Source organism: Erpetoichthys calabaricus, chromosome 8 (genome assembly GCF_900747795.2).
Source record: "Erpetoichthys calabaricus chromosome 8, fErpCal1.3, whole genome shotgun sequence".
NCBI classification, from domain to species: domain Eukaryota; kingdom Metazoa; phylum Chordata; class Cladistia; order Polypteriformes; family Polypteridae; genus Erpetoichthys; species Erpetoichthys calabaricus.
In genome coordinates this window covers 70,262,597-70,550,954 of record NC_041401.2, presented here as the reverse complement: position 1 = coordinate 70,550,954, position 288,358 = coordinate 70,262,597, and the positions used below count along the sequence as shown (strand labels likewise).

Here is a 288,358-nt window from a genome sequence, read left to right as displayed (position 1 = left end):
CCCCTTTGGCAGCAATTACAAGTTGAAGTCTTCCTGGGTAAGTCTCTACAAGATTCGCACACCTGGAATTCATACTGTTTATCCCATTCTTCCTGGCAGATGGTCTCAAGTTCAGTTAGATTGGTTGGGAATTGTAGTCTTCTGGTTTCTGGGGTTTAAGTCTGGGCTGTGACTGGGCCAATCAGGAACAGTCAGAGACTTGTCAATATGCCGAGTGGTGAACCATCGCCCCTGTCTGATGTCACATGCACTCTGAACTAGGTTTTCTTCAAAGACCACTCAGTATTTGGCTGCATTCACTCTTTGTTCAGTTCTAAGAAGTCTCCCTGACCCTGCTGCTGAGAAGAACCTCCATAGTATTGTGCTGCCACAGCCATGCTTCACCATGGGAATAGTTTTAGGGAGCTGATGAGCAGTGCCTGGTGTTCGACAGACATAGTACTTAGAGTTCTGCCCAAAGTGCTCAAGTTTTGTAACATCAGACCAGAGAATCTTTTCCTTCATGCTCTCAGAGTCCTTTAAATGCCATTTGAAAAACTCTAAGCAGGAGTGCTGCTAATATGGTCACCTTTCCTACAGGTTCTCCCATCCCAGCAGACACTTCTGAAGCTCTGTTAGAGTAACCATTGGCTTCTTGGTCACCTTCCTGATCAAAGTGCTTCTTACCCAATTGTGTGCCCAGATGCCCAGCTCCAAAAGAGTCCTGTTGATTCCAATCTTCTTCCATTTCACAATAAATGAGGCCACTGTGCTCTTGGGAACACTCTCCGCTTTATACATCTTTTTATTCTTGCCCTGATTTGTGTTTCACTTCAGCTTTATTGTGGGGGTCTACAGACAGTTCCTTAGACTTCGTGGCTTTTTTTTTGTCATGCAGTGTGAATTGTAGGACCTTACATATACAACTATGCCATTCTAAACTACCAGTCCAGTTCTAGACAAGATAATTAAAGCAAACAGGATTCACCCAATCACAATTTGGAATGCCACAGAAAAGGGTCTGAATACTTATATAAATGGGAAAATTCAGTTTTTGATTTTTAATAATAAGCAAACTTCCATTTACAAATTAAATCTACCAGAGAACAGTGTACAGAAAGTAAAGGAATCTGAATCTGCTGTATAATAAATAACTTTATAGACAGAAATGTACACAAGTGTGCAATAAGTAATTACATTTTTTCATTGAATTATTTTTCAAAGAATGACTGGTAAAAGGTTCCTGAATATAGAATGTGAACGTTCCATGGTATATGTTTGTAAACTATACACATAATGTACTTGTTCATTTTCCTGGTCATTGTCAAGGTTTTTGAATACTCTTTAATAAAATAGTGGCAGTTCTAAGAGATGACACAGCTGTTAATATAGAACAAAATTTGTTCATTTAGTGCAGTACTTCATTGTAGTGATCTGGCCTGGGTGAACAAAATAAAATTGTTGTGGATAAAACAAACATGCACTAATAGCTTTAAGAAGTTTTTTTAGTGTACTGTGCATGGCTGAGCTGTGTGAATGTGTTACAGATAATGGGACACAATGCTACTGCTGTTTACGCAAAAGAGCGAGTGCATGGGACTCGGTATTTCATTAGCTACACCACTCGGAAATGCAAGGGATTAACTGAAGACTCCTTACGTTGATCGAGCATACCCTGATTAGAGCAGCTCATTGACTGTTCTTATTGCTTCTGTTTGTTAGTCGTTTCTACAAACATAAGTATCTGGTAATTATTAACTGTTACTGACAAATTCTAAAACAAATTCTCTTAAACCTTTATTGGAATGTCTAGAAGACATTAAAACATGGATGTCACTAAATGTTCTTAGTCTAAATGACAAAAAACAGAGATTGTGTGTTTGGACCTTCTGAACTTACTTGTGCTACAGAAATTAATCTTGGCCCTTTGACAACCTACTGTAAACCCTTTGCAAAAATCTTAGTGTAATTTGTGATAATGCTCTCAAATTTGATACACATATTAAGATTATTGTTAAAGCCAGTTTCTATCAGCTCAGGGTATTAGCTAAAGTCAAGCCCTTTCTTTCTGTACATAATTTTGAAACACTAATTCATGCAATTGTCTGTCTTATCTGCTTGACTATTGCAACTCATTTTACATTGGAGTTAATCAGTCATCCCTTGCTTTGTCTTCAGCTTATCCAGAACGCTGCTGCAAGGTTTCTAACAGGAACATGAAAACAGAATCACATCACATCACATCAGTCTTAGCTTCTGTTCACTGGCTTCCTGTTTGCTACAGGACTGAGTTGTAAATTTTACTGTTTGGTTTTTTTTCTCCCTAAATGGTTTAGCCCCCTTTTATCTTACTGACCTTTTACACTCTTGTCCCCCTTCATGATCACTAAGGTCCTCTAACTAGAAGTTATTGGTTTTGCAAAATTATAGATTTAAGCTTAGAGGGGACCGTGCTCTTGCAGTAGCTGCCCCTATGCTTTGGAATAGTCTGCCTAATTATATTAGGTCAGCACCAACTTTGGTCACTTTTAAATCCTGCCCAAAAGCCTGTCTTTTTGACTTGTTTTTTTAAATTAGCTTGTGAGTAATTATTTTTGTTGTATTTATTTACTGTGTGTATGTGTGTGTGTGTATATATATATATATATATATATATATTATTTAAAAAAATCCTGGGACAAGGCATGACTTTTTCAGAGAGATACTTTCATGTCCAGCGAGACGAGACTTTGACCCAGGAGATTTAACCACATCTGTGGCCAGAAATAAAAGACAAAGAGTGGCTGACAAAGTAGAACGTCATAAAGAGGTTCAGAAAGTGTTGGCGCAATACACATGCAGAACAAGTTAGAGATAATGAAAGTACTAAAATTCAAAAGTCTCAAAAAATGATAGTAAAGATCGCATTAGCGCAAACAAATGGATATTATTTCTCGGTGAAATAACGGAACAGCGAAAAGAGATCGAATACATTGTTTGGATTTAAACTTTAAGTCGGAGACTTGTAGATCATCTAATTCGTGTTGCCATCAGGGAAAAGTACTGTTTCTTCCCAATGAAGAGGCGTATCCACGAGAATTAAAAGATTTGTTGTTTGGTGAAAGTGAAATGCACGTATGCGAGTGGCAGAGACACGAAGTGGGTTGGTGAGTGAAGCGAGCAGGTGGCAAAACCCCCTAGAATATATGTATATAAATATACAGTACTGTGCAAAAGTTTTAGGCAGGTGTGAAAAAATGCTGTAAACAAAGAATGCTTTCAGAAATATAAATAATGATTGTTTATTGTTATCAATTTACAAAATGCAAAGTGAGCGAACAAAAGAAAAATCTAAATCAAATCAATATTTGGTGTTACTACCATTTGCCTTCAAACCAGCATCAATGCTTATAGGTACACTTGCACAAAGTCAGGGATTTTGTAGGATTCTAGTCAGGTGTATGATCAACCAATTATACCAAACAGGTGCTAATGATCATCAATGTCACACATAGGTTGAAACACAGTCATTAACTGAAACAGAAACAGCTGTGTAGGAGGCTTAAAACTGGGTGAGGAACAGCCAAACTCTGCTACCAAGGTGAGGTTGTGGAAGACAGTTTCATGTCAGGGCAAGATTGAGCACAGCAACAAGACACAAGGTAGTTATACTGCATCAGCAAGGTCTCTCCCAGACAAAGATTTCAAAGCAGACTGGGGTTTCAAGATGTGCTGTTCAAGCTCTTTTGAAGAAGCACAAAGAAACGGGCAACGCTGAGGATCGTAGACGCAGTGGTCGGCCAAGGAAACTTAGTGCAGCAGATGAAAGACACATCAAGCTTATTACCCTTTGAAATCGGAAGATATCCAGCAGTGCCATCAGCTCAGAACTGGCAGAAACCAGTGGGACCCAGGTACACCCATCTACTGTCCGGAGAAGTCTGGCCAGAAGTGGTCTTCATGGAAGAGTGGAGTGGTGGCTCTGAGGCTAGAGATCTGCACTGGCAATCGGAAGGTTGCCGGTTCGAATCCCGTCAATGCCATTAGGGACTCTGCTCTGTTGGGCCCTTAAGCAAGGCCCTTAACCTGCAATTGCTGAGCGCTTTGAGTAGTGAGAAAAGCGCTATATAAATGCAAAAAATTATTATTATTAAAAAAAAATTATTATTATTAAGAGTTGCAGCCAAAAAGCCATACCTCTGACGTGGAAACAAGGCCAAGCGACTCAAGTATGCACAAAAACATAGGAACTGGGGTGCAGAAAAATGGCAGCAAGTGTTCTGGACTGATTTGAAATGTTTGGCTGTAGCAGAAGACAGTTTGTTCGTCGAAGGGCTGGAGAGCGGTACAATAATGAGTGTCTGCAGGCAACAGTGAAGCATGGTGGAGGTTCTTGAACGTTTGGGGCTGCATTTCTGCAAATGGAGTTGGAGATTTGGTCAGGATTAATGGTGTTCTCAATGCTGAGAAATACAGGCAGATACTTATCCATCATGCAATACCATCAGGGAGGCGTATGATTGGCCTCAAATTTATTCTGCAGCAGGACAATGACCCCAAACATACAGCCAAAGTCAAGAACTGTCTTCAGCGTAAAGAAGAACAAGAAGTCCTGGAAGTAATGGTATGGCCCCCACAGAGCCCTGATCTCAACATCATCGAGTGTGTCTGGGATTACATGAAGAGACAGAAGGATGTGAGGAAGCCTACATCCACAGAAGATCTGTGGTTAGTTCTCCAAGATGTTTGGAACAACCTACCAGCCAAGTTCCTTCAAAAACTGTGTGCAAGTGTACCTAGAAGAACTGATGCTGTTTTGAAGGCAAAAGGTGGTCACACCTAATATTGATTTGATTTAGATTTCCCTTTTGTTCATTCATTGCATTTTGTTGATTGATGAAAATAAATGATTAACACTTCCATTTTTGAAAGCATTCTTTGTTTACAGCATTTTTTCACACCTGCCTACAACTTTTGCACAGTACTGTATATAATGTGTGTGTGTGTGTGTGTGTGTGTGTGTATATATGTGTATATATATATATATATATATATACTGTATGTGTTTGGTTTATTTATGGAAGCTGTACAGCACTTTGGTCGACTTCTGTTGTTTTTAAATGTGCTCTATAAATAAAATTTGACTTGACTTGAGCCTTCTCTGTTCTTTTTCTCCTACTGCTACCCTGCTGTTGTACTTGGTGTCACTGCTGTTCTTTCAAGATGTGTTCCTGCACATGGGAAAGGCACCAAAGATACTAAGAGCCTTAGAATCCAAGTATTGAAGGATTTTGGTGTCATATTAGACAGCTTACCACTCTCATGTTATGACTCCATTTTAAATTTTTGCAGTTACTTTCTTGGCCTCAAAATCCCATTAAGCTAGGATTGCGGTTGATATCAAGGAATTCAGTGATTGCATTCATTTTGTGTTTTATTGCATTTTTCATTATGAAGTCTTATCTTCTGTGATGGCACATTGCTTGTGTAAGGGTGCGGCCTTTTTGTGACTTTGCTACACTGAACGACTGGACGTGTGTGTCACAAGACACCATCATTGCAAGATGATAAAGGTTGGCTGCAGAATCTCCCGAGTTTAGAAATCATTTAAAAGAGCTTTGCTTGCACCTTATTCTATTCATTTGATCTATTGGCTTTGGCTCTATATGACGCTTTAACTTCTTTTTGGCTCTTGATAATCTTGCTATGTTTTTTCTGACACTGATTTTTGCCTCTTGTTAAGTTACTCATATTTTGACTTCATGATATCAATCTCAGCTCGGTTTTCTAACTCCCTGTTGTCCAACCCTTAATTAAAACCAATTTCTGATGGTTTCTTTCCATGCAGTAGTTACAAACACTTCAAATTTATTCACATAAAATTTAATGTACCACACAAAAATCAGTGCAGAAAGCGAAGCAGTCTGAATCCGCTGATTCTCGACAATATTATTGAACATATATTGTTAGGATTCTTTAATTGTTCTGTTTACTCCTTGTTTAAACTTATCTATATTTGTAGTTCTTCATCTTATAATTTGTCAAGTTTGTATTTGTATTTTACCCGTGAACTTGTTACAGCACTCTGAGCTTGTGCTTAGTTAAGAGTCCTACACAAAAATAAATTGAATTGAAATGAATATTCCCAGTGTTTTCTCCAAGATCATGCTAAAGCAAGATCAAGTAAATAATCTTTAGTTTCATAAAGAGAAAGTGAACCTTGTGATATTAAAAATGTTGTTTTTGTTCACTTATTGTGGTAAATTGATAAAAATTTTTTACAAAGAAATTCAGTCTATTCCACAATGTTTTTTTAAATATGCTTATTATGGATGCTTTCACTTGTTACTACTTCCAGACTAAATTCTAACCTGAGCTATTTATTTAAGTACTGTTTTTCATTTAGTATTGTCACTACATCAAAAGACAATAGTGTTATGCATAACCAAGGTTCTAAGCATCTGCGGGACGTGACAGTACACACAAATTGTGTGACATCAGGACACTTGTGATGGACTCTTGTGATGGAAGAGCTGGTAGTCTCAAAGTTGTGATACAAAATATCTCACGTTGTTTTCCTCAGCAAGCAGAGTTGTTGTGCTACTGAAACCAGGAATAGTAAAACCTTTGTTCATAGCAAAGTCAAACGCAATTGATGGACTGTATAAGTTAACCAGATCTTTGGACAAAGAAATCCAGGGACGGGAAGGAGGCACAATTAATATCAGTGAGCTAAACTAGTCTTTAATAAAGCCATGGTAATACTTCAAGTTGGAAGCACCTCTAGAACAATGTGGCTTCAGATTTCAAAAGATGTAATAAACTAGTAAAGTAATTCATTTATTCTTTTTTGTTTATGTTGTGAAAAAGCAGAAAAACATCCCACATAACTTCGGCATTATGCATGTTATCAGATCTGTAGGGCTTTGTGTGCCTCTGATTAATTGATGCCAAACACTTTCTTATCTGGACATTTTATCGTACTAATGTTCAGAAACATGCTGACCATATGCAGCATAAAGAATCCCTAAAATGACTAACTATTCATTTGCTGCCCTCTTATGGTGGTTTTAATTATTCTTAGTTATTCATGGTAGGTTGGTATGGCAGGAGTTTTTCTGTTGTACAAATTATTAAATTACAGACATTTGCACTGAGGAATTTGCAAAAAGTATTATAATGAAAGCATTGGTTTTCAAAGATGTGTGGCGCCAATCCAGCAAAGTCTTTACTTAGACAAAATCCCGTGAAGTGCCTAGTGAGGTTATGATACTGGACATCATTACAACATAATAGTCTTAATGCATTCCTAGTTTTTAGATTTAATTTCCTTTAAGGCTAAAGTGTCTTGGCTTCAAACTTCATGCCTTGTAATTGTCCACGTAGAGTCTACATGTGCTCCCTCTGATTGTGTTGGGTTTTCACTGGTTTTCCTCACACATCCACAAAGTACGTTAAGGTGACAGTCAACTCTAAACTGGCCCGGTGAGTGTAGCTGTCTACCTGAGTGGTGTTGGGAGAAGCCCTAGCATTTCATTGAATTGCACCTTGAATTTGAATAAGGTGGTTTGAGAATGTTCCAGATTGTTATAAGCTTAAACAAAATGTTTTGACTGCAAATCCAAATGTTTACTGTATTTTATATCTTGAGAAACATCTATGAACCAGAAGAATCTGCAAATTTTGGTTTAGCAATTTGATTTGCTCCAGTTGACTCTTACTGTCCAAAGACATGTAGGTTAGGTGAATGGGTGATGCTAAATTGGCGCTGCTCTGATTGACTGGTGCCCTGTCTAGGTGTTGCTCCTGCCTTGTGCCCAGTACTTGCTGGAATAGGCTCCAGCTGCCCTGTGACCCTGCCCTGGATAAGTGGGTTGAGAAGGTGGAAGGACAAATTATTTTTGACCTTAGACTTGAATCCCGGGTAATGAATCTCACCTTTCAATAACTGGAGGTGAAGGGCAAAAATCTTTAAAGCAAATCATTCAATAATCTAAATCTGCATGTCCAAATTAAAAATATACTGTAGGCCAGGGTCAAGTTCAATCCTTGGAGACCCCTCTTGGCTGCAGGCTTTCATCCCCACGACCTTCTGCTTTTAATTGGACTCCTCTGTTTTATTTAAGTAGGGTGTTATTTCTCATTTATGTTTTGGTGTCAACAGAGAAATTACAAAACTTGGCTTTCTAAAATTTTATTGGATCAGAGTAACCATTTGTGCATGTTATATGGTAATAATTTAATGGTGTTTACCTTCATTTTTAAAATTTTCATCATCATCATCACTGTCATGATTTACATTCCACTTCTCCTGGTGTTTTGCTGATTTAAGTCTCATTACTTACTATAGTAACCACGTTAGTGGCTCTGATACTGAAGTAACTGCAGCCTTTCGACATTCAGTGTTGTGTGTCTGGTTGTTGTTGTTAAATGTGACTATTAGGACACAATTAAGTGAGCAGAAAAAGGTGAATTAATAGGAAAATGACAAAAAGAGTTAAGTTCTCTGGGAAAATGTATTATACCTCATACAACTTTGTTTTTCTGAATGCAGAATAAGAAAAATAAAAGATCAGTTAATTAAACAATTACATTAATTACAGGAAGATGACGCAGTGATTGTGAAACTGGTTTGGACAAAAACCTTCAGCTACAGGGGTCCTCCAGGACTGAATTTGAGACTCACTGTTGTAGGTAATGTTGCTCTCTCTATTTTTAATTTTTTTCTTCTGATGCCAGTTTGAACATTGAGTCCACGTATAGTGCTAGTATTTGCCAAAACAGGTGAAGGAGATGAGTGGTTTGTGGTATTTGAAAGGTTATAAAGTGGAGAAGTCATCTCAGCAGACATTGAATGCAAGGATTTGTATGAGATGTCCTGGTCAAAGAGCAGGTTTTCTTTCCTTTTCTTATTGCTGCTTTATCGTTTTTGTGCATAACACTTTGTATGAGGCGACAATTCTGTGGTGTCATGGACACTGTATTTATTTTCTAGAATATAAACTGCAGTAAGCGCGGCTGTGCTGTGTATATGAAACGGCAGAGTTTTTCCAGTGTTTCCTGGTAGACATTTCCCAGTTCCCTAACGTTCTGCTGTTTTATTGTCAGTCTGTCTGAGGGGGACCTCCCTGCAGAAGCAGTTAAAAGAATACAAAATTAAGGAACGCTTTATTACACAAAGGGGCTTTGTGGCATATGGTAAATCAATTTATCCATTGTCCTTCTGATGGTCAAAGTGGATAAACTGTAAATGATATATAAACATTTAAAAGCTCTGGATTAAATTTACAGCACTGTTTTATTCCAGCATTTTCCAATAAGTTAAATATGTACAGTAGAGTATTTACTATTAAATACAGATGAGAAGTTCATATTGTGGGGTCCATTACATGTTTTGTTTCTTTCTGAAGGAACAAATATTGTACATCTAAAGTTAAAATGACTTTGTTTGTTATTTGTGTTTTAGCACAACCCATTTCTTTTGACTTTACTCAGGCATTTCACTGTTTTTTTTTCTCTTGTTTCAGTAGGCAGCATTAGACAGACAGCTTTTAGCAGAAGACATCATTTTTGGTTATAAAACTGTGCCCACTTTGCAGCTGTAAAGATGTGAAGGTCTAGGACCAGTCCTGCATGCACATCACTTAATCCAACCTAAGCTCTCAATTATACTTACCTTATTAAATGGATTTTACAGATTACTCTATAAATATTATTAAGATTCACCAATACAGCACTTAGCATTGACCTGTACCTCGCTTACTGATTCATAAATTATACTTTTAAGCCAATAAAAATATACATGCCCCTAAAATGCCCACTCTCATATTTCTCCTAAAGTGCAGAAGGACTAATAAAACGTTTTCAAAGCCAGTGTTACAAAAAGGCCAACACACATACATCTTCCTGTAAATAGAATTTATGTAGCATTGTAGAAGATAATGAAAGCGAGGTAGGGTGGGACAACTAGTTAAAAAGATGAAAAGCTGGATAGTTGAATTGTTATTGAATTTCATCATATAGTTTATGTCCTCACAGGTGGCGCAGTGGTAGTGCTGCTGCTTTGCAGTAAGGAGACTGTGGAAGATTGTGGGTTCGCTTCCCGGTTCCTCCCTGTGTGGATAGTGCTTTGAGTATTGAGAAAAGCGCTATATAAATGTAATGAATTATTATTTATTCCATTTCACTTCTATACTTAAACCTAATGGGTGTATTTTCTTCTGTTCAAGTTCAAGAATGGATGTGCTCTGCTCACTTCATTCCTGTTTGTCTACTCGCAGTCACACTATAAGTGTGGTCTCCAACAGGCTAGGAATTGTAATACAAAAGCAATAGGAAGAGAGAGCTTTACACCGATATCCATTTGAACAAATCACTACTTGACTAAGACATTCACTCAAACAACAAAAGCCGAGTTTGTCATTATTTTACTGTCATATAATTAAGACTCTGAAATATTATGGCTGTGAAAAAGTGGAAATCAATAATTCTTTATCACAGGTTTGAGCTCCCATTACCTGTTTGTCAGGGATTATTGTGTTACATTAATTTAAAAACCTTCCATTTTAAAATATTTAAGACTTTCACGTCTAAGCTACTAAGACTCTAAATCTCATGCATTTATATTCATTAACTCTGAAAAGAAAGTAGAAAACTGCATCCACTCAAGAAGTGGACAATGACTTCAAGTTTTTAGTTTGAACTATTCTATTCACACCTAAATTTAGTGACTGGAGGCTTTCACTTTAGAGTTTTACTATGTTGCAACTGTTTTGTCAGGATATTTGCAAACATTGTGGCGTTCAAATATTCAAGAGCGACGTCCAGCATATTTAAAGAGTTAAGGATAACTATGAGCCTCAATGACCTGCCTTAATAAGGAAATACCCTTCTACAATCGAATGCACCTTGTGGATTCAAGTCTGACTAAAAGGACGGGGGACTGAGATTGTCACTGCTACTGTTCTCAAAAACTGTGGTTGTATAAGCAGTAATGGTAAGACCTCTTACAGAATTACACAAATCTGACAGTGAATGAACCATTTCATAATGATGTTAAATGGCTAAAGGCATCAATGAAATCCATTACACTCAGCAATGCTTCCCACTGGCACTTCTCATTCTGTGCTTTCGCCAGGACTAGCAGTGCTTTCCAGTTCTGCGGGCCCAGATTCGATATGTACAAAATATATTATTAGTGCCATTAAAAAGTACATAAAAGGTGTTCATTGGTTGTGCTTAGCCAAACTAAAAATACATTTAAAATGTATATAAAAAGAAAGATGACATTTTTGAGACTAAACACCATGACATATGCATGGCAGCTCTATACCTCTGTATAGAAATAGTTTGGTGTGAGCTGCTCCAACTGATTTTGAATGTTCAGTTCTACATGAAACTCTCAAACCATCTCTTCTCAGATTTAAAGGAGGCATGCCTCTGCCCCAGTACACTGAGATTAGAGAAACCTTTGGACATAGTGCTAAAATGTGGACTTCCATTGGTTTTTCCTTCATTTGTGTCTGCCATGTTGTAGAGGTCTGTTGTTAGGGGTTTGGAGATGTGGAGTTGATTTTTGCCCATTCTGGAAATGTGTCCAAGTGGAACAAAGCCATGCCCCATGTGTTGAGTGCCAAGTTAATACATAACACGCCAATGATATTCAACATAGATCCAGCCTTTACCTAGAGAAAAGGAATGAAAATGTTAGTGTTTACTTATACAGGGCAGCAGAAAACAGGCCATTTTCTATCCCGATTTCTGTGTTACTAATGGCTAGACTGTTTTTGCTTTGGCTTTTGAATGAAAAACAAGGAGTGTGAATAGGTACTAGGATATTTAACACATATGATAAAATATATGCTGCATTGAAAGATGTACCTCTAAGTGTGCTTATTCACAAAGAAATTATTCACTCAAAGAAAACCAAACAAAAGCACATACCCAGGAAGGTGAGAAAAACAAACAGAGAGAGAGTAATTAAAAACACAAATTGCAAAATTACACCATTACCTCACAATGTTGCCACATTGCACACTCTTAACACTTGAGGATGAGAATAATAAAAAATGACAGAAAAGGTTGGATGTTATTTAAGTACGTTTATAATTCCTGACAAGAACCAGTCCTTGATGGGGAGCCAGGGCACATTCACAAACTCACACTCAGTCGTATGGAGTACCTACGGAAAAGTCCACACACAGAGAGAACACAGAAACTTCACAAAGAGTGTGAGCAGTTTTTCTTATCTTAAAAATCAGCTACATTCTCCCGTTGTGCCATTTTGTTTTGGTATTGATGCTTTGTGTCAAACATTGTTTTGGTTTTGTTAGGTGAGTTCAACTGGAAGTGTACAGTGCATGACTACACCTGGTAAGAGGTATAAAGATTGGCATTGTGCACTTCTTAGTTGTCCATGTTTGTGGACACAACCCAAAAAACCTAGTGTTATTAGTTTGTATTAATACAGTATTTACACAGTCTGTGTAAAAATGTGGGCTGCATCAATGTGGAGTCCCAAGATGGGACAGCTAAGCTCCATACTGCTTTAGAATCTAAACATGAAATACAAGGACAGCAAATTAATCATCAGACACTTATTCCACCATATTCAATGAAGCCTTGGTTTTAGAGATTCAGGCTTTTAGAAAATGACAGGGGTTGACAATAAAAAGAACAATAGAAAGAATAGAAAGAACAAGACAAAAACCACTTCTCTGAAATCAGGAATCAAGGGGTTTGAGTATTGTAATAATGGAGAAATTAGGGCACATTTTGTAAACACACTTTAGTATTTTGGGTCAATTTTAGAAGTTCCTGAACCATCTGTTTTAGTTCATGGTCAGGAGTTGTCAGCATTGACTAACTTGAGGGGCCATCAAAAACTTTAGATATCCCTCCGAATCTGTTAAAGGTTAAACATTAGGTTGTTTCAGTTGATGGCAATTCAATTCTGTTTAAGGCTATTCCCATATAATTCTTCTTTTTAATATAGCGCTCTTCATAATTGATACCATCCATGAATGCTGACGTTTTCTGCCCATTTCCTTATCTGTTAGATCACCACAGTCTGCAAGTTTACCCACTCCCAGATCACTCAGTTTAACTCCTCAATTTGCTTGATGATGTTGCTCCTCTGGAGGTACCAGGTTTTGCAAATTGCATTACGTGGAGCAGGGCCTCTTAACTTTTCTGAAAATCTATTAGTAGTGGGAGGTTTACTTACCATATCAATGACTTTAAGGTTTTTATAGGAGAAGGCAATTGCATTTGGAGGTGTAGCCACGGGAAGCATGAAAGCCATGGATGCACAGAGTGTGCACGGGAGCATGACGTACAAAGGATTGAGGTTAATGGCTTGGGCCTGCAAGAACAAATAAAATTGTTAATCTACCTTTGCATCTTTTAATCAATGCCAGTATCAACTAATAGCAGACAGTGCAGTACTGATGTGTGCTCATGTTTTTTTAGATTACAGAAGTGGCCACATTAAAATTAATTTGAATCTGGAAAAACGTACCGTAGTGTATTACAGAAACAACTCCAGACAGACAAGATTACACAGAGGCCTGAAAATGATAAGTGTAGCTGTGTCTTTTCCAGGATCCCAAAATTACGCATCTACTGAGATGGCAAGGTAGAATCCAACATGAGTCAAATGTATAATGTGTGAGAATAAAGGGAACATCAAAAGGTAACATAGTTATTGTGCATGAAGTGTTTTGGTTTGCAGTGCACATTAAAAAAAATATATAAGCATTTGTTTTTGAAACAGCATGAAGAGACTAATGCAATGGTTGGGCAAACAGAAAAATGTCTTAGTTGGTTAAGAGGTGACTATGTGTCATGTGCACAGGAAGACTTGTCAGTTGTCACATACACAGTGTTGCATAAAAGAATAAGAGCTGAACTTAAGAGACATTTAAAGACAAGAATGTAGTAGAAATAATACTTTTATTTGGGTATGCTTATTTGATTGTGCCCTTGTGTCCACAAGGATCTATCCTGGGTCCACTACTCTTTTCGATTTACATGCTTCCATTAAGTCAGATTATCTCGGGGCATAACATGAGCTACCATAGCTATGCTGATGACACACAACTGTACTTATCAATAGCGCCTGATGACCAACACTCTCTTGGTTCACTGTCCCAATGTCTTATTTGTGTTTCTGAATGGAAGAGTAGTAATTTTCTCAAACTAAATAAGGAGAAAACAGAAATTTTAGTGATTGGCAAAAATGGATAAAATGAGGGTATTAAAAATAAACTTGATGCATTAGGATTAAAAGTCAAGACAGAGGTAAAGAGTTTAGGGGTAACTGTTGACTCTGACCTGAATTTTAAATCATATTAATCAGATTACTAGGACAGCATTTTTTCACTTGAGAAACATAGCAAAAGTTAGACCTCTTATAAGATTGCAAGATGCTGAGAAATTAGTTCACGCTTTTGTTTTCAGTCGGCTAGACTGCTGTAACGCACTCCTCTCAGGACCACCCAAAAAAGACATCAATCGATTGAAACTAGTGCAAAATGCAGCTGCCAGAATCTTAACTAGGAAAAGAAAATCTGAGCACATCTTTCCAGTTTTGATGTCACTACATTGGTTACCTGTGTCATTTAGAATTGACTTTAAAATACTGCTTATGGTTTATAAAGCCTTAAATAATCCTGCTCCATCCTATATTTCAGAATGTCCTTCACTTTACACTCCAAATCGTAACTTTAGACCTTCAAATGAGGGTCTTCTTATAATTCCAGGAGCTAAACTTAAAAGAAGTGGTGAGGCAGCCTTCTGCTGTTATGCACCTCAAATCTGGAATAGCCTGCCAATAGAAAATCGCCAGGCTAATATGGTGGAGCACTTTTAAAAAACTGCTAAAAAACCCATTATTTTAACATGGCTTTCTCATAGTTTCATCTTAGTTTAATCCTGATATTCTGTATATGCATTTAATTATCATTATCATTCATGGTGGCTCCGAAATCCGTACTAACCCCAACTTTCTCTGCTGTTCTTTTTCCGGTTTTCTGTGGTGGCGATCTGCACCGTCACCACCCGATCAAAGCAATGTGCTGTCCCTACATTGCTAGATTAAAGGCCAGAGGTCCACATGACTGTCATCATCAAGTTCTTCCATGTGAAGCCTGAAAACTATGAGGACTGATTGAGATCATTCATGTTAGGTAGAATGCCTAGAGGGGGCTGGGTGGTCTCGTGGCCTTGGAACCCCAGCAGATTTCTTTTTTTTTCTCTAGCCATCTGGAGTTTTTTTGTTTTTTCTGTTCTCCCTTTTCTGTTAGTGTTCCCTAATTCTATTTTTTATATATTTTTTTTTCTCTTGTTTCATCCTGTAAAGCACTTTGAGCTACATCATTTGTATGAAAATGTGGTATATAAATAAATATTATTGTTGTTGTTGTAAACTAAATGAATCAATCAGAGTCACAAATAATTCAGCACTAGAATATTCCATTTACAAATTAGCTTGTAGGAGTTATAATAGAACCTTCTATTAACTATGTACTAATATATAGGCAAACATTTTAACATAACTAGGAAAATATCTGTATTAATTTAACGTAACCTAACTAACTAACAAATGGCTCCTACAGCATGTCTCAGAAAACAAGAATATAAAATCAATCCTCACCATTGATGCCAGGATAGGCAAGAAGAGTGTGGTGGTGGCGACATTGCTGGAGCACTCCGTAAATAAGGCCACAAGTAGGCAGATGATAAGAGCAGTGGCCGGGGCTGGGATTTCCTGTAAAGGTGTTAGCTTCTGACCCAGCCATCCAGATAAGCCAGATTCCTAATGGGGAAAGAAAAGGAGAGTCATGAGCCCTAGTGGACAAATTGTTACAAGATCACCGGTGAGAGGTCAGGTGTTGTTTATTTTAGAGGAATTCCTACATGGCCAATATGGAAAAAGATGTTCCGCTGTGTCAACCCCTAACGGAAGCAGCCGAAAGAAGAAGAGTGTAAATGAAGATTTAGTCAGCTTTCATTGAAAATCATGACAGTTACACACAAGAATACAAATGTATGTGTTGCATTGTTGCAGTGAAATGCTTTTGTACATGGTGAATGACAGTTTCTTTCCACTGCTTTTTTGTTTTGGCTGCATTTAGCATCTTACCTCACTTCCTTTTGCCAGAGCAAAGCCACCTCCTAGAAGCAGGACAATATTCCAGGGCATCTTTTCATGAACGACATCCCAAGTCATTAAGGCCTTTGGAGCCTTGAAAGTTTCCCTCTGGCTCTGATCTACAAGACATAAAGGAAAGTGGTCCTGAGTAGCCTGCTATTATACAGGGTCCGTGTTGTAACTTTGTTAAGTATATGCGATAGAAAGAATTCGTAAAAAGGATTAGAAAGCTTGATGTATCTAGTTGTTTTTGTCTTTAGAAGTTTTATTTTTGCCTTATTTGGGGAACTGAAAATCCACACGAGTCTGCTGAACATGAAAGAGATTCTCCCAAAGTTAATGTGTGGTGTGCTTTGGGAAAAAATCAAGTCATAGGGCCATTCTTTTTTGAAGGGGGTGTTGTTAATGGTGATAGCTATTTAGAAATGCTGCAAAAATGTATTCCTCAACTTGAACAATTAGGACTGATAGAGAATACAGTGTTTCAACACGATGGTGCTCCTTGTCACTTTGCTTTGAATGTTAGACAGTTTCTACATGAGAAATTCTCTAACAGATGGATTAGAAGAGGTGGACCATTTTCTTGGCCTCCACATTCGCCAGATTTGACTCCACTGGATTTCATTTTATGGGGACATGTGAAAGCTAATGTTTATTCAACCAAACCTCGATCTTTAGAAGACTTGCAAGCTTGGATAACTGATGTGATTGCTGGTATTCCTGAAAATCAGCTTGAAAACGTTTTCCGAGAACTACAGAATCGTAATACCCTTTGTATTAGTAATGATGGTGGACATGTTGAAAATTAACAAGAACAATAAAAAATGTAAGTGTTTCTTCTTTCTAATCCTTTTTACAGATTCTTTCTATCACATATACTTACAAAGTTACAACTATTTTAAATTGCACACGGACTTTATGGACACCCTGTATAATATTACAGCCAGGATTTATTCTCTGTCTTGTAATTATTTTCTGTTGTTTCTATTAACTTTGAATCATTATGTTTCATATTTCTGTGTTATTTCTCATTGTTTTATCTATTATTTATTAATTATGTTCTGTCCCTTTAAAACGGTTTATTTAATATCTATGTGTAATGGTTTGTTGTGTTATGTTTTTTGTACTTTGTGGTTGGAGCCCCAAAAGTCAGATCCAACTTGATGTCACTGTTGAAGGACCATCCTCAGCCTTTATCTTTCAGTGGTCCATTGAAGTTCTTTTGAGTGAGTACTGGATGTTCCTGTTTATCGGGATATTTGCTTCTGATCATGGTTTTTGATATTTGGATTGTGTATTGGGGCTTGTTCAGCAAGGATCGCCTTTTCATCATTTTTGTTCTTTTTGTTATTTCCAAATAAGTCATTGCATTGATAAAGATTCTGCATCAGCTTTGTCCTTGTTTTAATGATGCCTTTCCCTAGAATTGTATATTTTTGTGCATTTTAGATTTTTGGAACATTTAAAATATTGCTTGAAACTTTGAAAGCCAGTTCCTCATTTTCTGCCTAGTAGGCCGAAGCCTCCCTGTGGTGCTGGATTGTGAGACTTGTTGGGGTGAGGCCTATTCTAGGCAAGCAAGAAAAGAATGACCTGACTTTGGAGTCCTCCCCCCCACCCTCTTCGCTATAGAAGGGCACTCGAACCATAACACCTTCCTTTACTGTAGTTTGGTATTTTATTTTTCTTAAACCAGGAAGGGTAACACTTAGAATTCCAGAGTACATGTGAGGCATTAAGTAAGTTAAACATTATTATGCTTCTGATCTGCATGGACTGCATGTGGTTTTGTTTGAGAGTTGTCCGTGGCTCCGGTCTTTCTCTTTTTGTCATATCTTTGTTTCCTTTACCCTTTATTTGTAATTCCTTACTATTTGGTCTGAAACCTAATGGGGCGCAGTCTGCAAATGGATTATGGCTCCCAGTTACTGCAAATTGTTTTGCTTAATATTTTCTTTAGCCCCTTTACCTTATCAGTTGGTTGTGTTGTCCTTCTAGTTTCAATCTTTGCATGCTCCTTACTACTCTTCTTGCTTTATCCAGTATCTTTGTATCTCTTGTCTATTTTTTTTTCCTCGCAAAATTATAGTGGGGTTTCACAACATTGTCCATTTAAGCTGGAGGTACCCAAAACAGATTTTCAATAACAAGAATTAGTGTTAGTGAGGGCTAAGAATGTACAGCGAGTCTGAGGTTTTGCTTTGTTTATTCTATGACTTTTGTTCGCTGGTTCTGTTTTTGATGGCTTGGCTCTTTGATTTCTGGTTCAGAACTTGACAATGTCTTCATCTTTCTCCTTTGCTTTTTCATCTCCCAGATTTTCCCTTAAAAAATCCCAATGGATACTTTCTATTTTCTGGGTGTTCAAAAGAGACTCATTTACTGGAATGATGAAAAGGAACTCAAGCACAACACATTTTTGAACCTTTGTATCAATCTTGGATATAGCTAGCCATAAAACCTTATTAAGAAAGAATATCATTTAGAAATGAAACCTTCCTTTGATTACACCAGGATCCAAATCTAGCAGCCTATTTGCCTGAGCCTGAAATCCCTTATGTTCAAATTCAGGACCTCCCTGTTCTACTGTACTGGACGACTCAAGGTAAGGGTAAAACATTTGGCTTGATGTTCCTGCAGCTATGATATTCAAGAAGACTCTTACTTGAAACATAAAAGGCAGATGTCTTTCAAAGGCCCTCAAGCACTCACTTCTTATTTTGACTGATCGGCACTGCCCTCTGATATAATTACTGATAGCATATCTTTCCTTGAGATTGAACTGCAATCTTTGAAAATGAACAAGCTCAATAATACATTATCAAGATTAGACAAGGATAAGACCCTGCTGACTATGTAAGCATTACTGTCTGACGGCAGTTGACATAAATGAGTTTCTGCAGAACATTGCTGGCTTGGTCTTTTTGCAGAGAAAAGGGACTGAGCTGTAGCATGGGATGGCAGCTGATGTCTTAAATCGCCAGTAGACTCTACCTACTTAAACCAATTCTAATATCCTGTAGCTTGTTAGTGTTGACATGAGAGCAAATGGACAATGAGCACTCTTAAGTTGTTCATCTTCAGGAATCTGTGTGGAAACTGTAATTCTTCATATTCCATACATAATTAATCAAATGTGTCAGCAAACAGCTTAAGGCCTTGTCATACTATATGATTTTGCGTAATCTTAGCAAGTTGGGGTCAGTCACTGCGCACTCAAGTGACCACCATTCATGTAGTTTTATATCTGCCGCGAGTCAGTTCGACTAGTCTGTGACTTGTCCCAGCTGAAACAAACATATCTAGTTTTGCCTTAACTTAATAGGGCTGAGCTCTGCCTACGCGAAAACTGACAACCAATGAGTACTCTCCTGGAAGGACAACTTATGCAATATAGCTAGTTTAAACAGGGGGAAGCATAGTTGTAAAACCTAACAAACAGAACAGGGGCCAGTCTGTCTGATGTCTTGTGTTTTACATGCCACGACAGAAATAAAAGGGCCAAGATTGCAGTTGAAATCACCAGTACCATAAAGTATTTGCAAAAAACCACAGGTCTTTGGAAATGTGAAACTGTGCTGGAAAGTGTTCACTGAGTTGTGTGATTTGCCATTCACAGTTATTTATGTCATATAATTTGACATTCTCAGGTGACAAGATCAGTAATTGCAGTCTGCAAGTTTTGACATCCATTCTGACTAGGAGTCATGTAATGTGTTGCTAGCTTTACAATCAGCAAAATCCCAATTAATAGTCTCTCTATTATAAAAAAAAACTTGGGACAATACGAGACTTTTTTCCTGCAACGATACGTGATCTTTTGAAAAGAGACAGAGAGACACATTCACGTCCCGCGAGACGGTCAAATCATATCATACTTACAACCTTTGGAAGCAAGTCCTGTGATACACATGCAGAGCAGGTTAGAGATAATGGAAGTAGAAAAATTCAAAAGTCTCAAAAAAATGAGAGTAAAGATTGCATTAGCGCAAACAAACAGAAAATATTACTTGGTGAAATAACATAACAGCGAAAAGAGATCGAATAGTGTTTGAGGATGTCTGGGGGAGAAGAGAGACAAGGCAATGAGACAAAAGGACAGCTGCTGTACAGGCTTTTAAATGTTTGAAGCGCCGCACGAAATGCAGATCACATGGCACAGGAGCAGTAGCAAGCCATGCAGATGATTGAGCAAAGAAGAGGTAAAAAAAAACATCTGTTATTTATTTCCCATTGTATCATTGTTTAAGAGGGGTTTCGGAGAAGCGGCAGCGTCTCCTTGGGGTGCGTTCAGCCCCCCTCTTCAGAACGGCGCATAACGCTGGTGGTGGGGATGGGGGGGAAACAGGGTTGGCAAGCGAAGTGGGCAGGGGCAAAGCCCCCTAGTCTTAAATAAGATGAAGACTAGGTTGGGTATGGGTCCAATAAAATTCAATGTAAATCAATTTAACATTATAATCAGAGAAATTAAAAATATGAATACAGTATAATTACACAATAATGTCTTCATTCAGAAAGTAAACCTTATGACAAAGATTTGAGAGATGTTATTGTCATTTGGCTCATTACTACTTTGGTCTACAATTTGCCCCTAAAACTCCCTTATTAGTATTTATCGCAGTGCAATAGTAATCAGGTATCAGCCACATGATTTGGGGGTAAGAAAAAATAAAAAGAGGGAGTTCGATGGAAGCTCTTCAGTCAAGCATTATGATTCTTGCCTTTGTAGAAGCCTCTTGTAGTGATTTTGAGATGCAGATATTTGCATTTCCTTCAGACTTCAACCTTTTTTGGCACTGATGTTTGGACTTTGTCTTTGTTTCATGTTTTCTTTTTGTGTTTGACCATCTGCCTCACTATTATTGACTAATTCTCTGGATCACAAACTTAGATAATACGTTTTTTTTTATCATGTTTCACTTTTCACACTGTCAGCTCATTCCAACCTGCACACCACTTGAGATTTCTGCTTTACTGGGTCGCATTGTACAGTGCAGTCCTGCAGCTTAGCTTTTCCTATAGTAAAGCTGTGTATGTGCCTGTCTCTGTAGGTGTGAAGGGCTGCTGTGTGATTATGGACTTGTCCTTGTCCATTACCATATAGTGGAAGAAAGTGAATAGGGAGGCGTGTAGAATGTTGGGTTATATTGTGCATTATACAATTGCGAGTAAATAGGGATAATGCTTAAGGTCTATAACGCACCTGTGAAGCCTCATTTGATAATGTTTTGTAAAGTATTTATCTTCTGTTGCAAGAAGGATATACAGTAATAGTAATACAGTACAGGGTCTAAAGAAAAGTTGCAGAACTCAGTCAAGGACAGCAGATACAGTATGTTCTGTATGTAGAGACTGAATGAACTGAAACCTTTAATTTTAAGGAAATAGAAATTAAGAGGAAGCCAGGTAAAAGTGTTTAAAATTATGAAGGAAGAAAGTCGGATGGATGGTACAGTAGATGTTCAAAAGCACAAACCCAGGGCTAGAGGTAGTTAAGGGTATATCTCACTAGCTGTATTGTTGTGAGTGGCCTGCTTTTGTTTTCATATAGTCTTCTGGTTCTTTCTCTGGGGATGTCAAGGCAGAGACAAGCAAGACCAGCTGCAACAGGCACAGTGCAGGACTCTCCAGTCAGGTGCATGCATTCTGTCACGTTAACACTGGATCAGTGTACTGTAGGTTTACAAATCAAATCAACTGCATTTTCCTGACCTCTGCATGAAGACTTGTCCCCATGTTCATTTGAAAATATTGGGAAAGCCTGCTTTTCTCCAAAGAACAGACATTCAAATTCCAGGCTCAAACCCAGGACTTCAGACAGTGCTGCTGATCTTCAGATCACTGTCACTACTCAAGCAAAAGAGCACCAATTAAGAGTTGCTCAGGTTTCTAGGTCAGGTGTGTAAAACGAGCGAGTCAGTTTTCAATGGTGTGCCTCATCAAATGAAATCATAACTTTACCTCTTTCACAGCAGACGAAACGTGGAAGTTCAGATGGCACAAAAAACAGGACCATGCCCATGAAGATGGCAACAGTCCCATCTGTGACATACCTGCAACAAATATAAAGAGCATGTCATTTATTCAGCCAGGTCCCATTAATAGGTTTGTGCATAGTTAGGTAAGGGCAGGGAGCCCTACTCAGCCTTTCTTTAAAAGACAAATTTGCAGCTTTTGGAGTTGGTGATCTGATTGGTTGAATGTGTTCCATGTGGTTCTGGAAGGTTCACTCAAAGTTATTTTTTATAGATTTGTTTATGTCTGCCTAAATGTTGAGTAGTTCTTTTGTGTTTTATTGTTTGTTATTTTGAATTTTCTTTTAAATTTGTAAATGAGTATGTCATTTTAGTGTTTTAAATAAAGATGTGATTAATGGAAATTAATTGCACTGAAGAGTAAAAATAATTTTGCTCTTGATCAGCTGTTGCTTCTCATGTTTTTATGTAGTGAGAAACAGGGAGAGGTTTGCCAGTTGAAGAGAAGAAGCTGGAAATACGTTTTTTGTAAAAAATTGTATATGAAACACATTTTGCATTAGAGTCTGTCATAACACTTAACAAATGGATGGGCAGACCTGCAGATGGTTGGACAGACACATGTGGAGGGCAGTACCTAACAAACTGACCATTCAGAGTATTTTAAAGATGGCATGTCCAACAAATATTTTGAACACCTAAACATTATTTGAAAATGAAAGAAACACTCACTGTTTGTTTTCTACCTTGAAGAGATCTGTGGCCCAGCCCTTCATGAAGCCAGGATCCCGAGTGAACCAGAGCAGGACCAGCACAATAAAGATAATAAGAACGCCTATCTCAGCAAATGTCATCCTGCCCAACTTATTGTGCTCCTCCTTAATCACATTGTAGGCCTTCCTGTCCCTTTCTGTGCGTTCCTTTCCACAGCCAAATGTCTCCTTGAAACTAGAGATTGGACACAAATTGTTGATGGTGAGGAATTGGAAAGTAGAGCAACTGCGTAATACTCAACTAGCAGTAGGTAGTTATATTTTCAAAAGTGCTTAGCATCCTTACTTGAAGCCCATGTACATCCACTGTAGCCAGAACCAGGCTAGAAACAGCATGAGAATCATGTTGGGAAAGGAAAAGGCAAACCAGGTAGCAAAGTTGACCACATCATTGTTATTTTTAAAGAGACTGTATAAAGATAAAATTGAATTTGAAAAAGGAAGATCAATTATTATGATGTATAATTAATCTTCAACAAGCTACTCATAAAAAGAGCCACCACTGGCCGACTACTCACTCATCTACTTGTCCCTTTAGAATGAGATTGGTAGTGCTCCCTGTCAGCGTTGCCGTTCCCCCTATGCTGGCTGCGTAGCACACACAGAGACTCATCCCCTTAGACAGCTCGGTGTACTTATTCCTCAGAGCTGATGAACTGTTGGTTACAGGTCCTGTTCCCTCTTCCACTTGGAAGATGTGACCATTGCCTTCAGAATAAAGAAAAACCATCATGGTTTTATTTTTAAAATTTCTTCTCTTAATTTTGTGAAATAACGAAGCAAACTCTTTCTTGCTTTTCTGTTTTTTTTTAAGGCCCATTTGTAGTAAAACCCTGTAAGACGTTATTAGTGAGAAGACATTGTGTAGACTTTATGGAACTAAAATTCATGAACAGCGACATGGAAACATCTGAAAGGTATTACGTGGTCTTATTTTTGAACTGTTTGGTAAAAAAGGACTATTACTAAATAACTAAAATGGCACAACGTTATAGTGAAAATTTTTGTTTATTAAAGCATCTAGTTCATTTAGATTCATTTAAATCACTTTATACTGAGTTGGAGGGGCAGCAGAATGCCACAGAGGTTATGGCCTGGTCCGTGCAGTTTGAATCTTCTCCCCTTTCTATGTAGACTTTTTCTTTGTGTTCTGCACTTTATTTTCCACATCATGACGACATGAATATTAGATTGGTTGCCGACACTATATTATACATATACTATTTTAGGTCTGCTGTGATGAACCGCCATTTTACCTAAGTATACTTTGTGCCTTGTGTGTGAGACGCTGGTAGGCTTTGCTTCCGGGAACCCTGAAATGGATTTAGTGTTCAGAAACTCATGAATGGTACAGTAAATATTTGGATAGACAGTTAGATATTTAACTGGGGTCAGAACGACGGTGTAGTGCTGCCTCATAGCTCTAACCTGAATGCAATTGGAAGCTTAGTTTCAGCTGCTGTGCACTTTGCACATTCAGTTCTTGCCCACCTGGGTTTTCTCCAAATTCTTGTTTTCTAACTTCCAAAATACAAACAGATTTAATTAACTATCAATTTTAAAATTTGTCCCAGGATTGATGAGTGCACTGTATGAGGACTAGCATCCTCTCCAATACAGATTCCTGCCATGAAGGCAATACTGCCCATACCCCAGTTCCCAGTAACTGGATCTATAAAATGCAAGTACCCTATGAGAGCACTTAACTGAAGAAAAAAGCTAAAAACAGTCTTATCTCTTTACCTGTTACTTTTCTTTTTCATTTAGATACAGAAAAAATTTTCCAGGTTTAAATATTTCCAGAGGTGAGTGAAACTTACTGCCATTGTCTGTCAACTCCAGTTTTGGTTTCTCTGTCATTGTCTCGGGCTCATATCCTGGGTTCTGATGGGCACCTTCACAATCGGCCTGTGCCTCAGCCTCGCTGTTACTCAGCTGCTCCAGCACTGCTTGAGCAATGGGCACCATCATAGCGGTAGTGGCTGTGTTGCTGATCCACATAGACAGGAAGGCTGTGGTTCCCATAAATCCCATCATCAGCCTGTAGGCAGAAAAATGTATAACATCTCAGTCTAAGAGTGGTTTTTGCGTTACATTTTTTTTCAAAAACTATTGAGCAATGTACCAGACAGTTCAACCATAAATGAAAATATCCAATATCTCCATATATAGAGTAAATTAATTAAATATCAATATGGCAAACAGTAAGTGGAGAAACTGGAATTAATCCACATGGACTTGGGGAAGACATTCAAACTACACACAATCTGCAATGAGTCCAGTGCTAGAAAATGAAAATCATTTAACAAATGATTCAGGCTGTCATACAGTATATTATGAGTACCAAACCAAATAACAGCCAAGAGTATTTCCCTTGACAGTTTTATACAAAGAAAAACATTTACAATTTTTATTAAAACAACCTTTTACGTAAAGCCTCCCAATACCATTTGAATATTCTCATGAAATCTGTCTCCTTTCCTCATTCACATCTTTTTTTTTATATGTGCAAAGAATTTAAAATGAAGGATTTTATACTTCGTAACATGATGATGCTGAGGTTTACACTGGGAGTACTGGGCTCAGATCCTGGCCTACTAACGATCTGCCTAACTTTTATGTTCTTGTTGTATGTCATGATTTTCTTGGGCTTTCATTTAACATCCTGATTGTCATGATCAGTTTTTTTTCCAATATGTTCATTATGTACTGTACTTTATGTACTTATTATCATTACAAGCTGAAGTACAAATTATTAAGAAAATAGGTCAGCTGTTTTTGTGTGATTGGCGAAAAACAAACATACAGACAAACAAACGGCTAAAAGTTTTATTTATATTGATCTTCTTTATTATGTTCTGCTATTTTTTACGCAATGCCATTTTGCTGTTTCATGCTATTTTGTGACTTTGTTTCATGACTGTGGCCATGATGTTTATGACAGTGTCGACTGTTGCCAAGCATGTGATCTGAAGGTGAGGTTGCATTATGACTTTAACATGTAAAGCCTATTTAAGATCATGGTGCCCCTTGTAAGGCATCCAACATTTGAATAAACCTAAAATCAAAGTGGTTTGTTCTCAAAATTAATTATAGTCAAGGAAAGGAATCTTTAGGTACACTTATGATCTTATGGCTTTGTTAATTTGAACTAGATTTTTGGGTTTGTTGCTTGTTCTTAAAAGACTTTTCTGGCTTCTGGTTTGTGGTGGTCCCTTTTATTATTCTAAAGGGTTTGTGTTTATCTCCTGGACTTCAGTTTAATTTTTAAAAATGTTTTCATTTTTAAAAGCCAATTTCCATTAATGAAGAGTTTTCTCTTTTAGTTCACGGTTCACTGTTTTATGTAACTTCCATGTATTAACTTTCCCTTTAATTAATGCTTTGGGTAACATTTATAAATAGAAATAATCTCATTGTTGTGTGATTATGTAATATGTAATGTTACAGTGTTGTTTTCCTGTGTACATTGGCTTGCCTACACTTTAATAAAATTCAGTAAAAAAATCCAATTTCCCAGCTGTCTACTACATAATAACGTGCAGCTTGGGTTAACTGGGAATTCTAAACAAGCCAAGTGTGGGTGTATGTGCCCTGCAACAGACTAGCAAACTGTCCAGAAGCGGCTCCTGCCTTGCATTTCATTCTTCTGTGATGTACCAGCGTCACTCAATGTCAAGAAAATGATGTCAATATATGTAAACAAAACTGGGGAATCTGGAGTGGGGATGTCAAACTTTAGCTCCTGCAAGGACTCAGTGGCTGCAGGTTTTTGCCTTCGTTTTAGTACTTTTGCATTTTATGACTTAGAACACTTAATTGTGTCATTTTTTTTAAAAATAAGCAAAACTCACAGAGAATCATCTGAATTCATAATGAGATGAAAATCACAAGGGAGGTAATGTTGAAGCAACTAAAGTTTATCTCCTTTCTAACTGTATTTGTCTGCTTAAATAAAACATTAAAAAAATAAGAGAGAGAAAAGTTCTAAGGTCTCCATAAATAATTTCAATAACACTCTCAGTTACTCAGGTGTTGTACCATGTTAGCCATTATGAATGTAGTGAGAAGTCAAGCAAAATGTCCTTTTATTGGCTGACTAAAAAGATTACAATATGCAAGCTTTCGAGGCAATGCAGGCCCCTTCTTCTTCTGATTACATTTTGCCTGAAGAAGGGGCCTTGCATGTTGTAATCTTTTTAGTTAGCCAATAAAAGGTGTCATTTTGCTTGACTTCTCACTAATAACACTATCAGAAATGGAATATCTGTAACATAAAAACTAACGCAGAAGAATAAAAATACTAAGAAGCCATCAAACTAAATAACATCAATATTTTCTAGACAGCAATGATTTTTTTTAATGAAGAAACCGGATTAGAGTGAAAACCTGCAGCCAAGTTTAACATCACAACCTAATGGGATTCTGATGATTTGTCAAGATGGTGGACTAAATTATCCTTAAATGAATGTCAAAGAAAGCCGGTGGAGCTATTAGAGAAATTTGCACAGTAGGACAACAGACAATGAAAGAAGAGGAAGGTGCTGTCTGTGAAAGTGTAGCACATGTGCTTAAGGTGACAATATGTAGAGCTCTATGACAAAATTGTCCCAAAGTATTAACTCTCTTACAGAGCTGGCTTGACTCCAACGATGAGAAGGACTCGGAGGGCAATGCGCTTATGCAGGTTCCATTGCTCAACAGCAAGTGCAATGAGCAAACCTCCCACAAACAGCATGTTGGAGTCCTTTAGGTACTGGTTGCACACCTGCAAATGGAAGAAGCAGATGAGCATTTTGGGTAAAATGAAGAAACATTTTGATAACAAAATTCCACCAGACTTAAAGTGTGGCTAAATTTCTTTCAGGTGGTTTGACTCGTTATCCATCAATCATTATTATACGCAAACACTTTAGTTTATTAGGTACTGCAAAAATGCAACTATTACTCATTTACTGTTATGTAACAAGACCTTAACAGACAATTCTTTGGGTCTCCATAACACTTACAAAGCATCAGTAAAGTGGTTATTCATCTCTGCAATGTGGCCTACTAAAATAACTTCACTTTAGAATGGTCAGAGGTGAGATTTAAGTGAGACATATTTCTCCTGATGTTACATACCAGAATACCCAGGGCTGTTAAATTACTAAACTGCACACAGATGAAAAAACACTTTATTAATGCTTTATAAGTGCAATTAAAACCAAAAGAAGTCTTTGTTAAGGTCTTGTTACATAAAAGTAAATAACTGCCCATGCTTTATATACTGTAGCTCCTTCCATGGTGAGCCAAGACAACATTAATTGCACAGTTCAATCTTTACATCCATCCCTTTTCAAAGCTGCTTATTAATTTCAGGGTGTTGTGGAGACATGGTGCTGTAAGACAGATAACACTCCCTGGACAGAGCACCAGTTCATTATAGGGTGCACACACACTTACTCACTTATTTTGGGCCACTTTAGGGTCGCCAGAGGGGTGTGATGGTATGGGGGATTGAAGTACCCGCAAATAAATTCAAGCAGAGACAGGCAGATTGTGTGAAGTCCATACGAATAGTAAGAAGAAAGTGATTTGAACACAGTGTTGTGTAGCTGTGAGGAGCACTGCTGTTGGCCCTGTATAAACCCGTCTCTCCAAATGTCTGTACTCACTTATCCATTTCAATGTTTCAGGTTGTTGGAGCTTATCCCAGTATCACAAAGTGCAGCTCTGAAGGAAAACCCATGCAGACACGAAGAAGAAATTTAAACTCCCCACAGACACAGGCAAGGATGTCATATTGAACCCAAGTCTCTGTAGCTGTAAGGCAGCAGAGGCTCGTATTTTACACAATTTGAGAATACTCTAATAAAGTGTCATATTTAGAGTCAAACACTGAACAGATGTTAGGGTTTGAACCTTTACAATGACCCATTGTAATTACAATAATGTAATTTGAAATGTCTTCATATTGTGTGAGTGTGACCGTTTGGTGGAACATGACTGGCCAGTTAGAAACGTGTAAATGTTCAAAGCATTTGTTAACTTGGCAGCTATACACTTATCTTAAAAATAGAAAAGATAATTTCCAAATAATATCTATTATAAAAAAAATCTTGGAAGGCTTGGAAGGACACAATACGTGATTGTGACAGGGCAGTGAGACAAAAGGACAGCTGCTGTACAGGCTTTTAAATGATCGACACGCAATGCGACAAGCAGAACACGCAGCTCGGCAGCAGCAGTAGCAACAAGCCAGCAGCTGATCCAACCGCAACTCCTTAGCGTGCGTTCAGCACCCCCTTCACAACGCGAGTGGCAGAGACGCAAAGTGCCTGCTGTGTAGTGCACCCCCAGGCTGGAGGGAGAGGGTGAGGGAGCAAAGCGAGCAGGGGGCACAACCCTCTAGTAGCATAGAAACTTAAAAAGTTGAATTTCGTACATGCATAAAATATTATTGTTCTTCTTGTGTTTAGATTGAAGTCCTGTCATCTTAAATTATTTCTGGCCGAAGAAGAGACAAGTTACACTTAATATCCAGAAACAAGCAGATGTATTAGATGTCATGGCAAAATCTAGAAATGAAGAAATAAAGTGCTAGGATATGGTGGGGGACAGGTAGGAGTTGGATGTACTGTAGCTAATAAATGAAAAGTGTGGAATGACAGATGAAGTTAGCAGACTGCATCAAATAGTGAATCGGCAGTTGGATGCATTGTCTTTTCTTTGCTATTGTTGTGTACTCTGCTTGAAGCATGGTGGTAGCTGAATGCATTCTAGAATTATATTTTATAATGAGTGCTGGCACATCATCTCCTTGTGATTCCATAGTTAGTGACTGTGCTTCAGATACTTGCACTACAGAAACTTTGAGAATTAAATGCATCTGCATTATTTATCAGTTTAAACCTCTAATCTCTCACTGGGTAAAAGACTACCAATCACTTAGAAGTCATTGTCACTACTTGATTCTCTAAATATACTTATTCCATCATAGGAGCTTGTCCTCCTCTAAATTAAGCTATGTGCCCTCACCCCCTGTTGAAACCTTCTTTGTTCCTTAACCTTTATTCCTCACCGCATCAGAATCCATGATCTTCATCATTGGGAAGAGCACTGCTGGTATCAGTGCAGTGATAGCCAGTGGTAGAGCCTCAGTGCACCAGAAGATTGCCATCAAGCCAATGACAAATGCACAACCTGCCTCCTGTAATATAAATGTTAAAGTATTAAACAGATTGCAAATCAAGGATTCAAAGCAGTAAATCCTCAACACAATGTTACTCACTCAAGAAAGAGCTACCGTTCAATTCATATTGTAAAAGAGATCTGTTTGATCCATAGCGCACTTTGCTGATCATTACTCACCTATGATCAGGCATCATACTTTGGACTGGACACATACTGTGACTTACTGTTCTGAGCTGAAGATCTCCTATGACCTATCTGAGTGACAGTGGTGGCAGTGCACCGTAATGGGCTTGCATATAGAACACCAAAATTGTATATTTAAAAGCTCCCTTGAAATCACAAGACTTTCTGAGAGCCATCAAGTCTACTGACTCAATGGGAATGGAGAAGCAGGGGAAACGTGGGAGTTGCACTGCATTAGTGAGGCCTCTCGTGTAAATCCATATCTGACCATTAAAACAAAAAGCAATGCACATTCTGCCATTTTAATTGCATCTGTTCAACACTCTTGTCAAATGAGAAGGCTGGAAATTAAATTGTTTGTAGGTCTCTAAATAATAACATCAGGGTACTTCAGGGACCCCATCATTCTGTCAGGAAACGTAATGGAAAAAAAGAAGAATGAAAAATACTCTCATAGATAAAAGCAGATTGGGTTTCATTCATATGTTGCCACTGTACAAAACACGTCAACTGAAGCTGTGTTTTCTCAGACCTGTTTAGGATGCTGCTGACAATTTTAAACATATCAACTTAAATTGATTTCTAGAATATTGTTAGTCACTGGAACTAAGTAAATATTGTGAAAACCTGGTTGCAATTGTGCAGCTGAAAAGGTATTGTTGACACAGCTGCCTAGAAAAGCTTCGCTGGAATTAGAAAGTCAGTGACTTCTTTCCGTCAAAAGAAAACAAATATCTGGATCTCAAATATACTTTTGAACAAGAGATGAATGCCCACATTTTTTTGTTCTCTTTACATACCACATTTAAAGTGGGAATTTCAAGTTCAAGTTTGGTACCTCATTGGTATACACCAGCTGTGCAAGGTGGGTTGAAGTCTAAATAATCAACGTAAATCGCAGCATTAATGTTTACAGTGCTCCATCTATTTGAATGTATGTTGTAATGCATATAGTAATAAATGTATTGCATTTATCATTCTAACAGATGGTGCACTACAAATATTTATAGGAATAAAATGCATTACCGCAAATGCTTGTGATGCGCTATCTGTTGGAATGACAAATGCAATGCATATGTCTCTGTTATTTGCCATTTGGTATGGGATCTGTAAAAGCAGTGTTAATGTTTGTGATGTGCTGCCAGAAGAAATGACAAATGCAGTGCATTTTGTTACAACTGATGTTTGCGATGTGACATATGACTGAAGGACAGAGACGTAGCCACCAGATGGACACACAGATACACAGACATTTAGTCTTTTTTAACATGGATTCTTTTATAGTATTGTAGTCTTGGCATGTATTAGGCACAAGGAAGGAATCATATTTGGAATGTGACTGAAGTCCATTCGAGGGTACACTCGGTCACACTTGGCCATCTTATAGCTGTTAGCCGTCCTGACCTTTGGAATGTATTGGGAAACAGGAATATCTGAAGAAAGGAGTCTGAGCAAACAGACAACAGCTGACATTTACACCCAGCATTCTAGTGAAGGATCACAGGGCTAACTCATTAGCTGCCTAGCTTAACACATAATACATCTGGTAAAGGAGTCAAGATTATTCCACTCATCAGTCTTGTGCAGATGGCTAATAGCTAATTTCCCCTAATGTCTCGTCCAGCCAGTCCTTCTCAGGGTATATTTCTTGCAGGCCAGCACCTCCTATTTTATATTTATTATTACTGTTTTTATTGCCTACCTGGTGATACTGATGCAGAAAACATGAAAATGAGGTTAAAAAAACACAATCTGGCAGGGAAATAGTCCAATGTTAAGTTTCAGTTTATTTATACAGCAATAGTTTGCTTTTATTCAGTAAATGAAAGGCAAGGCTACTGCTTTTGTTAAAGGTTGGCACAGCTTAGCTGTTTACTCACTTGGTTTGCCACCCATTTCACTACTTCATTAAATTTTTAACCTGCAAACTTAGTGCTTTCTTGAATTTCAACTAATGCATACAAAGTAAGCAGTGTCTCATAGTGAGCTAAAGCTGCACTCACTTAACCTAAGAGTCTGCTCATACTTATAACCTTAGGCCAGCTGGATGATCGGAGCCTTCCTACACCACAAAACTCCCTGTAATGCGCAACTTTTATCTGAATGGTGACACTTGGTCAACTGACACATCCATGTCTCAATGCCAGTTAATCCTCCAATGATAATTTATTGATATTTTTTTGGTTTGTTGTGTGTGGTTGTATTTTTTTCCTACTTTGACTCTTCTTCTTTATCTGCAATATAAAAAACACTGAGGCCTGTGAGTCCAATCCCCAAAAATCAAACTGATTGGTCAGATTGGCTTTTGTGACACGACGAAAGAGGCAAGTGCAAGTGAGACATGCACAAAGAGTCGCCTTCAAAGACAGAAAGTATAAAACCGGACAGGAGATGAGAAAGGCACTTCGAAAAATAATGACAGAGTCTGAGAACCAGGCTTTATGGGAACGCATTTCAGAGTGGGAGACACTGGTTAAGAGACACTGAGGAAAGGCGCTGAGAGTACACAGAGGGGCAAGAAATAGCAAATATTTTTTTTATTATCCTATTGTCGGTCTTTGACAGGTACTGTGGCTAGTTTAATATATTGTGTGCGTTATCATGTTATGTTAAAATGTTCTCCCCCATCCACAAATATTTTTGCTAGTTCTATATTCTTCCTCATGCTTTCTCTATTTTTATTATTTATGTAGGGGGACTAGTAGTTTGCTGGTAGCCTAACAAAATAAACTGTTGTTGATATTAATCTATCAGCTTTAAACAGACATTCAGTAAATCTTGATTTTATGTAAGCCTTTTCATAGAAAGTACTTTCACTCAGGGTTTACAAAGAGCAGTTCGTGGTTAACTGGGATTCGAAAAAGTTAATAAAGTTTACTAAGCACAGGCCCGGGGTGTTGCCCATGTTGCCTCCAATGCATTCCATGGGTACTATATTCAAAATTAGGTGCTGGTGGATAGCTTGTTACACATCATGACACAGATGCTCAGCTGGACTGAGACTTGGTAACTGGAGAGACCCCTGCATTGAGTCAAATTCATTGACATATTTTCTGAACCTTTCCAGAAGTGTGAATCAGAAGTAATTTGGTTGATCAAATGATTTGATCATAAGGTAAAATCAATTAGCAAGACTTGCATTTCAAAAACTTGTGAATTTCCCCGGGGGTTAATAAAGTATCTATCTATCTACTATCTATCTATCTATCTATCTATCTATCTATCTATCTATCTATCTATCTATCATCATATAGTGCCTTTCATATCTATCTATCTATCTATCTATCTATCTATCTATCTATCTATCTATCTATCTATCTATCTATTCTATCTATCATATAGTGCCTTTCATATCTATCTATCTATCTATCTATCTATCTATCTCTATCTATCTATCATATAGTGCCTTTCATCTATCTATCTATCTATCTATCTATCTATCTATCTATCTATCTATCTATCTATCTATCTATCTATCTATCTATTTCTTTTGACTTCTGCTAATAATGTTTCAGGTTCAGGTAGGGATGGGGTGTATAAATGTGGTGCCTATGGTTTATCTATTTGAATGGAACATTACATTATTTTATTTAGCAAAAATATCTGCTAATGGGGTTAGCAAAACTTACTTGACAAGATTTCTTAAAATAAAGTAAATAATCTCGTAATAAGTCAATAAATCTTATAATAAGGAAAACAAAAAAAAAGCTTTTTATTTGCTTAGATTTCGTTTGTTGCTGTGTAGGCATAGTTATAAATCTTCAGTTCAACATGTAAAGTTCATGCATCTCAAGGCTTGTGGATGAGTACTAATATGAAGTCTGTAAATCCAGATTACTAGAAAAATGGGGAGTGAGTGGCGAATAGTCAGGCTGGGTTTACAGTGTCAGGCACACAATTCTGATTTTTCATTATACGTAGGTGCATTCTTTGTTGATAACCATACTTTAAGACGATCTGTACAATCTTGTCATTTAAGCAGTGACTGGTATCCACAAATTAATGTAAGGCTAGACCTGAGACTATATGTTTTATAGTGTAACATAATGATTTATGTAAATAAAGATCATAACATGACAGTAAGACACTGCAGATATGGACAGAGGACAGAATTGAATGTAAATGTACATTTTTCTATAGAGAACATAATAGTGATAAATGTCATATTTTCTAGAAAAAGTACACAGACATTAAACATCCACAAATTTTTATGTTCATCAATGAAAAGGCATTTTCTTCTGCTAAATCCCAATACTTCAAAAGATACAGTAAAACTGCAAAGAGGTTTATCTTCAGATTCCAGAGACCAGATAACTGGTTACAACTTTGTCTAAATCTTAGCATTTCTATATTTTTCACAAAGTAGTCCAGCCCAGAGACGTGCAATTAAAACAGAGAAATTGAAAAGATCCCTAAAAGGAGAGACGCTGTTGACATCCGGCTGTCTGTCCTGTCATATCTTACCTTAGAAGGAATGACAACTGGCAGCGGTAAGAGCAAAAGCGGAGTGAGGAACATGATCAGATAGTTCTTATTCACCCAAATCCATTTCAAGAATAAATTCATTCTTGCAGAGTTTAGTTAAAGTAATAGTAAATATATGAGAAAATAAATAAGATAAAAATCGAGTGTGGCTTGGGAAAATAAATAACGTCAGTAATCCATCAAGAAAAGAGACAGAATGGAAAACTTTTTAGTATATATACAGCTGGATTAGGAGAAGTTAATCATTAACTCTAACACGCAAGGGGGGAGGACAATGACAGGGATGTATTACAAATTGCACTTTTTATTTTAAAACTGTTTAGATAACAGGGTCATGGTCTGCTTGGTAGCATCAAAGTGTAACTGAGCAATGCTAGAGCTTTACAGTTTAACATCTCATTGTGTTTTGTGTACCATTATTCATCCATCTGTTCATTAATTTCCTTTCTTTATTTTTCTCAGTGTTTTTAATTCTAGCTCAGTCATTACACAACACATGATCTACGTGTGCCCCTGGAGCACATCAATATACCCCAACACCTACAGTACATTTACAGAAATGGCTGTGTGGATTAAGGGGATGAAAGAATGACAGTCCAGGAGACTCCACTAATGATTTCCACGTCAGATTAGAATTATCATTTTGTTCACCTTCTTCAACTTTTGTCCCACAGCAATTATCTGTTGTAGCAGTTAGCTGGGCTTAAAATCATCCGTTGACTAAACCTGGAAGCAGCACTTTGGTTATACCAAAAAGGCACAAGAGGAACTTCATTTTCTAAGGTGGTACCCATGGAGGTGCGATAAAAGCGAACAATTTCAAGAGTGGGGGCTGAAGGGTCATTCCTGCTCAAAGTAAGTAAACACACATGTAAATATAAACACTTTCAGAGGGCAGGGTGGCTGCCTCCTTTCAAAGTCCATAGATGCAACTGTATAAAACAGTGGAGCAGCTCGTGGGGACCCATTAAATTTAAACTTTCGCTGTCTGCCCCCTTTTTCTTGGATCTGAGAATGCCACGTATGTCTCTAGTTCTTTCTCTCTCCCTTTTTGATTCAAGTGAAGCAACACCAACACTCACAGCCACAACATCTGGCACCGGCACTTGAATTTTTTAGCACACATCTTAACAATTGACCTTCTCATGTTCTTTGAGCTTTGTCAGACTTTCTCTTTTCCATTTCATACCTCACTGCATAAATGTGCTTGTGTCTCTTGGTTCCTGTCCACGACACCACCACTTCTTAATTTGTCTGTCCAACCTTTTGGTTAGTGGTGCTGTCAATCGCTTCTGCTGCATCCTTTGTATGCATAAAGCTACCTCGAAGCACAGTGCAGAGCATGTACATTTACATAATATTAATATATAAAACAAATTAAAAATGTATTGACTAAAAATCTTGAGTCAGTAATTTTCATTTTTCTACAATGTCATCAAACTTCAATCAAATTGGTCAAGGCATTTTTGACATTTTGAGGTGTTTAGTTTTTCTATTTTGGGGAGGTTTCACCCCCAAATATTGATATATCGAAATAGCCTTTCTTAGCAGATGCCTAGTGCCCCAGATGTACTGACCTGCCAAATGGGAAATTGTGTTTGTGCTAATGAGTTAGTCAGTCAGACAACTTTGCATTTTATATATTGTGATGAACGGCCGGGTCCCATGGCCGGCCGGGACGCCCCTGCTGTGTATGTTCCGGGGGAGCAGCCATGGACAGCTCAATACCTCCCCCGGGGCGCTTGGTGGCAGCCTCCCTAGCCGACGCTGATTCCCCAACCTCCCGCAGGGCTCCATGGGAGATGGAGTCCTCCACAGCTTGGTTGGGGCCCAGGGTGGCCGCTAGGGGGGGCTGATTCCTTCCAACAGCCCGGCTGGATGAATCTGCAGCCCCACCCGAAAGTGCAATTAGGACCAGGTGGTCAAGCACCTGGAACGCTTCCGGGTGGGTTATAAAAAGGGCCAGCCACCACCACTCGAGAAGCCAGAGTCGGGAGGAGGAGGACTAAGCTAGAGGAGGAGTGGTGGTCAAGGAGAAGAGTTTTTGGTGTGTTAAGTGCTTTGTGGGACTGTGTTGGGCCTGTGGGACACGGGGAAGGCGTGCCCCACGGCTGAAGAGAAAATAAAAGTCTGTTTGTTTAAGTACGTGCCTCTGCGTCAGTCTGTGCCGGGTCGGGCGCTATATAGCGCCTTTCACAATATATATATATTGTGGAGCTCGGCCCAGACACAGACAGGCGGACACGTAGGTACAACACCCAACACACGTTTATTCATATTTACAACAATAAAGTACACACAACTCCAAAACTCCCTCAAAGTTCAGGCCTCTCACACAATGCCTTCTTCACCGCCTCCACTCCTCTCCACCAAGCTCAGTCCTTCTCCTCTCCCGACTCCAGTCAATGAATAGAGGAAGGTCGCCCCATTTATAATCACCCGGACGTGCTCCAGGTGCCTCCCGATAATCTTCCCCCAGCACTCCCCAGTGTGGTGGAAGTACCGGCTGCACACCCGGAAGCACTCCAAGTGTTCCTGGTTGTCTTCCCCCCAGCACTTCCGGGTGTGGCGGAAGTGCTGAGGACCAGGGCTCTCCAGGCATTGGAGGGTCCCTATAGGGTTGAGCTTCCAAGCTCAGCTCCTGTGGTCCCCAAAGACACCAGGGCGGTTGCCCCCTCGTGGCTGGAGGAGGCGTAAGCCCGCCGGCGGGCCGGCTGGGCCACCCCCAGCGCTACCACTATATAGAGATAGAGATACTGAGATAGAGACGAGCAAAACACCCGCGCGTCGCAGCGGAGAAGGGGGGGGAAAGAGGGGGAAAAAGGAAAGGAAACAGGGGAAAAGAACGGAACAGGAGGGGCACAGGAAGGGGGGGGCAGGAGGAGGTGGGGGGCGGGCATGAGAGATAGAGAGCAGACAGACACACGAGACGGAGAGAGAGAGAGGAGAGGGAGGAGAGGAGAGAGAGAGAGAGACACATAGCGAGATGAGAGAGAGAGCCACACAGAGAGAGAGACACACAGAGAGACACAGAGAGAGCGAAGAGAGAGACTCCCGAGAGACACAAGAGGGAGAGAGAGCGAGAGCGAAGAGAGGGAGAGTAGAGAGGATGAGAGAGAGGGGGGAGAGAGAGAGGAGATAGAGAGGGGGGCGAGAGAGATGAGAGCGGAGAGGGGGAGAGAGAGGAGAGAGAAGGGGGGAGAGAGAGAGAGAGAGGAGAGAGAGGGGGGGAGAGAGAGGAGAGAGAGAGGGGGGGGGAGAGAGAGAGGAGAGAGAGGGGGGGAGAGAGAGAGGAGAGAGAGAGGGGGGGAGAGAGATGGACAGAGAGAGCGAGAGGGCAGAGAGAGGGGAGAGAGAGAGCGAGAGAGGGGGAGAGAGAGAGAGAGAGAGAGGGGGAGAGAGAGAGGGAGAGAGAGAGGGGGGGGGAGAGAGAGAGAGAGAGAGGGGGGGGGTGGGAGAGAGAGAGAGAGAGGGGGGGGGGGTGGGGGGGGGGGGGGGGGGGAGAGAGAGAGAGAGAGAGAGAGAGAGAGGAGAGACACACACCAGACACAGGAGGGACGTAGCGAGCGAGCGAGCAGCGAGAGAGAGAGAAGAGGGGGAGATGGAGAGAGAGATCGAGAGAGAGAGAGAGAGAGAGGGGAGCGGGAGGAGAGAGAGAGAGAGAGCGAGAGAGAGAGAGATGAGAGGACAGCAAACACGCAGAACAAGGACAACACAAGGACAGGGACAAGCAGGGGACGGGACGGGGAAAAGGGGCCGGGACGGGGGCAGAACCGCGTAACACACGACGGCCGCGGCGAAGCGCGGGGAGGGGCGAGTGAGCGGAGGGAGGGGATGGGGGGGAGAGAGAGAGAGAGAGAGAGAGATGGAGAGACACACACAGACATCGCGAGATAGAGAGAGAAGACACAGCCGAGATGGAGAAGAGTAGAGAGAGAGACACAGAGAGAGAGAGATGAGAGAGAGGCACACAGAGAGGAGAGAAAAGAGAGATAGGACAGAGAGATGAGGGAAGAGCGAGAGAGAGACACACAGAGAGGGAAAGATAGAGACACACAAGAGAGAGAGAGCTAGATAGCGAATTAGAGATAGACACACTATAATTGAGATATATATATATACACACATAGTATAGAGATATATATATACACACATATATATAATATATATATACACACATATATATAATATATATATATAAACACATATATATAAATATATATATACACACATATATATATAATATATATATACACATATTATATAATATATATATACATATATTTATACTAGCAAAATACCCGCGCTTCGCAGCGGAAAAGTAGTGTGTTAAAGAGGTTATGAAAAAGTAAAGGAAACATTTTAAAAATAACGTAACATGATTGTCAATGTAATTGTGTTGTCATTGTTATGAGTGTTGCTGTCATATATATACATATACACATATACACACATATACAGATATATTATATATACATATACACATAATTTTTTTATATATATTTTTATATATATATATATATTATATCACATACATACATACATATACACACATAGATGCACTTACAATAACATAGAAATCAATTAAACAACATTAACATCATTATCATATGAGAATATGAAGTAATATATAAGAAGCACATTTTATAAATATAAATTATTAAACAGTAAAATCTTCTTCTATAATTTGCTACCGTGGCTTTTCGTTGGTCTGTCCAGGATTTTAAATCACCTGTAGCTTGCAAACCGTTTCACCTATTGACTTGAAATCTGGTACACATATAATACGTCACGTCTGCTATCCGCTTTATGGGTGATGATTGTATTACTCTTTTTATGTTTATTTTATTTTAGAATCAACTCCTATCTGTGCACACCAGGGCGGCCGTGGGCAGATGCGTATGGTGTATTCACTCCATGTTATCGTGCATTGCGCTGTCACTGGTATTTTGATAAAAGAATTTGAACAATATAAGAAGCGTATAAATTATTAAACAGTAAAACATTAACATTTAAGAAGTAAAGTTACATTGAGTACTACTGCAGTGCCTTCGGGTATACCTCATTTTTTGTTTGCCCATTACATGCTTAAATGTATAAATTTTTGTGTACCTACCCGAGAACACGCGACATATAACCGAGCGTGGGAGAAGCATGGATTTTAAACACGCGTTGAGTTCATCTGCTGGTCTCCCTCGTGGAATAACTGGTAATGTTTGACTAAAATCTACAGCGAGTAAAACGACATTACCTCCTTTTTTTTTTTTACGATCTCTGAGATCTTGCTTTTTTCGGTTCAAGGCTTCATAAGCTCTTTTATGTTCCATGGTGTACTTAATAAGTACTAATTATCCCAAACCATCATCTTTGAATGTTGCAAGACTTTCGCCTTGTATGTAGATCGGGGTAATTACATTCATTGCATTCCTAGTCTGAATCACAATCTGATTGTATGGGTGGTTACCTGGCACTGTAGGGTTGCCACCCGTCCTTTAAAATACGGAATCGTGCCGCGTTTGAGAATTAAATTGCGCGTCCCGTTTTGAATCAATACTGGACGGGATTTATCCCGTATTTTTTTATCATTTTTTTTTTAAAGCAGCGTGTCATGCAAATCATCCCACACGCATTTTATGAAGATGCTCCTTTCCTACTTTTGATAGGGTAATACTTGATGTCATCGTTACTTTGATTGGTCTTTTTAACTGTCCAGTGAGGAGGGCGTGTCTTTTAAGTACAGTCTGCAAAGTGTTGGCACTGAGATGTGGCGTCAGCGCCATAGTTGAAGCCCCTAACGTTGCGGTCAGCAAGTCGGCTAACATCCGCCATGTGCCATCTTTCAGTTGCGAGAAGCAGATCATAGAATGGTTGAAACTGTTGCCCCTAACGTTGCGCCACGGCGTGTGGTTCGTTTATACCACATGTCTTCTCATTAAACTTTTATCTCGCGAATATGTTATTGCAATCCGCAGCGGGGAGCGTTTCTATAAACTTAATTTAAACTTACGTTTTACACCGTGCTTTGTTTCCCTTATGAACATGCTTGTATGCTTCACTCGCTCCGTTCTCAATTGTTTAATTAATTTTTTGCTGTTCGCTGTTTGCGGCTCTTCCTCCATTTCCCCCTACTTCGTTCTTTTATCTCGCGAATATGTTATTGCAATCGTTAACGGGAGTGTTTCAATAAACTGATTGAAAATAGTTTTGCATTTACCCTTTTTAGTAAAAGGCGAGCTTTTAAGCCTGAGAAATCACCCCGTAAATGCACACGTTTAATTGCACATGTGTTAATATGTATGGTTACACAGTATTAAAAGACAGTGAACAACGTCAGTTACCTTTGTTCCCGCGTTTGATAAAAGGTGAGCTTTTAAGCCTGAGAAATCCCCCGTAAATGCACACGTTTAATTGCACATGTGTTAATATGTATGCTTACACAGTATTAAAAGACAGTCAAAAATTAACGTCATTTACCTTCGTTCCCGCGTGTGACTCGTGCTGTAAATCTCTTCCTTGTTTTTAGTTCACGTGATTACGTAGGAGGCGTGATGACGCGATACGTGACTCCGCCTCCTCCATTACAGTGTATGGACAAAAAATATGTTCCAGTTATGACCATTACGCTTTGAATTTCGAAATGAAACCTGCCTAACTTTTGTAAGTAAGCTGTAAGGAATGAGCCTGCCAAATTTCAGCCTTCCACCTACACGGAAGTTGGAGAATTAGTGATGAGTCAGTCAGTCAGTGAGTGAGTCAGTCAGTCAGTCAGTCAGTGAGGGCTTTGCCTTTTATTATTATAGATATATATAATATATATGGGTGGTACAGTGGCGCAGTGGATAGAAAAGCATTAATATGCTGCCTTAAACTCCCCTCCGGTGTGTTTTCATGCACTGTTGGACCCTTTGGCTGCCTCCTAATCACGTGTGTGTGACAGTGCATTTTAAGATAGATAGATGATATAGATAGATAGATAGATAGATAGATAGATAGAGGGCGGCACGGTGGCGCAGTGGTAGCACTGCTGCCTTGCAGTAAGGAGACCTGGGTTCGCTTCCCGGGTCCTCCCTGCGTGGAGTTTGCATGTTCTCCCCGTGTCTGCGTGGGTTTCCTCCCACAGTCCAAAGACATGCAGGTTAGGTGTATTGGTGATTCTAAATTGTCCCTAGTGTGTGTATGTGTGTGTGTGTGTGTGTGTGTGCCCTGTGTTGGCTGGGATTGGCTCCAGCAGACCCCCGTGACCCTGTAGTTAGGATATAGTGGGTTGGATAATGGATGGATGGATATATGTATATATATATATATATATATATATATATATATATATATATACACACACATATGTAACATAATAAATAGGTCAAAACCCAGAAAATGTGTTGGGGAAGCTTCCCTGTATAATTTCCGGCGTGCAGGTAGTCAAAATAGACTGATAATATGGTGAAAAATTGAAAAACATTTGACAAAATCATAAAGACAATTGGTGCTATTTAAATAATAGCACCAAAGGAAGGAAGTTGAGGGCAGAAAGGATGCAACGTCATCAAGGGTGTGACCAGAAAGTGACATCATCAGAAGTGGTGTCTTTATGAGGAGTTTGAAAGAGATGGTAACAGATGGGACGGGGGCAGGAAAGAATGGTTAATCCTATGTTCTGTTAAAGGATGGAGAAAGGCATTAACGCTCCATTCCAATCCCTTATCTTTTATTATTTCACGCTCACCTGGACCCTTTGGTTGCCCCTTAAGCGCACATGTGTGACTATATATATATATATATATTTGCAGTTGGAGATCCACAAAGGGAGAAAAAACGAATCACGTATCATAAAATAGTTTTATTCCTGAGCTTTCAACCCCTATCAGGGGTCTTCATCAGAGGATAATGCTTAGACTTACAAGAATCAAAGGCAATATATAGCAACACATTCAGTGGGGGGTGGGTGGAGGTGACTAAGTCCGTATGATCAAAGGGGGGGGGGGGGGGGTTATCGTTAAATTAAAGTGCATATGTCCTTCTTAAGTTGGCATATGCTGGGTTTATGTCCAAGTGTCTGTTGATGGCGTTTTCATCTGATAGCCAAGACTCGGCCAACTCTCTGGCACTTTTTGTACTGGCCTTAAATTTTACTTTACGTTGTCCCAGTTGAATGTGTGTCCTGTCGATTTAGTATGTGCATATATCAAAGATAGTGCGTCCTTTCTTCTGACAGCGTTGCGATGTTCCTGTACACGTGTTGAGATTTTTTTTGACGTTTGTCCTATGTATACAGCTGAGCAAGAATTGCATGGAATACTATAAACTGCGTTTCGTGTTTCGGCTGTCGATTTCTTGTTTTTAGCATTAAACAGGACCATGCGCAGATTGTTGGTGGGTTTATGTGCTATTTTGATGCCCCACTTGGTCAGGGTGCGTGCCGTGCCTTCTGACACATTATGGTGGTATGGGAGTGAATGCCAGGTAGGGTGGGGGTTCTGATGTACGTCGCTTGTATGCTGATTCCTTTGGCGCCTGCTGTGTAGACTCCGATTAATGAATGATTTTGAGTATCCGTTCAAGGTGAAAAGTTGAAACAGATAGCGTCTCTCATTAATTTTTGTTTCCTTGGTATTACAATGCATGTGGACTCGTTTAAATAGGGTTTTCACGCAGCTCCGTTTATGAGATACCGGGTGATTGCTGGCGAAGTGTAGAATCTTGTCTGCATGGCATTGTTTGCGGTAAACACTTGTGGTCAGGGTGGCGTCACTATTTCTTTTGATGTAAATGTCCAGGAAATTGATGTGTCGATTATTTTCTTTTTCCATTGTGAACTGGATTGCAGGGAATATTGTGTTAATATGATTGAAGAATTCATTCAGCTGGTTCTTTCTTAATATGACGAATGTGTCGTCTACATAGCGTATCCAAATTTTGGGTGTAATCTGGGATAAAGCTATGTTTTCAAATCGTTGCATTACCAGTTCAGCTAGGAGTCCCGATAACGGTGATCCCATCGGCATGCCTTCTTTCTGTGTGTAATACTTGCCGTTGAAATGAAAGTGCGTTTTTTGGCAAAGTGATATTAGGTGCATTAAGTCTTTGATGGACAGTTTGGTTCTTGTCTCTATGGTGGGGTCACTATCCAGTTTCATTAATAAAGTTTCTGTGGCCAGTTGGGTCGGGATCATGGTGTATAGCGATATAACATCAAACGAGACCATGATCTCGTCCTCGGCGATGGATACGTCATTCAAGCGCTGTAAAGGATAAAACAGAGTACAAAACAGAAGCCAAACCTAGACAAATTGCCAATCATTTCCTGGACATGCTTACAAGGACACATCCATTTAGAATATTACCAAATGCAATTGATAAAACTATAACATGTATTTTAGGTATATATATTGTATTATTTAAAAAGTCTCTAATTGTATTTTACCTGTGAACTTTTTTTTAAACATTAAAACAATTTTGACAGAACATTTTGCCTAACAAGCTTTCCAATCCTATTCACATAGATTCTCCAAAATAACACTGAGTCCGATTTTGAAGGTCCCTGAAGTCCTACTCTGTACCACACTACTTGGTCATTTATTCCATGTGTCAATTGTTCTTTCTGTGAAGAAAGCCCTTTAAACTTTGTGTGAAACTTGCTCTTAACAAGTTTCCAAATGCATTCCCATGTTCCTGTTGAATAATTTATTTAAAGTAACAGCTGGCATCTACTTTTTTAATTTTAATTCCCTTCATAATTTTAAACACTTCCATCATGTCACCTTTTAATCTCCATTTGCTTAAACTTGAAAAGATTCGGTTCTTTCAGTTTTTCCTTGTAGCTCATACTTCACGGTCCTGAAATTAGCCTACTCACTTTTCTCTAGCACTACAATATATATTTTTTAATATGGGGAACAAAACTGTACAAAGTACTCTAGATGTGGCCTCACTGGTGTGTTATATAGCTTAATTATAACCTACTTAAAGAATAACCTAAAATCCTATTAACCTTCCTAATTGCTTCTGTTTATATTCTGGAAGTAGAAAAAGCAAGAGTTCATAGTTCCTAGGTCCTTCTCATAAGGTGTTCTTTCAAGTTTCATTGTGTATTTGAATGTAATATTTTTAATTCCTACAGTAACAACTTACATTTACATACATTAAATTCCATTTGCAAAAAATCTGCCCAAGCATGTATTTTGTCCCAGTCCCTCTGTAATAAGTCAGCCAATTCCAGACAATCTTCTCTTTCGACTAGATTAGTATCATCACCAAGCTTAACCAGCAAATTGTTATATCCATAAATGACAAGAAGAAATTGATTAAGCCCACTTCACAAACATAATGTGCCATCACTAAAGGAGCCAAACTCCAGCAGCTGTGAAGCAGTGGGAAAGCCGGATGAGTCATTCTTGTATGTCACCCTAACATAAGAATTTAACAAACTCGATGAATAAGAGGAGACCATTCACTCCATCAGACTTGCTTGTTTCGCTAAATGGTAAGTTGTCCCAATAGCTCATCCAGATACTTCTTAAATGTTGTCAAGGTTTCTACTTTAACTGTTCAGTGTGGTGCTGAGGGTTAGGGTTAGGGTTATAATAATAATAACATTTATTTGTATAGCACATTTTCATACAAAAAAGTAGCTCAAAGTGCTTTACATAATGAAGAACAGTAAATAAAAAAAATATATAACAACATAAGAAATTAAAATAAGACAATATTAGTTAACAAAAAAAGAGTAAGGTCTGATGGCCAGGGTGGACAGAAAAAACCAAAAAAAAAACTCCAGACGGTTGGAGAAAAAAATAAAATCTGTAGGGGTTCCAGGCCACGAGACCGGCCAGTCCCCTCTGGGCATTCTACCTAACATAAATGAAATAGTCCTCTTTGTATTTAGGATTCTCACGGAAGGACTTGATGATGATGGACATGCAGACTTCTGGCTTTTAATTCTTGACTGTTGGAACATCACTGTGCTTTGAGTAGATGGTGGTGGTGAAAGCCACCACCAAAAGGACACCGGAAAAAGAAACAGAAGAGAGAGTAGGGGTTAGTACAGATTTTAGAGCTACCATAGATAGTTATTATAATGAATTGGATATACAGAGTATCAGGATTAAATTACAGTGAAATTATGAGAAGGCCATGTTAAAGTAATGTGTTTTCAGTAGTTTTTTTAAAGTGATCCACTGTATTAGCCTGGCGAATTCCTACTGGCAGGCTATTCCAGATTTTAGGTGCATAACAGCAGAAGGCCGCCTCACCACTTCTTTTAAGTTTTGCTCTTGGAATTCTAAGGAGACACTCAGTTGAGGATCTGAGATTACAATTTGGAATATAAAATGTCAGACATTCCGATATATAAGATGGAGTGAGATTATTTAAGGCTTTATAAACCATAAGCAGAATTTTAAAGTCAATTCTAAATGACACTAGTAACCAGTGTAGTGACATCAAAACTGGAGAGATGTGCTCGGATTTTCTTTTCCTTGTTAGGATTCTAGCAGCTGCATTCTGCACTAGTTGCAAACGATTTATGTCTTTTTTGGGTAGTCCTGAGAGGAGTGCGTTACAGTAATCTAGTCGACTGAAAACAAACGCGTGAACAAATTTCTCAGCATCTTTCAATGCCCTCCAGAAAACACTCAAAGCTTTAGAAATGTTTTTTTTTCCCCATTGCCTTGATCTATGTCTCACCACAGTTTGATCATGGAGGTATACAGAGAGTTCTTTGGACATCATGACTTGGTGTTTGTCCTGACATGCAATGTGAATTGTGAGACCTTATATACACAGCTGTAGCCTTTCTAAACAACATGGACTCCGATCAAGTCCTAGGTGCATCTCAAGGATGGGTAAAGCAAACAGAACGCACTTGACCACACTTTGGAATGCTACAGCAAAGGGTTTAACTATTTATATAAATGGGAGAGTTCAGGTTTTGATTTTTAAAACATTTGCAAGCTTTTCTGAAAACATGTTTTCACTTAGTCATTATGGGTTAAAAAATGTAGATTAATTGGTGAAAATGGCCACATTTATCCATCCAAGTCTACAGTGCAATAATTGTGCAGAAAGTGAAGAGGTCTGAATGGGACTTAATGAAAGTGTTACGAGAATCTGAAACATACCACCGAGCAGAAATCTGGGTGAGATATTGGGACAGCTTAGCCATTAGCTAAATAAACGGGCTTGAGGGACTTGATGGTCTCCTCGTTTGACAGATTTCTTATTGATATATATATATAAAAAAAAATTTTCTCAAAGAACAGTGAACCCAGTATTACCAAATTATGAATTTTTTCCACTTCCCTATTTTTTGCCAATTTTGTACCCAGCTACAAACAGCACCCTGAATTTCCACTTCTTTTAGTTTGATCACAAACCTTTCATGTAGACACTTACTAAAATATTTCTGAAAATCAGGATGAATAATATCTTATACACCTTTCTGATTAATTGTTGTTGCTTCCTCATAGAATTCTGTCACATTAGGAAATATGATCTCCCTGGTCTAACCCGATGCCGACTACTCACCGATACACCTGTTATTGCCATATGATATTTGAAATTTCCTTTAATAGTTCCTTCCATTAACTTACCTATACTGGCCTTTAGCTGCTTGGTGCACACAATCACCCTTGTTATAATGTTATAATATTATAATATTGCGATAATATTTACTGGTTTCCAGTCCTTAGGAATTTTTTTTCAGTGTGCAGTGAATTTTGAAAACTATTTCTTAGGGGTTTATATATGTGCCAACTAATATACTTAAGAATTTCTTAATTTGTTACTAAGAAAAAACCAACACATATTCCAATGCTGTCGTAAAAAATGCCAAATAAATCTTGGCCTTGATGACCAAACTGTAAATCCCTTAATAGTGTTATGAGGAAGGTGGATAAGAGTCTCTTGTCATTTTGGAACATGTTCCAGCAACCTCATTTATCCTGTGAGATCACAATCTAGTATGGCAGGTAAATAATTATCTTTTACTGCCAAGTCCAAGGCTGACATGAAAAGAAACTAAGAAGAAATTATATTGAAATCACCTTCTATGTTCACCCCTTTGTGAAGCAAACTTGGATAAGAAGATCATAAAATTCTATTTTTATGGAAATCATAAAGTTTGTGCTGAATGTGGACAATTTAAATTATAACATCTTGCTCTCTGTTATTAATTATATAGGTAATGGTTAACATGTTCCATGATTGTTCCTTTCTGGCCAAATTCACAGGCCATTAAGGAACGAAGCACGTTAAATTTGACGCCTTTAGGTACAACTGACAAGGAAGCAACATCAAAGTATATTCTTCTGTTTAACCGCACACAACCAGCTTGGTCACTTGTTTTCACTGCAACTAATCAACCATTCAAAATTCCTCTTTAATACTGTGATGGAATTGGAAGTCTGGCAGCTCTGACATCAGTGACTTTGTCTATCAGAGAAGAATATGGGGAAAAGTTGAAAACTGTTTACTTGAAAAAAAGCATTTAAAAGTGTATTAACCTTTAACCTTGATTGGAACGTAGTTAAAACATGCAAAAAAAAAAAAAATACGACACTATAAAAGCAATAACATTATTTCAACCAAGAGTCTCGAGTATATAAGAAACTTGGTGAGTCCATATATATATATATATATATATATAATATATATATATATATATATATATATATATATATATATATATAGCATTGATGCTTATTTATGAATAATCCTTGCACACTGGGGAAATTCCTAAGGACTGAAAGCTAGCAGATAGTGTCCCGTCCGTTATTGAAAAAGGCGATCAGACTGATCCAAGTAACTATAGGTCAGTAAGCTTTACAGATAAATCAATGGAAACAATTAAGAAAAGGATCAAACATCACATGTTAAGGGCAGATGTACTGATAAACAACATAGGTTCAGACAGGAGAGGTCGTTTTTCATTGATCTGCTGTAATCGTATGAGGAAGCAACAAAAGCATATGATAAGAAAGGTCCATATGATATTATTTATCTTGATTTTGAAAGGCTGTTTGATAAGGTACCACATGAGAGGTTAGTCTTTAAACTAGAAAAATTGGAGGTTCAATGAACAGTGTGTAGGTGGGTGTAATATTGGGTTAAACACAGGAAACAAAGAATAACGGTAAAAGGAGCTCTTTCAGAAGTAGGTTAAGTGGTGTCCCCTGGGGGCAGTGCTGGGGCCACTGCTCAGCATACACTATATGGATAAAAGTGTTGGGACACCTGACCATTACACCAACAATGACTTTAATGACATTGCATTCAAATACATAGACTTTAAAATACATAGACTTTAATATGGAGTTAGTCCCCCATTTGCTGATATATCAGCTTCCACTCTTCTTGGAAGGCTTTCCACAAGATTTTGGAGTGTTTCTGTGGGAATATGTGCCCATTCATTCTGTAGAGCATTTATGAGGTTAGGCACTGATGCTGGACAAGAAGGCCTGGCTCACAATCTCCATTCCAGTTCATCCCAAAGGTGTTCAATGGGGTTGAGGTCAGGGTCCTGTCCAGGCCAGTCAAGTTCTTCCATACTGAACTCATCCAACCATGTCTTTATGGGTCTTGCTTTGAGCACTGGGGCATAGTCATGCTGGAACAGAAAAAGGCCTTCCACAAACTGTTTCCACAAAGTTGGAAGCATAGCGTTGTCCAAATTGTCTGGGTAGGCTGAAGCATTAAGATTGCCCTTCATCTGAAGTATGGGGCCTAGCCCAAACCTTGAAAAACATCCCCACACCATTATCCCTCCTCCACCAAACTCCACAGTTGGCACAATGCAGTCAGGCAGGTAACTATCACCCAGCATCCGCCAAACCCAGACTCACCCATCTGACACCAAACAGAGAAGCGTGATTTATCACTCCATAGAACATGTTTCCACCACTCCATTGAACGCTTGGCGTTGGACTTGGTGATGTGAGTCCTGCATGCAGCTGCTCAGCCATGGAAACCCAGTCCATGAAGCTTTCGCCCCACAATTAATATCAGTGAAAGTTTGGAACTCTTCAGCTATGGAATTAACAGAGCATTGGAGACTTTTACGCACCATTCACCTTAGCTAGTCGTTGACTCCACTCTTTGACTTTATGTGGTCTTCCACTTCATGGCTGAGTTGCAGTTGTTCCTAAGCGCTTCCACTTTCCAAATAATACCACTTACAGTTGACCAAGGAATATCCACCAGGGATGCAAAGGTGGCATCCTACCACAGTACCACGTGTCAAGTCACTGAGCTCTTCAGAAGGACTCATTTTGTTTCCCAGATGTTTGTAAGTGGAGACTGCATGGCTTGGTGCTCGATTTTATACACGTGTGGCAATGGGTCTGATTGGACACCTGAATTTAATAATGAAGTGGTGTGTGCCAGTATTTTTGTCCATATATATATATATATATATATATGTGTGTGTGTGTGTGTGTGTGTAGATGTATAATTATATACACTGTGTATCTGGAAAACAATATAAAAACAAGTTGGTTAACTTTAAAAATGATACCAAAGTAGACAGATATAAAGGCAGACAAGGAACAATAAGCTTAATCATAATTGAGGAATCTGGACAAAATATAGGCTTGAACAGATTTGGGGAAGATGAAATTTAGTGTAAGTACAGGAAATGTAAAGTATTACACATAGGAAATAAACATGCATTAGATTTGAATGCAAGATGGCAGTTTGAAAGTTGTAAATACACCTTATAAGCACAATCCAGTAGTCTCTGTGGACTCATCACTGTCTAAATCCACTGTGCAGAAATGATCAAGATTGCTAATAGGATGTCAGATTATAAAGTACGATGTATAGAGTGAAAGTCAAGAGAAACTACATTTAAGCTATAAAACACAATAGGGAAGCCCTCCTCTGGAGTACTGTGTGCAGTTTTGGTCTCCATATTACAAAAAAGACACAGCTGTTAATTAGGGGAGAGCAGCTGTGAAACTTCTAGTCCGATTTACATAAAGAATTTCCTTTATACTTTGCAGATTTGTTTACAAAAATGAAAAAAAAAACACAGAAGCAAAAAAGGAATTAAAAAATATACCTAAAAAAGCATAACCTAAAAACAACCAAATCCAGCTGGTAATCCAATAATTGAGATCAAATAACAAAGCCAAATGCCATTAAACAAAGAATTACCAGAAGAAAAAAAACTGACAGTAAGACTATCCATAACTAAACAGAAAACGGAGCGGAATAAAAATACATCACAGTCAGGACCTCAGCACCCTTCTTGTGGTCTGCTGGCTCTTAAAAAGAACTGGGGAGCCAGCAGTCCCCTAGTTGCCACATCAGCGAGGTCTCCTCTATAGGCTCAACATACACAACACGAAAGAACAAATATCAAAAAATGGAAAAACATAACAAATACCTAATGGTAAATAAACAAAATGTTGCTTAAACACAGAAATGAAAAGAGACATGAACTAGGGCCAAAACCCTGGCTATACCACAACACAGAGGTGACCTGTTATGTTTCCTATTGGTTGTAATTTTTGGCTTAAACATATTGTGCATTGTATAAAGTATATTTAGGAATGTTTCCATTGTTCCTTAAGTATCTCTACATCTGTCCCATTATGAAATTTCATTTAATACGTTTGCGTTGCAAAAACTCAGTAAAATGTATTATGATCTTCACATCCTGATGGCTCACTATCATCTATATTAACCATTACTACAAAATACTAAATCTAGAAAGGCATCTTCTCTGTGTACAGGTATATAAACTCTTGTGCTCTGTGGAAGATGAATAAAATGTATTTATTGTTTTGTATTTACAAATCAAATTTGCTTATGTTATATTAACTGGTTAAGTGTTAAAACAATCCTTAAAACTGCAAGTCTGTATCAATGCAGTAGGTTAAAATGCTCACATGCATTCACATGTACTCCTTAGCCCAATGGCACTAGGTTGGACGTCATTAAAATCAAGACGCATAACATTTGCTGAAAGAAACAGGTGTTAAGGGTATTTCGACTTTGCGTTTATGTAATGAATACAGTAACAAAGTAACCAAAAGCCATAAAACTTGTCATAAGTTAAATGAAGACAGCCAACAAAAAATTTCCATTATCAGTTACCTTTGAATAGAGCAAATTTGCTTACCTCTGTGATAAGATTGATGCAGTACTAAGAAAGCCCAAGCTTAGAATGAGTAATGTTTAGACTGCAAGGCTTGCTGTTTTTAGTAAAGTTGACAAAGACCAAAAAAAAATTTTTTTTCAGCTGTAAATTTATGGTACTTGTAAAAGTTAGCTTTTTTTTCCACTTTTACTTCCTCAGTCAGGTTCACGCGTCAGCCTAAATTTATAGCCGATCTGACGCTGTTCGTTTTCAAATAATATTGCATTAGTTGTTAGATGTTTTCTGATTGGTACTATTCAGGTCATCAAATAATTTCTTCAAAATGTCCCGTATATTTGTCTCTTTTTTTCCCCCGGTGCTGCATTGACATTGTACACCAGAAGGCGTGAGGAGTAACGTGCAGATGGCCGGTTGCTGTGTGCTATAACAAGCTTGACTTGGCGCCGATCAACGCACATGTGCTGTGCAAGACTTGCACGAGTCCACTGAGAAAAGAAGAGTGTTCATGGCTCACTTTGCTGAGGAACTTTGTCATCTCTTCTTATAAGAAAAGGCGATGGTAAAAAAAAAGAGGATGCAACATCGACAAGCTTCTGTTCTAAGACCTCTTCTTCCCCCAGGAACGCAAACTGAGTCAGTGTCAGGTAATAGGAACCACAGCATAGAGAGAAGTGTGTACATTGCAACAGGTACACATGTTGTAAATGCAGGAAGGATGGTCCTTGGGTGTGTGGGAACTGTTAACATTTGAATCTGATGATTGCATATAGCGCGGAACTGACCTCTCTGTACTATTCTTTCCTCTATATGTCCTGGAGTACAAAAGAAACACCACCATACAGCAACGTGGAGACTGTGCAAGATCGGGGGGGGGGGGGAAACACGCAGTCACTGATTACAACCGCAAGAAGGAATGCGAATGAATATGAATAACATGAATAATGTTGCATCAGTGCCACAATGTTTTACGAATTGTACAATACAGGTCATAAAATGAGTTATTCCAAATATATATACCTATGTCTCTGTTTTTTGTCAGTGCGGCTTTGACATCATAGACCATATTGTGCATACTAATTCAGCGTAAGCAGGAACACTCAATAAAACTGAATAAAAAAAAAAATCAAGTGACAGTGAGATAGGAAGAAGGCAGATTCACCAGCGTTTGTGTGTCAGCTTTTATCCCTCCAGATCAGAGAATTTACAGTTACATTGCCTCAAAACACCACTCACATCTACAGTTATTCCCAGTATCAAATAAAAACTAACAGCGTCAGATCTCTTCGTATCGTGATCGTGACTAAGAGAATAAAAGTGAAAAAAAAACGCTAACTTTTACAAGTACTATAAATATATATCGGCTGTTACAGACGCAAATCAAATGTATGTTTTTATTGAATAATATTAACAATAAGAGCAGCTCACTACTCAAAACGGTAAATTTACAAGGCAGCCAGGATCAAACCGGCCACCGCTTGATTACAAGTCAGCAATTCTTCCCGCTGCACCACGGAAGCTGTTGTATTATACTTGTACCTTTTGTGAAAGTGTTTATTTGATATTTGGATTTCAGCTTTCACACATTATACACTTCATGTCTACATTTTGTCATTTATTACTAATACATGAAAACTGTTTTAACGATGTGCTTACATAGATTGTTTTAGACACGGAACACACATGAAATGTATGTATTCCAAATGACGATATATTATTTACCCTATACAACTCCAGGCAATTCACTCCAACATAAACACTGAGCACTGAGAACCGTCTTTGTGAATTGAGCTGCAGCGATGGGTGGGGGGATGGGATAGTAGGCTGCTTGCTGCTTGTCTTGATCAACACATTTACAAGACAAAAGACACTTAAAGGAGCGGTGCAAAGGGATTTAAGGTGGGCCGGGTTTAGAACCAGAAAATAACATTAAACTGTTGCAGTGTTTTCAAAAAAAGGAAGGCAAAAACAAATAAAAGCAAAGCCTTTGTGAACATTTGGGATGTTTTCTGGGAAAGGCCTGGATTTTTTCCAAGAGAGATGGTCTGAATTCTAACTAGAGGAGATCTTTTGTTTAATCCCAAAATATGGCAACACAACTTACCTGACTGACTGATCAGAGCACCATTCAGGCTTCAGTCTTGTGATCTTAAATCACAGGCTGTTGTTTATCCCACCCATTACTATCCTGTAGTTGTTACCCATAATCCCTGTTGTAGTGCTTCTTATACATTTTGTTTTGATGCAAACCTTGAATTACTTGAAAACCAAAAAAAAGATGTACAATTTAGACCAAGAGATAAAACCAGATCCTCCGCCATGTGTACCTGTAAAAGTAACTTAATTCAAATAAAATATACTACCCAACGCCATATGGTGGTGTAAGAATAGAAACGGAAAACGGTGAGAAAGGAATTCAGAAATCAAGAAGAAATAAATACTTCTTGAAAGACGCAGTTGTGAATAGGTTTTTTGGTGGAGACGACAGATAATGAAGAGAGTATTTCTAGAATTGTAAATGCAAGGCGGGATGTTGGGGTCGTGTTTGAAGTAAATGACAATGGTAGCATGGAGAATCTTGGAAAGAGCTTGAATTTCAGCTTCACCACCATAAACTCCAGATGTTGCCACGTATTGATAGTACTCCTGACTTGTTGTAATAACTCGACTTGTGTTGGAAAGAACAACAGGAAGAACGTCTCCAAATCTGTCCCAATGTGATGCAACGAAATCTACTGCCCTATATCGTAGTGAGAGTGCATTGCCTTCGTCAACCGTTTGTGTCAAGAAATAACCCACTGACAGGAACAGGCAGTTGCCGGATCCCGGAATAGAGATGACGTTGTACAAAAACCTGTCGACAGAGAAGATACTGTTGTTCATTTTATAACAAAGGCTTAGGAAACAACCGTCGCAGTATATCGAAAATACGAAGGAGCGAAACCAATAGCAAGGAGCAAAACCAATGTCAATAGTCGACAGAGTACCTTTCTGTAGCAGGCTACGGAAAAGACTCCCAGGCGCACACATGACTGAAGTGAAAGGTCACACAGTCAGGCTAGATATAAGGCGGTGACACGACACAGATGGATTCATGACAGAGGAGCGGGGAACGCGGTAGTCTGAAGGAGGAATATGAATTAAGAAAAGTGGCATGGGGTGTATGGGAGGCCTCAGGCAGCGTGGAGAAGGGTTTGGAAGAGCAGGAATAGGAACCGAGAAATGCCGTGTCGGCTGCGTGTGGGCGGGACCACTTATATATATAAGAGATATATATATCACCAGTTCAGAAACATCTGTGCAGTTTTAAATGCTGCTTATTAAACATTCACTTTTTTGGTAGTAAAGCTGCTTTGGTAAATATCATATTAAGTACAAAATCTGATTTTTGTCTTCTCACTGACACCTGGCTTAGTAAACCTGAAACTGTTCCCCTAGCTGAGGAGTCACCAAATGGATACGCATTCCTTCTTAAATCTAGAGATGTTCGTCAAGAAGGTGGCCTTGAAATAATTCATTGTGACAAAATGCAAAAAAAAATAAGGTGAATTCACATCAATGAAGTACAGTGAGGCATTCATTATAAATATTAAAACAGATTCCAGTACAATTGTAGTGCGGATCTACAAACCACCAGGGCCATATTCATTGTTCATGACTGAAGCAAGCAATTTTTTTATCTAATTTTGCTATAAATTATGATTGATGATGGGAGATTTTAATGTACATGTTATTGTGGAAACTGACACTTTTAGAAAATGTTTTACTTATTTGTTAAATTCTGTAGGGTTTTGTCAGATTGTCAAAGGTCCAACTCAAAATCATAACCACACATTAGATTTAATTATAACTCACAGTGTTGAAATTCAAAATGTAAATATTACCCCATTACATTAAGTTATTTCTGCTCACTACTTAATTATGCTTGATTTGGTTCTGCCCTTACCAGTACATTCACAAATTAAAACAAAGACAGTGCAACATCTAGATTGTAACTCTGCTTCAAAAGATAAAGATATTTTGAGTAATTCAAGTGTAATCGTGGAAAACAATTTAGATCAACCAATATCAAATTATAATATGACTTTGAGATAGGCTCTGGGAACAGTGGCTCACCTTATAACAAAAGTAATCAAAGCACATATAAACTCACTCCGGTTTAATGAGACCACTCGAGCTCTTAAATTAGAGTGTTGAAAACTGGAGTGTAGATGGAGAACAACAAAGCTGCAGGTCTTTGAAATTGCATGGACAGAGAGTGTTAAAAAATATAAAGCCTGCTCAGACTACTATTCTAAAATAATAGATAACAACAATGATAATCCTTGTGCACAGTGGCTAATTTAACAAATGGGAATTCAGAACTACTGTGCAATATACCAAAAGATTTTACAAACTTCTTTCATGAGAAAATCGAACATGTAAGGTCCCAGATCTCAGCATTACAGTGTAAACTTAATACTGGCTTGGCAAACCCTGTCTTGCCTTGCATTCAACATTTTAGAAATTTTAATCTTGTAACAGAACAGGAAGTCTTAACTTTAATTTCTAAAATGAAACCCACTACTTGTTCCCTGGATCCAGTGCCAATAAAACTAGTAAAAAGTGCAATGGATGTTCTTGCAGTTGCAGCGCCTATTCTTAGCATTATCAATAGTTCATTATTGCATGGCACAGTAACTGATGCACTAAAAGTCAGTCCGTCAGTCATTCTCCAACTTGCTATACCCTAACTCAGGGTCATGGGGGTCTGCTGGAGCCAATCCCAGCCAGCACAGGGCACAAGGCAGGAACAAACCCCGGGCAGGGCGCCAGCCCACCACAGGGCACACATATACACACACACAAGGGACAATTTAAGATCGCCAATGCAACTATCCCACATGTCTTTGGACTGTGGGAGGAAACCAGAGCACCCGGCGGAAACCCACGCATGTATGGGGAGAACATGCAAACTCCACACAGGGAGGACCCGGGAGGCGAGCCAAGTGCACTTAAAGTGTGAATCATCAAACCATTACTTAAAAACTCAGACCAAGACCCACATATACTTAATAATTATAGACCCATTTCAAATGTACCCTTTCTCTCCAAAATGCTTGAAAAACTAGTCGTCAATCAGCTTTAGTCTCACCTTACACATCTCAGTTTATTTAACAAATTCCATTCTGGCTTCCACACTGGTAATAATACAGAAACGGCATTAACTCGTGTTGTAAACATCATTCTGATATCCTATGATGAAGGAAATTCCACTTTAATTATGTTGTTAGATTTAAGCGCAGCATTTGATACCACTGCCCATTTTACTTTACTACACTGGCTGGAAACTGACATGGCTTACAGGCAATGGTCTTGCCTAGTTTAGTTCTTATTTATCAAATTTCAATACGTGCAGAAATGTGCTGACAGTACTCCATCATTATACACAGAAGTGACATATGGTGTCCCACAAGGTTCAGTACTGGGACCTTCACTGTTTTCACTTCACATGCTTCAACTGAGGTCTATCATTAGAAAACAACTTTTAATTTTCACTCATATGCAGATGACAACCAGTTATACCTTCCTTTTAGACCAAATGACATTTCTCTGATGTTGTCCTTAATTAGATGTGAGTGGACGGATTAGACCATCTTGCCTTTGAACACAAATAAAACAGAAATGTTAATTATTGGAGGTGTGGAAGCCGGCCCGGACACAGACAGGCAGACACCGTAGGTTTAACACCACACACACGTTTATTATACATAATTACAGTGACAGCACACAACCCAGTACTCCCTGTACTATTCACCCTTAAGTCCAGGCCTGTCTTTCCAATGCCTCTCTCTTCAGGTCAGCCTCCTCTCCTCTCCTCTTCCCTCCCCTCCCCTCCTCTCCCCTCCTCTCCTCCGAGCTATGTCCTTCTTCCACCCAACTCCAGCCATCGAATGGATGGAGGCGGCCCCTTTTATCTTCACCCAGACGTGCTCCAGGTGCCTCCCAGTGAGCTACTGCCGGCACTCAATGGTGTGGCGGAAGTGCTGGCTGTGCACCCGGAAGCACTCCGGGTGTCCCTGGTCTTCGTCCCCCCAGCACTTCCGGGTGTGGTGGAAGTGCTGAGGGCAAGGGCTCCTCAGGCATCTGGATGCCCCCTGGCGGTGACCACAGGCCCCTATAGGGTTGAGCTTCCATGTTCCTTTCCCGTGGTCCCCATAGCCACCAGGGTGGTTGCCCCCTCGTGGTCCGGAGGAGGCGTAATCCCTCCTCCAGTCCTTCCGGGTGTCCCAGCTGAGTACGGTCCCCAGCCGCTCGCCACAGAGGGAATGATGGTGATTGTAACAATATTTTGTCATTATTTAACTCAGATGTAATCACTATTAGTTTTATTGAATCAGCCCGCAATCTAGGAGTTATCTTTGACACTAGCATGTCATTTAAAGCGCCCATTACAAAATTGTCCAAAACATGTTTTTTTCATCTTAAAAATGATAGAAAATGAAATTGTATTTTAAATATGTGGGATACTGAGAAATTAATTAATTAATGCATTTAGTAGGACTGACTACCGCAATGCGGTGTTCACAGACGAATCAAATTTTTCTTTATACAGCCTCTAGTTAATTAAAAATGGTGCTGCAAGAATTATTACAAGAACAAGAAAATACAAACACATAACTCCAGTCCTCAAGTCCTTACACTTACTCCCAGTCAAGTTTCGGACAGATTTCAAAATCCTCCATTTAACATTTAAAGTCTTAAATGGTCAGGTCTCTGCTTTTTTTCTAAACTTATCATTACTTACAGATTACAGGTTGATGTCTCAAGATGCCAAGTTGTTTATGACTCCAAGGATTAATAAAATAACAGTGGAAGTTCAAGCTTTTAATTACAGGGCTCCAAAGCCTTGGTCTAGTACTGTAACATTTATTTCTATAGCAGTGACACAGAATGAGCCTTACAGGGACTTGCATGAACACAATGTGTTCTGCTTCACTGAGCCCTGACTGAGCCCAAACATCTCAGACACAGCCGTTCAACCTCGGGTTCTTTTCTGTATGCCATTCAGACCACAAGTTAGCAATCACCTGCAAGACAAAGGGAGGTGGCGTCTGCTTTTTTATTAACAGCTCCAGTGCACTTCTTCCAGTTCTGGTGGCCTGTTTCTGAATACCTGGCAATCAAGTAACATTCTGTTTTTTTTTTTTTACCATCAGAGAGTTTTTCCCAGTGCTACTCAGGGCTGAACCTCAGAAGGTTCTGCTCTGGCTGCGCTAGAAGAGCTGTATGCTGCCTGTTGTAAACAAGATAGCCAAGTATCTGGAAGCAATCTCCACCATCGCGGGAGACTTCAACTACTGCAGTTTCAAGAAACTCCTCCCCAGGTTATACCAGCACATCACCTGCCCTATCAGGGGTGATCAGATAGTTGATTATGGCCTCACCACAGTTAAAGACCACCTACAAGTCTATCCTGTACCCACACTTTGGCAAGTCTGACCACACATCAGCACTTCTACTGTCTGCTTACAGACAGTTACTTAGGTGTGGTAAGCCAGCAGTGAGGGGAGTACAGTGCTGGGCGCCAGACCATGAATCCAATCTCCAGGACTGCTTGGATTTGACTGACTGGTAACTCTTAAGAAATCTTCCAAGAATCTGGATGAACATGCCAACTCTGTAATGGATTATGTTTGGTTCTATATGAACGTGTGTGTGCCTATTCATATTCAATGTTCCTACCCTAATCATAAGCCCTGGGTGAACAGCACTGTTTGAATGTGCCTGAGGAACTGCTGCTTTTTAATTCAAATGACACAGACCCCTACAAGAGCTCAGGTACGAGCTAAAAGGGGCAATCAAACCGACAAAGACTCAGTAGAGAAGCAGGCTGGAAAATGATTTCAGCAGCAGTGATCCACGTGGACTGTGAAAAGCTCCACAGTGAATCACAGACTATAAAACATCACCAGCTGTGCCCACGGATATCCCCGCTTCACTCCTTGGTGACCTAGATGACTTCTTTGCTCATTTTGAGCCTCGCAGCTCTGACTTGGTGAGTGTGGTAATGTGTCATCACTACCAGCAAGTGGGCCATCCTGCAGGTGACAGAGGCTGATGTGAGTAAAACCTTTAAACAGGTTAAATCCCACAATGCTGCCGTGTCAGACATCATCTCGTCTCACATCCCCAAGACATGTGTCACTCAGCTGTCATGGGTGCACACTGACATCTTCACCTTGTCCCTGTCTTTAAGAGTGATGCCACAATGTTTTAAGAAAACCACAATTGTGCGTGTGCCAATGAAATCTGCTGTTTCCCACCTGAATGACCATCAGCCCATTATGTTAACCTCTATGGTGATGAAGTGTCTGGTGAAACTGGTCATGATCCACATTAACCACAACATCCCTGTTACCCTGGATCCACTATAGTTTGCATAACTGTGTAACAGATCTGTAGATGACACCATCTCCCTTGCATTACATATTGTTCTGGAATATCTCGAAAGGAAAAACACCTACAGTATGTCACATACCATCTGCTCAACCAGATACCTGAGGAGAACTGCATCCATCATCTCTGATGACAGTCATCCAGATCATCCCGTTTTAATTTCTACCTTCTGTGAAGTGCTACCAGACCCTCACCCCTCCACCTGCTTCAGGAACAGCTTCTTCTACCAAGCCATTAAGGTCAATGAACTCCCAGTAACCTGATCCTATATGCCCTGCACTGTGTTCTGTACCCACCTGCTGGTTTATGTGTAACTGTACTATACAGAGAAGTTGTGCAGATGGACAGTGTTTCTCTGTGTGAGCAAATGAAAAAGACAGATGCAAAGAGTGAGAAACAGCACTCAGAGAGAGCAGAACCTATCAGACCCACTCCACTGCTTAAATCCATTGGCACCTCAGCAAGGATCCTGGCTTGGATTCGCTGATGGTGTTGGGAAAAGTGAGTGCAAAGAGTGTTGCTACTCATCCCAAATGAATGGTGTGTGGTGGTGATAGCAGCATAAATGTGCCGGCAATGGATGAGGCTGATAAAAGTCCATTGCAGCCATGTAAAAGAAATCACGGACGATCAGAGTGATGGCAGCAGTACTGGAAGCAGGAGATGGTCTCTAGTAACTCCAGCGTGATGAACAAGGAAAAGAAATTCCATTTCAAATTGTTTTACACAACCAGCACCAGTGATGATAAAATGTCAGCTGACTAATGCCTTTAAAAAGTCAAAAGTAATGAAGACCAATCAATGTGTTGCCATACAGCACAACTACTAAAGGACAATATTAAGATATCTCAAAATCAACATCAAATACTATCCACCATAGCAGAAATGCAAATGAATATTCAAAAACGTCCATTTTTTGTTTCATTTTCTAAATTGTATTCTACATAAGTAATTGATGTAATACACGATAATGATGGTATCAACTCCAAAATAGCAACATGTGCATGCTCAGGCACTCTTTAAATTGTGTTGGGCTACTTAAAAGGCCTCTCCATCTGTAGAACTGAAGCCCCTGTTGAGCCTCGTGTACAGACATGAGCTGAGGTTTGAGAAGAGCACTGCAGGGTCAAAGGGCCTGCCCAAGCAACCTGGAAATCGGCAAGCATACCAGGCAGAAAGAAAATTTCCCATTCAAAAAACAAAACATATATAAAGGTGTATATTTCTCTGTATGATAAATTGCCTTGAACATAAGTCGAGTCTGCCATAAACAGTTTAAGAATACAGTATAGTTATTGAGGTGAGGTTACTACTTATTTCATTTTTGCAGAACATCGTCATCTGCTGGGAGACAGGAGGCAGTGCCCCACTATCCCTTAATGCAGACAACACTGCACACTACTGTATATATTTAGGAAAGCTTAGTGTCTTCTAAATATTAATGTAAAATATTCCACTTGATGAAGTCTGACTACTAATGAAGAAAAAAAAATAGAAAGGTTGAATTAGAAAAGCAAGAAGGCGATCAGGGAAATCTTTGGTAGCAAACCATTTTGCAATGTTGAAAATCTATCCATTCAATACTTAATGCTCTTAATCAATTCAGAGTGGTAGGACAATAGAAAATAACATTACATTCTGAGGCCAACTTAATATAATTCACTTAATTATTATTAAACACACCTGAGTCTTTTCAGTGCAAACTGACAGCTTCGATTTATTGTACATAAATAATTGATGCAATACATGATCATGATGGTGCCTACTCCAAAACAGCAAGATTTGCAGGCTCAGGCACTTTTTAAATTGTGTTGTAAAAAAAAAAATAATAATAATAATCAGCCAACAGGCCACTTCAATGGGCTCTACCTCTAGAACTTTTCAAAAACTACCTTTTCAAAAACGGCTAAGAAGACAAAAATCCAAGACAGGACACTACTTCTTTCCACTGTAAGGCACAAATGCTTGCTCATGTTGAGGACAGAGTTAATAGTGTGTCTAGATAACTATAGAGTCCCATGGACATGGAATGGATCTGTGAACTCCACACGAAAGGCAAAAAAGCCTGAGTTTAAAGTAGGACTCAAGTGAAGTGTCTTTATTGTCATACCATCCTTATATCACCATATTACAGCATAGATTGACACAAATTAACTCTCCAGGACCGCCGTGCAACTTATACATAAGCTTAGGACAAGTGCAAGACAGGAAAAGAACTACATTGTGCTATAAATTGATAAATAGGCAAGTGAATAGACAGCAATAATTTGTAATAGATAGTAATAAATAAATAACAACAAATAATAATAATAAAAATTCAAGTAGTAACAAGTGTAACAAATGTATTTCCTATAAGTAAGCTACTAGGAGCAGATCTGAGGGCAGGGGGGCAGCACAACATTCAGAGTCCAGACAGCCAAGGGGTAGAAGCTGTTGCAGAACCTGGCAGAACTGGTTCAGATGCTACAGTACCTTCTGCCAGATGGAAGTAGGACAAAGTAACTATGGGAGAGCTGGGAGTGGTCCTTCACAATGCTGTAGGCTTTGCAGATGCAACGCTTGATGTAATTAATGGAGGGCAGAGAGGTCCCACTGATCTTTTCTGCTGTCTGCACTATCTGTTGTAGGACCTAACAGTCAGAAACACTGTAGTTCTCAAACCAGACATTGATGCAGCTGGTCAGAACACTCTCGATGGTGCACCTATAGAATATTATCAGAATGTGGGAAGGTAGGCTTGCATTCTTCAGCCAATGAAGGAAGTGGAGACACTTCTGCACCTTCTTGGCTATGCTGGTAGTATTAATTGACCAGGTGAGGTCAGCTGTGAGGTTCACACCAAGGAATTTGGTGCTTTTGGCCATTTCTACCACAGAGCCCTCGATGTACAGTGGGGTGTGGACAGCATGGGCGTTCCTTAAGTCAACAATCATCTCTTTCATCTTGTCCACATTAAGAGACAGATTATTGCACTTGCACAAGTCTGCCAATCAATATATCCCCTTTGCTGATGAGAACCACCACTGTTGTGTCACTGTCAAACTTAATAATGGTGTTAGAGCTATACGCAGCCATGCAATTGTGAGTGGGTGGAGTACACCCCCCCTGACCCCCCCACTGCTCAGCGTGATGGTGCTGGAGATGGCATTTCTGTGTATGTGATAACTGTCGGATCCTTCTGGGTACGTGACAGTCAGCCACTTTTGAAAACAGTCACCCAGAACCTGCTCGTTCCTTGTTGTTCACTTGACCATCATCTGTTTTCCTGATGTGCTTGAACAAACTTAGACTACATGTATTAACCCTTTTATGGTACTTCTATGATAGATGCTACATTTTAATATAGAAAACATAAACACTTCATACACAATAACTATATTACCCCTAAATGACCATGTGTCCCTTAAGTCTAATTTTTCTTCCACATTGTGCTCCAGTTGGCCTCCAAACTGCTAAAAACTAAAGTTAATTTGTGGTTCTAAATTGGCCTTGTAGGATGAATGAGCGCAGGCCTTGTATGCAAGTGTGCTTTGCAATGGACCCACAACTCCAACCTGATCTGGTTCCTGGTTTGCATCATTGCAATTGATGGAAAGTTGTTTTTTCTAATAAGGGTGATGTTGGGGGGACAATCCTGGAAGTACCAAGTTCAAGCCATGGCTCACCTGAGGAAACCAGTTAACCTCTCACACATATCATAGGATAAGTCAGGAAACTGGAGTGCAGAAATAAAATACACACAAATGTGAGGAGAATGCGCTGACTCCTCACAGACACTGAGTAGGCCAGGAGCCAAACACAGTTTGCCTTGAGCTGCTAAACCCCCAACAGAACTCCAGACCCTATACATAAGCAGCCTTTGTAGGCCCCTTCCTCTTTAAAACAAACTTTTCATTCTAGGCTTCGAACCCTCCCATTGGGCCCAGGGTAATCTTTACCCTTCCCCTCCCATGTACACCACTATACCATGCTGGAAAACTGGGACCATATTAATCAGAATGAGATTTATTGGCCAAGTATGCATGCATACAAAGAATATGACTCCGGTTTGCGTGACTCTCCAATTATAAATTACATAATCGACATACACACAATAGACGAACGTAAAAATATATATGCATACAAAGTGCAGAATGCAACTTAGAGCAAGAAATGCTGAAATAAACACTGAAAGAAAGGAAGGTATTAACAATATGTGAACAGTATTGCAAGACCCTTGGAGGCCTGGAGGGATGAAACTAACCATTTGTGAGCTTGATGGCCTGTAGGGAAAAAAACTGTTCTTATACAGTACCTGTTTGTTTCTGCATATATTAATGTATAACGCCTGGGCGATGGAAGAAGTTCAAAAAGGTTGTGGCCTGGTGTGGGGGGGTCAGTAATGATTTTCCTAGACCGTTTCATGACTCTGGAAATAATACACGTCCCGTAAGGTGGGCAGACTGGCACCAATGATATTTTCAGCAGACCTGTCTATTCACTGCAGCCTGTCTGTGTCATGTTTAGTCACTGATACGAACCATACTGTTATGGATGAGCCAAAAACAGATTCAATGACTGCTGCATCAAACTGAATCAACAGGAAGTACATTTGCTGTTGTGCCCTTCTTATGATGGACCCTACATTGGTCTTCCATTTCCAGTCCCAGGAGATTATAGATCCCAGAAACGTCAAGGTTTCCACAACTTTCACAGCAGTATTAAGTATGAAGGGAGGGGATAATATTGTGGCACCTCTTCTAAAATCCACTGCATCTCCACACTTTTGAGAATGTTTAGCTCCAGATTATTGAGACTACACCAAAGGGCCAGCTGCGCAACCTCCCTTCTGTATGTTAACTTGTCACCATTCCTGATGAGCCCAAATGATGGTTTACTTATTAAACCAGTACACCAGTTAGCAAAACAACAGACCAGTTTAGGGTTCAAGTTGTGGAGCCCCCACTGCCTGTGTCATGAAGACCAGCGGTCACTGAGGCTCTGCATCATTATGGTTGTGTCTGGAGCCTGTAAATTATCTGGAAAGCCTGCAGATTTACTTATTAGTTTTGTTTGGGATTGGTTGCATGATAGTGAGCTGCTCCTATGCCCTGATAAAACGAGTGAGGTCTAAGATCGATTACACTGATCTACAAAAAAATATTTTTTATTTGCTACTGGTAACTTCAGAGCAGATCCTTATAAAGTTTTTTACACTGATTTCTTATACGAAATCGGAATTAAGCTAGCACGTCAGGTTTTTGAAATACTCATCATTCACGTTTTGACACTTTTGAATATCAATATATCAACACGATATGTGGAGTTTGGACTATGCCCCACCAAAATTGTTTTGATGTGTTCATTCTGAAAACAAACCAGAAGACGATACCAGAGACACGTTAAAGCATATTTATGTCAATTTACTTCAATATAAAAGTGAGGTCAGTGAATTTTCCCCAATATCAGTTTTCCATCACCTTTATATCTTGATGAAATCTTTCCCTATACTCATCGCTGACATTGCCCAGGTTTGGTGGAAAAAAGTTGAGATGAGAATGTAAAAAATGCGTCTTCAGTGACATTCAGGCTCCCATAAGCTAATATACTTTTCTCTGCTCTGTGACTGCCAAGAAAATTCTGGACAACCCGCACGAATGCTTCCAATGCTGCTGATTCAGTTGGCTTCAGTTTCCTTTTGAACTCAACGTCAAACATCAGTTCATGGATTTCATGAACAATAGAAACACCTTTCTTAATTTTGGCTTCACTTTTCTTGAGACCAAACTTATTTCTTAAAAGCTGAAGAGCATCGCAGTTTCTGTCCATTGCCTTGACAAAAATTTCAAAGTAATGGTGAATCTAACGAACAAAATGTCCTAAAATGCAATGTTATGTTTAACAGTAAAACCTGTACCTACTGCACCGTCATGACTGAGTTGTGTCATTATGCTTTAGAGTCACATCAGACCTGGTAATCAGTAACAAATATTTTAGCTGCTAATTAAAAATTAAGAATTTTTAAATAAAATTAATAATGACAAGGTAAACAACTCACAGCTGTTAGTAATGTGTGGCAAATTCTTTTATTTCAACGGCATCCCTAGTGGAATTACCGGTATTTATCAAAATGGTTATCCGCCTTTACTGACCAGTCAGCCTAGTTGTCCAAGACCTGGAACATCATAACAAAAAAACGGGACGTGTTGGACGAAAATGGTTTTCAGATTTGGAGTCAGCAAGTGAAACCTGTTGAAATAAAGGTGAGAGACTCCCAGTAGCAAAATGCTTGTTGACCAGTGTTACCTGCCTGACTGTGGCTTAAGGGATGTGCAACTGGGCGCAGTCGCTGGCCATATTTAAGAGCCATGTGCCCGTCCACGAAAGCCGAGGACTTTGGCACGTATCTGTCGATGGCCTCTGCTTTATGCGCGACGGTCCGAACGATTCCTCCGTCGATTTGGAGCCATGCAGGAGCCACAGTCACCATCCTACACTGCCGCTCCCCCCCTTCACCTAAAAACACTTCCAGTCGCCGGCAGAGCAATGGAGGAGCGCGGGCCGACAGGGGAGTCCGGCGAAGAGGAGCGGGTGACGGGCAGCCCGGGAGATGAGGAACCGCGCGTGTCGGTTTCTCGTTGCTTTCGCTTTCAGCCTCCAGTCTCCGTAGAGCCGGTGCTTTTCTTCTCTATGTTTGCCCTGGCGTTGCAGACGCCACTGTGCACTCAGTACTTGTGGGACCGCATAAGCTTCGATTTGGGCTTCAATGGCACGCGAGAGCGAGGATGCGGCAATCACAGTGGGCCAGAAGACTCCCTTCTGAAGGTAGGAGGCAGCGACGGCGGAAAATCGAGAGCCAGAATCAAAGGGGCTAAGGCCGTGTAAGTCGGAGGTTATAGCGGCACTTCCCTGAAAGCAGCGTCCTGCACGCAGATCCTAAAAAACAGCTTACCAACGCGCTGGGACGCCTCGTCAGTCTATACCGGGCATGACGCGTGACTCAGTACGGTGCCGTGGGGGACTGGGACCGGGGCATATCCCGGCAGTACGAGGCAGGAGCCACTCCGGACGGGACGTCAGGCGACACCATTACTGAGCCTTTAGCGCCACACTTTGTAACTAACCGGCTTTAAGATTGTGTATTACAGTGGGTCAGGCGTGAGGGCCATCACTTCGAAAGGAGTTCCGTTTCAAAAGTATAAATACAAACCCACAAAGTTAAAATCTATGAGAAGCGAAACCTCTAGTGTGACTCAAAAAATACACAACGATCTATCATTGTTTTTCTTTTACGAGTCTTAAGGAAAAATACACAAAAAAATGTCACTTCGCCAAGTTTTGTTTATTGTGGAGATTTTTTAAAGGAGTCCCTGATGTATTTTCATTCATTTTTATTGCACAGGAGTGGAATTTGCTGATGTATGGGATGTTTTATAACACTTCCTACCATATCGTGACAAGCTAACATGGTGGTGGGCTGTTGATTTCAGCATCAGCTTGCTCGCCGGGTTCATTTAATTTTGGCAGCACTGCATCGCAAAGGAGAGCCTGAGGTACTGATCTAATATTCCAACTACCTTCATAATCCACATTCATCCCTCATTTCATTAAAGCTCTTCTTTATTTAGCTGGCATATTTATACTCTGGGTGGCACAGCGGTAAGGAGACCTAGGTTTGTGTCCCTTTGTGGTCTTTGAATGTTCTCACCGTGTCCGTGTGGGTGTCCTCCCGTAGTAATAAAGACATGCAAGTTAGGTAAATTGTCATTGCTAAATTGCCCTGTGTGTGTTCACAGTGCAATATGCTGACACCCTTTCCAGAGATTGTACCAGCTTTGTGCCCGGTGATTGCTGACCCACACCACAACTCTGAATAAGCGGGTTAGGAAAATGGATGGATTGATTTGTCCTCTTGTTCTGCAGTTATAAAGACACTGTAGTGTGTGTTTCACTTTTGTTTGAAAATTGATCATTTTTCAATACCCAGCCATACTTTGTCAGTTTCTTGTAGTTCGCTCTCACACACCCTTGAAACTTGCACAAAATCGTATCAGAGTCTCAGGTTAGCGTAACATTTGTGTCTTTAGGTTATGAGTAGGTGTAGTGAGCATGTGCACCCCACACGGGCCGGTAACTGGGCTGGGAGTTGAATGCGATCTCCTGAAGCTGTGAGGCTGCAGCACTGGCTCGTCACCCTTCTACAAAGGCATCCATCCATTCTCTTATCCACTGTGGGTTGCAGTTGGCTGGAGCCTCTCTCGGAGTTCTCGGGGACAATGCAGGGCCTGCTTAATCTGTTTTTAAGGGTCTGGGCATTTTAGTCCTCCTTATAATATCAGATACAGGTCAGGGACTTAATGAAGCACCGAAAGCCACACACGTTATTTTAATGCACAGAGCACCTTTTGTACTTTACTACTACAAAGTTTTTGTTTTTCATATCATGCAAACAACGTCCGTGAAAAGGTAGACAGAGGTGTAAACACAATGACTGCTGGACAGCCGCATCTTCTAAATTGGCAAAAGTGCAACAGTGTGACTGTCATCAAAACAATGATTGAAATATTTTTAAATGAACAGGAAAGCAGAATCTTAAGACCACAAAAAAAAGTTTTCAGTTCATTTAAAAATTGAGAACACCTGTGGACATTTCTGAATTGACAAAAACATATAATATGAAATAACCGCTTGTTTAATTATGAAAGGAGTTGGTTTGAATGAAAACAGAGTGGGCCAGTTGCAGTGTGCCTGAGAGAGGACCGTGAGAGCAGTGGATGAAGGCCAGCCTGCGCAGTACGGTGCTAAGCGGAGATGATCCTCCAGTCTAAGCGCCGTTACAGTGAACAGCAGAACGAGGTCAGGCCCAGATACAGGGCCGTCCTCCCAGCATCATAGGCCCCCAGGCAAAGTAGTGCACTAGAGCCCCTGTACATAGGCATCAGAAACACTGGGGGCCGCTATGCTTGTGGGGGCCCTTGGTCAGTGCTCATACGTTAAGGCGGCCTGCCCAGGTGTTTGACTAATCTGAAGCTGGTCTCGTTTTTGTTTCGTGATTCTCTTTGGTTTACTCAACTGGCCATCTACTATAAGTGAGTGTTAACAGCGGTGCACTGGAAGTTAACGTCACTCCCTCCCTCAATTAATGACGTGCCACTGTGCAGTCCTCTCGATTTAAAGGGACTCGGCACAGGAAAAATTGTATGTCCTCCTGTAAATCTATTAAAACATAATTGCAATTGTTAAGCCCCATTAGATCGAAATCAGGTTTGCTGTCATTATTGTAAACTTTATTCCCTTCAGGCATATGTCAAGGTCATGAAATCCCTACGCAGAAAGTAATGACGACAAGAGGTACACTTTAGTAGACTCGCATCTGAAGCACATTTTGTCTGTCTGTAACTCATTTCCCAATACAGGGCTAATACAGAAGAGTTGATACTTGTCATTTTGTACCTGCCCAGCTCTTCCTGAATTACTAAATTAATCAAACAGTCACCATTGAATATAAAATACCTAGTCAGAGGCTGAAGAATATCTCAACACAGCACAAAGTTCACAGTGGAGCACAAGCTCTGTATAATCCATGATGTGAGAAGATCTCATATCAGATCTGGAGGACTCCCGCAAAGACTCATACCCCAATGACACGCTGAAGAAATACGGCATGGAAGAAAAGATGGCAGCATCTTTTAATGTGCCCTTTCTGAACCGATGGCTGAGTGATTTTTGACTTCGGGACACTGACTTGGCTTGTTTTTACTGAAGAGTAATGGTTAAATGGATGTTGATCAGTATTTTTTAATTTCCCATCTTACATAATATAAATATTTCTAAGCTTTGCTTGTCTTGCTCTGTGGCATTGAGTTAAAATAATTGAATTCAGTTTTACACTATACATCAGTCCAAATAAAAAATGATGGAAACCATACGTTATATTTTTACGGCATATTTGGGCTTTTTCATGTTGGTAACGGCCTGCCTACAGCGTGCAGAATTTATTTTGTAACATTACCCACCACACTAGGTTTATTAAACCTGCTCACGCGATGGTGCAAGTTAGCATGTAACTTTGTTCCTCCTGTCCAATTCCCAGAAGCACACTGGAAGTGAACTTGGTCTCACTCTTGGTCTGCTGTTAGTCCACAGCTCTTGGGTACACTGCAATGACGCTAAACGCGAAAGTTAGTCTTGTCACCGTAAATACGTTTTTAAGATCCGATCAGCAAGGGATTTACCCAGCGCCGACCGTGCACTGCAACTGACCCAGTAAGAAACAATGGTTGCCAGTTTTTACTCCCCACCAGTTTTCTAACTGAAGGTCCAGCACTCATATAATGAAGTCTGTGTTTAATTAACTCTCCCATTTGTAAAGGCATTCCAAAGTCAAAAATAAAAAATCAAAGACTTGCAGTTTTGTCACAACAGGAATTTCACTGATTTAGTGGAATACCTTCTTCTGTTTAATTTGTCACCCTTGCAGAAGAGTTTAACATGGGTGGACTATAAAGGCAACATCGAAGACACAGGTGTAAATGACAAAATGTTTTAGAGGAGTACATAAGAGAGTAATGTTTCCATCTTTACAAAAAAAAAAAAAGCCATCTACCTGCTGCCTCACAGCTCCATAGTCGTGTGTTTGAATTCTGAACTGAGCACATCCTCTGTGATCTGTGTGTGTGTGAGGCCTGCGATACGCTCAATGTCCTGTCCAGAGTTGGTTCTTTGCTGATCACATCCCCAAACTGGATAAGTGGGTTACAAAGTAGATGAATAGCATATACTGTACATGTGTGTGTAAACAGAAACACAGCGTAAACCAAATTCTACAGTATGTTATCCCTACACATAAAAAAAGTCCGTGTTTACTAGATTTATTTCAAAGTATATGAATCTTATTTAAAAGAATATTCCACCTAAAAATTAATAACTGTTACTTAACCCATTTTGTTTGTAGTGATGGCTAAGAAACACTTTTGATGTTATTTGTCATGAAGGATGGAGATCACAAATTTCTTGATGCAGTGGACTTAAATGAAAACCCACCTTGAATGACAGCAGACAATATTAAAACATCCATTTTAAAAAGTCTCTAATTACTTGTGTCACATAATGCAAATGTCTTGTATCCAGTCATTCGCTCACAATCTCCCAAACACTTGGGTATGGGCTAAAATACTGTTAGATAGATTTTCCACAGGTGGTCAGTTTTATCTATCTATCTATGCATCCATCCATCCATCCATCCATGGCCATCACAGTCCCCTGACTTAAATATCATCGAAAATCTATGGGATGATTTGAAGCAGGCTGTCCGTGCTCGGCAGCCATCAAATTTAACTGAACTGGGGAGATTTTGTATGGAAGAATGGTCAAAAATACCTCCATCCAGAATCCAGTCACTCATCAAAGGCTATAGGAGGCGTCTAGAGGCTGTTAGATTTGCAAAAGGAGGTTCAACTAAGTATTGATGTAATATCTCTGTTGGGTGCCCAAATTTATGCACTTGTCTAATTTTTTTATGATGCATATTGCATATTCTCTGTTAATCCAACAAACTTAATGTCACTGCTGAAATACTACTGTTTCCATAAGGCATGTCATATATTAAAAGGAAGTTGCTACTTTGAAAGCTCAGCCAACGATAAACAAAAATCCAAAGAATTAAGAGGAGTTCCCAAACTTTTTCATATGACTGTATGTACAGTAATCCCTCGCTACTTCGCGGTTCACTTTTCGCGGATTCACGACTTCGCGGGTTTTTAAATACAAGTGATTGCCCGCCTATTGCGGAAGTTATGTTCCAGACCCATCAGCAACAGGAGAAAATCCGCGATACAGAAAGACCATATAAATAAACATTTTTATAGTTTAAGCCTTAAAATTCCCATCCCACATGCTTTAAACACATGCAAACTTATAAAACACACTTTGTTAACACATATGATATGTGGATGTCGGGCTAAGGATATGAGTAACATCTCACTATTATAAAACATTTTAACTTCACGCAAGACAAGACAGTGAGACAGGAAAATTGGTGATGTACACCTAAAATCCTGATTGTACAGGCTTTTAAATTATTGACACACAGAGCGACAAGCAGCACAAAGCCAGCACAAAGTCCACTTCTCCTTCGCGTTCATTCAGCTCCCCACCCCCTTGACAATGCGAAGTGGCAGGAGCCTACTGCGCTTCTGGGGAGGGGGGTTTGAGCGAAGGTGCGTTCAGCTCTCACACACCCACACACCCACACACTCCTCGAGCAGAGCGACAAGCAGGCATTTTGGCAGAAGCAGCACAAAGTCCATTTCTGCTCAGCGTGAGTTCAGCTGCCCCCCTTCACAAAGCGAGTGCAGACACATTGACGTCTGATCGCTGCGTGCAGGCAGTGTGCAGTGTTGGTCTGCGGTGTTTAAGAATGTAGAAAGTGTTTAAGAGCATAGGAAGTGTTTATAAGAGTGTGGGAAAGGTTAACAAGAGAGTGAGAAAGGTTTATAAGAGTGTGGGAAGGGTTTATAAAGCCTTAAAATATGTATAAATAATAAAATAAATATAGGTCGCTACTTCGCGGATTTTCACCTATCGCGGGGGGCTCTGGAACGTAACCCCCGCGATAGGTGAGGGATTACTGTATGTATATATATATTTCTCTATTATCAAAAAAAAATCTTGAGACAATTTTTTTTCCTGTGACGAGACGGGATCTTTTGAAGAGAGACACTTTCACATCCCGTGAGACGTTCAAGTCATGTCATACTTACCATTTTCAAACAAGAGCATGATCATCTAACCTTTCAGTTGTTGGAATGCTTTTGGCAGACACACTTCCTGTGCTCTCAGCTCTTAACAATTTTATATGTTCTAGATGACATGTCAATGATTAAGTGAAGAAGAAAGAGCAGAAAAGAATGCAAAAAAGAACAAAAATAATCTATGTGCAAATTCTGAAAATAAGGAAAGTAATTATCAGCCCGTCCTCGCCTGAGGCCATAAAAAGACAAAGTAGAATGTCTCAAAGAATTCAAAAACGTTGGCACGATACACATGCAGAGCAGGTTAGAGATAACGGAAGTAGGAAAATTCGAAAGTCTCAAAAAAATGATAGTAAAAATCACATTAGCGCAAACAAACAGAAAATATTACTTGGTGAAATAATGGAACAGCGAAAAGAGATTGAATAGTGTTTGAGGATGTCTGGGGGAGAAGAGAGGCAAGGCAGTGAGACAAAAGGACAGCTGCTGTACAGGCTTTTAAACGTTCGAAGCGTCGCACGAGATGCACATCATGTGGCACGGCAGCAAGCCAGCAGCTGATCGAGCAAAGAGAAGGTTAAATGTATTTATTTCCCATTGTATCACCGTTTAAGAGGGATTTCGGAGGAGCGACTGTGTCTCCTTGGAGTGCATTCAGCCCCCCCTCTTCACATGTGTGTAGCGCTGGCAGGGGTGGGGCGTTGTTGGCAAGCGAAGTGAGCAGCGGGCAAAGCCCTCTAGTATATATAAAGACTGACAGTGATGTGGTGGTGGAGAGTGAGTCCCTTCAAGTTTGATAATAAAATAAAATTCAAATACAAAACTGGCACCACGGAAATAAATTGTAGAAAGTAAGAAAGTTCAGCATGTTTGGTTATCATTTCAACATCAGCCTTTCTCTTCTGCATTACAATGCTAATGTCCTCCCTTTCTCCTCTTTCTTTTTTTGTTTTCCATGTAGCAAGTGGAGACGCAAACCGCACACTGGAACTTGTACATCAATCTAGCTGGTTTTACGGTTGGTCTCTTTTCAGTTACACTCCTAGGGCCATGGAGTGACCAGGTGGGACGACGACCGGTGCTCATCTTTCCTTGCCTGGGGCTGGCAATGCAGGCTGGCCTCTATCTGCTTGTGATGTACCTGCGGCTACACGTGGCCTGGTTTCTCCTTGGCCGGTTGCTGAGTGGTCTTTCTGGAGACTTCAATGCTATTCTTGCAGGCTGCTTTGCATACATAGCGGACACCAGTGACAGACAAGCTCGTACTTTCCGAGTGGCCATCTTGGAGGCCTGCCTGGGTTTGGCAGGAATGCTGGCAAGCATTGTGGGAGGGCAGTGGCTTCAAGCGCAGGGGTAGGTTTGATTCTTCAGTTCCAAACCAGAGCATCAAAATCACTCCTGAGAGGCTTGCTAACTCTGCTGACTTTTGAAATTAAGGTCTGATATATTTCCTTTAATAATAATAAGTGATTTCTGTGTTATTTGGGATTGATAGTATGGTTTACTTTCACCTAAAAGATCACTTTAAACTAAATTAATAATACTTTTTCCTTCTGCTATAGTACTAATGCTATATTCAAAGACACTGTTTTTTTATTTTTTATTATGAGGGGCGTTCAGTTATAAACAGGAATTTTCATGCTCTGCTCTTATAAAAAGTGCCAGGTAGATGTGACTAATTGGGCAAACCCATCCATGATTGAAGGTGTTAGTAGAGCGAACTGCTCTTTCCAACATGTTGGAGCAGGAGGGACACAGTAGTGTTGCTCAGCGGATTATTGTTCAATTTTTGACAAATGAAGGAGTCATTCCATCTCGGATTTATTTAAAAATCAGTTCGGGGATGAGTATCATCTCTTCGGTCCACTTAAGGAACTTTTTGGAGGGGAGAAATTCCAGTCAAATGAGGAGGTGAGGTTATTGACGCTGTGCAAGAATGGGTCAACATGCAGTCAAAAGATTCTACTCTTCTGAGATTAAAAAGCTTCCTGAGCGCTGGAACAAGTGGATTGCAGTGGCAGGAGACTACATAGAAAACCAGTGAGCAAGTCGTTTCTTGTATTCAATAAATAACGTGTAGCTCATAAATTCCTGGTTCTATCTGAATGCCCCTCGTATTATTTTTTATTGTGTATGAATGTGTTTATAATGAGTTTCTAGGGCAGTTGGGTGTCATTTAAAATAAATTGTGTATTAATATAAAAGAAAACTGGCAAAGTGTGTGTAAGACGATGAAAAGTGCATGATGGGACATGAAGTCATGCAGCTCGTTAATGCACATGATCACTCAATCATAAGTTTTTATTAAAGCCCTGGAGATAATGGGCACAGTCAAGATGTCCCTTGATGTGATGTGTGCTGAGACATGGAGGCATTCATAGGTATGGTATGTTTATAGTCATATGGTTACCTTCGTACTTTTCACATCATATAGTTCTATAATACCTAAAACTGTATGGTTGTATAAAATAACTGACATTATTTTTAATAAATTAACAAAAAATCAAAAGTGATAGCAAGTCACTGATCCTGAATTGAATTTAACTGTTTGATAATGTATTTATGGACTGGCCATCCGTTCAGAGCCAAGATAACATTAGGTGATGCTTGCACACTCGGATTACATAAAATACATGCAAGTTTTGCTTAGTTTCTCTCAGATTAGGACAAATAACAATAGCCAATATGTTTAAATTATAAAGAAGAAATAACAGCATAGTTTGTTTGTGAGCATTTCTCTGTCTTCCAGATTCCTCATTGAGAATCTTACAATGCTGTCACATTACAGGCTTGGTGTTTTCTGTGTTTGTTTCAGGAGGGGAATGATGGGTGCACTATACAATTTATCCAAGGTGACTTACACATTTAGAGGGTAGTACATGCATCTTTTGCAAATTAAGCTCAGGCAGGTTTGATGGCTTGCTCAGACTCATACAGTAAGATAGAAATAAGAATTAATAAGAATTGAACTGGCAGCCTAGTGCTATACAGAGACAGGAACTTCCTTGGCCTGTAGACCCCACTAGCTGCCACTTAGGAGGTGCAAATAGTCATTTTTCTTTTTAATATGTCTTCTGTCTGCAATGGTGTGTTAAACACATATGTGGAAAGTGGTATTGTTAAAACTGGTACCTCCCATTGTTGAGATGTTAACCCCTTTTTTCTGCTCACTAAAATGTGTGTACATTGTGGATGTTTACATAGCATTTGGTCATTCAGTGCAATCAATTAGTTTACTGCCAAAACAGTGCTGGAAATAACAAAACCAGCAAATGCAAAAATCTGTGTGTGCTAACTTGTAGTCACTTATCGACGTGTCACTTTCTGTACTTGGCAATATATTTGATAAATTTAGAAATCCTGATATGAAAAAGCTAAACAGAATTATTCTTTAATTATTAATGTCAATATGAGTCTATTTGGTTCAGTAAGTATATTGTTTTTATCTTTACAGCTACATCAATCCCTTCTGGCTTGTCTTGGCCATCAACCTTGCAACAGCCCTTTATGCTTATCTACTTATTCCAGAGTCTGTGACGCCCGACAAGGAAGCCAGACTCTTCACCCTAAAGCATTACAAGGCTGTGTACAATCTTTACAGCACTCGAGGAGAATGGGGCCGCAGAGCAAAATTAGGGTTTTACACAGCAGCCTTCTTCATAGTGGTCACTGTCCACTTTGGTGCCAAGGATCTGTATGTGCTGTATGAGCTTAGCGCTCCACTGTGCTGGGACTCGACACTGATTGGTTACGGCTCAGCCGCAGAACATCTGACTTACCTAAGCAGCCTGCTAGGCTTGAGAGTGATGCAGGTATGCTTGGAAGACTCCTGGGTGGCTGTTGTTGGCTTGTGTTCAAACATCAGCGGCCTAGTGGTCATCGCACTGGCAAACTCCACTGCACTGATGTTTACAGGTAAAACTGAAAAACATTATAACATTAACTTTATTTACTCAAGTGTGACTGATAATAAAGTTCTATCTGCAGGTATCTATCTATCTAGGGGATTTTCGAAAATGGGAGGAACAGGTTAAATGATCCAGAAAAATAGAATAGGACAGCTTACATCTCAATAAGTAAAATTCAAAGGTGCCAAATTTCAGGACTCTCAAAATCTCCCCAGTACATCACATAAACAGTTAAGGATTTCTGTCCTGATGTAAATGTCGAATTAATAACCCACCAAATACATCATATAAAAACAACTGCTTATGTCTAAATTAATTATGAATTAGTAGAATAAACTAGGGGGCTCCGCCCCCTGCTCGCTTCGCTCGCCAACCCCTGGTGTTGGGAATGACAAAGAGCGTGATGTATGAATGAGATATAGAATAGTGTGACGGTGTAGATGATGCAAATAGAAAGCAAACAATAAAGTGTGTGGCACAGTGTAAAGGTTTATTGGAAAATTTCTTTGTACACGCCGTTTAAGTGTAAAAGGTAATTCCAGGTCAGAACTTGTAAGGTCAATGAAGATGGTCATTATCGTGATCAGAGTCAACTTTGTCAGAGCTTAGAAAGAGTTGTGTCTCTCCAGGAAGTAATGGAATGACTTGGGTATTTATGTTTTCCATATTAATATTTTTTGGACATAATATAGTGCGTTGTGTTAAAAGGGGCATTTGGTCTAATGAGATTGCTGTTCCAAATCTCTCTGTAACTAAGTCATCGCAGATAAAGGCTTGAGGAATTGTAATAATATGTGGCTGAAGTCCATCTGTATTGGTGAGTGTACCATCTCTCAGTTGTAATAAGCAATTGTTATGATCTGGTTCTGGACATCGTATCTTTTTTACTAACTGTATCTTTTGAAAGCAATGCCAATTGTCTGCGTATTTTAAGGTGCACTGAACAATAGCTGAGTGCATGGCATCTGGAAGAATAGCTAATCACTGTTTAAAATCTCCTCCTAATAAAAGAACCTTTCCTCCAAATCGAATATTATTATTCATAAACGTTTGTAGAAGTTTATGAATGGTGTTGAGTAAGTGACTTCATGCCATTGTACATTCATCAATAAACAACATTTTTTGAAGACGGATGTCACGTGCAGTGCCACCGTTAATGTTCATAGTGGATACCGATTTGTAGGATCTAATGCAGTTGATAAAGATTTCACTTTCAGGTACATCGTCAGTTATAAGCTTCTGTAGATATTCAGTATATGAATGTAAAGAAGGCAGTCTAATTTGACCCTTTTGACAACAACGTGTAAATGTATTACTTGTATTGCCAGTTGTTTCTTCAGGGAAGTGAACTGAATGACAATGATTGCAAATGACATTCATTAATCCGAATGAATTTTCCTGGTGTATGTTTTGCTTGTGCCGTTTGAGAGGCGCGTTGTTGCATGTGTAGTATTTGGGACGTGTTGTTTTGGAGCTGTAATCGATTTGCCTGTGCTGTGTGAGAAGCCCGTTGTAGCCTTCCTTGCCGTTAACGCATGTCTGAGACGGGAGGTGTTTCGTTTTGAATCCGTGCCTGTTGCGATGCAGCACTTTGATTGATAGTTTGCGTCATGTGGATCCAGGATGTAGATTTGTGCATATTTGCGTTGTTGATTTGTTTCAGGGTGCACTGTTCCAATGCGATGCAGTATTTGTGCACATATGGGAAAGCAGTATGGGCCATTGCCTTTTGGTGGCCTGATATTTACTAAAAGCAAATGAACTATTGTAGGATCTAATGCAGTTCATAAAGTTTTTACTTTTAGGTACATCGTTAGTTAGAAGCTTTAGTTGAGCTTTGCGTTTTTGGAGTCGAGACATTTTTTCTTTTAGAAATATGGATAAGTAATAAGAAGTATTGCACTCACTGTTAATATGGAGCCTTTTCTGCGGTTGAACGGTTAATACTGCCTTATTGTAATGAGATCCACCTATGCTGCATAGCCGTCTATTTTGTTGTTTCTTTCGTGTTCGTGTGTTTGTTCCTGTTATCCTTTCCTTTTCGTTTTGTACCCGTGACCGTGTATTCATGACTTGTTTCTTTCTCAGCATCCGAAATATGGATAAGTAATAAGGAGGGTCGCAGTCACTGTTAATATGTTTCCTTTTCTGCAGTTGAACGGTTAATAGTGCTTTATTGTAAGGAGATCCACCAATGCTGACACCTATGCTGTCTAGTGTGAAGGTGCTGACGTTCACTTTAGAATATGTGGCTTTGGGTGTCACTTCTTATGGATGTGGGTGGGGGGGGGGGGGGGATTGTTGAGGATTGTTGTTGCGCGAGCGTCTTCTTTCTTTTTGTGTTCCTGTGTCTTGTTGAATCCCCCTCTTTGTGTGTGTCCCGTCCCTCGCTTGTAGGGTCTGTGGGGTGGTTTTGTGTTCTTTTTTTTGTGTTCCATGGGCTTGTTGAATCCCCCTCTTGGTGTGTGTCCCGTCCGGTGCCTGTAGGGGGGGCGGGGTGCCTTGCTGTTGTGCGCGAGCCTCTTTTTTTTTTTTTTTTCGGGTCTAGTTTCGTGTGCAATGTGTTTCGTGCTTTTCCTGCGTTTGACTTTGCGCCTCATTTCTCCTTTTTGTATGTGCTCACTCCTTTTTTCTGTGGTCTTGTCCGCCACTCGCGGCCCCTCATCCGCCTTTGTCGCCCTCTTTTCTCCGCCTTTCTCCGACTCTCGCGGACTCTTTTTGCGCCTGCGCCTCTCGCGGCCCCTCATCCGCCTCTCTCGCCCTCTTTTGTCCGCCTTTCTCGGCTCCTCAGCCGACTCTCGCGGACTCTTTTTGCGCCTGCGCAGTACGTCTTTTTGCAGCTACGGCCCATTGCCGGATGTGCCTGCGTCCATCATCCGGTTTAGCATTCTCGGTTAGTAATATGGATAGGCAGATCAGAAGAACAAACAAAACAAAAATAGATAATCAGAAAATGTAATAATCAAAGAAAATGTATACTTTTGAAGATTTTTATGATTAACAGTAAGTTTCACAAGTGCATTGTCATATATTATAAAAGACAAATTTAACTAAAAAAGTAACACCAATCATGTTAATGAGAAAGAAATAACTATATATATTATATATATATATTATATATATATATATATATATATATATATATATATATAGGGGGAGTCAAAATTATGTTAACACTAATGGTACTGCTATGTACAGTATATTCTTATATACAATTTATGTGCCACATATGGTACATGTGTTGAACATGATGTCGAACAGTTTGAGACACTCCTGTAAATCATCTTGCACATATGAAATATGTTTTGTGAATAAATTGTTTCTGCCATTCAAATGTCAACATATTTTTGACTCACCCTGTGTGTATATTATATATATAATATATTGTGGAGACCCCCCCCCCCAGGCACAGACAGGCAGACACCAATGGTTCAAAACACCACACACTTTATTATACAGATTTACAACTATTTACAGTGTACCACGTACAACCCAGTGCCCCTGCACCACACACCCTCAAGTCTGGGCTCTCAACAGTCCTTTCTTGCCTTCCTTCACCGCTTCCACTCCTCTACTCCTGGTGTGGCGGAAGTGCTGACATCCAGGGCTCATTAGGCATTCGGGTGCCCCTAAAGGGTTGAGCTTCCATGCTTTGTTCCCGTGGTCCCCATACCAACCACGGCGGCTGCCCTCTCGTGGTTGGGAGGAGGCGTAGTCCGTCTTCCGGACCTTCCAGGCGTCCCGGCTGGGTACTGCCCGCCACAATATATATATATTTTTTATATACTACATGTAGCATTCTCTGTCTGTTGCCTTGCCTCCTTCAGCCTGTCTTAATCTCTAATACTTTCTGCACACAGACCCACATTAGTGCTCACAGACAAACTTGCATCATTTTGACTTGAGTCTGTATGAGAAAGGTCCATGTGCCTTCAAACTTCTACCCATGGACTTGATTGCAAATTGCTACGAAGACCACACATGTGCCACAAAATAGAAACGTACAGAGTTTACAGTCTAGTATGAAGGTACATCCATCAGTTTGCTTATATGTGTAAATGTGCAACTGTTCATGTCTACTAAAGCCCTTTATAGTTAAGATATTGGTGTTGGCATAAAAGCAAAAAGGTCACAATTTGAAATTAAATTCTTTGCTGATATTTTTCTTCTGGTGCTCAAAAATTACAAATAAGGGTTATGCTTTTATTTAAAAAAGGGTGTAGTAATGAGGTTTTTATGAAAGCCATTCAAATAAAATGTGTCTATTCCCAATTCATATCATAATAAATGTTAATAGCATAATTAATAAAATGTTGTAACGTGTAATAGCTGATTTGTAACGAGTGCCTACACTAAGTCACTGTTCAGCCTGTTGCTTTTGTGTTCTCACTGTAACAGACAGGGGATAACCTTAGCCAGAGATGACAATAATCTTCATCATCATCCACTTTACTGATTCTTTTACAAACCGTAAACAATAAGCACAGTGGTGTGCAATTCAGTGAGATTCCCAGTTTACTGTTAGAAAACATTCATTGTAGTTAGTCAGATATGTTCTCTTTGCTTACTGTGTGCTGGGTAACTGGGGTCAGATTTATAAAAATTTGGTACACACAAAAAGACGCCCAAAATGTGCACACACAACTTTCCATGCAAAACCTGGGACTTTTAATAGAAAACCTGACGGGGGAATGTGTGTTTATTTATGGCAGCACTGACCCATGCGTACACAACATTTCTGTGAAATTAGGAAATTACGTTACTCTTGATCAAGTTGGGAAATGCAGCCAAACCAGCTACATGACCACTTGTAAAGTATAATAATTTATATTACCCAGCTGTTATTGTAATGTGTGTTAATAAGACAAACATATTACACCTCAAAAGTGATGAATGTGACGTATACATTCTTCTGTAGTTGCCTATTTACAGGTTCAAGCTGTGTATTTGCACTCGATCTTACTTGGTTTTTGCTCAGTTTATATAAGCTATCTGTTGTCAGGATTATCAATAATTGTTATCAGTAACTGCATGAAGTAAAAGCCCCGGCCTGACTCACTCCCTGAGAACAGAGAGCTCCAAATATCTTGCTCTACAGCCTGTTCATGCCTAATGGATTGAGAGAACATGGCTTGTTTGGCGCTATGCAAATAGTCAACACAAAGGGAAGACGTTTTTAGGGACCAGTAGAATTTCTTTTGCCAGTGACGTTGATTGGCTTTTAAGCCAATTTAGGCTCCCAAGGGCCATTCTCATGACACTATGTGCTGAATTGGGCCCGACACTGGTCCTTGAAATTGGTACATATGAAGGTGTTAACAACTATAAGCTTTCTGGCAACAGGCACCTACTAGAGGGAACTGTCCCGACAGGTCAGGAATATCTCCGCTAAGCTTCGGCTCTATCAAGCTCACTGTGCTGGAAACCATAAACCGACTGACGAGGAGCTGCATTCAGTTTCTGTATGGTGTGGGTGTACAGGTCCATCCTAAAAAGGCAATTTGCAGCAATGCCTGGTTTTCCTATTGCCACAATTGACAGCACTCATATTACAATAAAGACACCTAGCGAGACTGAAGCAGCTTTGGTTAACTGTAATCAGAGACATTCCTTTAATGCCCAGCTGTTCATCTGTGATGCCAAGATGAGACTGACACACACACAATATGCTCTGGCATATTGCAGCATAATAAGGCATCTCCAAATACAGATGCCATTCCTGGATCAAAGTTGGAGAGCGTAGTGTGTTTTATCCTCCTGTTGCACTAACTTTCTGCCGGTGATGAGAGATTCACTTCTTTGTCTCTGTCCAAGATCAGACCTTTTTATTTATTTATTTCAGGTATGGTGTGGCTGATAGAACTCACCACATTCCTGGCGGCAGTAACTATTCAATATAATGATGGGATGCAAACCTGTTGGTGACACCCATGCTTAATGTCTGTAAACTGCTTGTTTAGGTTGTTCTCTAAATTTCTACGTCCTGTTTTCATTCTTTAGGATATGCAGTGAGGTTTCTCTCAATGGCAACAACCCCAGTGCTCCGATCAAAGCTGTCGACGCTCGTCACCATGTCAGAGCAGGGTAAGCAGTTATGCCAGTGTGATGTCCTCCGTTTGCTCTTCCCAGACGTTAGCTCAGTTTTCTGACTTGCCTACTGCAATATGAGATTTGCAAGAATTGTCCGGGTGTACGAGTGTTCAAGCACATGACTTCATCAACAGACGACCATGAACTAGTAATTTATTCCACCTGTGGTACATTGTAGTGCCTCACAAATATAAGAAAGTGTCACTAAAATGATCTCCATCACAATACAGTCTCAGTAATTTAGCCAAAATGACTGTTAATGTAGTTTACTTGCTTGTCCTCTGGCATAGCCCACCTCGCATTCTGCAGCACTTCTCTGTGAGTAGGAGGCTCCGTCTGTTGACTGATTGTTTGCTGATTTTATTTCATTTAACTCATTTTTTTTTAATGTATTTTCTCTCCACCTCTCTGCCCACAGGAGCTCTGTTTGCATCTATTGCTTGTGTGGAAAGTGTTTGTTCTCTGGTGTCTACTGGGGTCTTCAACTCTCTCTACCCTGCAACGCTTCACATATTGAAAGGTTTCCCCTTTCTGTTTGGTGCTGCACTTCTCCTTATCCCGGCTCTCATCCTTGGGTGAGTTTAATTCCTCGAGTCTGCCTCAGCTATTACAGCCCATTCCTGAATCCCGTTTTCAGTTGCTCATTCATTTATTCTCCAAACCCACGCTCTCTTTGTAATACACGGCCACGATATTAAAAGATCAACCGTGGACAATGGAGTTAGTCCATACGACAAAAAAAGTCAGGGGGTATATAAACACATACGCAAGTGTAAAGGACATTTCTGCCATGTAGAATAAATTGTTAGAGTCTCTGCATATTCTGTCCATCTCTGCTTGAATCAATGAACACGTCTTTCACAAACTACATTCTGACCAAAAAAAAAAAGGAGTTGCTTCCAAAAGAAGAGGTAAAATTTGCATGAACACTTCAATACACAACATGTAACATGTGAGTAGAAATAGTTAAAAAGCAGGAGCAAAGAGCAATTTATTATTTATAGGGCTGTGCCATTAGGTGAAAAGCCCTTAGTGAGCACCTGTGATCCAGGCATGGAGTTATGCAGGAGCCAGATAATGGGGTTAGGGTCGTATTCAACCAAACACTCTGCAACTGCTGCTCCAGGGAGAAGAATGTTTTTCCCACAGTGCTCTACCCATATCTGAAAATGGCTGGTCTGGGATTGGTGCAGATATCACTTGCAGTGGTCAGTTTTAAAAGGTTCTCTGAATGGCGTCACTTGTCTGTTTCACCTCCATGTTTGAAACTGGTGGCTGTTGACAGAGATGATGATGATACACCACCAGTCCACACAAGTTCATATTCTTCTAAACCAGGAGTGTTCAGCTCTGGTCCTGGTGGGCCACAATGGCTGCAGGTTTTCATTCTAACCATCTTCTTAATTAATGAGCCATTTTTGCTGCCAATTAACTTGTTTTGCCTTCGTTTCAATTGACGTGACTCAGACCCCTTAGTTGTTTCTTTTTTCTTAATGAACAGCCAAACAATAATGAGACACAAAGCAAGTCACCACATGACCAGCTAACATGAAAATAAAGAAAGGTGAAGGTCTCGGTCATGTTGGTCTGCTCAAGTCACCAAAACATCTTGATGGTGGTGTTAGAAAAAAACAGAAAATCAACAGTGCGCTGTTGGTCATCTGTTGGCTCATTTCACATCTCATTTCTGTTTGGCTGCCATTTAATGAAGAAACAAATACATTCAGAGGACTGAATCCTTAAAAAACAGGGCTATAAGAATGAAGGGAAAAGGAGTTCATTAGCAATGAAAACTGGTCACTGATTAGGAAAAGTGTCAGAATGAAAACCTGCGGCCCACCAGGACCAGAGTTGGACATCCCTGTTCTAAACCGATACCACTTAGAATCGGTTTTATCCTTAGAGTGACCAATGTTGGACGTTTAAGGGATGCCATGAATGGCCTCTCACTTCTGTGGGTTATCAACTTATGGGCAGATATTGCATGAATATCTGCTATCTGCTAAAGACTGAATATCTCTGTAGATGGTGGAAAGTGCTGAAGCTAGTGCTGGGATGGCCTGGACATCTCCCACTTAATACTGTTTTCCTCCGACTCTCCCATTTGGCAGCCCTCCTGTAACCACTGCCCTCTGTTTTGTTCCACTGTCACTTTGTAATGGCTATCCTGTGCCTTGATATGCCAGGGCAACCAACCAGTTTCACGACTCAGTGATTTGCTTCATACAGCAGACGTCTGATGGAGGGGCTTCCAGCGTGCCTTATCATCAACACCGGAGACTCTGACTGTCCTCCTTTTAAGACAACCTTCACGTGTGACTATGTGGTGACAAACACACACAGAAATGTCATCAAAACCTAATTGTGGATACCTGGCCATGTCAAACGCCTGTGCCAAGTTTCATGCAAATTGTACCTTTATGTCTGGGTGCAATTTTACGTTTTTATTTTGTCAGAGATGTTTTTTAAAAATTAAAACAACCCAAAACTGAACAAGAACCCAGTAGACAGCAGCAGGACAGTCTAAAGCCAAATGTACACAAGTAACACTTTATAGGTTATGTTCACATTCAATTTTCAGAATGCACACCACCATAAAAACCTGAAAACCCAGAGTTATGGAGATAGACATGTAAATCAGTGGTTTGAAAGAAGAAATTATTTCAGAGAAAGAAAATTGACTTTGAAAAGTCATTTATTGACATAAGATTAATATAATTTGGTAATAAAGCCGATGTTCATAGTGTATGTGTACGCAAGTGTCAGAGTTCAACTGTAAATCGCCTTTGAAGCTGCATTACAGCACCACACACAGCCGGCTTGAGAGGATTAAATAAACTGCGTTTTATAGAATACTGTAGTTCAACAACAGACGAGACTAAAAGGTACAATTCTGAGAGTCAGGTGGGCATCAAGCCCCATTTAAATGTTATGAAAACACCATGGACAGATGTGCGCTGTGAGGGTCTACTCACAACCTGAACATGCATTCGCCAAAAAGCTCCCCTCAGAATTGTTTGGTGTGGGACACATTTACACGAGTGAATACGAATGGTTGAGAAAAAAAAAATCCAAAGAAGTGAATTCTTAACTAATCAAACAAACTTTTCCTTCGTTTCTCAAACCCACTTATTCCATTGAGTTGGGTTAAAAACAATCGCAGCAGAACCAGACATGGCTGGTGTGCAGGTCCACTGCTCATTTCAGAAACCCTCCCATATGATGGGGGTCTCCTGGTGGGCTACAGTGGCTGCAGGTTTTCGTATTCATTTTATTATTTTAGCGATCAGTTACTGCTAATTAACTTCTCTCCCTTAACTTTACTTCACTTGTTATTGAAGACTCAGCCCCCCAAGTCATTTTTGTTTTCCTTAATTAGCAGCCAAATAATAAAGTGAGCCAACGCATGGCTAGCTAACCAGCGTCCATCATACAATATCTGAAAATAAAGAAGGGTAAAGGTCTCAGTAATGCTGATCTGCTCAGCTCCATAAAACATTTCAATGGTGCTCTTTGTAAAGAAGGTACATCAACAGTTTTGAAATATCTGCTATGGCTACAAGCCATGGAATTAGAGAATGGCTTTAAATAACACGAACACTAGTAGGAGTGTGAGACCCTGACTTACCTGGTCATCTGTTGGCTCATGTCCGTTTGACTGCTTTATTTAAGAAACCATATGATGGACGCAGGTTAGCTGGTCGTGTGTTCACTCGTTTTCTATCTTCTTATTGTTTGGCTGCTAATTAAGGAAGAAAAAAAAAAAACAATTGAAGACTTGGCTCTCTTAAAACACAAGTCAATTAAAATTAAGACAAATTAAGTTAATTAGCAGCAAAAACTGATCACTAATTAAGATGGATAGAATAAACATCTGCAGCCACCGCAGCCCTCCAGAGTCGGAGTTGGGACCCTCCTGCTATTTGACTTTCAGATAAGGGAAGACTTGTCGAAATGCGCACACTTCATGGAGACACTAACCAAGCCAGGGTGTGACTCTGAAGATGTGAGGCAGCAGCACTGCTGTACCGCTCCAGTCTACAAACAAGTGCTTTAATTTAACTGGTTGAGATATCCCAACAAATACTGTAACTGCGACTTAGAATTAATGTTGATTAGCAAAGCTTCCATGGACTGATGTTGAAATAAGCATGAAATGAGTCCTGTTTCCATTCAGAGCAAAGCCCTGGTATATATAAATAACCTCATGGTGCCGTGAGCTGGACAACATGTCATTAACTGCAGTTGAATTATCTGAAATTAAATTGTACATTCATTGTGTATCATTACAGACTGGCAGGCGAGTACCAAAATAAAAAAAAAAAGCAGAAGTTGGTGCAGTAGGTGGCATTGCTGCTTCATGGGTTGCTGGACATTGTGGATTATAATGCCATTGTCATGCACTTTGCATCCATCCATCCATCGTCTACCGCTTATCCGAGGTCGGGTCGCGGGGGCAGCAGCTTGAGCAGAGATGCCCAGACTTCCCTCTCCCCGGCCACTTCTTCTAGCTCTTCCGGGAGAATCCCAAGGCGTTCCCAGGCCAGTCGAGAGACATAGTCCCTCCAGCGTGTCCTGGGTCTTCCCTGGGGACTCCTCCCGGTTAGACGTGCCCGGAACACCTCACCAGGGAGACGTCCAGGAGGCATCCTGATCAGATGCCCGAGCCACCTCATCTGACTCCTCTCGATGCGGAGGAGCAGCGGCTCTACTCTGAGCCCCTCCCGGATGACTGAGCTTCTCACCCTATCTTTAAGGGAGAGCCCAGACACCCTGCGGAGGAAACTCATTTCAGCCGCTTGTATTCGCGATCTCGTTCTTTCGGTCACTACCCATAGCTCATGACCATAGGTGAGGGTAGGAACATAGATCGACTGGTAAATTGAGAGCTTCGCCTTGCGGCTCAGCTCCTTTTTTACCACGACAGACCGATGCAGAGCCCTCATCACTGCGGACGCCGCACCGATCCGCCTGTCCTCAGCCGGAAAAGGGTGGAGTGCCCTCTCAGGGTTGGTAGCGAGATCCTGCCCCAAGTGGAGGAGTTCAAGTATCTCGGGGTCTTGTTCACGAGTGAGGGAAGAATGGAGCGTGAGATCGACAGGCGGATCGGTGCACTTTGCATGTTCTCTTCATGTCCGTGTTGGTTTTCCTCTCAATACCAAAAACAGACCTGCATGTTAAGCTAAACGGTGATTCTAAACTGGCCCCGTGGGATTGTGGGTCTGTGTGTGGCCTTCTCCTGTGAAGGACTTGCAGCCTGTTGTGGTCGTTTCCTTCTTTCAGCCCCCACACAGCCCTGAACAGGATTAGGTAGGTTTTAAAATATTACGTGATAGATAAAAATGTATTGAGTGAGTTGCGTCTCTTTCTAGATAACATGCTCAGGCCACAGGTAGACCAGTTAAAATGTGTGACCGGTGCATCATCAGAAGGAAGGGACCCCTAAAAAGAAAGCTGGCCAGCATTTTGAGAGGTAACAGCAGTGACCAGAGTACACTGGAATAAGACACTGACCTCTTGGCAAAGGGCACATTTGGAATGGGAATCATTTAACTGAATCTGTATTTTAGCACCAGGATTAGGATGATACGGTCCTGTGGGGTTAGTTGTGTTTGCTATTTCAGGCAAGTTTCCCATAAAACAAAATACAGTAATGTGTGAGTGAATCTTTTGCTCTTCCTTGGATGCTTCTTGTAGACCCACGGAGGGGATCAGCTGGCCTAAAACAAATGTCTGTTCAGTGTGTTGATTTCATGATACACACACACAACACACATAGAGGTCAGTGGAGCAGTGACAAACCTAGCAAGCCTGTTGACATGCAGAACCCTTTAAACTAACAGAGAACACAAATCCTGGTGGGTTTTTCTATCTATGCTTTGTTTTCACAGTTGTGTGAAGCGATGGCAGACAGGCCAGGAGTACAGTCGTCAATTTGAAGACACTTCCTGAAGGATCCACCCTGCATGAGCCATCATCAGATAAAGCCAGAAGCCTTCCGACTTAATGGAGAAGATGTACCTTGACATTTGAAAACTTGCCCCCCTCTATGGCAGCACCGGTAGTAGGATCCTTTATTCTGAAAACTCTACCATGCAGCCTGTCATTTGGTTAAAGAGATGGGAGTGCAGCGGCGGTGGAACACTTGGTCTGATTCATTAGATTCTGGCGGGCTGTGGCAATGGAATTAAGAAAATCAAATATGAGTTTCTCTTTTCTTTTGCACAACCTAACAGCAATTTGCGAATAATGAAGCCAACTGTTGCAGAATTAGAAAATAATAACCCAATGTCTCATTTGAGATTGTCAGGTTTTTGGAGTGTCCTGGCATTTTTTCTTGTAGAAACCCCTATACAGACCCCCATGGTGTCCCTCAATGGTCACACTCTCTGATTTACCATCAGGTGTTTCTTGAGGGACTTCACAACAGCTGATGACTAGCAGGCTAGTCCAAGAACGTGCTCCTACTATCCTGAGATTGTTTTTTTGTTTTTAATTAAAATTTTATTGCCGCAGGCGTTCCCAAAGTGAGATGGTGTAGCGGAATGACTTGTGCACAGCCCATCTGGCAACTGTTAGCTTTTAATAGCAATAAGAGTTTTATACCAAATGAACGTGGAGTCCAACTGCCTTTTCTTTAATTGTTTAGGAAAGTCTGAGTGAACAAGCGGGTTTCTGTCTGCTGTTTAAGACATCTAAGAGGAAAACTGAAATATTATATCAGAATATGAAGTTAAACTATGGGACAAGTGGTAAAGCTGTGAAAACATGAAAGGCACATATTTCAATTGTAACTTTTTAATAAATAAATGTGACATTAAAGTTGACTAAATGTTTTATATACTTACTGTTTGCCTTCCTGAGACCTAATGAAGGTCACTCCAGGATTCTTTTCTTTTCTTCCTCCACAAAATCCAGAAGAATCCAAGAAACAAAAACAAAAAAAAGGACCCGTTTGTGCAAGAAGTATTGACTGACGACAAGGAACAGCCGCCCAAAGGTGCCAGCAGCCAGCTGTGGCACAAAGCTGGGCTGATTTATGAGTCCAGGATTACAAAGAGAAGACATGCTGGCATTGAGCTCTCTGGAGTTGCCATCCTTACCTAATCCTTATCTGGGGTATTTCATTTACTACACAGTGACCATTAAATGTGCTTCCGCCAATAACAGGAAACATTATAAAAGAGAAACAACATAGCATCAGTATGATCTTTAATCAATGAGGCAGATTTAGGTTTAATTAAAAAAATTCAAGCTCGTACAGATTATTGCACAGTATACAAAAGAAGTTACTGCTCCAGGAATACAGCAGTCCTACTAGGAATAACGCTATAATATGATTTCATAATCGGGCCACCTTTTGAACCTGAAACTTCTATTCATGGTGATAGTTGCACTCTGGTAAAGTGTTTAAAGACGGTTTGGATGAGCACTTGTATACTTCTGAAGATATGCAAACAAAAAAAAATGACAACTCTCAAGGCTTCAATTTGCTCAGTACACAAAAAAGCAAAAGGTAAATGTTCAGTGCAGCGCCAACCGACAACATGCCTGCCCATATTCACACGCCGCTCTTTATCACAGCACATAAAGTTTCTCAGGCCCAGGACCACTGAACTGCTTTGCTCTGTGAGAATGTGGCTGCTGTTGGCTAAAAATTAAATAAACTTGGAGAGGTCACAAGACGGCACTTGCTAAACCACAGCATTAACACGAGTTTCACTATGAGCCATTGCTGTTGGTTGTTTTTTCAGTCATCAGCAGAAAGTTGTCACAGTTCTACATTCTGAAAAGGAAATGTCATGTACAGCTTCAGCATGAAAATGCACACCATGATCCTCCAAGTGTATAGAGCTACTGGGGGCCTTAGAATCTAAGGATAAAAGGCCCACCGCAAACTTATATTGAAGGCATTTGGCCAGGCTCTCCAGGACTATGGCTTTGTGTCCTAACTGACCACCACTCCCAATTCTTAATTTTGTCCAGAAATGCTGCTGACTGGAGTTTTGGTTCGCCCTTCCTCTGAAGCCAACTGGCCGTACCTTAATGTTGATATTAAAGGACATGTACTGTAGGATCCTTTGACATTAAAATGGCTTATTTTACTGTGTGTTTAAACTAATCTATATTTTATGGTGTGTGTAGTTTGGAATTGCATTTTACCTTTCAACTTGTTCTAAAAGTAAACTGAATATTTAGTGAAGTCACACAAGCACACCAGTCTGTATATCATCACAACAGAGCCCCCTGCTAGCTGCGCTGATCCCTTCTACCTCCAAACACACCAAATGTTAGCCCTTCATTATAAAAAAGTGAATAAGTGCATATTGTCCACGTCTTGCCTTGTGATGTAATGACAAGTCACACACAACTGTGGAAGGACACAACAAAGGCCTACTGAGGACGACTTGCCAGCAGTGACACCCTCTACTTGTTCAGGAGTTGGAAGAACACTGCCATGGCAGTCTAACGTACTACACATGAAACAGTCAATGTGCAGAGGGTCCAAGTAGAAGACCGGCAGCACCTCGGCCTAATGGACACACTGGGTTGAGGGAATTCTAAGAATCTGAATTTTAAAACAATAAAAAGGCAAAAGAAAAATTGAACAGTGTAGTAAAAATCAAAATGACAAAAGCAAATGTGGTTCTTTAAGAAATACTGGGTTGAATACCGCATAGACTTTGAATTACTGTTTTCAATTTAGCCTTGGGCAGCATGGTGGCGCAGTGGTAGCGCTGCTGCTTCGCAGTTAGGAGACCCGGGTTCGCTTCCTGGGTCCTCCCTGCGTGGAGTTTGCATGTTCTCCCCGTGTCTGCATGGGTTTCCTCCGGGCAGTCCAAAGACATGCAGGTTAGGTCGATTGGCGATTCTAAATTGGTCCTAGTGTGTGCTTGGTGTGTGGGTGTTTGTGTGTGTGTGTCCTGTGGTGGGTTGGCGCCCTATCCGGGATTGGTTCCCTGCCTTGCGCCCTGTGTTGGCTGGGATTGGCTCCAGCAGACCCCTGTGACCCTGTGTTCGGATTCAGCGGGTTGGAAAATGGATGGATGAATTTAGCCTTAAGTGTGAAAGCAACAATCACAACGCTCGCCTCTACGCAGGTGCAGTGTTATTGTTTATCAGTAGCCATTTTCTCCTGTTATTTTTGTTGATTACATGCAGCCAAATAACAAAAAAAAAAAAACACATTATAACAGATTCCGTTTAGCACAAATATAATCTCAAGAAAGAACAAAACTACCCACTTTGCCAACTGGCTTCACAATATAAGGCGTGAAATTTATTTTACAAGTTTAGGGTAATAGCTTTTGAAGATGTATTAATATAACTTTCAATGAGCTTTTACAGTCATTCTGTACAGGAGGTAAAGCCTCTTACTTGTGGGCTGAGGGGCTTACCCTTCACTATTTTACGATAAGATAATGTGGCTTCAGGAGAGGAGGGGGCATTGCTGCAACCTCCCCTCAAAGATTTCCAGTCAGAAATGGACAGGACTTAAGCTGTAAAAGAGAATGGGGGGCTCTCACCTGTGAACACACTACAGATTTCCAGCCTTGCTTTTACACTCCAGCTGGTGTGGAGGACTTCGCTCTTATCATGTGTTTAATTTAGACTCCATTCCAATATTGTGCAGGAATGACTATGGCTACCTTGCTATATATCTAAAACACAAGTACAGTCATGGCCGAAATTATCGGCACCCCTGGAATTTTCCTTGAAAATGCACCATTTCTCCCAGAAGATTGTTGCAATTGCAAATGTTTTCGTATACACATTTATTTCCTTTATGTGCATTGGAACAACACAAAAAAACAGAGAAAAAAAGCCAAATCTGTCTTCTTTTCCCACAAAACTCAAAAACCGGGCTGGACAAAATTACTGGCACCCTCTAGTTAATATTTGGTTGCACGCCCTTTCGAAAAAACAACTGAAATCAAGCGCTTCCTATAACCTTCAACAAGCTTGTTACACCTCTCAACTGGAATTTCCGACCACTCTTCTTTTGCAAACTGCACAAGGTCTCTCAGAATTGAAGGGCACCTTCTCCCAACAGCAATTTTGAGATCTCTCCATAAGTGTTCAATCGGATTTAGATCCGGACTCATTGCTGGCCACTTCAGAACTCTCCAGCACTTTGTCTGAGTGCTTTTAGAGGTATGTTTGGGATCATTGTCCTGCTGGAACACCCATGACCTCTGACGCAGACCCAGCTTTCTGACACTGGGCCCTACATTGCGCCCCAATATCTTTTGGTAGTCTTCAGATTTCATGATGCCTTGCACAAAGTCAAGGCATCCAGTGCCAGAGGCAGCAAAACATCCCCAAAACGTCTTAGATCCTCCACCATGTTTGACTGTAGGTACTGTGTTCTTTTCTTCGTAGGCCTCATTCTGTTTTCTGTAAACAGTAGAATGATGAGCTTTACCAAAAAGCTCTACCTTGGTCTCATCTGTCCACAAGACATTCTTCGCCCAGAAGGATTTTGGCTTCCTCAAATACATTTTGGCAAACTCCAGTCTGGCTTTTTTATGTTTCTGTGTCAGCAGTGGGGTCCTCCTGGCTCTCCTGCCATAGCGTTTCATTTCATTCAGATGTTGACGGATAGTTTGAGCTGACACTGTTGCACCCTGAGTCTGCAGAACAGCTTGAATATGTTTTGAAGTTGATTGGGGTTGTTTATCCACCATTCGGACTATCCTTCGTTGCAGTCTTATATCAATTTTTCTCTTCCGTCCACATCCAGGGAGATTAGCTACAGTGCCATGTATTGTGAACTTCTTGATTATGTTGTGCACAGTGGACAAAGGAACATGAAGATCTCTGGAGATGGACTTGTAGCCTTGAGATTGTTGATATTATTCCACAATTTTTGTTCTCAAGTCCTTGGACAATTCTCTGCTCTTCTTTCTGTTCTTCATGCTTAGTGTGGCACACTCACACACACAACAGAAAGGTTGAGTCAACTTTTCTCCATTTTAACTGGCTTCAGGTGTGATTGCTATATTGTCAGCACCTGTTTCTTGCCACAGGTGAGTTCAAACGAGCATCATACAGTATGCTTGAAATAAAACGATTTACCCACAATTTTGAAAGGGTGCCAATAATTTTGTTTGGCCCATTTTTGGAGTTCTGTGTGACATGATGTCAGATTTGGCTTTTTGTCTGTTTTTTTGTGTTGTTCCAATGCACATAAAGGAAATAAACATGTGTATACCAAAACATTTGTAATTGCAATAATTTTCTGGGAGAAATGGTGCATTTTCTGGGAAAATTCCAGGGGTGCTGATAATTTCAGCCATGACTGTAGGGGTGAGAGGGTCAAAAAAAAAAAAAAAGACAAACTTTGGATGGTAAAATGGCAAAGGCCTGGCTAATGTGTTCAAGGCCCACTTTTTGGTTTTAAAAAAATGTGTGATATATAAATCAAACTGAATAGTTATGGATGTGGATATTGTACAAAACGGTTTAGTAATTTCCCTTTGCTTTTGGACTTTTTTGCTGCTCTAGTTATATTTTCAGATAATTAACTTTTGTTCCATCCTAGGACCACAGCTTCTCGTGACAACTCCATCCTGTTACCCTACCATCAGCCATTCTCGCCCATTCAATTATTCTAACAATACAAGAAGAGACATTTGTCGAGGCTTAGCTTGCATAATGGGTGAGCCTTTGTGTTGCTTCAAATGACCCTTTTCTGCACTGATCCCACCTCTTCGCTCTATTCCTTTAACCCCAGATTTTAACCCTACATCTACTTCAGTTAGAGTACATTGTCCAGTACAACCACTAAGGCACAAAGTGCAGAGTCGAGTTCATCTGGCAACGCTGCCCCTCAGCACTAAAACATCTCAAAGATTCACTCTCAAGGAGATGGTGGAGTTACTGGAGAAATAATGTGGTCTGACAGGCCCCCTTTTATTTAACTGCAACAAGTCAAATCAGGCAGCGACACTCCATGAAAATGCATGCATCAAGTTCAAATCAGCAGGTACAAGGACATCCTCCAAACACCACTTACTATGATATGCTTGATTTGGTTTCCTCAGGTTTCTGCTGTTCCTTTAACTACATCACAATCATTTTCCAAGACAGCCACTACATTATGTCGACTGGCTTTAAAAACGTAGCTTCTTCACAGACAAAGGTACAACATTTCTTTAATAACTGTCTGAAATATCTGCATTATGATCATAGGTTTTCTTCTTCAATCATTGTCATGCAGTCCAACACAAACATTAAAACTGACTGATTCCATATAAAGACAATTTTCATGTAATTCCAGGTACAGAAACCTCAGAAAAATCAGCACCATCAAAAATATGTGCAGGAACAGCACAGAGGGCCAGTGGTTGGGGGGCCGCTGTCTCACCTATGCAATGTCCCAAGTTCAAACCCTACACAAGCTCATTGTCTGTGTGAAGTTTGCACACACTCTCCTTGTGTTTTCTTCTCACATACCAGACGTGCAGGGTAGGTTAGCCTGTCATTCTAAATTGGCCCCGTGTGTTTGCCAGTGGGCCCAGTTATGTCCTCATGTCCAGTACTGCTAGAAGAGACTCTAACCCCTCACAACCCTGAACTGGATTAAAGGTCTGTAAACACCAAATGTACACAATACTCACAAGCAATGAAACGAAAGATGCAGTGCCAGCCTACCTGAAACAAAATTAAACCGGAAACTTGGAGGACAGACAAATACCCTGGGACTTAAGGAATGTTCTTTGTCATGTATAATTTTACAAGTGCTGCAAACAGAACAGATATAACAAATACATTTATGCACTGAAAGACTACTTTGTTTCACACTTCTAATTCTAATTAAATTGTTTAAATGTTGAATGGGAAGACTGGCTGTGGGAGTATGGCATTGTAGGCACCGTGCGGTTTGTGCCACAATTTTTTTCAGGCCATTGTAATGTAACATTCCTTGGCATGAAGTGTGTGCTTGCACAGTCTGCTGGTTTTACATTTACAACGTAAAGCTTGTGAAGAAAGCCCAAGCAATCTGACTGTGCTACGTGGCTACTGGACTGTTCAATTCATCAGCACGAGCCTGCCTTGTTTCTCTGTGCTGACTCGACGTTCTGTTTAAGTAGGGACTACTGGGACTGGCATAGGCATGCAGTGTTGTAGGCTGTACACAATTTAAAGCCATTGCTTACGTAGCAGTACACAGTGTTCAGAAGTTCTATATGCCATCTATTATGCAGATTGCAATATATACAAGTAGTTTAGCAAATATTGTGCCATCTCACTAGGAAATTTTACTGCCTTAAATCTCTGTGTGATATCTGCTTTAACATCACTGGGGGTTCAAATTGCTTCAGTGTGCCGTTCTTTAGAGTTCACCATCAAAACGGGCAATGCTGTAACAAAAAGGTATGGGTGTCTGTAATACGCTATAATTGACCACAGAAGATTTCTGCTAGGGGGCTCGGACCCCATGGCCTGGGCCTACCAACATGCTATACACAGTTCGCACGTTTACTGTCTTCACATTTAAAATTTGAGGGCTCTCTTTGACTTTCTATGGCTGGTCTAATTTTAACTGCTTCATTAAATTTCTTTTTAATAGGTAATATCATGCCTTTAGGACTAACTGCCACTATGTATGGCATCTATCATTTTTTGCTACTGCACTGATCTATACTGGAAATGTTAAGTCAATATTAATGCTTTCTTCTTGATGTACTATATACTGCATTTCAGCTCTGGGACACAGTGCAACATCTGTACACACAAGGACCACAAGAAACAATTATTTTCATATTTACAAGAAATACTGTCAATGAAAAACAGTAAATATGCCTCCATCTGATTTTCATATGAATACAGTTGAGAGAATTACAGCTAACCAGATTGTAGCCTTTCTAAACTTTCCTCATTCATTTCAATACACTTCTGTTATTTTCAGCTGCCATCATAGACAGCACATTCAATCTTGTTTAAAAATTAAAAATTTTAAATCACCCTAACATAATTTTAAGAGTTTATAAAACTTTATCGTATTAAGCTTGCTGTTGCCTAATGGATCACACACTGGACTACTTCAGAAGGACACCAGCCCTTCTTTCTCAAGCATAAGACACACTTATGAGGCAGTCCTTTCCTATACTTGATCTCTGGATTTGTTCCTTAATCTTTATACAAGTAATCATTCAATCATTTGAATACATTATTCAATTCAATTTAATACATTAAATTAAAGCAGCCACATTATTTTATGACCTGTTTAATTTACTGAATGAGGCCATTCTTGGCCAGAATGATTTAATGCAGGTAATAAACAGATTTTACTTTACATATTAATTTATCTGTCTTTCCTGATATAGAAATGTATCAACTCCAAATTTGCATAACCTGAAGTCTCAGTGAAGGAGGTACAAAATTGTTTAAAGTGACTCGTTTAACCAGTGTTCAACTCTGTCTGCGTCACTTGGTTCAAACTTGGTTTTGATGTGACAGCAGACATTGTTTCATTGTTTCGTCACCTTCAGTGTTCAACTGCCCACGCAGTCATATTATTGTGGAGAACGAAACACATTAATAGATCACACTGTTAAGGAGAGCAGGTTCTACTTGACTTGCAAGCATATAAAAACAACTTTCAACAATTTTGTCAGTGGCAGTTAACTTAAGTAATACACAAGCACTTCATCTAACGTAGTTATTGAGGCTACACTTTATTAGTAGAGAAGTAAGAAGTAGCAAAGCACAAATAACTGAACGGTAAGTGGGAATGTAAAGTCCAGTTAAAATTACCAAGCCAAAGTGAACGGTGGTTTTCTTTGAAATGCTGAAAGAAAATGAGTCCTGCTCTCAGCAATGAGAAGCAATGTTTGTCATAGTTTCTCACAAGCTATGTATATTTGCCCAGAGACCATTATAGCTCTTTTTGTACATCAGCCATTGGAAAACATGCTTAGGAGCAGTCTCACAAATGACTTGCAAGGATAATGTGGGGAAACAAAATCTTTTATTTTAAATTTTATGGCTCGTTATTGTTATGGATAGGCTCCAGTAGACCCTGGTCTGGATGAAGTGGGTTACAGAATCACATGACGTGATATGTTATAGTTGCAACAATTCTAAATTGGCACCATGTGATTGTGGGGTTGTGCATAAGTAGACCCTGCAATAGACTCACACCTAGTCCATGGCTGGATCCTGCCTTGAGCCTAATAATTACAAGACATTCTAATACCCTCCGTGACTTTGAAATGTATTAAACAGGTCTGATAAGGTTATATTAGGAATTAAACTTGTGACTGTTTAAATGGCTTATTAATGACCTACAGAAACAATACAGTTGTTTCACAGCAAATATTTTGTGAGAATATGGAAAGGCACTTCTAATTAATGCTGTGTTTTCAAATTATATGCACTGAACGTATAAAGTTATACTCACTTATAATGAGGTCTGGCTAGTTTTGAGCTCACTACTGTTTCAAAATAGTGGATTATGAACAACAACAAAACAATGCGTCTGCATTTTACACCCCCACTCAATTCAAGCCCTGTAAGATCAATGCTTTATGATTCTCTTCCATAGAGCTCACCTCAGAAAACAATCAAATTCTACATAAAGTCCAACTCATGGAGTTACACTAATTAAAGTTAACACTTTCCTTTGTGTAGCTGAGAAGGTTGGCCTACAGTGAGTACTATTTACAGTAGCTCTAATAACTGATAAAATAATTACAGTGCTTAATAAAACAGGACTGGTCACTTCACCAGAAGGAAAAGAAAAACAAATCAAGTGCTCCTTGAGCTTGACTTGGTGTCGTTTTTTATTCCTCCCTCTACAAAATGTAATGTTGATAGCCAATAATTTACCATATTCATTGGAAAACATGCTGACATAACTGGCACATAACCAAAAAGTAACATTTACTGTGAAATTAACTTTGCAATTTTAATAAAATATGTGACCATATGGCATAACTAGGAAATGCTTCATGGTTTAAAATGTTGAAATAAACAACCCCAGACATTGTACAGTTAACAGTGTTCAAACTGATCAGATATCAAAATCCTTCAATTACTGAAATATTTTTAGATGGCAGAATTTTCAGCTCATCTTAAATACTTAATTTTAAGTCCTCCAGTTTACTTTCTTACTTATTCTGTGTGTGACGACAATGGAATTGGTTTTGCGCTACAAGGTAATCTAATAGGACAACAAACACACACCATTGAGCTGGATGATTTAAAAAAAAATTAAAAGAAGATACTGTTACTGAAAGATTTATTGCTAACACTCGATTTTGAAAACTGGCCTAAATATAAAAAGACAGTGTTATTTTTCTACCCATCAATATAATATGTTAAATAAGGGCTGCAAATTGTCAATTATCTGAAGTACACATTATAATACAAGAATAAAGCAGGTTTTATTACTTTGTGTTCAGCTGCAACTTACCATTGGTGTGTTCAGTTTTTTGTGCAAACAGTATGCAAAAGCTCTCTTTGTAAATAATATGCAGAATACATGCAGCAAGTATTGATTTGAGTATTTCTTAACTGATGCAAGTGATTACCATATTTTTGATACAGGCATTCTCAGCAGCATAAGTTGTGTTTTATGTTCTCATCATATGATACAAGTAAAACAAATACTAGACAACAAATGGCTATTGTGAAGGAAAGCCAAGTTTACCCTGTAAAGATCCATAATGGCAGGCATACATATACATATGCTACATTTCCTCACTAAAATCCAAAACGCAAGAGTCAAGAACACTAGCTTGTTATGACAGAATTCCTTTCGTGTTGCATGCTTCAACTTAACTGTGTGCACTGCTTTGTCCTTATGCTTTCACACTAGCTCTTGGCCATTCAGAATAAGTGACTTTTTAAATTGACATTTGTGCTCAATGCACTCATAATGAAGAATTCAATGGATCTTTAAAAATTACCTTGCCCCTAAGAGTTCTAGATTTCATATATATTATATTTACACATCTGGATTAACTAGCAGGAGGCTGGCAATGGAAAATGTGCTGTTTAAAATAAAATTAAAATACGGGAAAAAAATAATCATAAATTACATGTGATGACTATGCAGAGTTCACACATACCTAGTTCTCTCCCATCCCAACCCCCCAACATTTCACCCTCTAACATATTTGTATTTTATATTTGAAAAAAAAAATATTAAAATTTTGGCTCGTTGACAAAGCCAAAAAAAAACATTTTTAATAAATCAAAACCCCTAAAGCTGCCAAGTACACCATAATTTACTACAGCACTGATTGGTACCCTCCAAAAGGATTTTCATGGTTTGACTTTATAAGTCACAAAGTTGTCTCTTCCTGAAATAGTCAGCAGTAATGAAAAGCCATATCAACAGCGCAGTAACTGCTCCATTGAATGGGTTTTGGATATAACAGTGTGTGATAAATCAGATTTGGCCTCAATAGTGGCTACCAGTGTACAAAAGTTCTTCTTATAGATAGTCCATTACACCGTAAAATATCCACTTAATGTTTCTTTAGGGTGGCACGGTGGCACAGTGGGTAGCGCTGCTGCCTCGCAGTAAGGAGACCTGGGTTCGCTTCCCAGGTCCTCCCTGCGTGGAGTTTGCATGTTCTCCCCGTGTCTGCGTGGGTTTCCTCCGGGTACTCCGTTTTCCTCCCACAGTACAAAGACATGCAGGTTAGGTGCATTGACGATCCTAAATTGTCCCTAGTGTGTGCTTGGTGTGTGTGTGTGTGTGCATCCTGCGGTGGGCTGGCGCCCTGCCTAGGGTTTGTTTCCTACCTTGCGCCCTGTATTGGCTGGGACTGGCTCCAGCAGACCTCCGTGACCCTGTAGTTAGGATATAGCGGGTTGGATGATGGATGGATGTTTCTTTATGGCCAATTAAATGTAGTGTAATGTATAATACAGTAAAATACTATATACAATGTAATTAAAAATAAAAACCTATCAATCAGTAAAATAGGTAGCCCTGCTATCTCACAATAACACCAGTCTTCATTTGTGTAGAGATTGCAAGTTCTCTCTTGGTTCATGCGGGACTTTCTGAGTATTCTGATGTGCAGTATCTCCAGTGTATGTAGAGTATGCTAAGCTAATCCATGACACAAAATCAGCCTGATATGAATGGGGCTCCATGCAAGGCTTGTTCTGGCACTGTATATATACACACACATACCATATATATATTATATATTATATGATTGATAGATAGATAGATAGGGGTGGCATGGTGGCGCAGTGGTAGCGCTGCTACCTCGCAGTTAGGAGACCCGGGTTCGCTTCCTGGGTCCTCCCAGCGTGGAGTTTGCATGTTCTCCCCGTGTCTGCATGGGTTTCCTCTGGGTGCTCTGGTTTCTTCCCACAGTCCAAAGACATGCAGGTTAGGTGGATTGGCGATTCTAAATTGGCCCTAGTGTGTGCTTGGTGTGTGGGTGTGTTTGTGTGTGTCCTGCGGTGGGTTGGCACCCTGTCCAGGATTGGTTCCTGCCTTGTGCCCTGTGTTGGCTGAGATTGGCTCCAGCAGACCCCTGTGACCCTGTGTTCGGATTCAGCGGGTTGGAAAATGGATGGATAGATAGATAGAGAGTTTTGAAGAGCAGCCTGATTGCTAGAAGAAATAAGTAAATTTGATATCTGTATATAATAATGATTTTTTGTTATTAAATACTGAATAAGCAAATATGGCATCTAGAGAGAGAGTAGAGAACATTCAAGTATAAAACAAAAGGGCATGGAAGCATCACAGCACAGCACATAATGAAAGGTACTTGGAAATCTCACTGAATGGTTCCATCAGGTTATTCTACGTCTGTAATTGCTAATACAGGCATTAATGGTATTTCTAATGATAATGGCATGAAACTGTATTATGAGATCACAAATGAAAAACTTAAACATGCTGGACACTCTGTCAGAGTATTTGACTGTTTAAAGTAAAAAGTAAATGGTGACCTGTCAAAAGGATAGTGTGGCAAAAAGGAAAAAGTCCATGAACAGGACTGTGGAGTTAAACAATCCAGTTACTCTGAAAGTAAGCACAGAATTAACCCCACTCCATAGAATGCATTTGTCATAAAAAGGTAAGGAAAGTAGATTGTATTTATTATTTTATAATAATGTAGCATGACAATATTCATACAAAATAATCCAATTAGTGTGATATGTTAATGAATACTGTCCTCTTCTAATTCTAAACGCAAAATCAAATATTCTGTTGCATGATATGAAACATGCTGTCGGTGCCCTTAACAGTAGTTATGTCACTTTTCAACTGTACAAGTTAATACCAGCCCCTCACCAAAAGTCCATGCACAAATTGACACTTTTTTGGATGCTGCTGGTAAACAAAGTCAACTTGGTAAATACCAAGCAAAGCAATGTGATGAATGAGTTTTGGACACCTCCATCTGTACAAGCGCATGAAGCAGAGATTTAAGACACATTTTTGTAAAATAACATTAAGGTATTCAGGGCAAACTAACTGCTGTTAATCACAATAGAAATAGAAGCCAAATGGTGTATACCACCTGAGCACCAACTCAAACCTTTGAACCACCGCTACATGCATCACTAATGCACAAAGTATAGTGAGCCATAAGGCACATTAGATGATTTTACCTTGATAGAACTTACAAACGTAAGTACTTTTGGCTGTTTGAATAGAGACTTTTGCATACTGCTTGCATTAAGTATTCAAAAAGATGTTAAACATACGCTCTATTTGCTGCAAAAATGATACAAATGGAAAATCTCATCTATAAATTAAACATTCTGGTAACAATGAAAGTAAATAGGATTTGAAGTAACTTAACACCATTAAGAAAAATCTACATATTTCACTTAAATTACTGAAACATTAGAACCTGAGTTAGGAATAAAGTGAACAAGAAAAAGCTTTTTTCAAATAAGCATTCATAATATTCCAGAAATTCTTACTTAAATCTTCAATTTATATTTAAATAGAACAGAAGAGCATAAAAAAACCTTTTAAAACAGGGTAAAAAAAAGTGCATAAAACATTTAGAATATTAAAACTGAAGGCAAATATCAGTTGTTCAGCAGTATTAAATACAAACTGCACTACATGTCCAAGGGAAAAAAAATTCTAAATTACTTTATCAATAAAAATGAATGCATGGAATAGCAAGAAAACAGAACCCTTAGACAACATATTAGCTGTGCCTTTGCAGTTTGTCTTGCAAATGCATACATAATTTAGCACCATAAAACACTGATCCCTGGAGGCATCTTCAGGTTAGCCCACTGCCTGACTCGCATAAAACTCTAAAGGTGATTATGGCAGCATATCCTCTACTGTACACATTTTAATTAAACCAGCACATACTGCCAATTTCTACTGATGGCCCTTTTTAACTATGGGAAAATTTACAAAATGAACATATGCATTATCACAATGACGACACCACTGAATCCTTTAGAAAAGGACTGCAGGTGGCTTTTTGGTATTTACAGACCTGAAAAGCCAGCAAGGACTAATCAGGATGAATCAGCAAACAGCTGGCAGCGAAGGCGCATGCTTAATAAGGAAAGGAAGGTAAGGCTAAAAGGTGAACAAGTGTTGTGGCAACCACAGTTTCGTGGGTCACCTGAACACAAGTAGGGTATTTTTTACATCTGTCCATGAGGAAGAACCACTGGTCCTTGGAAACCATTGGGAAAGGTTCCGAGATCTTGACTAGGTCGACCTTGCAGGAAGCGCAGAATCTTGTCAATGGTGGCTTCCTGGTACTCATGTGACCACCTGCAACATGAATAAGGGGCAATTCATACCCAAAAAGAGAAATAATGATAATACAAGAGGGTTAGGAAACACAAAAAAGAAGATCTGCTAAAATACATGTATTAAAATTATAGCAAAGTCTTATGATAAGAACATAAGAAAAGTTAAGCAGGTCTTAGAGTACGACACCTCTTTTCTTTTCAATGAATCCAACAAAGTCTGATGTTGTATTTAATATAAGATGCTGTATTCTGTGTGTGTGTTCTATTTATTGCTTGATGATGGTACTGTACTGCTCTCACTAGGCTGTGGCAGACATGCAAATAGATTTCACTGTACTACAGTATGTACACAACAGTAAATCTTAACCTGAACATGCAAAATCTGAAATTTTCCACAGTGCTACTTTAAAATTACACTACTGGACATCTTATTCAAAACTTTTCTGCAAGAACAGTATTTCCTAACATCTGTATACAATGTAGTTCTAAACAAATTTAACAGTTGTCTGTTTCTTTGTTAAACTCATATTAAGAAAGTAATACATTTGACAAATGAGAGGGAATACCAAGCTCATTTCGGCTGGCATATACTACTGGGTAAGTCATGGACCTACCAAGAAAGTTATTTTTAAAATAAGCTATCCATACATTACGTGTTCATTTGCTTTTGAAACACTATACAATGATAAAATAAAAACAAAGCACTGCCACAATAAAAGTGACAAGATCTTGTATTTTTTTTTTTTTAGAAAGATGATTTTTTGTGCCTTCTCTTGGAATGCAAAACTGAAGCAATTTGTTTTTACTACATTGTTGTATTTTTTTTTGTTTTTTAGTACTTCTGTGGTAAATTGTAATGTAATAAAAGCTTATTACATGATCTGCCAAAACTCTTTTTTTTGTATTTTTCTGCTTTTTCTTATTTTATTTTCCTTGCCATACTGATCCTTCACAGATTTAATTATGTTGCAGTTGAAATCTAATGTGCCATATTGCAGATTTTTCCTCCAAATGGGTCTTAATTGTGTTGGTATTGTGTTTACAGTAGGTATAGTGCTGAAAGATGATTTTTTGTCAATCACCTTCGCAAAGGAATAGCATGATGAATCAAAATTTGCTTGAACTCCTCAGGTGTCATTCCAACTATTTTGACCAGATCCTTTTCAGTGATGGCTAAAATCCACCCCAAAACCAAGACAGAGTAGAATTTTCTTCTCACCAACATTTCTTCTTCAGTTTTTTTGTCAACTAACTGACTTCTCTTTAAGATTGTCTACTGCTGGTTGTTATTCCATGCTTTATGGTTTTTCACACATTACAATCTCTTCTGCTTGTTCCCTTTCTGCAAGAATAGTTCCTTAGCATGCCCTACAAGACAATTTATTTTAAGACTTCTTTGCATAGTCAAAGTATGGACTTTGGTGCCAGATTGCTCTGACAAATACTAGCGAAGAACATCTGACCCATTAACACTAGAATTACCAGAGCCTACGAAAAAACTCGTAGATCCTGCCCATCTTAAATCGCTTCTTAAATCGGTTCACACCTCTCCGCCAGCATCCTTGGTCCTCTAAATGTGCTGATAAAAGACAAGCTGCCAGCAGCCGGCTATTCCATCCCCCCACCGACTTAGAACGTGCGCGAACTTTTCCCAGCTCATGCCTTGATTGATTATCTGGGAGTGAAGTGGAGTTTTGGAGTGGAAATAATAGATCGTTATTTGGAACACACGCATTTCATTTGTGTTCTGTTTCTACAGTAATCTGTGTAAACACATTGTTAAAACAGAAACTTTTTTATATTTTAGTAATAAATGTTACAAAATGTAGTAGGCATAAACTATATAATGTGTAAAGCCTGAGTTCCAAAGATCAAATAAACACTTTCACAAAAGCTTCAAAGATGATACGACAGTTTCCGTGGTGTAGCGCGCTAAGATTTGCTTCTTAGAGCTCAGCATCTTTGCTGTGCCTCATAGACCTGAGTTCGATTCCCCGCTGGGGATAAAGTGTTGCTTTTTTTTTTCTTTTTAACCTCAAACGGACATAAAATTTATAAATTGGTATTCACTGTCAGTTAATGAGATCGTTATATTTTCATGTGGGATGCTCCTTTTAAAATATTTTTTTAACAATTGAGACTGCAATTAACATGAACAACTGTCCCTATAACTGTTATTTTTAAGATCCATAACACATAGACAGACAGAGCACTGCGTAATAGAGAGACAGACAGGCAGAGATATATAAACAAACAGGGAAGGCACATGTACTGAAAGAAAAAAAGATCAACATGTGCATTGTTCCTGCTGCACTGAATAAGCTCACGTGCTCTAACATCACTCCTCCCCCCCATCTGACTCTCTAAGTAACAGCACAAGTACAGACGCAAACGAAGTGCATGTGTGTACTGTATGATATTAACAAAAAGAGCAGCTTACTACTGAAAACGGCAAATATAGGAGTGAGTGGGGATCGAATCGAGGACTCTTGATTATACTTGGTTTGCGTACTTGTGCTGTTACTTAGAGAGTCAGATGGGGGGAGAGGTGATGTTAGAGCGGGTGAGCTTATTCAGTGCAGCAGGAACAACGCACATGTTGATCTTTTTTTTTTGTTTCAGTACATGTGTCTTCCCTGTTTATTTATATATCTCTGCCTGTCTGTTTCTCTATTACGCAGTGCTCTGTCTGTCTGTGTGTTATGGATCTTAAAAATAAGTTATAAGGACAGTTGTTCATGTTAATTGCAGTCTCAATTGTTAAAAAAATATTTTAAAAGGAGCATCCCACATGAAAATATAACGATCTCATTAACTGACAGTGCATACCAATTTATACATTTTATGTCCGTTTGAGGTTAAAAAGAAAAAAAAAAAAAAGCAACATTTTATCCCCAGCAGGGAATCGAACTCAGGTCTATGAGACACGGCAAAGTTGCTGCTCTCTAAGAAGCAAATCTTAGCGCGCTACGCCACGGAAACTGTTGTATCATTCTTGAAGCTTTTGTGAAAGTGTTTATTTGATCTTTGGAACTCAGGCTTTACACATTCTATAGTTTATGCCTACTACATTTTGTAACATTTATTACTAAAATATGAAAAAGTTTCTGTTTTAACAATGTGTTTACACAGATTACTGTAGAAACGGAACACACATGAAATGCATGTGTTCCAAATAACGATCTATTATTTCCACTCCAAAACTCCACTTCACTCCCAGATAATCAATCAAGGCATGATCTGGGAAAAGTTCGCCCTCGTTCTAAGTCGGTGGGGGGATGGAATAGCTGGCTAGTGGCAGCTTGTCTTTTATCAGCACATTTAGAGGACAAAGGATGCTGGCGGAGAGGTGTGAACGGATTTAAGAAGCGATTTAAGGTGGTCCGGATCTACGAGTTTTTTCGTAGGCTCTGGTAATTTTAGTGTTAAGAAGTAATCTCTCGAGTACTGTTTATTATGAGATGCAGGTTCCTTCCACCTTCGCCTTGCCCAGTTTCTTTAACATTTCTTAGTGACAGTTTGAACGGCATCACACAAATATGGCTTAGCAAGCTAATGCTCACTAACTATAGCCTTTCTAATTTAAACTATAACTTTAGGTCTGTCAAAATGTGTTAGCTCTCACATTTCCCAACCTCTGTTCAAAGCACGCAAGTATTTGTGGATACCATCCAAAACACCAGTTTATTTGTTAAACTGCATTGCTGGTACACCTTGCTCAATTTATCTCTACCTCATAAGTTTTAATCAGTTGCATGGTTAGTGGAATTTTACAAATACTTAGAAAGACTAGGGTCCCTCAATGAGAGATTTAGGACCTGAACATTTGCTGTTCTGGCCATCTTACAAGAAAGTCTTATGTTTTACCATAGCAGTATTTGTTTGTAATGATTCTAATGTTATACAGTGTTTCCATAAGCAAATGAATATTTCCTGTCCATATCAGTGCTTTTCAAGATAAGGCCTAGGTACCTATGTGGATATTTTTGTTTCAACCATTTTCATGGACAGATTTATATACCTGTAAATTAAAAAGATCATTCAGGAAACAATCCTTGTAACACCAATCCATTGTTAATTCTATACCCTAGCAATCTATCAAATTCTATGGGCTTCTTAGGCGTTTCTTCTTGAAAAGTTTTTGATAGTTGATGTAGATAAAAGTAGACACTTTACTGCAAATTAATGTTTCGGTTACTAATAAAACAGGATTTCACTTTCAAACTATAGCAAACTGTTTTGTTAACTTATGTGTCAGATGAGAAAAGATTATTATAAAAGTCCAAAAGTTGTTTATTATGTGGTATTTTAAGGGTAATTTGTTTGATCCACCTGTTCCTTGGTTACATACTCTTCTTCTCCCAATTAGTTTAACTTAATATATTGTTGCAAAAGAAACAGAACTGCCAAAAAAAAACCCAGCAACCACTGACATGGCAAAAAGATAGATTTAATGTATTAACCCCTCCCGAGTACTCACATGACTCCATTAAATTTAATGACAGCCCTCATATCTTCAGGAAGGCTCTCAGGGTCAGGCCATTGAAACTGATCAATAACAGGAACAATGTTCTTTTTACCATTCAATGCAGTAACAATCTCCTGAAATGAGATAAAAAAATTATAAAGTTAAATGAAAAAGTGAGCTATTGAGGAAAGAAATGAAAGGAAATGCAGCAGGCAACTTTGCTCTCACCTTGTGGACCCAGTCTTTCATGTCTTGGTCACCCATGCACTTATCCAGTGCATTAGCCGACAAAACCAGAATGAAATTACGAGCTCGCTTTACACTTTGGAGCAATTTATCCTCAAATTTACCAGCCTCCAGTTTTTCTACATCAATGAAAACACTGAAGCCACGTACTTGTAGATGAACCTTTAACAGGCTAAAAGAGAACAACAGAATGTGACCATTTTCATATGATCATCTGGATATATTTGAAAACAGTTACGTCTGGTCATTTTCAACATTTTTATGCTACCTAGATATAAGTAGCCTTGGTTATCTATGCTCTTCTTGTTATTTTTGAAAGATATGCCTTGCATATTAAGGTAAACAATAAAACAAATGGCAATTTTTTTGGAAATTAAATAACGGTATACAATCCATATGAGAAATTCAGTAATATTTGGCAATGGAGGGAGGGAATACACTTTTAAAAGTTTTTCTTCCTTAGCAATGAAACAATCTGAGAAAAACGCCTTACAATTAGATTTTCGAACTGTTAATGGAAGATCACCCTAGACAAAGTACTCTTTCATGATAACCTACACTACTCTAGGAACAGTAGAACCTCTGGTCACGAAAGTTTCCAAACACGTACAAATCAGGTTACGATAAAAAAAGTTTTCCAAAATTTTGCATCTGTTCACGACCACACGCTCTGGTGGTGAACAAAAACGCTGGCGGCCAGTTTCCCTAGACGCATTCATATGTGCCAATGATTTCCCATTCTCCGTTTCAATTTTCTTTTGTTTGCATATACAGGGCCTAACAAAGCAGCTGATGTTGCAAAAGGAATTACAATGTTAACCAAACAGAGGCCTCAAGTGCTGGAAGAGGTGGAAAAACTGTTGCTAGTGTGGTTGAACGAGAAACAACTTACAGGGGATAGCGTAAGTGAGGCGATCATATGCGAGAAAGCCAGGAAGATTCACTGCGATTTGCTGAAGAAAAAAATCGTTCTTCGAGTGACGAAGGTGAGGATTTTAAAGCCAGTAGAGGATGGTTTGAAAAGTTTCGCAACAGAAGTGGCATTTGATTTTTTTTCCCTGTGCTTAAAACTTATAAAAAAAGTGTTTACAGCAAGCGGTTCATAAGGGTCTAGCGCGAACACTCACAATGTTAGTTTTCTCTGTTGTTCAAGGTTTTCTCAGTGTTCCATCCATCCATTATCCACCGCTTATCTGAGGTCGGGTCGTGGGGGCAGCAGCCTAAGCAGGGAAGCCCATGTTAATATATCACATCTCACCTGCACTATTTAACCCAGCGTATGTGCTTCCGGGAGAAGGGAGGTTATGCAAGGGGCGTGTGGGAGTTTTTGCGGGTGTGTTTTAAGGGGCGAGACGGAGAGAGAGAGAGCTGCTGAATGCCTCTAATAAATGCTATCAACATTTAAACGTCGTGTTTATTTCAGTTTATCATGGTAGCAGAGGATGGTTGATAAGGATGGCAGCTAGTTATAAAGTCCCGCCGAAGTTTGATGAAGCCAGACCGTACGAGTGCTGGGAAAATGAAATCAATGTCTGGACGCGAGTTACCGACCTTGACAGAAAGAAACAAGCACTTGCTGTTGCTTTGGGGCTTGAAGGGAGAGCCCGTGAAACCGCGATGGGAATACCTGCGGAAGGTTTAGATAGTGATAACGGTATGACGACGTTAATGGCGAAGCTTGACGCTGTGTTTCTAAAAGAGGAAAAGGATCGCGCATATGAAGCATATTCTTATTTTGATGGCATAACGAAGAGCAGTTCAGTTTCCATGGCGGACTACATAATTGACTTTGAACAGCGTTATAACCGAATGAAAAAGTATAATATGACGCTTCCTGATGCTGTGTTGGCTTTTAAGCTTTTGGATACGGCTTGCCTCGATGAAAAAAGCAGACAGCTAGCTCTGACGGCCTGTACAGATTTAAAGTTCTCCTCAATGAAGTTGGCTCTCAAGAGGATTTTTGGAAGGAAAACTATAGGATCATTGAATGGAATACAAGTGAACCAAGAATCTGCGTTTTTCACAGAACAAAGACCGCAAGGCAGAGGGAAACGGAATGTGATGTCGCAAAGTGGACTACAAAAGCAGCCATTACAAGGGACTAATCCACTGGATAAGTTTGGTAAGAGATCCAGATGTGCTATTTGCCAGTGTACATTTCATTGGGCTAAAGACTGTCCGCATAAGAAAACTGAACAAGTGCGAATAACTGAAGATGCAAACATAGAAGAGTGTAATATCACATTGTGCATAAAGGCCTCCATGTCAGATGCTGAGATATTTATGACTGAATCATTGGGATCGGCGATTATTGACACGGCTTGTACTCGTACTGTGTGTGTGGAAAAATGGCTAGAAAACTATATTGACGGCCTCACTCGAGAACAAGTGAACCAACTGATGCAAACAGAAACTCCAAGTTGCAGACCATTTCGGTTTGGTGATGGGAGTCTGGTGTATTCCACAAGAAATGTGAAATTACCAGCTAAAATAGGACTGACAAAATGCAACATTGAAACCGAAGTTGTCAAGGTTGACATTCCACTTCTGCTAAGTAAAACGTCACTGAAGAAGGCAGGAACCATTCTGGACATGAAAAAGGACAGTGCAGTGATGTTCAAACAATCCATTCCTCTTGAATTTACTAGTTCTGGACATTACTGTGTAGACATCAGAGACAAAGAAGCTAAAAAACCTCAAAGTGAAGAGGAGGTCCTTACAGTGACAGAAAATATGTCTACAGATGAGAAACACAGAGTTCTTCTGAAGCTCCATAAGCAGTTTGGTCATGCGTCAGCAGACAGACTACAGAGACTTATTCACAGTTCAGGAAATAAGGACAAAGAATGCTGTACTATTCTACAACAAATAGTAAATGACTGTGAAATATGCAAGAAGTAAAAAAGGACAAAGCCAAAGCCTGCTGTGGGGTTACCTTTAGCTTCAGAGTATAACGAGACTGTGGCGGTGGATCTACACGAGTTAGAGCCAGGTATGTGGTATCTTCACATAATCAATCACTTTACACGGTTCAGTGCTGGAAACATTATGACTACAAAGAAGTCATCTGAAATTGTAAACTCCTTCATTCACACTTGGATTAGTGTTCATGGCGCCCCTCAGAGGCTCTACAGCGACAACGGAGGTGAATTCAATAGTGAAGAGATCAGAGACATGGCTGAGAACTTTAACATCGAGACAAGAACAACAGCAGGATACAGTCTCTGGAGCAACGGACTACTCGAGAGACACAATCAGACACTGAATGAAATCATCCTGAAGGTCAAACGAGAGAATGGATGTGACTGGCACACTGCCCTTGATTGGGCCCTCATGGCTAAGAACAGTATGTTGAACGTTCATGGCTACAGTCCGTATCAGTTGGTGTTTGGACGAAATCCTAATCTTCCTTCTGTGATAGTCGATAAACCACCTGCTTTAGAAGGCACTACTATGAGTGCTAGAGTGGGAGAACATATTTCTGCCTTACATGCTTCCAGGAAAGCATTCACAGAAGCTGAGTCTTCTGAGCGGATAAGAAGGGCAATACGTAAGCAGCTCAGGCCCACTGATGAAATGTATGTGACCGGAGACAAGGTATATTACAAAAGAGGGGACTGTCCAGAGTGGAAGGGACCAGGGGTAGTTATTGGTCAGGATGGAGCTGTGGTGTTTATAAGACATGGGGGGATTCTTGTAAGAGTGCATCAATCCAGACTCTGTAAGATAAACACGCAGGATCAGGAATCTAAGGATGAGCAGACTGTGAAAGACAACAGGCAAAAAAAAAAAAGAAAAAACAGTTTAAGCAATGTAGCAGTAAGCTCAGATAGTGAAGAAAATACAGACAGTGAACAGGAAACAATCGGCGACAGGGAGGTAAATACAGGAGAAATGATTCATCCTAGTATGACACAAATGGAAACAGATCACATTGTTTGTGATAACCCTGCCCCTCCCACTGGTGTAAAGATTAAGAAGGGACAAACTGTGACCTTTATGAAGCAGGATGGTGGTGGTCTACAGAAAGCAAGGGTTTTAGGTAGAGCAGGCAAAGCTTCTGGAAAATACAAAAGCTGGTATAATTTGCAACATATTGAACCTGATGGCAGTGATGGGCAAAAGGAGTCAGTAGATTGTCATGTGTTGATAATCTTAACATTGAATCACCTGTTAGGGAGAGTGATGTGCTTATGACAAAAGACATTTCATTTGATGTGGCTAAGCGGGATGAAATCTTGAATTGGTACAAAAACAATGTTTTTGAAGAAGTTGACGATGTAGGTCAAAAGTGTGTCTCTACTAGATGGGTCTGTAGTCTCAAAGAAACTCCCAATGGCATTGTGCCCAAGGCACGACTCGTAGCTAGAGGATTTGAAGAGTTTAATATTCACGAGCTGCAGAAAGATTCTCCAACTTGTGCTTCTGAATCTCTTAGACTATTGTTAGCAGTAATCTGTCAAAACAAATGGCACGTCCATTCCATGGACATCAAATCTGCTTTCCTACAGGGCATGCAGTTGTCCAGAGAAATCCATATCCGGCCTCCTGCTGAAGCAGAAAAGAAAAATACTCTATGGAAACTCAACAAGTGTGTTTACGGCCTTGCTGATGCATCACTGTATTGGTACAATAAGGTGAAAGAAATCATGCTGAGTACAGGTGGTAAAATGTCCAAAGTAGATCCAGCAGTATTGAACTGGTTGGATGACCAGTGTAAGGTTACTGGAGTACTTGCATGTCATGTTGATGATTTTCTTTGGGCAGGCTCACAAAACTTCTCGAAAGATGTGATTCCTACGCTTAAGTCTGCATTTCAGGTGGGGCGTGAGGAACATGAAAATTTCTGCTATGTGGGAATGGACTTTGTTACTTTTAATGGTGAAATTCATGTTCATCAACATAGTTACCCTAAGTTCTTGTCAATAAGCCGCGGCTTATCTAAGGAAAAAAGTTGTGAAAATGAAAAAATAGAATATCGGCTTATACATAAGTCCGGCTTATACATCCATCGCGGGGGTTGCGTTCCAGAGCCACCCGCGAAATAAGAATATCCGCGAAGTAGAAACCATATGTTTATATGGTTATTTTTATATTGTCATGCTTGGGTCACAGATTTGCGCAGAAACACAGGAGGTTGTAGAGAGACAGGAACGTTATTCAAACACTGCAAACAAACATTTGTCTCTTTCAAAAGTTTAAACTGTGCTCCATGACAAGACAGATGACAGTTCAGTCTCACAATTAAAAGAATGCAAACATATCTTCCTCTTCAAAGGAAGAAACAAATCAATATGTCTGTTTGGCTTTTAAGTATGCGAAGCACCGCGGCACAAAGCTGTTGAAGGCGGCAGCTCACACCCCCTCCGTCAGGAGCAGACAAAGAGAGGGAGAGGGAGAGTTTGTTTTTCAGTCAAAAATCAATACGTGCCCTTCGAGCTTTTAAGTATGCGAAGCACTGTGCAGCATGTCTTTTCAGGAATCAGCTTTACAAAAGATAGCAACGTGAAGATAATCTTTCAGCATTTTTAGACGAGCGTCTGTATCGTCTAGGTGTGCAAACAGCCCCCCTGCTCAATCCCCATACGTCAGGATCACAGATAGTCAGCGCAAGATTGACAGAAAAGTAAGCAATCTAGCTTCTCAGCCATCTGCCAATAGCGTCCCTTGTATGAAATCAACTGGGCAAACCAACTGAGGAAGCATGTACCAGAAATTAAAAGACCCATTGTCCGCAGAAATCCGCGATATATATTTAAATATGCTTACATATAAAATCACAATTTAAATGACCGCTACGCGCTCGTGTTGACTCGGCGACGCCCAGAGCAGAAAGAACGCGCTCTGGCCGCTCCAACCGCGCCATGCGGGGAGTGAGAGAGACGCCAATATCTCACACTCTCTCCCCCCTTAAAGAAATTAAATGGGCGCGAGTGAGACCACTGACCTCCCTCCCTTCTATTAGTTATAGGTTATAGTATGTTCGGCTTATCCATGAGTCCGGCTTATCTATGATACGATTTTATTTTAAAAATTCGTATGATTTTTGGTCTCCGGCTAATACATGAGTCCGGCTTATAGACAAGAACTTAGGGTACATTGAAAACTTACAGCCAATTCCCCTACAAGCAGCGCGTGCCCTGCAGAAGGATGCCTCTGTTAATGAGACAGAAAAAGAGCAACTTAGGTCAAAAATTGGACAGATATTGTGGGTTGCAAAACAAACCAGACCAGACATCATGTTTGATGTAAGCAGATTGGGGTCAAATATAAAAGATGCCACAGTTCAGTCAATTCACGAGATAAACAAGGTCATTAGAAAGCTTAAATCTGAAAAGGTCACTCTCAGGTTTCAGCATTTGGGAAACAATGATGCCTCCCTAGGATATCTTCCTGATGGGGGTACACAAGGGGGTATATTAATTGGTCTCATGGGAGAAAGAGGGAAGTTTTCTCCCCTCTTCTGGCAGTCTAAGAGAATTAGACGTGTGGTGAGGAGCACTCTGGCAGGGTAAACTCTAGCCCTGTCAGATGGAATAGATAATGCTATCTTTCTGGCGACCCTCTTTTCTGAGCTTACTACTGGAAATGCTGATCTGAATGCTCCCCCTTTGGTCTGTGTGACAGACAATCACTCTCTGTTTGATGCTCTTAAGTCAACAAAACAGGTCACTGAGAAATGACTTAGACTGGAAATAAGCAGTATAAAGGAGCTCATACAGAGTAAAAAAATAAAGAAGGTTCTCTGGTCGGACACAAAAACTCAACTTGCTGATTGTCTTACAAAAAGGGGAGCATCTGCTCTCATGTTATTAAAAGTACTCAGCGAAGGGCTATGGTGCTATTGAAATCTTATCTAAAACTGTCTTATGCAATTTCAATTGTATATGTAACTACTGTTTTGTTGTGTTTGCTGTGGCCTTTATTGTTCTGCTATGGTAACCAAGGACTTTGTTACATACGTTTCCCCTTTATTCTTTTGTTGTTTTTGTTGTAAAAAAAATTATATGGGAGATTGTTAACTCACCTGCACTATTTAACCCAGCGTATGTGCTTCCGGGAGAAGGGAGGTTATGCGAGGGGCGTGTGGGAGTTTTTGCGGGTGTGTTTTAAGGGGCGAGACGGAGAGAGAGAGCTGCTGAATGCCTCTAATAAATGCTATCAACATTTAAACGTCGTGTTTATTTCAGTTTATCAGCCCAGACCTCCCTCTCCTCAGCCATCTCCTCCAGCTCCTCTGGGAGGACCCCGAGGCGCTCCAGGGCCAGCCGGGAGATATAATCCCTCCAGCGTGTCTTGGGTCTGCCCCGTGGTTTTCTCCTAGTGGGGCATGCCCGGAACACCCCGCCAGGGAGGCGTCCAGAGGGCATCTTAACCAGATGCCCGAACCACCTCAACTGACTCCTTTCAATGCAGAGGAGCAGCGACTCTACTCCGAGTCTCTCCCGGATAACTGAACTCCTCACCCTATCTCTAAGGGAAAGTCCAGCCACCCTGCAGAGAAAACTCATTTTGGCCGCTTGTATCCGCGATCTTGCTCTTTCGGTCACTACCCAAAGTTTGTGGCCATAGGTGTGGGTAGGAACGTAGATCGACTGGTAAATCAACAGCCTCGCCTTTTGGCTCAGCTCTCTCTTCACCACGACAGACCGTTGCAGAGCCCGCATTACTGCGGATGCCGCACCGATCCGTCTGTCAACCTCCCACTCCATTCTTCCCTCACTCGTGAACAAAACTCCGAGATACTTGAACTCCTCCACTTGAGGCAGTACTGTGCTCCCAACCTGGACAGAGCATTCCACCCTTTTCCGGCTGAGAACCATGGCCTGGGATTTAGAGGTGCTGACTCTCATCCCCGCTGCTTCGCACTCTGCTGCGAACCGCTCCAGTGAGAGCTGGAGGTCACTGTCCGATGAAGCCAACAGAACCACGTCATCCGCAAATAGCAGAGACGAGATTCTGAGGTCACCGAACAAGACCCCCTCCCCTCCTTGGCTGCACCTAGAAATTCTGTCCATATAACTTATGAACAGAATCGGTGACAAAGGGCAGCCCTGGTAGAGTCCAACCTCAACAGGAAACGAGTCCGACTTATTACCGGCAATGCGGACCAAGCTCCTGCTCCTCCTATACAGGGACTGGATGGCTTGTAACAACGAGCCTTGTACCCCGCACTCTTGGAGCACACCCCACAGGATGCTTCGAGGTACACGGTCGAATGCCTTCTCCAAATCCACAAAGCACATGTGGACTGGTTGGGCAAACTCCCATGACCCCTCCAGGATCCTGGCCAGGGTGTAGAGCTGGTCCAGTGTTCCACGGCCGGGACGGAATCTGCATTGTTCCTCTTGAATCCGAGATTCAACCATCGACCGAACTCTCTTCTCCAGCACCCCTGAATAGACCTTACCAGGGAGGCTGAGGAGTGTGATCCCCCTATAATTGGAGCACATCCTCCAGTCACCCTTCTTAAAAAGGGGAACCACCACCCCGGTTTGCCAATCCAAACGCACTGCCCCCGATGTCCATGCAATGTTGCAGAGACGTGTCAACCAGGACAGCCCCACAACATACAGAGCCTTGAGGAACCCAGGGTGAACCTCGTCCACTCCAGGGGCCCTGCCACCTTGGAGCTTTTTAACTACCTTGGTGACCTCTGCCCCTGTTATGGACGTAGCCCCCCCCCCCCCCCCCCGGAGTTCTCCAGCTCTGCTTCCTCTAAGGAAGACATGCTGGTGGGATTGAGAAGATCCTCAAAGTATTCCTGTACAGTGTTGGTGGAGCACCACTTTCCCCTCCTGAGGCGCCTGACGGTTTGCCAGAACCTTTTCGGTGCCGACCGAAAGTCGTTTTCCATGGCTTCCCCAGACTCCTCCCATGCCTGAGTTTTTGCCGCTGCAACAGCCGATGCCGCCACACGCTTGGCCCACCGGTACCCCTCAGCTGCCTCTGGAGTCCCACTGGTCAACCAGACACGATAGGACTCTTTCTTCAGCTTGACGGCCTCTCGAACCTTAGGTGTCCACCACCGGTTTCGTGGATTGCCACCACGAGAGGCACCAACAACCTTGCGGCCACAGCTCTGTTCTGCTGCTTCGACAATGGAGGCTCAGAACACGGCCCATTCAGACTCAATGTCCTTCGCCTCCCTCGGAATGAGGTTGAAGTTCTGCCGGAGGTGGCAGTGAAATCTTTCTGACCGGTTCCTCCGCCAGACATTCCCAGCAGACCCTCATTATTTGTTTGGATCTGCCTGGTCTGTCCGGCAGCCTCCCCCGCCATCTGATCCAACTTATCACCAGGTGGTGATCAGTTGTCCAACAACTGAACACCACTCGAGTTTAGATCAGGGAGGCCGTTCCTCCCAATCACGCCTCTCCAGGTTTCACTGTCATTGCCGACGTGAGCGTTCAAGTCTCCCAGCAGGACGATACAGTCCCCAGGAGCTGCACCTCGCAGCACCTCTTCCAGGGACTCCAAGAAGGCTGGGTACTCTGAACTGCTGTTCGGCGCATAAGCGCAAACAACAATCAGAGTCCTTCCCCCAACTCGAAGGCGTAGGGAAACAACCCTCTCGTCCAACGGGGAGAACCCCAACGTACAGGCCTCGAGCCGGGGGGCCATAAGCAAGCCCACCCCTGCCCGACACCTCTCACCCACAGCAACTCCAGAGTGGAACTAAGTCCAGCCTCTCTCAAGAGGAATAGTTCCAGAGCCCAGACCTTGCGTAGAGGTGAGCCTGACTATATCTAGCCGGTACCTCTCAACCTCTCGCACCAGTTCAGGCTCCTTCCCCGCCAGAGAGGTAACATTCCATGTTCCAAAAGCCAGTTTCGGCAACCGAGGGTCGGAATGCCAGAGTTTCCGCCTTCAGCTACCACCCATATCACATTGCACCCGACCCCTATGGCCCCTCTTGCAGTTGGTGGGTCCACAAGAGAGCAGAACCACGTTGCTCCTTCGGGCGGAGCCCGGCTGGGCCCCGTGGTCGAAGGTCCAGCCACCAGGCGCCCGCCAGCGAGCCCCTCCCCCTGGCCTGCCTCCAGGGTGGGGCCCCGGGTACCCTTTCCCGGGCAAGGGAAATGCAGATCCTTGTTTTAAGTCCATATGGGGTCTCAGGGTCGAGTTAGTCTGGATCTTCACCTCAGACCTGTTTGCCTTGGGAAGCCCTACCAGGAGCATGTAGCTCCCGACAATATAGCTCCGAGGACCACTAGACCGCGCAAGCCCTTCTGCCACGACAAGGCCTCGATCCAAGAAGGGGTTTTCTCAGTGTTATTAAGTGTTTTTACATTTAGTTTACTATTACACTGTGCATTCTATGGTATAATTAACTATTTTTGTGCTTAAAAAATATATATTTACTTACATACAGTTCATACGGTCTGGAACAGATTAATTGTATTTACACACAATCTTATGGGGAAATTATGTTTGGGTCGAGTTTTGGAACGAATTACAGTCATGACAAGAGGTACCACTGTACTTGTTTTACTTCAGTCAACTAGAAAAATTCTAATCCACCTACTATAGTGAAATAGAAAAAATATTTCCTTTGTTTCTTAAAATTAAAGAAAATTACATTCCTACAATAAGTAACATTTCAGTATAGCCAGTCCATCATCAAAGCTGTATTCTGCTAGCAATTCTCTAGTAATCACTAAACATGGTTATTTGTTGTAAACCTTTTACCTTTTTAGAAAATGAATGACTGCTTTTTAATAAATCTCCTACTCTTGCTCTCTTGATTCATGGGGTATGTGGTTTTAAATCATGACTGTTGGATGGAACACTGTCTCTAGCTCAGTGTATAAACTATATAATTTGTGAAACAAAATGAAAAATTACTTAATGTAAAAAAAGCAGTACTATCATGACCATATATTGGAAAATGACTAGGCATTGTGAGGCATCCTTTAATTCCAAACCTGGCAAGCTGAGACCCAGTTGTCCTCCTGTAGCTGATAAACACATCTGGACCTTCCGCTTGCGACTCTTCTGTTCTGTTGGGCGTGGCTACCTGAGATAATCCTGCATAAAGAAGGAAAAAGAGTTCAATAAACATAATGACATTTTTTCTTATTGTGGCACACCAAACAATTGTCCTATGAGAATAAAAATTGACCATGAGCTTGTTCAACCTCTCCCCAGCAAGATGAGAACTGGAGGTAGTGAAAAGGGAATTGGAATGCTATTAACAAAATACTTTTAGCATTAAATCCTTGGTGAATAGCAGAATATTTGGCAAAAGCTACATCTGATTAACACTAATAACAGCTATAAAATAACTTTATGCAAACTAATGCACCAGAAGGCACCCAACAGTTAAACCACCACCACCTCTCTCTTTCTCTAGCTGGCTGGCTCATCCTCTTTTTCAGCCCCAATGCCACATTATCATTCTGCAAGCCTCTCTCTCTCTCTCTCTCTCTCTCTATCATTTATCCTCTTTAGTTTCTTTTCCTCTCCTCTCCCCTCTTTCTCTAGTCGGCCCATACTTATATGGCTTATATAAAAATGAGAGGGGGAAAAAAAATTAGGGTTAAATTTTAAAATAGTTTTTTATTCCTAAGCTTTCGACAACCTGCCAGGTGTCATCTTCAGATGAAAATGATTAGACATGCAGGAATCTAAGGCAATATATAGCAGATGAACAGTGGTGATGGGTTGGGAGGTTGTAAGGTGGGGTTCGGAAGGTGTTAGTCATCAAGTCTTTTTTTTTATTATTTAGAGTCTGTTAATGGTGTTTTCATTAGAAAGGTTTCATGATTCAGCCAGCTCTCTGGCACTCTTAGTTTTGACCCTGAATTTTACTTTCACAGTGTCCCAGTGTCTGGAGGAATTTGTATGCTTTTAAATCAGAGACCACGAGTCTTTCCTTCTGACGGCATTGCGATGTTCCTGTATATATGTGTTGAGAGTCTTTTAGATGTTTGTGCCACGTATACTGCTGGACATGCATGCCATGGAATGCTGTAAACTGCGTTTCTTGTCGACTTTTGCTTTTAGCATTGAAAAGAACAGTCCGTAAAGTGTTTGCCAGTTTGTGTGCCATCTTGATTACTGATCAGGACAGGACACATGCTGTACTTTGACACGCCACAATAATAAGGAAGGGTGTGATAAGTGCAGTGGGGGACCGAGTTGGAGTCAACTGTTTGTGTTTGCATTTCTTACAAACAGGTGCTGCTTTTGTGCCCATTGAGTAGTAGCCAGGACAGAAAGAATAAAAGAGTGACACATGACAAGGGACAATCCCAGAAATTCAGAGGGAACAATATGTTCCAGAGAGTGTCCTGGATGTACTTACTCTGTGGTTACTTAAGTAAAATAGAGGTCACTCATGACTGACAACAGGTACTCCAGATTGATAGGTAGCAGCAAGGAACTCTGATGAAAGGAAAGTAGCCTGGGAGCCAATCATGTCCGACCAATGATTTTTATAGAACACTGCATACATTGGAATTATGGAGATGGAGGTGGATGATTTGAGAAACAGATTATAGGTCTATTTAGTACTCAAACACTATAGTGTTTGAAGTGAGCAAGTGGGGGGAGGTGACGAAACATTCTACCACATAGAAAGGGACATGTAGCTTGTGTTTGGCAGGTGCATCAGTATCTTGATTTCTCCCTTTTATTTTAATGGATGCTGTGCTTTGATGTTATTGATTGAAGGACTGAAAAAAAATTAAATAGACATGCATAGATGGTCTACCCTCCATCTTACTTTAGCAGGAAGAATTAATACTATTAAGATGAATATCCTCCCTAAGCTTCTGTTTCTATTTCAAAACATCCCCTTTTATATTAACAAATCATCAATTAGATTCAAATCGTAACCTCATTTACTTGGAACTCGAAATATCCACGCATCCAAAGGAGGACCCTACAATGACCTAAATCAAAGGCAGCATGGCTTTACCTAATTTTCAATTATATTACTGGGCAGCAAACATACAAGCTATAAAAACCTGGACACCGACACAAATAGATGTACACACACTATCTTGGTCAGCAATTGAAATGAAATCCTGCAGTACCTCTTTGTATTCCTTGCTTTGTACACCAGTAAATACAAGGTATCGTCAATATACTAACAACCGAATTGTCCGTCATTCACTTAGAATAGGGAACCAATATAGGAAGCACTTGAAGTTAGAGAAAATTTTATCTGTGGCACCTCTACAGGATAACCATTTTTTCACCCTCTCAAACTTAGTTTTTAATGTTTAGAAAACGTATGGGATTAAATCACTTAAGAGATATGTATATAAATAATGTCTTTGCATCCTATGAGCAATTACACTCTAAATTTAGTTTCTCATCAACACATTATTTCCATTATCTCCAAAATTAGAAACTTTGCTAAACAAAATTTGCCCAATTTTCCTCACCTCCCACCTATTTCTATTCCTATTCCAGAAGAGATCAGTCTTGAAGGCTCAAAAAAAGCATTTCTATAATATATAAAACCATTTAAAAGTGCCTTACTTTAGTACAGTGGGAAAAGCATCGGTTACTCAACATTTCAGAAAAGGAGTGGAAGGTAGCCATGCACAGAACTCACTCGAGCTCCATATACATTCAATTAAAATTTTTTATCGAGTACATCTATCTCATTTAAAAAATTGTCCAAAATGTTTCCAGGGCAAAATCCTACCTGTGAATGTTGCAATCAACCTCCAGCTTCACTAAGCCACATTTTGGGTTTGTACCAAATTAACACCATTCTGGACAAAATTTTTTAAATGTCTATCAGACAGCTTTGGTGTCACAATCACACCTAAACCATTAATAGCTGTGTTTGGTGTACTCCCAGATGGGCGTAAAGTGGAGAAGGACAAACTGTAATTGCCTTTACTTCAGTATTAGCACGTAGAGTTATCTTGCTCAATTGGAAGAATCCTAATTCACCTTTCACCTCTGTTAAGTCAGTGGGTTACTGATGGTATATACTATTTGAAACTGGGAAAAAAAAATCAAATTCACTCTTAGAGGATCTTTTCAAAACCTGGCAGGATCTAATCAATAATATTTTAGAATAATTACTTATATTGGGAAGAAAGACTCCTTTCCCTCTATACTACACTCAAAAGTTTTACTCTAGATGATGGCCTTTCTCTGTTTATGATGGGTGGGGGTTGAATTGAATTTAGTTTGTTAGGTTTGACTTGATTATATGGAATGTTGCGTGCTTTAAATAAATTCAATAAAAGTAAAAAAAAAAAAAAAAAAAAAAAAAAAAAAAAAGAGGAAAACCAGTTTAAATTGGTTTAATGGCTCATTGACAAAGAGCCGAAAAAGAATATGAACTTTACATTTTTTGAGAAAAAATGTTGGCTGATTGATTTTTTTTCAGAATTTAAAAGATGTACTGTCCTACATTCACTGCAAGTTGCTTATTAGGAGTAATATTATATATATATATATATATATATATATATATATATATATATATATATATATATATATATATATATAAAAAACAGTGTAAGAGGTATTTGTTTTTAAAGTTTTTGAGAATGCCAAGCCCTGGTGAAGGGGTAGTAATCCACAACCTAAAAGTCATTACTATATCCAACACCTGGACATTCCCTGGTGCAGTTTTTCTGAAAACACCATAAACCTAAGCTGAATTTGCACAAGTCTTTTACCCTGTGAATATAAAAATATGAAGATTTTTCAGCTCAAATCAAATGTGTTTAATGTGTGTGAAGGTTAGTAATCATTGCAAGTTTAATATGAGTATTCTTCTGCTCCTTTTTAGAACATTAGAACAAATTGACAAGAAAGGGCCATTCAATGCAACAATGGTCATCAAACCTATTTACCTTGTTGCTCAAAAATGACATCAAGTCATGTTTTGAAGGTGTATAAAGTCCTACTGTATACCACACTACTTGGTAACTTATCCCATTTGTCTATAGTTCTCTGTTTCAAGAAAAAATTTGAAAAAATTGTTTTGCTAAGTGTACATTTAACAATATTTCACCTGTGCTCCATGTTCTTGTTGAAAAGCTCATTTTAAAATAACATTTTAATATACAGCACTGTTGCTTAACTAATGATACATTTACAGCTGGTATTTTTTATAAAATGTTTTGGATACTGTTTGTGCTAAACAAATTCACTAATTTTATATTCTAAGATTTTTTGTATTTTCTGTTTCATATTACAGACATGGGGGCAGAGGGTTTTAGTGGAAATATGGTTTTCTGGTAAATTTTCCAGACAAGGTATTATTTAAGTATTATCTGAGAATTTCTTTAAACCATAAGTTTCATAAATGGTCTCTATAGATTAATAAAAAAAGGTTTAATACATTTCTCTTTAGGAAGGGTCAGTTGTGTGAAAAGTCTGTGTCTCCACAGGCACCCACATACTTCAGAAAACGTGAAGTGAACACCTCTACATATATGTCTAAAGTAAAAGATTCTCCTTTGCTTCTGCTTATCATCAAAACTATAAAATGTGTGTTTGCAGTACATGCACGGTCAACCCAAAAATGTGATTATGGAGGTGCCTGGACACAAGTGTAACCATCTGCATTGACATAATTTTGACTGCTTGTATAGGTGTGAAACTCCAAACATGGAAAGTATTAATTGGCCTCACACCAGTAGTTGATAAGAACAATCAAACTTGCCAAAAAGGCACACTTCATGGGTAGTTAAATTAGTGGCCACAATATTTTGGGTCTTATTTTGAACACACACTGCCACTTTTTGGACTTTGTGACTAAATGGTAATGTTTATTATCATGAACGGACACATCTGCTTAGTCCACAAGTCCCCAGGTCTGCACAGAAATAGTAAGATTCTTCTAACAAGGTTGTCAGGCTTATGACTGTCTGGCAAATGGAAAGCGTTGTTTGGTCACATTATAAATAAAAAGATTCCCAGTGATAGCACATAAACTAAAAGTTTAAAAACCTGATTTAACGTTGATGTTACTATTCCTTGTACCTTACCTTTGGCAGCTTCTATGATTTTGTAGCGGTGAACCCCATTTTCGATGCCACAGTCAGTTTGAAGCTGCTGCTCAGTGACACTTGGCAAGGAGGATCGTTCCAAGCCACACTGCAACATATTATAAGTGTACTGCCGGAAGCGGGGGTCCACACCTCCAAGCCAGTCTGCCAAGTTGCTGGGGTCACAGGTTGAGTAGTTTGCATAGGTTTTGAGCTCCCTCAGTTCCCGGAGAAACCTTCCAGTTAAATGAGAAACAGATTTGTAAGGAGAAGAAATGCCAATTGAGAGTTTAGTATACACGCAAAAATTAACATAGGATCCCAAGCTGTTTCGTTGTGTGGTGGGTGTGGCAATGCGCTGTACCAGTGCATGCTCCCCAAACCTGACCTGATCTATAACTGTAAACAAAGAGAATGCAGAAAGACTACTTAAGGACTTAAATAAAATAAAGAAATCCAATCTGAGCTATGCTACTAAAAATTTGAATTTTTAGCGCACTACCCTATGTAGATGGTTGTTCTTTACATGACACTAAAACTACTTGTAATTAACTTTCATTTAAAAATGCAATATATGTGTATGCTCTTAGGGTAATTTCTGTCACTAAAAAAATAGGGCGAGTTTAAAAATGTATAATTCCACTTCAACAGGTCAGGAGATTAGATACTTGAAAGTAAACAATTTAACATATCTTTATGGCAAACTATAGCATGTGATTCAACATTAAAATTAATTTCAACATTAAAATACATTTTAACCTACAAATGCTACAATATCAAGAATATGTATTCCTCCATTAACTAAATCTATTTAATTCAGTTCAATGATCCAACTACAGAATCCTGACAGCATTTGGTGTCAACCACTAATCTAGTGTCAAGCACAGTCTAACAGGCTGTTAGGCCAGGGCAGGTAACATACTGAACATTTGTCTACATTATGTAATTAGTCAGATGTTATTACAGGAGACAATTGATTTTTTTAATCATTAAAAAAATAAAATAAAATATTATAACAAGTCTGACTAATTCTCCTAAAATGCATCTTAGGATGTGGAAGCATCCAATCAGCATTAGGCAAGGGTCTAAGATGCTCAGTGAATGATAAAAAAATTCTTGTACAGTACAATCCCTCTTAACCGGCCACCTCAGGACTGGACCCATGGCCGGTTGCCATTTTGGCCGGTTAATCCAACTCATACCTATTTTCATGTAGAAAAATATTTCTAAGGTATGTACTGTACCTCTTCGACGTTCCTAAAGAAACCATATCCACAAGGCTTCATCCACGATTTCGCACACAGGTTTTTTTCTCGTACAACGACTGGACAGTGTGGTGTAGTGGGCCCACAGCTCAAGTCAAAAAGGACACTTTTTAAATAAATAATTGCCGCACTCGCGGCTTAGCAAGTATGTGTGGCCGATCGGTTCCCGGGGAATTCGTGATGCGGGCGATCCTAGCTTAAGTGCACAGGCGAGGAGTTATCCGCATCTGTAATTGTTCCCTGGAACTGCTAATTGCCACATCTGATCCACATCCCCGTGATAAATAGAAGCGCAAGGCGGCTAGGGGGAGAACAGGAAAGAACAGGAGGTTAATGGAGAAGGAAGCAGATAGAGGAAAGCCGGTGCAGGAGAGCGAGCAAGCGAGAAAGAGCAGATTCGATGGAGCAAAGGCAGGCAGCTGGGAGGTGAACCCCTGCAGATGAGTGTTTGGCCGACACTCAGTGGGGCTGAAGAAAGCGGTTGCTCCAGCTGAGCAATTGAACACGACTGGCTGTCGAAAGGCAGCGGCAGTCGTGGAGGCTTTGGGCTGGTGTAGCCCCAACATGAGTGCCCTGGCCGCTGGGGAAAGAACCCAAGTCTCGGTACGGTTGGAGCCCGACGTAGCCAGGGATCGGAGTGCTACCGGACCAGTGTGAAAGCAGCTGCACCTGAAAGTAGGGTGACTCCCCTGTTGCAAAGCCCGACGGGAGAAGCAGGGGAGCCGCCAGGTAGAAAGAAGAAGGCACCGTGGAAAATTCATAAAGGAATATGTAAACAAAAATTACTCTGAAAGTAGGAGCCCTCTCACCTTCCAGGAAAGAAGGAAGTGCATACATATAATATAAAGAAGAACTCAGGATTAAAAAATTTTTTTTTAATTTTATTTTAACAGGCAGGTTAATCCGTCGGCCAGTTAATGCGTAACTATAAAGGAGTAGATTATCTGGCAAAGTCTCATTCATAATGGTACAGGACAAAGAACACCACTCCAAGAGTGTGAATTGTGGATTACCAGTCAGGCCAAGTCCTTTTATACCAGTGTTGACATTCAGGTGCCAGCAAGCCTTGTCACTGTGAGAGTACCCCCACAAACAAGCTGATTTGGTGGTAGAAATGGGGATTGGGAGAATGGGGGTAAATATAAAATTATAAAGTCAACTGGTAACAGTATATATCTCCAAGGTGCAACCATGTGGAAAGGGTGTACACCTTCAAATTCCTGGGAACCTACATCTCATACAACCTTTCCTAGTTTGAAAACACCACAGCAATGGTCAAAAAAGCACAACAGACTGCACTTTCTGAGAGTGCTCAGGAAAAACAACTTGGAGCAAAAACTATTGGTGACTTTTTATTGTTCAACCATCAAGAGCATTCTGGCATACTGTGCCACAGTGTGGTATGCCTGATGCACAGCAAAAGACAAGAAAACTCTCCAAAGGCTGGTGTCTACCATCCTTGGAAGATATTGCCCACTCTCGCTAACTCAATCCAGGTGGTTTGGTGTGTTGTGGGTGCGGCAATGTGCTGTAATCAGTGTATGCTCCCAACCTCCTCCTCACCACAGCCACAAATATCATTATGGATCTTTCACAGCCTGGTCACCACCGGTTTGAACTCTTGCCCTATAGATCTTTGAAAGCACGGACCAACAAATTCAGAAACATCTGTTTCAATCCAATGGCCATAAATAGATTGAACAAAAATGAGCAAATTAAGGCAGGTTAAATCATTTTTGGTCAGTGCTGGCAAACAGACCCATACATGCCACTGCTGCTCTCATGCAGTTACTTCCCAGTGAAATTGTATTATTTATTGTACTACTACTGGTTTCATTTTATCTCATGTCTTTTTAAGTATATATTTTACATATACTGTTTTTCTATAAACTGGGCTAAATGTGCAATATCCTTTAGTGCAAGAACATTTTTGTTCCACAATAGTCGTGTTGTTTGCTTGTTGTTCTCAGTTAGAGTGGCGCTCATAATTTTGTTGTAATTTTTTTTACAATGACAATAAAGGCTTTCTATTTTATTAATTTATATTTATATTTATATTCTATTCTAGATTGCTCAAATGGATTGGACACCTCCCCATTTAAGGCCAATCAGAGCACAGAATTGCTAAGACATCAAGGTCCACTAGAGGGCTCTTTAGCCAGACTAATTTGTAGCTGCAATTTTGAAGTGATTTACAGCATGGACAAATGCTCACTTAATGGAATAAGAATAATAAAATTTGGTGCATTTATTTATTTAAATTTCCAAGCAGTAGAAAGCATGTGGCTGGATATTGTTTATATAAGCAGAGACTTTGTGCAGAGAAACTGCTGACAAGATTCTTGAAGGGAATCAAAGAACCCTGAATCAAAAACAAACACTATTTAAACCTATGTATTATTAACTTTAATAATTAGTACATATACCTGTACAGAATCAAAAAGTTTAAACAACATTCAAGGACTACATATTTAAAAAAAATCCCTACTGTTATACAGTATCAAGAAGTACAATAAAAAGAAAATTCAATGCAAAAATACCTAACCAAACCTTCAATATACAACAGTGGGATTAGTTAGCACACAGTATCCAATTCAATGACTTTCTAAAGGCTTAACTGAGACCTAACCATACATACATATTATTATACACAGACCCCAGGTCCCCATTAAGTGGTCTAATCACAGCATCTGGAGACACTGTAATCCTTAATAGTACTCCAGTCGCAGCAGAAATAATTAACCACAGCATCTAAACCGGTTTTCTAATTAACAGCCTTAATCCACAACCATCAAAAACAACCAATGGATTACATAATTAGGAAATAAAGGAAAATTAAACAAAATTAAAAAGATAAAAAAAAAAAAAATTTAATTTAAACTGAAATAGTTTTTCAAAGAAATATGCAACAAGGCATAACAGACACAAAAAGAAAACCCAGGGTTAAAATCCATATGAAACCATGACAGCACTATAATATAATTATTTACTACACACCCTCAGTAAAACCTATTTTGCTCATATTAACAGTAACTAGTACTGTTAAATTCTATAAAAATAGGCATCAAATATAAATATACAATGTTTAAATAAATTTAGTGCAAACAAGAAATAGAATGTAAAGATAACGTGACAATTAAAAAGTAACTTAAATATTAAATAATTTAATTGACCATTACTAAAATCTTTCTGCTTAAAATACTGTAAACTACAGCTGGGCGATATGAACTTTTCTTTATTTCTTGACATATTCACACCTTAAAGATTGAAGATCAGCTCCATATAGACATGTATATATATAATCTCCATACAGATAGCAAGACCTGGTATATTTTCTCATAATAGTATTATGAAGTAGAGGAGGAAGCACATTTTTTCAAAATGTACCAATTTCAAAAATAGCTATGCCTCAGAGAAAATGTTTTTTCCAGCTACTTTTGTTTTATATCTCCTCTACTTATTTTTCAGTTTTCTTTGGGATGTATTGCATTCAACACCTTGCCTGCTTTGCCGACATCTGTGTCCACCAGCCACTTCCATCTCTCTCGGTTTTATATATGGAAAGACTGGATTCATTACCACACTAGTCACAGATCATAATACATGTATTATACAATATATTTGATTTACACATACAGGTGCTGGTCATAAAATTAGAATATCATGACAAAGTTGATTTATTTCAGAAATTCCATTCAAAAAGTGAAACTTGTATATAAGAGTCATTCATTACACACAGACTGATGTATTTCAAATGTTTGTTTCTTTTAATTTTGATGATTATAACTGACAACTAATGAAAGTCCCAAATTCAGTATCTAGGAAAATTAGAATATTGTGGAAAGGTTCAATATTGAAGACACCTGGTGCCACACTCTAATCAGCTAATTAACTCAAAACACCTGCAAAGGCCTTTAAATGGTCTCTCAGTCTAGTTCTGTAGGCTACACAATCATGGGGAAGACTGCTGACTTGACAGTTGTCCAAAAGACGACCATTGACACCTTGCACAAGGAGGGCACGACACAAAAGGTCATTGCTAAAGAGGCTGGCTGTTCACAGAGCTCTGTGTCCAAGCACATTAATAGAGAGGCGAAGGGAAGGACAAGATGTGGTAGAAAAAGTGTACAAGCAATAGGGATAACCGCACCCTGGAGAGGATTGTGAAACAAAACCCATTCAAAAATGTGGTGGAGATTCACAAAGAGTGGACTGCAGCTGGAGTCAGTGCTTCAAGAACCACCACGCACAGACGTATGCAAGACTTGGGTTTCAGCTGTCGCATTCCTTGTGTCGAGCCACTCTTGAACAAGAGACAGCGTCAGAAGCGTCTCGCCTGGGCTAAAGACAAAAAGGACTGGACTGCTGCCGAGTGGTCCAAAGTTTTGTTCTCTGATGAAAGTAAATTTTGCATTTCCTTTGGAAATCAAGGTCCCAGAGTCTGGAGGAAGAGAGGAGAGGCACAGAATCCACGTTGCGTGAGGTCCAGTGTAAAGTTTCCACAGTCAGTGATGGTTTGGGGTGCCATGTCATCTGCTGGTGTTGGTCCATTGTGTTTTCTGAGGTCCAAGGTCAACGCAGCAGTCTACCAGGAAGTTTTAGAGCACTTCATGCTTCCTGCTGCTGACGAACTTTATAGAGATGCAGATTTCATTTTCCAACAGGACCTGGCACCTGCACACAGTGCCAAAGTTACCAGTACCTGGTTTAAGGACCATGGTATCCCTGTTCTTGATTGGCCAGCAAACTCACCTGACCTTAACCCCATAGAAAATCTATGGGGTATTGTGAAGAGGAAGATGCAATACGCCAGACCCAACAATTCAGAAGAGCTGAAGGCCACTATCAGAGCAACATGGGCTCTAATAACACCTCAGCAGTGCCACAGACTGATCGACTCCATGCCACGCCGCATTGCTGCAGTAATCCTGGCCAAAGGAGCCCCAACTAAATATTGAGTGCTGTACATGCTCATATTTTTCATGTTCATACCTTTCAGTTGGCCAACATTTCTAAAAATCCTTTTTTTGCATTGGTCTTAATTGATATTCTAATTTTCCGAGATACTGAATTTGGGACTTTCATTAGTTGTCAGTTATAATCATCAACATTAAAAGAAATAAACATTTGAAATACATCAGTCTGTGTGTAATGAATGAATCTAATATACAGGTTTCACGTTTTGAATGGAATTACTGAAATAAATCAACTTTGTCATGATATTCTAATTTTATGACCAGCACCTGTATATTTTATGATTTACATCGTTTTTAATGGTTCCTAATTATGCTATTGTGTTTTAATGATTCTTAGTGTCAGTAACTGTCATGCTGTATAATGCATGCAGGTATTCATTTTATAACATTCACCAGAATAATAAGTACTGCATTTGTGGACACCAAAAGACATATTTTGCACCCATTGTTCCCAACAGCTTCTTGAATCCTTGTTTTTCTAAAGTTTAGACAGGTACTTTAAAGGGCCAGTGCCAGCAAGCCTTGGGAAACTATTTATAAGTGTTACTGCAAAATGAACATGCTTTACCTGAAATATCCAGCTATTACAACTATTATAATTAGGAAGTTCAATTCACTTGCTAAACAAAAAGTACAAACTCAAAATGAAAATAAAACAAGTAATGTGGCTTACCACATAACTGATAAACAAATACTGAAAAATTCACACCAAAAAATAAATAAATAAATAAAAAGGCTGCTGGTTTTGTCCCTGCTTATAATGGATCTGGTCATGCGTCCATTTTTTTCCCCTCACACTCATGATTACCACCAGGAAGCACTGGGGTAGTCAACACACTGATGCTAAGTAATGGCCGAGAATGCAGGTTTTAATTAACTGTCAAAAAAAGTGGTCTAAAGAAGTTGTCAGAAATCAAAAAAGGATATTGTGATATTGGCTTTTGCTAATAGTTTTTCTTAAATATTGCATTGAATCAGAAATTTGATAAATTGCCTACTGTAAACATGTACATGGTTATACACATTGTCTATCCATCCCAAATCAGTGCCTCTGCAACATCCACATCATATGAAGTTGGACAGGGAGTAATACAATAACCTCAGCACTTATCAAGGATTTTACTCCCTGGCAATGAGAACCACCAATGCTTATTCTACTCATACCCAACTCCAAAGTTTACTCATACCTAATTAAAGCTACCACAATCATTCAAAGACTGGCTGCAGCCATAAAACCACATGGACCTTGATGTCAACTTAGACATTGTATACATAATGCAGAAATTACTCTACACTTCAGTAAATTGAGATTAGCCAATACATAAGAGAAATTGAGAGTGATGAGTGCAGGTGTCAATGAGAATGAGATATACAACTTAGAAAAGGCTCTAGCTTTAGAATAAAATCATTAAGAAAAATAGTTAATTTCTGATAAAATAGAGTCTGACCTCTTCCTTGTGAGCCCAGTAGTCATTCCAAGGTCAGTGCTGAGGTCTTGCTCTGTTAAGTGCAATAGAAGGTCCCCGTCCACCTGGAGTCCCTGTTTAGGAAATTTAACAGCAAACAGGAATGAGTTACTTTGTAAGTTCATTTGTTAATGAAACTGCATGCACTGCCATGCAACTCCATTCTGATTTACATATTTTAAAAGGTTTAAAAACTCAATCAGACTTAATTACAATGTGAAAATCAGGCCTTAGATAAATTCTTTAGACATCGCAAGTGCCATGGAAGACAGACGGGTATTCTGACCAGGAAGGAGACTAAGATCTTGCCTAGCCAGGATACCATAGTGAAAGGAGTGCAGGAGTAGAGACAGAACCCGACTGGAACAGCCTATAATCTTCGTCCCTGATAAGATCAAACTGTAATGAATGAATTGGGTGAACATGGATACTGGGAGCAGTTGGCACCCCACACAGAATGTGGCAGTGTTCCTCGAGGGTGTTCCAAATCAAGACACCTGCAGGGATACATGGGAATTGGAGTGTGAAAGTACAGCCCTGTCGCAATCCTTGGCTGCCAATATTGGTTTTCACATAACCCAGAAGTGCTCTTGGCATTCAGTACAATGACATTGGAAGCAGTCTCAGGTCTTGCTTGAAAAGGAACCCACCAACACACATCGGGCAGTCAGAGTCATAAGGCACCAGGTGACAGTCTTGGAGGAGGGAAAGAAGGCAGAAGAAATTGATCCGATTTTGTATTTTTCTATTGATCTTTTGACTGGTGATTGTTGGAAATGTGTGGGTGACAAACATTCATCCATCCATTATCCAACCCGCTATTTGAAACAAGAATTGTGTTGGGCATTACTATGTCCGTGGTTTGGGGCTCAGTGGTGCCCCCTTGTTGTTACAACATAATACACCATTATTGAAAAGTATGTTTTAAACCTAGATTTATTTTGTGTTTTACTGTACTTTGAAATATTGACACAAAGTAAACTCCAAAGACAAAAAAAAAGAACCAAGATTTACTTCCTACTTTTACACCGTACATGGATTCCCCTTCTTACCTGTGCCAGTATGGTGTACAGTGAAATCAACATAAATGACATTCTGAAGAAAATACTTAATACCTCTATCTTGTCTGAAGCCACAGGATTCTTTGAATGGGATTATAATTTAAACTGACAATGCCATAATGTATGGCATGTGACTGGGATACACTACACATAGTAAAAAGATTGCAAACTTTCAATAAAAATGAGCAAAAACAGACAAAATGTGTTTCCAAGGACCCTTATAATCAACTCTTGTAATCAAATCTACACAGGGATCTGTAGCTACTAGCTAAGAGACAGAACAGATCTGAAACTGACAGAGATTTATTTTTCATTTACAGTAATATCACATTGCCAACCATAGTTTTAGAATGTATTAATAATGAATTGTGATGTTCATAGTAGCCTCCTTAGCGTAACATTTTTTCTCTTGCACTTTTTGCCTTAAAAATTTGTATTAAATCTTATCTTTCTACTGTAAAACATGCAAAACACAAAGTTAGAAGTGTAGAAAGTATAATAATAATTATAGCATGGACAGCACACTGCACATGTGCGAGTGTCACTTTCAGATTCACAGAATCACTTTTGGTTTCCCTGACCGCTTCAATTTCACTGCCTGAAGACAGATTCACTTCTTCACCAAAGCTGATGAGAGGCATTTCTTACAAGATGCCATTATGAGGCTAGACGAAGACGCGTCTACACCGTTACCCGGGTAATGCTCCAGCCAGATGCCTACACAAGACATGCCTATAACCATTAACTGAGTAACACTCAGCATTAACGCTGTTGACATTTTACAGCCTGAGTAAACCTCGGGTCTTATGCAAGACGCATCTACACTGTTGCCAGAGTGACACTTGGGACTAATGTTTTTAGCACTGTTTTTACAGCCTGAGTGATGCTCGGGTCTAATACTAAGGAGATTATTTAACAATTACATTGTTATAGCATTTCTTTCAGTTTAGCATTCCGTGGGAGCTTTATATGTCACTCTCCCACAGGCCTGAGTTCAGCTCTGACATGGCAGACAAATCACCGCGTTGCACATAGCCTTGTGGCATTATCACCATCCAAACTGAAAAGCACACCAGTTTTTCTTTGCACCTAGCCTTCTTCCCAATCACTGCCCCTTGGCATCTCAGTTGCTGATTTGCATCAAGAGTGAGCTGTTGCAGCTCCTCTGTGCCCAGCCGCGATGTTCTCAACAGACCTATTTACATGCCTCCTGTCAGGACTCAGCTCTTGAGGCACCCTACTTTGTGGAGATTTTGGGTCAGATCATTACAATATATTTTGACTATACATGAAGTTTGTTAAACTGTTTAACTGCACTATTTGGTAAAAAAATGATTTTCACATTCTGAATATCATTTCAAAACATTGGTTGGATTCATTCATTTAATTCGAAAAGTATTACCCAACTTTATTCTAAAAACAATATGGAATAATTCTGATGGACATGCAAAAATACAGAAACCCTGCAAATATCACAACCTTGATAAACTGATGACTCCTTCCATTTCTTACGATCATTCATCACAGTTCTTGTTTTCACTTATATAATAAAACAGCATTACTAAACACTTACCTGGAAGCGCTCAATATAAGACATGAAACCTATTTGCTGCAACCAGGTCTGCACTTCACTTGGTTTCCAATTTGGTACAGTGGGTGAAATTCTGCGTGGAATGTCCTCTCCCATCATTCTTAATGCTCGTTTAGCAAGACCTGATGTGATACCATCTCTGGAGTAGCTCACCAACCTCTTGAGACTTTGCACAGCACCAATCTCCTGAAATACCTGCAGGAATCGGAGATGATTTACTATAGAAATTAAGAAAAGAGGGTAATAAAAATCTAATATTTATAAAAACAAAAAAAAAACCACATACATTATTAAATCAAATAGTTCCTGGTTTTTCTAGATAATCTCTTTCAATTTTCTAAATCATTTTACACCCAACCATATCTTACATTACAGCAGTGCAAGACTATCTGGATCATAGCTGGGCTGCATGGACAGGAGAGGCTAGGTTGAAACTTGGTCAAATCTGTTCAGTAAAAAATACCACTTTTTTTCTCCAAAAGACAGAAATCAATCATATGAAATGAGATAACCTCTAAGTAATGTATGAAATTTGATCAATTTTTGATTAGGGCAGTAGTATTTAGTATTATAACATTAGAACAATCTAGATGAGAACAGGCCATTCAGCCCAACAATGCTTGCCAGTCCTACCCACTTAATTCTTCTGAAAAAGTAGAGTTTTTAAAGTTCCTAAATTCCTGCTGTGTACCACACTACTTTGGTGTGCTTATTCCAAGCGTCTATGCTTCTCTGTGTAAAGAAAAACATCCTAATGTTTGTGTGAAATTTACCCTTAACAAGTTTCCAACTGTGTTCCAACTTGTTCTTGATGAACTCATTTTAAAATAACAGTCTCGATCCACTGACTAATTCCTTCATAATTTTGAACACTTCAATCATGTCACCTCTTAATCTTCTTTTGCTTAAACTGAAAAGGCTCAGCTCTTTTTTCCTTCCTTCATAACTCATCCCCTGTAGCCCTGGATTGAGCCTAGTCGCTCCACTCTGGACCTTTTTTAGCGCTCCTATGTCCTTTTTGTAGCCTGGAGACAAAAACTATACACAGTACTCCAGATGAGGCCTCATCAGTGCATTATAAATCTTAAACATAACCTTTTTGGACTTGTACTCAACACACTGTGCTATATAACCGAACATTCCGTTAACCTTCTTAATGGCTTCTGAACACTGTCTGGAAGTTGATTGTGTAGAGTCCACTATGACTCCTAAATCCTTCTCATAAGGTGTACTCTCTATTTTCAGACCTCCCATTATGTACTCAAACCTAATACTTGTACTTCCTATGTGTAATACTTTACATTTACTAACATTAAATTTCATCTGCCACAAGTCTGCCCAAGGCTGTATGCTGTCCAAGTCCCTCTGTAATGATTTAACAGATTCCAGATTATCTGACAATCCACCTCTCTTGGTATCATCTGCAAACATAACCAGCTTTTTACTTATATTTCTATCCAAATCATATATATTAATAATAATAATATAAAATATATATATATACATATTATTATATATATATATATATAATATATAATGTGTGGGGTCCTCGGGTTACAACATCTCGACATTTCCAGTTTACAACGCTCACTCCCATAAAAACTTTAAAAAATTGAGACGTGACAAGGACTAAAGGCAAGGATTTTTTCTTACACTCATTTTTTTTTTTTATTACTACAGTACAGCATACAGTACAGTATATTTATGTCCTTTTCCTTTTTCTGTGGCTTACTATGTTCTAGATTATGATTTTGGAAACATGTTAGGATAGTTAAGTGACTTAATATAGGGTGTGTTTCAACTTACACCAAAATTCGGGTTACATCACTGTTGTAGGAACGGAACTGTATCGTAACCCGAGGACACCCTGTATTAAAAAAAAAGCATTGGCCCTAGCACGGACTCCTGTGGAACATAAATCTTACTATCAGGCAATTCTGATAAGGTTCCTCAGACCATTACCCTCCGATTCCTGTGTCCAAGCCAATTCTACACTCATCTAAAAACATCACCCTGAACTCCCACTTGAGGGTAAATATTATCTGGTCCGGAAGATTTGTTTGATTCCAGCCTATGTATCTGAGCAGTACTTCTCCAATTTCCAAATCAGTTAGTACCTCCTTACTAGTCCCATTTACCAGTGAGAGGTAATCTACTTCCTCACTTGTGAAGACCTCAGAAAAAGGTTTATTTAGAGCATCCAATATTTCACAGCCTGTATTTTTTAATTCCCCTTTACTATTCCTGATGCACTTCACCTCACCCTTGACTGATCTTTTACTACTAAAAATACTGATAAAATGACTTTGCGTTGTCTTTATTTTATATGCTATATTCTTCTCTGTCTTTTAGCCTCCCTAATATTCTTCTTAATGGTTGCCCTCATGTTCTCATAAGCCCTACAATTCACATTGGTTATACACTTTATACAGCCGTTTTTTTCTTTGCATAATTTTTCTTTTTATAACTCTTTATTAACCCACTGCGGAATTATTTTTAATTTCCTATTAATTCCAAATTTAGGTATGTACCTGTCCTGCATTACCTGTAAAACATTTTTAAACCTGTTCCACTGCTCCTCAACTGTCCCCACTCTTAAAAGCTATCCTGGTCTATCCTCCTTAGACATTGCCACATTTTCTCAAACTTTGTGCTACCAAAGTTAAACTTAACAGTTTTAGTCTTTGCATTCACGCACTTGCAAAACACTGAGAATTATATTATGGTCATGTCAAGTATTAATAATTACTTCTACTCCTCACCAAAATCACTCCTGACATCAGAGTTATTTTACCTTTGTATTGTTTTGTCGTGACTTGATTCCAGTTTCAACACAGAGATAAAATGCTGCAATGCACTGCCCTTCCACACGTGATCCATCCAACAATGGAATCAAGTGCTGTAGGTCAGCAGCTGTTCTGCCTTGGGTGTTATTTACATTTTGCAGGAGATTGCTGGCAAACTCATCAGGATCAAGTGAAGCAATAAAGGGCTCGACAAGTTCCAGTGTGCCTGAGCGGACTACTTCTTTTTCAATCTCTTTATTAGCAGCCAGCACAGTAATAGCCAGACACGCATGAAAACGTATCAGCTCATCCTCCTTGGAGAAGGCCAGTGGAAACAACCATTCAGCTGCCTGTTTAGAAATCATCAATCGCTGGCAGGTGTGGCCACCATGCATAGCACAGTTGGCAAGAGCCATAGCGCAATGTTGCTGAACAGCTGGGTCAGTGCTGCGGCACCAGTATAGCACAGCATCTAAGGCTCCATTAGTAATTAGTTGAAAGCAAGTCTCTTCTGTGTGTTTAAACATGTGTTCCAGGATCCCTGAAGTGCTCACTATGAGCTGGGCATCCTCACGCTCACGGGACAGGTTCAGAATTACACCCAGACCCATCCGAGCTATGCGATCTCTGTAGAAAAAAAAAAAAAAAAAAGCAACAAAAACATTTTAAATTTACTTCTATTTACTGCTGGATTCTACAGAAACGTTTATGACTCTGAATCAAAGTACTATTTGTGTGCTGATCTCAACCAGTCAGAGAATGTGAATCCTGCAAAGTTCACGGGACCTGTGTGCATGTCAATAATGTAAGTATCATAATTGGAAACATTTGAAGGATGCATATAAACCTGCAGTTTCTAAAAGAGGAGGCAGCAATTTATAAATGGGTTTTCCTGAATGTTGTAATTTTTTTTTTCCTAGCCCCAACTCATTTTCTGTAGAAAACATTACTCATATGTGGTTTCTGTAATAATACATTGTCATGTCATTCCATTTAATGTACTGGTAATTGTTTTGCAAAATTCTCAATTTTTAAAAAGTTGGATAAAAAGAAATGAGAAAACTATTAATAATTAAGTAAATGTGAATAGGATGAGCATATAGAGTAAACAAATCCTAAATGACCTTTAAAGGTTTCAGACAAAATGTATTAATATGCTGAAATAGATGCTACACATATAGAATTACACTCCCACTAATTCTTAAAGTGAACAATGACCACAGAAATCATAGACACAAAATGAAACTCAAAACCAAAATTCTAAATACAGTTCCACGCATTATATAGGCATACCCTGACCAGAATACAGTAAGTCATATTAGTCCTGTAGAAGCTTTTTCATGGTTTACTTAAGTTTTCGGAATTGGTGTGCACAGAGCAGGACACTTACTTCTGCCACAACTTTAATACTTACCTGTGATAAGCGTTAAGCTTACTGGCCTATAGTTGCTTGGATCTGCCCAGTCACCCTTTCTATATAACGGGGTAATATTTGCCATTTTCCAGTTCTTTGGAATTTCCCCAGTGTGCAGTGACTTCCTAAAAACATGTGTCAAGGGTTTATATATGTACTCGCTACAAAAATTTTTACACTGGTGCTAATGGAAAAGAAGCACTATGTACTGACTAACCATGTGACTGGACTTTACTGCTTTAATACTTGGTTAATAACTGATCATCTGGCAAAAATGTTCCTGGAATTAAGAAAAGACTCACTGGGTGACAAGTTAATGTATAACATTCTTGTCACAGCATATTATTTTCACAAATAACTCTGTAATCTCATCTTTTATATGACATTTGCAAGTTGAACCTACTCTCCTCCAATATGTGTTGTAGGATAGTATTTTTTTAATTTTAGTTTGTAATATGACTGCCTTCATAATACAGGAAGATTTAATATATTGTAGTAATCATAATTGCTTTAGAAAATGGTTTCAGATGATGTTTGCTGGTATAACACTTAGCATGTAATACAAAGACAGGATTACCTTCAACTATGAGACTGACAGGAATTAACATGATACTCTACATCTTACAAAAGACTTAAAAATCAGAAAAGTTTACAAATAATTAAAAAAAAAGTAGTATAGCATTATTTCTAAAAACAATCAAAACTGAAGGTTATATCTGATATGGTTAATGTATTTAGCTGCTGGAAAGGAGGGAGATGAAGATCTGAATGACTAATAAACTACATCCACTCATTATAAATAAATGGTAACTTAATAGTGTAAGTACTATGGACTCAAAGTATTCAGACCCCTTTATTTTCAATACATTTTATTGATTAGTAGATTTAACTTTAAATTGATAAATTTGCCATTTTTGTCCACCAATTTATACTCAATAATCCATAATGACAAAGTGAAAGTAAATTTTCAGAAAGGTTTGCAAATTTATTATAAACAAAATCAAAAACTCATATCTCTCATTTACAGTTGAAGTCAGAAGTTTCCATACATTTAGGGTGAATTCTTTACAACTTATTTTATAACATCCCTACAGATTTTATACTAGAATACTATAAATTTGGCATATTGTTTATGAAATCTACTTTGTGCCTGGCAAAAGGAATTTTTTCCAACAATGTTCACAGACAAAGTATTTCACTTTTTTATTGACTATCACAATTCCAGTTGGTCACAAGTTTACATACCACTTTGTTAACTGTGTCTTTAAACAGCTTGGAAAATTCCAAAAAGTGATGTCAAGCCTTTAGGCAATTAAACAATTAGCTTCTGATAGCCAATTAGCTTAACTGGTGTCAACATGTGGATGTATATTAAATTAAGGCCTACCATCAAACTCACTGCTTCTTTGCTGGACATAATGGGAACATCAAAAGAAATCAAACAAGAGCTCAGAAAAAATAATTGTAGATCTCCACAAATCTTGTTCATCCTTGGGAAAAATTTCCAAATACCTGAAGGTTCTATATTCATCTGTACAAACAATAATATGCAAGTATAAACACCATGGGACCACATGGCCATCATACCGCTCAGGAAGGAAACGTATTCCGTCTCCTAGAGAAGAACGTACTTTGGCACCAAAAGTGCAAAACAATCCCAGAACAACAGAAAAGGATATTGTGAAGATGGTGGTGGAAACAGAAGCACAAGTATCTATATCTACAGTAAAATTAGTCCTTTATTGACATAACCCGAAAGGTTCCTCAGCAAGGAAAAAGCCACTGCTCCAAAGCCGCCATAAAAAAGCCAGACTACAGTTTGCAATAGCACATGGGAACAAAGATCTTACCTTCTGGAGAAATGTCCTCTGGTCTGATGAATTCAAGATCGAACTGTTTGGCCATAATGACCATTGTTATGTTTGGAGGAAAAAGGGTGAGGCTTGCAAAACAAAGAACACCATCCCAACTGTAAAGCATAGGAGTGGGAGCATCATGTGGTGGGGATGCTTTGCTGCAGGAGGGACTGGTACACTTCACAAAACAGATGGCATCATGAGGAAGGAAAATGATGTAGTTATACTGTAGGAACATCTCAAGAGCTCAGCAAGGAAACTGAACCTCAGTCGCAAATGGGTCTTCCAAATGGACAATGAGCCCAAGCATATTTCCAAAGTTGTGGCAAAATGGCTTAAGGACAACAAGGTCAAGGTATTGGAATGGCCATCATAAAGCTCTGACCTCAATCCAATTTAAAATTTGGAGGCTGAACTGAGAGTGTGCGAGCATGGAGGCCTACGAACCTATCCCAGTTACACCAGTACTGTCTGGAAGAATGGACCAAAATTCCAGCAACTTAACTGTAAGAAGCTTGTGGAAGGTGACTCAAAATGTTTGCCTCAAATTTACAGTTTGTTAGTATAAAATCTCTGGAGGGATTAGAAAGTGAGTTTTAACTCTTTTAGGGCGGATGTCGACTTTTGTCGACAGGAGGGGTTGAAGGCGAATGTCGACAAAAGTCAACATCCAGGGATAGGGGGCGACAATCAGCTGTTAATGGCGACAAATCTCACTGTCACGTCACAGGCATTCCCTCTGTGCTTGGAGGAATGCTAGACTCGTTGACTTGGCAAATAAACATTGCGTGTGCATGAGTTGCGAAATGTAAACAAAGGCAAGATGGCACCAACATGTGAAAAGGCAGCGAAGCAAGTGCAGAAAAGAAAACACTCGGCAGACAATGTTTTGCGCATTATTGCGGAGTCGGACTCTTGATTTTTCAGAATCGGACTTTATTGGCAGTGATCAGGAGATCGAGCAAGAGAGTTAGAAGCAGGCATCAGCTGATCAGACACCAGCCGATGCCGCGCCAGCGGATCTGCTGCCAGTTGAGTGCCTTCACACAGCCGATGCATCTACGGCAAGGTTCGCATGGGATAAATACACAGACATTGATCCGTTGAGAGCCGATCTGGCTACTGGAGTTTACAAGATGCATGGCTTGCTGTTGGACACGACAGATCACCAGCTGCTGTACTTCAGGCTGCTCTCTCCTGATGCTGCTTTTCAGCTACTGTCAGACGAGACAAACAGGTAGGCAGAGATTTTTTTTGAATCGCGGGCTGCGTTTGCATCACATTCTCGTTTTTCAAAGTGGAAACCCACAACGAAAGACGAGATGAAGCGCACTGTGGCATTACAAATAGAGATGGGACAGAACTGGTGATATAACTTCAGGAGCATTGGTCCAAACGTGTTTTGTCCCTGGTGGCTTAGGTACGTGCTGCTGCAAAGTTTTATTCACTTCTGTAATAAACAGAAGCAAATCCCATGGGGTGAGCCAGGCTATAATGCCATACATAAAGTTCATAAAGTTTCAGAAGATGAAAAGAGGTGACAATACGGTTTTCCTGCAGGCAGAAAACTTGGTGGCAGTGGCATGGCACGATGGCAAATGGGTGACTTGTCTCTCTACAGTACACACTAACAATATATGTTAGAAAGTGCAGCAACAGACAATTGAAAATTAGGCAACAAAGCAACACACATTGTAAAGAGTGCAATGTGGCAATGACTGAAATTGGCTGCTTTGAGCGAGATCAGACTTTGCTGTGTAAAATGTATGTGACATGTATGTGAAATCATAGAGTATGCAGGCTCATACAACATGCAAGACAGTAACATTTGTCAAAAGTAAATATTTTTTGTTGATTTGATATGTTAAACAATTGCTTCTGTGTTCTTTTTTACAAAAATGTTAGTTTTTGGAAAAATATTCAGCCCTGGGAGAAAAGAAAACAAAAAAAATTAGCCCTAAAAGAGTTTTAAAGAATTCACCCCTAAGTGTATAGGAACTTCTGACTTCAATCGTATACAGGAATTTTGACCCTTTGCTGCAGCACATCAATTTGTGGTGAAGCACATCCTGCTTGCTTTAATTACCCTTGAGATATGTCTACAACTCGATCAGAGTCCATCATTGGCAAACTAAATTGACTGGTTATCGTTTAGAAAGGCACACAATCGTGTATATAAAGTTCCACAATTAACACTGCATGTCAAAAACCAAGTCACAAAGACCAAGGAACTCTCTGTAGACCTCAGCAATAAAAAATTCTGGTGGGACATAGGTCACGGCAAGGGCACAAAACCATTTCTAAAGCTATGAGTGTTCCCAGGAACACAGTACACAATGGCCATAATAATTGTGAAACAAAGTAAATTTGGAACCAGTGAGACTCTTCCTAGAGCTGGTCATCAGGCTAAACTGAGAAACCAGAGAAGAAGGGCCTTGGTAAGGGAGGTGACCAAGAGCTCAATGCTCACTCTAACAGAGCTTCAGAAATCCTTTACTGAGACAGAAGAACCTGTTGGAAGGACGACCATCTCAGCAGCACTCCATCAACCTGGAGTTTAAGGCAGAGTGACTAGATGGAACCCACTCTTAAATAAAAGAGTGCACCTGCATGCTTAGTGTTTGCCAAACAATATTAACGATTTCCTGCTCTGGTGAGACAAAAACTGACTCTTTCAGAAGAACTCCAAGGCAATATGTCTGGCAAAGACCAAGAACTGCTCATCACCTGCTTAATACAATCATTATGTTAAAGTATGGTGGTGGCAACATTATGCTATGGGGTGCATCTCAGAGCCTGGGACAGGAAGACAGGTCAGATTTGAGGGAAGGATGAACGTAGCCAAATACAGAAAGATCCTTGAAGAAAATTTATTCCACAATGCACACAACTTCAGACATGGCTGACGGTCCACCCTTTTAGCACAATGACCCTAAACATACAGCCAAGAGCAGTTTCTATACATGTCACTTCATGTTTCTGAGTGACCCTGCCAAAGCTCAGACTTAAACCACATGGAACATCTTTGGAGAGACCTGAAGATGGAAGTTTACAGATGCTTCCCATCCAATATAACCAAGCTTGAGATGATCTCCTGGGAAGAATGGGATAAACTGCCCAAATCCAGGTGCAAAACTCTCTAAAGCCTTAAATTGTCATACCTAAATAGTATGTGATTATAGGTATGCTAATTATACTACATCATGAGGACAAATGTAAAACACTTAATAACTGCCAGCAAATACGATCTCGCAGACTTCTACTATATAATGTATACATTTTACTTTACTAGTAATAGAGTTCCAGAATTTACCTGTTCTCTGCCACAAGAACTTGCTCCAGCAGCTTGCAGATTCCCGCTTTGACATCAGTTTTCAGCAGTCTGAAGTAACTGGAGAAGCAGGTCCAGTCCCCCTTCAAGTCGGACAGTGTGGCAGATCTCTTCAGCTACCTTTCTCCCCACTGCTGGCAGGACCCATGCTGCCTCCACCTGGTGGAAGATATCAGCAATTGCCCACTTGGTTTCAGAGACACAGGTGGCCGCTTTCAGTCTCCGCAGAGCCTCCCTCAGTGGCGGGAGTGCAGCATCCATCGCATCCAGAACATCAGCACTCAGGCCTGGTGATGCTGCCAGAGATTCTTGTTGGCTCCTGCAGTCAGGAACTGTAAGGCTGGTGGAGCTGAACATGAAGAAAAATCTGCAGATTTTATAGACAAAGACGGCAAGAGAGAGCAACATCTAAAAGCCTTGTGTTCTTCAACAAGGCCCCAACATCCAGGGGATCATTTGTTGTATGGTCCCACCCCAATTCATACACTTATCAGTAAGTCTTTAAGATGGAAGCTGTCAATATCAGCATTTACAGATTCTTCATTAGGGGTTATGCATCTAAATAACAGCAGATCAGTTTAAGCAAAATTCTGCAAAGATTTTAAATGAATGCAGAAATATGAAGGCATTCAAAGCAGAAAACTAAATATCTAATAACTTACACTGTTGAAATCATGGCTCCAGAATTGCACAATTTTCATCTGAAAACAAACATAAAAAGCTGAATACAAAAATGATTCACAAATTCAGAGTTTAATTTTGTTAAACATAAATATATTATAAAGACTATATTGTAGTTCTATGGCATGTTGTGAGACTTTGCTTATATAACAAAATATAACAACTGCCTTAAACCTGCTTAATCCAATTTAAAGTCGCTGAGGACCATTGCTTACTGCAGCAAAACTGGAGTCCATCACAAAAAAAAATTAATTGTAAGATAAAGACTCTAAATGGATATGTTATATGACAGCTCATAAGTAAGCCCTGCAATGGACTGGGTTGATTCTTGCAGTGTGCCCAAGTCTGCTGGAACATGATCCATGTAGTACTGAAATGAAAAAATTGCTCCATGAAATTGGGGGATGTATTGTACAATGTGCAGCTGGAAAAGCTTCTTTGTATGTTTTTTTGTTCTTTATTTCGCCTTATACAATTTCTTGTATTAGGAATTTGATAGTTTTTGCATATCCCTTGGGGTCAGAGCACAGGGTCAGCCATTGTACAGTGCCCCTGGAGCAATTACAGGTTAAGGGTCTTGCTCAAGGGCCCAACAGAGTAGGATCTCTTTTTGGCAAGGACGGGGATTTGAACCGGCAACCTTCTGGATACCAGCACAGATCCTTAGCCTCAGAGCCACCACTCCACCCCAAACAAAACAATTTCTGTCACAAGCTACTGTAACACGTCATAATGAGAGATACCTATTGTGGGTAATCATGAGTGTGGCTGCTTTTGTCGATTAGCATTCAGTACTCTTTGCAAGGATAATATGAAACCCCCCACCACACCCAGTGATCATATACTGATAATTTACTGTTCAGAACATGGAAAAAATAAATTAGTGGCAGGTTGTGGAAAGTAATGTGTTCACTACTTTTTTAAACTAATAATCAAACCGCTCAGAATGCCTCCAAAAGGCAAATGCAGAAGAATCACTGAAGACCATTCTGAAAAGTGAGCCAATCATTTATCATAAACATTATATTACTGATATCTCAAACTCACAGGGAACTTGGGTTCAAAACCTGTACTTGTTATTGTCTATATGAAATGTGCATACTCGCCTCATGTTTGTGAGGGTTTTCAGTTGGTACTCCTGACCAAATCCCTCCCTTATTAGTTTGTTTCACAACATCTACGCAAAGCACTTTAATAGGTTAGAAAAGCGCTATATGATTATTATTGAGGAAACAAAGATGAAAATAACATACAAACCCCAGGTCGAGGACACCCGGGGCCATGTCAAAGCAACCTACTGTCAGAATTGCATAATTAATAGCTAAATGTCACATAGCAGCCCTCCATATGAATCGACATTGTGGTCAGTGTAAAAAAAGAAGCTCACGAGCACAGGGGTGACGTCACCTTTCCTGCTTTACTTTAAGACGTTTGCTGTTACAATGAATATCACTTTTCCTTCTAATGTTCTCATTGGTATGGATGCGTGGATAATAAACTCATTTCAATCATGCTCTCTACTGCACACAATAACCTGTACATTGTAAAGTGCCTATTTTTGTCTTCATACGTAATGCCGCTTTCTACATATATAAACATAAATAAGTGACGCCAGCGTGTGATTGGGGGATGGGGGATAAAATCGAGGTCCCATTTATTTCCTACCTGTTTGTTTCACACACGCCTGGCTCCAACAGCAGCAGTATCGCACGTTCATACTCCGGCCTCACATCAGTCAGCACGCCGGTCCAAACATCAGTGACTCGAGATGTATTTTTGTGAATGTCCTTGAAGTCTCGCCGCCTCTCTGTTCAGTGAGGCCCTCAGCAAGTGCAACACCAAGAAACAGCCAGAACGCTCAGCGGTGATTCAGTGTTGTAACTACTAGTCTTAAAGCCAGCTAGCCAGCCGTGATTTATCTTCTGTCATTACATGCAGCCCACCGCAGCACCAGGAAAAGTTGGAGTTACTACGGAAAACACAAAAAAAACACGATGACCACGTACAAATCATACAGTAACGTGCCTTAGAAAGGAGGAGAAAAATGTAAACGTTGCTACTGTATATTTCTTATAATTATTTGCAATGTTTCGTATGTAACCTAACATTCATATATACATCTATATATATAAAAAGGTCGTCACATTACATAAACTGAACTGCATTTTATAAAACGTCAATAAAACTAACAGTGCCTTCCCCAAAATCTTCTATCTCTCCGCTAGCAATCGACAGCTATACAGACAACCCCACTCGCTATCTACCAATCAAAGTGAAGCGGCCACGCCAGAACAGCCAGTGATACGCGACGAGGGCGGAGCCCGCCTGCTTCAGCACCTGCAGTCCTGTCGAAACGAAAGCCGGAGCAAAAATAACAATGGAGAAGTAATTGACTCCATCCCATTTACAGAAGTTCGTTGTCTTTATATCCGCCGTTTCCTTTTAATACTTTTCATTTTTATACAAATATAAGTATGATTTTTACAACCATGGGGTGCTCAAATTGTAATGGCTATCAAAACATTGCGTACAATTCTTAAAACCCGTCTAATCCATAAAGTGAGGAGAATGTACAGTAGTTAAGCAGACTGAAATAATTAATTAGTTCATGTAGTGGTGAGAGAAACTCTGTTACCTTAGTTTAGAATAAGATAACTGTGTGTTGTTAAAGGTGGCTGAAGGAGTTACAAAAGGTATCCACCAGTATAAAATGCTGCTCTGATGCACACAAACATTTGCCTTTCCTGTTCTAAGGATACAAAATGAGCTTCTTTTAATAACTCAGACCTGTTGACACATCTTTTACTTTCTAAGCCATCTGCCTCTCCGCTGTCCAACCTGGATACCCACATCTGTGCTGACCGCTAACATGTCAAATAACCCTTCTAGTATTCTGCTAGTTTAACCCAAAAACTAACAGTAACACGTAGCTACTTGTACTGTAATTAAAATTTTTGTTTTCTAATTTATTTTTAAGCCACCTTGGATGAAGGTACCTACTAAATAATAAATAATAACTGGTCCAGTAAAACTAGTCAGTCTAGGTCATGACTTAAGAGTATTAATTAATGGTTTTATTTTCAGTTCATATATATTTTAAATCTATTTGTCTTTTGTAATTCTTTGAGCACAGCATGATGATGCAGTGGTTACTACTACTTGCTTAAAGTTTTAGGAGACTCTGTTCAGATTCCTGTCTGTACAAAGTTTGCGGCCTTTTCCCTTTTCTGAGTTTTTCTCCCTCATTCTACAGATTTCTTTTAGTTTAACTCTCAGTTTACTCAGTGTGAGTGAGTCTGTCATGGATTGGTGCCTCATCTAAGGATGCTCCTTTTTTGCCCCCAGTATTGTCAGAAAGGCCCCTAGATCCACTCCATCCTCCAATGATAAGGGGACACAGAGCCAGTTGTGGCTATACCGGGGGCCACCTGCTGAAGATCTGTGGCACTGATTGATCTGTGTTTAAAAGTTATAGTATTGTGTGGGTAGGATTACGTTGGGGTAATGGCTGGGGTAGCACTCTGCCTTATGAAATCTTAATTATTGATAAAGATATACATTTTAGGGTGGCGCAGTGGTAGTGCTGCTGCCTTACAGTTAGGAGACCTGAGTTCGCTTCCCGGGTCCTCCCTGTGTGGAGTTTGCATGTTCTCCCTGTGTCTGCGTGGGTTTCCTCCGGTTCCCTCCCACAGTCCAAAGACATGCAGGTTAGGTGGATTGGTGATTCTAAATTGGCCCTAGTGGGTACGTGTGTGTGTCCTGCAGTGGGTTGGCGTCCTGCCTGGGATTGGTTCCTGCCTTGTGTTGGCTAGGATTGGCTCCAGCAGACCCCTGTGACCCTGTGTTCAGATTCAGTGGGTTGGAAAATGGATGGATGGATATACATTTTAATGTAAGTGTATTTAATCTATGTTATTCTTCATCAGTACTTACAAAAAATGTTTTCATTTTGATGGATTGTCTGGCAACATTTGTCTGACTCCTGCCAATAAAACTTGCTTCAGTTTCATGTTGCCAGGATTCATCAGACCTGCAAATATTCTTCCATTTTTCCAACATCCAGTGTACATATGTATTTGCCCATTAAAGACGCAGTATTTATTTTCTCTGACAGGAATGGACCTGGTTTCAGTTATTGACTGTCATACCCTTTCCAAGACAGTATATAATAAAGTAGGTCTCTATCAGCATCTTTTAGATGTGCTCAGCTGTTAGTTGACTAATTTGTGGTTCAGTTGTTAACCTCTAAAAATCATCCCCTTTTCATTCAATCTCTCCCATTTGATGGATGGTTTTTGGGAAGGTGGCCCATTGCCAATGCACTCATGACACCGTTATACATGAAAACCCCAAAAGGTTTGCTGATACATTCCTGTACACCAAAGTTTCTTAATTGTTTAATCTCATCTCTTCTCACTTACTTGTACACACTCAATCCTGACTTAAATATAATAATTTTCATAATGGTGCTGACTAATTAGCCAATTATGTTGAAAAGTCAACTGCACCTAGTGAAGTTGCCACTGAAAGCATATGAGCAAAGCACAGAGTGTCAACATTCTAGGGTTTTATTATGGACAGTTGATGGTGCTTCATATGCCTACCAAGAGACTGAGTACTACTAGGCTGCATTAAATATCTGATAAGGAAGAGCATCATTCATAACAGGGAAAGTAATTAGTAATAATGTAGAAAATCTGCTCCATGTCACAGATTGGACATTGAGATAAGAGGCTTATTCTGGGCATCAAGAAAGGCTGGTACAGAAAAGGGTGTGTGCCAGAAGAGGGGCTGTATTTAATACAAGTAATTTCAACACAAGTATTGTTATCCAGCCAAAATCAAGTAAACAAGAATGATTTTATTTTTGCATGTATTTCATTTTGCTTGTTCAGGAATATAGATTTGGAGTCTCCCTTTTATTTTAATGCTTTTGATAAGGTTTCCGCAATGCTCCTTGTAGTGTGCTTCTGATATTCCAGGAAGTCAACTCTATTATTATGGTCGTGGTCAGTGCTACTGCTAGGTTATTTTGCTCACTAGGCCAAGCTTATTAGTGCACCAACTGACTGTTTGGTATCTAACCACTGAGGTTGGGTATCCCATACCCACCTTTTATGATCTGCACCCTAGGCGAATATCTAATTCACCTTAATGGTGCTGCAAGCCCTTGTGATGGTCACAGCACTTGTTATCCCTGGATGGTTGTGCTTCAGTTCTTTACAAATATTAGAAATACATTTCAAGTAATAGCCTTTTGATTCCTTTGTCATCTATGACTTTTAATTTTTTTCCGCATTGGTAACAACCCCTGCCTGTCCTCAGCTATAATATGTGTCTCATATTTTTGTCTCTTGGTCCTGTTTTGCCCAAGATAATCAAGGGAGACCCTGTAACAAAAATAAAATGCTACGTATTATGTACTGAATAATCCTCACCCTTTTGTCAGTCAAACTGGGAGCGAAGAAGGAAAATTAGCTTTTTTTTCATTAACATCAAATTTATCCCTATTTTCCAGATATTTATTTTGTTGATTCTTTTATCCAAAGTGTTATGATTTGTGTTTTTTCATTTATTTTTTTATTACTTGTTATTATTATATCATTCCATTATTTTGTTTATGACAAGTGCCACCATCTTGTAGGTTGTTTTTTGTTTCAGCAGTTATTTTGTGCATAGAAATACATCTTCATGAAAGTTACACACTATGATGTCACTTGTAAGAAGTATATAAGAAAATTGTGTGCTCCATTTGGTGTCCAAGATTTTGGATTCTCAAAACTATTTGTGGTGTTAAGAGTTAGAGTTCTAAAAGTGTATTTAGGACAAACATTATTAAATGGAGTCAGAACCATAGCAAAAAATGGTGAGAGGCCTTCAAAAATGCACCTGAGCAGGACCTCTACTGAAGATACAGAAGCTAATGAAATGTTACACCTCACAGGACACATTAGAACTGGTAGCGCAGTGCGTAATCATAGTGCAACTAAACAAGAGCCAGTCATTTCAGTTTATTTTTATACAGTGTTTTTCATTGAATACAAGTACAGAGCTCTTACGCATATTTCCAGCTATAATGCATCCATCCATCCATCCATTTTCCAACCCGCTGAATCCGAACACAGGGTCACGGGGGTCTGCTGGAGCCAATCCCAGCCAACACAGGGCACAAGGCAGTAACCAATCCCGGGCAGGGTGCCAACCCACCGCAGGGCTATAATGCATTAACAGCAAATTACAATGAATTACATTAAACACAGAATAAAATAAGGGGGTTTTCAATTATTGACATAAACAAAATAGGACAATATACAATCCATTGACATTATAATTGTGATATGGCCAGTTCAAAACAGAAGGAAAAAAATGCTTGATTATAACAGACAGAGTTAGACAAAGGTCAGGTCAATAATCAGATTTATTCTAACAAAAGTTGTCCATTTTGGTTGTCAATCACTTCTGCATGGCATGCTTAAAATATACTGGAAACTCATTCTCATCAGCAGTCGCACTGCCAGACACATCAGTTTTCCAGTGTTGTTGGTAGCACTTCCCAGTTTCAGCGGACATCATTGGACAATTCTAACATGTGCCCTGCTAGTTGCTCTGAGCTTCATATAATATGTTCCTCTAACTGCCTTATCATTTTCATCTTCCGTCTCATTCATCATTTGCTTTTCCTTCTCCATTCCATTGCAGTATGACTGTTTCATCAATGTCACTTTCATTGCCTGGCATACCAGTTGGTGTTGGTGACCACTTGTTTGTAAGTTTATGACTTTAACTTTCAGGAAGCTAGCTATCAATAACCACACCCCGGTGGACAATTGCAATTGCATAAATGCCAAAAGAGAGAAGTGATGAGAACTTCCCTTAGTAATGGCAGAGTCTCACAAATACTGAATTTGCATAAGCATTTATTTAATACAGGTGACATGGTCATGCAGTGGTTAGCACTGCTGCTGTCATATTTTAGTCACAGTGTGTTCCCTAGTTTATGTTTATTTTCCTTTTTTTTATTTTATTTGTTTGTTTTAAAGTATTAATTTTCATGTGTTTATTTATGTATGTGTTTTTTGTAACCATTGTTTCTTATTTAATTTTTATTTACTATCTGTGTGTTACTTGTTTTACTGTGTTTTGTGAATGGAACCCCAGGAGACAGGGCCACACTGACGTCACAGGCCTCTATGTTGTGAAGCCGAGTAGATAATCCTTCAGTAATTAATTGTTTGTCGTCTGAACTGTGATTTTCATAGTTCGAATAATTTTCCTGGTCTTCTGATTTATTTGCTTCTGTCTGTGGTTATTGGCTATAGATCTCATTTTCGGATATGTTTGCTCTGGGATGCCTTTTTAGGCAAACCCTAATTTTTAACTTTTGCTTTGTTTTGTCTTTTTTCTCTCCTTGATCTTTTGAACTAAACATCTTATTTTATAAATATTTCAAATTGGACTCATCTCTCAAGTTGCTCTTCCTAAGCTATACAGAAAGATTTTTTAAAAGAATCAAGAGAGAAAACATAGTCAGAGATGTGCAAATTTTATTAACCAGAAAGCAATCCTATGTTTTGTCAAAACAAAAATTGCAAAACCGAAATCATTGTCAAAAGTTAAAAAGAAAGAGGCCTTTTGAAGCCAGAAAATACAAAAATACAATTGACAAGGAGTTCATGGATTTGTATTCAGTCTTGGATAAATCAGAACTAAATGCAACTTGAATAACTGCATTGATTATATCATTGTTGTGCTGTTCTGGTAAATTGTGGGAAAAATTACTTATGTAACAAACAACATACAATCCACAAAATGGGAACAAATGACAAATGTCATCAAAAGATAACCTAAAAATTATTAACTTTTTTAAATAAAGTCTCCAAGTAAAAAACAAACTGTACAAATTGATTCCCAGAAGACCATGATCACTTTAGAAAAATGCAAAAAAAGTGTAATGAGGAATCCAGTCATAATAAAAGCCAGAGATTTTAGGGTTCTTCTCTCTTGTGGTGCATTTTAATACATTTTGGTCCTATAAGGTATTTTTTAACTTTAAAAGCCTTTTCCCATTTTGGGGGCCAGAGCAGGCCAAAGCCTACCAGCAATGTTTGGGGTCAGGCTTCCAGGGGTGAGGCATGTCCTTGTGCCAGTTGGATAAGGTCCTTTCCTAGTTATGGGCCTTTTTCAAGAACTCACACCTTTCTGCCTTCTGCATTTGGTGTATGGGGTTTGAATGCAGTAGCCAGTCTTCATCTGCACATAGTCTGCATGTTCTCCACATGTTTGCATTGTTTTTCCTCCAGGTATTCTGATTTTCCTGTTCCATCATCAAAACATACATTTTCAGTTAGCTGATGATTCCAGATTGGCTCAGCATTAGTGTGGTTGTGGCTTGTTAAGGACTAATTCTTGCCTTGTCCCCAGTCTGTACTGCTTTGTGAATATTATGTTATTTATTTAATACAGTGGCTATGAAATGTTTAGAACACCATTATTAAAATTTCAACTGTTGTTTATGTAACTGTTAAAATGAAAACTAATCCTATCAGATGTTTTTACACCTTTAATAAGATATTTAAGTAAAAGACAAAGTAAAATCTTTAGAAAAAGTAATTTTATAAAATTCTGCTTCCCTTGCTCACAGTGTGCTTTGCACTCATATTAGCTGTAACAGCAGTGAGCAGAGCCTAGGGGTATTTAGGAGGGCAGACATCAGAGTGACAGAAAGAGTGAAAGTACATAATGACAGAGTAGAAGGAGATATTAACAGCAATACATCATGAAGCACTCCAGCTATCAGTATGACTTGTTGAGGTTCCTTATCAGATGGGATGATAGTTTGATCCATCTGTTTAGTATTTGACTACAGGTTAAAAGTTGCATAAAAATTCAATCATTTGAAAACAATACTTTACAAACTCATTATTATGATTTGGCAGTAGGTCTTCACACAAGTGGTTACATCCATCCATCCATCCATTTTCCAACCCGCTGAATCCGAACACAGGGTCACGGGGGTCTGCTGGAGCCAATCCCAGCCAACACAGGGCACAAGGCAGGAACCAATCCTGGGCAGGGTGCCAACCCACCACAGGACACACACAGACACACCCACACACCATGCATACACTAGGGCCAATTTAGAATCGCCAATCCACCTAACCGGCATGTCTTTGGACTGTGGGAGGAAACCGGAGCGCCCAGAGGAAACCCACGCAGACACGGGGAGAACATGCAAACTCCACGCAGGGAGGACCCGGGAAGCAAACCCGGGTCCCCAGGTCTCCCAACTGCGAGGCAGCAGCGCTACCCACTGCGCCACCATGACGCCCAAGTGGTTACATAATACATATAAAATCTCTACACTCCTAATATTCTTATTACTTCCAATATTTATTAAAAACCCACATGACAAGTTATTCCTAGTGTGGCTTGTGTGTTTTTAAAATGACTAACCTCCATGATTTATTTAACATAAATTTAGTAAACTGACATTATTTCAAGCACCATTTATTCCTCAGGACTGTGCACTTCAGCCGTGCGCAGCCTGACATTGTCCTGCTTTAGGTTCAGGTCATGTATGAAGGTGAGTCGCCCCGCACTAAGGCCAGCAGCACACAGCATGTCCCTTACTGTCCTGTCACTGCAGACTTTGTGTTGTTTCAACAGCAGATCTGAAAGGTCAATGTACTGGTCCTGATCTGGTGTGGTCAACCAGAGGTTGGACAATCATCTGTTCTGCTAGTCTAATTAAGCCTTGACAGCAGGCAGGACATTGTGTTTTCCAACCTAGGCACATAATGCGGCTCTCTGCATCATGCCAGTGGTCCTTTTCCTTTCTTCTGGTAACATTGGGTTATTCTGGTAGCCTTTTTCTTGATGTGACCTACGCTTTGAATTAAGTTCTTTTCAAAAGTGACCTGATCAGATATTGTTCCACTTGGACCTCATTGAGTAAATGCATACTTAATGTGTTTGGCACACTATAGTGCATAAGGAGCATCACCGGTCAAAGTGGGAAAACAGATTGACAACAGATACACAAGCAATAATGATAGTTTTCTCATTCCAGAAAATGCAGTGTTTCTTTTTCCAATCAATATAGTTGTTTCTTAATGTATATTTATGCTGGAGGTGGGAACCATCTTCTTATATAATATGCTACCGTGGCTGTCTGTTTGTCTGTCCAGGATTTTAAATCACCTGTAGCTCGCAAACCGTTTGAATTATTGACCTGAAATTTGGTACACATAAACTACATGACCTCTACTGTCTGCTTTTGGGGTGATGATCTTTATTACTCTTTTAATTTTTATTTTATTTTATTGTAGAATCAACTCTCAGCAGTGGGCAGCAGGGTGGCCGTGTGGCGCATGCATACGGGCAGCGTTCTCATCCCTACCACCTTCGCCGTAGCTTCCCTTACCTCTTCAAATCTTAAATCATTCTTGATGCAGATTGAAGACTTGAGTGCCAGCTTAAGTGAAAAATTAAAACGTACTAAGTAATTGCAGCACAAAAACTGACTTAATCAGTTTTAACGTAAAAAGATGCCGACGAAAGAAGAGAAGAAGCGGGCCGTTAGGGTGGAGAAAAGAAGAGCTGCTCAGGAAGCAGCAAGCACATCAGCAAATGAATGCTAAACGTACAGAGAAAGAGGATGAAAACTGTAAGTCAAGTGTATTCACTGCACGTTATCGTGCAGTCTGCCATTACTGGCCTTTCTATACATGGTTACTTCTGAGAAATTGTTCATCCATTCATGCATTTACTGGATGTACTTAATCCATTTTTAGGATTATGCAGACATTTTACTAGTAGTTTCACGTACAAGGTAGGACCTATTATTAGACAGGCCTTTATTCCAACATAGGGCAGCTCATTACATGCCCATACTAACTCTAAATAGACCAGTTTAGTCACCACTTAATCTAAAATCCATATATTTCAGATGTGAGAAAAAAAACTGGCCTATTCAGGGGTAAACTAATGCAAAATTCCACATAGATAGTGATGGGACCAGTACTGGAAGCTGAAATTGTGAGGCGACAGAGCTAACCCCTGTGCCACTCTCTGAGAGGTCCAACTATCCATCAGTCCATTTCTGAAACCAAGCAGAACATTTCATGGCTGTGGTGACGGCTGGGGCACGACACTGCAGAGACAGACACAAAGCAACTAACAACCTTGTGACAGGTTGCCAGTCCTTCTGAGAAGTTTTTTCAATATTTAACTTTCAATAATAATATTTATTTATATAGCGCACCTTCTTGCAAAAATGTAGCCATACAAGAAGTAAAAGGAAGAATTATAATTAGAAAAAAGTGAATACAAAAAAAATATATAATAAGTGTCAAATCCTTCATCTAGAGGGCCCAAATAATTATGATGACTTCTCAATTCATTATTAGGTTTGGAAACATTAAGACAAAAAAAGGTGGGGTTATTAATCATTACAGAAGACTCCCCCCCCCCCCCCCATTCTGCTGCTGTGTGGTTGCATGAGCAGACCACGTGAGGTGTAACAGGATTTGGTTCTCACAGGCTGTGTACTCTGTGGTCTCACTCAGCTTTAGGTGCGGAGGTCACACGTTACTACAACATGCAGTCTTCAGGTAATGCCTGAATCTTTGCTGCATCTTTATCACATCTTGTACTTGCTGACCTCTCTTTTAAAATTGTTCCCATTTGGTTTGTTGCATTTTCTGCTCTGGTTTTTAAACACTGCCCGTGTCCACTTCTCATAAACACCTCACCTCTATGAGACAACCCTTTTGGTTAACCATTAAAAGGAGATCCATACCAGCAGTTTAAGTAAACAGAACTGAGGTGAATGGCATTGAGTGTCTTGTTGCTACACTTTGGGGGCTGGGGGTCTACTGTAAGAAACACTGTTGTGTTCAAAACACCTTTGAGGGATATCCAGCATGAAGCTAGAAATTGCTGTTCTCCTTGTTTTTCAGTTAGGAGCACTTGCTGTGGAAGGTAAGTCCAAAATTAACTTTAAGGTTAATAGTGAGTCCAAGAACTCCATACTATTAACCAAAATAGGAGGACTCAATTTATTTAAGAACTGTGTGTATTCTTACTAGGAAGCATGGTGGCACTATGGTTAGCACTGCTACCTCATAACGTCAAGTATACAAACATATCTCAAATCTCTATAAAGGTATTCCGACTCATTGCAACAAGGCAGGAACCAGCCTTGGACAGAATGGCAGTCCACTGCAGAGCCAATTCAGGCATGCACCAAGACTCACACTCACGCAGGAATAATTTAAAATTGCCACTCACTATTTCACATATGTTTTTGGAATGTAGGAGGAAAACTTGTGTACCCGAAGAAAAACCCACTCAGGGAAAAAAAGCAAAAGGGACACAAATAGCAACTGAATCCAGGACATGGGATCCAAAAGTCAGCAGCACAAACACTTGTGCCATCCCATCTCCAATTAACTTGGTTACTGACTGTGTGGAACTGCATATTCTCTCACTATATTTACTGTGTTTTTCTCTAGGTATTCTGGTTTTCTGCTTTATCCCAAACTCAAGAGTGTTTTTTTAATTGATGACTCTGAACTGGCCCTGTAAATGGAGTGTGACTTCTAACTGATTGTCATTATTTCTGTTCCTATTCCTGCCAAGAAAAACTCCAGCTCTCCACAACCCAGCATGGAATAAGCAAATTCAAAACAAGAATACTTTCGAGAATTCATACCTTGTCTATGGATCATTCGTGTTCCTTATTCTTTTGATACATTAAATTGGAATCCACTTCATTTCTTATTCTTAAAATTGAATAACACATGTGGGGTATCTGATTTAGGTGAATCTTTCTGGCATCTTTTTAACTGTGTTAGGAAAATGTGGGTTTTGCTATTTTTAATGATTGTTGGCTTGTTTCTCTTCTCTGTAGATTCTTGTGATGGACGCTGCAATTTGGGATTTGAGTTACAGAAGAAGTGCCAGTGTGACTCCATGTGCAAGTACTACCAGAGCTGCTGTGTAGACTATGATACAGCTTGTACGACCAAAGGTACTTCTAGTGTCTGTAGTTTATCTCATGATTCCCAGTTTTTGCTTACCAGTAGGTCTCAAATTACATTGTCAGCAAGTACTACATAGCAGTACATAACCAAAATCCAGAAAACTTATTAGTTCTGCAAACCTTACACACATCTACATTAAACTACAGGACTGATAGAACATGTTCCCAGAATTGGAAGTCCAAAACAAACAGAAAACTTTTTTATTTAATTAGTTTACAAAAAATCAATAAAGAAACAACTAAAATTTTTAATAAATAACTAAACCAGAAAAATCAACAAAATCAATAAAAGCTACTTTAAACAGACACAATAAGGAAATATTATTAACAAGCAAATGAATCATCATTTTTTGTTACATAAAATTGTTCCAGACATAATTGGTTGAGATTCATTATATATTTTTTGTTATTTATTACTATAACCATTACATCATCCATCCATCCATCCATTATCCAACCCACTATATCCTAACTACAGGGTCACGGAGGTCTGCTGGAGCCAATCCCAGCCAACACAGGGCGCAAGGCAGGAAACAAACCCTGGGCAGGGCGAGCCATTACATCATAACACCACTTATTTAGTATGGATCTTCTTCACAAGTACTGCCATTTTATACTCAAATTTCATGGGCACAGCCATGATGTATTTAACAGTTGCAGCAGTTGTTATCACTTTAACAGCAGCGTAGCATTGTGTGATATCATTGTGTAATCATTGTTTAAGATGGCAGTACATGTTTAAGGATATCCTTATTTTAGGTTTTTTTTCTAAAATACAGATGTGTGTGTTGTGATTTTTTTTTACAAAAAGTTTTACTTTTTATTTCTAAATTCATTACTTTGTTTGCTTTGGGATTAATAAAGTCTATCTATCTATCTATCTATCTATCTATCTATCTATCTATCTATCTATCTATCTATCTATCTATCTATCTATCTATCTATCTATCTATCTATCTATCTATCTATCTATCTATCTATCTATCTATCTATCTTAGCATTTTTACAGCTGATTTTCTTATTTACTCTTTTGTACTGACCTCTTCTCTGACTCATTATGTTACCTCCTGGTCTGGGGATTCTCATCTCCGCTGCTCTGTTTTTATTTTATCAATGTAAAAAATCAAAACAATGAGAAATTCAAAGACAAACGAAAAGAAATTAATAGACAATGTAACCTAATATTCAGAATGAGAATGTTGTCACCCCAAAATAAACGTTGTTCATCTTGCATTTATAAATAACTAGGGGGCTTTGCTCCCTGCTCATTATGCTCACCAACCCCCCCACCCCCTTTTTCTCTCCAATGCTTTTGGGTCTCTTTTTGACGTGCTGCTCTTTCTTCTTTGCTTATTCGTTGACGTGTCATCTAGTAGCGTCCTGATAAAATTAGCGTCCTGATAAAATTTATAAGAGCTGAGAGCACAGGACGTGTGTCTGATAAAAGCCTTTAAACGACTGAGAGGTTATATGACCGTGATCTTATTTGAAAAAGGTTGTAAGTAGGGCGTGACTTGAAAGAATCACATGTTAAAAGTCCCCACGAGACGTTCCGGGGACAACAACAATCTCATCTTTTATTTCTCACAGATACGCCTCTTCATTGCGAAGAAACACTACTTTTCCCTGATGACAACATGAATTAAGATGACCTACAAGTCTCCGGACCTAAAGTTTAAATCCAAACAATATATTTGATCTCTTCACCGAGTAATAATTTCCGTTTGTTTGCGCTAATGCGATGTCTCGTCTCGCAGGACTTGAAAGTGTCTCTCTGAGAAAATCATGTCTCGTCTCTCTTCCCAAGATTTATTTTTATAATAGAGAGACATTTCCTTTACCTGCAGCTATTCTGTCATGGTGTTGTGTTTTTATAGTTCAAGTTTTAATGCATCTCTCTATTTAATTAAAACATTTCATGTACTGAACTACTGGCTGAGAGGTTATTAGAAGTTAAAATAAAATCTGTGTGATTTTGTTGCAGCAAGTTGCAGAGTGCTATGACTGAGCCATTAAGCCTGTCCCCTACTGACAATCTGATACCCTTGGATTTCTGTTGTTCCTAGAATTACATCAGAGTTGTTGTTCCAGGAAAATCATTGCCCTTCCATCAATCATCCTCACAGGTGGCGCAGTGGTAGTGCTGCTGCTTTGCAGTAAGGAGATTGTGGGTTCGCTTCCTAGGTCCTCCCTGTGCAGAGAGTGCTTTGAGTAGTGAGAAAAGCGCTATATAAATGTAAAAAAAAAAAAAAGAATTAGATCATCTTTAAATGCAAATCAGGAACTGCACAAAAAAACATGAAAAATTCTCCATTTGAATAAAAAAGAGTATGTTTTATTCACAATCTGTCATCATTTCAGTTTCCAAGCTATCCAGGCTTTAAATCATTTATTAATAAATGGAAGCTTATGTGACTTCCAGCATAAAGTCCCTTCTTTGTCACATTAATGACAAAGTTTACAACTGATTGGTTGAAGATGAATGACTGTCCTGGAACAAAAGCAGCATTCTGATGTTATTCCAGGAACAACAGAGCCATGGGATATCAGATCAACTATCACAGTATAAAACTAATTAAATCAAACAGATGCTGTGACTGTCTATAACTTGCTGTGACTGGAAAATCTTTGGAAAAGTCATGCAGTGTGACGGTGGCTTATAGGTTCTTAAAAATTTATGAGACTTTTATTAACGTTGTCTCCAGTTAATTGAATATTATAACAATTAGAATTTTTTTTCTTAAATTTTCATTGCCTTAGAACTTTTATCCTTTTTAATCATCCCTCATGATGTTTTGGACTATGATAATTACAGATATTGCGTTGGTTTTTGCATAAAAAAAATGATCTAACATTGTTGAAAAAATTTTGTGCCATTCTGATGCTGTTTTGTTTAGTTATGGGCACCGTCATTTTGGAAGCCCTTTGTCAAGGTATGGCTTCCTGGTTCTTGTGGGTGTAGCCTCAGAATTCATGATCTGCCATCAGTGACTGACACGTTTAAAGGTTTACACTGGCAACTCTTCCTATCAGTGTTTGTAGCTAACTTCTTTTTTTCTCTTAGGCCAAGGAAATTTTGGAAATGTTTTTTGACCACAATTTTCCAATTTGTTTTTTGTCGAATTGAAAGCTGGGTTTAACTTGTGGTTTTGATTTTAGTCTATCTTTGATCATGTCTCATTTTGTGGTCCTCTACCAAAAAATACCGTCTCTTCATTTGAGTCAGCATAAGTATGGTGAACCTTTGCTTAATTTTAGGGTACCTTGATATCTTTGAGTGATCACTTCATAGTACTTAAATTCATCTTTAGCTTAGTCAGAATTTTTCTATATTTCTTGAGCCTCTTTAAATAGCTAAATTTCCTTTTGAGACAAATAAAACATTTAAACCTATCTATCTATCTATCTATCTATCTATCTATCTATCTATCTATCTATCTATCTATCTATCTATCTATCTATCTATCTATCTATCTATCTATCTATCTATCTATCTATCTATCTATCTATCTATCTATCTATCTAATAGTGACTTCCATGTCTATCTATCTGTCTATCAGGAATGTTATAATTTCTTGATTTTAATAAGATATAGTATTTCTTGTAAGCTTGAAATGTATTCTCTGTAATGTAATATATAAAGCCTGATTTAAAATGATAAAAAAAAACCACTGTTGAATTTTTGGAGTTTGCATGTAAACCTTCCTGAATCTGCTGTTTTGCTCACAGTTACCCGTGGAGATGTGTTCCATGTCTCAGAGGATGACTATGACTACAACGATACAGATGCCTCTTCTGAAATTGCTCCATCTTTGTCCCCGAAGCCCTTCTCTTTCAGTAATAGTTCAAAACAGCCAAATTCGGAAATTACTCCCAATTTCTCCTTTCCACAAACCACAACCACTGTCAAACCAAAAGAATACTTTCCAGTATTGCCTGATACACAAGAGACAACATGCAATGGAAATCCCTTTGATGCTTTTACTCAAATGAAGGATGGATCAATTTATGCTTTCCGAGGTGAGACAGACAAAGTTAGTGGTGGGGGAGTGTCAGAAGGTGCACACAAATCAGCATCATTGGGAGCATTGATAAAGGGGATGTTTTGTATCTGTCGTAAAGCATATTAGTATTTTAGGCCCTTAAAATCATCATAAGGACATTTGCCACCCTAATAAGCAAAAGGAAATACCTGCTTATTTTGCCAATGAAATGACTATAAAGCATTAGTTGAACTGCTTGATTAAAACAAAAATGAGTAAAGGTTATGGCGCAGGGGATTCTTTATCAGTCACTAGTACTGGTGAGAAAATGTTTATTTATTATAGTATTTGGAGATTTGCAGAGCTGTAAGAGTAAGAAAACCTCACAAGAAAGCTTGCAATGCTAGATATACTGTATCCTCTCAAGTTTTCAGTGTTCATATTGCAATGGGTTTGTGCTGATCACAGGTTCATGTCCATCTGGATTTATAGATATGAAGTCTAGCTGCAGAGCAGGAAACCACCAGCTTATCCTTTTGGGCTAAGTAATATTCCCATAACCCAGAAAGGTACAGTGATTGTTTCTGTAACACCACCTGCCTTTGTGCTTATTCTTTCTTGGTACAGGGGAGTATTTCTATGAGCTAGATAAAAAAGCAGTGAAACCAGGGTACCCAAAGATGATCAAAGATGTGTGGGGAATTGAAGGGCCTGTTGATGCAGCCTTCACACGTATCAACTGCCAAGGCAAGACCTACATCTTTAAGGTAGGATTATATTGGCATAGCAATTTGATTGTTCAATGTCTCACAAGTCTCACTCTTCTCTCCTTCTCACTGATAGATCTTTCTAAATGGACATCTTCCCTTTTATCTAGTTGCAGTTAATGTCTAAAAAAACACATTCATACAATCCTGTGCCATCTCAGTTCTGAAAATGGATCCAGGCAAAATACGAAAAGACTGACTGCTTGACCATTCAGTTTTTAATTTTCTGAACCTAAATTTACTGTTTTATGTTATATAGTTAACACTAGGGGGCTCCGCCCCCTGCTCGCTTCGCTCGCCAACCCCTGGTGTTGGGAATGACAAAGAGCGTGATGTATGAATGAGGTATAGAATAGTGTGAAGGTGTAGATGATGCAAATAGAAAGCAAACAATAAAGTGTGTGGCACAGTGTAAAGGTTTATTGGAAAATTTCTTTGTACACGCCGTTTAAGTGTAAAAGGTAATTCCAGCTCAGAACTTGTAAGGTCAATGAAGATGGTTATTGTTGTGATCAGAGTCAAGTTTGTCAGAGCTTAGAAAGAGTTGTGTCTCTCCAGGAAGTAATGGAATGACTTGGGTATTTATGTTTTCCACATTAATATTTTTTGGACATAATATAGTGCGTTGTGTTAAAAGGGGCATTTGGTCTAATGAGATTGCTGTTCCAAATCTCTCTGTAACTAAGTCGTCGCAGATAAAGGCTTGAGGAATTGTAATAATATGTGAGTGAAGTCCATCTGTATTGGTGAGTGTACCATCTCTCAGTTGTAATAAGTAATTGTTATGATATGGTTCTGGACATCGTATCTTTTTTACTAACTGTATCTTTTGAAAGCAATGCCAATTGTCTGCGTATTTTAAGGTGCACTGAACAATAGCTGAGTGCATGGCATCTGAAAGAATAGCTAATCACTGTCTAAAATCTCCTCCTCATAAAAGTACCTTTCCTCCAAATCGAATATTATTATTCATAAATGTTTGTAGAAGTTTATGAATGGTGTTGAGTAAGTGACTTCATGCCATTGTACATTCATCAATAAACAACATTTTTTCAAGACGGATGTCACGTGCAGTGCCACCGTTAATGTTCATAGTGGATACCGATTTGTAGGATCTAATGCAGTTGATAAAGATTTCACTTTCAGGTACATCGTCAGTTAGAAGCTTCTGTAGAAATTCAGGATATGAATGTAAAGGAGGCAGTCTAATTTGACCCTTTTGACAACAACGTGTAAATGTATTACTTGTATTGCCAGTTGTTTCTTCAGGGAAGTGAACTGAATGACAATGATTGCAAATGACATTTATTAATCCGAATGAATTTTCCTGGTGTATGTTTTGCTTGTGCCGTTTGAGAGGCGCGTTGTTGCATGTGTAGTATTTGGGACGTGTTGTTTTGGTGCTGTAATCGATTTGCCTGTGCTGTGTGAGAAGCCCGTTGTAGCCTTCGCTGCCGTTAACATGTTTTGCTTGTGGTGTTTGAGTGCTGCGTTGTTGCATGTCCATTATTTGTGACGCGCTATTTTTGATATTTAATTGATTCGCCTCCGCTTTGCGTAAAGTCCGTTTCACTCTATGTCGTGCATTGTTTGTATCGTGCCTTGTCCGTTTTTGTATGTCGGTCAGTTGAGCTTTCTGCTTTTGGAGTCTTGTTTGCTTGTTTTCTGGCCGGTCATATGCGCGTTGCTTTGCTTCCTTTTTTGTATGTCTGAGACGCGAGCTCTTTCTTTTGAAATCGTGTTTGTTTCGATGCAGCACTTTGAGACGCGCGCTGTATGCATCTACGTTCAATGTGTCTTTTCATTTGGGCACGTCTCTGTAACGGGGTTACTTGAGTTTTGCGTTTTTTGACCCGAGACATTTTTTCTGACGTATTTTCCGAAGCGCGTTGTATGCGCCGCCGTGTATTCTTTTTGTTTCATTCGTGTTCGTGTGTTTGGTCCCGTTATCCGATCCGAATCGTTTTGTACCCGTGACCATGTATGCATGACTTGTTTGTTCCTCAGCGTGCGAAATATGTATAAGTATTAAGGAGGATCGCACTCATGTCTCGCCCTCTTTTGTCCGCCTTTCTCCTCATCCGCCTCTCTCGCCCTCTTTTGTCCGCCTTTCTCGGCTCCTCAGCCGACTCTCGCGGACTCTTTTTGCGCCTGCGCAGTTCGTCTTTTTGCAGCTACGGCCCATTGCCGGATGTGCCTGCGTCCATCATCCGGTTTAGCATTCTCGGTTAGTAATATGGATAGTACCCTGATAATATATAAATCTGTTTACCAATATATTTTATAGAAGTGAATTTACATAGTCTGCAGTGGGCTGGCACCCTGCCCAGGGTATGTTTCCTGCCTTGCGCCCTGTATTGGCTGGGATTGGCTCCAGCAGACCCCTGTGACCCTGTAGTTAGGATATAGCGGGTTGAATAATGGAAGGAAGGAATTTACATAGTCTGTTGGTTACCATGAGTCATTTAGATCATGGGCTCCTGTGGAGCCCTAACATATCCTGACAGCACTGTTTGCAAGCAGGAACCATCACAGGGCACAGTCAGGCCCCAACCACATTACTATGTTTTCAAGTAAAAACATAGACATTATTTTCAATTTTTACCTTTTATCCACACTACCCGGCCGTTTTCAACCTGCAAAAATGGAGACTTCTGAAAATGCCCTCCAGTGCCATATACTTCTGAAAAAGCAGCCTCAGCATTGTGGTTTGGATGGGTAAAAACACAGCCTTTCAAAAATGTAGGCTCTAATCAGGGTCTGATGTCTTTGTGACAATCACGTGAAACCATCCCTGATTGGATCTTGTTCATTATAACATCTTATTCCTTGATTTGTCACACTTCATGGAAGTAAAACCATATTCTAAAACAGCAGACATGAGAGTTGTTTTTATGGCGCTTATTGTGTTGCTTACATGTATGTATCTAAATTAGTTTTTGTAGACTTTGAATGCTGCATACATGCACAAAAGGCAATTAATTTAATGGTCGCAAGGTAGCCAGAGGTGTTGCCATCCATTCAAGGATTGCCAGTATTGGGTAACAGGTCTATGCTGTGCACATGCTCAGTGTAGGCGGATGACTGCGTCATATGTGTTTTTGGTCATTTTAGTGCAGATGGAAGTACTTTTATAAGCAATGTGAAAATACTAGTATGGATGGAGAAAAAATGCTTTTAATAAATGAGAACATAATAATGTGGATGTAGCCTCACATATACTTCTATACTAGGCCATCAATCAACTTAACATAAACATCTTTGAGGCAATAACTCACGGGAATAAATACTGTACACAGAAAGTGATTGAGACCAGAATTAAACCCATTTTGTAGTTTCTTAATCACTCAGTCATTGTGTCTTTCCTTGACTACTCTTTTAAGAATTTAAAGTGTATTCATTCTGAAGAAAGTCATAATAATTGCTTCTTATTGATGTAAACCCAATGCAAATGAGGAGTGTACACTGACTTATTAGATATGAGAATTGAGCATGAGACAAAAAGAGTTCAAAGAAGTGGGTTAATTATTGTCTTTATGTTTACAGGAGTCAAACTACCAAAAAAGATTAAGAGAACCAAAGACCTGATATCATGTTTAAAAGACTCACATAAAGGGTCAAAAACCAAGCTTGCAAGAGGATACTCTAACCCAGTCACAGCTCAGTTTTTGACATGCCAGTGTGTGCCCGACACACCAGGCTGAACTTAGCGTAACCAAATGGGTGGGAGGGATCTCTGGTGGGAGATGTCCCCCTCCATGAATTTAGAGTGATCATCAAAGCAAGGTGGGAAGGTCCTGCTTGCTCGCCAGAGCATTACATGAATCAAGAGTGATCATCAATGCTTTTCCTCCTTGATGAATCAAGCACGATCGTCATAATGGGGGTTGAGGAGGTAGTCCAGGATCTCCTGCAATCCAGTTGCTGTATCTCCTGGGAATCAAATGCAATTATCGGAGTGGTGTGAGGGAAGGTTGTTTTGTCCAGGGTTGGCCATGGCCCTCCTGCAATGCCACCACAGCCCACAGGTTGGTAAACAGTGCCCTGGCCAAAACAAAGTGAGAGTACAATCATGAAGGTTTTGTATTTATCCAAACACTTGAACACCAACACTACTGTGCCACCATCTTAAATAGCAATAGACTGATGGCGTCACACACAGATAAAAGGCTGGCTGCAGAGCTTTCATTATATACAGTACAATGTCAGGCAGTTTTATTCTTTTGAAGCCAACTTTATGTTAATAAGAGATTTTAACCTAACAATGCAAGGTTTATTTCTGACTATAATTCTTACTTAAAGAAGTAGAAAATAGTTGACATTTCTGTTTATACTGTCAGGATTCCAGAGGAAATTGTACTACTTCATACTGTTTTAATTCTGTTTATATTTAATTAATACTGGTGATTTGCAGCCATTTTGTGACATTTCAGTTTTGACACTGCATTATGCTAAATGTGTGGGCAACACATGCCATGGTGTGTGACATCATCACAGTTATCATATATATAAGGTCAAGCATCTTGTTAATAGGTATCCATACTGTTTACACAGTGTGGCACACATAAAAGTAGCCCCAATACTTGTTTGTGCACTCTCATTATAGAAGAGGTAAACAAAGTTAGATGAGTCCAGTGCACATTTTACTTAATTTTTCAGTTCTGTTATCTGTATGCATGCTTGAGAGAAGACCTGCCGTATGCATTTCAGTAGTGGATTTGGATTGTTAAATCATATGTTTGTGCAGGTTACTTCAGGCTGACATGGAAAGGGTTGGTAGAAAAATATGTAAAAATAAATTCTCGAGTGTAACGCACAATTCAGCAATCACTGAAATAGTGTCATAGTATTGGTTCTGCAAGCAATGAACCAAATCCAAGGAACTTTTCTGTCAGTACCCCAATAGGTGTCAACAACATTGCAGATTATTATAAAAAACTGTCAGTTGTCACCAAAGACATGTAGGCAAGTACTTCATGATTGAAATCAGAGAACGCGCAAAAGAATAGAATTATTGAGAAAATACATTCAAAGTCATAGTTTTAGACTTTAGCTCATAGCTTGCTTAACAAGTGAGTTTTGTTTTAGCTCCTGAACTACCTGCAACCATTTCTGATTCTTACTGTTTTGATACTTGCTTTACTCTCCTTATGCTTTTTTGGCTGCACTTAAATCAAAGCATTTATAGAAAGTTTGGAATAAAAAGGACATAATGTATCTCAAAACTATTAATGTAAGACTCTAAACTGAATAATGAATAAAGGGTACAATGCACTAGAAATGTGTTAACTGATGAAATAAATCCCAGACTATATGCAAAGGAGGCACTACACCGCAAGATGGAGGTGAGGATCTTGTATCTGATAAACCACTTTAAAACTCTTGAAAAGGGCATGTTTTCAGAATTTTTCTTTTTTACATTTATGGCAGGACAAGGAATACTGGCGTTTTGACGATGGGGTTTTGGACCCTGGGTATCCCAGAAAGATTTCATCCGGATTCTCTGGTATCCCAAATAATGTGGATGCAGCATTTGCCTTACCAGCAACCAACTATTACTCGAAGGAGAAAGTCTACTTCTTTAAAGGTTCTGCCTTAGGAAACTGGGATGTGTACAGTATGAATGTTCTAGCATTTTGTGTGTGCTTGTATGCATGTGGGTGAATGTCTAACTTCCCTACTGACTAATGCTAACAGAAACTATAAAACAGATTATGAATGAAAACACAAGCAGAGTCTCAAAAAGAGGCAAATATACTGATGTGAGAAAATTCAACAAATTGGCAATAACCATCAGGCTTGGAATGCAAACATGGTATATGTGCTTGTTTCAACCACAGGTGACTACTACTATGAATATGCTTTCAGAAATCAGCCCTCACAAAAAGAATGCACAGAAAAGGAACCATCTGCACTGTTCTCTTACTATGCCAGTCTGCACTTCGATGGATGGGATGACATTTTTTCCTCCCTTTTTCATGGTAGGTCAATGTGTAACAAATAACCAACTTGCTGGATCTACATATTTGGTGCATAGAGTTATTGGGTAAAGGGAAAAAAAGTTCACAAAATACACAGAACAGATTAGAAAATACATTTAGAACAATGGGTAACCTCTTCCCCAATCCTCACTTGAGTGCTGCTTGAATAGTATAGACTTATTTAATTAAAATGTAACGAAACTGAGAATATTCAGTCCACCAAGCTCATCTGTTTTATATAATTTATTAATGTTTTTGAAAACTTTGAGAACTTGCATTACATTCTCATTTAGTCTTTTTTATTCAAGAATGAAAAGGATCAATGAAAAGTAGGAACATTATTATTGTACCACGTTGGATAGAAAAGAGACAGTGTTTAGGCAGAGGACTAGGAAATACGACTGTCAAAAAACATGCTTGAATCGTAACTGGGAAATCAAACCACTAAGTTCAGTAAATGCTAGATTGTCTCTGAGAATTTATCCGTAAAGTCAGAATGGTCAAAAACATGATCGCTTTAACTCCTCTCCATAATAGGTGTTGAGATTTTGACCCAAATGATCACACCCATAACAGCTGACTAGAGTCATAACCAAAAAGTCACAAAATGGTAAATATGAATCTTATAAAATTAGTTACAAAACGCTAAACAGAACCCCAACCAATAAAATAATTAGTGAATAATACTCCTGGGAGTCTACAAACACTTAAATTCCTTTGAGAAAGGGATGGTTACGTTTTAGCAAGGATTCCCCACCCCACCTCACTGTCTGGAAATCAAAGTCATTTGATGTCTTTTTTTGTTCAATTTCAATTCATTTGTTTATGTTAATATTATTATTTACTTATTTATGTTTATCTATACATACTTTGTTATGTTCCATGTGTTTTGTGGGTGGTTTCCCAAGAGGCAGGACCACAAGCCCATCACTGCCAGGGAGTGGCCTCAGCCCTATAAAGTTGACGGTTTCCCACAGTTCCTGGTGGTTCATATTGAATGTGCTTGGATGTTTGTTAACTGTTTCTTTGCAATTTTTTGTATGCATTTGTCATTTATTGGATTTTTGTCTGATTCTGATTTCTGGAGTGTGTTTTTTGGAACTTGTTCACTGGGGATTGCCATTTGGCAACTCCTTTTTTCTCTTTTTTGTGCTCTATGAGACTTCATGTATATCAGGGCATTTCAGTAAAGAATAAATCTTTTATTTTATAAAGAATAGGGGGCTTCAGCCCCTGCTCGCTTCACGCGCCAACCCCGTTTTTGTTTTTCCGGATACACACTTTTAAGATTTTTTTTTCTTTGAATTGTTGTTATTTCATTAGTTTCACTTTTATTTCTGAACTTCTGTAAAAACAATATTTGGAATCTTTCGAGTCCCAATGTGCTGAATCTTTTTAATGAGGTCAGTGAGACATGTGTTTAATGACTTTGTACCATAATTGAGGATGGGTTTCTCTGTTTGGAATTTCAGCACAGACAAAACAATTGACATCATCAGCAGTTAATAATTTTTTTTGCAAAGTAACCAATACAGTAAATGCATGTGAAGTAAACACCGTTTTTGAAATTCTCTTGACTTAAACTTCAAAGCCTTACAATATTTACATACTTCTGACATATCACCTGTGTCCATATATTCGATCTCTATTCACCTTTTCGTTATTTCTCCGAGTAATTATTTCACTTACTTTGCACTAATGCAATATTTACTTTCTTTGTTTTGACACTGTCATTTTTTTCTGCTTTCATATTCTGTATCTTGCTCTGCATGTGTTTCGCGCCTACGTATTTTTTGAGTCTTTTGAATTCCAGTTCTCATTATCTCTAACCTGCTCTGCATGTGTTTGGCCCCATTGTTTTTTAACCTCTTTATGATGTTTTACTTTGTTTTCTACTTTTATTTCTGACCTTGCTTTATCCTGCTTTTGTTTCACTGACACCTGGGGCCTCATGTATAACGGCGTGCGTAGAACTCACACTATAACATGGCGTAAGCACAAAAGCGGGATTGTGCGTACGCACAGAAAAATCCAGATGCAGGAATCTGTGCGCACGCAAAATTTCACGTTCTTCCAAAAAAGTACGTGCATGCGCCTTCTGTCCCGCCCCAACTCCTCCCAGAATTACGCCTCTTTGAATATGCAAATCAATATAAATAGCCTTCTGTGAAAAGACAATGGGAAAAGCACAGGGGAAAATATAAGAATTTCAGTGAATACGAAGTGGAGGCAAAGGAAAAACGTACTATTTGTTGGTTTAAACAGTGGTATAATCAACAAAAGAAAGTTGATCGAGTGACAGAGTGTCGGAGAAACTCGAAAGATCCAAGTTCACAAAGTCGCACAGTGCCCGAAATAAAAAAGAAATCACATATCAAAGTTGCCGTGAAAAGGCGAGTCGTAGCCCACCGTCTGAGTGTCATATGAAAGCTTATTAGGATACAGACAAAACAAATAGGCACACAGTGGGAAAAAAGCACGAAATGTCAACTTTAATCTCGACATTTCCACTTTAATCACGTAGTTTATTTTGCCATTAAAGTAGAACATCATAAACTTCATCTTAAAATCGTTTATTTTACTAGTTTCTCAAGTAGCACGTTAAATGCTTTGTTCTGTATTTGATCTTCTATGTGCTCTATGTGTGTGAATCACTACGTGCTTCCGTTCTTTCTCTTTCTCTGACAGGACACAGAATCCATTACATTCGAGATATTACAGCTCTCTGAATAATTAAAATACTGAGATGTATATGTGATATCTTTTTCATGATGATAGCAATGAAAGCATGTTATTAAACATGGGAACACGGTGGCGCAGTGATTGTTCATATCTCACGCAAGAGGCTTGCTGCGCCATGTGCGACCTTCGATGAAATAATTTATTACAGAAGTACTGTCTCTTTCAAACATACTTTTCTTTCTCCAAATACCCAATCGCCACACAATCAGCTCTGTAATAGATGTTAAGCCATCTGTAAGGTTAGAACGCCGATTCTTCAAAACTTTTAAGGAACATTGAAATATCTTCGTAGTACATGTTTAATTATTCTATCCGTCTATCCTTCCAGTGTCGCGTCAGCACCAGCAATAATACAGCGCAAGGCAGGAGCTATCCGTGAACCAGCTATACGCTGCGGCACCGTGTCCTCACATGTTTAATTATTAACAATGCATATTATTTAAATGAAGTTAAAGTTTTATCTGTATACTATAAGCAACATATTTTGCTGCATTTCATCTTAAAAATGATATTGTCATCATACGCGCTTTATAAAGTAGCGCAGGTTGTGCAATATTATAACTGTAGTGCAAGTTTACAGTGAGGTAATTGTACTTATAAGTACAAACAGTTCTACAAGGAGCACTTGATGGACTGATTGAGTGCGTTTATAGTTCTTGGGATGAAACTGTTTCTGAAACGCGAGGTCCGTACAGGAAAGGCCTTGACGCTTTTTGCCGTGGTTGAGGTAGTGTGTACTTGAAACTGTATACCGATAATTCTCTTTCCGATCAGCTGCTGCTGTGATTCACACTCAGATACAGTGATATAAATACTCCGAGTGGTGCAGTGAGAGTAATATGGAAAAAGATGATCCGCAGTGGCAACCCTTAATGGGAGCAGCAAAAAGAAGAACAAGATGCAGTGAGCATAACAACGCTAAAGCAGTTATGGTATTTGGAATACTATGGCTATTCCCTGGACCATTATATTGCTACAGGTTAATTACAATCAGATGCATTACACTAATAAACAATATGCAGTTAATTTCAGTGTATTTATAAAGCCGCGTCAGGAATGTGGAGCTAAGAAAGAAAGGGTGATCACACAGGAACAGTAGCACTGCTTTGACGCTGGGTGCCGCCAGTCTGCAAAACCGAGCAGAGAAACTGCGTACGCCAAGGTATGAGTTACCATGGAAATGTGCGTGGCTTTACGCCAAGTTTAGGTTTTATACATCGCAATTTGAGCGTGGAAACATTCGTATGCAACATTTCTGTGCGTACGCACCGTTTATACATGAGGCCCCTGGTCCGTGGTGATTATTTTCCCTTTTTCGAGTAATAATTTCCATTTGTTTGCGCTGCTGCAATCTTTACTTTCTTTTTTTTATACTTTCTAATTTTCCTACTTTCATATTCTTTAACGGTGGCATGGTGGCGCAGTGGGTAGCGCTGCTGCCTCGCAGTTGGGAGACCTCGGGACCTGGGTTTGCTTCCCGGGTCCTCCCTGCGTGGAGTTTGCATATTCTCCCCGTGTCTGTGTGGGTTTCCTCTGGTCACTCTGGTTTCCTCCCACAGTCCAAAGACATGCTGGTTAGGTGGATTGGCGATTCTAAATTGGCCCTAGTGTGTGCTTGGTGTGTTTGTGTGTGTCCTGTGGTGGGTTGGCACCCTGCCCAGGATTGGTTCCTGCCTTGTGCCCTGTGTTGGCTTGGATTGGCTCCATCAGACCCCCATGACCCTGTGTTCAGATTCAGCGGGTTGGAAAATGGATGGATGGATGGATATTCTTTAACTTTCTCCACATGTGTATTGCAGCGTTTTTTTTTTTTTGAGCCTTTCGAATTTCATTACCTTCATAATCTCTAAATTGCTCTGCATGTGTATAGCACCAACATCCGGATTGGACGTGCTTTTTTTTTAATTCCACTTGTTCCGGGCTGATAATTACTTTCCTTATTTTCTGAATTTGCACCTAGATTATTCTTTTTCTTTTTTGTCTCTCCAATGCTTTTGAGTCTCTTTTCTCCATGCTGCTTTCTTCTTTGCTTAGTCGGCTACGTTTCACCTATAACGTATTGTCCTTATACGCTTTATACGTGCTGAGAGGCCTGGATCTGTGTGTGCTCCAAGCCAAAACACGACTGAGTGTGTTGCTGTCCGTGCTCTTATTTGGTTGTAAGTAGGGCGTGTCTTGCAAGAATCTCATGTTCTATGTCATTGCGAGACGGTCCTGGGTCAATCTCTTGGCACAAAGTCTCATTTTTAAGGTCCCCGCAAGACGCTCCATGGCCAATCTCTTTAGTCTCATGGGGCTTTTAAGTGTCTTCCGTGATCTTAACGTGAAGATCACGTCTCGACGCCCTACTGTTTCTCTGCAGGATTTTTTTTTTATAATAGAGAGATTCAAGGCAGGGTATTTTGACAGGATTTCACTCTATAGTGGACAGTTTTGGAACTGCTCAGGACTTACATGCTTTGGGATTCTTAGTCATAATAGGGAAAATGTTCATTAATAAGACAAAGAAAAATTAAAGAATATTAAAGATATTAAAACTAGAACTCTCAAAATGTGAAAAGTATCAAAAATTAACAAAAAATACAATAACCATTAAGAAAACAGAGTTAAATAATACCGTATTTACTCGTGTACCACGCACCCTCGTGTAAGACGCGCACCCTAATTTTTACAAAGAAAATCATGAAAAAAATTTGCCCCATGTACGACGTGCGTTGTGATTGTATAGGAAGAGTTTAGGGCACGTTTTCCGCGAAATGTCCTTCTGTTTTTGTTGCATGACGAAAGAACGAGCGAGAGAGAGCTAGCGCGAGAGAGCGCGCAGAGAGAGCCCAAGCAGAAGAAGTAAACATTACAGAAAAAAATTTCCTCGTGTATGACGCGCACCTGATTTTCTAATGCTAATTTTTGGGAAAAAATATGCACTTGGTACACGGATAAATACGGTAAATGTTGCCTAAAGAAATCGGCAAACAAAAAAGCGAAACTAAACCAAACCTGTAAATCAACAATCAAAAACTAGAAGTGAGAGCATAATTCTTAAAAATAATAGCTCCACTTAGAAAATATAGAATTTAAAAAGAACACATAAAGGGATTTAAACAACATGAACAGGGGAAGCCAATGCCTCAGAATCTGCCTGAGGCATGCTGAGCCATTGAATAGGCCTTGGATAAGCTACACAGCTGAGGCATCAGGAAGTCCTGCCCCCTTGAGCCTAAATTACAAACTGAAAAATACAAACTAAATTAACATTCTTAACCATTAAAAAGTAATAAAAAAGTAATGTTTGCTCTGTGGGTGTTGATGGAGAAATATAGAGAAGGCCAGAAGGAGTTGTATTGCGTCTTTGTGGATCTGGAGAAAGCATATGACAGGGTGCCTCGAGAGGAACTGTGGTATTGTATGAGGAAGTTGGAAGTGGCAGAGAAGTACGTAAGAGTTGTACAGGATATGTACGAGGGAAGTGTGACCGTGGTGAGGTGTGCGGTAGGAGTGACGGATGCATTCAAGTTGGAGTTGGGATTACATCAGGGATCAGCTCTGAGCCCTTTCTTATTTGCAATGGTGATGGACAGGTTGACAGACGAGATTAGACAGGAGTCCCCGTGGACTATGATGTTTGCTGATGACATTGTGATCTGTAGCAATAGTAGGGAGCAGGTTGATGAGACCCTGGAGAGGTGGAGATATGCTCTAGAGAGGAGAGAAATTAAGGTCAATAGGAACAAGACAGAATACATGTGTGTAAATGAGAGGGAGGTCAGTGGAATGGTGAGCATGCAGGGAGTAGAGTTGGCAAAGGTGGATGAGTTTAAATACTTGGGATCAACAGTACAGAGTAATGGGGATTGTGGAAGAGAGTGCAGGCAGGGTGGAATGGGTGGAGAAGAGTGCCAGGAGTTATTTGTGACAGACGGATATCAGCAAGAGTGAAAGAAAAGGTCTATAGGACGGTAGTGAGACCAGCTATGTTATATGGGTTGAAGACGGTGGCACTGACCAGAAAGCAGGAGACCAAGATGGAGGTAGCAGAGTTAAAGATGCTAAGAAGATTTGCATTGGGTGTGACAAGGATGGATAGAATTAGAAAAACGTACATTAGAGGGTCAGCTTAAGTTGGACGGTTGGGAGACAACGTCAGAGAGGCGAGATTGCATTGGTTTGGACTTGTGCAGAGGAGAGATGCTGGGTATATTGGGAGAAGGATGCTAAGGATAGAGCTGCCGGGTTAGAGAAAAAGAGAAAAGCCTAAGCGAAGGTTTATCGATGTGGTGAGAGAGGACATGCAGGTGATGGGTGTAACAGAACAAGATGCAGAGGTCAGAAAGGTATAGAAGAAGATGATCTGCTTTGGCAACCCCTAGCGGGAGCTCCCAAACAAAGAAGAAGAACCATTGAAAAGTAATGTTAAAACCAAAAAAATAATTAATCAATAACAAAATATCAAACATATGAATTTAAAAAACATTTACATAGAAAAAAAAACAAAATAATAAACAAAACATAACAAACTTGAAAAGTTAAACTAAAGAGACACTAGGGGCAGGACCCTGGCAAAACTATGACAAGTGGACTGTAAAGAAAATTGAAATAATAAACATCATGTTTCAATGTAAAAAAAAACACTAGAGAGACAATATTTGATCCTGCGTGTTTCACTGCTCAAAGTTTTGAGACAGGATGTAGAAATATCAACTGAACATAAATATCTTAAGAACTCACGCTGATAATAATCTAAATTGGAATAATAATAAGGAAATTCTAAATACAAACAGCAGTTTTGCAGTTTGTTCCAGCCTTGTGCTCTATGCTAGCTGAGATAGGTTCCAGCAGCCCCCGCGACCCTGTTCAGGTCAAAGTGGGCTAGAAAACGACTGACTGACTGGCATTACAGGTAGAAAAGTATTAGGGCTATGAATGGAATGTTTTTGAATAATATAAATATGTCAAGCTTTTGTGAAAATGTTAAATCTTTTCTGCGTGTTTGTTTTTTGTCTTTGTCTATTTTGATGTAACTGAGTAGAACATTGCTGTGCTACATTAATGTAGATAGTTTAGATCTTTCGGTCTGTGCAATTTTCTATGCTGTGGTGTATTGTGAAGGTAACATCACTTCAAGAGAAGCCCACCAAATCAATAAGCTGTTTAAAAAGGCAGCCTCAGAAAATGGGATGCACTCTGGAATGTGTGAAGGAGAGAATGAGTGAAGGAGAGAATTAAAACAAAACTTAGTCCCATTATGAACAATGCTGTACATCTTTTCTCTGACACACTCAATGAGGACTTTCAGTCAATGAATTATTCAACAGGTGTGTCAAGAAATGCTATTGGGGCTCCTTTATACTAACAGCAATATGTCTGCATAATGCATCACTGTGACTGTGGCTGCCAAGTTTTCTTCTTTTTCATTTTTTTTCTTTTTGGTCATTGTGATGTGTGATTGAGAAGAGGTTGATGTTCATCATAACATAATAATATCATTTATTTATTGAATTATTTATTATTTAATGAGCTTTGGCAAAAAAAATAATTTCCCTTGGAGACAAATAAATCTATCTATCTATCTATCTATCTATCTATCTATCTATCTATCTATCTATCTATCTATCTATCTATCTATCTATCTAAAAAATCACCTAATGACAATGTTTTGTCCATATTCCATCCTCTCTCCTTATTATTTTATTCCTCAGATCACCACTGCTCTTCATTAATCATTCTTGTCTCCTGTCACTTCACAGTTCACACCTCCTCTACAAGCCCTCGTTTGATCAGTAGAGACTGGATTGGTATTCCTGGACCAGTGGATGCTGTGATGGCCGGGCGGCTCTATGTGACACCTAAGTCCCAAACATCAAGCTCCAGAAGGCGTTCCAAAGGAAGACAAAGGCAATCTTACAAAAACAGGAAAATGAGGAAGCAGAGATCATTTATTGACAGTTTTCTTTATGATGATTTAATTGAAGAGGATCTGGGTTTTTCATGGATGCCCCGCTTCCAAAATCAAAATCGAAAGCAAAATCAGGACAGTCAAAGTCGTAACAGGAATAAGAAACAGCCCTGGAAGCAGCAGAGGCGGCAGCAGCAACAGCAACAGCAGCAGAAGCAGCAGCGTGACCATGACTATAGTGGATATGATTACTTGGAATTCCTTGACCTTCTCTATACAGATCAAGACTGGGCATCAAGGATGGTGGATGTATGCCAGCCTATTCAGAATGTGTTCTTCTTCATTAAAGGTAATCATATTTAATGGAATTTGTGATTAAGATAAAATATTAGGAACATTTCTTATTATTAAACCATGGAGAGTGCTGGAAGAAGATGTTTTTAAGCTGCCTTTTGTACTGTTGCAGCTGAAAAATATGTACAAAATACTTAATCAACCAATCTATAACTAAACCCAGGGCACAGATTTATACTTGTGCTTGTTCGAGCACAGTTTCTAAAAGATGTTTTTCTCTAGTAAAATCCTCTTACCAAAAAAGCATCTAGTGAATTCCCCATTAAATGTTAGTTTATGCTGCATGTGGAGTTTTCTGTTTCTATTTAAATCATGAAGTAAATCCTGTTTGCTCACATAAGTATTTATGCAGCTTGTTTCACTGAAACACTGCATGTAGAGAATGGAGTCACTTAACACAAAGCACTTTTTTAGAATTAAGTATTGTGGAGCATTTTGCAAAAAGACACCTGCTAAAAACAGATCTATCAGAATAACATCAAGATGCATAATAATGTTAGGTGTCTTTTTCAGTCGGATGGATTTCTCGTAAGTGATAATGGTGTTCTTTGTTTCTACTGCTTCTGCCATTCTCACATGTAGGTTGCTCCATTTTCAGTATACTGTACAAGGTGAGAAAAAGTCAACAGTGCTAATAAAATCGGACACAGGTGGTTACATTCCTCATACAGTAGCATAGATGATCAGAATGCACTCATTTTAAATCTGAGGTTATGCAATTTGGAAATTAGATTACCATTCCTATAACTTTCATGTCTTTAGAAAAATACACACCCTTAATAGCTTCAATTTTTTTGTAAAAGATCATTGACTTACAAAAGAGTTAATTTCAGCTTCACCTTATGAATTCTAATTACAAAAAGAGGTACTTTATTATACTGTGAAAATGTATTTTATTCTTAGTCTCCCTTCCACCATCTTTATTTTTTTTTAATTAAATGAATCTCACAATCCTATGACTGACAGGTTAAAGTTTCAGTGTTTAGACAGAGCAGCCAGAATGATAAGACCTTTACATTAGCAAAGCATTCCGTTATCTTCCTCCACTTCATTTGTTCCCATTTTTATGTGGGGTTGATGTGCTTGATCGACCTTCTAAATATAGCTCGGTCCTTTACTTCCTTGCCTTCAGATCTTTTTTTTACTTTATCCATCCACCTCCACTTTGGCTTCCCTCGCTTTCTCTTCCCCTGTACTTCCATTCCCATCGCTCTTTTGCCCACATATTCTATTGTATCTGCTCACCTCATGTCCATACCACTTCAACCTACTTTTCTGTACGTTTTAGATACTCCTCCCACTTTTGTTGTTGTAACTCCACACATCCATCTCAACATTCTCAATTCTGCCACATCCAGCTTCTTCTCCTGCACTGCCTTTCCTGCCCGTGTCTCAGCTCCATACATCATGGCTGGTCTTACTACTGTCTTGATAACCTTACCTTTAACCTTCACCATAACTCTTCAATCACACAATACTCCTTCTTCCAACTGTTCCATCCACACTGCACTCTGGGGGTTGTCTCTGCATCTAATTCTCCAACTTACACTTCCACTGATCCTAGGACTTTAAAAATATCTACCATATTCATAGCTTTGTATTGTACTGTGTTTTGAATTAGTGGAAAGAGGTATCTGAGGACTTTACTGTCTCACTGTGACCTGATATTTCCAGAAATACAGTCACAGATTGATTTTAAAAAGCATTTCATACCTTTTTCAAATGTTATAATGTCACAATGTAATTTTAATGTATTTATATTAGCTTGTGTGCCATTGACTAACACAAAAAAATTATAATGAAAAGATTTTTTTTCCCACATTATAAACAAAAAACAGAAAAAGGCCATTTGCAATCTCTTTTAAGCTATTTTGTTTCAACAACGATGTGATTTTTTTTCTCACGAGTTTCAGTTTAAAACATCAATTTTTGAAAAAACCTAAAGAAACATAACATCAAAAGAATGTTATATACAACTTCATCATATGTTTATTTAAAATAGAAAAAGTCTTTTAGGTATTAAAATCTACCCAAAGCACAGTAACCAAACCTGACATCTATATAAGAAGGACATCTAGTTGTGAAGAAATCACTAAAGCTGGAAGCACATTACCGGAGTTCTAGTTGGAAGGAACGTCAAACTTGGATGACTGCAGTTGCTGAGCATGTTGCCTAAGTATTTCAAATGACACAAATAGCAATTTCTGGGAATGACAAATTGCAAGACCCTGTGATGACTTTCCAGCATAGTTACACATTTCCACTAACCACTGATGGCCAATTTCTACTGCTGGCCAATAACATGCTGCTGGACAAAGCCGGTGTAGTATAAATGCTTTCAAGGCATGTCAAGTTCAGCTGCCTTCTCTACCCCTTTTTTCATTTATTCCATTCTGTTATCTGTGTACTGTAGGGAGAACCACAGAGCCTCAAACCCCAGACACAAGTGCACCAACACAGTCCCAGGCTCAAATAAAGTACTTTTATTCTAATAAATACCTTTTCAGAGGTTCTTCATAACCAATTCTCCTTCCTTATTAAGTTTTTTGCTTATTCCTCCACTCCTGCCAGGTGAGCTATGCCTGACTCCACTCCCAGCTCCCACTTGGAGAAAGAAGGTGGGGTTGCTCCGTTTATGTTGGACCTGGGAGTAGTTCCTGTTCCAGAACATTGTACCCAGGAAGCACTTCTGGGTCAGGTGGAACTGCCATAAAAGTCATCTCCCTGCAGCACCCCTGGTAGCCCCCAGGTAACCCAGCAGGGCTGCCTTCCTTTGGCAATGTGGGTGTCCAAACTGGAGGCAGACCAGAGGAGTACTGCCACCTCTCATACTCGTCCTGGCAAGCAGCTTCCCCCAGTCGATCCGCTACATATTCTTCCTGACTTGAACAGGCAACAGGACTCATCTTGGCCAGGATATGCACCCATTTACATCTTCCTTCCATAATGGCTTCTTGGCTAGGTAAAGGAACACCCTTCATCCCAGTCAGGATGCCAATCCATGCATTTTGGCTATTACATGTGGTATGTAAAACACTAAACATCAGATGAGCCTATCTTCTGTTTGATAGTCTAAAACATCCACAATTCTTATTCCTAGTAGGTACATTATACGGATTGTACTTGTGGCTCATGGTTCTCCACTACTTTACATACAGAGCCGAACCGTATACCTTAAGACAAAATAAGACCTATTCGATTTTCTTGGAGTATTAGTTAGTCACTCAGGATGTCATGCTACAAACTCTTAGTCACAATGGCACACCATGATTGCCTCTGGCTCGCTAAATGATAGATAGATAGATAGATAGATAGATAGATAGATAGATAGATAGATAGATAGATAGATAGATAGATAGATAGATAGATAGATAGATACTTTATTAATCCCAATGGGAAATTCACAATTCACAAATGAAGCATGCAACAGGAAATCAATGGCCTTACATCTATGGCAAGACTAAAGGAATGAGTTTTTCTTACATTTATTTGTTTATTTATTATTAACCTATCTATTGATTGATTGATTATATTACTTGTCCTGTGAGTTTCTACCTTTGTTTTTTTATGTTTCTGCTACCGTATACATCTACATTTCCCCTTTGCATTATATCTAATTTAGTCAAATCTAAAATAAAACAGACTTCTCAGACTGTAAAATATTTTTTTTTTCATACAGTCTAAGCGGACCTGTCTTGGCTTACACTAAAGTGCTGTGTTTACCATAAGTGAAACCCCAATGTTTAGGAAAGCCCCTGTCAAAGTATTGATCTCAACCCAATAAAGAATAGATACTGCAGTGTAAAAAATGCCCACTTACAATTTATGTTAGTTATAAGTATTGTGAGCACTAGGGGGCACCCACAGCTCAAACACCAGACACTCAGCCACACACAAATTCAAGATAAAACAAAATTATTATTTATTTGATAACAGCACCTTATCATAGTAACAAATCAGTCCAGCACCATACCAACAACCAATAAAGCCCATCCGTCTCCCTTTTGTTTCTCCTCTGTGAGCATCATCTAGTTTTCTCCCAAATACGACTCCCCGAGTAAGACGAGATGCCTCCTTTTATGGTGGACCCGAGAGCACTTCTAATCTCATGGTATTGTATGCCAAAAGCATTTCCGGCTCATATGGAAAGTCCCTGATATACTGTAGGGAGATGCTTTCTTTACAGCAGCACCCAAGGACTTCGACAGGGTTGCCATTCCATACTACAATTCCTAGGCAACCCTATGGGTGTAGAGACTGGGCTCCAGCTGGGAGAGCATGGCCATGTCTCGTGATGGGGGACAAAATGTATCCATTCATCCCCTTGTCCATCCATTATCTGGGCATCCCGACTGGAACAGAAACAGAACACTATCCTGGCCAAGTTATACCTCCATTCTTATGGTCCATCCAAAAGAAATGGAAAAAATAAAACAAAAAGGGGTGAAGAACTTAAAACAGATCAGCACTCTATTTGCTTCTCTTAAGCCAATGTCACATTTATGCAACTTTTTGTTGTGGAGTATGTCAGATTTGCTAACTGCAGCTGTTGATCTCCTTGCGGCACCATGTCCAATTACATGACTGAAAATTGCAGCCCATGTTATATTTACAGACCTTCCAGCACATTTGTGTTCACTCCTTTTTCAGACAGCTAAAAGCATGTTCCCAGACAGAGCTGTGCTAAGGGTTAACAGCTGCAGCAGGTTCGGCAGCAATCTCTGTCCTTTAATTCTTTTTTTCCATTCAGTTATGGTATGTAAAATGCAAGACATCAAACAGATGAGTTTCTCTTCTGTTTGTGAGGTTCACAGCTCCTGTGCTGTCTGACAAAGCTATGTGAACGGTTAATACCTGTGGTGCATTCAGCCGCCATTTTTCTTCTTTTTTACCCATTCTGTTTAGTATATTTATTATTATTATTATTATTATATAAAACATAAGACATCAGACAAATGAGCTTCTCTTCTATTTGTGAGGTTCACAACACACATGTTCCTTATGCCTCGTCACTACATTTTATACATTGTACTTCTTGATGAGCATTCATAGGTTTTCAGTACTCCTGCACATACAGCCTACACCCCAACTAATGAGAAAATTAAACAGGTTTGATTATATCATAGTTAGTTGCAGACTAGTTGGTCTCACTCATTGGGTATATCACATTAGTCGATTATACTCAACTGTAAATCACTGAAAAAGTCACCTAATGTGACATGGGCTTCACTGGCTTGAAGTTTGCACTCAGATATACAGCTAGAACTTGAAGAGAAAAAGTCTCAGTATTAAAGGTTTAATTATCCTACACCTTTAGTTTTTACCTTAATGTACAGAGATGTTTTTATCAAATATGGGTGTAGATTCTTAAACTGCCTTTAAAAATGTAAAGCTAAGACACCAAAACAGTTTTTACAGCATTCTCATTTCAAAACAGGGGTAGCTGATAGAAAGAGCTAATACTTCAGTCCAGAAGCACACCTGCTCAGACTCAAAGTGGTTTCATTTTTTTTTCTTACTTTACATGAAAGGGATAGAAAAAACACTTTAAATGAAGGCATATCTGCGGTGGGTTGGCACCTTGCCCGGGATTGGTTCCTGCCTTGTGCCCTGTGTTGGCTGGGATTGGCTCCAGCAGACCCCCGTGACCCTGTGTTCGGATTCAGTGGGTTGGAAAATGGATGGATGGATGAAGGCATATTTTCTTAATATCAGCATTAGTCAGAGTCATTAGAGTTTCAAGTATGATTAAATGTGATATATCCTATGACAGAATGGAATTTTAATGACACACAAATATTTGTTCTTTTGTTTTTAAGATCAATATTATCGGGTTAACCTTCTGACAAAGATGGTGGATATGGTATCTCCTGCCTACCCAAGACCTATTTCTAAATACTGGCTTGGCTGTCCAGAAGTTGAAGAAGCTGAAAAGAAATGAAACAAAATATCAAAGTCCATAATTGTACAATACATAGCCCCCGATCCAGAAGAGCTTTGCACCTGTAATTATTTTAAAAAATAACTTTCTACAGAATAAAAACACACAATTTTTAAACTAATACAAGTTAGCTTAATAAATGTTTAGTTCCTGAAGATGTATGAAGTCATCGTGATTCACCATAAAGTTTTCTCATCATTCTTTAAAAATGTTATTAGCTTTCAATTTTCTTCAGTGAAGAAAGACCTCGCTCTTCCAGTGTTTTCCACCACTTAGTGTTCTAAGTGACTCACTTTATTAAATGTTTAAACTACAATAAAAAAGTCAGTTTACAGATGAAGTTCTTCTTTCAGTAATTAAAATTATGTCAGCAAAAATACTTCCTATCACCTACTGTACTTTCATTTTGAACACATCTAGTAACTAATAAAATTATAAGATGTTTCCTATATCATTCAAATAACTTGTTCTGTTTTTCTTTTAGATTCACTTTCATTTTTCTTAAATTCCTTATTGCTTCTGTTTTGCAACTTCTGTTCTTCTAGTCAGACAGAAGGGATGTAATAAGTTATCAGCATTCACGTTTCTATAATGAATAGCACTCCAAGGTGTTTTACAAATACAAAGCTATAATGCGCTAACTGACATATACTTAAGAGTATGGGTGCCTTCAGTGGTTTTTAATGTTAGTGACTTATCCACTGGGCCACACTGCTCTGTGTGGTAATAGCTGATGACTAATTTTCTATCATTACACCATTCTTGCATATGACATTTTGGAGTTTTCTTGAGTCAATATGGTTACTAAATCTATTTATTATGTGAAAAGTAAGAAATGAAGATCTGGACCCTAACACCTGTACTAATTTAGTTCAGATTCTCCCTTTCTCTGTGCTGATCAAAAGTTGATAGGTGTTTACCTGTTATTCTTATGTCAATGGAGGGAAAATAATGGTGTCCAGTTCAAAGGAGGAAATTGTTGAAAGAGGAGGGGCAGAGGGCTCAACTTTGTCTTCTGGTCTCAGAGTAAAGCTTTGGTGATGAGGGCTCGTAAAATTAAACCATTTGGGGCACTGCTTACTTCTTTCAGGAGTACTGATTGGAGAAATACTGACGTAGTCATTGCATTTGCCATCATATTTTCCATGCTTGCAGCTATAGCAAAACCACAAAATTCAGATATGATTATAAAATGAGAAGAAACGTTCTAGTTTTTGTAGCTCATCTACAGTATATATGACTCATGGGAAAAAGCACACCACTTAAGCAAGACAAGTAATTTTAGCAATACGTGCAAACCAAGAGAAGGAAATATTCGAAATAGATCCTGACAAGTGTGTTTAGTGTAGCTGTAAGATTACAGAGGAACTGAAACACCTCACAGACACAATAGACTTCAACTACACTAATCCAGACTAACACCAATATATTCATGTATACACATTACTGGCCATCTGGAATCACAACCCAATTAAACCTAAGCCGGACCAGTATGGAGGCAATGACATAATGCATATAATTTAAACTTTTCATCAGGAAACTACAATATTTTTCGCTACTAAAAATGAAATGATTATGGAATTGTACTTGTCAGAATTACTTTTAAAAGGGTCCTGACTAACATCACAAACAATGCAAATACAGTGGAACCTTGGTTCACGAACGTCTCTGAACACGTACAAATCGGGTTACGTCCGAACAGTTTGGCAAATTTTTGCATCTGTTCATGACCACACACTCAGTATACGAACAAGCCAGTTTCCCTTTTGGTTTGTGCACGCCGATGATTCCGCACGTGTTCAGTCTCTCCCTGTGCAGCGAGTGAGAGAGAGAGAGAGAGAGAGAGAGAGAAGGAGAGAGAGGGCTGGCCGCATAAGGCCGAGAAGGCAGTTAAAGAATGCACCAGGCTTGTTTTTAAAGAGACTGATTCGAGCATTGTTTTAACCTCGTTGTATTTAATGAAGACTTTTTTCTATTGGATTTTAACCTCCACTTCACTTCTGTTTACAGCGATCGGTTCGTAGCGTGCATTGTTACAATATTACTTTTCTTGGTTGTTTATTAAATTATGGATTTTTCAAATGTTCATGTTTTTCCCTGTGCTTAAAACTCATTAAAAAAGTGTTTTTAGCGAGCGATTCGTAGCGTGATTTGTTGCAATGTTACTTTTCTTGGTTGTTTATTAAATTATGGATTTTTCAAATGTTCACGTTTTTCCCTGTGCTTAAAACTCATTAAAAAAAAAGTGTTTTTAGCGAGCGGTTCATAGCGCTATAGTGTGAACTCTTGCAATGTTAGTTTTCTCTGTTGTTCAAGGTTTTCTCAGTGTTATTCAATGTTTTTACTAGGGATGCACCGATACCACTTTTTTGGAAAACGAGTACGAGTACGAGTACTTGCATTTCAGTACTCGCCGATACCGAGTACTTGCCGATACCAAGTACTTAATAAAAACATGATTTAAATTTACAGGTAACAGCTTTAGTCATATAATTTAACAAAAAAAACAAGAAACTCTCGTCTATCCACTGGGAGGTTAGGCTAATTAGCGACATGGGGCTAACACTGCTTGTCCAAATATCGGTGGTGAAACTAAACGCAGAGGAGGCCTGCAGTAGGCTGTGGATATGTTTTTTCACGGAGTCGTGTAGTTTAGGCAGCTCCGTGTCAGTCATGTAGCGGCGGCTTGGGACATCATATCTGGGCTCCAGAACATGGAGGAGACGCAGGAATCCCACATTTTCTACCTCCGAGAGTGGCTGGTCACTCAATGCAATGTACTCGATAATTGCCTGTGTTATTTTCACAGCACGTGGATTGTCTCTGGACATTTTCTCTCGTCTTGCAAGAGTTTGCTGCAGCGTGGGTTGTGTTGGTTTAGAAGCGTGGGTAAACTCTTTGTACTCATTGTTGTGTTGGGATTTTAGGTGCTTGATTAAATTACTTGTGTTAAATGCGCTACCTTTTGAGCCTCCTCTGGACAATTTCGCTGAGCACAATTTGCAGTCCGCCTTTGTTTTGTCATCTTCATTCACTTTGAAATAGTTCCACACGGCTGACATGTCTCGCCTCGCCTTCTCCCCGCTCTGAGCTGCAGCTGGAGCCTGGGGGCGGGCACTCAGCGCCTGTGATTAACCCCTTACATGCCGCTCAAACATAGACATTTCTCAGACCGTGGTATCGGTCCCCGGTATCGGGGGACTTTTAACGAGTACGAGTACTTTAGAAAATGTGGTATTGAGGCCGATACCAGATACCCGTTTCGGTATCGGTGCATCCCTAGTTTTTACATTTAGTTTACTATTACGCAAGTGCATTCTATGGTATAATTAACTATATTTGTGATTAAAAATCTTTAAAAAAAATATACTTACATACGGTTTGTATGGTCTGGAACGGATTAATTGTATTTACATACAATCCTATGGGGGAAATTACTTTGGGTCACGACCAAATCGGGTTACGACCAGAGTTTTGGAACGAATTACGGTTGTGACCCGAGGTTCCACTGTATTGTGTTCATAAGAATTTACTTATGAACGCATTGAAATCACTTTAGTTTTTTTGTCCATTGGACATGTTTTGATGTCTAGTGTCTGGTATCATTTTAGACTACTTCAAGGTCAGTGATTACAAATATGTTATTTTGGATTTTTGACCCTTTACTAGGGATCTTGCCTTCCTGCCTGATGGGGAACATTTGACAAATCTCTATTATAATGGAGAATATTTAGACTTTAAACATTTAAATTGAAGCTCACATTTCAAATATTTGATGCAACTATTCTTGTTTATTACATACTTCTACCTCGTGAAGGAAATAATTACATTTTTGACTGATAACAGACTTTATTTGTTGGGAATGTTCTGTTATGGGATCACTGATAAAAATGACTTTGCAACTACCTCTTCTTATGGTTAGAGCTGGATTCCATAATTTGTTTTGTCATGGGAGGTGGTTGCGGCAGGAAAGAAACACTGGAATCTGGAGAGTTTTTTAAGTGGCTGTCATGAAAGCAATACTCACTTGTAGTCAGATCAGTGACCTGTAATAGAAGAGGAGAAGGCTCTGAAAGTGCAGTAAAATGCAGGATTCCATACCAGTAACAAATGATAAAACACTTACATGTCTAGAAGGAAGCAAACAGCATGGAGGGTGCAACCCTTTGACCCACCCACAGTTACTGCTTTCTTTTCTTGACTGTCTTCCACTGTCTAAAGTGGTGGAGCACACCAGCCTATGAAATGAACAAGGAAATAAAGGCCAATAGATTATATACAAACATGAAAAAATAAATATTTGGTTACCACCTGTCTCCCATAATTGTCAAAAATAAAGTTGTTTCTTTTACTGGTGCCTAACCATACTTTCTGATTGATAGTCTATTATTCATTTCTTTTGCCTGACACCTTTATCCAAGGTGGCTTACAATACAACTGGCTACATCTGAGCACAGGCAAGTGAAGTTACTTGCCCACAAGCCCACAAACCTAGGTAATCACAAAGGTTTTAACCACTATGCCACACTACTTGTTTATTATGGGCATGGCTTTTGTAGTCCATCACACAGGGACTCTAAAAAGTTTTTAAATGCATTGTATAGGCACTGGGGCAGTAAGAAACAACAAGTAACAGATATAAAAGGTTAACAGCACCTTTTCATGTCCTCCACTTTCAGAATCAGGCATTTGTTCTCATTCCACAGACGTTGTATCTCTTGTCTACAAGTGTCATTATCTCTAAGCAAAGTGCTCTTTTCCTGCCTGGGTCAAAGCAAACACACAATTAATGGCAAATCTATTATTTCATGTGATAGGATACACATTTGACATGGGAGAAATGAAAAACAAAAAAATAAAACAAATAAATAAAAGTAAACACACTGAAACAGTCTATGTTCAGCCAATGAGTACCTGCACAAAACCCTTAGCCAAACTTTCTCCAGTTCACTGTGGCATTTTAAAATGAAATACTAAAAAGTGATTTATAAAAAAAATCACCTCATAAAAGCTTTTTATTTATTTATCAACTGTAGACAAAGAGTATCAAGGTATACAAAATTTGTTATACTATGTACAAGTGCCTCAAAATCAAAAAACAATACCTTCAACTTTTCATACCAATTGTAAGGCAGAGTTTTAGACTCTTAGTCTGACGCAGAAATATTAAAATTCACCATGCATGTGATAATGTAATTTATTTGTTATTGTTTGTGTGCTCACTCTGTAATGGAATGGTGGCCTGTCCAGGGATTTGTTCCTACCTTGTGTCCTGTGCTTGTTGGGATAGGCCCCAACCTTGCTCAGGATTAAGCAGGCTTAGAAGAGGACATGGTATGGGATGGTATGAAATACAAAGTTGTTCTACAAATTACAATCTACCATTTTAACATTATTTCATGTGTACTGAAATGAAAAAATCTTAATTTCCTGTACATGTAAATAATGCTTACTTTTTTGGTGAAAGCTTTGACACATTTTAAATGACTACACATAAATGCAGGTTTAGTACACTACATGCACACCGCAGATGCTACATTCTTAAGCTACTCTAATCGATTATGTTTTCATTAAGCTTGGGAAGGCACTTGCTCATTCAATATATAGCTTGTTTAGATGCATTAATCCTCCATAAAGATGACAAATCTCTACACAGAAGAGCATGTGATTCTCTCTTGTAATGGACATACTGTACGTGTTCAATAATTTATGTAACGGAGTATGAAAAAAGTAGCAAGCATGTTGAAACAAGTCTGGGCAGGTTGTGACACGTCTCAAGGTTGCTCATGCACAGTTGTGGCGAGTCTAACATTCTAAAAGACAGGATGTCAGGAGAGTCCTTGTGTGAATCAAGTAAGAAAATGCTAGATTTGAAGCAACGTTCAGTGATACAATTTCTCACAAAAGAAGGGAAAAAGCCAAAGGAGATCCATGAACACATGACTGCAGTTTATGGTGAGTCTGCTCCATCCTACAAAGTAAAATTTTGTAGCAAGCAGTTTAGGTGGAGTAGAGAGTCCATTGAAGATGACCCTCACACTGGATGGCCTGTAGAAGCAACTTTCACAGAAATGTTCAAGAAAGTTGAGGATTTAATTTTGTCAGACAGACAAATTTCCTGAAAAGCCGAAGAAATGGGCATCTCAGCAGGTACAGTTTGGAAAATAATTCATGAAATGTTGGGCATGTCAAGGGTCAGTGCATGATTGGTTCCAAGAATGCTGACGTCATGTCAGAAGGCCATGAGGCTCCAGTGTTGAAAGGAGAACTTGGAGATGCTCGGCGAAGACCAAGTGCATTTTTTTCATCGTTTGAAGACTGGAGATGAGACTTGGGTCTATCACAGAGATCCTGAGTCCACAATGGAGTCAATGCAGTGGAAGCACAAGTCACCCCCCACCCCAAAAATGTTCAAGATAGAAAAATCTGCAGGCAAAGTCATGGAAACTGTCTTCTGGGATACTGAAGGACTTTTGCTTCTGGAGTTCATGCCACACAAGACAACCATAACAGGGGAGAGTTATGCCAACACAATGACTGCTTTGTGAGAGTCAATCAAAGAGAAAAGATGAGGAAAACTCACAGCAGGCATGCTGCTTCTTCACAGCGATGCAGCGGTTCACATGTCATGTCAATCACAGGCTGCCATCCGAGAATGTGGGCTCCAGCAGCTGAACCATCCACCCTACAGTCCTGACCTGGCTCTCTCAGATTATTTCCTTTTCCGAATTTTGAAGAAATCTCTCCATGGACAGCGGTTTTCAAGTGATGAAGACGTCAAGGCAGCTGTGACGTCCTGGTTTGAAGGTCAAACAGAAGTTTTTTTTCAAAGGGATTAAAGTCATTGGATGAAGTGTATGGAGCTATTAGGGAACTATTTTGAAAAATAAAACAAATCTTTTTTGAAAACTCTTTTCTTTCCTACTGAGGTAAATAAATTATAGAATGCCCCTCGTATACTGTGTGTGCTTTGGAAAATTATTTACCCACATAGCAAGCCAAATATTTCTAAAATCAATGAATCCATTGGTATCCATTCTCCCATCTTCTACACCTGTATAGCCAGTTCAGGGTCAAGGGGAACTGATGATCATCCTGGCAGCACTGGGGGCTAGGACATAAATGACCCTCAACAGAGTGACAGTCTATCACAGAATCCACTCATGTACACTTACTTACACAGCTCCAACTAGATAAATTCATTGTCATAAATTAACCTAATATTCAGCATATGTTTTTGAAACGTGTAAGGGAAACCACACAGGCAAATGGAGAATGTGTAAATTCCTCACAGGACATTTGCAGGCCAGAATTCTGTGGCTATTAGGCAGCTGGGCCAACCACTGTAGCACCATGCTGCTAATAGATTTATGATTACTAACAAATATTAGGCAACTGTGAAATTCCAGACAATCTTCCCAAGAACAAGGGACCAGCTAGTTGAGATTTGCATGATGGATTAAATTTGGGTGATGAAGTCTTAGGGAAAGTCCAGATATCTGAGCTGTACAAATCAACTACAAAAAAGTCAGATTCTGTTGCAGACAAATCCAAAAATCAGGGCAATGCTGCAAATGTACACATAGAATTGTGTATAAATATTTGGAGACTTTCCTCCGGGCGGCATGGTGGCGCAGTGGGTAGTGCTGCTGCCTCGCAGTAAGGAGACCCGGGTTCGCTTCCCGGGTCCTCCCTGCATGGAGTTTGCATGTTCTCCCCATGTCTGCGTGGGTTTCCTCCCACAGTCCAAAGACATGCAGATTAGGTGGATTGGCGATTCTAAATTGGCCCTAGTGTGTGCTTGGTGTGTGGGTGTGTTTGTGTGTGTCTTGCGGTGGGTTGGCACCCTGCCCGGGATTGATTCCTGCCTTGTGCCCTGTGTTGGCTGGGATTGGCTCCAGCAGACCCCCATGACCCTGTGTTCGGATTCAGCGGGTTGGAAAATGGTTGGATGGATGGACTTTCCTCCTTACTGTTGAGAAAATAGGCAGAATAAAAAAACTCATGAAAAGAAAAACTGTAAGCCTAATGAGGAGGACCACATGCCATAATACACAAAGTGATTAGTACGTTTAAAATTTATATTAGGAAAGAAAGTCAAATCAGAAGCAAAAGATGATAAAAAGGAAAACCAAACAAAAGCCAAGCATCAAAGAACAACAAGAAGAGCAGCAGACAAGCAGTGGCCTGTGGCGGCTATTCAGAGCTGTGTGCGGGGCATGAGAAGTCAGCTGAGAGCTGAACAGCTGCTGTGGGGAGGTGTGTGTGATAGTCATTGGCTTGAAAGGGATTCATTTAAAGGAACAATAAAGATATACTTTCTGGCCAAACATGGTTATATGTCTTTCTATACAGAAACATATACTCTACCAAAAGTACAAAACGCTACCTAAAAAAACTGGCAACAAAGTACAGAGCTATTCAGTAAAGCTCCCACTGGGACAAAAATTTCAAACTGCGTGGCCTGCTGTCTTAACAAGGTGCAGGAGAAGCTGATCAGACTTGAGAGAAAAATAGCAATTGCATAGCTGTTAATAACTTTCTAGACCCCTTGATATAAAAATAGGCATTTCAAATTAATCTGTAAAACAAAGTAAATGCAATCACCTCAGTGCACAGTTTTCCAGCATGAACTCTTGCAGGAGGCCATAAAGACTGTGATTAGGAATGGATGGGGAATTCTTGATTGATTGGTTAAGACTTTCATTTTCCCCTAGTGAAGGGAAACAATGATCAAGTATTAATCTCCTAAAAATAAAATCATCAAATCACCACAATAAAATGCTTGTTTTTCTTTGCATGTCTTACCTACCTATACTCAGCTAAAGCACAAATACTTTAAACTGCAAGGCACATTACAAAAAACTGGGATTAACACAGACCTTTCTGTTAAACCAGATATGAGGGTTTTAAAACGTCAATCAGTATTTGGTTCCTTGTACCACTTCACTCACTATATTCTTTCATATATTTTCAGAAAGTTCTTGATCGTTAATAGGATTTCCAAGTGAAAAAGAACCTTCTAAGGACTAAAATAAAAAAGATATTCCAAACACGGCCTTCCATTTTAATGTACACTTTATTTTGCGAGAACTCTTCCAGAACATACTGTATGAAAGGGCAAAGTTATAAGGGGCTATTCTCTCATAAATGCATTTGTAATTATGAAGAAACAAGTTTATGGGAGTTCAGAAATCCAACCAGAAACTTGTAAAATAGTGTATCATGTCAAATAACTGAAAATGATCACAAAATATGAAACACCAGTAACGGCGCACTGCATGATAACATGCAGAGAATACACTTGACTTGAGCATTCATAGTTTTCCTACTCTTTCTCTGTACGTTTAGCATTCGTTTGCTCAGAGGTTGATGCACTTGCTGCTTCCTTGTGCAGCTCTTCTTTCATTGGCACCTTTTTGTGTTAAAACTGATCAAATCAGTGTTTGTGTTGCAATTACTTTGTATGTTTTTTACTTAAGCTGGCACTTAAGTCTTCAATCTGCCTCAAGAATGATTTAAGATATGAAGAGGTAGAGGAAGTGATGGTGAAGTTGGTAGGGAATGAGAACGGCGCCTGTACACATGCGCCACATGGACGCCCTGTTGGCCGCTGCCAAGAGTTGATTCTACAATAAAATAAAATAAAAATAAAAAGAGGAATAATCTTGGAGGTCAATCATCACCCCGAAAGCAGATAGTAGACGTCACGTAGTATATGTGTACCAAATTTCAGGTCAAATGGTTTGCGAGCTACAGGTGATTTAAAATCCTGGACAGACAAACGAACAGCCACGGTAGCGTATTATATAAGAATATTATTTGAACTGAAGCACAAAGAATTAATGATTAACCAAATTTAAAAATATTGATTAAGGTACCTAAAGTTTGTCTGGATATACTGTATGAATACATGGTTGACTTCATATCTGAATTGTTAAATCGGCATGAATAGAATACTGTATATTACCTTATGTAATTTAAATGTGGATTGAGACTGTCCATTAAAAGCCACAAACATAAAAGCATAAGAAAAATTTAAAAAGAGAGAGATGTTGGGAGCATTCACATATACAGTGTGCTGCTGCACCCAACACACAACAAACCACCTCAGGATCCCAGATTAGGACCTGAGTAACAGGTGACACCTCAGCACCACACTAGTTTGAATGGATTGGAACAGCGTGAGATTTTTTATGGTGACTGGAGTGCCAAACCTGCCAACAACCCCCAAGTTTTCCCAGCATGCTGAAGGATCTGCTTGCAGGGCTGGATGCAGATTAACATCATACCCAGCTCAGAACAATTTCAGGTTAAGGGTCTAGCTCAAGGGTCCAACAGAGTGGAATCACTTCTGGCATTTACAGGATTTAAACCAGCAACCTTCCAATTACTGGTGCAAACCCCCAGCCTCAGAGCCACCACTTCGCCTTTAAAAGAGAGAAAACTATTTATTCCACAAAGCTTGGGTCATTGCCAAAGAGCTAAGATGTCTCAACAGGTGCACTTTGTATTTTTGATGGATGAGTGGTTCACATTACTAAGAAAAGTTGCTTTTGCACCTGACCAGTCTCCAACCTTAGCAAACCACCATGGCTTTGCATGCACAGTGTTGTCTTTACACTTTTGAGCAAAGAGCATGAGTTCTAAGTGCAGTTTATGCTACACTAAACATCTGTGGTGGTGTTAAACTTTGCATGGTTTTTCTTTTACTAATAAGACTTCATGCACTATTTTCTTGTTATTTTTTAATATGTGTTGTTGCCAGTTTCATATGCCTTTGGTAAGGTGCTGTTCTTGTGAAACTGTATGAAATAAAAAAAATTGCATGAAAGTGGGAGACTATGAGAATTAAAAAGTAATTATTCGGGGTAAAAGTAATGACATGCAAGAAATGTTGGACCATTCTTTCAGGATGATAGGAATGCTTACTTTTTATTTACACTAGAAAGATTTATACCTGGAATAGCTAACTGATTGAAACTGGGCAAAATTCTTAAGTATCTGAAAGTTTAACTGATACAGACAGAAGCATTTAGTGAAAGCCATGGTTTAATTCTTGGTATGCTTTGAAGCGGCACGTGTCGAAGTGTGTCTTTCTAACAGCTTCTAATACCTGCTTGAATCTGGTCCAAAAAAACACATAGAACCTTCATGTTGGCACACTACTTTTAAGGTGAAGGATAGGGGTCAGGTAAAATTTAATTTAGATTAGATTACAGTCATGACTTGTTCTGTAAGATCTTGGCACACTAGGCCTTGGCAATGGAATCAAATGCACTTCAGTTTGCCCTCTAAGATAGTGAATGTTGTTTAACTGGCAGGAAACTAGTCAAAGTTCATTAGGACTTTGAACAATATCAGATAAGAATAACCAGACTCACAAAGAGTCCAATATCTTTCTGTACATTGACTTTAAAAATGCTTTTTTAAATGTACTCTATGCTATCAATATTTTAAATGCATCGTCTGCAGATCTGACAGAAAATACAGGAAATGATGTGAGGATCTTCTTTGAATTCAGTATTATGAAAAATGCAGTTAAGCAAAGAAAGTACCAAGGTACAAGATTTATAGTGATCTTTAAAACCTGAGAGAAGAAACATTTCCTTGGCATCATAACTGTTTATACTAATGTCCTATCCAGATTTGATCAGTATAAATACGGTATATATGAGTATTATTCCTTTCAAACGGATTTTAAAAGACATTAGTAATCTTCAGCTGAATCTATTTGTAGATCATTCCACTTTCCTGTTCTTTTCAGTGGTGTTTATATTATATATATATATATATATATATATATAATTTCAAAGTTGATATTTAGAGTCTTCCAGTCATTTGGAAGAATCTGAATTATTGTAAGATTTGTTTCCAATTAGGCAGTTACGGAAGATTGCATATACTGTTCTGTACATTTCATTAATGCAACGACTCTTTAAACAGCAATGTTCAAAAACTAGAGGAAACCCATCCGAGGCTGGAAGTACTCTCTGGTAGTTTCTTTTATGTTCAGTTTTTTTATTCTGTGTAATCTTACATAGGATTCTTCATGAAGGACAGGTACAACATTACTATGAAAAGACCTGTAAAAATTCTCTCTTTACCTTTGGTACATGACAGGTTAGGCCACCTGAGTGTGGAATTTGTAGATTAGTTTTTTAAAAGCTTGATATGCTATTCAGATTCAGATGGTTTGATGCTGAATGACAAGCACACTTTTTGAGGTGGAGAAATGCTAAGAATGATTATAATTGGGTTTTAAGGGCTCATGACTTTAGCTTCTGAGAGAAAAAGGCTGCATATATTTCACAGCCAAATCTCAAAATGCTGGCACACCTTCTGTCTACTTTCGTTCAAGTCAGAAAAGCAACAAAAAGCTTTGCGCTTCCCCATGTTCATAAGACGTGATTCGTGGACTTACCCGATTCTCTTTCGGTGTTTTTTCCTGCGCTTTGCTTACTGTTGACTGATAGAAGCTGCAGCTTTTCCCTTAATTTTTGATTTTCTGCCTTTAAGACTTTGATCTGATAATCATAATGAGCAGTCTGCCTTTGCTTTGAGTCCTAAGGATACATCAAAATCAATATATAAAAATATATTTTAATATTATTAAGGCCATAGAAGACTAGTTATTTTCAGTTAGACATTTAAGGAAAATCTTATATGGTGTCCCCAGTATTTCACTAACGTAAGGACTGTTAAAAGAGCAATGTTCAAAAAAGTAGAGGTCTGTACTTTCCTTTTGTATAAAGGGGTTCTAAAAGAATAAACAGCTAAGTATTTCAAAATATGCTTCTTTTTAAAGCCCATTGCATTAATTACCAGCTTAGCTATAGGTCTGTTCTTGATTGTCTTGGCCCTGTTGGCATAACGAAGAACATTCAGGGTCTCCTGGAGGCATGCTGCTGCAGGTGATACACAGGCAATCTAGAGACAGAAAAGACTGATAATCAGAAACACTAAAGCAAAAAAAAAAAGTTTAATTTTTACAGTAAATTATTTGCATACACATATATTTGCTCAGATTCAAAGGTCTGTGAATACCTATTGTTCTTTAAATTGAAATTTAACAATCTCTTACTGAAATCTCATGGCTGCTTCACTTCACAATCAAGTTAGAATAGAGCTGGTGGTTAAAGAGTAAGACTGGGCCATTAGGCAGTGTGGCATTGCAGTTAAGGCTTTGGGTTCACGCCCTGAGGTTGAGGATTCAAACCCAACTACTGACACTGTGTGACCATGAACAAGTCACCTGTGTGTGCTCCAATTGGAAAACCAAAAGATGTGTAACCAATTCTATCTCAAATATTGTAAGTTGCCTTGGATAAAGGCATTATCCAAATAAGTAAATGTAAAAATGAATGCCTGCAACAAGCACATTAACATATAATTTCCTCACAAAAGAAATATAAACTCTAATCAATGTAAAAGAAAATGGGTGTGGTTTTACAGTAACAACAGGTCACAAACAACAATACAGCACAACTACAAATCCAAATTAAAACAGCAGTGCAATATACAGTATACACTACTGGTCAAATATTTTAGAACACCTCAGTTTTTCCAATTTTTCTTCAAATTTAATCAGTTAAAAAAGCAATGAATGACTAAAAATGGTGAAAAGGTAAGTAGTAAAATTTACAGAGGTTTAAATTTAAAGTTTAGGTTAGCAAAAACAGAAAAATGGAAACAGATTGGTGTCTTGCACAGAGTGACTTGCATTCTGAATCAAAAGAGTTACCACAGTTTGGCTATTTTATCAGAAAAAGATGTCTTGTGGAATGACAGCTAAACAATTAGAAGTCCATTTTAAATAAATAAATAATTGAATGGCTAGCTTGATCTCCGTGGATGTGCATGCTTGCACAGCCCATGGAGGTATATAAGGGAAACTGGCAAAAGAAAGGGGGTCAGGGAAAGATTGGAGAGTCTTAGAAGAATGAGCGACAGAAAATGATTGGGAGCAAGAAAGAAAGACGGAGGTTGATAGAAGGGATGAGGAAGACGGGAAGCGTGTAAGCAGCGTGCTGATAAATGGAGGCAAGCAGCCGGGAAGAAGAGCCTCATGGGGAGCTGAAGGGGGTTGACATAGATGGGGAGCTGGAGTGACCCAATGCCTCGCAGTGGGCTTACGTGTAAGTCCGGGGAGAGGCAGCGGGAGATGAAAGGAGGCGGCAGTTGTGTCGAGGGCCTGGATTGACAGGTTGCTGTGCCCGTTAGCGGGACGTCTTACTCTACTGATAGATTCATAACAGGTGAGCTGGAGAGACGTTTGTAGAAGGAGGCATCAGGGCTTACACATCTTTGACTGTACATGTTGCAAAGATTTTACCTGCCGCAGATTTTAACTTCACTTTACCTGAGCACATTTATGGCTATTTTAACCCCCTGGGAATTGCTCCAGTTTTTTAAGTTTATTTATTTATTGAGAGTTTAACTGAATTTATTTAACACTGTTTTGATATCTGATGGATTGTTTCAATAAAAGCACTAATCACTTTGCACCTACCCATTGTTATGTTTGGGTGTTGTGGCCTCATCTGCTGGCTCATCCCTCGGTTACATTATCAATGGTAAACAGGTTTGAGAGGCTGGTGATGTGTAGCCGACCCACACTGCCACATGGCTACTTTGATGAATCAAAAACTTGAATAACATCTTGTACACTTAATGATTTCTTGACTTATTTTTTATTTGTCCTTGTTTATTTGTTCTATGAGTTTATTTCATGAAACATTAAGACATTAAACTGCATGCATTTCCATAAAAACTGAAAAAACATTTGACCGGTAAAATGATAGATAGATAGATAGATAGATAGATAGATAGATAGATAGATAGATAGATAGATAGATAGATAGATAGCCTGGAAGCCTTGTAGTCACTTGCCTTCTTAATCATGACATTACCACTGTAACAGGTAACCAATATACTCTTTCATAAATATAGTATATGCCTTTTGACTACTTAGCTGATACATAAAAAACATTATAAACTGCTTACCATAAGAGTGAGCCCTGATCCTCCAAGTGAGTCGGCCAATAGTTTTGTGAGCTTGCTGTCTCGATAAGGTATATGCCGTTCTTTTTTTCTGGTATCCACCAGGGCAGAGATGCAGTTACCTCAAATGCAGAAACAAAATAAGTCATATTAAATACTTTTAAATATTATTAAAGTCTAAAATGTAGTCACTTTGAAGTACTGAGAGTATTCCACAAAAACGTTCTTAAGCCGAAACATGACCCCATTTTCCCTTTGATATCCATACCTAGTAACGAGTTGTCATTGTCCTATTAATTTTATCTCTCCTATATTCACTCAGAAATTGATAGCCCCCACCAAGAACAGCCATCCAAAATGATGTTGTTCAGTCTTATTTACATTGTAAGAGTATTCCTTCTCCAATTCATGCACAAAAACATCCTTTCAGAAAGTAATATTTATTGATCTCTTAACTCTTTCTGAGGACATAATTACAGCTGGACTATTATAATGTTCTCTTGAGATTTATGATAAGAGTCTCCATGATATGCAGTATATCAATAAAAAAGACCTCAGAGCACTGACAAAAACACAAAAGCATGATCACATCACCTATTACTTTTGGTATTTTCTAATTTCCTATTAAACACTAATCAATTTTAAAACCTCTATACTGACTTAGAAATATCTACAGTACATGGGTTTACTACATCTTACCTTAAAGACCTGCTTCACATATTGTTAGTCCCATGCAATATATTTCTGCAAAGTATTTCTGCTATTAATTGAAAATGACATCACAAATTGTATTTCTGACAGTAGCACTCAACTGTGCATACTCTCAACTGTTAGGTGCAGGCCAGAGCAGAAAAAAGAGAGAGAATGAGAGGGGCTACTTGGTGTTACTTTGATGGACAGCTGAAGTGGCTGCTACCAAAAAGACAAGGGTTCAACAACCTACTAGCTCTGCCAGTTCATCCTTCTCTTTCTCAATCTTAGAACCCTGCTTTCTTGCACAAGCCTATGCTGTATACAACCTACCTGTACATCAGGCCACCCACCACAAGTGTTAGGTAAAATAAATTTACTGCTGAAATATTTTGTATAAATACTATCAAACATCAAATATCAGTGTTCTTTTATATTAATGAAATATGTTAAAACTATAAAAATTGAGGTTGAATGCAAGGAAAACAACAAGGAGCAGCACTCTTGGTGCAATAGCACCTAATTAAAAGGCAATAAAGGTAACAGTATTTTTGCAACACAGAAACTTAGGGCATACCTACCTAAGGTGAGAAGGCTACGGTTAATGCTGCATGCTTCTTCCAACAGCTCTCCAAAGGATCCAGTCTCCTTAACTCTTTCACTGCCTGCTAAGTCCACAATGCAGAATTTACCCTGCTTTCCAACACTGCCGAGGGCATTATCTTGCTGCAAAACACGGGCACAAAGGTGTCAATCCTTTAAACTTGCTTTTTATGATGAGTGCAAATTACTGCCACACTTAAGAGGGATAAGTGATCATCCTAAATTTCTGTAAGACCATTCTTTACACATTACTTTTTGCATCAAAAATTACATTTCTCAAAGACAAAATCATTTTGATTGGGGAGAAGCAGAGGTATTCTAAGGCCCTAAGCAGTATACCTATTTTGAGGTTCCACACCTCCTCCCTTCAGCAACCTTAAATTATATAGTATACATATGCAAAACAGTCTAGTTTGGTGTGTTTACTGATCCCCAAGGACACTAAGCATTTGCTTACCTTGCTCATATGAGAAAATAGCCCTGAAGAACAAGACCAGTACCAGTCTAAGGGGCCCAAAAGAATGATAACTTATTTCTGATGAAGCAACCAATATTCACTAAACAGTGAGGGCATATTTAATAAATCTGAGCAACTGCTATTTTTAATTTGGACACCCCAGACCTATATGTAAGAGATGGATCTCTAAGGCCATCAAGACAATACAAATACAAAGTATGTAAAATTTGTTTGCTTTCTAAGGGTGTGACAAAACAACAGAAATTTGAATATACCTGTGTACAGTGTATCCACATCTTTATAGATACTATAATTTCTTTCTACATAGCAAAAAAGTGTGTATGTTAGGTAAGTTAGCATTTTTGAATTGTGTGATTTTGTCCCGCAATGGACTAGTTTTACATCCAGGGATGCTTACTGCATTGTTACCAATGCAGCAGAGATGGGCACTAGCCTTTTGTGATCATGCATTTAGTAAAGATAATGGACGGATGAACTTTGTATACAGTTCATAATACATGTCTAGAATCAATTTACTACTTAGAATCTTCCAAAGACAGCATGCAACACATTCTTCTGCAGAGTTTCAGGTGTAATGAACAACTCAGTTCGTAATTAAAAAGAAGTGCACTAATAACTGTTCCCTGGCAAACCGCATATTTTAATCATGAGCAGGGTGCCAGTGAAACTCACATGTCCAAATGATCAGTTTCATTCAATTCATTCTTATATAACACCCCTTAAAGCAGACACATACAGAGCACTGCACAAATTTACAAATATAAAAGTTACAATAAAGTACAAAATTCCATATCATGCATATACTGTAAAACATACAGTGTATACTATATGCATGCTGACATTAATATGTATTTGAAATTATTGAAGTCTTTTGGTTCCTAAGAGTAATAAAGTAAAATCAGTGAAAACAAGGTACTGAACTTGATACAACAGTTATTTATGTATGTGCAATGAGTAGCTCGGTAAAGTTTTAGCAAAGAACTTCTACATTCTCTAAGCATTAAACAAAACAAAATCATTACACAAGGTAATGATAACATGAGTATCCAGTCATTAAATGATTCATTACAGATACATAGTAGTAAGCACAGTTTCTAACATTATGATCCCTTTCAGCTTCTCCTTTGAAACCTTACTCTGAAATAAGTATGTTACATTTTACTAAATCTATACTGGTTCAAAACAGAAAGTTTTGGTTGAAAAAAGAGATCTGGTTATTTTATGAAATTCAGTAGCTGCCTGATCTTATTACTCACATACATGCTGCAAGCAGGACAGACATAACTATTTATAACTGGTTTTGTGCTTTAAAATTCAGGTATGAAATATGCAGAATCATAAAGTTATCAGGACTCACTGCTTTATTTTCAACATGGATGGTGAAGATCGAGTGACTCCTACTGGAGTGCTCATTCAGAGAATGACCAGAGGTTTGTCTGTTCAGCATTCCTGTGAAATACAGCAATTTTAACATGAGGGGTGAGACACAAAAGAGAGAAAAGGTGACGATTAAGAAGACAGCATATTAAAAAAGAGGAAGAAGGACTAGAAAATCCAGAAAAAGTCAATGGAAAATTCTAAAATGGAAGATGAGCAGAAAAAAATAAAAAAATATTAATTATAATAGGAATGAAACAGTGGGAAAAGAAAATGAAACTCGAAGAGTATAATAAACTTCAACAAATTTGAAAACACCTGAAACTGAATTTGCAAGCTCACTGAAAAAATCCATGCCATAAGATAAGTACTGTATATGAATTGAAAAATTAAAGAAATGGACATCTAGGTAGCAAAGGTTGTGTGGTCACTTCCACAAGTATAAAAAAAATCTGAGACAAATACATCACGAAATGTACAATTTTATTGTTTTATTTTATTTTTAAGAATTACCCAAATTTAAGAAAAGAGAGAAAGTGATATTACAGAAGACTAATTAGGTTGTTTAACTTTGTTTGTAGCTGCTACATATTGAAAGAGAGCTGTTAAATGCTCCACATTCCAAAGATCCTCAAGGTCAACACTGCTACTGAGATGAACATTGTTGTTTAATTCCATTTGTCAATGAATCTGCTCCAGTTTATGTATTGGCAATCAATATTTCTATTATTAACAACTAGGGGGCTTTGCCTCCTGCTCGCTTAGCTCGGCCACCCCAAGGTGCGCTATGCGCCAGCCACTTTGCGTCGCTGCCGCTTTCATTGTGAAGTTGGTGGGGATTCTGAACGGACACTAAGGAGATGCAGTTGGATCAGCTGCTGGCTTGCTGTTGCTGCTGCCGAGCTGCGTTTTTTACTTGTCGCGCTGCACGTCAATCATTTAAAAGCCTGTACAGCAGATGCCCTTTTGTCTCACTGCATTGTCTCGCAGGACGGTTAGTGTCTCTTGTGGGACGTTAAAGTGTCTCAGAGAAAATCATGTATCGTCTCCTTCCAAGCCTTCCAAGATTTTTTTTTTATAATAGAGAGATATAGCACCCAAAACTTGAAATCCTGCCAATAAAGCTGTTTTTAATTTTAATCTTAAGAAAGAAAAGAGTGAGAAGATGGATAAACTAAGCATCAAAAGTGAGGGCCTGAGTCAAATGGAAATATTTCTATAACATCTGACTCAATGATATGGCCCTAAGAAGGGCATTTAAAAGGTTCTGCCCTCAAAGAAGATTTTGGTCTTTGAAGTTAAACAAGAGCTTGTCCGTCAGGCAGTTAAGCTGTAGTTTCTACCTTCTGTGCCTCTTTCCTGTTAACAGTGAAGGTTAACAGGAAAGAGTGCTTTGTGAATTGGGGAGTTCTGTTTATATTGTCAGACTCATATGGTAGAGACAGAAACCTTTATTTATTTACATTCAGGTTCTCCCTGTTCCTTTTCTATTACTTTGCAGGATAAACCCTACATGCTTAAAGCAATAAACATATTGAATTATTTTGTTGTGTACAGTGGTGTGAAAAACTATTTGCCCCCTTCCTGATTTCTTATTCTTTTGCATGTTTGTCACACAAAATGTTTCTGATCATCAGACACATTTAACCATTAGTCAAATATAACACAAGTAAACACAAAATGCAGTTTTTAAATGATGGTTTTTATTATTTAGGGAGAAAAAAAATCCAAACCTACATGGCCCTGTGTGAAAAAGTAATTGCCCCCTTGTTAAAAAATAACCTAACTGTGGTGTATCACACCTGAGTTCAATTTCCGTAGCCACCCCCAGGCCTGATTACTGCCACACCTGTTTCAATCAAGAAATCACTTAAATAGGAGCTGCCTGACACAGAGAAGTAGACCAAAAGCACCTCAAAAGCTAGACATCATGCCAAGATCCAAAGAAATTCAGGAACAAATGAGAACAGAAGTAATTGAGATCTATCAGTCTGGTAAAGGTTATAAAGCCATTTCTAAAGCTTTGGGACTCCAGCGAACCACAGTGAGAGCCATTATCCACAAATGGCAAAAACATGGAACAGTGGTGAACCTTCCCAGGAGTGGCCGGCCGACCAAAATTACCCCAAGAGCGCAGAGACGACTCATCCGAGAGGTCACAAAAGACCCCAGGACAACGTCTAAAGAACTGCAGGCCTCACTTGCCTCAATTAAGGTCAGTGTTCACGACTCCACCATAAGAAAGAGACTGGGCAAAAACGGCCTGCATGGCAGATTTCCAAGACGCAAACCACTGTTAAGCAAAAAGAACATTAGGGCTCGTCTCAATTTTGCTAAGAAACATCTCAATGATTGCCAAGACTTTTGGGAAAATACCTTGTGGACTGATGAGACAAAAGTTGAACTTTTTGGAAGGCAAATATCCCGTTACATCTGGCGTAAAGGGAACACAGCATTTCAGAAAAAGAACATCATACCAACAGTAAAATATGGTGGTGGTAGTGTGATGGTCTGGGGTTGTTTTGCTGCTTCAGGACCTGGAAGGCTTGCTGTGATAGATGGAACCATGAATTCTACTGTCTACCAAAAAATCCTGAAGGAGAATGTCCGGCCATCTGTTCGTCAACTCAAGCTGAAGCGATCTTGGGTGCTGCAACAGGACAATGACCCAAAACACACCAGCAAATCCACCTCTGAATGGCTGAAGAAAAACAAAATGAAGACTTTGGAGTGGCCTAGTCAAAGTCCTGACCTGAATCCAATTGAGATGCTATGGCATGACCTTAAAAAGGCGGTTCATGCTAGAAAACCCTCAAATAAAGCTGAATTACAACAATTTTGCAAAGATGAGTGGGCCAAAATTCCTCCAGAGTGCTGTAAAAGACTCATTGCAAGTTATCGCAAACGCTTGATTGCAGTTATTGCTGCTAAGGGTGGCCCAACCAGTTATTAGGTTCAGGGGGCAATTACTTTTTCACACAGGGCCATGTAGGTTTGGATTTTTTTTTCTCCCTAAATAATAAAAACCACCATTTACAAACTGCATTTTGTGTTTACTTGTGTTATATTTGACTAATGGTTAAATGTGTTTGATGATCAGAAACATTTTGTGTGACAAACATGCAAAAGAATAAGAAGTCAGGAAGGGGGCAAATAGTTTTTCACACCACTGTATATCTGAATCTGTGATGGAAGAGTTGGTTTCAAAAATACTACCAATACTTAAAACATTTGTGTCATAGTCTTCACAAACAGACTGAGATCCCATACCTCTTTCAAGAAGATCCATTACTGTTCCCAACAGTTCAAAATTTACTCTTGTCAAATTCTGGACATAAAATCCTTTCTCTTTGTTCCAACGAACATTGAGTGAACCGCTGGGGTTTAAGAGGTCTCGTACCTGCCGAGGCAGAAGATAAACAGAAACAAAGAAACAATCTTGTTTTTGGGATGTATGCTTGCAAATGTATGTTTATACCAAAGTACATCATAGACCAGTCTAACATACATAGAGTGGTGGACATTTCATTACCTTCCAAAAGACCAACCCTTTGAAAACTACTTTACACTTTACCAGAAATTTCAAATTAATCCATCCATCCATCCATTTTCCAACCCGCTGAATCCAAACACAGGGTCACGGGGGTCCGCTGTAGTCAATCCCCGCCATCACAGGGCACAAGGCAGGAACCAATCCCGGGCAGGGTGCCAACCCACCACAGGACACGCACTGAGGCCAATTTAGAATCACCAATCCACCTAACCTGCATGTCTTTGGACTGTGGGAAGAAACCGGAGCACCCGGAGGAAACCCACGCAGACATGGGGAGAACATGCAAACTCCACGCAGGGAGGATCCGGGAAGCGAACCTGGGTCTCCTAACTGCAAAGCAGCAGCACTACCACTGCGCCACCGTGCCGCCCCCAATTTCAAATTAATACAATAGAAAAAGCAATCCTTATTACAAGAAAAGGAATCCCCATATTAGACATAGTATAAGCTTATGGTGTAAACCAAATCCAACCACAATAATAAAAAGATGGTTATTAAGGAAAATATAAAATTTCTGAAACATTCAAGATAGTTACCTACTTAGTCCATGGCAAAGAAGACATTCAATGCTAGCGTAACAGAAAACGTTCTTGATAACCTTGATCCACATGTTAACTTTAATCACTGTGAACAAGTTGTCCACAAATGTTACTTTTTAGTCCTTGTCATTAATAGCCCATCTCAACCTTTTTGCACAACTCCACTGCACAAAAGATTAATTCAAAATGTTAGCACTCAGTGAGTGCAGTTTGGAAAAAATTTCATCTTTCAAGACTTGATATAATCAAATGCAACACTTAGCTGATGTTATGTTGAAAAATGTGTGAGAGACATTTATATTTTATTTATTTTTAAAGCAATTCATTATACCAGAAAGCAAAAAAACTTATTCAAGACAGGAAGCCAATCAAATATACAAGAATCAATGTAATTTAATGTCATCAATTAACTTATTAGCCTAAATTTATTGCCATGTCCCAGTGGTAGTGAGGCCATAATACTAGCCATTATGCTACCATGTTTTTCACTTTTAAACGAAAGCTTTCTTCCTGGGTTGCATTTTAAAACAACTGTGCATTTAATGAGCACTGTGGTAATGGTCTTGCTTCTAAGATGTCTTTTGGGCCAACATCATTCAGGAAGACAGAGTCTTTTCCTTATTTAAAGTTTGAGAACGGAGAGGAATGTATGTCTTTTGCGAGGGCAAGGAAACTGAAGGCAAGTCAGAAGATCATCTGCTTGAAATCATTAACAGAGAAGAAGAAATTGTGGATTGATTCTTTACAAAAAAAAGTAGTGGAAAGCAACCAAGAGGTCTGGTAGGTTGCAGGTGAATCAGAATAGATGCAGTTTAAAAGAGAAGACAATACGCTAAAAAAGATGGGGTGGGTTTAAATGGTAGAGACACAGTTCAACCATTCTAGAACATTACAAAATAACTATCAAGAGGTCAATAAATAGGTGATGTAGCTGGAGCATAAAACTCAGATAGTCACTTATAGAAGTGCATCACAAATAAACATTTGTTAAGACCTACCACTAAATGACTAAAATATGCACCATAGTTGCCCAAGTTTCTAAGTTTCACTGTTGCTTATGAAGACTAAACAAACCCTTTGTTAAAGTCTTGTTACACAGAAGCAACTAGAATCGCCTAGGTAGCCACCGTTGTAATGTGTTAAGATTTGAATAAGGAAGTAAAATGGAAGGAAAGAAAAACGGCAGCAACAGCAGCAGTAAAAGTAATAGTAGTAATATTAGTAGTACTTGTAGTAGTAATATTGTTTTAGAGAAAAAAGAGTAGCAGTATAAAAAAAAGAACAATTCAGTTATCCATAATAGAGACAGGTGGCACGGTGGCGCAGTGGGTAGCGCTGCTGCCTCACAGTTGGGAGTCCTGGGGACCTGGGTTCGCTTCCCGGGTCCTCCCTGCGTGGAGTTTGCATGTTCTCCCCGTGTCTGCGTGGTTTTCCTCCGGGCGCTCCGGTTTCCTCCCACAGTCCAAAGACATGCAGGTTAGGTGGAATGGTGGTTCTAAATTGGCCCTAGTGTGTGTTTGTGTGTGTCCTGTGGTGGGTTGGCACCCTGCCCGGGATTGGTTCCTGCCTTGTTGGCTGGGATTGGCTCCAGCAGACCCCCGTGACCCTGTGTTTGGATTCAGCGAGTTGGAAAATGGATGGATAATAGAGACACTGGAAGTAAAAGGATTTTTGATTGTAGACCAAACAATAAAGGAAGAGGCAAAATAACATAAATGTAAATATGTAAGTAAGTGGGTGAATAGTAATTAAGTGACATATAACAGTAACTAGATGTATAACCCCAAATCAGAAAAAGTTTGGATGGTATGGAAAATGCAATAAAAAATGCAGTGATTCTTAAATGTACTTTGACTTTATTTCATTGCAGACAGCATGACCCAAGGTATTTCATGTTTTATCTGGTCCACATACACACATTCCTGCATTTTAGGCCTGCAACACATTCCAAAAAAAGTTGGGACGAGGCAAATTTGGGCCAGTAATGAGGTTAAATAATTAAATAATATTATGATTTCAAACAGGTGATATCAAAAGGTGGTTGTAATCATGATTTGGTACAAATGAAGTATCCATGAAAGGCTGAGTCTTTGAGAAGCAAAGATGGGCTGAGGATCACAAATGTATGAAAAAAATTGTTGAAATATTTAAAAACAATATTCCTCAAAAAAAGATTGGAAGGGATTTGCGTATTTCTCCCTCTAAAGTGCATAATGTCATTAAATGATTTAAGGAATCTGAAGGAATTTCAGCGCATATAGGGCAAGGGAGCAATCCTAAACTAAACTCTAATCTCTCAGACAGCACTGCATCAAGAACTGTTACTCAGTTCCACATGGGCAAGGGATTACCTTAGTAAAGGAGTATTCAGAAGTGGAGTTGACTTCTCTGGACTCAGAGGCATTTGAGATGGACCATCACACAGTGGAAACATGTACTATTGAATGAATTAATATCCCAGATCTTTTTTGGAAGAAATGGATGCCATGTGCTCCAGACCAAAGAAGAAAAGGACCATCCAGACTGTTATAAGCTACAAGTCCAAAAGCCAGGGTCTGTCATGGTGTGGGGTTGTGTCAGTGCCCTTGGCAAAGGTAATTTGTTTTTCTGTTATGGCAGCATTAATGCAGAAAACTAAACTGAGATTTTAGAGCAACATATACTACCATCAAGTTGACATCTTTTCCAGGGATGTCCAAGTGTTTTTAACAAGACAATGCAAAACCAAATTCTGCAAACATTACAAAGTCATGACTGTGGAAGAAGAAGGTATGAGAACTGGATGGGCCTGCCTGCAGTTGTGATCTGTCCCGAGTAGAGATTGTGTGGTGACTTTTGAAACAAAAACTGCAACTATGACAACCCTGTACTATTGCACAACTTAAGACATGTTTTCAGGAACAACATGACAAAATAACACCTGAAACGCTTCATTATTTAGTATTCTCAGTGCCAAAACGTCTTTTAAGTGTTGAGAGAAGGAATGACAACATTACAAAATAGTGAATTTGTTACCATCCCATCAGAAAGAAAGAAAGAAAGAAAGAAAGAAAGAAAGAAAGAAAGAAAGAAAGAAAGAAAGAAAGAAAGAAAGAAAGAAAGAAAGAAAGAAAGAATAGCATGGAAAATGAGAAGAGATGGGGAGTTATATTATTTTACTTTAAAAAGAAAGAAAAATGTACCATATTGATCTCAGAAGCACTCCAAATATGACACATATTGAAAACATTATTGAATAAACAGAGAAAGCAAGAAATGGAGAAAAAGACAACAACATATGAAGGGTTTGTGCAAAAACTATTTCTGCAGAAAAGGAATGAGACTGCAAAAAATGAAATAAATAAACAGCCAGATTACATCAGCTGTATTAAAACCATCTGAAAATGGAAAAAGCTACTAAAGCAGCCTAATGGAAAATTATGAAACAATACTAGATTAAATTTAATTACAAAAATAAGGCCTGAGAAAACCAATAAAATGACTGAAAGGTTAAGCTGTCAAAAATGATTTTTGTTCTGATGTTAAAGGGGACAATAGAAATGTTTATTCCAGTACAGTTTTTGAAGAAAAAATAAAATAAGTACATTACCTTTTAGAATGTAATTTATAGAGAACTAAGATTATCTTAAAGAAATGGCAAAAAGGTAGGGAGAAGTGAAAGCAAATGAACAAAGTGGTTTTAGAAAGCAGCACAGCCACCACTATGTAGTAATAACCATAATAAGTGCTGTGGCAAATGAAGGACATACCTGTTCATTGTAAATTTCTAAAAATGTGGCACTCAACACAAACTCCTCCTGTGTGGACTGAGTTCTTTCAAGAATATATTCAAATGACCGCTGCGTCAGGCCACAGAAACTGTGGTCCTTCAATCCACCATGAAACTGAGAAATAGAAATTTAAACATACACATATTAAAAATTGAAATTTGTGTGAAACATGCTTTAGTTTTCTAAATTTTATACTACCTTTAACATTGTAAAACATAATCTTTAATTTACACAGCTCAGACTACAAAATTGTTTTTATCTTGCTTTTATATAAATAAGTTATACATAACCATTTAATCTAATTTACTGTATAATGCATTTCTTTATTCAGGATCAGTTTGGTGGTCATGGCCTGGAATACATTTTACAGTAAGTAGAAATTCAATGTTAAATGTTTGTTAAAAGGCATGTCCCTTGTCATCCAAAATACAGAGGCCTCACCACATTATTTTACAATTGGAACAAAGGCCAAATAAATGTCTGCTTGGTGTTAGGGTATAAACAGGCTTTTTAGGCTTTCGGACTCGAGGTTTCAGGTGTGGACATTAGCCATTAGTCCACCCTGTCTGCATTAGTCCTGTTTGAACAAAACTAAATCTCTCTCATATATTCATGACAATTAGAAAAGAAACTTAACAGCAGTAAACATTATGTGTAGTGATTCTGACTTATTATGTTCATAATCCTTCATTAAAGAATCTGCATGTTCTTACCATTATAACAAGAATTTCTGTCCAATGGACGGTGGGTAAGTCGTTTTAGTAGGCCAAATGAGTGAGTGTGTGAACACATTTGGCCAGGTTACCTTTTGGTTTAGATAGATAGATAGATAGATAGATAGATAGATAGATAGATAGATAGATAGATAGATAGATAGATAGATAGATAGATAGATAGATAGATAGATAGATAGATAGAAGTTTATTTGTCCCCCAGGGGAAATTAGGCTTTTTACAAAAGCTCTTTAAACAAATAAACACACACACACACTTTGGTTTCAACACACACCAGAATGACTATAAGGCAAGAAGATTAAAAAAGAAAGAAAACTTCTACTTGGTTGCTATAAAGGAGCAACAGTAGGATTTCTTGACATACTTCTGCTGAATAATGTGTTGTCTGAAAGTACATAATGGCACAAAGTTTTGTTTTTACTCCCTCCTTTGCTACTACTTTCAGGTTGTCCAGAGTGTCTCCTATAATTGAGCTTGCCCTTTTAACTAGCTTGTTGATTTGGTGGGCCTTTCTTGAAGTGATGTTACCAGCCCAGCAGACCACAGCATAGAGTACTGCACTGGCCATTATAGAGTTATAGAAGATGTGAAGGATGTCACTTCACACATTAAAGGAATGCAGTCTCCTAAGAAAAAAAGCTATATAATATGGCTCAAAAATTTAGCAAGATAAAAGTGTATTTTTAACTGAACCTCAGATACAGGAACACTGGTGTTGTCATGAACTCCATATAACAACTGTGCATAAAACAATCTAAGATAGCTTCATACCAGTGAGTATGGGCCACACAAAGTATAAGTCTTTCCAGATCCTGTCTGTCCAAAAGCAAAAACTGTGCAGGAGAACCTAAAATGAAATATGCACATAAAAAAACATGACATTTAATTATTTTCACTTTCATTCACATTTGGTATTACAACTGTTTTTACCTGAAAGGCTTTCTTATTTCCCCACAGGCTCACATATAGTCTTAAACTATCGTGGAAGTACTGTATGTAAAATATGAGCCAATCCTGGACATGGACCCAGTCTACTAGGTACACATACTCAAACTGGGCAGAATACAGAAAATGTAAGGTAATTCTAAGATCTAGTCAACATATTAGTGTCAAAAATCAGGCAGCCAGATGACAAGTGTTTTTGAATTTGATTATTTTAAGTAATTATGTCCCCACCAATAATATTAAGATTAGAACTAGAAAAAGGAATTCTAATATTTTTTAGAAGAACAGGGTTTTATATTTTTGTGGCCACAAGGGGTATCTCAAAGCCCCAAACCCTTGACACAACTACAAATACTCAAGTACTAAATTCAAGAGACCATTTATTGCTTCGTGCCCTCCCCCAACATAAGCTATTGTCAATGGGGGAACAGCAAAAGCTTAAGATTCATCAGAAATTTCAATCTCTGGTTTTTGATGGATCTTGATGTTTTAGGGTCTCCTGACACAGAAAACATCAATATCTAGATGATGAGTGTATGTCTGTCTCTGTCTGTCTGTGTGTGTGTGTGTGTGTGTGTGTGCGCGCGCGCGTGCGTCTGCGTGTCACAGATTCTTGACGATGGTCTACAGCTAAAACAGCTGGAAAGAAAAATACCAAACTCAAAACTTAAGTCTGTTATGAGATGACAATGTGCCGATTAGTTTTTGAGCCAAATGTACAAGAGAAAAAGGCACCTAGAAGAACCCTCAAATACCGTAATTCTGCAATTATTTATGAATTCTTCTCGTCAATTGCTATCGCAATGAGCTATTTTATGATCAGAAAGATCAGTATCAGAGTGGTAAATAATTACTGAAAAGTTATAGAATAGTTCGGATAACTTGGTTCCAAGGGCATGAAGCCCACTGATGTGCATATCCGAGGTTAAAAAAAAAATCTTCATTCTGATTTGTTGTTTCTTTCTTTTTCTTTCTTTCTTTCTTTCTCTCTCGCTCTCTCTCTCTCCTCCACTCCTTCCAGGCAAGCTTTGTCCTTCTCCTCCTCTCCCAACTCTGACTTGCCTGGATAAGGAAGAGATCTGCTTTTACCCTGGACCTGGGAGTGCTTCTGGTGTATTAGCCCTGAATTAAGGAAGCACTTCCTGCTTGGACAGAACCTCCATCTCACAGGGGATCCTCCTCCCAACAGCACCATCTAGGGGCCCCAAGAATACTACCAGGGCGGCCCTCTAGAACTACAAATCCCATGCAGACTCTTGGGTGTCCAAATGGCAGCTACACTAGAGAGATGATACCACACACTGTATAGTGTGAACACACAGCCCTGAGAGGCAATCACCCTCTTGTAAAAATCATCTTCCAACAATCTTAAAAAAAAAAATAAATAAATAATGGTTTAAATATTATTTTTTTAAATATATTATAAATTAATGGAAAATTAATCTAACCATAATAATTGATTGGGTTTAATTTTTTATCTCTTAAATAGGTCTTTTGATTTTAACATTTGAATATACTGTATCCCTGCAACCTTTGAAACCACACATAGGGCTGTGAAATCTTTCTTAAACAATGATGAATTTTCTTTGATAACACTGTTGTAAAAATCTAAGACTACTTTTCACAAATGTTTTTAACCAGTTAAACAAGTCTGATAAAGTCTCGTGCCATTACTCACCCCTGGAAAACAAGATCAAGAAGTCGCTTCACACCACACTTCTCAAAAACCTCATGTTGTGAGCATTTAGGTTTGAAAACAGCATCAAAAGTGAACAGCTTGTCTTGGCTACCGTGATTCACCTAGAAAAGATGGAAGCAGTAGCTGCACATTTACATACTATACAAGCTATTTAAGAACTATAATGTTTCCCATTGATCGATAAATTAGTTTAAGTCTTTCTTTTGTAGTTTACGGTAGTATACTGAGTGCAGTGTTATTAATATTAGTTAGTTTATTACGATATAAATATCCAACCAAAAAAGTCCCTGAAGTGCCTGAATTTTTGTTGTGCTTTATGGTCTAGTATTTTGCTCAAATTTGACCTTTTTCCCTTCTTTTAATGTTTTGAATATACAGTACATAACATGAACAAAATACATGCAAAACAATAAGAATATTAGAAAAATGATCAGTACTCCCCTTTTGTTATTACATATCTGTAAACAGTGGAGTAACCATTCTGTCTATATGACTGTATGTCTTTAAGAACCAGTTTACATTCCCAGGTATTGTACTGAATTGGAGAATACATGGGGTAACTTTAATCTATGCACCAATCTTCAAAAATATGAAATAGGGGCAACCATTGTACCAGCCCCTGGTATGTTTGAGACATTCTTAGAAGCTTGGGGGTTAATTAGTTCAAAACATTAAAACTTCTGGGGAAGACCTTCAAGTAAAAATCTGTCACACCATAAAGGCACCACTTGTAACTTGGTCCTTCCCACTGCCTTGGTATTGCCGTTATATTTTAACTGTACACTCCTTATCTAAAATCCACTTTCCCCATCAGAAAAATTCTGATTTTTTAATTTTTTTATGGCAAATATCAATTCAGATAAAATATTACTATTAAGTGTGTAGCAGTTTAGGTGTGGAGCCACCTCTAACACCCTCAGGTACCACTCGAGACACGAGGTAAAAGCACAAGACTTCTTTATTTGTCTTCTGTACAGTGCACAAAGCACCCTCCACTCCACACTCATAAATCACTATTCTCTCTTCAATAAACCAATCCTCCTCGCCCAGACACGTCGCCACCCTACCTCCCAGCTCAGCTCAAATGTCTGGGCTCACCCAGAGTCCTTTTATAGCCCCTGACCCGGAAGTGGTTCCTGGCCAAACCCCCAAGTCCTTATCCCTTCCGGGTCAGGGTAAACAGTCTTTCTTCAGCCCGGGAGCACGTCGTTTCTTCCTGTCACGTGGTGATGACGCACTCCCGGGTTATAGGGCACGTAAGGGCCCACTAGCCCCCCTACAGCGACTCCTGGCAGCCCCCAAGGTATCCAGCAAGGCTGTGTAACGACACTACAAAGTCCATGAGGCCCTGCTGGAACTCGGGGCACGAATATGCTGTCCGGAGGGCTCCTCCTAGTGGCCTGGGGGTGAGGGCCGGACTGGGAAGCCGGCAATCCTCCACAAGTGCTATTAGAACATCTATTAGTTTTGGTAAATTAATGGATTTCCATCTAACCACTATGATATCACGTTCTGTGAATGGTACGTGACAAAAAAAATTCCTCAATCTGCTCGGTACAAAGTACCCAAAATCAGAAGTGCCAGTTTTTCGTGAAATAAAAGTGAACACTTCTCTCCAAAAGTGTTAAATATAGATACATAACCACCATATATGGATAAGGTTTACTGTTTTTTGCAGTTTCTCTAACATAGCTGTGATGATGAAGGGAACATTTTTGCCAGCCTGTATGGTGTAACATACCATCTTAGTAAAAGCTTTTGTGCTCTCTCGCAATGAGTGGTGCAATGTGATGATTTAATTGACCAGTATAATGCAGTTTTTTTGAGGGAGTAACATCCAAATCTTTCTCCCATTGTAACATCATGAGGGAGCATATCTATGGTGGAGAGTTCCTGTTGGAAAGTGTAAAAAATGATATTCCTATGAAACATCCAAATCGAGATTCACAAAATCTAATAAATTACTTTGGAACAGTTACTTTGTTATAATCCAAAGATTGCAGAAGATGACGAATCCTCACTTATTTGTAGAAGTCATTGCGTGGCAGTTTAACTTGTGCAGTTTGTTCATATGTCACCAGATTGCCACTGTTTTAAGTCAAGATCCTTAGTAAGACTTGATTCAAGAGTACAGATCAAGAAGTGGAGCAGGAGCCACAGAGGCACCTGCACAAAGAAATCCCTGGCACACCACAAGGGATGCTTACACTGGGCAGGATATAAGTTTTGTGTTAATTTCCAGAAATGAAAAAGGGTAAGGACCCTCATTATGTATTGGTATTTTGTGCAATAGTAAGCCTTTATTCACTCTTTAATGTGTTTGTACTACTGTAACATGCAGGCTAGCAAGTTGTCTACACTTTACAGACAAAAAGGCTAACCAGTAAGTGTTCTGTGCATACATTTGCCTGTTGAATGGTGAACTGAAATGATATGACAGAAAATTGGTAATGATTAGAATTGTCAGAAAACAGTGGCATTAATTGAACTGACTCCTGTCATGTATGACATTTCATGGTTATTCAACACCCTAAGCAAGTCATTTGGCAGTGTAAAATAATTTATTTTAGTAAGATCTTCTGAGACATAAGGTCAGGTGTTTTGGATGGTGTGTGTAATAAATACAACACATGGAAGTGTAACACATAAAACAAAGTTTGATTTCTCCAAATAGATTCATACATTTGAACCAGAGAGATACAAAAATATGCTTATATTTCTACAGGACCAGCTTAGCAATTTTGTGGTCAATTTTGTTTTTTTTACTGTACCTAAGGTCATTTCATATTAGGTATCAGGAATAAAAGGTATTCCAGTATGCTGTATTAAACACAAAACAGTATCTATATTTAATAGCTTATATTTTGACATAAAACATGTTAAAACAAAACTTATAAAGATACTTAGAAAAATGAAAATAAAACAGACAGTAAGATTTTTTATAAAAGAAATATAAAACACAAATAAAAATGAATAAAAAATAATAGCAGTATAAACTCAATCAGGAGAGTCCCTGTAAGTACAGACAGATCTGAATTTTGATTAAAAAAAAGAATATTATAGGAATCAGGGTGCACACAAGTATGTACAATGTTCCAGATTTTAGAGGTACAATATAAGGAAAGAAGGAATGCCTGTGCCCTATTAATGTGGGTGATCATTAACTCCACACAATAAAACCTGTCTGTGCCAAATGGAACAAGTAGAACGAGTGATGTCACAAAGTGAAAGAGTTCTTGCGAGCATTGACCAACAACTGATTTTAATATTTATAGTGTGAATTTATTTTTTTGGTTACATAATTATGCTTTTTGCTCTCTGTCCCCTTTCACTTCAATTCAATTTTAACTTTATTATTTCATATGGGGAAACACATTTGGATTGTCCATCAACAATCTCACACTGGGCAGGATATAACTTACACAGACATAGGTTTTAAATATAAAAAACTGGATGAACAAATACAGCATAAAAAGGCCACATATACCTAAACATCAACAAGAATACATAAAGTAAACATACATACATATGCAAACACATATGCTAAAATAGTATACATCCATCTATATAGTGTCTTATATGAGTCTGCAATATCAGTGATGGATGTGTATTCCAGTTGATTGTTCTTTTTAAACAGCCAAACTGCTAAGGGTAGAAATGGTGTCTTATATCTGGAAGTTTCCATTCAACATTACCAGAATCTTTTTAATGCTACAGAGCTGAAATTAAATTTAGAGTGTGGTGGGCATGTATGTGGGATCTTGAGGATTTGATAGAGCTTTTTAAGAACCATGTCCTCATATAGCTGTTGCATTGACTTTTGTTCCACCCCAATGACCATACTAACTACTTTAATGAGGTCCTGGAATTTGACTTTGCCAAAGACACAAAGTAACCCAAAAGAGAGAACTCATGCAGAAATTAGAAGTTAAACATGGAGAATGTGACAGTTCCCTCCAAAGTTGTTCAATTTACACAAGAAAAAATGACTTTTCTGGAATTTTCTAGAAGTATCCAGAGCACCTTTTTTTGAAAGGTAACTTTATTTTCCTAAAATCAGTTATCATATCTTTAGTTTTCTTTGTGTTTATCACATGGAACTGTTTCCCCAAATTCAATCTCTTCTCTATGGCATTTCTAAGATTTCAAAGTTGGAGGTGGCAACTCTAGGGTGGCGATGTAGTGGGTCCCACTAGGTCATATAGGTTCAATTTATCTAAGGACAGTCCCATATTTCACTATGCTTACCTGCAAAGTCCCTGGGATTGGAGAATACAGGACCTCTCTGTCTTCTCGATGGAGTTCCTCACAGCTCAGAGGCCTCACCCTGACAATGTATACACCAAGAAAAATACAGAATGGAAGATGAAGGATGAAGTAAAAAGCATACCAACACTAAAGTGTTTTTCTCATTCTCCAAATGGCATTTTCAATATTAAAACTTAAAATAAAACTTAAACAAAACTAAAACTTAAAATACTCTTGTGCATGTTAATCAGTTTTAATTCAGTTATCTGCTGAAATCATTATGGTTTTGACACAAATGATTCACTTTTTCTCCTTATCTTACCTAACGGCTGCAATGATATTGCTCTGTCCATCTCCACTTTGGTTTTTGACATCTTTGCTTTCTTCTGATTTACTAGGGACAGGAGATGAAAACCAATAACAATACATTTATTTATTTATTATCATATATTAGTTAAGACTTATACAAATTGATGAGGAAAAAATACCAAATATACTAGCGTGTATTTTATAGTTTTTGTTTTTTTTGTTAAGTTTCATTCATATGTTACAAATACTAACCTTTTATATATACACACCATTGCTGGTCAAAAGTTTTAGAACACCTCAGTTTTTCCAGTTTTTCTTTAAATTTATTCAGTTAGAATGCAATGAATTACCTAAAATGGCTGATTGACTGACTGAAAAAGTAAGTAGTAAACTGTCCGAGGTTTAAATCTAAAGTTTAGGTTAGCAAAAACTGAAAACAAAAATTTCAGAATATTACAAATGGGCCTTCTTCAGGGAACAGCTAATAGGTTACAACCTACAGATATTATGCCGCAATTGAAGTAAATTAAGCTTTGCGAGTTAAAGCAAACAATTTGCACAGGTTTCACAACTTCTTCTGATTACTTAAAAATCCTCTGTCTGTCTTAAAGTAGAGTTGGAACTCTACTCAGACAATATTACTCTGCAGAAACTTGTACATTCCAGTGATGATGGCAAGAAACAGCATTATTACCCTTAGAAGTGTAGGCCTTTCATTCAGAGAAACTGCAAAAAAATTGGTGTCAGGGAGTATGGTGTCCTGCACAATTCAAAGGCAATTTGAAATTGCAAGAAACTCTGATAGGAGGAAATCTGGCAGACCCAAAGTCACAACCTAGTCAGAAGACAAATTTATGTGGGTTACCAGCTTAATTGACAGGCACCTCACAGCACATCGGCTTCAAGCACAGCTTAATAGTGGTCAAAAAAGCAAGCCTCAGTTTCTACTGTGAAGAGGAGACTTTGTGCTACAGGTTTGACAGGGTTAATGGCAGCAAGGTATTCCTTAAAGGATAAAATAGGGCCTTAAAATACCAGGTGTGGACTACTGCAGACTGGAAGAAAGTCCTATAGACAGACGAATCAAAATTTGAAATCTTCGGTTCATCACGCAGGGTGATGTACGCTGTGGAATTGGTGAAAGGATGGTTCTTCAGTTTGTGATACCAACTGTCAAACATGGAGGAGGAAGTGTGATGGTCTGGGGTTCTTTTGCTGGAGGCAGAGTTGATGATTTGCACAGAGTGACCAGCATTCTGAATCAAAAGGGTTACCACAGTTGGCTGTTATATCAGAATCAAAAATTTGAATAAAATTCTGTACACTTAATGATTCTTTGACTTCTTTTTTTATTTGCTTCTGTTTATTGGTCCTGGGTTCACTTCCCGGGTCCTCCCTGCATGGAGTTTGCATGTTCTCCCCGTGTTTGCGTGGGTTTCCTCTGGGCGCTCCGGTTTCCTCCCACAGTCCAAAGACATGCAGGTTAGGTGGATTGGCGATTCTAAATTGGCCCTAGTGTGTGCTTGGTGTGTGGGTGTGTTTGTGTGTGTCCTGCGGTGGGTTGACACCCTGCCCGGGATTGGTTCCTGCCTTGTGCCCTGTGTTGGCTGGGATTGGCTCCACCAGACCAACGTGACCCTGTGTTCGGATTCAGCGGGTTGGACAATGGATGGATGGATGGATGTTTATTGGTTGTACAGCTTGATTTCATGAAATATTAAGACATTAAACTGTAAATTTCCATTAAAAACTGGAAAAACTGAGGTGTTCTAAATGTTTGACCAGTAGTGTATATTATACGAGGGGGAGCCAAGCTAAAGTTAGAAAATGGGATTTATCAGATAATGGAACGAACCTTAACAAAACTATAATGTCTTTTAACCAAACATTCTTTTCACAATTTATCGAACTTTAATGTGATGTTGTTAGATTTTTAGATTCTTATTTTAAGGTTTTAAAATAAGCCAGATTTAAAGCATTACAAAAAACGTGACATAAAATTGTTGCACAAAATCATTGTACTTTTAGGCTTAGGATTTTATATTATATATATATACACACACACACACAGTGTATATAAGACTTTACGCCAAGAGATGTAACCACACCCAGGGCCGGAAATAAAAGAGTAGATGACAAAGTAGAACGTCATAAAAAGGTTCAGAAAAAGTTGGCGCGATACACATGCAGAGCCGGTTAAAGATAATGAAAGTACTAAAATTCGAAACTCTCAAGAAAATGATAGTGAAGATAGCATTAGCACAAACAAATGGAAATTATTATTCAGTGAAATTTAAGTCAGAGACTTGTAGATTGTCTAATTTGTGTTGCCATCAGGGAAAAGAAGTGTTTCTTCCCAATGAAGAGGCTTATCTGTGAGAATTAAAAGATTTGTTGTTTGGTGAAAGTGAAATCCACATACGCGAGCAGTAGAGACGCAAAGTGACTGGCTCATAGTGCAGGCTGGGGGCAAAGCCCCCCTAGTATATATATATATTGTGGTGGACGGCCGGGATCCATGTCCGGCCAGGACGCCCCTACGACACTGGATCCGGGGGAGCAGCCATGGGATGTACGCTACGTCCCCCAGAACACTTGGTGGCAGCCCCCCTGGGTTGCATCGGGGCCACAATGGTGGAACACTGGAGCTCATCCCAGTTGGGCTTCATGGCCACTGCCCAGGGGAGCTGCAAGGCTTAATGAGCCCGTTTGGGCAGGAGCGCAGACTCACCCGGAAGTGCAGATAGAAGTAGGTCAACAAGCACCTACAGCACTTTCGGGTGGGCTATAAGAGGAGCCTGCCTGCACTACTCAGGGCGCCAGAGTCAGGAGGAGGAGGAGGACGACGATGCCCTGGGAGGAGTGGAAGAAAGAAGAAGAGTGTGGTTTGGTGTTTTATTTGTGATTTGGGACTGTGTTGTGCCTGTGGGGTTCACGGGGAAGACGTGCCTCACAGGTGAAGAAAAATAAATCTTTTGTTTATTTTGCCCATGCCAGTGGTGCCAGTCTGTGTCGGGTTGTCGCCAAACAAGCGCCTTTATCCCAATGTATATATATATATATAATATATGTGTGTGTATGTGTGTATATATATATATATATATATATATATATATATGTGTGTGTGTGTATATATATATATGTATATTTACATAAGGAGTAATGCAACAAGTAGATAGCTTTGAGGGCTTCATTCACCAGATGAATGGCAAGAAGTTAAGAATCTTAAAAAATTATTAGAGGCCTAGCTAATGCAATACATTACTCCATACTAAAGCACTCCTTTCTGTGAGCAACATTCCATCTCGCACACACTTTATCCCTGGGATTTTTTTCTCCTTCCAGGAAATCTTTTCCTCATTTACCCTCCCAGTATTAAAGGTTTTATAATAATAATAATAATAATAATACATTTTATTTATTTGTAGGTGCCTTTCTAAACACTCAAGGACACCGAACAATAGATAAAACACAGATTCTAAACAAAACTAAAATACAAAAATTAAAATCATATCCTTTTCTTTGAGAAAGCTTTTATACCTTGAGCTCCAAAATCACTTCCTGGGTTACAGACAGGCTACACATCCCTCTAACAGCCCTTCTTGTCCATATACACCTTACCCTGAATGTCCTTAAAGTGTCAGGTTTCCAATGCAGCTTGCAAGCTACCTTCATTGTCTCCCTCATTCTGTTAAGGGAGAGTATGGGTAAAACCCTAAAGGCAATATACTGGTTTCCTTCCTGTTTTCTGTGGTCTTATGCTCTATGAGTAGAAAGTCAGGAGGCTTTAGCATCAGCTGGAGTGCATGCCCTCAAGCATCATGCAGGAGTATTGCCAACTTCCTCCCAATGAACCACAACCTCTTGAATTTGAGGATGGCCCTGGTTGATATACTTCAGAATGCATCTAATAATGATCTCTTACCAGCCATGTAACAGTACTGTAAACATATAATAAAATGAATCATTTGAAATATATTTTTAATTAATATAAATGGAATTCTGAATGCATAATGCATTAAACAGGGATATATGTAATTTATGAAAGACTATACATTTTCAAATTCTGTTGTCATCATTAAGAGTGCACCTGTCAGTAATATTGATGATTGGATTTGATTTCATGTATGAGGTCAGTTCTTTGACTGCATAATGCATTGTTTACAGTGCACTAGTAGCCAGATTGTGAGTTATTGAATGTATGACCAATATGAACATGGGTGGAAGATATACATGTGTATTGCATTACTCATATGATATAGCACTCAAAATATTTCAAAATGATATAAATTCACATATCAATTATTGTAAGCTACTCAACTCCAAACACTCAAATAAATACCGACTCCACCACTTATTATTACTTTTTCTCCATCCCTAGAAAAAAAAATCTGGTCAGCTAATTATTGTACTAATTGTATATTAAAGCCTGTGAAGATTCCCAGATTCACCACTTTGTTAATTCACCAACAACCACAAGACGTCTTCTCCCTCATGCCCAATTTAAATTATAATTACTCCTTATCCACACCATTTTTGCATATCCAAGATTTCAAACAAATAATACATATTTTCTTCCCCAGACAGCTGTGCTTTGAAAGTATTTCTGCCTTATATAAGACATGCTTATTAAATGTCTCTCTGTCACTGGAAATTTTCCCCAATCCATCAAATAACTAAAGTCTTTCAAATTATTATAATCCTTTAATTCCAATAAGATGAGATATCCTTGGAACATTCATACCAGTTTCTTTTTAGTCTCATGATTACTACATGTCCATGTGAAACACAATCTCGCCAACCCCCATGCCTGCGCTGCGCGATAGCCTCTTTGGGGTTCTGTCGCTCGCATATGGGGGGATGAAGTAGTACAATTTAAACAGATTTTTATTTTCATGGGAATGTTAGATATGCACAATAAAACTATTTTACATTACAGTGAGTAATTAACCATAGTAAAAAAAAAGCAAAATGTAATAATTTGAAAGTAAATTATACTTTATGTTGCGTTAGAGTTATTTGTTGCGTAATGCGATTTCGTTAAGTCGATGTTTTCATCTTCCGCACCATCACCACCAACTGTTTCAGCATAGTCTATTGATACACATTTAACCAATCTGCCGTGTAACCAATCGACATTACTGGCATTAATTCATTTGACTTCATCGTTTCCCAGTGCTAGGATTGCCCGTGTACTCCTTTTTTCTGTTGATAACCCTTCGTGATGAGATTCTTCAATAAGATTTGGACATAGTATGTCTTCTTTAATTGGGAACTTAAAGTGAGGAAAACATAAAAAGTTATAAGAGCTGGGAGAGCAGAAACTGTGTCTGGTTGAATATGGTTGAGAGGAGGGCGTGACTTGAAAAAATCTCACGGCCAAAGTCTCAATTTGCGGGACTTAAAAAAGATCTTCCAAAAAGTCTCGTCTCGTCGCAGGATTTTATTTATACAATACGGAGATATGCCTTACTCACATTGTATTCACAAACACATATATGCTATGTTCAGGACAATAATAAACTATCATTTACAAATGTTTATCTTTCTGTTCCGACTATGCATTACACACAAACATTGACTATACATTTACATTTTTTCAGTTTTGTTTTTGATAGAAGGTTCCATTCAAAAAAATTATAGGACCTTTTGGAACATTTGTGCTTAGTCCTCATTTCCCTAAAACGTCTAACATATTTTGTCTTAAGGGGATTAATTGCAGTGTTCTAGCACTGAGGCCTGAGAGCATTAAAGTACCCCTCTTTTTAGCTAGATTGAATTCAATCATTGTAACCAATCACAGCAGAGATTAACGTCATACAACAGGAAGAGCTGCACTTTTTATTTTTGTTAACATCAGTACAGTACTTGAAAAAGAGGTGTGTGCATTTTTTTCCATCAGAAGACGAAATCGCAACCAATCAGGGGAACCTAACAGTGAGGTAAATACTCCATTAGAAGAATGATATCCTCAGAATGCCCCCAATAATATTCCAGAACCAAATCTAGGGTTCCAGGCTCCTCAGGTTTTTTTTTATTATTTGGTGTCTCCTTTATCATGTATCTTAATAAAAGGTGTATTAGCAAAGCTCAAGTGGAGTGGGCCTGTTGCAGAATAAACATGTCCCCTTAGTCAGAAGTCTAATTAGTTTTTTTTTTTTTAACTGAAGAAACCCTACTTATTATCAGCTCACTTAGATGGCTACTTTCCACAATCAGGATGGAGTGATGACACAAGATTGTGTCTGGGTTAAGGTATTATTGAAAGATTGCCCATTGTTTACTGACAGCATTAATGGGACATCATACAAATGTTACAAGGAGACCGCAAGCATTTCTTTTTGTGGTATGCACCGGACTTCAGTTTGCAAAATTCAAACAAAAATGTCCAGAATGCTACAAAATAAGGGTCCAAAAGATGTTGGCTTCCAGGTCCTTCTGGGATCTTCTGGAAACATCAATGGTCTAGTGAGTGAGGCTTTATTAGAATATTTGCAAGGACCACAAAATAAGGTCTTAAATTATATTTATCAACCTGCACAAAATAAAATTCTCGGGTCACTAAATGCAATGTGCACGGTCTCCACGTTATATCAATCACATTACCTTCTTTACATTCACTGTAATTTTCTTATCTCGCTTTTGCCATCCTTGCATATCTTTCCATGTTACAAATTCTTGCACTTCTACTTAAAATCAAAGGAATGCCTATAGTTGTTAATTTCTTCTTTGTTTTTTGAATCCCTTTCTTTCAAACTACCACAGCTTTTCTTGCAAAAGAAAACGACAAGCATTTGCGTTGTTACTACATTTATATCTGCACGTTGCGTTGGATACATAATGCAGTCAGTGTTCAGTTTTATATTAATAATCAACACTCACAAAACAAACACATCCATCTCCATATCTTTCCTCGATTTTGTAATATCTTCCATTACATACAAAACTGTACAACACTTTTCATCCTTATTTCCAGAATTTATGAATACCCGTTCCCACAACGCTTAGTTTTGCATCATTATTACGAAGGAGCATGCGCAGGGAATGTGGCATCAACAGCTCAGACGCGTTGGACCAGGCGCGAGCGCCAACCCCAGATGTAGCCCAGTACCTCAAAAGGCTGTGAAACATTGGAGACGCGTCCGAACTCGAACTCGAACTCGAACTCTGCCTCTGCAGTCCGTAGAGTATATAAAGTCCTTACTGTAGTCGCCACCTGTTTCACCGAGAGAAGGACAAGGTGAGTTAACTCTCCCCACACCCCACTCGCTCCTCCCTTCATCAAGCCAGTAATGAGTGACCGGCTGGCGTTAAGCGTTGGCGCAGTCGTAGAAATCCCTAGCGCTTTAAAACCTATTACTTTAGGACCTTTGAAGAAAATACGGTATTTCTTTAAGTACTGTAGTCTGTTTCGTTTCCTTTATCTTCTCAAGCAAAATATGATTATTCTAAAATATGCATTCCACATCCCATTTCCCCAGAAATATTTCATTATGTCTCTAGTACTGTGCTGTTTACCAAACATTTAAATTGGTTACGTTTAAACTTATACCACAGAGCAATGCTTAACTGCAGAAGGGTTAAGATAATACATATTTTTCAAATGACTCATGCGGTTTTTCACACAGGTTCTGACCGGCCTGTCTATGACTTCCAATTAATTGCAAATTGGTTAAAGATTAACAAACAGTCTGTTCCCATTTTGTAGTGTGTTGGAATCCTCACAATGGAAGAGGAAGGGAGGATCCAGAGGAGGCATTCGTTTACATATTAATCTTACCTACAGCAGGAACATAGAACAAGGGTACAGCAATTCCTCATCCTTACACACTCCTCAAGATGAAATTATGTTCCAAGCCTGGGATAAGACGGTGATGCCATTTATAGAAAGGATTTTAGTAAAGACCACATTCTTTATTTTAAAAATCATTACTGTACACCATTCACAACAATAATACAACTTTACAAATGAACGAAACATAGAAAAAAAAACAACAGTGCAAAGCATCTGGCAAAACTTCTAAAGAATGTATGACAGCATAGTATACATAATAACCAATATACAGTAAAGTTGCTTTGTCTGATATTTCAAGTTCTTTAAGTCTCTAAATGAGAGTCTGATGATAAGGTCAGGTGGCCAAAAAAATCAGTAGGGGTTCTGGGTATTCAACCTAAAGTAAATGTTCTTAAAAAGTTCTTTTATTGGTTTTTTTAGGTTACATCTTGGAAGATTCAACGCTGTGGTTCACATGGCATTTTGTGGTATCCGCTTTAATTTAAACTTCACACTCAGTTTCACAGGACTTTGCTCAGGTAGTGGTGGTTCAGAATGCCACCACTGAAGAACCAGAAAAGAAATGAGAAGAGTAAAGATTAATTGTGATTGCAGATTCAACGAAGAGTATGATCAGTCTTAACCCAGAGAGACTCGTGGAAATAGACCACACACCACTTTCTTCCAAGCTACAGTGTACAGGTATACATCTGAGGAATTCCTAAGTATTTCCTTTCCAGTCAAGAGAAATATTTCCACCATCATGCTCTGAGTGACAACCTGCGTTTTTATCAAAGGATCATATCAGGTATGCTGCCTGTGAGAGTTGCCTTGGAGTGTTCTCGCTTCTTAACAAATTAATTTATATATAGCACTTTTATGTAACCTCTCGTTTGAGAAACACATTAATTCTATAGTCAAGAGTTGCTTTTTTCAGCTTTGTCTTTTAGGTAAGATCAAGCCTTTTTTATCGTCTAGGGATCTCAAGAAAGCTACTCATGCTTTTATCTTTTCTCACCTTGATTACTGCAACTCGCTGTATTCTGGGATTAGCAAATCCCTGATACGCAGGTTACAGTTGGTCCAGAATGCTGCCGCTCGCTTTCTGGTTGGGGCAAAAAAGTCTGATTCTGTTTCTCCAATATTAGCATCTTTACACTGGCTGCCTGTCAGTTTTCGGATTGATTTTAAAATCTTGTTGCTAGTTTTTAAATCTTTACATGGGCTTGCTCCTGCCTATTTATCTGAATTGTGTGCTTTACACCAGCCATCTAGAGTGCTTAGATCTTCTGGTCAGTTGTCTCTTGTTGTCCCTCGTACCAAGTGTAAAACTAAGGGGGACAGGGCTTTTGCAGCTGCTGCTACTCACCTGTGGAACTCTTTACCTCATTACATAAAGGAGTCGTCTACAATTGAACTGTTCAAAACAAGATTAAAGACTCATTTCCATTCACTTGCTTTCCATGAACTTCAGTAATACTGATGGTTTCCTCATTGTGATTATGTAATTTATTATGTATTTTATTTATGTTCATTTATTTTATTTCTATTTGTTATTTATGTTAATTGTATGTTTTTTTCTTCTTTTATTGTAAAGCCCTTTGGCCACAGCATTCCTATGTTGTTTTAAATGTGCTATATAAATAAATTGACATTGACATTAATGTTTTCTATATTGAAGACATCCCAAGGCACTTTACAGGGACAAATGAAATACATTTTTTACATGTATTTCCTACATTTCACAGTCAGGTTAAGCTGATTCCCTCAGGGTCAAAGAGTGAGTCATAAGCAACAACTGAGATGTAAATCTTGGAGATTAAAATTTAACCCACTACCATGTGGTGATCAGTGACCTTTCAATAACATTGTTAACTTTAGTATCCCAAACACAAGCCTTCAAGGTTTAGGAACAGGAAACCTGATGTTGAAAATATATCCAAGGAATAAATTTGCGATGTTGTCCATTCAACAGTCCATTTTAGCAAGCTTACTTTATCCACAGCAAAACTGCAGGAACTTAGCAGTAATATGAATATGACAGGAATAAAACCTATAGGTGAATCCAGTCCTAGTCCATACGCAGTTATACTAGAACAACTTGGAACTGTCACTCAAACTAAGAGCATATCTTTGAATTATGGAAGGAAACAGATGAAAATAAGAAAAAATGTTTCTTGTTTCTTTTACACACACAAATAAAATTAGAACACTTACTTTGTCAATTGCAAAGCACATGTGAAAAGTACATGTACTGGTTTTCAGTTTTATTATCATTGACGTGCAGATGACAGATGTATGTAAATTACTTATCTTGGTTAAGCAAGAAATATATAAAATGAATAAATTGTCTGTTTGTTAATTGACCAACCGAGGGTTTTCTGTGATTTAAAGTTGGATGGAGTGGCCTTGTCAGAAGGCTGTTCACATGTATGATTTTTCCCACAACCGAGCCAAGCCTTAGGTGTACTGTTCAGCTGGAAAAAATGGGATACAGAAGTGCTAAAGAAGTTATATTCTGTTCAAAATGTAATTCTAAAGGAAGGAAATTATTGAGAGTCCTGTATCCAAGGACTCTCTTTTCCCTCCCTTTGGATTTAAAGCCAAAATGCTGGATCCAGGAAGCAGCATTTACCACAGAACTACTTTGACATATGTGAATTACAGTGTGTGTTTAAGTACAGGCAGCAATTGAAATATGCACTTTTCTTTTGAGGCTGAGTGATATGATTGAGAGAATTTTCTAGAACTGTAAAACCCTGTAGTCCATTACCTAAAACATTACACTTGATATGGTTTGTGATCATACCACAAAGGAATGTTGGCATTGAGACAATAGAGGATATCCTGTATGTAAGCGTTACAAAGACATGATAGTGTCAGTACCACTCCTGTAGTAGAGCATTGTAAGGAAACCAAACAGTGGACAGATGTGACATATATGAAAGTTGACAATAGAGTGCTAGGCCATTGTGTGCTGTTTGGACTGCTCAACATTCAAAGGTTTGCCAGTCAATTTTAAAATATGCCACTTTTATGAGAAACAAACCTTTAAAATATAGAAGGAAATTGAACATAATAGGAATCTCCACCGTCCCAGCCCAATGTGTTCCTCTTGTTTAATTTTTTTACCTGACCCGACCTTACTGGAAGAATTGAATTAATTACAGAATTTAAAAAGGCCACAAATAAAGGCACTGCACTATTCACAGTTTTATATACTATCTGAACGAGAGACAAAGAATGTTTGAAAATAGATGGCTACATGTTTTAGTAGGTAGTAGGTGAAGATAGTGCAGGAGACCTTCATCTTACTCAAAAATAATGTACATTTGTAGTCTCCCTGTTTTAAGAATAAAAATCATAATAAAAAGGTTTATTTGAATTTTATGAAATATTTTAAAGTAAAATGCACTGTCGCATCTTTTTAAATTCCAGTGTTTAGTCTCTTTGAGCTAATTTAGAAATAAAATCCTGTATTTTTAAATCAAGTATATGTATAATCTATATTTAGAGATACAGACTTGCTTGAAGGTTTATTTAGATAAAATATATCAGCCTGTTTCTTAAATATAAATTATACTAAAATCAATAATGGTGTCAATTAATAAAGTATCTATCTATCTATCTATCTAGTGGTGCAGTGGTTAGCAATTCTTGCTTAAGTTTTAGTTTGTGTTTAGTTTACATGTTCCATTCATGTGGGGTTTTCATCAGGCAATCTGGCTTTCCTCACACATTCCAAAGACATGTGCCAAGTTCATTTTATGAGTGAGTCGGAACTGTACGACACCTTACAGTGGACTCGTGTTTTTTGACAGGGTTAGTTCCTGCCTTGAGCCTGGTGTTGTTCTGGCCTATGCAACAATGAACTTGAACACTAGCCAAATTCAAAATAGAAGGCATAAAATATACAAAGAAAGAAACATGATCTGAAATATCATCATCCACACCATATTATGTTTTACAGCTATGGACTTCAAACCATGAGGTTGTGAGTTGAAATCCTTCTACTGACACTGCATGACCATGAGCATATCTCTTCATCTACCTATGCATAAATTGGAAAAAAAGCAAAATAAATATAGCCTATTGTATCTCAGATGTTGTAAGTCGCCTTGGATAAACGCTTCAGCCAAATAAGTAAGCAGGATTCTGAATGGTTTCAACAAGCCATATCCAACATTTATTTGAAGAACAGCAAACAATTAAAAATGCATCATGATAGTACAAACATTTTTCTGATTTCCACTGAATAATTTCATGGCTATAGACTTCACAGGCAAAGTAGGTTTGTGTGATATCTGATGTACATTTTCCACTTAAATGTATGGGTGGGAGTAAACATGTATTGTCTATGAAATATGAGGAGAATTAAATGTTTAAATCCAACCATGTATAAACATGTCATTCTGGTGGCTACAGTAAAATCTTTGGAATGATCTGGTATTTCACTATTTTTTTTTCAGTTCCAGCATACTGGTATTCAAAGTCCAACCATGTCAATGAAAATGTTAGCAGCAATGAGCACAAGACAGAAGCAAACCCTGCAGAGAGTGATAGTCCATCTCTTGGCACCCTCTGTCACACAACCATACTCATTCATACAGGCCCAGCTAAAGTAACCAATTATTCTCACACATATGCAGAAGAAAACCGATACCAGAAATAAAAGTATATGTGGATACAGTGTTTGAAGCCCCTGCCCCTTTCCCCATATTGCCCTTTCTCCCATTTTAACCTGATTAGTCACTTTTGAGCACACGTGTGACATGTCCTTGTATTGTAAGAGACAGGAAAATCAGCCATAAGCAATGTGCCTTGTTACATTCTGCATACACCTGCCCAGGGAATACTGCCTAAGCAATGCTGGGTATATTCAAATAGTCTAATCCCAATTTAGTGTTTCCAGCACCATTTCGATTGCTGAATATTTAAAGGGTGCAATATTCACAGAAACTGCTGAGCAGTGCTTTTTTTCCCCAAGTTCAATTCAGTTAAGTTCAAACTCAGATATCTATATGGACAATAACTGCTTTCTGATTTTGGGTATAGAAAAATATATAACTGTTAACAAAGATAAAATAATTGTAGTCTATCAAAGCACGGAATCCAAAAGGAAATATTTTCTATAAATCCCAGAAGCTGAAAAAAATTCAAAAACAAGAGTATTACTATTTTTGTTACTGGGAGATTTTAATACATATAGTATATATAAAATTTTATACATCTCTCTTGCTTAAAGTTTAACATACAAAAAGAATGGTTATTTATGGTACCAGATGATCACTTCTGGTTGCTTGAAATATTTGACTCACAAGAGTCCATTTATGGAGGAAAAAATTTTTGATGTTGATGTGCTATGATGTCTATTTGGTACTGAGTGTAAATTCTTTTTTATTTGGTTTTGTTAAGATGTGTTAGGAAAATAACATACTGTATGTGTATAGTAGAGAGGGGTATAAGCATAGACAACTACTTTTTGCCAAGATTTTTAAACCCCTCTGAAGTTAAATCTAAATTTCCAGTGAGTTCCCCCTCTCCCACTAACTACCAAAAGGTCTGTGCACATCACTGAAATTATGTGGGGAGAATATGTAAAGTTAACACGGGCAGTAGAAGACCAGGATTCAGTCTCTGTACTGTGTAAATAAGAAGCAAGCACACCAACCACAAGACCTGTATGATGTCCTAATTTAGTGAGTTTTTTCACAGTAACCGCACTCACAACACACATCGGCCTTGGTGAAATAAGCACAGATAACACAGCGGATCCCCCTTGGTCAAAAGAGCACACATGTATAAGTAGGGGAGGTGGGTTTGGTCTTTCTCTATTCAAAGAATGATTGTTGATGAGTATGGAGAGAAGTATTGTGCAGCGATGTTGCTCACTTAGACAAGCCATTTAAGACCCACTAGTTCTTCCCCGCAACAGCAACTCATGACCCACCGGTTGAGAAACACTGCACTAATTCATTATAATTAGTTAGATTTTTCACAATATCTGCAGGTGCAAACACATTTCTAAAGTGATTAATGCATAACACATAATTTTATACAAAATATACCTTTCAATTAAAGTTGTCAAATGTCCCAAAAGACAAAAAAAAGAATGGTCACTTAAATGATGGTGTCAAGTAGCGGTGGTACTAAAGCAGTACATTTACTCCTTTACTCAACATCAAGTAAACTTATGCAAAAATGCTATTTTTCAGGTAGTTTTGGCACAATACTTTGTACTTTCACTGAGTTACACTTATAAAAAATAATAGTGTACTTTTACTCCATTACATTTCTGTCACCCTCATTACCTTTACATTTGAATTTTTCACGTTTAACTTTTTTACTTCCTCAAGCATTATTTTTTTCTAAGGCAAAGAACTAGCAACCATGCCTCGAAGTCAGCTGACTTATTCTATGGACTTTATTCATCATTTTCACCTAACAGTCAAGAGTATTAATTTCTAGTTCGGATAGCCAATGAAGATGCTTCATCACTTTCCAATGAATTATTCTGTGAATTTTATTGACCATACTTGGCCCCTCAGTTACAGATATCCCACTGGTAGCCAGCAATTCACAGCTTTGACCAAACTGTAAAAAACAAAAGGTAACCAAAATATGCTAGCTATGCTTCTAGGAGATTCAGCTAAGCAGCCATGGAGGACTGATCAGGTAGCTTGAGTGAAGACTGAAAATGAACAAAAACAATACATATCAAGTTTTCATCTTTGTATGGTCAAAGAAGTAGAAATTTGAGCATACTGTATATGTATTCAATCTTCAACTTAGTTAAACACATTTGCACTTTTCCTGTGGTGTAGGTGCCTTGCAAAAGTATTCTAAAAGTACATAGCAAACTCTGCTTGATTTCTAAATAGCATTTCAGGATTGGTGTTAGTTATAGAGTATCACGGACTCACTCACCAACTCACTACTAACACACTACTTTTTGCAACTTTGCTAGTATCAAAAAACTAAATATCAATGCCAGCTATTATCTGATTTTGATGTCCTAAATTGATTGTCATTGTTAGTAGTAGAACAGTAGCTTTACTGTCTATCTATCTATCTATCTATCTATCTAATGAGATAGACTAAAAAAGTATAAAAAAGATCACTGAATGTTGTGGTCACAGTACAACAGGTAGCTATCATTTATTTAAGATACCCTTTGATGAGAGCAGTATATCAAGGACAACACTTCAAATATTCTTTAGTCTCAAATGGGTGGATTTTTAGTTGTGTACAGGTAATGCCTTCAGAAAGATTTATAAGTAATTTTAATAAAGGTTGATTTCTGTAAAATGCATAAAACTGCTTAAGATTTAAATTTTTGCAGTTAATCATTCTTATGAGCTTTTCCATTTTTATTGAAGTAGAAGATTTCATTTTTTGAAAATACATGATGAAAATCTTAATGTTATTATTGTTTCAATACATTAACAGTCTAATTTGACCTGATTATTTTTTATATTTTTATGCAATACATTTTTGGACAAGTACTTTTACTTGAGTGATATTTTTTGCACATAATTATACTTTTACGTGAATATAGGTTTGGGCTATTTCTCCCATCTCTGTTGTTAAGTTGTTTACAAAGCAGCAAAAAAAAAAAAACTGCTGAAAAATGATTAAACAGTGAATTGAATATAGTCGAAAGAGTATATAGCACACTTAGTAAAACAAACTTAAAATAGAGAAAAGAGCTGGAAAATTATTTAAGCTTCTTAAGTATTATAAATGTCCTTAAACAGTCCTATTTTCCCATAAATCAGCTGTATATATGAATATTTGTTGTCTTTCAGGAAAAAAAAATCATTAGTACCAATAGCCTACCTGACTGTTAGTACAGTTTCTCAGCTATTCAGAGACTGCTTGCTTCATGTTGCTTTAGCTATTTTTGTAACTCTGGTGAACTGCTTTTCCTGTAAATTATACTAACGTAGGGCATCGGAAACAGGAGAACAAATAGCCAGAGGAAGCTGGCTGAGAATAAGATAGTTGATGAACACTGCAGCAGAACAGCCCTTGGCAAGGCAAACAAATCAAGAGGCCCAACCTAACTTTAAACGTGAGTACATTCAATGCTAGGCTTTCACAGGTTATAATGAAATGGCAACCCAAGCTGTGAATCAGAAAACTAGCTTGATGTTAAAAAGACACATCAAACTCCTAAGTGCAGTTTTAATGTTACATATCATTGCTCTAGGACAGGGGTAGGCAACGTCGGTCCTGGTGAGCCGCAGTGGCTACAGGTTTTCATTCCAACCCAATTGCTTAATTAGAAACCAATCATTGCCAATCTCAGACCTTATTTAATTTTATGGCTTGTTAGTCTGTGCAATGTAAGGCTCTTATATCGTAGATTTTTTTCCTTTCCAAGGATATCATCCAAATGATATGAAGCCTAAAACAGATCATTTTCAGTCTGTCACATTTTTCTATTAAGTGTTTTATTAAATCAAACAGTGCATGAACAACACACACAGATGTAATTGGAAAAAAGCTAGCTGGAGAACTGCTGGCTGCTTTGTCTTTTACATCTTATTGCTAATAAGGAGCAATTAAAACACTGAATGCAGCAGTTTAAGATTGAAATAAGCAATTAAGGTTGGAGAACCTTAACAAGCGAGACCACTAAAATGAAGCATCAAAATGTCACTTAAGCAATATGTGCTTCATCAGCAATAATTGAGTTCTCGTTAAGGAACTGGGTTGGAACAAAAACCTGCACATACTGCGGCTCACCAGGACCGACGTTGCCTACCCCTGCTCTATGAGACTGCTTCAGATCCTGTCACAGTCAGCATATGTATGGATTTTGCATGTGATTCCTGTGGCCACATAGACTTTCTTAGAGGATGCTGTTCTCTTCCTACATCCCAAAGTTGTGAATATTAGAAGACTTGAAATTAGCTTTGTATAAATGAGTATGTGGGTGAGTTTTCCCTGTAATGTAGTGTGTTCTATTGTTCTAGTATAGAGAGGATTCTAAAAATTACATAATTGGGAAACACTCTTCTAGGGCTGAACACAATACCAAATTCTTTGTTCCTTTTCATTATTCCTATATGCACCAGCCAGTAAAGAGAAAGTCATGCACATAACAACCTTTACTAATTGTTAAAATTACCACATCTGAAGCTACCATGTTTTGAATGAAGAGTGTGCAATGGTGAGTAGAATATAAGAATAAAAAAGGGAAGTATACTGTAGTACCATTTAGTCAGATAAAGGGGTGAATAAAGGAAGAAATATATGCATTCTGTAGGCTGTATTATACTAGTCTAATAGAAATCTACAGAGCTATAAGACAGTACCAGAATTGTAGACTTTTCCACATTTGCAAACTTGTATACATCTTTGAATGGTTACCTGGTCACTCTGTTATGGCTTATGAAATTGTATGCCATGCTACCAAGTTAAAGATACAAATAAGTTACTATTAGTGGATTTTAGCAAAGGTAAAAATACATTATAGTTGGATTGTTTGTTAATCTGGCTGTTCTTTGTCATTGTTTTTATTTTCAAAATAAGACTGGTGAAGAGTTTTGCAGAATTCAACAGTTGACTTTCTACCCATAACCCAAAATTCCTTCCCTTTGCTTTCAGAGCCACTTACTGCAATGTTGTCTAAAAGGACTTTACTTATTGCTTTTGCACAATAGTAACCCAATAGGACAATAAGCTTCATTTAGCCATCAGCCAGTTCTACAAGGTGTTGTCTCACCCTTCGGTGTTACATCTGGACTATGAGGCAGTTACAATGGAGTCAGCAGTTGTTCCTGACTGTTGTATTGCTGTTACCTTTAGCCATGATTACTAGTCCTGAAACATTTCAATTTTTACCTAAACTGCAGAACCTGAAATGAGTAAACTTCTCAGGCACATGTTAAAATCTCATGGAGGCCAAAGAGTCAAGTATGGTTAGCTTTTCTTCAACATAGTTTTCAGCAGATTCTGAAATCAATTATTGAGAATTATCCTGTAATAGGAAAGGTGGCTTAGAGATTTACACATAATTCCCCAGTAATGAGAGGGCAGTAATAAGAGTGGAAACACATCATGAGAGCTCTGTTTTCTTGCTTTAACCTTCTGTTGTGTATGAAGCACATTTAATGTCTCTTGGATTTACATTTTCATATTTTGGCCCTTCATCTTCTGTAAGTGTCTGTTGCTCATCAGCACTAGGAGCACCTTGACCACTGTGGTTAATGTTTGAAGCTATGCTGCATTCCAAGTGGGTTTCATATTGGTCCCCTACAGCTCCATCCCCATTCTCCATTTCTGACTTTTCCCTTGCCTCTCCACCAGAGGACATCACAGTATTTTTAAGAATGGATGTGGACATCAGAGGCCTCCTTTCCTCAGTTCCCTCTTGAGAGTCCACAGAGCAATCCAATTTATTTGAATGTCTAACCTGTGTTTGCTGCTTAGGCAGACCTTTGGCAGCTGAAGCAGCTAAGGCTTGTTCCCAAAGTCCAGCTCTGGCTCCAAGTTTTCTTCGGGGTGGCTTTATTATATTGTCTCCCCGTCCACTAGGTTTGGGAGAGTCTTCTTTCTGTCTTTGTAGGCTGCCCAGTCTCCTCAAAACTGATTGAACTGGCCCTTCCATGCTTGAGTCAGAGGAGGCTTTGGACTGACGCACAGCTTTTCCTAATGTCACATAGACAGTTGAGATTTTTTCTAAATTGCCTTTTTGTACAGAAACTGTGTTTTCTGCAGCTGGATGTGGCAGAGCATTTCTTTTGGCATTTGACATTGTCCTTCTCCTACCACTTTGGGCTTCTCCACTGCCCCCAGTGGACGCTGATTTTGATTCTTTATCCGAGTCTGTTTGATTTAGATTGGCATCTGGCATCTCAGCATCCTCATAATGATGATTATCCTCAGTTGAAGATGGTTCTTCCCCCTCTAGTGAAGAAGTATTGGACTGGATAGTTGAAAGCTTTGAGGTCACCCATAACATTTTTGATGCACGAAGGATATTAAACATTTCTGTAGCTGATCCACGACGCTCCTCTGGTCCGAACTTTGTGCCTTCTGCAAAGCTCACTGAAGGCCTCTTGGACTTGGCAATGCTGGAGGTTCGGGGAATAGGGAAGGCCTGAGAAACATCCTCAGCATTGAAGGAGGAAACATCTGGAAAGATGTTACACTTAGAAGCCATTTCCTGGAACTCTGCACCATCACCTGAAAACAAACATAGCAGGTCTTGTCAAGGTGCCACATTGTAAAAAAAAATAGCCTGGTTAATAGTTTAGAACAGTGACTGACTCATCTGTTTAGAAAAATGGTAGGAGATGATTTGCTTACTGGTATTGACAAGTCTTAGCCAAGCCTAAAAAATAAGTGTCCATATAATAATAATAATTATAATCACTTCTGATCCTTTAAAGAACTTGTAAAGTAGTAACCAAAAATATAGAGTGACCAGACAATACAATAACAAAATTATTGGCTTCTAACAGATTCTGCTTTACCCCTCGTGGTTACCTTCTTTGGGTGGAATGCAGTAGACAGGACCTTCCTCGTCTGTTTCAAAAGATGAGAATGAGTTCTCAGATACCCAGCCGGCAGAAGGAGGTTCGATAAAGCTGTGGTTAAAGGTCACATCAGCATCATGATGGGCCACTGTTGAGAAAGCAGTTGTAACATCTATTAATTATTCTAGCATTTATCAATAAGGAAAAGAATATGGATTAGGCTTATTATTTTTGAGTGATTCCATTTAATTCTGAGTTCAAGCACACTATGTAGAAATTATGATATGCATGTGTAATTATTAAATGACGTTATTATTTTGGGGTCTCATGTTTGCACAGTAGGATAGCCAGATTAGATCTCTAGGCTGACAGCTGTGTGAAAATGAGAGAATCCCCCTTGTATGGTTAAGTATACCAGCTTTCACCCATATAATTTGAGGACATATTGATTTAATAGAAATTAAAATGTTCTTAGGAGGTTGATACATAATTTTCTTTTTCCGAAGAACTGTCATGTTCCACTAGTCTCTTTTTGGATTGGCTTCCCAAACAGTTCTCCTTAGGTAAAATGAAAAGGCTATTAATTGAAATCTGAACTTTTTTAAACAGCTTTGTCAAATAGAGAGAATAAAATAGTGTCAAGAAAAAAAAAAATAAAATGTGAGCTGTACCTGTGACCCGAGGCCATGTTGAAGACCCCAGAACAAAGCAGGGAATGGCTGAGCTTAAATTAGCTATAACACAGATAACATGGTGCTTCATGCGAGTCATTGGACCAGCATCACTAATAGCCGACCTGCAAATCATAAAGAAACATGAGAAAGGGTTGACAATTTCAAAATCATAGCTGTTTTGTGATCACTGCATCAGGGGTGCACAATATGCGGGCTGAAGGGCAAATCTACTCTGTCCAGGAAATTCTTCAGGCCCAAGAGCAAAACAAAAACTATATCTCATTTTTTAATTATCATAAATTTGAACTCAGAACTATTTTAAATCACATACTCATGCATGTTGTGAGCCTTCAAAAATTTGAAGGAGACTGGTTCATCTTCAAAAGAGGTTGTGTGTCCCTGATCTACATTATATAAATGATATGCATTGCACCACTCATTTTTACACTTATTTTAGGGATTTTGTTCTTCTTGTGGAATTCATAAGACCATACTCAAAAATTACAGTAAATGGCCCAAGGTTTACTCCATTGAACAAAGCCTGACTCTTAAAATTAAAATATCAAGTCCATACTTAATAATGATAAATTATAATAGACTTAATGATTTGTGATTAACTCATTGTAACGCAATGGCTTAAAATATTAAAATATGCAATAAATAATAATTTTAAAAGTACTTCTAGTCCTCTTTCAAAGTACTTATTTTCCTCTTTCTCCTATGTATATTCTGATGAACTTTTTAATTTTGTAGGCTCTTCCCAGTGTATATCATTTAATTCAGCTGTGCCATATTGCATTTTGCATTGGCATGAGCTCAGTTGTTCTATGTTTTAATATAGACTTTTTCAGGGACTATGCTTTCCTAGCATAGCTGAAATTAATGCATCTGAAGTTAATAGGCCCAGTGTGAGCAAGTGAGAGTCTGTAAGGATGACCCCTGTGATAAAGTGCACCCAGTGACTCTGGCACAGAATATGGTAAGCCAAGACCCTGTATCGTAACAAACAGGCTCAGAAAATTAATAGATGAATGAATTGCAACTTGTTACTTGTCTTCTTTTGTACTTTATTAGGTACATTGAGATGGTTTATTCTATAGAAAGCTCTAATTCAAAATGACTAATATCATGCAGAATCCATATTACTAACCGAGAATGCTAAACCGGATGGACGCAGGGACATCCGGCCATGGGCCGTAGCCGCAAAAAGACGTACTGCACAGGCGCCCCAAGAAATGAGGTGCCGCGAGAGGCGGACAAGACCACAGAAAAAAGGAGTGAGCAGAGAAAAAAGGAGTCAAACGCAGGCGACGCACACAGCGCCGCACGAGCAAAACACCCCCCCCCCCCCCCACACACACACACAAGCAACGGACGGGATACACACAAAGAGGACGATTCAACAAGCCCCTGGCACACAAAAAAAAAGAGCCCGCAAACCCCCCCCCCCCAACACACACAAGCAACGGACGGGACAAACACAAAGAGGAGGATTTAATCCCATTGCACACGAAACTGGACGCACACAAAGAGGAGGATTCAACAAGCCAGAAGCACACAAAAAAAAAAGAAGCCAAGAGCACCATACAAAGCCAATTGGACACGAAACGGGACAGACATCGGACATAGCACACGAAACGTACACAAAAACGACGATTCAGACCCACGACCACAGTAATATAAATAACAAATGACACACAAAGCCCCATTTCTAAATGAACCGTCCGTATTAAACATACGTCATCTCAACACGTTCACAATATGCAGCATAGGTAGATCTCATTACAATGAGGCACTATTAACCGTTCAACCGCAGAAAAGGCTCCATATTAACAGTGAGTGCGATCCTCCTTATTACTTATCCATATTTCTCACGCTCAAGAACAAATAAGTCATGAATTCACGATCACAGGTACAAAACGATACCGCTCGGATAATGGGACCAAACAATTCACACTGTGCAGCATAGGTGGATCTCATTACAATAAGGCACTAGTAACCGTTCAACTGCAGAAAAGGCTCCATATTAACAGTGAGTGCAATACTCCTTATTACTTATCCATATTTCTAGAAGAAAAAATGTCTCGGCTCCAAAAACGCAAAGCTCAAATAAAGCTTCTAACTAACGATGTACCTAAAAGTAAAAACTTTATGAACTGCATTAGATCCTACAATAGTTCATTTGCTTTTGCATCTACCGGAGTAAATATCAGGCCACCAAAAGGCAATGGCCCATACTGCTTTCGCATATGTGCACAAATACTGCATCGCATTGGAACAGTGCACCCTGAAACAAATCAACAACGCAAATATGCACAAATCTACATCCTAGATCCACATGACGCAATCTATCAATCAAAGTGCTGCATCGCAACAGGCACGGATTCAAAACGAAACACCTCCCGTCTCAGACATACGTTAAAGGCAGCGAAGGATAGAACGGGATTCTCACACAGCACAGGCAAATGGATTACAGCTCCAAAACAACACGTCACAAATACTAGACATGCAACAACGCGCCTCTCAAACGGCACAAGCAAAACATACACCAGGAAAATTCATTCGGATTAATGAATGTCATTTGCAATCATTGTCATTCAGTTCACTTCCCTGAAGAAACAACTGGCAATACAAGTAATACATTTACACGTTGTTGTCAAAAGGGTCAAATTAGACTGCCTCCTTTACATTCATATCCTGAATATCTACAGAAGCTTCTAACTAACGATGTACCTGAAAGTGAAATCTTTATCAACTGCATTAGATCCTACAAATCGATATCCACTATGAACATTAACAGTAGCACTGCACGTGACATCCGTCTTGCAAAAATGTTAATTATTGATGAATGTACAATTGCATCCACTCACTTACTCAACACCATTCATAAACCTCTACAAACGTTTATGAATAATAATATTCCTTTTGGAGGAAAAGTACTTTTATTAGGAGGAGATTTTAGACAGTGCTTAGCAATTCTTACACATGCCATGCGCTCAGCTATTGTTCAGTGCACCTTAAAATACGCAGACAATTGGCATCGCTTTCAAAAGATACAGTTAGTACAAAACATGCGATGTCCAGAACCAGATCATAACAATTGTTTATTACAACTGGGAGATGGTACACTCACCAATACAGATGGACTTCACCCACATATTATTAAAATTCCTCAAGCCTTTATCTGCGACGACTTAGTTACAGACACATTTGGAACAGCAATCTCATTAGACCAAATGCCCCTTTTAACACAACGCACTATATTATGTCCAAAAAATATTAATGTGGAAAACATAAATACCCAAGTCATTCCATTACTTCCTGGAGAGACACAACTCTTTCTAAGCTCTGACAAACTTGACTCTGATCACAACAATAACCATCTTCATTGACATTACAAGTTCTGACCTGGAATTACCTTTTACACTTAAACGGCGTGTACAAAGAAATTTTCCAATAAACCTTTACACTGTGCCACACACTTTATTGTTTGCTTTATATTTGCATCATCTACACCTTCACACTATTCTATATCTTATTCATACATCACGCTCTTTGTCATTCCCAACACCAGGGGTTGGCGAGCGAAGCGAGCAGGGGGCGGAGCCCCCTAGTAGGATCACAGAGATCTTAATTTTTTACACTCTGGTTAGAAAACACACAATTTTCACCAGTATCCTTTAAGAATAACTCTCCTGTACATGTGCTTTGTAATTTTGAGGCATCTTAAATAAATGTAACTATGTACAAATTTAGACTGTGCTGAAACCAATTGACTTGGTGCTAACATAAAATTCACAACATAACAGTTATTTTAAACAAAAAAGCAGTGAATGACACACACATGACATGTACCCAGACCACCTGATTTGAAGCTTATTCACTGTTGTTTACTTGACCGCTAGTTTTACATCTCTTGGCTTTCAATACAGTACAGACTTAAAACAAGTGACTAAATTTGCTGAACCTGTCTTTTGTATCGTTCAGGTTGGTTCCACAGCAGCAGCAGCAGCAGATGACCGCCAAGAGTACCAGCAAAAGAGGGACAAGAATGGCAATGATGAGAACTTCATGTCTTCCTAAAGCTGAGAAACAGACATTTCAGTTTTCTTTTATACAATCTTCAGGGTTTATTTCAAAACTATAGAAGGTTATAAGTATGCTATGATTTTATTATTATGACAATGTCCAAGTCAGAAAAGGAAGTAAAAAATACTGAATATAAAAGCCCAAGGCAATCCCAAAGAATGACGACACTATAGAAAAGCTAGCACACAACCCCAGAAGGCATAAACAAATAGAGATAACACACAACCCCACCCTCCCAAAGAAACTGTTTTTCAGCACATTTACCAGATATGCTTAAATGTCTTCTATACTTGAAGGTGTTTTTTTTTTTTTTTTTTTAACGTTCCCATGCTTTACTTGCCAGTCTGTGTTATGACCGCCTTCTTTCTGATGGACAAAATACTATACAGAATGACAAAATCCAAAAAGAAGACCAACAATCTAAGAAAACTAAAATTTGGCATTTTGTGTAGCGGGCAGCACGGTGGCGCAGTGGGTAGCGCTGCTGCCTCGCAGTTGGGAGATCTGGGGACCTGGGTTCGCTTCCCGGGTCCTCCCTGCGTGGAGTTTGCATGTTCTCCCCGTGTCTGCGTGGGTTTCCTCCGGGCGCTCCGGTTTCCTCCCACAGTCCAAAGACATGCAGGTTAGGTGGATTGGCGATTCTAAATTGGCCCTAGTGTGTGCTTGGTGTGTGTGTGTCCTGCGGTGGGTTGGCACCCTGCCCAGGATTGGTTCCCTGCCTTGTGCCCTGTGTTGGCTGGGATTGGCTCCAGCAGACCCCCGTGACCCTGTGTTCGGATTCAGCGGGTTGGTAAATGGATGGATGGATGGATTTTGTGTAGCAAAGATGGAACAGCACACAGCTGAATTATTGCATATTTTCTTTAACAGCATTTTACAATATGTGACTATTGGATGAGAGTTAAGGATGTGAAAAAATCTTCTGCCTTCATCTAATACCTGGAAGTTTACTCCATTACATTTAGTCATGCTTCAGCACATAAAATAGTGCTCCAAATTACAAAACTCTGCTTCACCATATAATAGTTTCTACCACTACCATTTTCTAAAATATAGTAGAAATGATTCAGTTAGTAACAAAATTGATCTGCAGTGGATATTACATATTCCCTGTTTATTTTTGTTTTTGTGTAGCTCAGTTGGCTGATATACATGCAGAAAAAGTCTCTGTTGGAGGTGTTATATATTGCATATTTATGTTATGAAAAAATGTATCTTTTGTCATATTAGTCAACCTCAGAAAATGTTATCTACTGTATATTTTAAATTTAAAGGTCACTATATCACTATTAAGAGCTAAGCATTCTAGGTTTGATTCCCTGGAAGATAGTTGGCAGTTATCGAGAAACCCCAGAGGATGACTATGTATTCTGGACAAACCAGTTATAGTGCCTGACAGTCTTGTTGGGGACTCCACATACAGCCAGTAGCACACTAGTAACACACATGCATACATGTGGCAGCTGAGCACTCACCAGCATCACAGACTCCAGTGACTGGATGGCAAGTACCACTCCTGCAGAGACAAGGAGATGAGCAATTCTGGCCATGGAATCCAGCTGGACAAGTGGCATTGCAGCTGCAAGATAAAGAATAGGAGTGAATTCAAAGAAAATCAAGTCAGAGGATGAACTGCAAGAAGGCTGATTATCCACAAGAAGGCAGTGATTATGTTCAGCTTACTTTGTATTTTGCATCTTACAGATTGCATTGACATAGTTTTTTATTCAACTTTTCTTTTGCTCAATTTATTATCTGAAGTGAAGTGTTGTGAATCAGAATAAGCAACTAACAGAGTTTCTAACAAATGATGCACATCTCTTTCTAACTTGCAACCTTGTGGGCTTTCCGTGAATGCTCTGTGAGCGTGTGTGGAACTTTCATTTTTATTACCTGTCTCCCTGATAGCCTGAGTCACAGATGCAGTGTCCAGTCACTGAATCACAGCTTCCATGGTAGCATGGTTGGCACTGAAAGCGGCAGAGGTTTCCATAGCTTCCAGCTGGACACGGGGAATCACACCTATAAAGAGGCAAGAAAAGGCAGCCAGAGTAATGTATTAGATTGGGCACTGGATTATAAATTACTAAATCACCACATCTCATGCATTTTGTGACCCCATTCAAGTAGCTTAACCTGTATGTGCTCTAACTGCAAAAAATGGAAACAATTGTAATCCATCTTGATCCTGTTAGTTACCACATGTGAAGGAAATAAATAATTAGAAAAATGAGAAGGGACTATTCGGACCATTTAAACTGTGTGTTAAATTGCCCCAATACCTCTGCTAGGTACTTTGTAAAAGATTTGAATGGTGTGTGGCGGACAGCCGGGACACCCTTTTGATATTGAATCCGGGGGAACAGCCATGGGAGGCTTATTACTTCCCCCAGAACACTTGGTGGCATCCCCCTTGGGTTGCATCGGAGCCACAATCATGGCACTTTGGAGCTCAGCCTTGTTGGGCTCCGTGGCCACCACCAGGGGGAGCTGCACTGAGCCCATTTGGGCCGTGATGCAGCCATGCCCGGATGTGCAGCCTGAATTAGGCCAATCATCACCTGGAGCACTTCTGGGTGGGCTATAAGAGGAGCTAGCAGCCACTACTCTAAGCGCCAAAGTTGGGAGAAGGAGGACGAAGCTGCCTGGGAGGAGTGGAGGAAGAAGTATTTTGTTACATTTACTTTGGTGTGCTTGTGCGGGACTGTGCTAGAGTTGAAGGACACGGGGAAGACGTGGCCCCAGCTGAAGAAAATAAAGTCTTTTTGTCTGATTTTTACACGTGCCTCTGTTGTCAGTATGTGTCGGGTCGGGTGCCTATATAGCGCCTTTCACAGGTGTCAAAGATATCTGCCAAATAAATATTCAGAAAGAGTTGTTGTATGAACATTAATTTTATAAAAAGCCACATAATGCATTTAATTTCTAAGCAACCTGAATGAGTTTTTGTCACATGAAGTACTGTATGTTTACAGGATGTCTGCTAGCTTTTTGTTTTCCATCTGTTACCTTGGTCCAGACCAGCCAGGGTTACAGTGTAAGCATGTCCCAGTCTTGCGATTACAGACTTCACTGCCACGACACCGACACACCCCATTGCAGTTTTCTCCATAACGACCCGCAGGACATAGCTGATTACAGAGGGTACCATTCCAGCCCAGCTCACAGGCCACACAAGACCCATTCTTAGGGTCACAAGATTTGTGATGTTTGCAGTACCCACACCTGTGAAGGGAAGACAAGACCTTATTTTCACATTTACAGATGTTGCTCATGATGAGCTTTGGGCTTTGACACACTACACCATATCACATAAGTCAACTGTTCAGCAGCCCAGCCTCTGGAATTCTCCATGGCCATAATGACATCCTTGCATTTACCACATACTATCCCCTGTCACACTGGATTCAGTTCATTGCAGGTCTTATAGTAAAAGAGACACTGTTGGTGTAGTTCAGTGTTAAATAGTAGTAAAAATGAAAAGCTTAAGTTACTGTTTTGAGAATATCTCTACATGTGTATAACATTTTCAGACTAGTTTTACTTAACTACAATTTCAAACACAAATGGTTACTTTTACTCCAATATTTTACTAGAAACATTCTTTACAGCAATATTAAAGTTTATATCAATGTTATACCTAATTTTGTAAATTGCTTCAGTAAAATTTGAGTATGCAGTTAATTTGGGACAATTTTCAAATGCATGCCGTTGGCACTACTACTCAATCATCTATGCAGTCATTCCAAGTAAACCTCAGCACAGATGACAGAACAGGGCTGAGGTGGATGTTGGTGATAATCCACAAGTTGCAGCGAGCTTTACATGAGCAATCATGTGCTGTGGTTTGCTGACCTTCTTGTGTGTGTTGCTCACGTCTTCTCACATTACCGCTCCAAAACAGATCAAGAACTAGTTGGAAAATTCCAAGAAAAACTAAAAGGCTGTTCTTTTGAATGTGAAATTAGAAATGATAAACTAATTTTGTCAACTTTCATGTAGTTCAGTGTTATTGGAACAAAATAGGGAGTCATTTTTGGGGAATGGCAAAAAACGTTTTCCATTTAAATTAATTTTAATTAGGAGTTTATGAAGGGGTTTTTAGAAAAGGATTAGCTCCTTTGTGAAGTGGGGGAAGCCTGCACACCTTTTATTTTGTACCCTCCACACTGAATTACGATATAGTTATTAAGATGTCCACTCACACTGAATGTCACTTGTTGAAGTTGTAGTCACTTGGTTTATACGTTAGTGATTGTAATTCGGCTTACGCAATAGGAAGGTAGTCTCAATTATTTTAAGTTTGTAAGGTCTACTTCTGAATATATATAAAACAGGAAGAGATTATGCATTTACTTGTACTTTTCATACTTAAGAATGCTTAATATCAGATACTATTAAAGTTGAATTTTTTCTCATGGGCAAATTTCACATTTACTTCTGTAAGTTTCCAGAAAGGCTTCTCTACTTTTACTCAAGTATGGCTATTGGGTACTTTATTCGATACTGGTGCAGCTGCATGTTGTGCATAAATTAAAATATCTAATTTTATTATTATTTAAAACTAGAACACATCAAGCTATTTTAAATGGTTAACAATCTGACTAGTTATTTTATTGACTTACTTCATTTTGCAGCCGCTCCCATAAAAGCCAGCCTGACAAGGCTCACTGCAGGTAGGACTCTTGTACCCTGGTTCACAGAGGCATTCACCACTTCTGGGGTCACAATTTCCATTTTGGCAGGTACAAGATCGCTCACAGGCTGGCCCCCATGTGCCCGGCTTGCAGTGGCATATCCCTGTCTCTTGGTGGCAGGATGAGTGAACGCACATACACTTCAGTGCACAGTTGGCACCCCAGAAACCTGGTGAGCAATTGCACTTCCCAGTGATAAGGTCACACTTGGAGTTATCAAGATTGCACTTGCATTGCTGTTTACAATTCAGCCCCCACCAGCCTGGTTTGCAGATGCATTGGCCTGTAAGGGGGTCACAGGCAGCATTATTTCCACATTTGCATGTCTCTTGACAGTTGGGTCCCCAGCGATTTGAATTGCAAGTACATTGACCTGTTACAGGGTCACATTGTCCATGTGGATGACATGAGCACACCTTCTTGCATTCGGAACCCCAGAACTGGGGAGGACAACCTGTCATGGGAAGAATAAGAAAAGAGAAACTAAATTAGCCCATCAATGCTGAATCCTGCTTAAACTTAAGCATATTTTAAATGAACTCTCAGTGATGCTTTCTGCTTTAATAGTTTCGTTGTTGGTCATATTTTAAACATCATAAATATCACAGTATTGTGCCAGCACAAAAAGTGGAACATTGAGCACATATTGAAACTGTGACTGAACACAATAAGCAACTCCGTATTAAATATGAATATTCAGACAATAATTCCTGTCAGTTCCATCCATCCATCCATCCATCCCGCTGAATCCGAACACAGGGTCACGGGGGTCTGCTGGAGCCAATCCCAGCCAACACAGGGCACAAGGCAGGAAACAATCCCGGGCAGGGTGCCAACCCACCACAGGACACACACAAACACACCCACACACCAAGCACACACTAGGGCCAATTTAGAATCGCCAATCCACCTAACCTGCATGTCTTTGGACTGTGGGAGGAAACCAGAGCGCCCGGAGGAAACCCACGCAGACATGGGGAGAACATGCAAACTCCATGCAGGGAGGACCCGGGAAGCGAACCCAGGTCCCCAGATCTCCCAACTGCGAGGCAGCAGCGCTACCCACTGCGCCACCGTGCCACCCCCTGTCAGTTCCTCACCATCTAATACAAGTATTTGAAAAATAATGTCACATCAAAATCTAAAGGACACCAAGGTGGCATTTTAAACTGTAAATGTAATCATGTTTCTGGCTTTGCCCAGCCCAGTACCAACCTTCATAGCCATATGATGCTCATGATTAACCCCCACTTTGACATCAAGGCCATTTGTTGGCATCAAGGATGTGATGGTGCTTTATCTTATGTTTGGATTCAGTGGAGGAGTTCAGACAACCACACATCATGGAGCAAGCATCAAAAAAGAGTAAAAAAAAATGTCAGCAGTTAGATCTGTCAAAATAATCTGACAGACTGCTGTAGACAACCTATGAGTGTACTGATCAGTTTTGCTGACTTGTTAGCCACTTTAAACACTCATACTGTATACACAGTATGTGATCTGTTGACTTAGGGTGGAGTTTATCATTTTTATGATTTACTGTATGAGCAGAACATTTGAGATTTGTAGTATAGTACAGTATAGTTTCTGTTAAATTCTTTAACAGTTATGCTGTTCTCACAAGAGGCACTGTGGGGGTCACTGAGCTTGGCAATGCAACACATTCAGGAAGAGGAGGAGCTTATAGTGAAATTCTCACACAGTCTAAAGATACTTTCTAACTTTATACATGTTCTTAATCATCATCAAACATCAAAGAATATACCAAAGAATGTTAGCCAGGATTTGAGAAAACTTGTTTGAATATGTATCGGGAAATGAACAATTTACTGAGATCTCAAGTAAACTGTACGTACACAATGAGCAGGCGCATAATTTGAACACAGGACACTGGATCTATGAAGCAACAGCATGAACTTAGTACCAACACCCTCTCTGTACAATTATTGTATTTAAAACAAATCAACCTATTCTGGAGACTTTAGCTTGCTGATCACATTACAACTTGTTTAATGTAATTCCCTCTTCCTTAATGTAATTCCCTTTTCCTACTCAGAAGCCATGATCAAGCTTCTGAAAGATCAGTAAACTTACTTGTTTCACAGTTGGCTCCAAAGAATCCTGGCTTACAAAGGCAGAACCCCGGATTTACACACATTTCATTTACAGAACAGGATTGGGGTCCTTCACACAGTGCTAAGAACAAACAGATATCTTTATTAGTAGAAAAAGAGAACCTTATTGGTTGATCGCAGATTCAATACATCAGAATCAGAACCAGAATAACTTTATTAAGTCCCAAAGGAAATGACTTATGTTACAACTGTACAAATGGACAAAAAGGACAAGTAACATGAAGAGCAAATATAAAAAATAAGTATGTACAATAAAATTGAATATAAATATCAAAATAAACTACAATACATTATCTTGCACTATGCTTTAGAGGTACACAGTGAGATAAATATAAATACTGCACATCTGAATATATGTGTGTGTGTGTGTGTGTGTGTGTGTATACTGTAATTTTCCATTTCACAGGGATCCCACACAAACCTAACAACCGCACATTGGAAGGAATCTCAAGGCTTTTTTTTTCTTTTTTAATGTCTCACTTTTAAGATCCTAATTCATGGTGACCCTTCACCAGGAGGCTATGTGCCTCTGAACATTGACGTATGCATCTGTATCCTCTTATTGTCAAACAGGATTACATATGTGGTGATTTATCTTCATTAAAGTCAAGCTAAGACAAAGGCAATAACTTTGGAGAGGCATATAGTATTTCCATATTTTGTATATTTTTTGGAACTTGTTTTCTAGGCCATACTGAACGATCGGACAGGTACACATGCTGAATATACATAAGCATACTGCAGACTTGCATAAGGTTCAATAAAGGTCAGGACAGGACAAAAATAATACTTGACAAAAGTGTGGGAGATGCAGTTCTTAGATACAGGATATTTTATATAACAGTTTGGAAAGAAGTGAGAAGCAATACGTTGGAAGACATAGACAAGATGTAGTATTTTATTATACAGGTAGGACATTATTTTTGGGTTGCACAAAAGATATACTGTATTTTAAGATATAATGAAGGTAAAATACTAGTAGACATAGGTGCAATTAACTAATATGTAGGTGAGATCAAATTTTATAGGTCAGATGCGTATTATAACACTTAGAGAGACACAAACAAAAATACTATTTTGGGGGCCTAATGTGGCTACGGGTTTTTGTTCCAAACAGTTTCACAATCAGGGAGCCATTTTACCTCTAACTGACCTCATTTAATTTCTTGTCTTGTTCTGCACTTGGAAAACCACAGTACTGTGATTTTACATTTGTAAGACATTTACAAATATTTGCATTTTTGCAATAGTTTTAAATGCTTAACACTCTTTTGTTGTGTTCCATATAATTTGCCTTTTTTCTAAGTAGTTTGCCTCTTTAGTTGCATCCTAATAATGAAAATTAACAACAAGCAGAGCAGACACCTCAACAAATGACAGTAAATGTTAGAAGGCTGCAACGACTTCAGTGTCAGACTCACTCATGGATTCATTTGTAAATAATGGATTAAATAACCAGAACATCTAAAATAACAATTACATTTATTATGACGATGATGATAATCTTAAAAACCAAGGTAAAAAAGCAATTAAATTATCACATGTAATATACATAAATCATTGGTACATTCTAATAAAAATTTCCAACTGTAGTTTTGTTATTTCTAAACTGACCCAAAAACATACAAACTAGGAAATAATTTATTTAGGCAGGCTAGACGTTGGTTGGAACAAGAACAAGGCAGCCACATGGGGTCCCCAGGACTGAGTTTGAGAGCCACTGACTTAACAGAAGCAAGTGAACTATAATGCAGTATTACTAGCCATGCTTTCCTGTCAAAGACAGGTCATAGAATAAATAATATTCCTCCTGCACCTTTTCTTGGTATCTTCATAAGCCTCAACCTCTCTCGCCCCTTGTGTACCTGTAGTTTTCCCCCTGCACCTCTCCTCAGTATTCTTGTGTGTCTCAACCTCTATTGCCCTACATGCACCCTCAGTGTTCCTCCTGCTCTTTCCTCGATATCCTTATGTGTTTCAACCTCTGTTGCCTCTCTTGATTGTGTTCATGTAAAGCCTGCTTCTCAGACTCTGTCATTTCAAGACACCTTGCTCTCTTCCTTGACTACCACCAATAGTAAATGGGCCCCCATTACCAACTGTGATATTCTTGCAAATACTACCTGTCTTTAAAGGTGACTTTAGTATTTACAGACTAAATGTCAGAAGTTATTTGTTTCTGCTTTTTTTAAGGTGCAAACAGGATCTGAACTTCTTACCCATAAAGTTATCACATCAACTACCACTGAGCAACCACAGCCAAACTGACCAATCAGAGCAAGGCCAAACTGACCAATCAGATTGTTCGGATGAACCGGTCTCTCTCACACAAACACACACACAGACAGTATAGTTTTATTATACAGTATAGATATACTGTAGATTATGGCATATAGGTAAGGCACAATAATTTGAGACACACAAGAGATGTAATATTCTCTGATGTAAGTCAAAGATAACATTCTGGACATGGGCGACATATTTTTCCGAGATTCAGTTGTGTTGTCACATGGACCCAGTGCTCTAAACAGTAATAATCTGTGAATAAACTCAGAATGGAGTGAATTACTGAGGGTTAAGAAAGAGGCCATGGTAAAATCTGGGTTATGTTATTGGATGAATTAAGCAGGTCTTTCATACAGACTGGGATGGGAATGTGGTATAGTATGAACATGAGGGAATTACTCTATAGTACAAAACATTTGTGCCTAATAAAGGTTGAAACAAAACATTTTTTCTCAAGGTAAAAAACAAACAAAATCAGAAGTGGTGTACAGTACTCACGGACACTGCAGTTGGTCCCCTGACGTTTCCACCCAGGACAACAAACCAAAAGTGATGGGTTTCTGTTAGATGGAAAAATGTACATTTTTAAATAGTAGATTACAATTCATGGAAAGCAAAACTGCAGTATAATGTGGGAAACAAATAAAGAGTTGTAAAAGCAGGACTGCATGCATAGGATTACAAACAGCAACAATAGCATATGTCACAAATGTGACATTACAAAATAAAGTTTGACATCAAGAGTCCACAGATCAGTCACAATTAAGATACAGAAATTCTATGGTAAAATTGAGACAATCTAAAAAAAAGTACCAAAACTGAAACTAAAACATTTTTTCTGGGCCAAAAGTTATTGACTGCATTTCTCACAGGGGTTGTCGATTAGTCAGTTTTCAGGGAGTATAGCTCCTTTCGTATGGAGTATGATAACAAAATGTATCTAATGAAACAAACTACAAAGCAACACAAGATTACATTTTTATATTATATGAAAATGTACACTGAAGACAGGTCAGGGAAGACTTGATATGATAACACAGTGGATATTCCTGAAAGCTCACAACTCTGGAGTCCTGGGCACGAACCATTCATTCATTTTCTGTTTGGAGTCTGTATGTTCTCCCAGTTTCTAGACAAGTTTTTTTCTAGGTACTACAATTTGGCTTCTACACCCCAAAGACTTGTGTATAAGATTATTAGGACATCTCTGAAATGGCCCAATGTGAGAATGTATTTGTATGCGTGTTCCACAACACAGTAGTATCCAATCTATTAATCAGATGGACAAATAAAGTGCAAGGATAGGTCACTGAGACAAAGTCTCACAAAAAGCTTCCACTCTGAGAAAAAGAATGCTGCCATGAAACTTGTAATGGACACCATACTTCAAAATGGCCATTCAACATCCTATGCCACTAATCCTGGACATTGTCCACCACCAATAAGTTAAAACTATGATGCCTTCTTGAAATAACTCACTGAGGAACACATCAATTCCCTGTAGGAAAGCATCACATCTCCACACCTAGGATACTCTTCAGACATCCCTTTGACCCTTTCCTTCAGGCCTTTCATATACTTGAACTGAGCTCCTGATCTGACCAAATGTTCATACCACACCAAAACATAGAATGGGGCATTCCATCACTAAGCTGTCTAACTCAAAATAAAATTCATATTAAGTTAATAGGTGGAGGTCCAAAGTTATTTGTCTGTTAGAATAATGTGATGGAACTGGTGCTCTTTATAAATGTATTTGTGCCCATTCATTTCAAAACAGAGGTGGGTTTGGGACATGCACCACTTACAGACATATTAGGAATCAAAGATAACATTTTTAACATTAGAACATAAAAGCATGAACTTGTGCCTAGAGGGCAGAAGATGAACACATGCATAGATGGATCCCAATTGTTTGGAGCAGCTCTATTAATGGGAAGGAAACCGCTCCTCAGATTTTCATCATTGCTAAATCTCCTCCTGCCCTGCCATCATACCAGACAAAACAGTGCACCCTACCTCTTATCCCGACAAACATTTTTTTCTTTTATATCCAGGATCTGGGAATGGCAGAACATCAACAAGTAGGACAAAAACAGGCCTTTTAATATCAAGTCCATTCCGAGCTGTGATGCCAATCCAGTAGAATCAGACTGTCTGTTTTGTTGGGCTTCTTCTTGAGGCTCCAATAAATTCTCCACGCCTGCCTTGAGTTCTCAAATTACTGGATGCCTGATAGGCTGCCTGCATGATTTTCTCAGCCCACTGGCTTCCTCACCACTCTTCCTGGGGAAGCGGAGGCCACTTCCTTCTATTGAAAGAAGGACAAGACATTATGGGATGTTGTTAGGCAATGCTCTTCTCGGCATTAAGGATTATATTTATTCAAGGGGGCCCATTAATCACCACACCTGCATTTGTGAAGAAAATCAAGGCTCTCCGGACTTTGCTTTTATCGTAAAAGGGCGTCAAGAAATGCATGATTATGTCATCCCCACAGCCTAAAAGAATTTGCGTTCAACATCTCAAGGTGCATTCAAGTATACCTTCATTTGGAAATTCTAGGCACTTGGAGCTGTTTGAAATAAAGATGGTCAGTGTCAGTCACCACGAATGGTGATTCTGAGTGTCAGATGCTTTTAAAAATTCAACAATAAAATGTGAGATTGGGTGTCTGGCCAGAATAAGGAATTGGCTTGTTAACAGAACCAACATACAGATGTACAGATTAGTGTAGCTGTCTCACATTCTACAGATCCAGGGAGCAGAACTCTATTCCTAGTCCAGTCTGCCAGAACTGTAAGTTCTTCTTCTGTCAGTGTGGTTTTACGGCAAGGACTTCCAACTTGTTAGGTAAAATGATGGCTCTGAATTAACCTAGAATCCCACCAAGTGTTAATTACTGCCTCATGCCCATTAGTGACACTGGCTGTAACCCTGCAATGGCATGAAAATGGATGGATGGCATTCTTGCAAGCCAAAATTAAATAACCAATGGTAAGATTATTCATTTTCAGATTTAATTTAAAATTACTTAAAATTCAAACAGGACTACAGATTGATTTTTATTTAGATAAACTTGTATTCTTTGAAAAGTCTTTTTAAAATACGCCTATTATATTATTATATTTTCTATATTATTTTAAGGTTAGTACATCTATCATGCACACTGAATATGTCTGAGTAATCTCCCAGACTAAACCCAGTCGGGGAACATTAATGAACAACAGGAAGTCCTACTGAATAGTGCAATGTTGCCAAGACTCACTTAATGAGCTAAGCAGTTTTTTTTTCAGAGCCCCCTCACATACCATCCTGCTTTTTATCGATTTTTTTACAAACCAAGGAAGCCCCTGCACCACCTTCCCTTTAACATCTTAAAGTGTGAATGTCACCACCCTAACTTTTTTTGGCTGAGTCTCCATAAGCACATTACTTACACATTTGGATTTTTCTAGCATTTATTATTCAACAAAAGGTCAATAACTTAAAAAACACCTAAAACTAAATTGTTTTTCACAGCCTGTTCAGCCCAGAACTGGATTAACTGGGTTCAGTGATATACTGTAAAAAAAAAAAAGGATGAAAGGCTTATGTAATAATGTCTCACCAGGTCCACGTGACAGACAAAATTCATGTCTACCAAAAAGGTGATTTAAATTGTACAGTTTTCAAATAACTTCCAAAGTTCAAATCATAAACATTAATATATTTGTTTAAATAATTACCAAAATAATGTTGCACAGGGCAGCACGGTGGCGCAGTGGGTAGCGCTGCTGCCTCACAGTTGGGAGACCTGGGGACCCGGGTTCGCTTCCCGGGTCCTCCCTGCGTGGAGTTTGCATGTTCTCCCCATGTCTGCGTGGGTTTCCTCCCACAGTCCAAAGACATGCCAGTTAGGTGGATTGGCGATTCTAAATTGGCCCTAGTGTGTGCTTGGTGTGTGGGTGTGTTTGTGTGTGTCCTGCGGTGGGTTGGCACCCTGCCCAGGATTGTTTCCTGCCTTGTGCCCTGTGTTGGCTGGGATTGGCTCCAGCAGACCCGCGTGACCCTGTGTTCGGATTCAGCGGGTTGGAAAATGGATGGATGGATGGATGTTGCACATCATTGTAAACTGCTCTGTCATGTTATATTAAGAAAAGCAGAACACACTATTTAAGTTCATAGTTAAGAAAAAGTGGTTGTAAGATCTTGGAATATGCAGGGCCTAGAAAAAGTATGCACCCCTTTGGAAGGTTTTTACATTTTAATGTTAAACAATATTGAATGACAGTGGATTTCATTTTGGCTTTTTTTTGGCACTGATCAACAGAAAATGACCCTTTAATGTGAAAATAAAAACTGATCTTGTACAAAGTGTTCGGATTAATTATAAAACACAAAGCTACTGACCACATAAGCATTCACCCCTTCATATCAGTATTTAGTAGATGCACCTGTGTCAGCCATGACAGTCTTTACTCTGACTGCACAGGTCTCTGGCAGCTTGGCACACCTGAGCACTGCACTTCTTCCCCATTCTTCTTTGCAAGACCACTTAGGATCTCTCACGGACATCATGAATGGAAAACCTTGGTCAAGTCCAGCCACAGACTCTCAGTTGAATTGAGATCTGGTCTCTGAATCGGCCACTCCAGGACTTTAACATTGTTCTGTTGAAGCCATTCCTGTGTTGAATTAATTATTATGTTATAAACATATTCAGACTAAATGATTGCTGTTGTCCCCTTTAAGACAACATAACTTCCTAGTTGGAATATGCAAATGTTGTAGTTTGTGAAGAAGGTATTGTAGTTTTCTTTCAATTAGTGTGTTTTGCATCTGTGTATAGGGATGGGAATTGATAAGATTTTCACGATTCCGATTCCATTTTCGATTCTGTTTAACAATTCGATTCTTTATCGATTCTCCTATCGATTCTTATTTTTAAAAAAGGAGAACACACAGGTCGATTAGCTTAGAACTTTGTTTTATATCTTATCTTTGAACAAGACAGAAATTTAGGAGTAGCATGACCTTACAAACCCAACAGTGAGATCTTAAGAGATCCACAGCCTACGGCTCCTCGATGGGGTGCCACGGGGTCCCTAGAAAAAAATTTGAAAATGTAAAATAATAATAAAATAAATATTCTTCTGTAGCAACAACAAAGTATAACATAAATTATTCTGTGGCAATTACACAAGAATGTCCAGTAACATTTACACTCTCCTTTTTAAAAGTATATATGAGCTGAGCACTCAAAAATAAAACTACATCAGCCAGCAACAAATACAATCAACTCAAGTCCAATGGAACTGTGCACTGTGCAATTCTGCAACCATCAACTATGGAGAATTAACAATTCTTTTGCAGAAATATAAGCATATCTGCTTTTTCAGGAAGGAATTTTTACTTTTCCCCGCCTCTGTGAAAGGAGAAGCTACCGGTAGACTGCAGCGAGAACTGCCAGCATCTAAGCCAGCCAGACTCTGTCTGTCTCTCTCGTCATGGTCATCTAAATGCAATGCACAGTAATAGCAGGTTTTGCAATAAGGCAAATCGCGCTAACATAATATGCAATGTTAGTTGATTAGTTACCTGCCGTATTAACGGGAGAGGACGTGCAAACGTTACCGCTGCTGCTGGGTTGAGATTCACTAGTCCGGAGCGGATCAAAAACACGACATTCATTTAAGGTTATCGCGTGAGCAAATGCTTTTGCATATTCGTAGTGTTTCCTCCCTTTGATGAAATATCTACTTTGCAAGTATTGCAAGTTGCCCTGTTGTCATCCTTTCTCGTAAAGTATAACCAAACTTTTGAGTATTTGTGCCACTTAGGCGCCATGTTTCCTGCTGGGTATATGACGTTACGCAACGTGGTGACGTCATTCGAGGCGACTGGAATCATTTGCAAAAATGGCAAACAATTCCATGGAATTGAAACAGTGGGAACCGGTTCTCAACAAGAACCGGTTTTCGATTCCCATCCCTATCTGTGTAAGTAAAATACAGTATTTGACATTCAAACTGATGTTCTTATTGAAGACTAACACTTGAGTAGCTTACTTGAGAAAGTAGGCAAGGCTTGCATTTGTAATCTATTTAGTTAGCCAATAAAAGGTGTCATGTCACCCTACTTTCTCCTGTATAAATCTATGGCTAACACGGTTCAACACTCTACTACTTGTGTAGCTTGTCTTTCTGGAAGGAGAATGTTGTCCCAACTCACAGTTTCTTGAAGACTGCACCAGGTTTCCCTGAAGGATTTCCTTGTATTTTGCTGCATTCTTTTTATGCTTACAAGCCTTCCAGAGCCTGCTGCAGAGAAGCATGACGCTACCCCTGCCATACTTCATGGTGGGGATGGTGTGTTTTCATAATGTGCAATGCATGACACTAGTCTGATAGCCAAAGACCTCAATTGTGGTCAGAACCTTCTTCCTGCTGACTTTAGTGTCTCCCATATGCCTTCTGACAAACTCCCATGTCATGTGTGTGTTTTTTTTTTTTAACAGTGACTCTCTTTGCTATTCTTCCATACATCTGTGATTGGTGAAGCACGTGGATAGCAGCTATTCTACACACAGTGTCTTCAGTCTCACTCATTTGTAGCTTGTAACTCCTTCAGACTCCCTCACTAGTCTTCTTCTTGCACGATTGCTCAGCTTTTGTGGGTGGCCTGCTCCAGCCAGATTTACCACTCTCTGCCTTACTCTTTCCATTTCTTTATGACTGATTTATGACTCCAAGGGATATTCAGTGACTTGAATCTGGTCTTGTGTCCATCCCCTGACATGTGCTTTATAATCAGCTTTCTACAGAGTTGACTTCATTGTGTAGGTTAGGCCACCATGCTAACTCACAACAGGTTGGACCTTCCACATACAGGTGCATTTATTCTGCAATCCAATAAAACCCCATGACTTGAACTAATTATAAGACTTCCAAAAGCAACTGGTTGCACTGGTGATAATTTAGGTGTGTCATATTAAAGGGGTGAATACTTATGAGATCCGTTATTTTGTGTTTTATGCTTTGATCAGTTTAGACCATTTTGCAGAGATCTGTTTTCACTTAGACATTAAAGTTTATTTCTGCTGATGATTGTTAAAAAGCCAAATAAAATCCACTGTGATTTAATGTTTTTTTTAACAATAAAATGTAAAGACTGACAAGAGATGGGTACTTTGTAATGGTGCTGTAATTGCCAATAGAAAACATTCACTACCTTAGATGCTGTCAAATTTTATTGTGCTGCCATAAGAATTTTAGCACATGTGTGTGATTTCTTTGATCAATACAATTTATTTTTGTATAGCCCAAAATCACACAGGAAGTGCCACAATGGGCTTTAACAGGCCCTGCATCTTGACAGCCCCCCAGCCTTGACTCTTTAAGAAGACAAGGAAAAACTCCTAAAAAAAAAAAAACCTTGTAGGGAAAAATGGAAGAAACCTTGGGAAAGGCAGTTCAAAGAGAGACCCCTTTCCAGGTAGGTTGGGCGTGCAGTGGGTATCAAAAGAAGGGGGTCAATACAATACAATACACAGAACAGAACAAATCCTCAATACAGTATAAAAATAAAAATTTTAGGAGTACGGAGCAGAATTTAACAGTAGATGATATCACATAAGAAGATTTGGATATGTTTAGAGTCCTGGAGACCTTATCCATCAAGCTGCCTCCCCCATTTGGCCATTCCATGACTGAAACAGTGCTGGGCCAGCCAATCCGATGAAAGGACCCCTCCTTCCCACGATTCCTGCGATCCTCCATCAGGGATGACTTTACCTTAGGTAGGCAAAACAACTTGACAGGTGGGTCAAGTGCCACATTTGAGTACCAAGAAGAGAAACAGAATAGGTGAGGGTTAGTATCCAAGTATAACTATCATATAACACAACAACTCACTGTTAAAGTAAAACAAAACTACTCAGAAAGGTTCTAAATCTATCACAAATAAAGTTTCAACAGAATGCAGATCTATGATTCATAGTGTAAGGCTCTGCCACCTTCCCTGTTTAATTTCTACTTCTATAAAAATCTCTGATTCCCTCAAGTTGGGAATGTTTAGTGAATATCCATTTTACCTGCTATCTTATAGGCTTTGATGACAGAAATATCCATTATGTGTCAAGGCTAGGAATAAAAACAGTTGTGCCACTGCAAAATGGAATCTTACGCTACTTGGTCTGTGTATCCCTTTTGGCAAACTATAATAGAGGTCGGTAGTGAGAGTTCTCAAGACTGCCTTCTTCCGCAACTGGATGACTTTCAGATTTGGCTAATTGCTCTTTTTATTTTGTTCAAGTCTGCGTGTATAAATGTGCCCTGCAATGATCGGCTGTAGATATGCTTTAACAATGCTCCCCGAATTCCTCTGCTTTAGTAGTGTTGCCACAGTGGACTACCGTGCTGACTCCTACTGAGTAAGTTTAAACTGCTGTATCATATTTGTTTACATTTATCATTACTCTTTAAATTATACTGTCTTTGTATACAATAATGCTGTTTAAATTACATTATTTGTATACATTATTACTGTTTAAAACAGATAACCAGATTAAAAATCAGTAGCCCCATTTGTCCATTTGGTTTTCACATCATTCAATTCCACACCTCTAGATTGTCATCTGTTCATCACAAGTGTGATATGATAGACATCCCAACCCATAGTCCATTTTATAAACAAGTGTGTCCTCAAGTCATCTAATTGGACCTGCAGTCTTTGTGTTTTTGCTTCCTATGTCTTTTATGTCACTTTTTTGTGTTATGTGAAGCACAGGATAAGACAGCGCAGTTGGCCTTCACTGCACTAGAGATGGCTTTAGATTTGTCAGTTTTAAAAGTGTATTCTCTAGTGTAGTTTCTTTGATTTCAGCTGTGATCGTTTTGTTGTGTAAAAGTGTTAACAAAGGGTACTTTAATCTCTCCTGATTTTTTATATTGGTCAACAAGTTAACACTAGAAATGCCCAAATTATTAGCCTTGATTTACATGGCCACCTGCAATACTTACCAATGTTCCATTCACTCATCCCTCATGTTTCAAACACAATGGGGGCCAAGGGCCTGTCGCTGTCCCAGGTCACTTCCCCGAAAGGGCTACACTTCAGACTACCTTAGCAAAGACCAAGGGCTGCTTCAAAGCCACACTCCTGCTGGGACTTCCCAGGTCACTTCCTTTTAGATTTTCACAAGGGGGCTCTGGCCCCTGCTTGCTTCGCTCGCCTACCCCCGGCGTTGGGTATCCTGAAATACATTAGTCGACCCAAGTAGCACATCATTCCTAACTTCACTCCGCAGTAGTGCCACTCACAATATGGCGGTGACGCCTGTGCCTTCACTCCGCAGTAGTGCCACTCACAATATGGCGTTGACGCCTGCGCCTTCCATACTTTATGGACCCGTGGGGCCTCCGTAGCCTCTTCCGTTTGAATCTGGGCTGCAGAGCAGAGTCCTGTTTTTTGTGTGGCTGTCGGTAGTCGTTAGCCATGGGCGCGTTGTTGCTTCATTTCTCATTCACGTCAGTTGAGCTCTTTCGTTTTTGGGCCGTGACTCCTTTGTGCGCGGTGGATACAGCTTTGCGTGCGGTTTATGAAATGCGCGTTGTACGCGCCTGCGCAGTACATCTCATGGTCCCATCGCCGTGTTCCTGCGTCCATGCCATCCGGTTTACCATTCTCGGTTAGTAATATGAATATCCTACCCAGAATGTTGGCCTCATTTGCATATCCCAGAATTTAAAACTGTTAAAAGGCATGGTTAATGCCCATCAATTTGTTTAGGCAATTGTTCAAAAGAAGAGCAGATCTAAAAGACCCCTTTTCTAAAGAGGTCTCAAACATGGCCCACAATATCTTCTAAAACGTTTACCTTTCTTGTTAGCCCATCAAACACTTGTCTTCATTCACAGTTCAGCTTTTGTGTCTGCTCCACCTCCCCGTACAGGATGGTGTAATCATTGCGCTTTTCAGCACTTCTTGTTCTTTGTTGCATTTACTTACTCCAAGCCTTTTATTAAACTCCTTTTTAAATACACACAGTTCAAAGCAATGCTAGTTTTTCCTTATGAGCTCTATAATATAGTTATCGTCTTGGTCATACAGTTTATTCACTTATAAGCTATATTTTATCTAAATAAAACACTCAAATTAATATTATGTGTCTTGTTTAATAAAACTAAAGCTACAAAAATCCAATTTTGAATCCCTATTACAGACAGATTTTAAATCCTTTAGAGTGTGTTTCCCTTTTTTACTATCAATGCTTCTGTAATTAAAATTTCTATACTGTAACTTGATCAAATTGTTTGGAAAAGGGGATTTGAGAATATGTTTGCACTCACTTTAAAAATGTTTACAACTCATGTCAAAGAAAACTGACCTCTATGAAAAGATATTACAAACAAATCTTTATTTCATATATTTAAATAATTTTGTAATTATTAGACAAAAAATGCATAATTTACAAACATTATTAAAGTACTGGTCTATATATACTGTAAGCACTCAAATGTAAAATTTAAAATAAATAGGGTTAAACAATTACTTTTTTAGAGTCAAAGAGGCAACAACATTAGCTGCCTTATATACTATAAAGCTCTCCATGATAAACGAGACTCGACTCGATTGATTTCTTTTTTCTTGCATAAAACAGCTCAAGGGAGAGAGTGGAGAAAATATCAAAAATGTTTCGTTACAGCTTGTCAGTTCAAACAGACAGTATAGCTGCTCTGCAACATACCTAACAGCTTGGGAATATTTATATTATAAAAAAAATCACACAGCATTATTATTGCGCATGGTGGTAAAGATATACTTTGTAAAATCCAAACAATTGCCTTCATTCTTAATTAAATTTCTGATTGCTTCCTCTAGATTAAAAAAATAATCTTAAACAGGTTTACATACACACAATTTTAACCGCTTTAAACATACAAGGACATGGAATATCTTTGTGAAAGCGCTTCATTTTCCCTTAATATGTGCTTAATTATAAACCAACTTCCCTGATGCTTTAGTAAACAAATTTTCTGCCATTGATATTGATATTTTTCTCTTTACAAAAAGATTGTATATACAGTATTGTACATAACTGAAGGAGCATGTCAGTGCAAACGTCCTGCATAAATAGAAATAAAATCACTGTTTTAGTCCAAATTGCTAAGTGTCGAATGGATAGGTTCATTTGGAAGATTCGGATTCTGTCTTTTGAGAATTCGTTGCCTCTTCAGGAGTGATTATTTCCCAAGATCCTGCAGATGGCTGTGGTGGAGAGGCTGGTTTTCCACTGTTTCTCCGAAACAGGATACCAAACCTAGGAAAGATGAATAAAATAGACTGAACAAGACAAATGCATAGGCATACGACATGGTCTGAAGACAGTGTCATAAAGACCAGGACTTCCATGAACATCTTTTCTGTAATGAAGTACTTTTAAGGGCAACTCAACGTTTATCCTCATCAAAATTACAACATAAATCACCCTACCTCTTTGCATATATGCAAACATTTTTTTTAGCTGCCAACTTCAGCATCCATCATCCATTATGATAACAAGCAAATCCAGTTTGAATTCTCTAATGATTAATAATTGTATAATTTGTGACAGTTCAGCTGTGTCACATGGTGGTTCAGAGATGGATATTGAATCAACAACCCATAGGATTACAGCACATTGCCTTAGCCTTGATAATTTGGTGAAAATATATTATGATAAAACTTTGACTGGGAAGAAAAAATTATTTTAGCAGAAAATGAAACATAGAACCTGGGAATGCTATTCTCCTACTTGTGAAGAAAACTGTTGAACACTGACAGAGTCTTATAACTAAACATTCTTCAGAAGGAAACAGATTTTTATAAAAGTGCAGTCCAACTTACTTAAGAGTTGAACTTCTCATCAAAAGAGTGCTGATATAAAGAAAAATGCAGAAATTAAGCAATAAAATAGGCTAGAACTGCTACAACAGGAAATGTCTGTCAATATAACTGCAAGAGTCAGAAGACTAATGAAAATAAGTATAAATGACTAAAAGGTCGATGATTTAGAAAAGCTGCATGAGTGATAAGACGTATTGTGCTAATATTTAGAGTATTAATGGTTATCGTTGATTAATATGTTTGCGATTTTCTTACTGTGAAAAAAAGGTGGAATACCTAATTATGCCACTTTTTGTTAAGGAATAATTGTGCCTTATCTTTGGAGAAAGAGACATGTTGAGGTGAAAATAAGGATTGGATTCTGTTACTATGATAGAATTTTAACAGATGGGTTGCAGTAGGCACACATGCTTCACTAGCATGTCCTGGGTTCACCTGTATGAATGAACGTATCTGGATTCATAACCAGTTAAAAAGTTTCTGGCACAGAGAGAATAAAGGATGCACACTTCTGCCTATTTATGAGATTAAAAAAAGAATATAAATTATACACTAAAAGGAAAAGGGCATTTGGATTGGTTTAAAGATTTGGTAAATGATGAGGGCTCTTGAAGGGGCACTGACATTTGGGTCAAAACTATTTCAAACATTTCATGAAGTCTGTTCATGCATTCCCCTCACAGATAAACATGCAGACAACAGAGGACCCTAAGGTGGCACTACAAGCATGTGTTTCTTATTTGTTTGCATGATAATTTATGTTATGAATTGAAAAAGTCATAGGATTCAGACTACACGGAGTCACATTCATTCCTCATTTTGTCATTTCTATTTTCAGGCTGGGCTATTCCTACCATGTGCGTCAGTCTAGGCCTTAACTAATAAAAGCTATATGGAGATTAGAAATATACAAAAGGTCAAAGAACTCTTAAAAATAAACACAGCCTTGGATATCGAAGGTTTTACCAAATGATTGTCTGGTTGCCATTCAAACAGATTAAGGCCATTAACATTATTAATTTGGATGAATAATCTAACTAAATTCAATGTGTATTATTCAATAACTTTAGCTTCTGAAATGCAAAACAGCAAACTTTTTACCAGAACCTCTCTGAGCATTTTACATACGGTAATTAAAAGATTAGTGCTTTCCAAATCTGTTCAGGACATGGGAAACTAAGTTGAAAGGCGTTTTAGAAGCTTGGTCTGAAGTTTTTAAACATTACAGAATGTTTAGAAAGAAAGAAAGAATAAACACCACCGATACTTTTCAAGCACAAAAATCCCACTTTTTAAAATTATATTGCTGAAAATACAAAGGATTTACACTCTACAATCAAGAAAATACAGTATAAAAATACATTTTCTAGCTGAATTTACATTTTGACATTTTACTTACAGGTTTTGTATTCTGGATTCCGATGATCCGCTGTCAGTGCAGTCTAGCCCACTGTCAGTAAATATTGTCTCCCTCTGCTCATCATCACTAGGCAATTAAAAAAACACATTACATGTGAAAAAGGTCCTCTGTATTTCCTAGTTTGTTTTATGGTACTTTGGTGCTCATACCTGCTACATTGCTCTTCTGGAATACCCAGCATCTTGGCTTTGATCTTCTTTCTCTGTCTCTTAATGGCACTGCGGAAAGCCTCCATGAGGAATCCTGGATAACGCTCATCATTCAGGATCTCCCTAAAAGATATTACAACATTGTGGGATTCTAGTGCTGCAAAGTGACTGGAAAGTAATTTCATAAAAAGCAAAATGGCAACATAACACAGACCTCTGATAATAGGACAGCTCCTCCTGAACAAGGAAGAGGTTTGCCTTCAGTTCATTCCTCTCAATCAGAATTTGTTTCACCTCCTGTTTTGTAAAACAAGGTCTATTGGGATCCTTCAGGTCTATCACCATTTTATCAGTGAGGTCTATTTCATTCTTACCATTCCGTGGCTTTAAAGAAAGAAAAACACAAAAAAACAAAGCATTATATAAGTCACTAAGCAAAAACTAAAATATGGCAACATTAGGTCATTAATTCACCTTGGTCTTTTTATGATACACTAAAGATAAGACATTAATGGATCAACAAACAACATATACTATTTAAAATTAGAAACAGTAAAGGTAGCTATTCTTGAACGATACTGAAAAATGAACTGGGAAATACGAGGGTATAAGTAAACAATCGTATATTCTTTTGTATAGGAATTCAGGGAATTATATTGCTTTATAGTTTCATATAATTTCAGCTAGCTGAAATGTAACTACACTGCTTTTCACTAGAGGCCCATCATTTTTTGATAACTTTATTGTGACTAAAAGCCTTAAGAAGCTAAAAAAAAATATGTATAGACAGATAATTTATTTATTGTTTTAAATAATCACATGTGGATATCCAGGTAAAAAAGTTTTTCTTTCCAAATATACATAAAATAACTAAATGAGAAAAATATATATATATATTTTTTATAATTGTAATGATTAAATACATAAGGAGATAAAGCAGTTTACATTGGTACCTCACAGATTCAATGCCCTGAGCTCTAGACCCAAACTCTTGCAGTGTATGTTTTAAAGTTTGTAGCACTTCAGTGTGGTTTCACTTTTTCAGGAAAAGCCCTTATTAATATTATTATTATTATGATTATCAACAATATGACATTTATAGGTACATGCTGCAGAAATTGCAGCAATAATTCAATATGCATGTTTATCGATTTATTTTCTGAACAGACATGGATAATCACTGCCAGTCCTGGCCAATTTAAAGTCGCTAATTATTATAACTTGCATGTTTTGTGCTGGACTGGTCCTTTGTACATCTGATGTTTTCCAGATGGGCCCCCAAGCCCCAGACCTCCTACTGGATTAAGCTAGTGTGATGGATTGATCGATGAAGAATGCTTAGGTAAATGTTTAAAAACATTTTTAAATTGCACACTTCCCATTAGACAGACACTATGCACATAAAGTTCAAGTTCAGACAACAATATTGTAAACTTGACAGCTGAAGTTCCTTCGGAACAGTATAGTCCATATATCTCTATTATAAAAAAAAATCCTGGAAGAGAATGACTAGGGAGACGAGACGTGATCATCACATGACGATCACGGAAGACACTTAAAACACCCACGAGACGAAAGAGATTGGCCACGGAGCATCTTGCGGGGACCTTAAACATAAAACTTCGTGCCAATAGATTGACCCAAGACCGTGGCCACGGAGCATCTTGCGGGGACCTTAAACATAAAACTTCGTGCCAATAGATTGACCCAAGACCGTCTCGCGGGGATGTAGAACATGAGATTCTTGCAAGACACACCCTACTTATAACCAATATCAAATAAGACCACAGGCAGCAAAACACTCAGTCGTGTCAAGGCTTTGAGCACACAGATCCAGGGCTCTCAGTGCATATAAAGCATATAAGGACAATACGTTATAGATGAAACGTCGACGACTAAGCAAAGAAGAAAGAGCAGCATGGAGAAAAGAGACTAAAAAGCGTTGGAGAGAAAAAAATGCAAAAAAGAAAAAGAATAATCTAGGTGCAAATTCAGAAAATAAGGCAAGTAATAATTAGTCCGGTACAAGTGGAATTAGGAAAAAAAGCACATCCAATCGGGCTCTGAATTAAAAGACAAAGTATAACTTCATAAAGACGTTCAAAAACGTTGGCGCTATACACATGCAGAGCAGGTTAGAGATTATGAAAGCAGTGGAATTCGAAAGGCTCAAAAAAAACAGCGCGATACACATGCAGAGAAAGGTAAAGAATACAAGAGCAGGAAAATTCGAAAGTATTGTAGCGTCCCTTCCAGGTTGAAGCTTTTTTTTTTTGGAGTGACTGTTAGGTTCGATTGAGGGAGGGCGGAGTACAGCATGGAATACTGACAGCAGGGTACTGATTGATGCGGTAAGGGGGGGGGGGGTTCTTGATTGTTCAAGTTAAACTTTTGTGAGACTTTACTACGTCTGTCTGGTTTTTTTTTTACTTCTCTTTTCAAGCTGGGTGCAGAGGTCCCTACACTATCAAAAAAAGATAATAAAGATCACATTAGCACAAACAAAAGGAAATTATTACTCGAAAAAAGGGAAAATAATCATCACAGACCAGGTGTATTTGAAAAAATAACAGGACAAAGCGAGGTCAGAAATAGAAGACAAAGAGTAGAAAACAAAGCAAAACGTCATAAGGAGGTTAAAAAACAAGGGGGCCAAACACATGCAGAGCAGGTTAGAGATAATGAAAACAGTGGAATTCAAAAGATACAAAAAAAAAAACAAAATACGTAGGTGCGAAAAACATGCAGAGCAAGATACAGAATATGAAAGCAGGAAAAAACGAGTGTCAAAAAAAGAAAGTAAACATCGCATTAGCGCAAACAAAGAGAAATTATTACTGTGAGAAATAACGAAAAGGCGAATAGAGATTGAATATATGGGCATAGGTGATATGTCTGAAGTATGTAAATATTGTAAGGCTTTGAAGTTTAAGTCAGAGAATTTCAAAAATGGGGTTTACTTCACATGCATTTATTGGTTACTTTGCAAAAAAAATTATTAACTACTGATGATGTGGATTGTTTTGTCTGTGCTGAAATTCCAAACAGAGAAACCTATCCTGAATTATGGTACAAAGTCATTAAACACATGTCTCACGGACGTCATTTAAGAGATTCAGCATGTTGGGACTCTGAAGATCCCAAATAGTTTTTAAAGAAGTTCTGAAATAAAAGTGAAACTAATGAAATTGCAACAATTCAAAGAAAAAAAAAATCTTAAAAGTGTGTATCTGAAAAACCAAACACGGGAGTTGGCGAACTAAGCCCCCTAGTACACACACACATACATACAGTGCATCTGGAAAGTATTCACAGCACATCACTTTTTCCACATTTTGTTATGTTACAGCCTTATTCCAAAATGGATTAAATTAATTTCTTTCCTTCAGAATTCCACACACAACACCCCATAATGACAACGTGAAAAAAGTTTACTTGAGGTTTTTGCAAATTTATTAAAAATAAAAAAAACTGAGAAATCCCATGTACATAAGTATTCACAGCCTTTGCCATGAAGCTCAAAATTGAGCTCAGATGCATCCTGTTTCCCCTGATCATCCTTGAGATGTTTCTGCAGCTTAATTGGAGTCCACCTGTGGTAAATTCAGTTGATTGGACAGGATTTGGAAAGGCACACACCTATCTATATAAGGTCCCACAATTGACAGTTCATGTCAGAGCACAAACCAAGCATGAAGTCAAAGGAAATGTCTATAGACCTCTGAGACAGGATTGTCTCGAGGCACAAATCTGGGGAAGGTTACAGAAAAATTTCTGCTGCTTTGAAGGTCCCAATGAGCACAGTGGCCTCCATCATTCATAAGGAGATCTTAATATGCCATCCGTATTAAAACGTTTACAGTTTCCCATTAGAATAGCTTTTGCTATGAGAATTAACAAATCACAGGGACAAACATTCGAAAAAGTCGGTTTATTTATTAGAGAGAAAGAAACGATATTCACTCACAGGCAGTTATATGTTGCATTGTCTCGATGTAAGTCCAAACACAGAATCAAAATTCAATGTGATATTTAAGTTAATTAAAAAAATTGTTTTTACTGAAGTTTTACAGTAAAAGTTTAAAAAGGATTTGTGTGTTAATTGCAAAGCCAAACAGAATGAAAACACAACTAATACCTCTAATGCAACATGAAACATAATTTTCTTTCAATTTATTATGTTTTACCTGTTTAAATTGTACATCCGCTTCCCCATACGCGAGCGGCAGATCTGCTAAGTGGCTAGCGCATAATGCCCGCCTGGGGGTTGGCGAGCGAAGTGAGCAGGGGGCAGAGCCCACTAGTATTTTTTAAATACAATTGAAAGGATACGTTTGATATTTTTGAAATTAAGTTATTTTTCCGCAGAGTGGCTTACTGTTGTGGCAAAATGTCTCAATGTAGTAAATTACTTTCTACCTTTAGCTTGCTGCATGCACAGTCAGTCATGCAGGAATCAAATAGACAAAATTGCCTCTCTGTGAGAAATTAAAAACTACAGTTTCCCTTGCTCCCAAAATACAAGTTTTTAACAGATGTCAGAAGAGCACTGAGATGTTCCAGCATTTAGAGGGGTGCAGTAAAAAAATAATTGGGACAAAACATAAACTAAGCAGATTTTGTCCATTATATCCACTTTTACTAAAAGAAAGTATCCTAAGTTAAGTGTTTACTATACATGGGTATCAGCCATCTGTAGTCAGGCAGTTTCACAATAGTGCCCGTCTTCTTCACCTTATAAACTGGACCGGATTGTTTGCACCAGAAAAATTATTGTACAGTAAGTCAAGACCTGTTGTGATATTTGATCTTAGCAGAAAATTACATTCTCATTAACACATCGAGAAACGTGAATGGCACTGTGCTTAGATGTGTAAATAATTATGTCTAGGATTACTCTTTTTAATGTGAAGGGTTTGGTCCAGCTTTAACCAATTATTAATCAGTGTAGAAAATGTAAGTCTCTATGATGCAATTTATACGTTTCACCTTTATAGAAACAGTATTAATTATAAGAAACCAAAGGACGGGAGATTATAGATAGATCAATAGAATGTTATTTGTCCCCCCAGGAGGAAATTGTTTTATATTAAAAATAAGACATAATTATTGTGTAAAGCCGAAAAGAGGAAAGCCTACCTCTTCCATTTTCCCAGATTCTTGTTTGTTTATTTCTTCCTCTAGCCTCTTTCTTAACCTCGCAATTTCCTTTTGCCTCTCCTCAAGGTCAGCTTCTAGATTAGCCTTTGTCTCACTGGCACTTGTCACCTGAGCTTGAGCAATTGACTGCTTGTGTCGTAAATCACTGTTCATTTTCATAAAACGATCAAGCTGTTCCTGCAACTGAAGAATACACAAGTGTGACCAGGTTAACTCTACAGAGCAGCCATTATAACATCTAATATTAAACAGTTCCAAATTTAGCAGAAGGTACTGTATATCTTGATTTCACTTGAATGCAATTAAAATACACTGAAGTATCTATAGTTCTTCTCAATATATTTTATGCTCATGATAGCCATGACCCTGTCACCTGGGCCCATGGTAACAGCACACATAATAATGTACTAACCAATGGGAGAAGAAAATAGTTCCCCAGGTATGAGATAGTAACAAGTTGATGAATTTTGTTTTTGTTATCTTTACTGCCTCTGTAACTTACAATATACAGGTCAGTTTTCGAACATATATTATTTAATTGGTAGTGTCCACCATGCCCTATTGTAGAATTCATCCATGTATTTATTTATAGTTATCCATCTAGATAACTAGATGGATCTAGATATAGTTAGATACAGATAGAACTATATTCACCTAGATATAGTTATCCATCCATTGGATATAACTTTATGAAAAGGAATAAAGTCCAAGATATTCACTGATGAGGATGTCATGTGATCATATGATTAGATTAGATAAACTTCATTAATCCATACAATTCAGATAAAAACAAGGACAAATAATAGCCAATCAATCAATCAAATTATATGTAAATAAAAACAAACAAAAAAATAAATGTATATTGTTCAGACATATTAAAATGATATTTCAAAATAAACTTCAAAAATGCCCAGGAAGGAAGGAATGAAATGTGTGATAGCATTGGGCAGAAAAGACGTCTAGAGGCGTTCCTTAGCACACTGTGGTGGAATTACCCTGTGGCTAAATGTGGTCCAAGAGAGCACCCCCTAGAGGGTATGAAGGGTAATTTTCATGATGGCATCCAATTTTGTCACCATCCTCTTTTTTACAACAGCTTCAAGACGTCCAGGGCTCACCCTGTGATGGAGCATGCTTTTCTGGCAAGTTTATTTAGGCATTGTGCTTCTTTTGAGGTCAAGTTGCTTCCCCAGGAGACCACTGTATAGAACACCACACTGGCTACTAAGGACTGATAGAGCATTTCCTGTAGCTTGCTGCACATATCAAAAGACCCGAGCCTCCTTAACAAGTACAGCTGCTCTGATCCTTCTTATACAGAGCCACTGTGTTGTCAGACTACCCCAATTTGTTGTTTATATGAAACCCTAAGTACTTGTAGGTCTGCACCTCTTCCATGACATCCCCCTGGATGGTGACAGGTCTCAACAGTCTCCTTAGCATGCTTAAAGTCCTCCATCAGCTCTTGCTGATGTTTAGTTGTTGTACCTGCACCACAAGACCAAGTTCTCCACAACCTTCCTGTACTCTGACTCAACTCCATTATTAAGGCAGCCTATGATGGCCAAATCATCTGAAAATTTCTGTAGATGGCAAAGTGTAAAGGGTAAACAGGAAGGGAGACAGGACAGTTCCCTAAGGTGCTCCAATATTACACACCACCACCTCTGACACACAGTCCCTCAGCCTCACAAACTGCTGTCTATTGGTCAGATAGTCCAAGATCCAGAGATTGTGGGGCATCAACATTCCAATCCTTGAGCTTTTCACCCAGTCAGTGAGGCAGAATGGTGTTAAAGGCACTGGAAAAGTCAAAGAACATGATCCTCACTGTGGTGCCGTCTTTGTCCAAGCGGGAACATGTACATGAGAACATCTTCCAAATCTATGTGTGTCTGATAGGCAAACTGCAGAGGATCGAGATGTTCCGAAACCAGGGGCCGTAGCTGTTTTAGGACCAGCCTCTCAAAGGTCTTCATGATGTATGAAGTAACAGCTACTGGTCTGAAGTCCTTGGGATCACTGGAATGTGTTTTCTTTAGCACTGGGACCACATGTGATGTTTTCCACAGCTGGGGAATCTTCTGCAAATTCAGTGAACAGGTGCTGTAGGACCCCGCAGATTTGGCAGGCACATGTTTTCAACACCCTGGGGCTGATTCCATCTGGCCCTGAAGCCTTGTTTATGCAGATTTCCCAACTCTCTCTTCACTTCATCAGTACAGACACAAAGTCCGAAGAGTGGCGAGGAGCTGGAGACCACATTTGTGATGCCATTGTGAGGGAAGGTTGTGCAGCATGCAGATGGCAGTTGGGAGTCTAGAACTTCCTGAGGTCGCAGGCTATCAGTATTGGGGGAGAGCTGTACTGACAAGAATGAGTCAAACCTTTTGAAGAACTGGTTCAGTTCATTAGCTCTGCTCTTGTCTCCTTCCTTTCCATGTAATATATAACAGCCTGCTTCTAGCAGTGACAGTCCTCAAGCAATTCCACACTTTCTTCATGTTGTTTTGCTGTAATGTGTGCTCAAGGTTGTCTCTGTAGTGGGCTTTCCCCTTTCAGAGCTGCTTCTTCAGTTCTGACTGCACCCTTTATCTCCAGACCTGAAATATTCTTAGAATAGATATAGAATATCTTCCTATTCAGTAGAGCTTTCAAGTCTTTTGTGATACAAGGTTTGTTGCTGGTGAAACAGCGCACTGCCTTTTTGGGGACTATGAAATGCACACAGAATCTGATGTTGTCTGTGATAGAGGCTGAGACCTCAAAGTCCTGGCCATGTGACTCACAAAACACATCCCAGTCAGTGTTTTCAAAAGCATCCTTCAGAGCCTCCTCATCCTCCGGCGTCCATTTCTGCATGATCTTAGTGGTGGCTGGCAGCCTCTGGACAATGGTTTTAAATGCAGGTATGACCTGTACCAAATTATGGTCTGATCAGCCTAAACATGGCAAAGGAACAGAGTTAGATGCCTCTTTAACACTGGCATACAACAAGTCCATGGTCCTTTCTTCTCTAGTTTTATAGTCCACAAACTGGTAAAAATTAGTGAGGGTGGAGGAAAGCCACATCTGCTGAGGGGGGGGGGATCTAAACTCCAAGCACAATGACATGTGAAAACTCTCAGCATATAGTAAGGTCCTAATCCCACAGTGACCAATTCTGTGCTTTAATAGTAATGTGTCCAGGGTGGCACCATTTTTCATTCGCAAAAATGACAAGCCTGCCTCTTTCTGGCCTGCTTCTGTCCACCCACACAATTTTAAATCCGTCCAGCACAACTGCAGAGTCCGGTGTTTCCACTCCAAGCCACACCTCAGTGAAGCAGAAGAGACTGCTGAGTTTGTATTCCCCTTAGTTCCTGATTAGCACTGAAAGTTCATCAGTTTTATTCACCAGCGATCTTACATTTTCCATGATAATCAAAGGCAGGTATCTGTACCTTCTTCTCTTGTTGTGGAGTCAGTCGGTCACCTGCTCTCTTCCCCTGATGTTGCCACTGCAGTTCTACTGCAGCCCAGAGATTAGCTCCCAAAAGCTCCGTTGTTTTGGGAGACAAAAGACGTAAGTCCAACAGCTACAGTCATGTGTAAGTGAGTGCTAGTCCTTTCTCACACTTTCCATTTTCCATATTATCAAAAAAAAAAGTTAGCAACAAAATAGCAAACAACAGCAAAGACAAACAAACATGGGTGGAGTGGTGGCTCTGAGGCTAAGGATCCTAAGGTTCGAATCCCCGTCACTGCCAAAAAAAAAAAGGCCACTGCTCTGCTGGGCCCTTGAGCAAGGCCCTTAACCTGTAATTGCTCCAGGGGCACTGTACAATGGCTGACCCTGCGCTCTGACCCCAAGGGGTATGCGAAAACTACCAAATTCCTAATACAAGAAATTGTATAAGGCGAAATAAAGAACAAAAAAAAAAAAAAAAAAAAAAAAAAAACATACACAAAGTTAATGTTGCAGGCAGCCGCTCAAGGCAGCACTGGAAGTTATTGGTACTTATTATTATTTATTAGTTTTATTATTTATATACTTATTGGTCCTGGTACTTACTGCCTCCACCTCCTTTGTTTTGATGGCAATCTCTTGCCCCTGGGCACGGATCTCATCTCGTTGTTTGTCAACAATTCCTTTTAGTTTTAACATGATTTCCCTTTCTTTTTGCAATGTGCTGTCTAAAACATCAAGTTATAAGATAATGTTAACCATGGTTGCTTTGCTTCAGATTTATACAACAGGTTCTAAACTAGTAAATTGTTACATCTCATAACACCTTTCATTAGATCAGGCAAAGATTAACACAAGGGAGAATAAGCAGACAAAAATGCATTCTTTACATTTTACATGTGTTTGTCTTTTTAAAAATATATTCACTAAACTTGTAGTGTTTCACTGAAAGGTTATCATATTCGGCAAAACTTTATATTGTGGATGGGCCGATATATTGTAATAATTTCCTCAAATCTTAGTATAAACATTACATGAATATGCATTCAAGAAACAGTTTTTATAATTTAACACTACATAGTTATAGAGTAAAACATGTTTTCTGGTATTTACTTTAAATAAAGTATTTTCAAAATTTGTGAATAAATAATCCTTTGCCTTCTTTGGAGAGGCTGCAGGAAACCTGGTTGAGCAGCTGCTGGTTTTCCTCCCTAAGGTGTTTCAGTTGAATCTGCAGGTCTTCAGCTTTTCTCCGCCATTTTTGCTCCTTGAGTTCCAGGTCCTGTACACAAATGATGCAAAACAATTTAGAAATAATCAATCAATCAATCAATAAAGCCTAAACCATAGTACAAGGTTCAAGCAATTGGATAAGTTAAAAAAAAAATTTTAAAAATTGTTTGTTGTTCTTCCATGAACTTGAACGGATACACTGTACTTCTGCAGTGAAGTCAAGACCAGTAGATTAAAAAAAAGGCTTCATCATGCTGCAACTGGCATGTGCCATGAAAAGCAATGGAACCCAGATACCATCAACAGCATTCATTAGTCCAATGACCACTAGTTGTCATACTTAGGTTAGGAAGTCATTGCAGAGGTCATTAACTGAAGATGATGCTCCATTTTGCTTCTATAATATTTTTACTAATTTTGATCTTAATTGAAGGGATGAAGGGATTGTGTTAAAAAATGCTTTAGTTGCCTCACATTTTTATGCAATCGTTTTGTTCAACCCACTGAATTAAAGCTGAAAGTCTGCACTTCAACTGCAATTAAGTTGTTTCATTTAAAATTCATTGTGGTAATGTACAGAACCAAAATTAGAAAAAGTTGTCTCTGTCCAAATATTTATGGACCCAACTACAGTTGTGCTTAAAAGTTTGTGAACCCTTTAGAATTTTCTATATTTCTTCATAAATATGACCTAAAACATCATCAGAGTTTCACTCAAGTCCTAAAAGTAGATAAAGAGAAACCAGTTAAACAAATGAGACAAAAATATTATACTTGGTCATTTATTTATTAAGGAAAATGATCGAAAATTACATATTTGTGAGTGGCAAAAGTATGTGAACCTTTACTTTCAGTATCTGGTGTGACCCCCACTTTGCAGCAATAACTGCAACTAAACGTTTCTGGTAACTGTTGATCAGTCCTGCACACCGGCTTGGAGGAATTGTAGCCCATTCCTTCGTACAGAACAGCTTCAACTCTGGGATGTTGGTGGGTTTCCTCACATTAACTGCTCGATTCAGGTCCTTCCACAACATTTCGATTGGATTAAGGTCAGGACTTTGACTTGGCCATTCCAAAACATTAACTTTATTCTTCTTTAACCATTCTTTGGTAGAACGACTTGTGTGCTTAGGGTCGCTGATTCAGTTCATGGACAGATGTCCTGACATTTTCCTTTAGGATTCTCTGATATTATTCAGAATTCATTGTTCCATCAATGAAGGCAAGCCATCCTGGCCCAGATGCAGCAAAACAGGCCCAAACCATGATACTACCACCACCATGTTTCACAGATTGGATAAGGTTCTTATGATGGAATGCAGTGTTTTCCTTTCTCCAAACATAACGCTTTTCATTTAATCCAAAAAGTTCCATTTTGGTCTCATCCGTCCACAAAACATTCTTCCAATAGCCTTCTGGTTTGTCCACGTGACCTTTAGCAAACTGCAGACGAGCAGCAATGTTTTTTTTGGAGAGCAGTGGCTTTCTCCTTGCAACCCTGCCATGCACACCATTGTTGTTCAGTGTTCTCCTAATGGTGGACTCATGAACATGAATATTAGCCAATGTGAAAGAGGCCTTCATTTGCTTAGAAGTTACCCTGGGGTCCTTTGTGACCTTGCCGACTATTACACGCCTTGCACTTGGAGTGATCTTTGTTGGTCGACCACTCCTGTGAGCGTAACAATGGTCTTGAATTTCCTCCATTTGTACACAATCTGTCTGACTGTGGATTGGTGGAGTCCAAACTCTTTAGAGATGGTTTTGTAACCTTTTCCAGCCTGATGAGCATCAACAACTCTTTTTCTGAGGTCCTCAGAAATCTCCTTTCTTCGTGCCATGATACACTTCCACAAACATGTGTTGTGAAGAGCAAACTTTGATATATCCCTGTTATTTAAATAACACTGGGTGCCCACTCACACCTGATTGTCATCCCATTGATTGAAAACATCTGACTCTAATTTCACCTTCAAACTAACTGCTAATCCTAGAGGTTCACATACTTTTGCCACTCACAAATATGTAATATTCAATCACTTTCCTCAATAAATAAATGACCAAGTATAATATTTTTGTCTCATTTGTTTGACTTGTTTCTCTTTATCTATTTTTAGGACTGGAGTGAAAATCTGATGACGTTTTAGGTCATATTTATGCAGAAATACATAAAATTCTAAAGGGTTCACAAACTTTCAAGGACAACTGTATATAAGAAATAGCATGAATTAAAACTGTTTTCATCCCTATTTATATACATTTACATGTTCCAAACATCAGAAGTATGATGCTGAACCTTGTCTTTTATTTTGATACCTTATACTAGCACCTTTAATGTTCCCTTCCATCAACCACAGGAAAAGAAATAAGAAACAAATGGCACAGTAATAAAGAGCAAAAGAATGCTAGTAGAAAGGCTATAAAATTTACATCTACTCAATATTATGCCTTCATTTAAGGAATGCTAGTTGAGAATCTGGATGTTAAGATACAACAATAAACTCAAGAATTTCCAAGTAATTCTCAGACATTTCAAGAAGAACAGTACATCTATTCCCATTGGAATGTAAGTGGGTGGATTAGAATTCTTTCAATTAAGCAAAAGGAGACCGTGAGATTGTAGTAGTATTATTATACTAAAGTGTGTTTCTTCATGTATTAGTCTAAAGAAGTTAAACGGGACATAAGCAAAGAAGTTGGCACTGCTTCCTCAAAACACCAAAGTCAAACTGGGTTTACTAACTTTCCACAGATCTCCGGAGGTTTTCCACCCATATGCCTTCTGTGAGTTTTAGGGTAAGGTTATTTTTATGGCTTAATTGCCTTTTAAAATTGGGGTGTGCTTATAGATATATGCCTGGTGATGGACTGATGCCAACTCTGAACATGAAACCTGTCCATCATAAGATGTAGACAGCTGAGCAGCCACAATTTGTCAGTTTAGAAATGTCAATCAAACTAGGAAACTCAGCTTTTGAAAGAGAGAAAATAAGACAAAAACAATCCGGAGTATCCAGAAAGTACAGGGAGAATATGTAAATTCCACAATGTTCAGAAGCTCCGTTTGAATACAGGATTCAGGATCTGCAAGGTAGCAGTTCTAACCACTACAGCACCATGTTGTCCTGAAGTCCAAACAAATCTCAAAACATCCAGTTTATTACTGCACTATGAAAATTTACAATAAGCATTTGAACAAAAAAAAAAAGATAAAAACAAGTAAACAAAGTTGTTCACTTTAGATAAAACTAACATGCGTTTGTGCTCATGTTAGTCACACCTGAAAGTACAGACACTTGGGCAAAGTCCAGAGGCACATTTCATTACCAGGAAGATTAACTGAAACTGAACTGTTGAAGTTTGTTCTTGTGCAACATTATATATTTATTTTTATCACAATATGAAAAAGAAGAAACATACTTTTGAATACTTAATGTGAGAACTGTATATATTTCAAACGAAAACAAAGGTCACAAAGGGTATAAATAAAACTGTTTACTAAGATTCTTGACAAGAAGAAAAGTTAGAGTTTGAAACTTTAAGTGTAATGCCACATTATTAAATGTGAAATGTATCTAATATATGTTTTTGTTCGGGTAAGATCATGATTTTCTCATAGCAAGGTTTCAACATTAACCTTGATTACTCAAATAAAATGTTAGATCACCTTGAAAAGCAGCAATTATAATCAAACATTAAACACAATTCAAAAACAGTGGCAGACCAGTCAGCAAGAACTCCTGTTTATGATTAAAGAAGCACAAAGAAAGCTTACCATACTGTAAAAATACATCTCACAGATTGAAGACCAACATCTGAAACTAACACATCAAAGAACATAAAGAAAGAAAGGAAAGTAAGTAAGTGGAACAACAGTGAAAAATACCAAGAATGACACATACAAGGCACAACTGCAATATATTCTTAGCTAGAAAAAAAAGCTAAATATATTTACACCCAAAGAACTAATTATATAGTGCTCTCTGTGTTTCAATGGCTCAGCCTTTAAAACCTACCACCCACCAAAGGCAAAAATGATTCATCAATTTTAATAAAAAAATTACACCAAATCAGGAATGAGTAATTTATAAAAAAAAAAAAAAAAAAAAAAACTTGTTGTGCTAAAGACTTGGAAGCAATTCAGGAGAAGCTGCTGTTCAGAGAGTGAAATAGCACTAACAGGTATGTTTCCAAGAGAGCAGGCTATTTGGCTGCATAGTTTTTTCAGCCACTATTCACTAAAAGTTTATAATATATATATATATATATATATATATATATATATATATATATATATATATATATATATATATACATACAGTATATATATTCATACAGAAACTGAAGATCGCAAATTTACTAATTTTATTTATATAACATGGCAATGTGTTTAATTTATCTTAAAAGTAATTTTGTGAAAAAATGCTTGTCAATATTTAATATTTTATGATTAACACAGTTCTGTATTTGTGTTCCTAAAGAAAAGGTAAATTAACCTCTTGCATATAACACCTTACTTTCCTTTCAAAAAATTTCAACATGTCACCTTATAATGTCCACTTGCTTAAGATGAAACGAGTCAATTCCTTCCATGTTTCCTCATAGCTCAAAACTTTCAACCCTGGAATTAGTCTACTAGCTCTTCTAGGGCTACAAAAAACAAACAACCTTTATTTTAAATATAACGTTTCTATTGCAAACATTGCCCCAAAACAATTTCTACATATAGAATTTCAGTTGTTGCATGCCAAGTTGGGGGGGTGGACTGAGTCAGTAACATTGTTTATTATCTGTTGACATTAACCCACACACTACAGGGTATGAGCTATGAGGAAGAATGCATGGGACTGAATCTTGGAAGAACAGAACATCCAATAAGAGAACAAAATGTAGCTTTTGTTGATTACATATACAGTAGATTATATACATGTATTGTTTAACTGTGCTCTGCTTGAGTAACTCTAATAATACCTGGAAATATTTCTCACTCTAGTCTAGATAAAGGATGGGAGAAGGTGTTAAACAGACAGAAGTCACAGCTTTGCACTGTCACGTGACACCCAGCACAACCATGGTCATTGCATGCATTGCTGTGTCCTAAGGACCTACTTTTCCTGGAGGCTTACATCCGTGCAGAATTTTATTTTCTGCAAAATCAAGTGGTTTGTGCCTGCACATATAATCAAGTGATGATTACATTTCCAATGCCAAATGGACACTTAAAGAGCTGTATGTCGTAAGTTATGCATGCGAGGAGTGTTCAAAATCTTCATCCTAAACCTGAAAAGATTATTCTATGATGTTGATTTTGTAAGTGGCCAAGATTAGCTCCTATTTACTAATATACAGTCATATGAAAAAGTTTGGGAACCCCTCTCAGCCTGCATAATAATTTACTCTACATTCAACAAAAAAGATAACATCTGAGTACTGGGGTGTTTTCTGAACAAAGATTTTTAGTGAAGCAGTATTTAGTTGTATGAAATAAAATCAAATGTGAAATACTGGCTGTGCAAAAATTTTGGTCCCCTTGTAATTTTGCTGATTTGAATGCATGTAACTGCTCAGTACTGATTACTTACAACACCAAATTGGTTGGATTAGCTTGTTAAGCCTTGAACTTCATAAACAGGTGTGTCCAATCATGAGATATAAAAGGTATTTAAGGTGGTCAACTGCAAGTTGTGCTTTCCTTTGACTCTCCTCTGAAGAGTGACAGCATGGGATCCTCAAAGCAACTCTCAAAAGATCTGAAAACAAAGATTGTTCAGTATCATGGCTTAGGGGAAGGCTACAAAAAGCTATCTCAGAAGTTTAAACAGTCAGCTTCAACTGTAAGGAATGGAATCAGGAAATGGAAGGCCACAGGCACAGTTGCTGTTAAACTCAGGTCTGGCAGGCCAAGAAAAATACAGGAGCGGCATATGCGCAGGATTGTGAGAATGGTTACAGACAACCCACAGATCACCTCCAAAGACGTGCAAGAGCATCTTGCTGCAGATGGTGTATCTGTACATCGTTCTACAATTCAGTGCAATTTGCACAAAGAACATCTGTATGGGAGGGTGATGAGAAAGAAGCCCTTTCTGTACTCATGCTACAAACAGAGTCACTTGTTGTATGCAAATGCTCATTTAGATAAGCCAGATTCATTTTGGAACAAAGTGCTTTGGACTGATGAGACAAAAATTGAGTTATTTGGTCATAACAAAGCGCTTTGTATGGCGGAAGATGAACACTGCATTCCAAGAAAAACACTTGCTACATACTGTCAAATTTGGAGGAGGTTCCATCATGCTCTGGGGCTGTGTGGCTAGTTAAGGGACTGGGGCCCTTGTTAAAGTCGAGGGTTGGATAAATTCAACCCAATATCAACAAATTCTTTAGGATAATGTTCAAGCATCAGTCACAAAGTTGAAGTTACGCAGGGGTTGGATATTCCAACAAGACAATGACCCAAAACACAGTTCGAAATCTAAAAAGGCATTCATGCAGAGGGAGAAGTACAATGTACTGGAATGGCTGTCACAGTCCCCTGACTTGAATATCATCGAAAATCTATGGTATGATTTGAAGCAGGCTGTCCGTGCTCGGCAGCCATCAAATTTAACTGAACTGGAGAGATTTTATATGAAAGAATGGTTCAAAAATTCCTCCATCCAGAATCTAGTCACTCATCAAGGAGGCATCTACAGGCTGTGATATTTGCAAAAGGAAGCTCAACTAAGTATTGATGTAATATCTTTGTTGGGGTGCCCAAATGTATTCACCTGTCTAATTTTGTTATGAGGCATATTGCATACTTTCTGTTAATCCAATAAAGAGATCCTACTCTGCTGGGCCCATGAGCAAGACCCTTAACCTTCAATTGCTCCAGTGGAGTTGTACAACGGCTGACTCTGCGCTCTGACCCCAAGGGATATGCGAAAACTAACAAATTCCTAATACAAGAAATTGTATAAGGTGAAATAAAGAACAAAAAAAAAAAAAAAAAATAACAATGTCACTGCTGAAATACTACTGTTTCCATAAGGCATGTCATATATTAAAAGGAGTTGCTACTTTGAAAGCTCAGCCAATGATAAACAAAAATCCAAAGAATTAAACTTTTTCATATGACTGTATGTGAATTAAAAAAAACTCCAGTATTTTAACATTTATGCCGTATGTATCTAGTGTGAGAATTAATATAAACACTGATGTTGAAAACCACAAAATTATTTATTGTGCTAATGTTAGATTTCTAACGCTATGGAACAATTTCCCTTCAAAGATTTGTTGTCACATAGTTAATGCGATAACATGTTACCTTCATATGTTACAGTCAAAGAGATGGGCATGACACATATCTGGTCTGCCTTCAACATCAACAACAAAGGAAATGTTGCCACAGTGCCAGCAAGGTTTTATGCACAAGTTTCATGATGACCATGTTGATAACATAGCTTAAAAGAATCTGCTCTGCCGTTAGTGGCAGCCAAACAGAAAATACCCACAAGGAAATCTTTCAACCAACCTACCACTGCTTCAAGACAATGCGATCATTCACAAAGGCTGCTTTTTAAAACTATGTATTTGGAGAGATGCCACATACACACTGTTCTTCGGACTTGGCCATGTGTGACTATCATCTGTTCCCCAATTTGAAAGTCTGTCTCAGTAGAACATGTTATGGCAGTGATGAAGACATCATGTCTACAACAAAATGCTGTGATCACCTCTTAAATATTCCAATAAATATTTAATATCAGTTTTGTGCCTTATTAGTTATGCATATTTATATTATTCACTTGATTTAGGCAATGTAACCCAGCCACAGGGGATGCACAAACCAGTGTGTTTCTTCATGCCAGTCCCAAGCCCAGATAAATGGGGAGGGTTACGTCAGGATGGGCATCCAGTGTAAAATTTTGCCAAATCAATATGCGGACAATATGATCCGCTGTGGCAACCCTTAACAGGAGTAGCCGAAAGAAGAAGAAGTTTGATTTAGGCAATGTCTCCACTTATCATTCCAGTAACATACCATCATTAAATATGACAATATGTTTTGCACTTACTGAAATGGGTGCAATAAAAAAATAAAATGAGAAAAATACTAAACAAAAAACAAAATCATGTGGCTTCAGAGCTAGAAAATCATCTAAAGATTTTGGATCCCTTTTACTAAATACTCCAAAGTCATTTCTACAATCCATGTCTTGTATCAGAGTGAGCTGAAATACAGTATATAAACAATTTATAAGTAAGATTCTGGACTGTAATACTGTGTACAGTATGTGCTGTTGAAAGATGCAATACAATTCCTTAATCTAAAACCAGTATATTTCAACGGGTAATCAATTAGATATCAGTTACTCAGATATCAGAACACACACATACACACACACATCAGAATGTATTAAGAATTTCCCTTCTGCAGATGTATAAAATATATTTTAATAGTATCCTTACTTAACTGGCGCATATACAGTTAGAACCAGACCTTGTGAAAATAACAAGGAACACTTCAGGCAGACTTTCACAGCTCCAGCAATTAAAAAGTAATTGTACAGCATTTCAAACAGTACATGCAGCTAAGCTATAAACCAAAATGAGATGTTGTGACCTTCAAGCCGGGCCACAATTCTGCAGTCTAGAATTAGGCATCAGCATTTCTGAAGCAGAGTATCCTCTTAAGTTTTATAACACTGACATCAAATCAGCAAGAGACAGCTCCAAGAATAAAAATAATAAATGCAACGTTTTTTTTTTTTGTTGAGTTTTTCAAGTTTGTTTTAAATACACATTCTTTCCTTCGACAGATGGCAACTGTCACACAAACTCCTTCAACATTTGAAAATTTACCTTGAAAAAGGCATGTCCTGCAAGCCACTTGGAATATTTCGTGAAAATATGTCCAAATTTCCTGCAGTAATTTCAGGGGCACTACAGGCTAAATTGTGACTAAACTGTAAGTCTTAGCAGAAAATGCAGAATTGTGCTCTGCAATAGGCTAGCTTACTGAGATGTAATGATTAAAACTTTTAAAAAGTTAAATGTTCATGATCATCAGTTACGTAATTGCATAGTGAAGGAATGTTCTGACAAAAGAAATGAAGGATATGCTAGAAATAAAAGTTGTGCTGTGTGGCTATACTGAATTTATTATGGTTGGGTGTGTCAATAGTAGGTAAATTTGTCTTGGGTAATTTAACAAAAACAAAAAAAAAAAAAGGAATGTCCTGTCAAGAAATGAACCAAGTTCAGGGATGTCATTGCCCCTCAGGTTTTAATAGCTACACTGGTATTTTTCCTTTCTTGCTTTGCTAAAGTGATTTTCCTGCATGTAGCTCTATACAATTAACCACTGACGTAGTTTAATCTGCTACTACAGCCCTGGTTCGAACGCATATCTCTACTTATGTGTGGGTATGAATGTCCTCAGTAATATACTGGCATCTGCTTTATATATTGATGATTCCTGATATTTTGAACAGAATAGATCTGCTCCTGCCAAATTTAGAAAAAGGATGAATGGACGATTGTCTGTTCTGTTCTCAGGTCCTTTCCAGACTTTATCACCCATCTTATTAATACTTCATTTCTACTTCTGCAAGTTTATTTGTATATCATACACTTTTGACGTTACTCAGCGTTGTGATGTTGCATGATGTTACTGACACTACAGAACATACAGACTTGAGTGACTTCCATAGGTTGTATCTGAACAAGCAGAGGTTCACAGCTTTGCCCTGTTCAAGTTACAACACGTTCAATATAACTTGTTTACGGCAATCAAATTTATTTCTATAGCACATTCAGAAACAACACATGAGGACCAAGGGGTTAATTCAGTAAAAAGTAAATCTGAATCAAAGAAGCATGCTCTTATAGTGTGTTGCCACATAAAAGTAAAAATAAAATTTAAAATGAAATAATAAAACCTGCAGTAAAATAAGTAAACAAATTTCAAGTCTTACAAGGATTCCTAAATCGAGGGAAAAAAAATTTTGGTCTTCAAGCGTTATAATTTGAATAGGAGGACATGATAGTAGTAGACTATTGGGGGGTGGGGTTTGGGTGGGTGAGGTATTTTAATTGGGACCAAAAGCAACATTGGATTACTAGGTCCGAGAGTTCTGGAAAGACACAGTGGATCCGAGATAACAATATGGAACCAAACCCTGCAAAGCTTTGAAAACAAACTTGATTCATTTCACCAAATCGGAGGCCAATACAGACAGACTAGCACTGGGAAATGCTAACCCTCCTTTAGGCTCCCATAAAAAGTATAGAAGCTGCATTAGTAGCTGGTGAATAAATAGCCAAATTCTGCCTTCAGTTTCAGATGACAGATGAGATCCTAATTCACTCACACATACAAAGAGTTATAATAGTCAAGTTAGAATTAAAAAAAAAATACAAAACAATGTCTACATGCATAAAATAAATTTTATAATAATAATTATATTCGTTCTAGGGGAAGCTTATACAGTGTAGTCACAGCTTTCGACTTCAGATCCGGAGTATGTGTGTTCAAATCTCACTACTGATACTGTGTGACCATGAGCATGTCAAAAAATGTAACCAATTCTATCTCAAATATTGTAAGCCACCTTGCATAAAGATTTCATATCAATGTCTTGCCCAGGTATTAACAGTATGACAATAACGCCCACTTGAACTTTACCTTGAATAAATGCGTCAGCTAATGAATAAATGTAACGTACTTTCAAATCATAAAGTCGACTCGAAGATGACAAGGACTTGCTAGTTATGTTTCAATGGCTTCAAGATAGCTTAACTCAAACTGCACCACACTACACATTAAGGCCAGGCATTCTACTGTCTCTACTGACACATACATACGATTAGTCGGGAGGACAGAGCCTCTCACCCTAATCTCGCTCCGGCTCATATTCCCCGTAGCTGCAGTAAAGGACGCCGATGCCGCCTCTTCGTCCTCTGGCGCCGCACTCTTCCGTGGCGGTGGTGGCGGCGGCTGGGCATGAGGGTTCCCAAAGGCGCGCAACAGCTCGTGCTCGGCCCCTGCGACCTCCAGAACTGCTCGATTTCGAGCCGCGAAGTGCTCCAATAGCTCCAGAACTTTGACAGTCTTGGGCACCAGTCCCTCGACACTCTCCTTGCCATAATTGTCAAGTAACTTCTCCACCTCTGCCCCAATCGACTTGGCGATGTCGTACACGTCGTCCACCGTCAGCGCCCAATACGGGCATTCAAAGCTCTTGTCCATTCTGCTACTCTTCGCATTTACCAGCTGTAGAATGGCCTGCTGTCATGAAATTTAAATGTGACTTTGAAAAACAAAAAATAACTAATTATGAGTTAATAACAATTCGTTGTTCATTGCGTCGATTTTAAATATGAAGCGACAGAAAGAAACAAAATCCAACACTGCACTTTCGATTCATATCCACATAAAATTCCCCGTTCCACAGACGAGTAAGACATCGTCTAAAATGAAAACATCTGGGCGGACCGTCTGCTTGATCAACAGGCCTCTGTCTGCGCTGCAAATCACAAAAACTCCAACTAGGCTGTGGGGACTGCGCGAGAAACAGCATAACCGCATCGGACTGAGTCCCGCAAAACTTAACCGCTCTCGTAAACGCGGAAGTGACGTCAGGGTGTCGCATCCTTTTAATAGGGACTATATTCCTTTTAATACGGACTGTTTCTAACGCAACATCGCCATTCTCGTGTCTCCTATATTTCGTGTTTTATTTGTTTCGAAACGTCGTTGAAAATAAGGAAGAATAACTTTCTCAAGTCCTTGTTATCCGATGCACCGTCGCGAGGGACCGGAGCCTACTGCGGCAGCACTGGGCTCAAAGCAGGACATGTGCTGTAATTGGGCGCCGGTCAATTATGGGAGCCCACACAAGATGCCACTTTGAAATCGACAGTTAACCTAAGCACACGTCCTTGACAAATCAGAGTGACCATATTTTGGTTTCTAAAAAAGTGGACGGGAAAAGAGGTTCGGGTAAATCGACATATCACTCTTTCTAAAGAAAGCTTCTTTCAAATTCAATTTTTTACTAAGCTTTTTAAATACTTGAATGCTTGCCGATTCTCTTTCATGGTGGCAAAAATAATTTTTTAAACACAGTGAAATTAAAAACCATCTGAATATAAAATGAATTTGTTTAATTCTTCATAATAACTCATTGATTGCAAAATTGGTTAAGTTTAATGAAGCGCTTTGAGGCCCAAACAAATAAATAAACATTATTCCCCATATATTTACAATTGCATTTATTTGCTTAGCAGATGCTTTTATCTAAAGTGACCTTGCAAATGAAGTCAACATGATAGAGTAAACATCAGCCTTAGGGGACTGTTTGGGAACAAGTGTTAAAGGACAAGGTTACAGAATTGATCATCAGAAGTGAAGAACTCAAAACAAAATACAAGTGAGTTACAATTCCTAAGTTATAAATACCAAACAGGTTGGTTACACAGAAATTTACCAAAAATGAGAGTCTTCACACGCTTCTTAAATGCATAGATGGAGTGAACATTTCGAATGAAGGTGGGCAGTTTGTCCCACCAGTTATAAATGAAAAGAAATTGGACTGAGATTTAATATCATGCAGAAGTGGCATCACCAAACAATCAACAGACTGGAGTTGTTGAGAAGCTGTGTAGAACCTCACAAGTGTCTTCATATATGTATATACAGCATATAAACAGGTGCTTATCCATTGACTAGTCTGTAGGCAAGCATCAAGGTTTTGAACTTAATGCATGCTGCTACAGGGAGTCAATGTAGTCATCAGAAGAGTGACATGTGCGTGCCTCAGATGTTTGGACACCAGCAATGGTGCTGCATTTGGAAATCATCTGCAGAACTGCAGCGGTCCAGATGTGACAAGACCAAAGCCTGGACCAGGAGTTGTGCTGCATCCTTTGTCAGATATGGTCTGGTCTTGGAGATATTGTGTAGAGTGGATCTGAAAGACCCAGAAATCATGGCACCCACCCTAAGGTTCTGTACCGATTATGCTGGGTGTTAAGAGATTATGAGCCAAGTTTAATAGAAATATGGTGCTGAACAGGCAGACAAGTTGGGATAACAAGCAGGTCTGTCTTTTGCCAGATTGTGCTCAGATGGTGTTCCTTCATCGAAGTCGCAATATCAGTGTGACATGCAGAGATGCTGATACCATGTGGTACTCTGAAGGGAATGATAGATAAAGCTGCGTATCATCAGCATAGCTCTGATAAGAAAGACCATGGAATATCCTGATAGGGCCTAATGAGGAGGTGTATAGGAAGAAGAGGAGAGGGCCCACCACCAGTCCTTGGGGTATCCCCATGCTTGACTCGTGAACTTCTGACATCTTTTTATGGCAGAACACATGGTAGGATCTGCACAGGAGGTAGGTCTCAATTCACCTGAGGGCAATCCTAGTGATACCAAGTTCAGAGACAGTGGCAAAGAGGAGCAGGTGGTTGACTGTGTCAAAGGTAGAGGAAACTTCTTTCACCTGGTCTCACAAAATAGCTGATGCATTCTCTCCCTTAACAACAGTTTTGTGCTTTGTAGAGTAAATACGCACTTTTAAGTCACTAATACCTTTATTTGCTAAGGCACATATGCACCATGCAATATTACATCCAGGTCATAAATAGATATTTATTTTTAACCTGTCTTTATACTTACACTTTCGTTGGGGCATCTTTTGCACAAATTTGGCATTTAATGGTAATTCATCACTGCTACATCCTCACAGCCATAGGTGGATAAACTAACCAACTATTCTTGCACCCGTTAATGCATTTGAACATATTACTCCCTGGTGATTTATAATGTAAAGTAGTGTAGTGCACTGATGCTAAAATTCAGTTCTGATCCTCAAACTAATGAATATTTTTTTTTTTTTACCTTTTTCACTATCAATTAATCTTTTTAAACTTTAAGTAATCTCATTGTTCAATTATTTAACCTTAATTCCTTCTCTTCTTTTGCATTAAGAAAAGTGCAGTAATGTCATAGTTATATGTATGAAACAGCTGTATTTATGCCATGTCTTTAAATGTTTTCTTTACTTTGTCATTTTCATTTTAACTCTATGTGTTTGCTCTCTAATTGTGTCCCAAACACACAGAATTGGTGATAAGCACACCAGATCCCTGGGTCAACAACAATGAATGATAACTATGTTATCCACTTGTGCCCCTTGTGGCAAATACTGGCTTCAATAACCAGAGTATTAAAAAGAACAAACCCCCACTAAACATGTTTGAAAGTTCACGTTCTTGAAAAGTAAAGGATAAAACAGTTTAGATACACGAAAGAAAATAAAATGAAGGATCAATCTTATGACCATGATGTTGTCTTGTAAACACCTAGCATCCCTAATGTTTCAACTTACCCTTCACCACAAGGGTGGCTGATTATTCCCTTATTAACCCATTAACTGCCAAAATTTTTTTCGAATATTTTCGCTTTATTGTTATAG

General features: G+C 38.9%; 7 protein-coding genes across 8 annotated transcripts; 2 read left to right on the top strand and 5 right to left on the bottom strand.

The window, feature by feature from the left end:
- Window positions 1-9,237: 9,237 nt before the first annotated feature.
- LOC114655634 (solute carrier family 13 member 2-like) lies at window positions 9,238-34,875 on the bottom strand. The gene is made up of 12 exons (XM_028806759.2): window positions 34,683-34,875; window positions 29,923-30,051; window positions 27,491-27,627; window positions 24,680-24,900; window positions 23,378-23,567; window positions 23,146-23,268; window positions 22,819-23,034; window positions 22,073-22,164; window positions 16,103-16,230; window positions 15,614-15,775; window positions 13,184-13,321; window positions 9,238-11,642 (listed from the first exon to the last, which is right to left on the bottom strand). The coding sequence occupies exons 1-12, from the start codon at window positions 34,782-34,784 to the stop codon at window positions 11,505-11,507; spliced, it is 1,776 nt and encodes a 591-aa protein (XP_028662592.1). The 5' UTR covers window positions 34,785-34,875; the 3' UTR covers window positions 9,238-11,504.
- A 31,651-nt stretch (window positions 34,876-66,526) lies between these two features.
- On the top strand, window positions 66,527-89,887 carry slc46a1 (solute carrier family 46 member 1). 2 transcript variants are annotated; one of them, XM_028806757.2, is made up of 6 exons: window positions 66,527-67,041; window positions 73,930-74,321; window positions 76,423-76,883; window positions 82,877-82,960; window positions 83,385-83,541; window positions 88,858-89,887. In XM_028806757.2, exons 1-6 carry the CDS (start codon window positions 66,685-66,687, stop codon window positions 88,916-88,918), a joined length of 1,512 nt encoding a protein of 503 aa, XP_028662590.1. In that variant the 5' UTR covers window positions 66,527-66,684; the 3' UTR covers window positions 88,919-89,887. The 2 variants fall into 2 exon arrangements, with proteins under 2 accessions (XP_028662590.1, XP_028662591.1); XM_028806758.2 differs by lacking the exon at window positions 88,858-89,887 and having other exon boundaries at window positions 83,385-83,545.
- Window positions 89,888-101,233: 11,346 nt separating this feature from the next.
- sarm1 (sterile alpha and TIR motif containing 1) lies at window positions 101,234-144,774 on the bottom strand. The gene is given in 10 exon segments (XM_051930449.1): window positions 101,234-103,712; window positions 108,174-108,295; window positions 108,390-108,579; window positions 119,336-119,438; window positions 124,382-124,617; window positions 132,071-132,162; window positions 134,723-134,935; window positions 137,535-138,153; window positions 144,110-144,171; window positions 144,173-144,774. Coding segments are annotated over 10 exon segments (2,133 nt in total). The 5' UTR covers window positions 144,536-144,774; the 3' UTR covers window positions 101,234-103,579.
- Window positions 144,775-156,623: 11,849 nt separating this feature from the next.
- On the top strand, window positions 156,624-183,977 carry vtna (vitronectin a). Its single transcript, XM_028806755.2, has 8 exons — window positions 156,624-156,790; window positions 157,722-157,841; window positions 161,583-161,873; window positions 162,464-162,603; window positions 168,034-168,190; window positions 168,444-168,584; window positions 177,071-177,568; window positions 183,393-183,977. The coding sequence occupies exons 1-8, from the start codon at window positions 156,733-156,735 to the stop codon at window positions 183,512-183,514; spliced, it is 1,527 nt and encodes a 508-aa protein (XP_028662588.1). The 5' UTR covers window positions 156,624-156,732; the 3' UTR covers window positions 183,515-183,977.
- A 463-nt stretch (window positions 183,978-184,440) lies between these two features.
- On the bottom strand, window positions 184,441-224,719 carry LOC114656540 (kinesin-like protein KIF12). The gene is made up of 17 exons (XM_028808184.2): window positions 224,574-224,719; window positions 217,476-217,547; window positions 217,154-217,232; window positions 212,885-213,006; window positions 211,033-211,108; window positions 209,507-209,641; window positions 204,936-205,065; window positions 201,646-201,737; window positions 199,789-199,933; window positions 198,521-198,639; window positions 196,340-196,444; window positions 195,939-196,080; window positions 192,122-192,227; window positions 188,171-188,278; window positions 187,641-187,752; window positions 187,421-187,560; window positions 184,441-184,669 (listed from the first exon to the last, which is right to left on the bottom strand). The coding sequence occupies exons 1-17, from the start codon at window positions 224,591-224,593 to the stop codon at window positions 184,444-184,446; spliced, it is 1,929 nt and encodes a 642-aa protein (XP_028664017.2). The 5' UTR covers window positions 224,594-224,719; the 3' UTR covers window positions 184,441-184,443.
- A 9,233-nt stretch (window positions 224,720-233,952) lies between these two features.
- scarf1 (scavenger receptor class F, member 1) lies at window positions 233,953-253,157 on the bottom strand. The gene is made up of 12 exons (XM_028806754.2): window positions 253,018-253,157; window positions 252,626-252,917; window positions 251,105-251,166; window positions 248,280-248,381; window positions 246,114-246,639; window positions 244,498-244,713; window positions 243,382-243,510; window positions 242,964-243,067; window positions 241,367-241,484; window positions 237,397-237,521; window positions 236,736-236,873; window positions 233,953-236,432 (listed from the first exon to the last, which is right to left on the bottom strand). Exons 2-12 carry the CDS (start codon window positions 252,724-252,726, stop codon window positions 235,327-235,329), a joined length of 2,727 nt encoding a protein of 908 aa, XP_028662587.1. The 5' UTR covers window positions 252,727-252,917; window positions 253,018-253,157; the 3' UTR covers window positions 233,953-235,326.
- A 7,831-nt stretch (window positions 253,158-260,988) lies between these two features.
- rilp (Rab interacting lysosomal protein) lies at window positions 260,989-285,495 on the bottom strand. Its single transcript, XM_028806753.2, has 8 exons — window positions 284,767-285,495; window positions 273,810-273,933; window positions 273,258-273,379; window positions 269,183-269,386; window positions 264,258-264,427; window positions 264,044-264,166; window positions 263,874-263,960; window positions 260,989-261,908 (listed from the first exon to the last, which is right to left on the bottom strand). The coding sequence occupies exons 1-8, from the start codon at window positions 285,121-285,123 to the stop codon at window positions 261,776-261,778; spliced, it is 1,320 nt and encodes a 439-aa protein (XP_028662586.1). The 5' UTR covers window positions 285,124-285,495; the 3' UTR covers window positions 260,989-261,775.
- Between the last annotated feature and the right edge of the window lie 2,863 nt (window positions 285,496-288,358).

What these genes read in the sequence shown, in the direction of transcription:
- LOC114655634 (XM_028806759.2), bottom strand. Translation starts at nt 34,784, where the DNA reads ATGAATTTATTCTTGAAATGGATTTGGGTGAATAAGAACTATCTGATC. An exon ending in GGAGTTGACAGACAATGGCA is followed by an intron (nt 23,568 to 24,679) that starts GTAAGTTTCACT and finishes TTTATTCTGAAG; the next exon opens with GCAATGGTCACATCTTCCAA. An exon ending in TGCCTATCCTGGCATCAATG is followed by an intron (nt 13,322 to 15,613) that starts GTGAGGATTGAT and finishes TTGTTCTTGCAG; the next exon opens with GCCCAAGCCATTAACCTCAA.
- slc46a1 (XM_028806757.2), top strand. Translation starts at nt 66,685, where the DNA reads ATGCAGGAGCCACAGTCACCATCCTACACTGCCGCTCCCCCCCTTCAC. An exon ending in CAGAAGACTCCCTTCTGAAG is followed by an intron (nt 67,042 to 73,929) that starts GTAGGAGGCAGC and finishes TTTTCCATGTAG; the next exon opens with CAAGTGGAGACGCAAACCGC. An exon ending in CAGTGGCTTCAAGCGCAGGG is followed by an intron (nt 74,322 to 76,422) that starts GTAGGTTTGATT and finishes TTATCTTTACAG; the next exon opens with CTACATCAATCCCTTCTGGC.
- vtna (XM_028806755.2), top strand. Translation starts at nt 156,733, where the DNA reads ATGAAGCTAGAAATTGCTGTTCTCCTTGTTTTTCAGTTAGGAGCACTT. An exon ending in GAAAGTCTACTTCTTTAAAG is followed by an intron (nt 168,191 to 168,443) that starts GTTCTGCCTTAG and finishes TTTCAACCACAG; the next exon opens with GTGACTACTACTATGAATAT. An exon ending in TGTGTTCTTCTTCATTAAAG is followed by an intron (nt 177,569 to 183,392) that starts GTAATCATATTT and finishes TTTGTTTTTAAG; the next exon opens with ATCAATATTATCGGGTTAAC.
- LOC114656540 (XM_028808184.2), bottom strand. Translation starts at nt 224,593, where the DNA reads ATGTTTCACAGCCTTTTGAG. An exon ending in AATATCATTGCAGCCGTTAG is followed by an intron (nt 217,233 to 217,475) that starts GTAAGATAAGGA and finishes ATACATTGTCAG; the next exon opens with GGTGAGGCCTCTGAGCTGTG. An exon ending in GTTTGCTTCCTTCTAGACAT is followed by an intron (nt 187,561 to 187,640) that starts GTAAGTGTTTTA and finishes CTTCTATTACAG; the next exon opens with GTCACTGATCTGACTACAAG.
- scarf1 (XM_028806754.2), bottom strand. Translation starts at nt 252,726, where the DNA reads ATGGACTTGATATTAAAAGGCCTGTTTTTGTCCTACTTGTTGATGTTC. An exon ending in TCAGGCTATCAGGGAGACAG is followed by an intron (nt 243,068 to 243,381) that starts GTAATAAAAATG and finishes TTTATCTTGCAG; the next exon opens with CTGCAATGCCACTTGTCCAG. An exon ending in CTGAACGATACAAAAGACAG is followed by an intron (nt 237,522 to 241,366) that starts GTTCAGCAAATT and finishes TATGATTTGCAG; the next exon opens with GTCGGCTATTAGTGATGCTG.
- rilp (XM_028806753.2), bottom strand. Translation starts at nt 285,123, where the DNA reads ATGGACAAGAGCTTTGAATGCCCGTATTGGGCGCTGACGGTGGACGAC. An exon ending in GAGCTGTCCTATTATCAGAG is followed by an intron (nt 264,167 to 264,257) that starts GTCTGTGTTATG and finishes AATATCTTTTAG; the next exon opens with GGAGATCCTGAATGATGAGC. An exon ending in CCAGAAGAGCAATGTAGCAG is followed by an intron (nt 263,961 to 264,043) that starts GTATGAGCACCA and finishes TTAATTGCCTAG; the next exon opens with TGATGATGAGCAGAGGGAGA.